At 42.2% G+C, this 270,858-nt stretch overlaps 7 protein-coding genes and 1 long non-coding RNA gene across 25 annotated transcripts; 3 read left to right on the forward strand and 5 right to left on the reverse strand.

The window, feature by feature from the left end:
- Window positions 1–6,121: 6,121 nt before the first annotated feature.
- Window positions 6,122–14,676, reverse strand: IRF1 (interferon regulatory factor 1). Of its 4 annotated transcripts, XM_063612410.1 has the most exons (11): window positions 14,579–14,676; window positions 13,607–13,833; window positions 12,464–12,555; window positions 11,003–11,102; window positions 10,025–10,201; window positions 9,866–9,915; window positions 9,628–9,757; window positions 9,322–9,444; window positions 8,709–8,758; window positions 7,401–7,536; window positions 6,122–7,114 (listed from the first exon to the last, which is right to left on the reverse strand). In XM_063612410.1, exons 3-11 carry the CDS (start codon window positions 12,548–12,550, stop codon window positions 6,990–6,992), a joined length of 978 nt encoding a protein of 325 aa, XP_063468480.1. In that variant the 5' UTR covers window positions 12,551–12,555; window positions 13,607–13,833; window positions 14,579–14,676; the 3' UTR covers window positions 6,122–6,989. The 4 variants fall into 4 exon arrangements, with proteins under 4 accessions (XP_063468480.1, XP_055155426.1, XP_055155427.1 ...); XM_055299451.2 differs by lacking the exon at window positions 14,579–14,676 and having other exon boundaries at window positions 13,607–13,872; XM_055299452.2 differs by lacking the exons at window positions 9,322–9,444; window positions 14,579–14,676 and having other exon boundaries at window positions 13,607–13,875.
- Window positions 14,677–15,791: 1,115 nt separating this feature from the next.
- On the reverse strand, window positions 15,792–44,347 carry LOC134731776 (uncharacterized). The gene is made up of 5 exons (XM_063612594.1): window positions 44,240–44,347; window positions 43,188–43,319; window positions 42,352–42,389; window positions 19,517–20,373; window positions 15,792–19,374 (listed from the first exon to the last, which is right to left on the reverse strand). The coding sequence occupies exons 1-5, from the start codon at window positions 44,345–44,347 to the stop codon at window positions 18,941–18,943; spliced, it is 1,569 nt and encodes a 522-aa protein (XP_063468664.1). The 3' UTR covers window positions 15,792–18,940.
- A 14,991-nt stretch (window positions 44,348–59,338) lies between these two features.
- Window positions 59,339–63,829, reverse strand: IL5 (interleukin 5). Its single transcript, XM_055299458.2, has 4 exons — window positions 60,868–63,829; window positions 60,627–60,659; window positions 59,543–59,671; window positions 59,339–59,437 (listed from the first exon to the last, which is right to left on the reverse strand). The coding sequence occupies exons 1-4, from the start codon at window positions 61,075–61,077 to the stop codon at window positions 59,339–59,341; spliced, it is 471 nt and encodes a 156-aa protein (XP_055155433.2). The 5' UTR covers window positions 61,078–63,829.
- Window positions 63,830–75,309: 11,480 nt separating this feature from the next.
- On the forward strand, window positions 75,310–172,635 carry RAD50 (RAD50 double strand break repair protein). 7 transcript variants are annotated; one of them, XM_063612404.1, is made up of 26 exons: window positions 75,886–76,406; window positions 78,227–78,310; window positions 96,530–96,681; window positions 100,051–100,236; window positions 100,596–100,800; window positions 108,255–108,383; window positions 108,617–108,782; window positions 109,381–109,574; window positions 110,332–110,538; window positions 111,921–112,103; window positions 112,568–112,725; window positions 121,705–121,880; window positions 122,405–122,642; window positions 130,815–131,004; window positions 131,430–131,556; window positions 132,310–132,503; window positions 136,415–136,525; window positions 136,917–137,009; window positions 137,084–137,197; window positions 143,831–143,958; window positions 146,193–146,417; window positions 165,411–165,496; window positions 166,367–166,509; window positions 169,279–169,412; window positions 170,771–170,987; window positions 171,181–172,635. In XM_063612404.1, exons 1-25 carry the CDS (start codon window positions 76,278–76,280, stop codon window positions 170,955–170,957), a joined length of 3,939 nt encoding a protein of 1,312 aa, XP_063468474.1. In that variant the 5' UTR covers window positions 75,886–76,277; the 3' UTR covers window positions 170,958–170,987; window positions 171,181–172,635. The 7 variants fall into 7 exon arrangements, 5 of the variants coding, with proteins under 5 accessions (XP_063468477.1, XP_063468474.1, XP_055155416.1 ...); XM_063612407.1 differs by lacking the exon at window positions 75,886–76,406 and adding an exon at window positions 75,310–75,430 and having other exon boundaries at window positions 170,771–172,482; XR_010114322.1 differs by lacking the exon at window positions 171,181–172,635 and having other exon boundaries at window positions 166,367–166,513; window positions 170,771–170,980.
- On the reverse strand, window positions 166,427–170,412 carry LOC129493359 (uncharacterized). The gene is made up of 3 exons (XR_008661119.2): window positions 170,327–170,412; window positions 168,310–168,461; window positions 166,427–166,551 (listed from the first exon to the last, which is right to left on the reverse strand). It is a non-coding gene; the product is annotated as an uncharacterized lncRNA (long non-coding RNA).
- Window positions 172,636–184,801: 12,166 nt separating the features above from the next.
- On the forward strand, window positions 184,802–189,634 carry IL13 (interleukin 13). 3 transcript variants are annotated; one of them, XM_055299457.2, is made up of 5 exons: window positions 184,802–185,178; window positions 186,824–186,894; window positions 187,950–188,003; window positions 188,252–188,356; window positions 188,710–189,634. In XM_055299457.2, exons 3-5 carry the CDS (start codon window positions 187,971–187,973, stop codon window positions 188,815–188,817), a joined length of 246 nt encoding a protein of 81 aa, XP_055155432.1. In that variant the 5' UTR covers window positions 184,802–185,178; window positions 186,824–186,894; window positions 187,950–187,970; the 3' UTR covers window positions 188,818–189,634. The 3 variants fall into 3 exon arrangements, with proteins under 3 accessions (XP_055155432.1, XP_055155431.1, XP_055155430.1); XM_055299456.2 differs by lacking the exon at window positions 184,802–185,178 and having other exon boundaries at window positions 185,199–186,894; window positions 188,713–189,634; XM_055299455.2 differs by lacking the exon at window positions 184,802–185,178 and having other exon boundaries at window positions 185,580–186,894.
- A 12,916-nt stretch (window positions 189,635–202,550) lies between these two features.
- IL4 (interleukin 4) lies at window positions 202,551–211,085 on the forward strand. Of its 2 annotated transcripts, XM_055299466.1 has the most exons (4): window positions 202,551–202,747; window positions 203,022–203,069; window positions 208,255–208,431; window positions 210,888–211,085. In XM_055299466.1, the coding sequence occupies exons 1-4, from the start codon at window positions 202,613–202,615 to the stop codon at window positions 210,987–210,989; spliced, it is 462 nt and encodes a 153-aa protein (XP_055155441.1). In that variant the 5' UTR covers window positions 202,551–202,612; the 3' UTR covers window positions 210,990–211,085. The 2 variants fall into 2 exon arrangements, with proteins under 2 accessions (XP_055155441.1, XP_055155442.1); XM_055299467.1 differs by lacking the exon at window positions 203,022–203,069.
- A 6,087-nt stretch (window positions 211,086–217,172) lies between these two features.
- Window positions 217,173–266,096, reverse strand: KIF3A (kinesin family member 3A). Of its 6 annotated transcripts, XM_055299459.2 has the most exons (19): window positions 265,901–266,096; window positions 262,704–262,977; window positions 254,688–254,832; window positions 254,462–254,546; window positions 248,962–249,067; window positions 245,171–245,310; window positions 244,570–244,767; window positions 244,079–244,253; window positions 239,310–239,408; window positions 237,256–237,327; window positions 234,786–234,794; window positions 231,813–231,969; window positions 231,231–231,411; window positions 230,904–231,014; window positions 230,444–230,569; window positions 228,966–229,019; window positions 228,538–228,606; window positions 227,492–227,616; window positions 220,937–224,989 (listed from the first exon to the last, which is right to left on the reverse strand). In XM_055299459.2, the coding sequence occupies exons 1-19, from the start codon at window positions 265,904–265,906 to the stop codon at window positions 224,941–224,943; spliced, it is 2,181 nt and encodes a 726-aa protein (XP_055155434.1). In that variant the 5' UTR covers window positions 265,907–266,096; the 3' UTR covers window positions 220,937–224,940. The 6 variants fall into 6 exon arrangements, with proteins under 6 accessions (XP_063468501.1, XP_055155434.1, XP_055155438.1 ...); XM_055299463.2 differs by lacking the exon at window positions 237,256–237,327; XM_055299460.2 differs by lacking the exon at window positions 234,786–234,794 and having other exon boundaries at window positions 220,937–224,289.
- Between the last annotated feature and the right edge of the window lie 4,762 nt (window positions 266,097–270,858).

Genomic DNA, 270,858 nt, shown 5'->3' on the forward strand with positions numbered 1-270,858 from the left:
CTCCACAATCAGGTCATCAGCCCCCGCCCCAGTCCACTGTTGCCCTGGTGTGGCCGACATGACAGGACTTCTTGTAACTCTGGCCTAATGGTTCCCACATCCACAAAAACCAACTCCATGTTCATATGCCTCCCTTGTTACACAAAGTCAGCTTTCTCCGAGAAACCAGAGAAGCACATGATCCCCGCCACACCTCTCCCGGGGCTTCCCTCCTGATCTGAGATCCTGGGTATATCCCATGGCCTCTCTGAGCCAAGGTGTAGCTGAGTTGTGTGGGTTTTGTTTTTTGTTGTTTTTTTTTGTTGTTTTTAACCACTGTGTAAGAACTCACTACTTGGGCCCCAATTCTGGACAAATTCTAGATTGACAGTGTGAGGGAGAGGTGGTAGCAGAACTGGACACCCCTACAACCTTGTTGCTTTGAAGGAAAGAAGGAGGGCAGAAACAGGAGGGGACCCAGCCAATCCAAGGCATTTGGCCCAAAATGGATGCAAAGGCCTCACCCAGGCTGCCCCTCTGGGCTGGTACAGGAGGGCAGGGGAGGGCCTTCCCTAAAGGAAGCCTGCAGGTGAATCCCGGCGCCCGCCTGATGTAGGGCAGCAACTGGCCAGCTGCCAGAGGTGTCAGGTGTTCTCAGGGATCAAGAAACCAGGAATTAGGTCCACCAGAGCCATGGGGTCTGACCTGAGCCTGGTGGCTGGGAATGAGGTTGCATCTGCGCATGGTCCTGAGTCTCACAGTCAGCCACCCAGGGTGCAGATCTCTGAGGAACTCCAGGACCCACAGAGGGTCTGGTTTAAAGCAGAACGGGAGACTAGGTTGTCTTGCTGAGATAGAAACATGGCTAAAAAGTCCTCTTTGATCCTGGGAGCTGAGCTAAGGCCTAGCAGGCCAGAGTCCCCTGTTTGCTCCAAACAGGCCTGGTGTGGCCAAGCTGCCCCCTGCACTGAGGCCAATTTACAAGCCTGTCTGTGTCCCGGCCCCCTGGGGCCCCACCCTTCGAAACTGCAGGTGGCCTCCAGGGCACAGGTGGGGCCAACCCTACCCTGTTGGGGCCCTGGAGCCTGTAGCGGCAGAGCCATGTTGCGAGGGGTGTTGGAAGGTGTGTGTGCTGGGGGAAGGGAGGAGAGCTGAAGGCAGGGCAGCACAGCAGCTGCAGCTTTTGCCACCTTCCCTCAGCATCCACAAGTGCTTGCTTGGCATAAGGCGCTCGGGCCCTGCTCCTTGCTAGCTCTCCCCAGCTTCTTGTGCAGGCCTCCGTGTTCTTCTCTCAGGCAGCCTGATACGGAACCAACCTGGATTCTGGGCACAGATAGATGTGGGTTGGAACCAAGGCTCCATACTGATTAGGTGGTGAGAGTTGGTTTCCTGGTCTGTGAACAAGGGCCATGGTGGGGTGCCAGTGCCGTGGTGCATACATGGTGCTTGGCACAGCACCCAGCACAAAGTGAGCACTCAAGGCCTGTGTTGCCATTATGCAGCCAGACTTTGAGGTCTTTTCCAGTTCTGCTCATTTGTGAGCTTGTGGGATCATCTCCTTGGGTGAGGAATGGTGGGCTGGACGTCTGCCTCCCCTCTTTCATTGAGTCCCCATGTCCTTGCTCCATAGCCTCCAGTATCTCCCCAGCTGAAGTTTCACTCAGCACAGACTCTGCAGGCCTGTGTCTTACCACTGAGCCAGCAGAGGTGGACTTCTGCAACTCCTCACCCTGAGAAAACCAGCATAAATCGGTCTCTTGAGAGCTGCCTTGAGCTAGGAAAACTATGTGGCCAGCCAGCTATACCCTTCTGAGGCCTTAGACTTGGCCCCACAAGGGAGCTCCGGATGATAAAGCCAAGCTCCACCCTGCCAAGTACTTTCACCCCTGGAAAAGGAGGGCACCAGCTTCCCCTTCTCCCACCCCAGGCCTCCTTCCTCTGTGACAGCCAGCAGAACTGGGGAAAGGTTAGTGCTGAGTTCTGATGAATTGGAGGATTAGTTGTGCCCAAGTTAAGGAACAGCATTACATCCGACAGAGACAAAAGCTTTCTATAGGGTCACTGTATTAGCCCTGGGTGCACCAACAGGACTGCCTGGAGGACATCTGTACCCCCTTTCCCCTCCAAGTATAAGGGCAGATTTTTGGATCTGTACACAGTGTGAAAGACCAAGTGGTCCTAGAGAATGATAACCTGGCTGTTTCCCAGCCCCACCAACCAGGAGGCATCAATCCTAGAGAAAAAAACTCCACTTCCCACGGCTACCCCAGGATTTGAGTTTCCACTTTGGCAGGCCCCACTGGAGACTTCCAGAAAAATCAGAGAAAGCTCTTTCCTTTGGAGTTGTAATGGTCACAACACCCTGCACACAGTGCACTGAGAGATGTTGAAAGCTGACACACCAAGAAGGGGTGGTTTGCTTCTAGCTTTCTTCCTATATTAGCTTCTAGCTTTCTTCCTATTGCCAAGTGAGCTGAATGAATAAACCAGCCCAGTGAAATTGACACCTTTGGAGTTAAGGCAAGGAAACCCATGACTAACAACAAATGCCCTCAAATGCCTGTAAACTTGGCCCAGCATGAGAAATCTCGCTGGTGTGGCTGAGCACCACTTTTGTCAGTTTACCCCAGTGGTAAGTGGTCCTTGATGACAATGGTCTCATCACAACCCCAACAAAACAGATCTTTCAACAACCTCCTAGCTCCCTCAACCTAGAACTTCCACCATTAGTGCTTATACTGAAACTCTTGAGAATGACCCACAGACGCACTGTCAGGTCCTTAGAATGATCTAATTATTAAGCACAAAGTTGGTTCAGATCTTACTAGTACTGCTCCGTTTCAGGCATTGTTTGGCTAATGACTCGGTAGTGTCAGCTGCCATCACCTTTAGGTGAGCTGTCAGACCTTAGTTTCTTTTCCTAGGAAAAGGCTGAAGTCTTGGTAGGATGTGATGGGACACCTCTCCATCCTGAAAGGTCTGGCTCTATCCCACACTACTCCAGGCTTGGTCCCTAGGACCCAGCTCCATTGTGATGGGGGCCTGGGGAGAGTTTTGAGGTCCCTCCCTGGAGATTCCAAGCAGTTGCTACCAATCAGGACTCCTAGGATCAGAGGGGATGGGGAAGTTGAGGACTCCATCTTGGTTGTGGAGATTGGAAGCTGATGGACATAATTCCTCTCTCTTTTTGGTAATTTACAAGCAATTAACTTTGCTTTTGGAACTTGAGAGATTTCCACAGCTGCCTAAGACTTCACATACCCACTGCCTACCCTCCATCAGGGATTAGATTGAAGGGCGGGAGAAAGAGAAGTCAGAGGTGCTGCTTGTTCTGGGTGGTGTCACTTTCCTCCCATCAGTCCACTCTACCTTGCTCCGCACCACCTGCCATCACCCACTAGGAGACCCCAGATGGAAGCACAGGTGGCTAGCCACCTCAATCCAAATCTTAAAAAGGGCTGGTCCCTGAAGGAGCTGGAAAATTCCATCCTGTCTATCCCTCTGTTCCCAGGTGAAGCTATTCTTGAGAAATCCAAGTGGAGCTTCCAAGTGGAACTTCTTTTTTTTTGAGTCTCGCCCTGTTGCCCAGGCTACAGTGCGGTGGCATGATCTCAGCTCACTGCAACCTCCACTTCCCGGGTTCAAGTGGTTATCCTGCCTCAGCCTCCCTAGTAGCTAGAATTACAGGCATGCACCACCATGCCTGGTTAGTTGTTTGGTTTTTAGTAGAGATAGGGTTTCACCATGTTGCCCAGCCTGGTTTCAAACTCCTGAACTCAGGCAATCCACCCGCCTCGGCCTCCCAAAGTGCCAAGATTACAAGTGTGAGCCACCGTGCTCGGCCCAAGGGGAGCTTCTGACAAGCAGGGCCTGTCCAGGCATCCACATATAGAATATGTACCCAGCAGGAGTCCACCTGCCACTCACACAGCATCTCCAAGATCAGGGACCAATACTTCCCGAGCTTGACAGAGAATGAAGGTGTTAGACTGACCTCTGCCCATTTTGTAGTTTTCTCATCATTTTCTCACTCAGTCTTCCCTTTTCAAGGGCCCACACTTCCAGAGGGCTGGGCTTAGTGAGCGGTGTCACAGTCCATATGGTTTCTGGGACTGAGAATGTGGAAGATGTGTCCATAGAGCTTTTGATTCCAAAGCAACGTATTACTGCCGTGATTCCATTCCCTAGACGATGCTGGTGATGCAAGCTGGCTTCTCTTGGCCAGCCTACCTACTGCTGGGTAGTGTTTATGCCCCATGGCCAGACACTGAAGAGGGGGATAGGAAAAGCACATATCCAGACCTTCCGCCCTCAGACATTCCTGTAACTTGGGCTTATCTGAAGGGGGCATTGTCATATGTCAGGGGTTCCCAAACTATCGTCTTCAGAAACACTGTTTACCCTCCATAGAGGTTGTGTGCATCAGCCCAGGCAGAATCCTGCTTCATGTAAGGTCAGTTTTCCTAACGCATGTGCGCATGGACCTGTCTCATGCTACACTGCAGGGCTGGTATTCAGCACCAATAGTTATTGTTGGCTGCTAAAATAGCAAACTACTCGAAATGGCGGATAAATAGCTCCAAGCCCCTATCCCCAGTGTCCTCCCGCTACTCAAACCCCTCTCCCTCAGATCTGCCCCCAGTCCAGTATCTACCTGCACTGCTCAATATGGTAACCACTGACCACATGTGACTATTTACATACAGTTTATTAAATGCAATTAAAAGTTCAATTCCTCATTGCACTGGCCACATTTCAAGTGCTTAGTTGGCACATGTGGCTAGTGCCAGTGCCTACTGTATTGAACGGTACAGACAGAGCATTTTATCACTCTAGAAACTGGATGGCAAGTGCTACCTAGCACAGCAGCTGTGAGGACCTTTCTTGAGCTGCTGACTGTTCTGTCTGTGACTGTGTCACATCAACTAACTTTTTGGAGCAGTATCTGCGTGTTAGCAGGACACATCACCTATGGCACATGCCTCAAAACCTAACACTCCTTGGGCCCCAGGAGCCCAGAATCAACTGACAGCCATGGTGATAGTCAAGGACAGGTGACTATGTTTATATGAGCATGTTCCTGTGACAGGAATGTCCCCTCCTTCTGCCATCATCTATGTGAACATAAACAAAAGGATTTTTTTTTTTGAGACAGTCTTGCTCGTCACCCAGGCTGGAGTGCAGTGGCACAGTCTCAGCTCACTGCAACCTCTGTCTCCTGGGTTCAAGTGATTCTTGTGCTTCAGCCTCCAGAGTAGCTGGGATTACAGGTGCCCACTACCAGTCCCGGCTAATTTTTTTTTTTTTTTTTCTGAGACGGAGTCACACTCTTGTTGCCCAGGCTGGAATGCAGTGGCGCAATCTCAGCTCACTGCAAGCTCTGCCTCCCGGGTTCACGCCATTCTCCTGCCTCAGCCTCCCGAGTAGCTGGGACTACAGGTGCCTGCCACTAAGCCTGGCTAATTTTTTGTATTTTTAGTAGAGACAGGGTTTCATCGTGTTAGCCAAGATGGTCTCGATCTCCTGACCTCGTGATCTGCCCGCCTCGGCCTCCCAAAGTGCTGGGGTTACAGGCGTGAGCCACCGTGCCCGGCCTAATTTTTGTATTTTTAGTAGAGACGGGGTTTCACCATGTTGGCCAGGCTGGTCTCAAACTCCTGATCTGCCCACCTCAGCCTCCCAAAGTGCTAGGATTACAGGCATGAGCCACCATGCCTGGCCAAATGAAAGGATTTTTTTTTTTTTTTGGTGCCCGGGCTGGAGTGCAATGGCATGTTCTTGGCTCACTGCAACCTCCCCTCCCAGGTTCAAGCGATTCTCTTGCCTCAGCCTACTGACTAGCTGGGATTACAGGCGCCCGCAACCACGCCCAGCTAATTTTTGCATTTTTGGTAGAAATGGAGTTTCACCAGACTGGTCTCGAACTCCTGACCTCAGGTGATCCACCCATCTCGGCCTCCCACAGTGCTGGGATTACAGGTGTGAGCCACCGCGCCTGGCCGAAAGGATTTTATAATAGATGCATGTCCCTGTTCACCCGAAAGTCAAGTTCAGGCGGGATGCCAATAATGAGTCCATCAGTGTTTCCATAAAAAGTAAAATCATCTACAAGTTAAATTTCTCTCTAAAAAGGCCACACCCCTTATAAACAATTTACTTTTTATAAAAAGACAAATGTACATATTTACACACGTCCTTATGTGTTCACACGTGACTTAATGGTTAGATGACATTTCCAATTTTAAGTCATACCAAGGCGCTCACACTTCCCTCCCTGGGCCTGCTGAGGGCTGCTGGGGCTTGAGGGGGTGGTGGGCGCCGAGCAAGGCACTGTATAAATAAATGCAAAGGCCAAGAGCTCGGGGGAAATGTTAGTGTACACCTCTGATCAGAAATGTGGCAAGATCCACACGAAAAAGTGCCAAGTGTTTTTCCCAAGCCCCTCAGCCAAAGCAGGGAGCAGGGCAGAGCTCCTCTGAGGCTGAGGGAGCATCGCCCCGAAGGACCCCACTTTCCTTCACATTTCACTGGCTTTGGAACAGTCCCCAGGGCTCAGCTAAAAAGGGGGTAGTTCTTTGGGAACGAGATTCATTTAGTGCAATTTTCTCTTAGTGCAGAGCCAGCCCTGGGATTGATGTTATGCTTTTCTGGGGTCACTGGTCTGTTCCCCTAGGGGCCAGCCAGTGACAGCGAGACCCTCTCCAAGCAGCTGGGCTCAGAGGAAAAAGCCAGACACTGACTCCTGTCCAAGTCCCTGACCTGACACACTGGTCTCAGAACCTCATCTTCCCAGGAGGCAGGCCCAGCTTTACCCCACAAGAAAAACCCAGACACTGGCCTGCCAGGCCCTGAGAGGCCAATGACCCAAGGAGGGAGGCCCCAGCCCCACTTGGCAGTGGGGTCACACTTGGCTTTTGAGGGGCCCACAGAAGTCCAGCTTCTCTGCACCATATCCACCATGATGCCAGGTCCTGCTTGCCTAGAGGAGTAAGAGGGGCCCAGGGGCCCTGCTACGGTGCACAGGGAATGGCCTGGATGGAGGGCAACCGGACTGGGGTCAGCAGGCTGTCCAGCCAGGTGGCATCCATGTTCTTCAGATCTGTGAAGACACGCTGTAGACTCAGCCCAATATCCCCTAGAAGATGTGAAGAAGGTTGTATGAGGGTAGGGGACAGTGGCATAAGGTGTGCTTCCCCCTACCCCTGAAGGCCATAGACATGGCCTCTGCTCTTCCCAGCACAGCAGTAAACATCCACTCAGCTTCAGGCAAACCTTAAGCCATGGCAGCAGTAGCTAATTCACAATGTGTCAGAACCCCAGGTGCTTTACCGCCCTGCTCCCTGGCCCTGCCCCCAAGCTTTCTCCATCCCTACGTGGTTCTCCCTCCTCTAAGAAGCCATAAGGATCCAGGGCCTTCTTACCCCCTGGGCTGTCAATTTCTGGCTCCTCCTTACAGCTAAAGTCTCCATAGACAGAGGTGGGCTGGACTCCAGGTTCATTGAGTAGGTAACCCTTCCCATCCACGTTTGTTGGCTGCCACTCCGACTGCTCCAAGAGCTGGGGACAGAAGAGCAAGAGGCTATCAACTCCCTTCCAGTGCAGACTCACCCTGTGGCCCTGCCCTCAATGCACCAGCTCCTCTTAGCCAGGATCACACCCTTGGCCATTTTCACAATCTCAGACAGGATGCAGAAGTGCACTGCAGTGAGGACAAGGGTCCGGGAGGGAGGAGGCAGAAATGCATGTTGGCACTGGTCCTCAATTCATTTTCCCACCCCTCTCACACCCACTCTGGTATAGTATCTCCACGACTTCCCTCTCAACTGTGTAAGGACATAGTAAGAGGGAATGTGGCTTAAAACAAAGGTTAGCATAACAAATCAAGAAAAGATAACTAGAAAAGCTAGAGATAAGGAACTACGTCCATGTCTCAGTTTTTTGGGCTGATGGAACAGCTGAGGTACAACCACTGCAAAAACTTTTTTTTGAAATGGAGTTTTGCTCTTGTTGCCCAGGCTGGAGTGCAATGACACGATCTCGGCTCACTGCAACCTCCACCTCTCAGGTTCAAGCGATTCTCCTGCCTCAGCCTTCAGAGTAGCTGGGATTACAGGCATGCGCCACCAGGCCCAGCTAATTTTTGTATTTTTGGTAGAGATGGGTTTCACCATGTTAGTCAGGCTGGTCTCGAACTCCTGACCTCAGGTGATCCACCCACCTTGGCCTTCCAAAGTGCTGGGATTACAGGCATGAGCCACTGCCCCTGGCTGCAAAAACGTCTTTATATTCACTTTCAAAACTGAAGCAGAAAAAAAAACCTGGAGGGTAATTTGCTAACTTTTTCTATAAAGCCATCATCATATTAACAGATCCTAAAGGCTGATTATTGAAACCTGATGTGCATTTTCCGAACTAGCAGGGCTGGGGCATGTTGGGGCGGAGGATGCAGGCCAGGGACCCATCGCTCATAGTGCCTGACTCACAGAGCTGTCTGATGCCCCAAGGCTTGCTTCAGGATGGCCTGTCGGAGGCCAGGCCTCCCACCTGCCTTCCCTACCCATGGTGGCTTTCCCACCAGTCAAGCCACATGAATGTGGCACTTGTGGGATGATGCAAGCAGCCAGGTGACAACAGCAGCTACCCATCCTCTGATTTTGAAGCTTCACTGGTTCTCTTTCCTCACTGAGAAACGGTCATTTCAAGAGTGCCCAGGTAGGAAGGGGCTTTACCTTCATGATGTCCTCAGGTAATTTCCCTTCCTCATCCTCATCTGTTGTAGCTGCGGATGGGGAAAGCAGAGAGGTTGGCTGGCAGTCAGCCACACTCACCCTGCAGTTCCAGTTCCAGCCCACCAGATCCCCCTGCCCTTTCTCTGTCTCTCTCTCTCTCTCTGACACACACACACACACACACACACACACACACACACACACACAGACACACCCCTCCCGGTGGACCTGTCTGCCGTGGAGATTCCAGAACAGGACACTGGCCTGGTGACTCAGCCTCTCAAACCCTGAAGCCACACCTCTTCCCAACCCCACCCCACTTCCTTCCTCACCCTGATGCTGGGCTGCAGAGGAGGAAGGAGAACCAGTACCCCAAAATACAGCCCCTGGCCCCCCTCCCTCCTCTCACCAGCCCCCACTGTGCTGCAGCCCACTCTGAACTGCCTTCCTAGTGTCCCCATCGCTTGCCTCCCCCTATGGGGGCTAAGACTGGGCAATGCCCAACTCCATCAGCTCAGTGCCAGGTGGAATTCTGAGCATCTTTTCTCTCTCAGGAAGCCCTTCACAGGACCCAGACAGTCAAGCAGGCAGGCCAGGCCCCAGGAGCACCAACCTTCAGAGGTGGAGGGCATGGGTGACACCTGGAAGTTGTACAGATCACTGGTGCTGTCCGGCACAACTTCCACTGGGATGTGCCAGTCGGGGAGAGTGCTGCTGACAGCACACGGCGACAGTGCTGGGGGACAGCAGAAGCCACGGGTCAAGGCTGTGTGCTTTCTTAGTTTGCAAGACATCAAGCGCCCCCCTACCAACCCTGCAGCCTGCACTAATGGGCCACCATGTGCCAGCACCATGCCTCCAAGAGAAAGAGTCATCCCACTGACCTGTAGGGTCCCCTGCCAGACCTGGACCAGCTCACCTGGAGTCAGGGCCCGCTCCACCTCCAAGTCCTGCATGTAGCCTGGAACTGTGTAGCTGCTGTGGTCATCAGGCAGAGTGGAGCTGCTGAGTCCATCAGAGAAGGTATCAGGGCTGGAATCCCCACATGACTGTCGAGGAAGAAAGCAGCTTAGGCCCAGGACCACCTTAGCCCTTCTTCTACTGCTCACCCTGGCCCACAGGTGACCAAAGGGCTGGCAGCTCAGGACCACACTCACCTTCCTCTTGGCCTTGCTCTTAGCATCTCGGCTGGACTTCGACTTTCTTTCTGTGGGGCAGACAGGCTGTCAGCCTTGGTGCAGGCTCTCCAGCCCCAGCTGATCTTCTTCTACCCTCCCTCCCTGAGGGCTTCCCAAGGACCCAGAGTCCTTGGATACCTTTTCTCTGGTTCTTGGTGAGAGGTGGAAGCATCCGGTACACTCGCACAGCTGAGCTGCCCTTGTTCCTGCTCTGGTCCTTCACCTCCTCGATATCTGGCAGGGAGTTCATGGCACAGCGAAAGTTGGCCTTCCACGTCTTGGGATCTGGCTCCTTTTCCCCTGCTTTGTATCGGCCTAGAGGGCAGGAGAAAAAAGAGGATCGTCAGGGCCATGGGTAGGGATCCTCAGCTGCCCCTGGCCTGGAGGAGGAAGGCAAGGGTACCCCTGAACTCTCATGCTACCAGAGAGCCACAGTGGTCAAACCAGCAGGTACTCCCGGTGACACTCTGCAGGTCCTAGGCCCTGGACCTTTTCAAATGCCCAGGCTTGGCTTAAACACATCTAGCGGGCCTCAGTGAAGGGCCCAGCCAGAAGCACTAGAGTCCCCATATCCCCAAAGTGTACTATCTGTGTCCCAGACCATGCCCAGTCTTCCTCCTTGGGCTATCAGCAGCCAGAGGGTAGAGTGGGCACAGACTGGGCAGCAGAGAACAGTTACTGAACGGGTGGGCTGACTGTTCTGAGATGGGCCTAGAGCTCCATCTCTCAAGGATAAAGGAGGCCACCAACCACATGAGCCTTGGACCAAGGGCCTTGGTTAACACAAAGAAAAAGGCAGACCTGGGTCTCTTTCAGTGCCCTGGCTTACAGCTGCTTTTCACAGATGCTTTTGCCAGGGACAACTTTCATCTAGCCACAAACTCCCTGAAGCCACACACTTTCTAAGATCTTGGCTTTATAAATCCCTTTGAGAATTTGCTGAAATGATCAACTCTCTTCTCCAGAAACACGAGTCTGCCACCAGCCCCTCTTCCCAGTAATTCTGCATATTGTCTCGGGGAGCTCAGGGACCCCAGTGAAGAGCCTCTGTGTTAACGTTAGTGCCTCCTCTTGTCTCTACCCTGGGCTTCCTAGGCCTGAGTCCCAGGCACACACCTGTGTGAATGGCCCAGCTCCGGAACAAACAGGCATCCTTGTTGATGTCCCAGCCATGCTTGGCAGCATGCTTCCATGGGATCTGGAAGATCATCTCCTCCTGAACAACACACACATACACATGAGGCTGTGTCAGCTCAGAGACCACAGACTTTGGGGCTGAGTCTGAGACCCAGGCCTGCCCAGACAGGTCTGAAAAAAGGCTGACTTCCCCTTTTCCCCCTGACATCTGGCTTGGACTGACCCATCTTGAGGCTGGCTTAAACAGACCACTCTGGATCTCTCAGGAGGGACACCTAGTTCGGATGAGCTGCAGCATTATTAGCTTACAAAGACCTCCCTCTGCCTGTTACACATGTGCTAGGACCCACACAGGGCACCCTCCCCCGAAGCCCTGGTTTTGAAGCTCTGGGATGTTTCTCTCTGGCTTGTAAGCACCAACATGGAAGTAAGAACTTCTTCCATTAGAAAGGACTCCTCAGGACACCTGGGAGCACGAGCGCTTACACAGGGTGTCCTGGTCATACCACTGAGGGAGCTCTGGGCTAGACTTGGATGGTGAACACTGTGTAACCCTGGCATTGTCACTGTATCTCTTTGCCCCTCAGTTTTCTCTTCTCGGAAATGAGAAAACATATCCAACAAAATTTTGAGGATTAAAAACCAGAGGATGTGTAGGGACACAGTGACAAATATGAAGCCTAAGGTCTTACTGTTATTATATCACTGATGGTTAACAGTAAAGATTTCTGAGTCAGACAGTTCAAGTTCAAATCTTGGCTTCATCACTTTTTGTGTGATCTTATGATCTATCTCTCAGTGCCTCTGTTTACTTATCTGAAAACGATGACATTAATAAGATCGACCCCACAGGACTACTGCGAGGATTAAATGACACAATGTAAATAACATACTTAGCAGGTGCCAGGCACACGGGGAGTGTTCAGTAAACATCAGCAATTATGAATACTATCACTGCTACTAAGTCTATAGGGTCTATGTTGCCCCAAGTGCACCAGCTATAGGCTTCTTGGGCCAGAGTGACTGGTGCAAGGTTAATTCGTTTGTCCTCTGCTAAGCCAGCCACCTTTCTGCCCAGCAGCATCCACTTCTCAGTCTTCTATTTGTTCGATTGGAGCCCTGCAGGGTGCTGTGTATGTTTGTAAGGGTCTCCCTTAGAGGAGACCAGAACTCCAGCTCTGCAGATACTGGGAAAGTCTTGCTGCTAGAAACCGGAAGTGCCTTCAGGTGGGTGCCCTACCTCAAGAAGGGAAGAAGGCAGGAGTCATGCAAGTGAGGCCCAGGGTGGGCCGTGCACCCTCCCTGCATGCAGGACCCACTGGGAGAAACATCTGCCTGTCCCGTTATCACTTCCCTTTTTGAGCTGCATCTGAAGCTTTGGTCCCTCCAGAAGTACATGGGTTAAAACAGTGGCAGGAAAACCCAAAGAGTTACACTCACTTTATTAATCCAGATGAGCCCCGGGATTTGGTTGGAATTAATCTGCATCTCTAGCCAGGGTCTCATGCGCATCCGAGTGATGGGCATGTTGGCTGTAAAGAGAAGACAGAGGCTCCAGTCTGGAATCTGTTGAACAGTACCTGGGCACTGAACTGCCCCACCCGAGGTCACTTAGCCTCCCCTCCCCTCAGCCAGCTACTAGGTACTACACTCGGTGCAGTGGGGAGCTGCGCTGGAATAAAACTGCTCTCCAAATTTTTTCAGCATCTTAGGCAAAAATGCTTTTGCCCCTTCCTTCAGCCCCTCCCAGCCAGTCTCTGGAGGAGACAGGCATGCAAGTGATGGCTTCAGGATTCATGTGCAGGAAAAGAGACAAAATGCACAGATATCCTAATTTCAGAACTTTTCGCTCAAAATTCAAATCCTTTGGGAAGGGAGGGACTTCTTTTGGTTGATCCCAAGAATAAATTCCCTTGACTTTGAGTTGTCACCACTAGTTAGCAAAGGGCTAGCCGTCACCCTGAACAGCCCCCTCCCGCCCCCCTGAATCCATTCTACGCCTTCCTGACAGCCACAGCGCCCACAACGCTAAGACCAGGACGCTAACCCTTCCGGCCCGGTTTCCCCTCCTCTGGAGAAGTGGCCCATGGAACACCTGTGGCGCCTCTTCCCGCAGTCTCCGTAGGTCACGATTCCCTCCAGCCACCTGGGCAGTAAGCCAGCCCTTGCCACCAGCACAGGGAGCCCAAAACCTGGCGCCTGGGCGCGGAGCTGGGACCGCCGAAAGCCGGGAGCACTGGGCGACCACGCGTGGGCTGACACTCGGTCCCCGGCACGGCGTGTGGATGCGCGAGACGAACGTAGCGGGCCACCTACAGGCCCCTGGCGGCTGCGCGCACGCAGATCTGCGAAAGCTGCCGGGCGCCCGCAGCCTCGTCCGGGTGGGCGGTCCACGCCGCGGCCCGCCCTCCCCGCGCCTCGGCTCGCAGCTCCTCCGGCGCCCCCCGGAGTCCGCGCGGAGGCCCGGGCAACGCCGCGCGCCCGCGAGTCTCCAGCCTGGAGCTTTCGACCCCCCACTTCCTGGTGCCCCGCGCGCCTTTTATTCGACGCCGCCGGTCCCCCGCGCCTCAAAGGCGGACTCACCTCTGCTGCAGGAGCGATCCGGTGGCTGCGCGCGAGGGTCCCGGCGACGCAGGGGCTGCCGTGAGGGCGCACGGAGCGCGACTCCGCGTGGAAGAGGGAAGAAGGCAGAGGTTGCCGGGTTCTTGAGGCCGCCGGGCACGGCCGGCGTGTACGGGGCACGGCTCTGGGTGGCCTCGGTTCGGCAGGGCTCGGGCGCACGTCCTGCCTCGACGAAGGAGTGGCGAGCTCTGCCAGGGCAGCGGCGCCACCGAGCAATCCAAACACTTAGCGGGATTCCCCAGCCCTGGCCGGCCCCGCCCCCGGACAGCCGCGCGGGCGCCCATTGGCCGGCTGCGCGCCGTCATTTCGGGGAAATCAGGCTGTTGTAGAGCTAGCGGCGAAGGGGAAGTACAGGGCGGCTGCTCCGCCCCACCCTCTCCGGCCGGGCGCCACCGCCCCGGGGCCACCGCGGGCCCGCCCCGCGCGCTCCCAATCCACCCCTGCTCCGGCTCGCCCGGAGGAGGGCTGCCCGGGACAGCCCAGCGCCCCCGGCTCCAGCCTCTCTTCTCACTCCGCCTTCTCCCCGCCGGCTGGCTCTTGGGGCCATCTTTTCACCCTCCTGGAGGGGCGGGGGCGGGGGCGGGGGTATATCTCCCGAACGCAGGTGAGGGGATCGCCCGGGCACTTGCCGCCCTCTCTAGTGGGAACACCGGGCCGAATCTCCCGACTGGCAGCCTGGCTCCTCAAGCTTGCCAGTCGGCTATCAAGAAGGGAGGGTTTCAGTCCTAGCACTACCCCTGTTTTTAGGGGTGACCCTCTCCCTCCAGGTCACTCAGCTGCCCTGGGGAAGTGAAGGAGGCAGAAAGCCTACCCTGCCCCGTGTGCTGTCTGGGGCTGCTGGACCAGGGGAAATCCCAACTTGGCCGCTGCTGGCACAGCCCCCAAGGGACTCAGGACCTCAGTTTTTCAACCATAAAATAACCGTAGCCCTACCTTGATGGTTTGCTGTGATGGGAAGAGACTGTAAAGCACTGTGCTCCACTCGGGCAACAGACGCTGAGTAGTTTTCAAGGTCGCCGTTGCAGGGTCTAATAGTGACCAGGATGACACCCCACCCCTTTTCGGTCTGCCTCCCTGGGACTCCCCCTGGCTGGCTTTAGGGAACAGAGGAGGAGAAGGGGTTCAGAGAAGCCCAGACGGCTGAGTGAGGGTGGGGGTGGGGTAGCTCTGATCCCTCCTAGCACTCTTGCCTCAGGCCGCCTCCAGAGCCTCTCTGTGGCCCGCGTATGGGAGTTCCTCAATGGAAGCATTGCTGTCATCTCTGAGTCCCCAGGGCTTGGCCCAGAGAGGTTCTGGGCAGCATGGAGGAATTAGCTCAGGGCTGATCAACGCCATGGGCCTAGCCAAATGGTTGGGGAGCCCAGGTCCCATGCTCCTTGGTAAGGGCCCCTACTTAACTCTCCTCACAACTAGTCCCCGCCCCACTTATAGTCCTAGAGACTTGACTGGGTGTTCATTTTCCATCCAAAACTCTGGCCCAGGAGGCTTCTTCCTTCATCTCCCTAAAGCTCCTGACTCAGAAGTAAGTTACTCTCCCAGGGATGTCATTTCCTTCACCCCAGCTCTCCCTCCAGGGCAGCACCCCATTTTGCAGGCTATAAATAGACACAACCATGCAACATTCGACTTGCCAGTCACTCTACTACCTCCCTCCCGTAGAGGAAATGCATGGGTTAATCCCATTCTGGCGCATTGCAAATTGAGTCCTGTGACCAATGCCAAACCTAGTTCCCAGGATACCAGCAGGAATAGGCAAAACTATCTACCAGATAGAGGTGGGTCAGGAGCTAGGAGAGGAAAGGAGGTAGGAGAAACTGAGGAAGGAACCTAACTGAGTGTTAAGCAAAGTGGAGGGCAATGACACTCTGGAATGGAAAGATGGGGTTTGGGGTACTTTAAGTGACAAATGGAAGTAGGGACTTGCTACAGGGACGAAGACCTTCTGAGCAAGAATAAGAGAAAACAAGTGACTCCTGAGTTGTGGGATCCTTTCTTGGTACAGCAAATAGATGCTTGTCCTTCCCCTGAGAACCTGACACACCCACTGGAAAATTCAGGATGAGATTAGGGAAAGGAAGTTTGCATCCTTGTGGTCTGATAAGTTGACCACAGTGACCCTGTGAAGGCAACAGGACACTATAAAAAGTGCTTTAAAACAAAAACTTAATTTTAATTCACGGATACAGGTATAAATATACCTGTATATGCATATGTATATTTAGCCATAATGAGCATCTTTCCATGTCATGAAATGTACTTATGCAATATCATTCGTAATAGGTATATATTATTCTTTCATAAGGATAAATAAAAATTTACCCAATTAATCCCCTATTGTAGGACAGTTAGGTTATTTCCATTTTTTCATAATACAAACAACACTATTAGCTAAATCTTTGTGCACATCAATAATTTTTTGCTTAGGAGAAATTCCCCAGTTAGGATTTACCAATGAAACTGTCATTTACATTTACATCTTTGAGCTTTTTTTTTTTTTAACCTAGGGATTTTTATTTTATTTTGAAGCCAGTAAGAATATGCTTATTATGACTAGGGGTGCTATACTCCGAATCAGTGAAATAAAGCTAAGCCATGTTGAAGTACCCAACATTTTTATTTTAATGGCTTTTGATGAATCACACTCTAAGATGTAGAACATTCTGTGATCCCCAGTAGAACACATAGGCTCCTGTAGGCTCTTAGTAATTCGGAGCCAGCCCTTTTCTTTCCCACCTGGTCTTCTGGGTCTTCCTTCCCTGTATCAGGTTGTGATTTCATAGTCCAGGACCAGACTATTGTTGCCCCAACCTCCTCTTGGGCCTCCCTGCCTATTAGTCCTGCCCAGGTAGATGGGAAAGATGGTTCCTCTACACTGGAATGATCTCACTAACTCGGATGATCTCCCTAACACTCGGGGCAACCCAGGAGCCTTCTGAGCTCCCCTACATTCAGCCCCACATTCAAATGTCTGCTCAGTCTGGTCCTGGGGTCCCATTCCAACCTTCTGTCCCTGACAGCTTCCCTACCCTTGGCAGTAGGGAAGATGAAACTAAAGGGGGATGAAAAGAGAACACAGGATTTGAGTCTGAAAGCCTGGGTTCTTACTGTGCTTTTTCCACTTGCTATGTGATCTTAGCAAGTTACTGTCCCTCTCTGGGGCTCAGTTTTCTCATCTGTAAAATAGAGATAATCTCTCTCCATCTCTTCTAATTGTAAAATTAGACTATCAAAAGTATTTCCAAACTGTAAGACATAAGTCAAATGAAATGTATGAACAGGAACGCATGAACCTTTCACTGTATTTCCATTATCTGAACACGCTGTGTTTGTCCCCTCATCCCTGTCTCCTCAGGATACTTGGCAATACTTGCCCTCTCTCAATCTCTCTCTCCCTTGCCTACCCCACCACTTCAATCTCTGTGTCTTTTTTTAAGGCCCGGAGCATATGCCTGATCTCTTCAAAATGCCCACAAAGCAACCAACCAGAAGTCCTTTCTTTTCCCTCCTTGGACCCTTTGGTCCTTAACTTTCGTGTGTTGCCTTTTCACCACTGGTCATTTTCTACGTGGTGGGAACAAACTCTGGGGAACAAACTCTACGTTTTTTCTGTGAGAAAAAGAACTCTGCATGTTTTCTGTGAGAAATCGAAGCAGGCTACTCATGCCCAGCAGCTGAAGCGAGCTAGGGGTCAGCTGAGGGTAGCCAGCACCCTGCACTGTGCAAGGTCTTCCTTACAGATGCCTCTCATCCATAGCCTCACTCAGTGAGTGTGAATTCATTGTGTGGCCTCTCTGTATTGGGGCCTGGATTTTTCTGTGCTGGCAAGAGGAGGCTAACTGGCTGGCAGGGCCTCCTTTGAAGTGACTTCTGCAATCAGGATGCTGAAGGCAAGATCATCTCACACACACATTCACACACCCTGTGGGAGCCTCTACCCTGACAGACCATTCTTGTCCCCAGTCCCCTCCCTCAGGCTCTCAAAACACTGTTCACCCCCTGAGTGGGCTGCAGTTAGTCCTGAAGCCCAGAAGCATGGCTCCCGACATGTCACCATGCACACACACATCAATGTACAGGGCCACACAGACCACACTAAGGTGATACTGCCATCCTTGCACTCCCCGGAAGAGTGGCTACCATGGTAGGCACTCAGTAAATCCTAGTTAAGTTGATGCATGACCCCTCTTCCTCTGGAGTTTAATGTTCTTTCTATCTCAGATTATGAATTCTGTCAGATACAGACATTTCTTGGCAACCTGTGGTTAAATCCTCTGCTGATAGAGATGAGTGTGTGCTCAGAAATGAGAGTTTGTGAGAGCTGAGGTGCGGGTGCCAGTGAGGTTTAAACTAGGTGTTTTTTTGTTTTGTTTTTTTTGAGACGGAGTCTCACTCTGTTACCCAGGCTGGATGCAGTGATGTGATCTCAGCTCACTGCAACCTCTACCTCGAGGAGTTCAGCAATTCTCCTGCCTCAGCCTCCCAAGTAGCTGGGATTACAGGCACCCGCCGCCAGCCCAGCTAATTTTTGTATTTTTGGTAGAGATGGGGTTTCACCATGTTGGCCAGGTTGTTCTCCAACTCCTGACCTCAGGTGATCCACCGCCTTGGTCTCCCAAAGTGCTGGGATTACAGGCATGAGGCACGGTGCCCGACCTGAACTAGGTTTTTGACTGGGAGACCTGCTACCTGTGGAGCCTGCTACCCAGAGAGGGGGCCACGGTCCCCAAAGCAGATAAACCCCCCAGCATGCCTTCCAGGTTCCAGGTCCAGAAGTAGTAGGGCTCTCTGAAATGCTGAAAGCCTTCATCTCTATTTTCACAGAAACCTGGGAGGCAGGCAGTCCTAAACTGTGAATTGCAGAACACAAGCCAGAAATAAAAGCATCCAAAAGCTTGAAGGCAGAATCCAAGGGTCATCACCCTGCCTGCAAGGAGCCTAATTGGAGAGAAAGAAAGTCCCTTAATTCATTCAACACGTATGAATCGCATGCAGGCCTGCTTTTTGGTCAACCCCAGGTTTGGTCCTGGAGATACACTGGGGCACCAGACCAGCCCCTCCCCTCTCAAAGATTTGGCAAAATATGCTGTATGACACAGCAGAATAAACGTTGCACTGTTATAAAATTCCTAAATGCAGAATGTGGGGCTGAAGCTGGCTGGGAAATCACTAGGGGGTCATGATAGAATACTGAGCCAAGGAATTGCTCCAGTGCTCAAGGCTGTTCCGGAACCCCCTGAGAGCGGGGCGGGGTGACAGTGTGGGCTGCCGCTGATGGCCGCTGCGGAGCTTCATTTCTTATAAACACCGCCGTTGGGAGGAAAGAGAACTCAGCCCCCTGTCAGTCCCATGGGGCCCCGAGGCCGGGGGAGGCTCCCGGGCCAGGCCCAGCGGTCGCGACCTGGAGCGGGGCTTGATGGGATCAGCACTCTCCTCCCCCGCGCCAATGGGTGCTGCAGAACGGCCCACGCCCACTGCCGTTCGCCCGGGGCGCCCCTGGCAGGCTTCTTGGTCTTTGTGGGGGCTGCAGCGCCTCCACTTCACCGTGATGTGGAGTTCTTCGCCCCCAGGTGACCCACGCTCCACAGCCCCCGGCCAGAACTTGGTGGGGGACGCGGGGGGGTGTTTGACGGGGAGGGGGCACAGTCCTTTCGGGCCAACTTCCACATTCCTGCTCCGCCCAGGCGGGGGGTGAGTCGGGGTGAGCAGCCGGCTCCAAGCTGGCCGGCTTCCTGGAAAGGGAGGGCCAGCAGGAGAACAGCAAATCCTCCCAGCCCTGGTGGCTGCCCGCCTCCTCCCCACCTATTCCTCCCCACCCCACTTCCACCCTTACCCCCAGCAAGCTGGCAGCCCCCCCCGCGCCAGGCGGCTCACCTGCCCGCGACCAAGGCACTTCCTCCTCCTTCCCCGCCCAGCCTCTTGCTATAGGCCATGGGTTTGCAGCCGGGTCAGCAGCTACAGGCTGTGTGACCTCAGGCAAGTTGCTAAACTTCTCTGTGCCCATTATCTCCCCCTGCGAGATGGAGCTAGCAACAATCGGGGTGCAGAGCTTTCCACGAACACCTCTGCACTTCCCTCTTCCCTGCTCCCCCCCACCTTCCCCTTCTGCTCGGTTTGGCAGGGACATAGGCGATGCACAGAAAAGGCGCCCGCTTGTAAATTGCCGCAGGGGAAGGCCGCGTTGCGTCCCTTGCCGGGGCACTGCCATCCGTTGCAGTCTGAGACTTGAGTTAGACCTGCGGCCCTCCCATTGGAGGCGCGAGTGGTGCTGAGCGGCTGGACGGATGCTGCCCGCCGGGGGGTCGGCGCGCAGGCACTCAGACGACTCCCACCTCCGCCTGAGCCTTGCAGCTGGCGGTGGGGCGGGGCGCAGGGGCCGGGTATGGGAGGGCTTGGGTCCGGCCATCCAGTAGGGGTCAGCCCCATCGCCGGGTTCCGCGGGGCCGCGCCGGAGGGGCGGAGCCTGGGTTTCGGTTTCTTGCAAACGCGGCGGCAAGAGGGAAATCGAGGAGTTTCCGGGAACCGAACCACACCGGGAGCGCTGAGGTCTGCGCAGCGGCGGGGGCCGGGGGACGGGCGGGCGTCCAGTGTTACCGGCCAGTGGCCAGCTGGAAGTTCCAGCGGGAGCCGGGGAAAACCGGCCCCGGAAAAGCCCCACCTGAATGCACCTGCCCCCAGCCCTCTCCGGATGGTGTTCATGCTGAGGGTGGGGGTGTGAAGGATGGACCTGCCTGCAGGGTGGCCTTTAGGGAATGAGGGAGGAGTTCTACAAGCTGAGGGGTTTGAGGGTGTGCACGCGGGGAAAGAGGGGACTGTGAGCAGGCAGGTGGGATCTGAGGAATTGGGATATCCCCTCAAATGGCTGAGGTCCCCAGCTGTCCCCTCACTGTCACATCCCATCTTATTGTCCTTATATGATGAGGTCTCCTTACTGAGATCACCTCCGTAGTGTCCTCTTTTGCTTATTTGTTGGAGGATTTCCCCGAACGTGACTTGGAGCCCTGGAGAGTGAGCCCTGACTGTCTGGTCTAGTCTCCTGGATGTAGAACCCGCCAGCCTGCCTCCACGGGGGGCTTGTGACTGTTTACTAAGTGAGAAAAGGAGTAGGGTGAGTTCGAGGCATCTCTGGGGTCTTCTGACCTGCCCCCCCACAGGACCCCTAGCCCACTCAGGTCCTGCCATGTCCCCACTTGAAGGAAGCCCCACTCTGCAGGAGAGGCCTTGGCTTTTGTGGGAGGGGCTTCCCTTGTAGTTCCCTGAGAACTGCCTTCCAGCTGGGGTGGCTGGGCAGAAGGCGGACTGTAGTCATCACAGAGGAATGCTGGCCGTGGGGTCAGCCACTTCCTTCCCTCCCCAGGGCTTGGAGCTCAGGCCAGGGATTATGGTGGGTTAGCCCTGGATCTGAGACAAGAAGGCTGGGAGTTTGGGCTGCAGAGGGAGAGTCCAGTACCCTCCCTGATCTCTGCAGCCCACAGCAGTACCTGGGGTCAAGGTGGACAGTGTCACCGGCAAGCCCGTGTTTCCTAAATGCATGCCTTTGAGACCACAAGTCTATGGTAAGGGTCTCTTTCCTTATGGCCCTGAGACCATGGCTCTTGGAAAGACATAAATCAGACTAAGTGGAGCTCCCTCAGCCCAGAAGAGCTGAGGCTGGGGCAGGTAGCAGTGGTGGCTATTCTGGAAGCAGCCAGCTAGCCAGTGGAAGGAGAGGCAGAAAGACCTCCCTAGCATCCCTGTATGGGCCAACATTGACTTTCACCAGCCTAGGCTTAGGATCAGGGTGGCTGGCCTGGGAGAGGGCCAGGGAAAGTCCAAATACTGCAAGAGTGGAGCTTGTGCCATGAGCTCCTGGCAACCCTGGTGACTCAACCTGGGAATCCCAACTCCAGGGGCAGCCCTGGAAATGAGGCTCAGGAGAGTGAAGGAGTGTCATGGAGGGGCCCAGCAATCATGGCAGCTTTTAGTGAGGCCCCAGATCAAATAGGTTGTTGTCCCTTCTTTCTCCTGTGGCCCAGGTTTAGAAACAGTGATGCTGGTCCTCTGCTCAGTCCAAATAGTATTTTTGATCCAGGGAACCCAACTCTAATCCTAGCCCATAAATTTGACCTGGGAGAGGACCTGGTCCTCCGAATGTCTGTGTTGGGCTCCATTTGATGTTACATCTTAGAAACGGTAGATGTAGCTCAAGCTAATAAATACCCACAGGAATGTGTCTTTGTGGTCTGGACTCAGCAAATGCTGAGTTATTGTTATATTTATGGAAGGAAAGCAGGGCAGAGGCAGGAGAACAGGTGTCCCTGCGGGTGCTCGGCCCTGTTCACTGCTGTAGCCTTAGGAGCCAGCCTCAGCTGAGCAGAGAGCAGGTGCCCCATGAACCAGTGTGACATGGTTGGATGGATGGATGGATGGATGGATGGATGGATGGACGAACAGACAGATGGATAGATAGGAATATGGATGGTGGATTCAGATGGCCTCAGCAGCATGCACATTTTCCCCAAGATGGTCTTTGCAATAAGACAATTTCCACAGAAACTGGTGGGTGCCCCAGAAGGAGGGAAGGAAGGATGTGGCTTCTCCAAGCAGCGCTGTGGTTGTTTCTGCCAGGTCCCATCTCTCCAAGGGGACCTCTGCTCCCTTTCCCATAGCCCTCTTCACATGTGTGGCCCCTCAAAGTCCTGCAGAGACTGGGAGCCTAGTGGCAAGGGCCACCCAGACACAGAACAGGGGAAAGGAGCTGTTAACATTAGCTGGCTGTTCCATTCCTCTCCTGGAAAGTAGGTCCACAAAGAAATTTAGATAGGACCTCAGCCAGGTGTGAAAGATTCCAGTTTTTTTCTCTGCATGAGTGAGTTCTTAGGAAAGCATCTATTGACCAACTGACTGATTGACTGGCGAGAGGAGCAAAGGGTCAGCAGAGACCCACCTGCCTGGATGGTGTGGGAGAAAGCATGACTGCCCTCCACCTTGACAGGTGACAAACCACAGTGAATGTGTCATCACATCAGATAGCCAGCATGAATTGCTGCACTGGGAGTGTTTAAAGGTCTGGGTGCATAATTGGGAGCAAAGTGGACAAGGGTATGCTGGGAGCTCTAAGCCAGGAGGCCTCTGGTGACTAGTCACCTCCAGGAAGCAAAAGCCATTATTTCTTCCTTGAGAATCCGCGTGAATATTGGAGAGGGCTTCCCAAAGCCCCATGGGCTGGGGCATGAGTGTATTATGCTTTGCTTTTAGTGGAGGAGGTGACTCCAGAAGGCTAAAGATTTAGGGACAGCTGATGGTCCTGGAATGCTGCTCAGCCTTGGGCCTATGCTGGCCCTGTGACGGGACTTAGAACTAAGCACTATGGTCTCCACTACTAACCTGCATGTGAGCTCTCCAAGGGAAGAGGATGCTCAGAGCCACCCCCACACCCCCACTCTGGCCCCCAGCACATTGCTCTCAGGCAGTAGGCACTTAGTAAGTGTGCTCTGATTGCAGTGCGAGACGTGTGTGAAACCTCGAGTAAGAGGCAAAGAGGCAGAGATGCTGGGAGTAGGGAGACTGAGCAGGCTATCTCAGTCATGTTCACAGATGACTACTCTGAGGAGGGGACAGTTCAGCAAGGCCTCAAAGGATGAGTCAAAGGTTAATAGGCTACTAGTAGGGGAGGGCATTCCAGAATGTGAAAACAGCCCACAGAAAGGCTTGGCAGCCCAGAAGTGCAGAACGGATCTCGCTTTTGGTGTGGCCTGGAGTAGCTGCCCCAGAAGCTGAGGCTGGACCAGCCAGTAGGGGCCACACTCTGAAGAGCCTGGATGCTGTGCTCAAGAGAGGACTCTATCCTGGTAGACAGAGGCTGCTCAGGGCTGGACTGATGTTGCCTCCCTTTCCGGAGCCAAGGCCCAGACGAGGGTCTGTCATCAGATGTCTGTTGAATTAAATGCTAGGGCAGGTCTTGTGAGGGCCACTGGTGGCCTGACCTATGCTTTAGAAAACTCTCTGTGGCTGCTACAGAGGATTACGCCTGTGGCACACCAGGGCAAGACTAGGGTGAGATAGTTTCCTAAGGGCACAACATTTAAGGAGGTCCTCGCTCTCAGGGGCCAACCCTATACTTGTGTGAGTCTGACGACGAGTGTCTCCTTAAAGGTTTCACCCTAAGCACCTGCCCTGCCTGCTTGCTCCACCCTATCTGGTCCCTTCTGCACACTGGAGGCTGGGGGGTAGACTAGAGGCAGCTCAAGTGATCCAGGCATATTAGGGCTGTGGCCATAGGGGATAGAGAGAGATAGGCCTAGTTGAGAGCAGAATCAGATGACAGGATTTGCCAGGACATGAGACTGGCTGGAGCAGGACCCATCCCAGGCCCTCCCTGGGTGCCCCATTCTGGGAGAAGTGTAGGAGATCCCCCATTCTGCCTAGAAGTCTGTATGTCCACAGCCAGGGCCAAAACAAGATCTTAGGCATTGGCTTCTGTCCTAGGTTATGAGTCTAGGGAACCAAGGACACTGAGCTAAAGAGAGTAGGGCAGCAGGTGAAGAAGCCACAGGCTGCCCCAGGAAGGCCCAGGCCACTGGAGACCACAGCTAGAACTCACAATCATGTCCTGAGACTGCTCAGCCTTGCCCTTTGGACACTTGCCCTTTGGATGCCTGGGCACAGCAGGAAGGAGGTGATAAGGGTGTCCCCACTGCTGGACGGGGCATGTCTGTCAGTCCATCATCCCCCTGCTGTCTGCCCAGCAAGACCAGGGGCCACCCGTAGGTGCTCCCCAGGGGATTAGCAGCTTGGTTCCCCAGCCCACACCCCTAGAAGCTCTGACCCTATGGCAACAGCACCCCCTGCTGGCTAATATGGAAAACCAGCCCCTTTCCCTCCTCTAGCAGGTGGAAGTTTAGGGGTCTTGGAGAAAGAGAAGGGTGAAGGCACAATGCTGCGGGAAAGGGTGGGGGCAGGAATTCAGGATGGACTTTGGCTACGGCAGATAAGCAGGTGCCACCTGGTAAACCGAGCACCTATTTCCTGATCAGTAGCCTTTGAACAGATGCCAGAGAGGCCAGGACACAAGCAAAGGCAGAAATGGGGGTTTCTAAGGTAACTGCTGAGGGAGGCTGGCTCTCGTGGGAGTCCCTGCCTTCTCCTACAGCATCATGGCCCAGGAAGGCCTGCATCCTCTGCTGAGCACTGTTCTTCTCAGGTGGGCTCAGGAACTCCATCAGATTCCCCCTGAGCAAGCCCCCTGGCCCCACAGAGGATTTGGCCAAGACTGAGGGCTGAGAGCTAGGCCTGAGACAGGGTAGCGCCCCAGGCACCCTAAAAAGAGGAGTTGTCCCTAAAATTCCTCCCACAACTATCCAAGGCTAGGAATAGAGGCAGCGACACATCCGCAGAACAAAATCTCAGAGCGTCCCTGAGCAGCTGCCTGGCTCTTCAGATGCAAACCCGGTTAGACACACTCTTTTCCTGAGCTCTAGGCCCATGGCTCAGGCACAAGGACCACCTCGGAGTGCTGGATGAGGTGCCCAGTGGACAGAGGAGTGAGAGGACCCAGTGTATGCCACCTTGACCTTTCAGCTGTGAGCCACGAAGTCCAGGCAGACACAGCCACAAGCAGGGCCATGCCCTGGGCAGCCACTTCCCAGAAAAGTTTCTGCCGCAAAACAGAGAGAGTGGCCTTCCCTGCCAAATCCTGCCCTGCATGACCCTGGCACCTGGAGTCCTCACCTCAGATAAGAAGCCAGTGCTTCTAGGAGTTTACTTACATCATGGCTCTTGATTACAGTGAAGACCGGGGCCTTGCCCTACCCCAGGGAAACTTCTTTCCCAGGCCAATGGTGTAGATGGCTGCTGTTCTCCCTATGACTCATGTGGGCCTGGTGCTCATGAGAGCTGCTCCTTCCCATGCCCTGAATGTGAGCTCAGCAGCCATCTTGATTCACCAGGACAATGTGAGCTCCACACGCCACCCTCAGACCCTCACCTACCGGGCTCTCAGGGAGAGATGAGGCCTCCCGGAGAGTCCACAAAGAGAAAAAACCGGTTTGGCTGCCAAAACTGCCCACGCACCCCAGATGCCATGCTCAGCTAGCAGCCCTAGTGCCACACAGCCTGAGAGCAGGTGGGAGCCATAGATGCAACAAGCTGTCATCAGGCATGGGAGGGCTGGGCTGCCATGCTGAGGCTGATGGGGTGGGAAAATCAACTTGCAGCCACCAGGAAGTACAGGAGCAGAGTAAACAACAGTTGAGGTCAAAAGGGTCCAATTTCCTTGGACAAGCAGGCCTCAGGAAGGCCTCTGAGCTGCACTGCCAACTGTATTGTATTCTTGTGTGTGTTCTGTGTGGACCTAACAGCCCCAGCAGCCAAGGGAAGCCTGACCCTCCCTTGGGTGGCAGCCAACACTAGGACCAGAGAAGTGGTAGTTGTGTCATAAAGCTCCCAAGACACTTCTGGAGGAATCGATCTTCTCTTTTAGTCTTCTCTGCTCATTTTTTCTTGTCATTTTCCTGTATGTATATCTTTTTCCTCTCTCTTCTAGCCCAGAAATGCTTATTGACCACTGGTGGCCCATTGGGAGTGGATTACTTGACACATTCACATTTACTCTGTGCCCAGATGCTAGGCACAGAAGTAGGTGCTGTGGGCATAGGCATTCGACAAGAATTTATTGAGCCCATACTATGTGCCAGACATGGCTCTAGACCCTAGAGATACAGAAATGAATAAGGCAACACCCCTGTTCTTATGACACTCATATACTGGTGGAGGCAGACAACACACAAATAAACAAGGAAAGTGTCACATCGTGGTAATTATTCTGAGAAATAAAATAGCATGATATCATACAGAGTACAGAGGTGGTCACATTAGATTGGCACTCTAGGACTGTCTATCTGAGGAGGTGACATTTTAGTTCTCTAAGTGACAGGAGGGGCGAAAATGTGCAGAACAAGGGGAAGCGCATTCCAGGCAGAGGGAATAGCTAGTGCCAAGGCCTTGGGAAAAGAACAAGCTCAGTCTGTTTGCAGGAAAAGATTGGTGTGGCTGCAGCATGGTGGGCAAGGAGGTGAATGATAGAAGATGAATGATAGAACATGCAGCTCATAAGGTAGGAAGGGGTCAGATAAGGTGGGCATTTGGGGCCTCTGGTCAGGGGCTTGGGCCTTATGCACTGGGTGAAATGGGCCAGTGTGCATTTTACTTATTTTTAAACTTTTAAGTTTTCTGTTTTTCATTTTTTTAGTTGGAAAAATGTTGCCTAGGCTGGTCTCGAACTCCTGAGCTCAAGCATTTATCCTGCCTCAGCGTCCTGAGTAGTTCGGATTATAGGTGCTCATCACTGTGCCTGGCTTAGTGTGCATTTTAGAAAGCTCACTGGCTGCTGTTTGCAGACTGGGCTGCAGTGGCACAAGTATGGAAATAAGGAGACCACTGGGGAGACTGGAGTAGCAGGGATGAACTAGAGTGGTGCTGGTGGCAATGATGAGAATGGGGAATGAACCCAGGCAGAGTATGGAGGGGAGGACACACAGAGATGAATAAAACGTGGTGGCTCCGAATAGGAGAAAATATTTGCAAAACATATATCTAGTAAAGGGTATGTATCTAGCATATGTAAAGAATGCTTACAACTCAATGAGGCAACGCAAGTTTTTTTTTGTTTGTTTTTGTTTTTGTTTTTGTTTTTTGAGACAGATACTCACTCTGTAGCCGAAGCTGGAGTGCAGTGGCACGATCTCAGCTCACTGCAACTTTCGCCTCAGGGGCTCAAGCAATTCTCGTGCCTCAGCCTCCTGAGTAGCTGAGACTACAGGCACGTCACCACGCCCAGCTAATTTTTTGGCTTTTAAGCAGAGATGGGTTTTCACCGTGTTGCCCAGGATGGTGGTCTCAAACTCCTGAGCTCAGGTGATCCACCCACCTCAGCCTCCCAAAGTGCTGGGATTACAGGCGTGAGCCACTGCACCCATCTTGACAACCAACTTTTTTAATGGACAGAAAATTTGAATGAATTTTTCGCCAAAAATGATATGTAAATAGTAAATACACACATGTAAAGATACTCAACATCATTTGTCATTAGGGACATGCAAGTTAAAACCACGATGAAATGCTACTACACTTCTACCTGGATGGCTAAAATGAAAAAGACCAACTGTGCCAAGTGTTGGCAATGATGTGGAACGACTGGGATGCTCCTAAGCTGCTGATGGGAATGTAAAATATTTATTTTTTTCTTGACTTTTTAATTCTTTTTTAATAGAGACAAGGTCTCACTATGTTCCCCAGGCTGGTCTTGAACTCCTGAGCTCAAGTAATCCTCCCACTTTGGCCTCCAAAAATGCTGGGATAACAGGCGTGAGCCACCATGCCCAGCTGGGAAGGTAAAATAATACAATTACAATCACGTGCTGCATAATGATTTTTGGTCAAGGACAGACTGCATATATGACAATGATCTCATGAGATTACAATACTATATTTTTACTGTGCCTTTTCTGTGTTTAGATATGCTTAGATACACAAATATTTACCCTTGTGTGGCAGTCGCCTACAGTGCTCAGCAGAGTTACTTGCTGTACAGGCTTCTACCCTAGGAGCAATAGGCTATATGATATAGCCTAGCTGTGTGGTAGGTTATACCATCTAGGTTTGTGCAAGTACACTCAATGATATTCACACAAGGACAAAATTACCTAATGAAGCACTTCTCAGACTGTATCCTTGTTACTAAGCAATACATGATTACGTTGGAAAGCAATTTGGCAGTTTTTTAAATAGCTAAATATATGCCTATCATACAATCTAGCCATTCAGTTCCAAGTATTTATCCACAATAAAGGAAAGTGTGTGCTCACACAAAGATTTGGATATGAATGCTTACAGCAGCTTAATTTATAATAGCCAAAACCTGGAAACAACAAAAATGGCCATCCACAAGACAGTGGATAAATAGCTTATGGTATCTATGCAGTGGATTACCATCAGGTTCCAGGTTTAGGTAAGATAGAGTAAACACACTCCACCCTGTCTCTTCCACTAAGTGAAGCAATAGAACCTGTACAGAATGCATGAAGGACTCTGAAGAGTAAATAGTAGCAGATGAATTAGGAAAGAAAAATCAGAATTTGGAGTACCACAGAATTGGAGGAGTTTCCCATTTTTCCCTCTAGTACTCCCTGGGCTAGAGTCGAAACAGCCTGAAACCTGGAAGTGAGCAGCAGGCACAGACAGTGGGAATCCCAGAGCCCTCTAGTTTTGCTTTGAGGAGTGGGGAGGGAACTCCTAATGCTCAGAAAGAGTGAGAAAATAGCCACCCCCTACACCACCTTTTTTTCTTTTCTCCATTCTCTCATGGCTCAGACCCCTGGCATTCTTGTTGCAATGGCATGAGAGGACTGAAGGCACCTAAAATTCTAAGGGAGAGAAAACTGTCTGTTGGACAAGTCCCAAGAGGGTCTCCCTCCTTCTCCCCTTCTCTCTCTCTCTCTCTCTCTCTCTTAATATCTCTCTCCTTTTGCCAGTTGACCCTAGCTGAGGGCACAGTCACAGGAAGTATAAAGCAGAGCAAGGTAGCTAAAACTCCAGATTTCTGGCCAGAGGACAAAAAGGAGGAGACCTAGGGAATCAGAAAGTACCAGGGAGATCACGGAAAGGGAGGAATGCTGGAAACTGAACCCACAAAGTTGTTTATGAATTCCTGGGCTCAACTCCAAACTGAGCTTGCATGGATCTAGCATACCAAAGACTTGAGAACTTAACCTAAGGATAAACTACCACCCTTTTCTCAAACTGACCACTGGAGGGTGCACATACAGGACAGATCTAAACAGCACTATAAAGGCTTGGAAAATGGAACAAACATTGAAACTACAATCCACAGAAGGCTGGTTGGAACTTGTGGCCCAAACCCAGCTGCATTGATTGCCTGCTAAAATATAAACATCAACAGTCTCCACAATGTTCAAATAATACCCAGAGTCTCATAAAATTTAAAATGTCCAGGATACAAAACCAAAGTATGATCTTCTTGGCCTATGACAGGAAAAATCTCATTCTGCGTGGGAAAAGACAATCAAAAGAGACCAATGATGAGATGTTGGAATTAAGTAACAAAGACTTTAAAGTAGTACTATGAAAATGCTCCAAGTAAACCCTCTTGGAATGAATGGAAGATGGACAGTCTCAGCAAAGAAACAGGAGATATAAAGAATAAGGAAGTAAAAGTTTTGGAACTTAAAAATATAAGGGCCGGGCATAGTAGTTCACGCTATAATCCTAACACTTTGGGAGGCCAAGGCAGGAGGATAACTTGAGCCCAAGAGTGCGAAGCTAGCCTGGGCCACAAAGTGAGACCCCATCTCTAAAAAAAAAAAAAAAAAAAAAAGTTAGGTGTGTTGGCATGAACCTGTGGTCCTAGCTACTTGGGAGGCTGGGATGGGAGAATCGCTCAAACCTGGGAGTTTGAGGCTGCAGTGAGTCGTGATCACACCACTGCACTACAGCCTGAGTGACAAAGCAAGACCCTGTCTCAATAAATAAATAAATAAAATAAAATAAAATATAAGAGCCAAAATTTTAGTGCTCACTAGGTAACTCAAGAGCAGAATATAAATGAGAGGAAAGAGGAAGCCAGTAAGTGGAAGACAGACCAACAGAAATTATCCAACCAGGAAAACAGTGAGAAAAAGATTTTTAAAAAATGAATAGAACCTCAGAGACTAGTGAGACAATACCAAAGATCTAATATTTATGTCATTAGAGTCCCAGAAGGAAAGAAGAAAGAGTGCAGGGAAGACAAAAATGTTTGAAGAAATATTGACTAAAAACATCTTGAATTTGGAAAAGGACATAAAACTGAAGAATATATGTACATATATATATATATATACACACACACACATACATACATATAAGCATACATGTACCATTGCTAGAGAAAAATGACACATCACACATAGGAGAACAATTCAAATGACTTCAGCTTTCTCAATGAGATAAGGAAATCTCATTGTAGAGACCAGCAGGAAGTGGAATCACATCTTTAAAATGAAGAAAAAGAACCATCAACCCACCATTCTCTCCACAATTTCAAGAATACCTAATGAAAATATGCTTCAGGAGTGAGAGTGAAATAAAGACGTTTTCAGATGAAGGAAAACTAAGAGAGTTCTTTGATAACAGACCTGTCATAAAATAATTGCTACAAGAAGTTTTTCAGACAGATAAGAAATGATACCAGAAGTTAACATGGAATATCAGGAATGAAAAAAAGACCAACAGAAATGGTAAAGATCTGAGGTAATGCAACATTCTGTGCTGCTCTTGAGTTTTTTAAAATACGTTTTATGGTTAAGACAACTACAACATAAAGAGGGTAGAATAAAAGAAACTAAAGTTTTACATTACACTTAAAATGGTAAAATATTGATTCTAAGTAGACCATGAAAAGATAAATATGTATATTGAAATCCCTGGAGCAACCACTAAAAACAAAAACAAAAACAAACAGAACTATACAAGCAGCTAAAGTTTAAAACACAATAAATGTCCTTAAAATGGTAGACACAAATCCAACCATATCAGTAATTCCATTAAATGTAAATGATCTAGGAATGGTATCAGCAAAAATGGAATAGAGAACTCCAAAACTCCTTTTTCCATAAAAATAGTGAAAAAAACTGGCAAAATCAACTTTATTAGAACTCTGGAGACTAATAAAAGGTTTAATAAATAAAATAAATTCTTTTTTTTTTTTTTTTTTGAGAGAGAGTCTCATCCTGTTGTCCTGGCTGGAGTGCAGTGGTGTGATCTCGGCTCACGGCAACCTCCACCTCCTGGGTTCAAGCGATTCTCCTGCTCAGCCTCCTGAGTAGCTGGGACTACAGGTGCCCTCCACCATGCCCGGCTAATTTTTGTATTTTCAGTAGAGGCAGGGTTTCACCATGTTGGCCAGGCTGGTCTTGAACCCTTGACTTCAAATGATCCACACACCTCAGCCTCCCAAAGTGTTGGGATTACAGGCATGAGCCACAATGTCCGGTCAATAAATTTTAATCAAGAAGAAAAACGGCTAAATCTCAGTGGGAAAGCACTGTGGTGTTTTAACATACCTGGGCTCCATTCTTCTGTTTCCTGGCTTGGTGGCAGCCTTGGAGACAACAGCCTGCATTCTTGATATAGGTTCTTAGTGTTAGAGGGAGCAGAATGGAACTTACTCTCAAAGGATTGTGGTTGCCTGTTTTGACCTGTCTGTTGGCTCCCTGAAGGATGAGCACTAAAGATTTACTTTAATTTCACCTAACTTAGAACTCTCTCAGGGCTGAAGCAGCTACCTGGGGCATTTGGAAAAACAAACAAACCACATGGACATGCACAGAGTTAAAAACAAATGCATTCACTAATGGTAACAGTTAGGGAAATAATAGACAAACCAAAAGCTTAAGAAAAAAGGCTGGAGAAGGAAACACTTTAAGAAATAAGGGCCTTAAAAAGCTTTCTGGATATCTAAGAAGGTCACACATATTCTTAGAAAATATCCTAGAAGACTCTACACTCTCACCTCTGACTGACCTCCAGACTCTGCAAGCAGAAAAGGAAGGTTAAGGCAGAGTTGTAAACAGCCTGGCTAAGTGTGAAAGCCACACCTCAAAACACATACAGAGCTCATCTGAAGATATTGGGAATTTTTTTTATGTTGTTGTAGGTATAAAGGAAATTTCGGTCATCACTAGCCAACCACTAGTGGAAAAGTTTAATGGAAAAGTCACTTCAGTGGCGATACGTGACAAAGAATACAGACTTTAAAAAATTCAGAAAGGTCACTAAGTAAACAACAACAACAAAAAACAAAAACAACCAGCAAACAATGACAACAAACCTGAAAGGGGAGCAGAATGTGATTTCCAGAGTTGTCACATTATAACAGTAAAAATGTCCAGTTTTCAACAAAAAAAATTACGTGCCATGAAAAGACAGAAAAAAGTATGGTTCATATACAGCAAAAATAATTAATAGAAACTGTCCTTGAGGAAGCCCAGGAATTGAATTTAATAGACTAAGATTTTAAATCAAGTGTTTTTAAATGTACTGAAAGAGCTAAAAGAAACCATATGCAAAGAACTAAAGGAAAGCATGAAAACAGTGTCTCTCCTAATAGCAGATGTCAATAAAAGAATAGAAATTCTAAAAAAGGACTTAGAAATTTTGAGTTAAGAAGTAAAATAAGTGAAATGAACAATTCACTAGAAGGGGTCAACAGCTATGTGAGTAGGCAAAGAATGAATCAGTGAATTTGAAGACAAGGCAATTGAGATTACCCAGTCTTAGGGACAGAAAAAAGAATGAAGAAAAACAAATAGAGCATAAGTGGCCTGTGGAATACCACTGACGGTACCAACATATGCATACCAGGAGACCCAGGGGGAGAGGAAAGAAAGAAAGGGGATGAAAGAATATTTGAAAAAATAATGGCTCAAAACTTCTCAAATTTGGTAAAAGTAAAGGACATGAATTTACACATGCAAGAAGCTCAACAAACCCCAAGTAGGATAAACTCAGATATTCATATTGTGATACATTATAATCAAATGGTCAAGATAAATACAAAGAGAGAATCCTGAAAGCAGTCGGAGAGAAGTGATGAGTCATATACTAGGATACTTAATGTGATTAATGGCTAATTTCCCATCAGAAACCACAGAGGCCAGAAGGCAATATGATGACATATTCAAAGAGCTGAAAGAAAAACTGTCAACCAAGAATTCCATATGTGGCAAAACTATTCTTCAAACATGAAGGAGAAGTTAAGACATTCCCAGATAAACAAAAACTAACAGAGTTCTTTGCTAGTATGCCTGTTATACAAAAGTTGCTAAAGGGAGTCCTTCAGGCTGAAATGAAAGAACATTTGTGATAATTAATTTTATGTGTCAACTTGACTGAGCCACAGGGTGCCTGGATGTTTGGTCAAATGTTATTCTAGATGTTTCTGTGAGGATGTTTACAGGTGAAATTAACATTTAAATTGGAATACTGAGTAAAGGAGATTACCCTCCCTAATATGGGTGGGCCTCATTCAATCAGTTAAAGGCCTGAATAGAACAAAATGACTGACCCTTCCCCAAGTAAAAGAGAGTTTCTCCTGCCTGCCTATCTTTGAACTGGGACATTGGCTTTTTCCTGCCTTCACTCAAACTGAAACATTGGTTCTTTCTTTGCCTGGAGCCTGCTGGCTTTCAGACTAGAACTAAGTCATTAACTGTCCTGGGTCTCCAGCGTGCCAAGTCACCCTGGAGATTTTGGTACTTGTCAGTCTCTGTAATCATGAGAATTAATTCTTTATAATCTCCTCTCTCTCTCTCCACACACATACACATGTGTGTATGTGTATATACATATATAATATATATATATATAGCTTGCTGGTTCTGTTTCTTTGGAGAACCCTGACTAATACAACTAATACAACATTAGGCAGTAACTTAAATCCACATGAAAAATAAAGAACACCAGTTATGATAACTATGTAGGTAAATATAAACATTAGTATTAATGATATATTTTTTGTTTTAAACTCTTTATTTTCTATATGATTTAAAATACATTCATAAAACAATGATCCTAAAACTATGTTGATGGGCATAGGTTGCATAAAGATGGCTTGGTGTTTTTGTTTTTGTTTTTTGTTTCTTGGGTTTTTTTTTTTTTTTTTTTTTTTTTGGAGACAGAGACTCACTCTGTCACCCAGGCTGGAGTGTAGTGGCACGATCTTGGCTCACTGCAACCTCCACCTCCCAGGTTCAAGCAATTCTTGTGCCTCAGCCTCCTGAGTAGCTGGAATTACAGGCGCCTACCACCACACCCAGCTAATTTTTTGTATTTTTAGTAGACATGGGTTTTCATCATGTTGGCCAGGCTGGTCTTGAACTCCTGGCCTTAAGTGATCTGCCTGCCTCAGCCTCCTAAAGTGCTGGGATTAAAGGCATGAGCTACCACCCCGGCCACGTTACATAAAGATGTAATCTGTGACATTAACAACAAAAGTTAGGGATGGAATTATACAGCAGTAAAGTTTTTTGTATATCATTGAAACTAAGTTGTTATTAATTTAAATTAGAGTGTTATAAATTAAGATGTTAGTTGTAATCCCTGGGACAAAAATAATGCTAAGAATATAATATGTAGTAAAATAAATGAGAAAGGAAAAAAGAGTATACTAGAAAAATCTATCTTACACAAAAGAAGACAGTAATGGATGAACTGAGGAACATAAAAGATAAAAGACATAATAGAAGACAAATAGCAAAATGACAGAATTAAGTCCTCTGTTGTCAGTAATTATATTAAATGTAAATGAATTAAGCTCTTCAATGAAAAGGCAGAGATTGGCAGAATGGATTTTAAAAAGAACCATGATCCAACTATATGCTGTCTATAAGAGACTTATTTTAGATTCAAAGACACAAATAAGTTCCAAGTGTAAAGCTGGAAAGCATACCATGCAAACAGTAACCAAAAATGAGCTGAAGTGGCTATGCTAATATCAGACAAAATGGACATTGACACAAAAATGTTACAAAAAACAAAGAAGGACATTCATATGATAAAATGCTCAATGCATTAAGAAGATACTGCAATTATAAACAAATATGCACTTGACAACAGAGACCAAAAACCTATGACAAGAGACTGACAGAATTGAATGAAAAGTTAAAAAATAGTCAGAGGCAAGGTGCAGTGGCTCACGCCTATAATCCCAGCACACTTGGAGGCCAAGGCAGGCAGATCACTTGAAGTCAGGGGTTTGAGACCTGCCTGGCCAAAATGGCAAAACACCATCTCTACTAAAAATACAAAAATTAGCCAGGCATGGTGAAGCACACCTGTAATTCCAGCTACTCAGGAAGCTGAGGCACGAGAATCACTTGAACCCAGGAGGCAGAGGTTGCAGTGAGCCAAGGTCATGTCACTGCACTCCAGCCTACATGATGGAATGAGATTCTATCTCAAAAAAAAAAAAAAAAGGTGGAGACTTAATACTCAAGTTCAATCATGGCTAGAACAACTAGACAAGAGATAAACAAAGAAATAGAAGACTTGAACTACAATAAAAACCACCAAACCTAACAGACATCTACAGAACATTTCACTCAATGACAGCAGAATACATATTCTTCTCTGCACATGGAAATATTCTATAGAAGACACATTGTGTTAGGCCACAAAACAAGTCTCAATAAATTAGACAAGATTGAAACAAACAGGGCCAGGTGTGGTGCCTCACACCTGGAATCCCAGTACTTTGGGAGGCGGAGACAGGCAGATCACCTGAGGTCAGCAGTTTGAGACCAGCCTGACCTACATGGTGAAACCCCATCTCTACTAAAAATACAAAATTAACCAGACGTAGTGGTGCATACCTGTAACCCCAGCTACTCGAGAGGCTGAGGCAGAATTGCTTGAACCCAGGAGGTGGAGGTTGCACTGAGCCGAGATCACGCCATTGCACTCCAGCCTGGGCAACAAGAGCGAAACTCCATCAAAAAAAAAAAAAAAAAAAAAGAAATCAAATAAAATATCTTCTCCTACCAAAAAGGAATGAAATTAGAAAGCAACAACAAAAAGAAATCTGGCAAATACACAAATATGTGGAAATTAAACAATGTACTTTTCAAGAACCCATAGGGCAAAGAAGAAATCAAAAGGGAAATTACAAAATATTTTAAGATGAATGAAAATGAAAATACAATGTACCCAAATTGATAGAATACAGCAAAAGCAGTGTTCAGAGGAAAATTTATACCTTTACAGCTACATTTTAAAAAAAGAAAGATCTCAAATTAATAACCTAACCTTCCATTTTAAGGTGCTAGAAAAAGAAGAGCAAACTAAACCTAAAGCAAGAAGAAGAGAGGAAATAATAAAAATTAGAGCAGAGGTAAACAAAATAGAGAATAGAACAACAATAGAAAAGTTAAAAACTGACAAGCCTATAGTTTGACTGATCAAAAGAGAGAGAGAGAGAAGACTCAAATTACTAAAATAAAGAATGAAAGTGGGGACATTACTACAGGCCTTACCAACAAAAGATTATAAGAGAATACTATGAGCAATGTATGCCAAAAAATTAGATAACTTAGATAACATTGACAAATTCCTAGAAACACGTAAACTACCAAAACTGACTCAAGAGAAAATAGAAAACTACAGACCAATATACTTTATCATCATAGATGAAAAAGTCCTTAATAAAATACTAGCAAACCAAATACAGCAGCATATTAAAAGGATTATATTCCATGACAAAGTGGGATTTCTCCCAGGAGTGTAAGAGTTATTAAACATACAAAAATTAATCTGTGTAATCCACCATGCTAAATGTATGAAGAGGAAAAATCTCTTTACCTTTGACTGATGCAGATATCAATGCAGAAATCCAATTATGGGGTATAATCTTTTTAAATGCTCAATAAACTACACATAGAAGGGAACTCTACAACCTGATCAAATATAAGATTTACACCATTATAAAAGAGCAAGTTTGGGCTCCTTTTGCCTCTTTTCCCTTCCACCTTCTGCGACATGAGGATGTAGCAGGTGCCTTACTGGCACCTTGATCTTGGACTTCCCAGCCTCCAGAAATATGGGAAAATAAATTTCCGTTTACTATAAATTACTCAGTCTCAGGTATGCTGTTATAGCAGCACAAAACAGACTAAGATATATTCCTTATTGAATAGAAATGCAAAATCCTCAATAAGACATTAGTAAATTAAATCCAGGAACATATAAAAAGGAGCATACACCATGACCAAATGGGATTATCCCAGGAATTTAAGGAAATTTAATACCCCACACTAATAGAACAGAATAAAGGACAAAAACCATATGATTGGGCTGGGTGCAATGGTTCAAACTTGTAATCTCAGCACTTTGGGAGGCTGAGGCGGGCGGATCACCCGAGATCAGGAGTTCAAGACCAGCCTGACCAACATGGTGAAACCCCATTTCTACTAAAAATACAAAATTAGCTGGGCATGGTGGCACATGCCTGTAATCCCAGCTACTCAGGAGGCTGAGGGAGGAGAATCTCTTGAAGCCAGGAGGCAGAGGTTGCAGTGAGCCGAGATCACGCCATTGCCCTCCAGCCTAGGCAACAAGAGTGAAACTCTGTCTTAAAAAAAAAAATCATCTTACTAGGTACAGAAAAAGCATCTGACCAAATCTAATACCCATTCATGATTTAGCAAAAACAAAAATGAAACAAAAGAATTCTTTCAACAAGCCAGAAATAGAAGGGAATTTCCTCAACCTGATAAAAGGCATTTATGAAAAGCCTATAGTTAACATCATATTTGCCGGATGTTTCAGAACAATGCAAGGAAGTCATGTCTCACTACTTTTATTCAGCATTGTACAGGGGGTTCTAGCCAGTGCATCAAGACAAGAAAAAGAAATAAAAGCCTCATGGATTGGAAAGGAAGAGGTAAAACTGTTGCAGACAACAGGATCCTGTATATAGAAAATCCTAAGGCATTCACACATGAGAAAAATTTACTACAACCATAAACAAGTTTATCAAGTTTTCACAATAGTGAAATCAATATATAAAATCAGTTATATTTATATATATGCTAGCAAGTCAAAAATGAAAATAAGACAGTGATTCCATTCGTAATAGTATCAAAGAAACTACTTAGGAATAATACAAAAAGATACCAGATTTATACACTCAACTACAAAATGTTGATGAGAGAAATTAAAGAAGACATAAATAAGTGGAGAGACATTTCATGTTTAAAAATTGAAAGTCTCTATATTATTAAGCTGGCAATTCTTCCTAAATTAATCTATATTCAACACAATCCCTGTGAAAATCCCAGTAGGCTTTTTATGGAAGTCGACAAGCTGATCATAAAATTCCTGTAAAAGAGATCCAAAATAGCGAAAACAATATTTAAAAAGAGCAAAGCTGGAGGACTCACACTAACCTATTTAAAAGCCTACTATAAAGCCATAATAATCAAAACAGTGTGGCAGAAACATAAAGATATATTTATATGGAACAGAACTGACAGTACCAAAATAAACCTTCACATTTATAGTCAGTTCATTTTCAATAACGATGCTGAGGCAATTCAATTGTATTTTCAACAAATTGTGCTGGGACAATCGAATATCTACATATGAAAAGAATTTATACACTTACCTCACATCATACACAAAAATTAATTCCAAATAAATAAAAAATGCAAGAGCAAATGCTATAAGATTATAAGATATTTAGAAGAAAACATGGAAGAATATTTTTGTGACCTTGGGTTAAGCACAGATTTTTTAGCTGCAGCACCAAAATCATAATTCATATGTGAACAACTGACAAATTGGATTTCAAGATTTAAAATGTTTTCTTATCAAAACACAACATCAAGAAAATGAGAAGTCAAGCCAGAGATTGGGAGAAAATATTTGCAAATCCTATGATGGATAAAGGACTCATATAAAAAATGCCTTTCTTTCTTTCTTTCTTTCTTTCTTTCTTTCTTTCTTTCTTTCTTTCCTTCCTTCCTTCCTTCCTTCCTTCCTTTCTTTTCCTTCCTTCCTTCCTTCCTTCCTTCCTTCCTTCCTTCCTTCCTTTCTCTCTCTCTCTCTTCCTTCCTTCCTTCCTTCCTTCCTTCCTTCCTTCCTTCCTTTCTCTCTCTCTCTCTTCCTTCCTTCCTTCCTTCCTTCCTTCCTTCCTTCCTTCCTTCCTTCCTTCCTTCCTTCCTTCTTTCCTTCCTTCCTTCCTTCCTTCTTTCCTTCCTTCTTCCTTCCTTCTTTCAGATGGAGTCTGACTCTGTCACCCAGGCTGGAGTGCAGTGACACAATCTTGGCTCACTGCAACCGCCACCTCCTGGATTCAAGTAATTCTCCTGCCTCAGCCTCCGGAGTAGCTGGGATTACAGTCACATGCTATCGCTCCAGGCTAATTTTTGTATTTTTAGTAGAGACGGGGTTTCACCATGTTGGCTAGTCTGGTGTCCAACTCCTGACCTCAGGTGATCTGTGCTCCTCAGCCTCCCAAAGTGCCAGGATTACAGGCATAAGCCACTGCACCCAGCCCACTTACAATTCAATAATAAGAAAAATAAACCCATTTTAAATGGGCAAAATATTTGAATCATCATTTTACCAAAGAAGATATATGAATGACCAATGTTTAAGTAACTCGTGGGAAGGCAGGAAAAAGCAATGAGAAATGAGAAAACAAAAGAAAACAAAAAATAAACTGGCAGACTGAAGCCATAATATATCAACCATTACATTAAATGCAAATGTTTCAACATTATTAGCTGTTAGGCAAATGCAAACTAAAACTATGATGAGATAGCACTACACATCTATTAGAATGGTTAAAATAAAAACTATTGGCAAGGCCAAGGCTATGGAGCAACTGGAGCTCTCATGCGTTACAGATGGAAATGCAAAATGACAGTCACTTTTTTTTTTTTTGAGATAGAGTGTCACTTACCCAGGCTGATCTTGGCTCACTGCAACTGCCACTTCCCAGACTCAAAGGATCCTCCAGGCTTTGTGTCGTGAGTAGCTGGGACCACAGGCATGAACCACCATGCCTGGCTAATTTTTGTATTTTTTTGTAGAGACGGGGTTTTGCCATGTTGCCCAGGCTGATCTCGAACTCTTGAGCTCAAAGTGGTGATCCACCTGCCTCAGCCTCCCAAAATGCTGGGATTACAGGTGTGAGCCACCGCACCACGCTGGCAGTCACGTTAGACAACAATTTGGCAGTTTCTTGTAAACATACACTTACTATGTGATCCAGCAATCCTACTCCAGGTATTTATTTTACAGAAATAAAAATACATGATAACACAAATACCTGTACACGAATGTGTATAGCAGCTCTATTCCTAATTGTCAAATACTGGAAGCAACCCAAACATCATTCAACCAATGGATAAACAAATTGTAATACATCCATGCATTGGAATACTACTTAGCAAAAAAGGAACAAACACACAATTTGGGAGACTTCCGAAGTCATTATGATGAGTAAAAAAGCCAGTCTCATTAATATGATATTCCTGAGAGAACAAAACTATATTCGTGAAAAACAGTTCAGTGGTTGTGGGGGTACTGGGTAGAGGGAACTAGGACTACAAAGGGATAGCATGAGAGAGTTTTTTGGGTTAATGCAACTGCCCTGTATCCCAATTGTGATGGTTACACAAATCTATACACGAGTTAACATTTGTAGAACTGTTCACCAAAGGATGTTATTTTTACTATATGTTAAAAATATAATAAACCAAATAAGGAATAATGTTTTGATTCATGCAACAACATGGATACGTCTTAAAATAATTATTCCAAGTCAATGAAGGCAGACTGGCCAGGCGCGGTGGCTCATGCCTGTAATCCCAGCACTTTGGGAGGCCGAGGCAGGCTAATCACCTGAGGTCAGGGGTTTGAGACCAGCCTAGCCAACATGGCAAAACCCTGTCTCTACGAAAAACACAAAAATTAGCCAGGCATGGTGGCACGCGCCTGTAATCCTAGCTACTCGGGAGGCTGAGGCAGGAGAATTGCTTGAACCCGGGAGGCAGAGGTTGCAGTGAGCCAACATTGTGCCACTGCATACCAGCCTGGGCAATGGAACAAGACTCTTTAAAAAAAAAAAAAAGAAAACAAAAGAAAAGAAAGAAAGAAACCAGACTATGATCCAATTTTTATAAAATTCTAGAAAATGCCAACTAATCTATAGTGACAGAAACCAAGTCAGTGATTGCCTGGGAAGAAGGGATTGCTGGAAGGCATGAGGACATTTTGGAGGTGATTAATGTGTTCGGTATCTTGGTTGTTCTGATAGTTTCACAGGTGAATACATATTCTAAACTTAATGAATTGTACACTTTAACATGCCCGGCTTTTCATATATTAATTATACTTCAGTAAAGCTGAAAGATAATATACAATGGCTGCCCTCAAGGAATGCAGGATCCAGTGACAAGGAAACTAAACCAGAGTTACAGAAACTATGGGGGCCTAAAGCAGAAATCCCTCTCCCCCACTCCTGCCCAACTCAGAAATCCTCCTGTGACTGGTTACAGCTGATGCTTTTTAACTTGCATCCACAGCCTGAGCGACAGAAATCACAAGGTCAGCTCATGATAAAGCCAAGCAATGGAGAAAACTTCACTTTTTTCAGAATGTTCTTCATGCCCTTCATCTTATGTCTTCCTGTGGTACAGCAGCCTACCATTCACAGCATGTGACCTTGGGCAAGTTCCTTGGCCTCTCTAATTCTCACTTTCCTCATATGAAACATGGTGATATGGTTTGGCTCTGGGTCCCCACCCAAATCTCATCTTGAATTGTAATTCCCATAATCCTCACCTGTGGAGGGTGGGACCTGGTGGGAGCTGATTGGATCAGGGGGAGGTTTCCCCCGTGCTGTTCTCGTGATAGTGAGTTCTCACGAGATCTGATAGTTTTATAAGGGGCTGTTCCCGTTTCGCCCATTTGTGCTCTCTCTGGCCTGCTGCCGTGTAAGATGTGCCTTTGCTTCTCTCTTGCCTTCTTCCATGATTGTTTCTTGAGGCCTCCCCAGCCATGTGGAACTGTGAGTCAATTAAGCCTCTTTCCTTTATAAATTGTCCAGTCTTGGGTATGTCTTTATAGCAGTGTGAGAATGAACTAATACACATGGGTAATCCACATACCCAACTGCCAGGGTTGGTGTAAGGAGTGAAGGAATCATCTATAACATAACAACAGATACCCAACTGACAGAGAATACTTCTGGGAGGACTCAGTTTTATACCTTTATGAGTGTGAGTGTGTGTTTAGGATAACAGGCATGTAACACTCCTGATACTGAAAAAGAAAAGAGAGAACTGAAACTCTGGGTCAGGAAACCACAGTCTTAAGTGAGATTCGGCACTTTTCCATCCCACTTACATCCTGAGATCAAGAGAAAACCCCATTCCAGTTTACAGATGGGGCCATGAGACACAAAGGGCTAACTGATGACAAATCTGGTACTCCTGACTCCTAGTCCAGTGCTCTGACAACAAGGGCAGATTTGGGGGACAAAGGCCATGGGGGGAACCAAAAATGGGAGCTAGAAATTGAGTAGAGGAGGTAATTGGGTGAGAAACTCTAAAAAGCCATAGCAAGCCAGGCACAGTGGCTCTCGCCTGTAATCTCAACACTTTGGAAGGACAAGGTGGGAGGATGGCTTGAAGCCAGGAGTTTGAGACCGGCCTGGGTAACAGAGTGAGACCCTTCTACAAAAACTAAAAAATTAGCCGGGTATAGTGGCACACACTTTTGTTCCCAGCTACTTGGGAGGCTGAGGCAGGAGGATCACTTGAGCCTGGAAGGTGGAGGATGCAGTGAGCCATGATCACACTGCTGCACTCCAGCCTGGGAACAGAGCAAGACCTCATCAAAAAAAAAAAAAAAGAAGAAGAAGAAGAAAAGAAAAGCCATAGTATTCTGCCCTCTAGGGGCAGGGTGAGAAGGCAGGTGGCAGTGAAGGAGCAGCATTCATTACATTCATTCCTCCCTCCATCCATTCATTCTGCTGCTGATATGCATGGATGCCTCCATAGGACAGCAGCATGCTGGAATCTGAGGGTTCAGTAAGACAGGCCCCTTTCTCTGCAGAGCTCACGCTGTTGCAGGCCTCAAAGGTGAGGACATAAAAGTGGTGTTTTGACACAATTCCAATTCTATCAGTGAGTTTGGCCCCAGCTTAGCCAGTCACCCTGGCTTGTTCTTGCTGCCCACTGGGCCAAATGCGAGGGTGAGGAGTAAGAAGCTGCAAAGTGTGGAGTGGTCTGGAGAAGGAGTAGAGGTGGAGGATGGGTGCTCTCCATCTCCTATAGGCCTTCTGAGCTCAGAGTGTCTCCCACCTGCCCTATCTCCTTGTTGGGTGAGCTGGGGTCGACTCCCAGAAGTCGAAGGGCTCCTGCACAGAAGGCAGAACTGGAGCAGAGGGCTTGGCTCTTCCCTGTACCCTGTTCACCCAGTGTGGGGGCCTTGGGGGACCCAGATGGGGAAGGCTAGTGCACAGGCACTTCACCTCTGAGGTGGGGACAGAAGGGTTTTGGGATTAACATCTGCCGGCCACCAGAGGCCGGTGTTGGGACATGCAGATGACCCAGAAAACCGCCTCTGCCCGGGGACAGTACACAGAGCGTAGCCTCCCTCAACCCAGGCTTCTGTGTCAGACAGGCTTCCTTTCCTTTTCTGATATGTCAAGCACCTTAACCTCTTAGAACCTTGTGGGCGGGAGCAGCACTGGACAGCCGTGTGGCCAGCCAGGATCCTGCTCTAGGACTTTTTTTTGGAAATACCTGCATCAGCCACTAGAGGGAGGTAGGAAGCTGAGATCTTGGGTCCGTGGGTGAGCAATGAATTGTTACAAAAGGGCTACAGAAATTGCTCTGTGTATTAGAAATAAACTGCAATTGGGTGAAGAGAGAGGGGGAACTGGCAAGATGGCACAAGGCTGCAGACAGAATGGAAAGGGGGTGAAGAAGAGGAAGTTCTACCACTGTAGGGTGACCACAGGACTTCAAGAATAGGAGCACTAGCACTCACTTTGAAGTTGCTTCTGCCACAGGCAGATCCGGGTGAGTGGTCATCTTGGCTGTGTGAATGGGACTCAGTGGAAAGGGCTGCCTTCTGTGGGGTGCAGAACAGGGGCATTACTTGTTGAATGTCCTGATGAGCCACACACAGATCTACCCATGTTGTATCAGGAGAGAGTCAGTGCTAGTCATGCACAGTCATGCACAAGGGAACTTGCAAACACCCTGGCAAAAGCTTTCTGCTTGCACGTGAGCAAATAGGAGCTTGAGCCCGTCGTCCAGGTCTTAGGAGCCCGAGGGAGCCTGACTGATGTCTGTGTCACACGAGAGGGGTCTAGGGCCACGAGGCAGCAAGTTAGGAGGAAGAGGGTGGGAATCCCAGGTCCAGGGAGCCCCCGCCACCTGCAAACAAAAAATGGGGAAGGAAGGCTTTCCCAGCAGAAGGTAGAATTTGGGTCTGGATTCTGAGCAGAGAGAAGCAGCTGCATGGAGGTGGGAGAAGAGAGAGATCAGATGCCCACTACAATGCCTTGCACTGTAGGATTCTGTGTTCTCCTCCAGCCCACCCTGCACCATTCACCCTGTATAACCATGCCACTCACCTTGGAGCAATGGCATCCTAACTTGTTTCCCTGGTCGAACATTACAACCTCATCTGTGCCCACACAAAAGCTAGAGACCTTATAAGAATGTAAGTTGCCGGGTGCAGTGGCACACACCTGTAATCCCAGCACTTTGGGAGGCCAAGATAGGCAGATTGCTTGAGCCCAGAAGTTTGAGACCAGCCTAGGAAACATAGAGAAATCCTATCTCTACAAAAAATACAAAAATTAGCCTGGCATGGTGGCACATGCCTATAGTGCCAGCTACCCAGGAGACTGAGATGGGAGGATCACCTGAGCCCAGGAGGTTGACGCTGCAGTGAGCTGTGATGGTGCCACTGCAGTCCAGCCTGGATGACAGAGTGAGACCCTGTCTCAAAAAAAAAAGTAAGTCATCTGACCCTCCTTTGCTTTAAACTCTCAGGGACTTCCCATTACTAGAATGAAATGCAGAGTCCTTTCTCTGGCCTGCATGCATTTGCATGAGCCCTCTCTTCCCTCCCTAGCCTCATCTCCTACCTCCCTGCTAATGTGCTCCAGCCATCTGTCTTCCTGCTGTTTTTCAACCACACCAACTTCATTCCTGCTACTATACTTTCACACTTGCTGTCCCTCTGTTTAACTATCGCCAGCCCCCAGGCTTTCACATAGTTGGCTCCTTTTCATCATTTAGCTCTCAAATGTCACCTTGTCAGACATATAAAGTGGCCCTCTCTCCCTGGCACTTCCTGAATCTCCCTGGATCACGTTGGTCCCTAGCCTATCACATCCGTCACGGCCTTTGCTTGTCCAGTGACTCTTCCTCCGCTATCATGTATGTTGCTGGAGAGCAGGACCTTGTCTGTCACCTTCAGTATTAATCCTTAGTGCCTGGCATGATGCCTGGCACATAGTGGTGCTCAATAAATATTTTTGGAAAGAATAAATCTTCAATCAATCCTATTCAGTAAGTTTGATGATCACTTCCAATCTATAGAAAGGAAAACTGACTCCTAGAAAGGTTAATTAACTTGCCCAATGGCAGATAGCAGTAGAGGCAGAACTTAAACCCAGGTAGCCCGACTTTAGCATCTTAACACAGGGTTGTTTTGCTTCTACTATTTTCACTGAAAGCACTTACCACAATTTATAGTTTTATTTGTTTGTTGTCTGACCCTCCTAAATGCGTACGATGCTGCTAGAGGAGGGCTATATCCTGCTCCCTGCTGTGTCACCAATACTTAGAACAGTGCCTGGCACATTGCAGCTGTGTGAGTATTTGCTGAGTGAATGAATACACAACCAAATGAACAGAAAAGTGAGGGATGACTGTGGAGGAATAGGGGGTGCCAGTTTCCCAGGCCCCAGCTGGAGCCCAGTGCCCAGTCCACCTTTACCCACGTAAAGGGATCTGCCAAGAGGTGGCCTTTCGCTGTTGCAGAAGGCATCTCTTGGGGCTGATGATGGTGAGTCTCTCACTCTTAACAGCAAGAGTCACCCTGCTCCATGAATCTTCAAATTTGGGGTCATTTCCCACCTAAAGGCAGAGATTTGGCCTATGTTCCCAACCACAGCTGAGAGTCCAACCTGCCCCTTGTGTGACACCCATGGCTCTGGGTGGATCCGTGTATACTGCCTCGATTCTACTCATTACATTATGTCAGCACCTTTTTCAGCTTCTGAGAAACAGGAAGCATCATGATGTGTGGTGGGGGTTGAAGAAGATGATAAGAGACATAATCACATTTCTTTGGTTGGGGCACAGAGGGCTGGGGTTCCTGTTTGCTCTGACTCTAAAGTGTCACCTTTTCCCTTAAGCCAGAATGTTGGAGGATGGGGACTATTTAGACAATATGCTTTCAAGAGGAAAGAAAAAAGCAGGGATAAGAGCCCTTAAAATTATTATTACGAAACATCATACATACAAAAAAATTATAATTTCTATGTATAGTTTAAAAAATAGCAAAAACCCATGTGTCCACCACCCAACTGAAGAGAACATTCCCTCTCCCCATGAAGGCGTCCTTCCCACAGCTTCCATGTCCCTCCCCACCAAAGGGAACCATTATCCTTATTTTTTTGGTCAATGATTTATTTGCTATTCTTGTTTTATTATATATGTAAATATCCTCTAATTATATATGATTTCATTTTTCCTATTTTTGCCCTTTTTATAAATGGAATCATGTTGGATGTATTTATTTAAGATTTGCTTTTACTGCTCAACAAAATGTTTTCAGACTCATCCATGTTGATACATATAACTGTAGTTTATTTATTTACTGTATTTACTTTACTATAATCTTCTAAATGAGCAAGCCATAATTTATTTATCTATTTTATTACTGATGGACATTTTGCAGATTTTTTTTTTTTTTTTTTATGATACGGAGTTTCGTTCTTGTTGCCCAGGCTGGAGTGCAATGGCGCCGTCTCGGCCCACTGCAACCTCTGCTTCCTGTGTTCAAGTGATTCTCCTGCCTCAGCCTCCCGAGTAACTGGGATTACAGGCATGTGCCACCATGCCTGGCTAATTTTTTTTTTATATTTATTTTTAGTAGAGACGGGGTTTCACCATGTTGGCCAGGCTGGTCTCGAACTCCTGACCTCAGGTGATCTGCCCACCTCGGCCTCCCAAAGTTCTGGAATTACAGGCGTGAGCCACTGCTCTTGGCCCATTTTGGGGGTTTTAAAAGTTTTAGTTGTTAAGAACATGCTGCAAAAATTAAGTAAAACTAAAGAAATCTGAATAAGATATGGACTTTAGTTAACAATAATGTATCCATACTGATTCATTAATGTGACACGTATAGCATACTAATTAAGATGTTAAGGGCTGGGCGCTGTGGCTCACCCCTATAATCCCAGAACTTTGGGAGGCCGGGGTGGTGGATCATGAGATCAGGAGTTCGAGACCAGCCTGGCCAAGATGGTGAAACCCCATCTCTACTAAAAAATGAAAATACAAAAATTAGCAGGGCACAGTGGCGGATGCCTGTAATTCCAGCTAGGCTGAGGCAAGAGAATTGCTTGAACCTGGGAGACAGAGGCTGCAGTGAGCTGAGATTGTGCCACTGCACTCTAGCCTGAGTGACAGAGGGAGACTCCGTCTAAAAAAAAAAAAAAAAAAGATGTTAAGAATAGGGAAAATTGGATATGGAATACATGGGAACTTTCTGTACTATCTTCCCCATTTTTCTGTAAACCTAAAAGTTTTCCTAAAGTAAGTTTATTTAAGAAAACAGTCTCCTATGATTGTGGTTGTTTATCTGTCCTGATGTTCATGGGCAAGAATTTCTCTAGAATATGCACTAAGGTGAAATTTGGGGTCATAAGGTACGTGCACGTTCAATTTTTTACTAGGAACTACATTTCAAAAGTACCATTTTACTCTTTTGTGGACAATGTGTAAGAATTCCTTTTACTTTACATCCTGGGCAAGAATTGTAGTATCTGACTTTTTAATTTCTGCCAGTCTGGTGGGTGTGAAATGTTATCTCATTGTGGTTTAATTTTGGATTTTCCTGACTACTAACAAGGTTGAACATCTCTTTATATGTTTATTGGCCATTTGTGTTTCCTGTTCTAAGAAATGCTTATTCATGTCATTTACCTTTTTTTTTCTAGTGGGTTATTTATCTTTTTCTTACTGATTAAGAGGATTTTGTTAGACATTCTTGAAACTAATCTTTAGTCATTTATATGTGAAACAAATATTTGTCCTAGCTTGCGGTTTGTCTTTTCACTCTCCTTATGGTAAATCTGATGAATATTGAATGTATCAATCTTTTCCTCAGTGATCTGCTCTTTGGGGGTTTTATTTATGAAATCCTTCCATTCCGTCTGGAAAGCTCCTATTTGCTTCTCCAGATTTGCTCTCCACCCCCTTTTAGCCTCTGTGTCCTGGGAGGCTGACCAGTATGAACTACATTAATAGCTTATTTGCCGACAGGTTCCCATTGGGTTTGACCATGGGAGCATTGACAGGTGATCAAAAGGTAGGAGGTGAGTGAAGCAAGGTATGTATGCCCTTAGCTCTCTCCTTGCAAGGTTGCTGCAGGCTGGTTGTGTCGCTTAAGGTCCCAGCTCTTGCCAATTGGCTGTCTGCACATAGTGCTCTGTATCTATCTCTGAGTTTCAATAAACAGTCCCTCTCCTGTTGCAGTTCCTGTTACCAGCCGCCAAGGGCTTTGTTTTCCCTACACTCTATTCTCACTTTTATAATGGTCCCTTTGTTAAATAAACTGTCCTTAAGTTACTCAGTATGAGTGTCCCATCTGTTTCCTGCTGGATAAGCCCACTCCCAGGTCATATTTTCTGTTTTTAAATTAGTTTTTCACTGGTCTATCTGTCTACCCCGAGGATTTCTTAACCTTGCCACTACTGACATTTTGGATGGGAGAATTCTGTTGTGGAGGGCTGTTGTGTGTACTGTAGGATGTTTAGCAGCATCCCTGACCTCTACCCAGTAGATGCCAGTAGCGTTCCCTCCTTCCCCTCCAATTCTGACAACTCCAAATTGCCAAATGTTCCCCTGGGGTTGGGGAATCCCCCTCTGTTGAGAACTACTGTTATAACCCCTTGTCAAAACCACACTTAATTATTAAGGCTTGATATCTAGCAAGGTAAGTTCTGCCATTTGGGTTTTGTTTTGTTTTGTTTGTTTGCTTGCTTTTGAGACAGTCTCACTCTATTGCCCAGGCTGGAGTGCAGTGGTGCAACCTCAGCTCACTGCAACCTCTGCCTCCCCAGCTCAAACGATTCTTGTGCCTCAGCCTCCCAAGTAGCTGGGACTAAAGGTGTATGCCACCATGCCCAGCTAATTTTTTGGGATTTTTACTAGAGATGGGGTTTCGCAATGTTGCCCATTGTGGTCTCGAGCTCCTGAGCTCAGACAATCCGCCTGCCTTGGCCTCCCAAAGTGCTAGGATTACAGGTGTGAGCCACCACACCCGGCCAAGTTCTCCCATTTTGAGCTCCTCCTTTAGAATTGTATTGGCTATTCTTGGACTCTCATTTTCCCATGTACATTTTAGAATCAGCATAGTATGATCATGAAAAAAATGGTTGGGATTTTGATAGGAGTCACATTAAATGTATAAATCAGTTTGCAAATTACAGTGTCAAGTCTTGATCCATGGACATAATAGGTCTCTGCATTTGCGGTTATTACTATCTTTCAATAAAGTTTTTAAATGTTTTCCATATTTTGTTAGATTTATTCTTTGGCACTTTACATTGCTTTTTTTTTTTTCTCTTAGAGAGAGAGAGATGGGGTCTTACTCTGTTGCCTAGGCTGGAGTGCAGCCTCAAACTTCTGGCCTCAAATGATCCTCCTGCCTTAGCCTTTCCCAAGTAGTTGAGACTACAAGCACATGCCCCCATACCCTGCTCTTTGGCACTTTATAGTCTTATAAGTATTATAATAATGCTTATACTTACTTGTAATGATGTCTTCTTTAAAATTACATTACCTGTTTTTTGGTAATGTATAACTTGTAATTGATTTTGCATATTTATCCGGAAACTTCCTGAACTCTCTTATTCCTTATAATCATTTGACTGACTCTACGTGTTTTTGAGTTCCATTTTTATCGTAGTGTATCATCTGCAAATATATATATGATTTTTGTTTCTTTACAATCCTCATATTTATTAGTTCTATTAATATGAACAATCTTTTTGCAAAGGCTGGGACCTTTGGTCAGTTTTTAATGGAAACAAAGTTAGTCTCCAGGGACACTACTACATCCTATAAAGCCTCTGTGCAAATTGGAAAAAGATACTTCTATCTGGTATGAAATTGTCATACACATTCAAATATATAATGTCTCTGATGTAAATGCTGCTTCTTGGGATTGTGCAGTGCACACAGAGTGGTCCTGCAAGTATTCTTGCATTATTCTTTTTTTAAAGAAATGATTTGAACATATTACCATTGAGCACAGTATTTTCTGTAAGTTTATCAGGTTAAAAAAGTTCCTTTCTATTTTGACTTTGTTAAAAAGTAATTATAATAAATGAATGTAAAATTTCAGTAATGCTTTTTGTGCATTGATATCATCATGTGTGTGATTCTTTTCTCTCTCTTTTTTTTGTTTTGTTTTTTTGAGACTGAGTTTCGCTCTTGTTACCTAGGCTGGAGTGCAATGGCACCATCTCAACTCACTGCAACCTCCGCCTCCCAAGTTCAAGGGATCCTTCTGCCTCAGTCTCCTGAGTAGCTGGGATTACAGGTGCCCGCCACCATGCCCAGCTAATTATGGAATTTTAGTAGAGACAGGGTTTCACCATGTTGGCCAGGCTGGTCTCAAACTCCTAACCTCAGGTGATCCACCTGCCTCGGCCTCCCAAAGTGCTGGGATTACAGATGTGAGTCACTGTGCCCAGCGTGATTCTTCTCTTTAAAAAATGATTAATGTGGTAAATTACATTAATAGATTTTCTGACATTTAATTTTATATTCCTGAAATAAAGGAACATTTCATATTCCTGACACTTAATTTTATATTCCTGAAAGAAAGACATTACATTAGTTGTTATGTAATGTCTTTTTATACATGCTGGATTTGGATTTATAAAACTTTGATAACAATGTTTATGTCCACGTTCATGAGTGAGTATGGGATCATAATTTTTCTTTCATATATTTTCCTCCTCTGACTTTCGTATGCTATATATTAGCTTCACAAAATTAGCTGGGAAATATCTCATTTTGTTTATTTTCTATAAGAGTTCATATATGTTTGGAATTATATGTGACCTGACAGTTTAGAAGGACTCACCTAGAAAACTATCTGGACTTGGTGTATTCTTTCAAGAAAGATTTTAAATGACTGGTTTAATTTCTTTAGTGGTTCTAGATCTGTTTAGATTTTTCTATGTCTTCTTGCATCAGTTGTGGAAATTTATGTTTGTATTGGATACATATTTGTGTGCCTTCTCAGATTGCCCTCACTGCCTCCTATCTGTCTCTTTGTCAGCACCAACACCAACACCAACACACCACCCTTAACTTCCAGGCATAGAAGGCTGGACCTGACCTCAGGCTCTGCTTTCTGAAGAGACCTGGCTATGACAATTAGTATCAGATGTAGTTTTAGGTAACAAACACTGGGAAATGGAACATTGACATTGGATTATTCACTATTTTAAAATAATATGAACCTATATCTGAAAATAAGTAGGTTGATAATAACTTCTGGCAGGCAGTGGCTTTGCAATATCTTAAGCTTTTAGCTCTGGTTAATTTAGATGAGGGGCAGGTGGACAGCAAGACAATGAAAGATAAAGTGGCAGGGTTATATGAGAACAATGTTAAATATAAAGATTGCAGAGTACAATGACTCTTCTGACAGCACTGAAGACCTTACCAAAAGAAAATGATAGGCTCATGGCAATCTAATTCTAACTTAACATACTCTCGGAATGCTTGACAACTCCCATGGCAACTTTAAAGGAGACTCTTATTTCCAGCAACTGCAGGGCAGACCGATCTGAAAATTAGGCTCAGGATCTGATTATTTGCAGGCCTTAGAAGAGCTTCAAAGGAGAAGAGTGGATTTTGGACATTCTGTGTCAAAGTCAGGGCTCTTATGAGAAAAGAGTGGGACCATGAGACCTGGGATAGAAACATTTGGGTGGACAAACCTAAAACTCATGAACTTCCAAATTCTCTGAGCCCTCCTTAACTGGTAGAAGCAGACCTTTCCCCCTTGCTAGAGTAGACTAACTTCTCCTTGCCTGGAAACAGAATAACTATTTCACTTGAAATATATACTTCACAAGATGACATTTGTTCTGCCCACAACCCTCCCTCAACACCCCTTATTGCCTCAAGACCAATAATTAAAGTCGGATCTAAGAACATCTTGTGTTAACTAGGCACCAACCAGGAGACACAAACTATACCAGTTATTTTAATAAACAGATTAAATATAAAGAACTGTTATCCAGGTACTGGAAAACTAGGCAGGCAAAAAGGGAACAATAAGGTATCAAGGAGGTGGCAATTGTTGGAAGCAGCTAGCACTTCTATGTCTGGGCAGCAAAGGGAACAGGTGAAAATTATTAAAACTTATACATTTGGAGGAGGGTCTTTGTGGACCTGAAACAGACTATCTGTAGAGGGGATGCTGCTCTGCATGCAGTGCAGTTCCTGAGCTCAGAAAAGGGGTCCTATGGGAATGGGATCCAGACCTCTGAGGGGATGCTGGTTGGCTGTTGCTGGGGTCTCAGAGGGAAATGAGGTGTGCTAAGGTTGGTTCTATGAATGGTGGAAAAACTGCAAACTATAATCAAATGTTGCTACTAGAGTCAACTACTGCTGCCAGGGTTAATGTTAGGATTAGGATTAGGAATACAAATTTAAAAGGACAGGAACAGGAAACAAAACCAAAGAATAGGAAGCAACAGGAAGAAACAAGTCCCCTTTTCTGCCTCCAGCCTCCTAGTCTACACCCTCCATTGACAGATCCTAACAGGGTTTCAGCTGGCAAAGGAGAAATTGGTTTGCAGAATCCCAGCTGCAGCAGAGTATAGTATAGTGGGCTTGAAGCTGAGAGACAATAGCTTCACAGCTGACATACAGTCTTGGCAGGGAAGTGTAAGGTGTGCCGGAGTTTACTAATATGTACTGTCAGAATCCAGAATCGAGTGCATCCTGCAGCTGTTTGTCCAGAAGAATATAGAGTTGAGTGGGATTGGATTCTTTGGCATGGGTATACTTATGACTCAGAATTAAGTTTTCGCAAGAACAACTGGAGTTAGTCCTAATAGTTTGCTGGAGTGGCTCCTTGAAGCCTGATCCTGATGATGGTGTATAGAATATGAAGTGGAGATACCTGAACTTCCTCCCATAGTATTGAAGAAAAGAGCAGATAGCTCAGAGAAGCAGGAATACTAAAATGGATTTATTGTATCTGGCGTGAGAACCCACTACCTGAGTATGTTCCTAGAGGACACAGAGTATACTCCTTTTACTAACACAGCAACAGATGCACTAGTGAAGAGAAGTAGGCATCATTGCAAACATTGGTGGTGGACTCCGGGCGCGGTGGCTCACGCTTGTAATCCCAGCACTTTGGGAGGCCGAGGCGGGTGGATCACGAGGTCAGGAGATCGAGACCACAGTGAAACCCCATCTCTACTAAAAATACAAAAAAATTAGCCGGGCGTGGTGGCGGGCGCCTGTAGTCCCAGCTACTCGGAGAGGCTGAGGCAGGAGAATGGCGTGAACCTGGGAGGCGGAACTTGCAGTGAGCCGAGATCGCGCCACTGCACTCCAGCCTGGGTGACAGAGCGAGACTCCGTCTCAAAAAAAAAAAAAAAACAAAAAACAAAAACAAAACATTGGTGGTGGATGTCTCCTGTAAGCTGGGTTGAAGGTGAAAGATGCTGCCAATGACATGGACTCTCTAATATCAATAGGCAACATGAGATCCCTAGAATGGCAGAGCTCAGGTTGGAAGCACTTAAACATTAGAGGCAAAGGGGACATAATTACTACCACAAACAGCAAGGCCATGATGCCAACCAGGGTGCCTTGACTGTTAACCTTCAGGGATCTATTGTGGTGGCTAAGAAATTAATGTGTTCCTAGAGACAAGAAACGTTGATAATCGATTAGCATGTATGTGTAATCAGGTGGTAAAGAGCTGACATCAGCCACCACAGTGGAAAAGCAGGCTCTTCATCCAGTTCCCACATCTAAGGCATTCATAAACCCAGTGTCCATTGATTGAACAGGAGGACTCTATAATCCCACTACATATACATGCAGTAAACTTTCTTTAATCCTTTAGCAAAGAGATCTAGAGCCATTCATCAGGAGAAGTACACACTAGTATAGGAGATACCCAAACTTTTCAAACATTGTTAGATACGAGGTCTGAGCTAATACTGACACCAGGAAAACCTAAATCTGCCATGGTTCTTTGGTTAGAGTGGGACTTCCATTGGACAAGTGATAAATGGAGACTCTTAGGCTTGAGTCTTTTATACTCTGGGACTGTTTTTCTAGTTCTTTATTGTATAAATGGAATAAACATTCTAAGCACCTGGCAGAACCTTCCTGTGGCTTTGAAACTTTTGTAACAGCTCGTTACATTTATAGGCCTGTGCATTTTACTCTCTCTATGTCATGATCCTGATGGTAAATGTATACAATGATGTGAGACCATGAAAGCAGTAAGTCAGCTGGCCATAGGCAGGTACACTGAGATTAAAAAACAACTGCTGGGCATGGTGGCACTTGCCTATAGTTCCAATTACTCAGGAGGCTGAGATGGGAGGATCACTTGAACCCAAGAGTTTGAGTCCAGCCTGGACAACATAGCAAGACTCTATCTCTTAAAAAAATAAAAACAGGCCAGGCATGGTGGCTCATGGCCGTAATCCCAGCACTTTGGGAGGCTGAGATGGGCGAATCATGAGGTCAGGAGATTGAGACCATCCTGGCTAACATGGTGAAACCCCATCTCTACTAAAAATAGAAAAAAATTAGCCAGGTGTGATGGTGGGCGCCTGTAGTCCCAGCTACTAGGGAGGCTGAGGCAGGAGAATGGCATGAACCTGGGAGGTGGAGCTTGCAGTGAGCTGAGACTGTGCCACTACACTCCAGTGTGGGTGACAGAGCAAGACTCTTTCTAAAATAAATAAATAAATAAATAAACAAACAAACAAACAAACAAAAACAGCGGGCATGGTGGCTCACGTCTATAATCCCAGCACTTTGGAAGGCTGAGGCAGGTGGATTGCTTGAGGTGAAGAGTTCAAGACCAGCCTGACCAACGTGGTAAAACACTGTGTCTACTAAAAATATAAAAATTAGCTGGGTGTGGTGGCATGCACCTGTAGTCCCAGTTACTTGGGAGGCTGAGGCAGGAGAATCACTGGAACCCAGGAGGTGGAAGTTACAGTGAGCTGAGATCGTGCCACTGCACTCCAGGCTGGGTGACAAAGTGAGACTCCATCTCGAAAAAAAAATAATAAATGAATAAATAAATAAATAAATAAATAAATAAATATAAAAAGAGGGCAGTGTGGTGGCTCATACTTTTAATCCCAGCACTTTGAGCGGCCAAAGTGAGAGGATCACTTGAGGCCAGAAGTTTAAGACCAACCCAGGTCACATAGTGAAACCCTATCCCTACAAAATAATTTTAAAAGATACTAACAAGGCATGGCAGTAAGTGCCTGTAGTCCCAGCTACTGGGGAGGCTGAAACAAGAGAATCATTTGAGCCCAGGAGTTCAGGGCTGCAGTGAGCAATGATCACGCCACTGCATTCCAGCCTGGATGACAGAGCAAGACCCTGTCTCAAAAAAAAAAAAAAAAAAAAAAAAAAAAAGAAGAAGAAGAAGGATATGGTGAATGAAAACATCTAAAGAGCAATTACAAGTTTGCTGGGTGGGAAAGAACAAAGATACTGAGACAGAGGGTATAGTGTGGACCAAGGCACAGAGGTATGAAAATTCATGGGTATTCTGTGAAGAATAAGAGCTAGCATTCTTTACAGATCATCTCTTTTTTTTTTTTTTTTTAAATGGCCTCACACTGTTGCCTAAAGTGGCATAATCAGGGCTCACTGCAGCCTCACCTCCTGGGCTCAGGTGATCCTCCCACCTCAGCCACCTGAGTAGTTGGAACTACAGATGTGCACCACCACACCTGGCTACTTTTCTTTCTTTTTGTAGAGACATGGGCTTGCTTTGTTGCCCAGGCTAGTCTTGAACTCCTGGACTCAAGTGATCCTCCTGCTTCAGCTTCCCAAGGTGCTGGGATTACAGGCATAAGCCACTATGCCTGGCCTGAACATCTCCACAATTAATGTTTTCCACATAGAGTTCTTCTTCATAGAATGTGTCTCTCAATACAATGATTTCCCACCAATATTTATATTGGAAAAATATTTATGTCCGCTAAACATAAGAAATTCTTTAACCAAGTGATGAGGGGAGTCAATGGACAAAGTCTTTAGGTTTATTCCACATACAATTGGTAGCAAATCAGAGTTCACCGAAGACAATCGGAAAGGCTCTGAATGTTAACTAAGGGGACATGCAGCGTGTTATACAGACAAAGCAACCATTATATTAACTGCTGCGTGATCAGGAAGAACTGTTTTAAATATCTTATATCCTTATTTAAATACAATTAAGTAAATAAATACAAAATATTTTGTTTAAATTTTTACACCCTAACGTGTTTTTTCCTTATATACATGCATTTTACTATGTTTTATGTTTTAAGAAGTTGGTTGAAGATTTTGGGTTGAGACATAATGCATTAAAATTTTTCCCACTTAAAATAATGGGAATGAGGCACCTGGTTAATGTTTTCTTGTCAAAGATGTTACATGGACGATGCCTGTATTTCTGTATGTCAGGTGTCAGAGGGGGCAGAGGTCCACCTCGAATGACTTGTGAAGGAGACTGGACTTCAGATGGTAGTGAGTCAGAGGTTTCTATGCACAGCAGTGACACGTGGACATGTGTGTGTGTTGTCAACAGGCTTCACACGACGAGTTCGAGTCAAGTTTTATTTCAGTTAGTTGCAAACAGCCCTGATTGCTTTTAGCTTCTCTGGGACCTGGCAGATTGGTAAGGGCTCATTATTGGGGATTTAGATGTGATATTCCAGTCTTAAGTCCTTATTAACTATATTGGACCCTGATAAGGAAGCGGGGAAAGGAGCTTTTTTGAGAGAATATAAGTGTACAAGGGAAAGGATTTTGTCTGTTTTATTCACTGTTGAATCCTAGCCCCTAGAATAGTCCTGGAGCATACTGGAACTCAGTATCTGCCTAATTGAATCAAGTTGAGATTCAGTCTTCTTGCAAGTTGAGTTTCCTGTTTCCTGTCTCCTGTCTTTTTCTAGAGCGGTCAGCACCGTGCTGTGCTCCTCCATCTTCCTCCCTCACTAGCTCTGCTCCTGATCCTGGGGCTTGGTGCATGCACAAGTTGGGGACCTGGTCCATGGTCCTGACCACCATGCCTGGGTGTGTGCTGGAAGGAAAACACGTCTTCTTCCTCAGAAGGAGTTCCGTTCTCCTGCCTGGGAATCTGTGTCTGACTGCTCTGTCTCCTCTCCCATGCCCAGAAAGAGCAGGAGCAATTGCTTCACACAGCAGTGGAGCCCAACACTGCAGCAATCCATGCAGATAAAGCCCAGGCTAGGAGTACTGGCCTCTAAGGACCTCCAGCACAGGCTCCCAGCTGCATCCCACACCCAGCAGAGAGCCCAACACTGCAGCAATCCATGCAGATAAAGCCCAGGCTAGGAGTACTGGCCTCTAAGGACCTCCAGCACAGGCTCCCAGCTGCATCCCACACCCAGCAGAGAGCCCATGATCAATACAGATTTGTTGAATGAAAGAAAGAGAGAATGGATGATATAGCTGAATATTGTTACTGGGTCTCTCCTTTGGGTCTATATCAGTTTTAAAATATTTTAAAGAGCATATTTTCTGGATCCTTGAGAAGTTTTCTCAAACAGAAGAATCTCTAGTGATGCTACTGATAGCCGTAAGCAGGCAGATTGGAGTGTTGTGCGGCCTGGTGCTGCCCTGCCCCCGGGAATATGGAACTCAATCTTTCTAATGGGACTGCCCTACCAGTGTCTCTCTGTTCCTTTTGTTATGGTGCAGGATCAGGTGGGGTAAGAAACCCTGCAGGCCTTGGCAGAGACGGTGTCTGGCTTCCTCTCTATACTGGCAATGACGTTGATCTGCCAAATTCTTCTCACAGGCTGGGCGGGAACCTAGTTACAGGTTCCCACACTGCCCTTCTTCCTGGGGAAGCCTTACAACTCATTTTAATTCTACAATCAGTCTTGGAAAGCACATTCATGCATTTATTCCCTACCATTTACCCTGCACCATCCCATGTTCTGGATATACTGTAGAGAGAAAACCAGGTTCACCTCCTGCCTGTGTCCCTGCTCCCCACATCCCCACTAAGTCCTGCTAGGTCACTTCCATCTCTTGTGTGCCTTGCAACCCTGAGATTTCTCCAGGGAAATGGGGATGCTCAGCCACATGTGCTCAGACCCTTCCTCCAAACTGGGCATGTACTCAATGGACTGTGCTAACTTCAATTGCTAAGACAGAGGCCAGCAGCAAATTGAACAGTTGTCTATTTTTGTTTTATTAGAACACAACATACCATGAAATAAATATTAATTTACCAAATTCTTAACCATTTCATAAATATTAATTTACCAAATTCTTAACCATTTCATAAATACTATTAAGTTAACAGACATTTTACAGAATGTTTAAGTTAAATAAGAAAAAAGTATATCAATTTTGCCTGGAGGAAAATACTTCAATGATTCTGATATCTGAAATATATTTTAAGTATTTTATGCTTTCTGGCAAAGTGTCAGTATGCCTGAAATAATTTACTTTCCCTCTAAAGTTAAATTATACTGAAAATTAAGGCCTGACTCTTTCTTGGCCCTCATTCTCATTGCAGTAAAATGTCCTTCTCCTCCAAAATCTTTGGCTACAACAAACCAGGTTAGTCTCAACTTTCTATTATCCACTCGGTGTTCATTACACCAAGAAACTCTTGCAGGTAGTCTAGGAATTGGTTTACTCTCCGTCTTTCTTCTCCACACTTTTTCTGTGAAAAAAGAAAAATGACAATAGGTATTACAGGAAACTGTCAATTCCATAGAAATAGGCACAGCCAGACAAATATAGTTTCCGTTGAATGTGTGTAACTTACTTTTTGGCCGTCAATGTATTTCTTTATTAAAGACAAGTTTTTGAATAGTCTTTCCACAGTACCCCCTTGCACAGTTTGACTCTCCAGTGTGCCTATTCCCTGAAAGATTTCTTCAGTGCACAGTTGGTGCTAAATGAGGAAAATTTTTAAAATGCAAATAATCAAGACAAGGTTTAAAAATTTGGTCCGTTGTCCATTCTGCAATGTATACATACTTCAAAACATCATATTGTACACAATAAATATATATACTTTTTAATTCATCAATTAAAAAATAATTATTAAAACAATTTTGGTCCTCAAAGATAGGCGTTGTTTTGTGGTGTTTACATGAGTTCCCTTCTCCAAAGAGTTTTTTGTTTGTTTTCTAGGCAACAAACCACCACATATTGAGATAAAATTTTCAAAAAGTAGATGAAGCTTATATGATTACTGAGGAGTTTTATAAAGGATATAACTTAATTATGTAACTGGAAAAAAACATTTTGGAAGTGTAATGCATTATACGTTAAACTCACATCAATGTGTTTCTACAGTTCTAGCTGGTAGTTTTATTCTATTTAGACTAATAAAATTATATATTTTAAATTTTAATATGACCAGGACATATTCAAATGCATACAATACCGTCATATAGTCATAATTATTTAAGTATGCAGAAATTATTAATATAGGGCATTTGTTATATATTTTAATGTCTACTGATCATGGTTCTAAAAATATAATTCTGAGTTGCTAATACTTTCAGAAACACATTAGAGTGAGAAAGACCATAGTCAGAACTGCATGGAGACTAGCAGGCACCTCTCACTCAGTGTGGAATCCTTCTGGAAAGAATCCCTGACGTGATGCTCTTTGGGAGGCAAGCTAACAACATCACCAAAGAGCCTAATCCACTTGTTTAAATGATTCTACTTGATAAAAAGTCGTTCCTCATATTCATAAGTACAGACATTCACAAACACCCATATGAAAACAAAGTATAGAAAATTAAATAGTTCCAATGATAACTGATGATTTACAGCTTAAAATAGGAAATTTACTTATTCATGCCATCATTTTACTGAATCATAATTTAACTTACATTTTTATGTACAGGAACAGGAATCCTCAGAGTCTGGAGGGGAAAGGAAATACAATCATTTTTACAGCACACCAGCATTCATAACTTTTAATGGAATGTTTGCTGGTGATGTAGTTACCACCCATGTACTAACATGCTCAGAATCTTATTATTTATAACAGATCTCTACATATAGTAAAGGAACCAACACAAATGATTACCTATGCACTTCACAGACTGTAGAAATCATAAAGAAAATTACCTCATTGGCTATCAGCAGAGTTCGATGAGTAGAAAGCAGTGCCAAAGTCTCTTTCACCAATGCACTTGTGGGAATTTCTGTGGGGATGGCATACACATAGGCAGCTCCAAGAGCTAGCAAACTCAAATGCAGAAGCATCCTCATGGCTCTGAAACGTTCTGCGTTTGCCTTTGGCAAAGAAAGTGCATAGTACAAGACTGCATCCCCCATCAATTTATTCTCTATCTTTGAGGAAATGAATAATTTCTAACAATCAGATAGAGAATGCCTAATAATGGCATATCATGAAACTAAATGTTTCCAATGCCTTATATCTTAAAAAATAAATTTACTTTTATCTTTTAATAATAAAAATCACTATTTCCTCCCTTTAAAAACATTTTCTATTACAAAGAAAATCTTTGGGTTGATACATCATTGCCCCACATTTGCATTTCTTAAAATCAGAAGATTAAGTTCCTCTTAAAAGATGTGTGCAAAAAGGAGTATAAGGTAGACCACTAAACAGAATTTTATGCTAAAATACATAAATATTGGGAATGTTTTTTCAGATCGGCTATGTTCTACCATGACTGTGGCTAGATTAATCTGTCTTAAAAGAAATTGAAAATACTGGTGGGAAGATAGTGATTAAAATGGAAACTGCCAAGCTTTGGCAGGGTCGAGTTCTGTTCACTGGGGTCTTGATTAGGATCCTTTCTGTTGCCAGTGACTAAAAACCTAACCTAAAGTTGTTGAAGATAAAGAGTGAAGGTATTGGCTCATAGAATCAAACAGTCCAGGAATGGAGGCTCTTTTACATTTTGATGGCTTCAGTGACTCTTCCTTGACTCCTTCCTTGGGCAGCTTTCCCACTGAGGTCTCAAAATGATGTCCAGACTCCTGGATCTATATGTATTCTGTTCATGAGCAGTAGGAAAAAGCAAGCTGTGCTTTTCTGATTGTTTAATCAAAAGCTTTCAAATTCAGTCTCTTTCTGACAAGGGTCGCATGTTCATCCTTGAACTGTGACCAGGGTGTGGTATATACTGATTGGCTCTCCCTGGAGCTAGAGGTGACCCTCATCCCACCTCAAGTGCAGAGCTGAGAAATGTGAGGTCCCACTAGTAAGAGGGACACAGATTCTTGGAAGGCAACCAATAAATATCTGTCACAGATACATAATACATGGATGTGTCCTCTCCTTTGTGTCCCATAAGGGTGGAGGTGTCCTTTCACACCTTGGGCAGGCCATGAAATTAGGGGAATCAGCCTTTGCTCCTTAGGCTCAGACCTGTAATCCCAGAAAGGCGCAAATGAGGCCCTCTCCTAGACCATACGCTTCCTTTTTCCCTGGCCTGGGCACATATGATGGAGCTGTATGTGGCCCATTGTTTTTAATAGAGTGCTTCAGTGAGCATCCCAGAGTGACTCTATGTTGGCAGCCTAGAAGCCTGACTTCAGGCCTGTCTTGAGCATCAAGAACAGATGGTACCAAACACAAATTGTTGCCCAGAACACTTTTCCAAAGCTAGGTGCAGTTGTGTATGAGAAGTAGAGGCAGCTGGGAGGTAGACACACCTTTCATACATATGCAATCCCAGCTCTGCACTGGAAAGATAAAGATAGTCTTGGATTTCAGTGGCGGCCTTCTAGTACCACGTTTGGTTTTGTTTGTGCTGAAGTTTTGGATTCTCGGTTATACGTGTCTGATTTGCACACTTGAGAAATGTTTTCCTTGGGAAATGTTTCCTTAAGACTGCAAAAGTTTGGCTCACTTTAGAAAATCTATCAGGAGTGAGGTAGGAATCACAATTGGCTTGGTCAAAGTCCTTTTAAAATGGTGTTCTCAGAAAAGAAGCTGAGTTCTGGCAGGAGCTTTCTCTTCCCAGAGAATATGAGACAGTTCTCTCTGATTCCCCCTGACACCTTTGTGTTACACTGAGGAAGTTAGGGCTTAGGTGAAAGTTTCAGGGGAATTGCCAAATAACTTGTTATTTTAGTACCTTAAATACACAAAGTTCTGAATGCTTAAATTCTATCATAGGAGGCCGGGCAAGGTGGCTCATGCTTGTAATCCCAGCACTTTGGGACGCTGAAGCAGAAGGATTGCTTGAGCCCACGAGTTTGAGAGCAGCCCGGGCAACATAGTGAGACTCCATCACTAGAAAAAATAAAAAATTAGGCTGAGCACAGTGGCTCATGCCTGTAATCCCAGCACTTTGGTAAGCCCAGGCAGTAGATCCCTTGAGCCCAGGAGTTCAAGACCAGTGAGTGAAATGGGCAGGGTGTAACACATCAAAGCTGGTGGGGGTCACGAGAAACTATAGTGCGCATGATCTGTCTAAAGGTGGCAGGTGCTGCTCAGCTCCAGCTGATGGTTGCCAGGTGACACACCTGGGCTCACATTACCAGATCATTCTGTTTTTCAAAGAAGCCTTTACAAAAATTAACCAGGCATGGTGGTGTGTGCCTGTAATCCCAGTTACTTGGGAGGCTGAGGCAGGAGAATTGCTTGAACTCAGGAGGCAGAGGTTGCAGTGAGCTGAGATTGCACCACTGCACTCCAGCCTGTGCAAGAGAGTGAGACTCTGTCTCAAAACAAACAAACAAACAAAAAACCAAAAAAACACAACAACAACAACAACAAAAAGAAGTCTGAAATCCTGCTTATTATATATAATATCTGGATTTTTCAAATGTTGGCAACTGTATAATGTACCATTTTGCAGCCTCTGTTTTACAGCAAAACTGTGGGTTCTTATTGGAAGGCTAGTTATAAAAAATACTTATTCAAAATTGTATTTCTTTTAGAAATGTTTAATTTTGGCAAAATACACATAAAATTTACTATCTTAACCATTTTTTTAAGTGTACAGCTCAGTAGCCTTAAGTACATTCATAATGTTGTGTGACCAATCTCCAGGACTCTTTTCATCTTGCAAAACTGAAACTCTGTACCCATTAAACAACAGCTCCCAACTCCCGCCCCCCTTCTCCCAGCACCTTGCAACCACTCTTTTACTTTCTGTCTATGAATTTGATTACTTTAGGTACCTGATATACAGTACTTGGCTTTTTGTGACTGGCTTATATCATTTAGCATAATGTCTGTTCTCAAGATTCATCTGTGTTGTAGCATGTGTCAATTTCCTTCTTTTTTAAGGCTGAATAATATTTCATTGCATATCTATACCATGTTTTGTTTATCCATGGTCTGTTGATGGACACTAATGTTGCTTCCATCCTTTGGCTATTGTGAATAACACTGCTATGAACATGGGTATACAAAATTAAATTTCTTATGAAGTTTCATGTCATTACCTTTTCCTCTGTGTGATCTCCCCAACCTGATTGTAAACTGTCTCGAAGTTGGAACTGTAAAATAATGTATTTGAAAGAGCTTTACTGGCCGGGCACGGTGGCTCACACCTGTAATCTCAGCACTTTGGGAGGCTGAGGCGGGTGGATCATGAGGTCAGGAGATCGAGACCATCCTGGCTAACACAGTGAAACCCCATCTCCACTAAAAATACAAAAAATTAACTGGGTGTGGTCGTAGGTGCCTGTAGTCCCAGCTACTCGGGAGGCTGAGGCAGGAGAATGGCATGAACCTGGGAGGCGGAGGTTGCAGTGAGCCGAGATCGCGCCACTGCATGCCCACCTGGGTGACAGAGCGAGACTCCATCTCAAAAAAAAAAAAAAAAAAGAGCTTTATTAATGCAAAACTCCAAATAAAAGTTAATGATTTTAATCTCCTGTGCCCAAGAATTCGAAACAATGTATGTAGCTACTCCACCCTCAAGGAGATGGAACATGCCCCCCTTTCCTTAAGAGTGGGATACACGGAGTGACTTTTTAAAAAAGAGAACTGTATGGAAAGGGGAGAATAAGAAGAATAACTTCACAGTGGAGAAACCTGATCAACACTACTTCAGCTAGGCGATCCCAGTCAATGGTGGCAGTGAAACATCATGTTAACAGCATGTACTTTTGATTTGATGTGGTAAGAATGGAATTTTATCTCCGTCATGTTCCTCCCCAAAACCAGTAACCTCTGCCTAACCATGACACAAACACTACACATACCCAAATGGAAAGACAAAATGCCTGACCGGTACTCCTTAAAACTGTTAAGGTCATCAAAAACAAGCACAGTCTGAGAAACTGACACAGCCAGAGAGGCCTCTAAGAGACATGATGACTACATACAATGTGGTATCATGGATGACACTCAGGAACAGAAAAAGGACAATGGGCACAACTAAGGGAATTGGAAAAAGCCTGGAGTTTAGTAATGTACCAATATTAGTTCCTTAGTTGTGACAATTGTACCACAGTAATGTTAACAACAGGGGAAACTGGGTGCGGGGCACACTGGAACTCTCTCTAACAGTCTTGAAACTTCTCTATAAATCTAAAAGTACTTAAAATAAAAAGTGTATTAAAAATAGTACTGTGGCGAGGCATGATGGCTCAGGTCTGTAACCCTAGCACTTTGGGAGGCCGAGGTGGGTGGATTGGTTGAGGTCAGGAGTTCAAGACCAGCCTGGCCAATATGGTGAAACCCTGTTTCTACTAAAATACAAAAATTAGCTGGGCCGGGCATGGTGGCTCACGCTTGTAATCCCAGCACTTTGGGAGACCGAGGCGGGCGGATCATGAGGTCAGGAGATTGAGACCAGGGTGAAACCCCGTCTCTACTAAAAATACAAAAAAAAAAAAAAATTAGCCGGGCATAGTGGTGGGCGCCTGTAGTCCCAGCTACTGAGAGAGGCTGAGGCAGGAGAATGGCGTGAACCAGGGAGGCGGAGCTTGCAGTGAGCCGAGACTGCGCCACTGCACTCCAGCCTGGGTGACAGAGCGAGACTCTGTCTCAAAAAAAAAAAAAAAAAAAAAAAAATTAGCTGGGCTTGGTGGGCACCTGTAATCCCAGCTACTTGGGAGGCTGAGGCAGGAGGATTGCTTGAACCCAGGAGGCAGAGGTTGCCATGAGCCGAGATTGTGCCACTGCACTCTAGCCTAGGTGACAGAGCGAGATTCCATTTCAAAATAAACAAATAAATAAATAAATAAATAAATAATACTGCACTTTGAAAAAGTTAATGATTATTTTTACCATTATTATTTAAAAGGCTTTGCTGAGGAGGCTAAGGCCAGAGGATCAGTCGGATCCAAGAATTTAAGACTAGCCTGGGCAACATAGCGAGACCCTGTCTCAAAAAAAAAAAAAAAAACTTTGAATTCCATGAGTGTAATGCAGTTGGCACCTTTTTATTTCACCAGTAGACTATGACCTCCTTGAGAATAAGGTTTTTATTGAATTGATCTCTTTATCCTTGAGGACTAGCCTATTGTAGACAGTAAAATAAAGATTTGTTGAATAAATAACTGAATGAACAAGCAGGCACTTACAACAACTTTATTTATCTTTTGTTGTACTCGTTGAGTTAATGTGAATACAGCAGGTCCTTGAATAACTTTGCTTAGTTCCACGTTATTTCATTATATCATTGCTAAGAAAAACAATCGCTTCCCAGCCAAAGCCATTGTATATGTGGAGTTTGCACAATCTCTCACATCCCAAAGATGTGCACACAAGGTGAATTGGCATGTCTACACAGTCCCAGTCTGTGAGTGTGTGTGTGTGCGCGTATGGGTGTGTGTCTGTGTGCTCTGCAATGGAATGACGCCCTGTCCAGGATTGGTGCTCACCTTGTACCTTGAGCTACCGGGATAGGCTTTGGCCACCTTCAACCTTCAACTGGAATAGTTGGGTAAATAATTATCTTACTTGTTTTTATGAATCTTTCTTAAATGTATGTATAGCTCATAATTGTTTCAATGTTTAATATACAAGTGTTTGGTCTTTGTTTAGAAGTTTGATGATGTTTTTGTGGCCAGAAATATGCCATAGGAATGTAACCTTTGTTCATATCAATTCACCTACGGTAAAACTGGTTTCGTTATGCATCCTTTCCCTTAAAGTCTATTTCCAAGAACCTATTGATGACATTAAGTGAGGATTACTATACTGTGGAAACTCAAGAAGTCTTTTTTTTTTTTTAGACAGAGCCTTGCTCTGTCACGCAGGCTAGAGGGCAGTGGTGCGATCTCGGCTCACTGCCTCCCAGGTTCAAGCGATTCTCCTGCCTCAGCTTCCTGAGTAGCTGGGATTACAGGCAGCTGCCACCACGCTCGGCTAACTTTTGTATTTTTAGTAGAGACGGGGTTTCACCATCTTGGCGAGGCTGGTCTCAAACTCCTGACCTCGTGATCCGCCTGCCTCGACTTCCCAAGTGCTGGGATTACAGGCATGAGCCACTGTGCCCGGCCTCAAAGAGTCTTTTACCTGCAGCTAGGAGCCTAAAGTAACAAACAACAGGAGTTCTTTAGCAGAACTCCTGGGCAAAAGAGAGCAAAGCTTTAAAGTTCAGCTACAGAGACTGAGGCAATGTGAACTACCATTTAAATTTTTAAAAATCCACATTATTTTAGGGAAATAGAAAGAAATAAGCAATTAGTACTTTGATTTTTAAATAATTACTGGTTGGTAATTTTATAATTTAAAAAAAGGACTTTGAATAATATGGAAAAGTTACGTCGGTGGGTAACATCCATCCTTTTGCCCTTAAACTTTTTTTTTTTTTTTTTTTTTTTTTTTTGAGACGGAGTCTTGCTCTGTCACCCAGGCTGGAGTGCAGTGGCCCCATCTCGGCTCACTGCAAGCTCTGCCTCCCGGGTTCACGCCATTCTCCTGCCTCAGCCTCTCCGAGTAGCTGGGACTACAGGCGCCCGCCACCACGCCCGGCTAATTTTTTTATATTTTTAATAGAGACGGGGTTTCACCGTGGTCTCGATCTCCTGACCTCGTGATCCGCCCGCCTCGGCCTCCCAAAGTGCTGAGATTACAAGCGTGAGCCACCGCGCCCGGCCTAAACTTTTATCTCTATTAGTGGGTAACACATTGGCAACATGTCTTTAAAACTGGTAACTGTGGTTTTTACTGTGTAATCCTTAAGGTCAAATGGCTTTTCCATGAACTGATTCTAATCAATTGGGCATGATGCCCCAAAATTTTCGTGGTGACTAAATGTAAATTGATAACATCTCTTTTTCTTCTTGACTCTATTCGAACTTCTATCCTTTCAATCTCCCTTTAATATGATTTTTTAATTGGATAAATAACATTATAGGAAAATAAACACAGAATTTCTTGGTATAGCAACTATCAGTTTTTTGAAAACATCTTCTAATCCTTACCAACACATAGACAGTTTTACAGAGTTTAATCCGTGAATATATGCAGTTTGTATTTATCTTTTTTATGAGTATTTCTTTTTCACTCATCTATACAGTTGACCTACTTATTATTTTAGTGATCACCTGCTATTAGATGAAACTGATGTACCATAGTTTCCACCATCATTTCCCAACTTTTAGGCACTAGGGTTGTTTCTAGCCTTCCACAATTTTAAACAATGCTACTATAAACACCTGTGTAAAATTTAAAAAATTTTCCTTATGTTAATGAACTTGTATGATCATTTTTATAGCTTTTGTTACATTTTACCAGAACACCCTCTGAAAATATTCAATGCAGAAAAAAGAAAAAAATTTTTTTTTTTTTTTTGAGACAAGAGTCTCGCTCTGTTGCCAGGCTGGAGTGCAATGGCACGATCTCAGCTCACTGCAAGCTCCGCCTCCTGGGTTCAAGCAATTCTCCTGTCTCAGCCTCTCGAGTAGCTGGGACTATAGGCACGTGCCACCACGCCCAGCTAATTTTTGTATTTTCGGTAGAGACGGGAGTTTCACCATGTTGGCCAGGATGGTCTTGATCTGTTGACCTCGTGATCCGCCCGCCTCGGCATCCCAAAGTGTTGGGATTACAGGCGTGAGCCAATGTGCCTGGCCAGAAAAAATAACTCTTATATTTTCACAGGGTTTTACAATTTATAAAGCACTTTCACAAAAATAGCTTTGTTTAATCTTGATATTAGCACTGGGAGATAGATTTCTTTCTCTGAAGGTCCGTTAGCACCAGGCTTTAAAGGTTTTGCTAATGGAGAGCGAATGAATCCAGAAGGAAGAAGTGACGCAGAAGCAGTGGGAATCAAAGAGTTTGATAAATATGCTGGTAAACCTAAATGAATAATGCTGGTTTAAAAATAACTGATTTCACTTATTTTGTTTCTTATTTGAAGATAATGAGGAACAAAAATACTAAACAGTGATAATGTGGAAGGTGGGGGGTGATCTTCTGGCACATTTTACAGTCCTTGTTTTGTTCAGAAGACTCCTAATGATATTAACTCTGGACTTCAAAATAGGAATGTGAAAAATTTAAGAGTGCCCACTAAAAGAATAGAAATAGAATGTGTATCTTCCAAATCAGTAGAGTAGAACAAGGAATAAAGAAAGGTCAGATATTCTACAAAGCAAGAAAGGAGACAAAGAAGTAAAGAAAAAGCACAGGAATAAGACATAAGCCTAAATTTACTAGCAATCACAGTAATTGAAAACAGATGAAAGTCATTTATTAAAAGGCAAATACTATAAAATTGCATTAGGAATCATCTATCAGCTATTTTCAAGAGATACACAATGCAAAATGACATAGGAAGGTGGGATGCAAAGATATATAGCAGGTCCTAGAATAACTTTGTTATAACATTCATGAGAAAACAATAATTAATTCTTGGCCAGGCCACTGTCTGTGTGGAGTTTGCAAATTTCCTAATGTCTGTGTGGGGTTTCTCTGGGTACTCCAGTTTCCTCCCACATCCCAAAGATGTGCACGTGAGGTGAACTGGCATGTCTACATGGTCCCAGTCTGCGTGTGTGTGTGTTCTGTGATGGAATGGCATCCTGTTCAGGGTTGGTGCCCACCTTGCACCCTGAGCTGATGGGATAAGCTCCAGCCACCTGCAAACTTGAACTGGAATAGTTGGGTAAATACTTATTTTACTTGCTTTTATGAATCTTTCTTAAATGTCTCTATTGCTCACATTTGTTTCAATGTTTAATATTGAATAGAAGTGTTTTCATATTTATAAGTTTGATGATGTTTTTACAATCAAAAATATGTCCTACGAACTTGTCTCTTGTTTATATCAACTAGCCTATGATAAAATTGGTTTCACTTCCGTTAAATTGCAATTTCTAAGAACAAATCCATACTAGTCAAAAGAAAGCTCATGTACCAATATTAATATTAGAAAAAAAGGCAGAATTATGTTAGAAAGTATTGTAAGAATAAAGAGGTCCTCAGGCTGGGCGTGATGGCTCAAGCCTGTAATCCCAGCATTTTGTGAGGCCGAGGCAGATGGATCATGAGGTCAAGAGATCGAGACAATCCTGGCCAACATAACGAAACCCCGTCTCTACTAAAAGTACAAAAATTAGCTGGGCGTGGTGGTGCACGCCTGTAGTCCCAGCTACTTAGGAGGCTGAGGCAGGAAAATTGCTTGAACCCGGGAGGCAGAGGTTGCAGTTAGCCAAGACTGCGCCACTGCACTCCAGCCTGGTGACAGAGCGAGACTCTGTCTCAAAAACAAAACAAAACAACAACAACAACAACAAACAAAGAATAAAGAAGTTCTCTATTAGGTATAAAACAGTATCTCACAGTAGTTTTATTTTTCATTTCATTAATTTTAGTACCAGTGAAACTAAATATTTTTTGGAAGTAGTAGTTTACTGAGAAGTGGAGACTTGACAGATTTGCCTTTTTATTTTAGGGATTAATCATTTTGATTACAAATGTTTCCACCCCAATCCTAGAGCTTTTATCTCAGTTTTGTAGTTTCCATTGTTACAAAGTTGAAATTTTTTTGTAATGGAGCCTGGTTACCTTGTCATGTCCATTTTTTTCCTTCAACTCACTATTTTTTTTCTGAAGCATTTTAAATTACAGACAGCATGACACACTATCACTAATACTGCCATATGCATCTCAAAAAAGATCATTTTCTTACATAGCAAAATATTATCACACCAGATACAATAAAATTAACAAGAATTATTATTATTATTTTTGAGATAGAGTCCTGCTCTGTCACCCAGGCTGGAGTGCAGTGGCGTGATCTCAGCTCACTGCAACCTCCACCTCCCGGATTCAAGTGATTTTCCTGCCTCAGCCTCCTGAGTAGCTGGGACTACAGGTGCATGCCACCAGGCCCGGCTAATTTTTTGTATTTTTAATAGAGACAGCGTTTCACCGTCTTAGCCAGGATGGTCTCAATCTCCTGGCCTCATGATCTGCCTGCCTCAGATAATTTTTTTATTATCTAATTTCCAGTCTACATTGAAATTCCCCACATATCTCCCAAATTTCCTTCACACGTCTATGGCAAAACCAGTTTCCAAACTAGGACTATGCATTCCATTGGGGTGGTATGCATCTGAAATCTCTTAATTTGCAACAATATGTTTTTTAATAAGTCTTTTCATGTCCTTTGCCCAGACACTTCTCAAAAGAAGACATTTATGCAGCCAAAAAACACATGAAGAAATGCTCATCATCACTGGCCATCAGAGAAATGCAAATCAAAACCACAGTGAGATACCATCTCACACCAGTTAGAATGGCCATCATTAAAAAATCAGGAAACAACAGGTGCTAGAGAGGATGTGGAGAAATAGGAACACTTTTACACTGTTGGTGGGACTGTAAACTAGTTCAACCATTGTGGAAGTCAGTGTGGCGATTCCTCAGGGATCTAGAACTAGAAATACCATTTGACCCAGCCATCCCATTACTGGGTATATACCCAAAGGACTATAAATCATGCTGCTATAAAGACACATGCACACGTATGTTTATTGCGGCACTATTCACAATAGCAAAGACTTGGAACCAACCCAAATGTCCAACAACGATAGACTGGATTAAGAAAATGTGGCACATATACACCATGGAATACTATGCAGCCATAAAAAGTGATGAGTTCGTGTCCTTTGTAGGGACATGGATGAAACTGGAAAACATCATTCTCAGTAAACTATCGCAAGGACAAAAAACCAAACACTGCATGTTCTCACTCATGGGTGGGAATTGAACAATGAGAACACATGGACACAGGAAGGGGAACATCACACTCCGGGGACTGTTGTGGGGTGGGGGAAGGGGGGAGGGACAGCATTAGGAGATATACCTAATGCTAAATGACGAGTTAATGGGTGCAGGAAATCAACATGGCACATGGATACATATGTAACAAACCTGCACATTGTGCACATGTACCCTAAAACCTAAAGTATAATATAAAAAAAAAAAAAAGTCTTTTAAAATCTACAATAGTCTTTGCTTTAATGATAATGATCTCCTGAGAGCCTGTGCCAGTGTCTTGTAACAGTTTCCAGCTTCTGGATTTGCCTTTTCCAACCCTGTGTTGCTGTTAGCTTAATCCTTGTAATTCCTGTGAACTGAAAGTTACATCTAAAGGTATGATTAGATTCAAGTTCAACTTTTTTCCGTTTTTAAGAAAGAAAAACTACATAAGAGATAATGTTGGGTACTTCACGCTGAGACCAGAGACAAGCAGTATCTTATCTCAGTGATTGCTAATTTCTTATGCTACTTTGGGTCATAAAATTCCCCTTTAAAAGTAGAGGTAATTACATTTCTTGCTTCTTCTTTTATTGCTTCCAGAAATATCTTTCTGAAATTTTATCCACCAGAACTTACAGTGGTAAGAAAAATACAGTGTAGATTTGCTTTTTTCTTCCTACTGATATCCAAGTATCCACATTATTCATTTAAATGGTCTTGGTGGTGGCTGGGCACGGTGGCTGACGCCTGTAATCCCAGCACTTTGGGAGGCAGAGGCAGGCGGATCACAAGGTCAGGAGATCGTGACCATTCTGGCTAACACAGTGAAACCCCGTCTCTACTAAAAATACAAAAATTTGTCGGGCGTGGTGGCGGGCGCCTATAGTCCCAGCTACTCGGGAGGCTGGGGCAGGAGAATGGCGTGAACCCGGGAGGTGGAGCTTGCAGTGAGCCGAGATCGGGCCACTGCACTCCAGCTGGGGCAGCAGAGCGAGACTCTGTCTCAAAAAAAAAAAAAAAGTCTTGGTGGTTTACACAAATGTTTATGTTTGCCAAAACTCATGGAATTGTACCCTGGAAAAGGGTGAATTTTACTGTATGTCAATTATGCTTCAATAAATCTGACTTAAAAAATGGTCTCAGCCGGGTTCAGTGGCTCACACCCGTAATCCCAGCACTCTGGGAGGCCGAGGTGGGTGGATCACAAGGTTAGGAGATCAAGACCAGCTTGACCAACATGGTGAAACCCCATCTCTACTAAAAATACAAAAAACTAGCCAGGTGTGGTGGTGCGTGCCTGTAATCCCAGCTACTCAGGAGGCTGAGGCAGAAGAATTACTTGAACCCGGGAGGTGGAGGTTGCAGTGAGCCAAGATCGCGCCACTGCACTCCAGTCTGGGTGACAGAGGGAGACTCCATCTCAAAAAAAAAAAAAAAAGTCTCCACTTGGATAGTCAATTATTCAAAGAAGATACACAAATGGCCAATAAACACATGAAATGATGCTACTAATTATTATTGAAATGCAAATCAAAACTACAGTGAGGTATCACTTCACACTCATCAGGATGGCTACCATCAAAAAAACATAAAATAACAAGTGTTGGCAAGCATATGTAGAAATTGAAACCCTTATGCACTATCGGTGGGACTGTCAAATGGTACAACCACTGTGGAAAGCAGTATGGCAGTTCCTCAAATAATTAAAAATTGAATTACTGTATGATCTAATAATTCCACTTCTGGGCATATACCCAAAATAATTGAAAGCAGGGTCCAGAAGTGACATTTGTACACCCATATATATAGCCACACTATTCACAATAGCTAAAACGTGAAAGCAACCCAAATGTCCATCAATAGATGGATAAGCAAAATGTGATGTGTATTGTAATGAATTTTATTCAACCTTAAAAACGACCTGAATTCTGATATATGCTACAGTGGTCCCCAACCTTTTTGGCACCAGGGACCAGTTTCATGGAAGACAGTTTTTCCACAGACAGGAGTGGGGTGATGGTTTTGGGATGAAACTGTTCGACCTCACTTCATCAGGCATTAGATTCTCATAAGGAACACGCAACCTAGATCCCTTGCATGGGGCAACCTAGATCCTTCTCATGGGCAGTTCAAAATAGGGTTTGTGCTCCTATGAGAATCTAATGCCCCCACTGATCTGAGGCCCAGCTCGGGTGGTAATGTTCACTCACCTGCTGCTCACCTCCTACTGTGCCACCAGGTTCCTAACAGGCCAGGTATGCATACTGGTCAGCGACCCAGGGGTTGGGGACCTCTGGGCTGCGACATGGATGAACCTCGAGCACATTATAAGTGAAATGAGCAAGTCACAAAAAGATAAATACTGTATGATTCCACTTATATGAGGTACTTAGTAAAAAATTATAGAGACAGTAAGTAGAATGTTGGTTGTCAGGGGTTGGAGGATGTGGGGAGGAAGGGGTTATTGTTTAATGGGTAGTTTGTTTTGCAAAATGAAAAGATTTGTAGAGGTTGAAAGCTGGTGACGGTTGTACGTGAGTATACTTAACACCACTGAAATGTACACTTGGTTAAGATAGTAAGTTTTTTTTTGAGGTGGAGTCTAGCTCTGTTGTCCAGGCTGGAGTGCAGTGGCGCCATCGCGGCTCACTGCAAGCTCCGCTCCCAGGTTCATGCCATTCTCCTGCCTCAGCCTCCCCAGTAGCTGGGACCACAGGCGCCCGCCACCATGCCCGGCTAATGTTTTGTATTTTTGGTAGAGACGGGGTTTCACCATGTTAGCCAGGATGGTCTCAATCTCCTGACCTCGTGATCCACCCGTCTCGGCCTCTCAAAGTGCTGGGATTACAGGCGTGAGCCACTGCGCCCAGCCAAGACAGTAAATTTTATGTGTATTTTACAATTTTTAAAATGAAAAAAAGGTCTTTAGTCTTTTCCCATTGTTTTATTACATTTGCTTTGCCAAGTAAGACATTCTTATATAATTTTAATGTTTTGTTCCATTAGTTATTTTAAGTATGTTGTAATAACTGACACTTTCCGGTTTTTTTAACCTGGTACAGCAAGAGACTATTTCTCACTGGTCTTCCCCACTTGCATCCTTTGGCACATAAATTTATGTATTAGGTTCTGTAAATTATTTGCTTGGGATTGTGTGACTGGAGAAACATTTCCTACATTTTTCCAAGGTAGGCAGAGGCAAATTATACCACTACAGTAATTGCAAATTTTTGTTTCATTTAAATGTCCTCCACTATTGTTTCAGTAATTTTTATGTATGTTCCTCTAGGCCCTTAAATGTGATATCCGTCCATTAAGTTTGTTTCCAAGAAAGCAATACTCTCAGTTACTTCTGAGACAGGTAACTTCTCTTTCCCTTATTTTTAAAGATATCTATTGCTGGGAGCACTGATCGGAATGGATTACCTCTACATTCTTCGTATTTGCAGACTGCTTTCAGTTTTAGTTCCCAGACTTTTGGTCTTAAAGACGCCTTTACACTAAAAAATTACGGGGGACCTCAAAGAGCGTGTACGTGAGTTATAATTACCAACATTCGCTCAATTAGAAATTAAAATTGATATTTCTAAGCGCAAGAATACACATGCGCACATTCCATTAACCACCACTGCAATGGCGTCATCACATGTTATGTGATCAATGGAAATTACTACACGAACATTAGAGAGAGAATGAGAATGAAAAGGAAAATAGTTTTGACATGAACTGACCCCCTTCCTGGGTCTCCAATCTATCCCACCCCTACCCCCCATTCCAGGAGTCCCAGGATCAAGCTTTGGGAAGTGTCATCCGTCACAGGTCTTGGTCTCCCCTTCCAAAATCAGTGCCTCTGCAGGTTGCCCATCCCCAGCAAAGATCCGGAAGTCCGCTGCCCCTAGCAACAGCACCCGGCACCTAGCCCTCTTCTTGGAGGTACCGCACCCGGAAGTCGGAGCTGCGCACGCACCGCGGGCCTCCGATTTCCCGGCGTGCCCCAGGAGAGCGGCGTGGACGCGCTCGGGCCTAGAGGCCCACGTGATCCGCAGGGCGGCCGAGGCAGGAAGCTGTGAGTTAGCGCGGTTGCGGGGTCGTGTTGTGGCTACGGCTTTGCGTCCCTGGCGGGCAGCCCCGGGCTGGTCCCCGCCTCCGCTCTCCCCACCGGCGGGGAAAGCAGCTGGTGTGGGAGGAAAGGCTCCATCCCTCGCCCCCTCTCTCCCGCTGTTGGCCGGCCGGATCTTTTGGCAGTCCTGTGGCCTCGATCCCCGCGCGGATCCTCCTGACCCTGAGATTCGCGAGTCTCACGTCCCGTGCACGCCTTGCTTCGGCCTCAGTTAAGCCTTTGTGGGCTCCAGGTCCGAGATTAGAAACGTTTGCAAACATGTCCCGGATCGAAAAGATGAGCATTCTGGGCGTGCGGAGTTTTGGAATAGAGGACAAAGATAAGCAAATTATCACTTTCTTCAGCCCCCTTACAATTTTGGTTGGACCCAATGGGGCGGGAAAGACGGTAAGTCTTCAGTAGCTGCCTTCAGTTTACAGGTCGCTACATCTTTCGGAGAATAAAATGGGGAGTTCAGAACTCTCCTTAACAAGAGAAGCGTCCCTAGGGCTCCACAGGTGTAGGCCATTAAACCCTGCAGGCTACAGCGACCTTAGGAGTTAGCCTGAAGCAGTCCCAGAAGGATGTCCGGACCTGTCCTGGGGACAAGGTTTACTTAAGAATCCCACGAGACCGGGAGCTGTCGCCGCTCACTCAGAGTTCAGTTCCCACTGGATGACCTTTGGTCTGTATTGGTGTTTTTAACGCTGTCTCCTTGCTTTCAGAGCATAGCACTCACTTCCTAGTAGTTGTCGCATACAAGAATTCCTTTAAAATTTATAAAATGATACATATATGACTAAAGAGTTTCCAGGTATGCCAACTGTCCAAGCATAATACATGGAAAATAAATGACTTAACTTCAAAATGTAACTGATGTAGTGGGGCTTAACTTGGAAAACTTTTGTTCTTAAAACCCAGTCAAAAATTTAAAGTTGGTGCACGACTGACTTATTTTTTTTTTATAGTCCTGGGAATATTTAGACATTTGAATGGAAAGAATAACCAAGAGGCATTCTGGTCGGGAATAGTGGCTTAAGAAAAAGCAAGACAATGTCAGTATAGGAGGGAGAAGAGTCTAAAGGAAGGATTTGTGAAGAGTGTAGAAAGAGAGAAGGTTGACAATTGGATGCCAAACTTGTTTACTTTTGTTTTTGTCAAAATGTTATTTGTTGAATGCTTGTTATGTACTTAGCATTGTACTAAATAGTAGCAGAAGGGAGAGTAGTACTGTATAGTGTTTATGAGGACTGGCTGCCTCAATACAGATTTTTTGCTTCATTTATTAGTTGTCTGACTGTTGGCGAGTGACCTCAGTGCTCTGTGCCTTAGTTTTGTCATTCATAAAATGGAGAGTAAAAATAGTTTCTACAGCCGGGCACGGTGGCTCACGCCTGTAATCCCAGCACTTTGGGAGGCCGGGGCGGGTGGATCACCTGAGAGGTCAGGAGTTGGAGACCAGCCTGGCTAACATGGCGAAACCCCATCTCTAATAAAAATACAAAAATTATCCAGGCGTGGTGGTGCCTGCCTGTAATCCCAGCTACTGGGGAGGCCGAGGCGGGAGAATTGCTTGAACCGGGGCGGCGGAGGTTGCAGTGAGCCGAGATCATGCCATTGCACTACACCAGCCTGGGAGACAGAGCGAGACTCTCTCCCCCTAAAAAAAAAAAAGTTTCTACAGGCTGGGCGCGGTGGCTGACGACTGTAATCCCAGCCCTTTGGGAGGCTGAGGCTGGGGGATTGCTTGAGCCCAGGAGATCGAGAGGTCGAGGCTGCAGTAAGCCATGATCATGCGGCTGCACTGCAGCCTGGGGAGCAGAATGAGACCCTGTCTCTTAAACAAAAAGTTTCTACAGCCTGGAGTTAATGCGAGAATTAAATAAATATATGTAAGAGTGCTTAGTACAATTCAGTACTTAACTGTTAGCCATTCTTATTATTAACTTAAATTAGTTTAAAGGGTTTCAGTTGAAAATAAAGAATTATTTTTCTCCCAAGTAACAATTCTTCATATTAGGATAACTTCTTAGTTATATAGCATTTCTGTGAACTTACAGCAATGATTGTTTAAACACTTAAATCTTTATTACAGGTTTTATAATGTCAGATTTTATCTATCTTTTATAGTTTCCATGATAAATAATATTTTTGTAATGAATTCATATTTTATGATAAACTTCTGTGGCTCTCTTATAACGAAATAATGTAATTTTCTATTTCTTTAGACCATCATTGAATGTCTAAAATATATTTGTACTGGAGATTTCCCTCCTGGAACCAAAGGAAATACATTTGTACATGATCCCAAGGTAATGGTGCTAGTACAATTTTGTATTTTTTACAATTATAAAAATGATAATAGCTTATTATAGAAAACTTGGCATTGGAAAAGTATAAAGAGAAATGAAAGTCAGCCCCACACAGTTTTAGCACCCAATAATAACCATTGTTGACATTTTCATGTATTTTCCTTCTCCTTTAAATACTGTTTTATATAGCTGATGTGATACTCTTAATTTTGTATTCTCGGTTTTTTTTCCCCACTTAACATTATCGTGAAGTCCCATGTCATTAAAAAACTATCATCTGGGTGTTTGGTATGTAAGTGTTTCTTTTAATCTTTATACTGTTTTGTATGTCTGAGATAATTTCTACTTAAAGTGCATGAACACTTTAATAGTTCTGTAATTTTCTTACATTAGATTGCTTTCAGTTTTTCATTAAAATGTACCATGATAAGCCAGGCTTGGGAGTGTGTGGCAGTACTCCCAGATAGCTCTAGAGGCTGAGATGGGAGGATTGCTTCAGCCCAGGAGTTCAAGGCTAGCCTGGACAATATAGTGAGACCCACTGTCTAGAAAAAAAAGTACCATGATAAAAATCTTTGTGTATGAATCATTCTTTCAATTATGGTGTTTATACTATTCGTGTGTGTAAAGGACATAGAATTTGGTCTATAGGTTTGTTTTTGCACATATAGAAATGAAACAACTATATGTGTATAGTTTATTTTGTTTTTAGTGGGGGTGATGTGCCTCTCTCACAGCTCCCCGACCCCAGTTCCCCTATGTTTTTGTTATGTATTCTTCCAAGCTTTTTTCTGCTTAGAAAACCATGCCTATGTGAGCATATAAATGCATTCACACATACATATTTTAGCACATTAATATAATTTTATACTTCTATTTTATTGTTTTTAATTACTAAATTGTATTCTATTGAGTTTATATCCTATAGTTTATTAACTAACCCCCTCTTGATTATTATTTGTTTCCACTTTAGTGTAATTAAAGATAACTGTAATTATGAAAATATTTATGAATTTTCGTCTTATAAATGTAATCGTATTTAGTACCTTTACTGAGTCCTCTCTGTAATGACTATTTCCTACCTTCTCTCTCTTTAAATCTACAATCTACTTTCCTTAATTGATGATCTTGCTTTGTACTTTATTGAGAAATAGGAAGAATCAAATGAGAATTCCCTTATTTTCCAATCATCAAATCTACGAAACTACTGTACATACGTGCCCATACTGTTTTTTCTTGTCTGTTAAGGATAAATTATTTGTTGTTTTATCTAAACATCAACCAGCTCCTTGGAGGCTAGATCTCATTGATCCCCCTTATCCACCCAAGGATTTTGCCCTTCAGTTTTTCCATCTCTCTCCTGGATCAGCAGTTTCTCTTGATGGATCATTCACATCAGCATATAAACATGCTCTGGTATCTCTAGTCTTCAAACAAAAATCTGTCCCTTTACTCCAGTTTACCCTCTAGCCATTACCTTTTCTCTGTTCCAGTATATAGCAAAATTCATAAGATTTGTATGTCCTCATTGTCTTTATTTCATTGACTCCCATTTTTCCCTCAGTCTACTTCATTCAGGTTTTTTTTCCTCCACTAAAAGTGCCTTTGTAAGGTCACCAATAATCTCCGTGTGCCAGATAGAGTGGTCAGTTTCTAATTCTCATTAACATCTCGTCAGATTTGACGCGGTTGGCTATTTCTTTTTTAAAAAATATTTCCTTCTTGGCTTTTGTGACACTATAATCTCATAGTTTGCTTCTTTCTCACTGGCTATACTTTAGTCTTTATTGGGTCTACCTTTGCTTGATTTCTTTTTTTTTTTTTTGAGACAGAGTCTCGCACTGTTGCCCAGGCTGGACTGCAGTGTGGCATGATCTTGCCTTACTGCAACCTCTATCTCTCAGGTTCAAGCTATTCTTGCGCCTTAGCCTCTTGAGTAGCTGGGATTACGGGTGTGCCACCACACCCGGCTAATTTTTGTATTTTTAGCAGAGACGGGGTTTCATCATGTTGGCCAGGCTGGTCTCAACCTCCTCACCTCAGGTGATCCGCCTGCCGAGGTCTCCCAAAGTGCTAGGACTACAGATGTGAGCCACTGTGCCCAACCTGCTTGATTTCTAAAAGCTAGTATGACACAAGAGTTGGCCATCTTTGCATTAACCCTCTTCCCTATCTCTCTTGGATGAGCTTATTCAGTCTAACGGCTTTAAGTACTGGTTATGTGCTGGTAACTACCACATTTATATATTTGACCTGACTTCTTTCCTTAACTCTAGACATATATGTCTAGCTGTTTGTTTGGATATTTATTGGGCATCTCAAATTTAACATGTTCAAAATAAAACTCTTGATTCCTTGTACCCACTTCCTGCCTACATTCTCAGCTCTGTTACTACCTCAGTACCCCACCCCCACCAGTTTTGTAAATGATGTCATCATCCATACATAAGCAGTTCTTACCTACCCTTCTAAAATATGTCAGAATTTGTCTACTTCATTCCATCAGCCACTGTGTTCCTGTTCCAAGCCACCATCATATTCCCTTTCAACTATTAGAATCGTCTCCTAACTTGTTTTCCTGCCCTCATTCTTGAAGCTCTCTCTTTCTCACAGAGTAATCAGAGTTGTTTTTTAAACATTCATTCAAGAGGGAATGAGTTATTCAAAATCTGGGAGGAAGACATTTCATTCAGTCTAGTTGCAGAGTCTCTGAGCGTGGTTGGTGTGTTCAAGGAATGACAAGGAAGAACAAGGGAAAATGGTAGAAAATAAAGTTAGAAAGATAGAAGGGACTAGATCCTGTAGGTCCTTGGATTGTAGTCTTATTTAAATAGGAATCTGTCTATTGGGAGATTTTGAGCAGGGAAAGGCTGTGGTCTGATTTATGTTTTGAAGTGCTCAGTCTGGTTGCTGAGAGAAGACTATCTGTAGGTAGCAAAGATAGGAGGGCAGAGACAAATTAAGAGGATTTTGTGATGATCCAGGTGCGAAATATAGGTGGCTTGATTAAGGTAGTGGTAGAATGGTGAGAAATGTTTGGATTTAGGATGTATTTTGAAGATAGAACCAACAAATTAGCTAATGGTTTGGATAATGGTGTATGGAAGAAGTAAAAGCATCAAGCATAACTCCAAAGTTTTTGGCTTGAACAACTGGATAAAATAGTTTTGTCATTTATTGTAATAGGGGCACTATGGAAAAATAATTTGGGTAGATCTGGTTTAAACATGTAAATTAAGGATATGTGTTAAATATCCAAAGGATATGTCCAGTTGGCAAACAGAAATCTGTTCAGGAAAGAGATTAGGACTGGAGAAAGAAAATTAGGAATCATTAATGTATACAGGTAGTTCTACATAGTTAATTTTTAAAGCCTGATGAGATCAAATAGAGAATGAATATGGAAAAGATATTCAAGACCTTAACCTAGAGCACTACAGCCAACGATGCCTTTAGAAGTTGGGAAGAGGAGGAGAAGCTAGCAAAAGATAGTAAAAGAGCAATTCGTTAAGTAAGGAAAACTGAGAGAGTGGTGTCTTGGAAGACGAGAATAACGTGTTATAAGGAGGAAATCATCAACTGTGTCAAATATGTTGATAGCTCAAGAAAGAAGAGGAGTGTTTGGGTATGTGGAGTCCATTGTTGCTCTTGACAAAACCAGTTCCAGTAATCAGAGAAAAGATAAAGAAGTGAAACAGAATTATTTTATGAATTTTGTTGTAAGTGGACACAGACATGGGACAGTAGCTGAAGAGGATAAAGGAAAGTTTTGTTGTTGTTGTTTTATTGTGTTTTTAAAAGTGAGGTATACTAGAGCATTTGTAGACTGTTGGGAATGACTCTGGACAGAAACATTGATGCAGGAGAGCGGATAATTACAGAGCACAATTCTTGAGTAAGCAAAAAGAGATAAGATCCATTGCCCAGGCTGGGCGCGGTGGCTCTCGCTTGTAATCCCAGCACTTTGGGAGGCCGAGGCAGGCGGATCACAAGGTCAAGAGATCAAGACCACAATGAAACCCCGTCTCTACTAAAAATACAAAAAATTAGCCGGGCGTGGTGGCGGGTGCCTGTAGTCCCAGGTACTCGGAGAGGCTGAGGCAGGAGAATGGCATGAACCCGGGAGGCGGAGCTTGCAGTGAGCCGAGATTGCGCCACAGCACTCCAGCCTGGGCAACAGAGCAAGACTCCGTCTCAAAAAAAAAAAAAAAAAAGATTCATTGCCCAACCAGAGGGGATACCAAGAACATCCACTGTTATCCATTGTAATAGCGATGTTAGGCAGAGTATATGATTGGAAACTTTAGCGGTGAAAGAATGAGTAAGTTCTCTTTTGATTGCTTTTATATTCTCAATGAAAAAAGAAATGAAGTTACTGGTTGAGAGTGGCAGAAGGGGTTGATTGAGCCTAGAAAACATAGAGTAGTTTTTAACCTCAGTAAGTAAATTGATTAAGGGAGGTGTTCTGGGATTACATGACAGTGTCAGGGGTTTTGTGAAAATTTAAAGAGAGACCAGCCATCATGGTTATGTATGTTTTTTCAGTCTTGTTCAGCCCAAGCACTGAATAAATTGGAAAGTTGCATTTATCCACGGTTGGGGATTTGGTAAATACTATGAAGGTAATGAGAAGCAAGGAATTGATTACTGATATGGTTTGAATTTGTGTCTACCCAAATCTCATGTCGAATTGTAACCCCCATTGTTGGAGGAGGGGCCTGGTGGGAGGTGATTGAATCATGGGGGTAGATTTCCCCCTTGCAGTTCTTGTGATAGTGAGTAAGTTCTCATGAGATCTGGTTGTTTAAAAGTGTGTAGCACCTCTTGCTTCACTCTCTTCCTCCTGTTCTGGCCGTGTAAGATGTGCCAGCCTCCTCTTCGCTTTCTGCCATGATTGTAAGTTTTCTGAGGCCTCCGCAGTCATGCTTCCTATACAGCCTGCAGAACCATGAGCCAATTAAACCTCTTGTCTTTATGAATTACCCAGTTTCAGGTATTTCTTTGTAGCAGTGAGAAAACAGACTAATACAGAAAGTTGGTACTGAGAGTAGGCTATTGCTATAAAGAAAGCTGAAAATGTGGAAGTGACTTTGCAACTGGGTAATGGGCAGAGGTTGGAACAGTTTGGAGGGCTCAAAAGAAGACAAGAAGATGAGGAAAAGTTTGGAACTTCCTAGAGACTTGTTAAATTATTTTGACCAAAATGCTGACAGTGATATGAATAATGAAGTCCAGGCTGAGGAGGTCTCAGATGGAGATAAGGAACTTACTGAGAACTGGAGTAAAGGTCACTCTTGCGATGCTTTAACAAAGAGACTGGCGGCACTGTGCCCCTGCTCTAGGAATCTGTGGAACTTTGAACTTGAAAGAGATGATTTAGAGTATTTGGTGGAAGAAATTTCCAGGCAGCAAAACATTCAAGAGATGGCCTGGCTGCTTTTAACAGTTTATGCTCATATGTGTGAGCAAAGAGATCTGAAACTGGAACTTATATTTAAAAGGGAAGCAGAGCATAAAAGTTTGGAAAATTTGCAGCCTGACCGTGTGGTAGAAAAGAAAAACCCATTTTCTGGGGAGGAATTCAAGCCGGCTGCAGAAATTTGCATAAGTAAAGAGGAGCAGAATGTTTAATAGCCAAGACACTGGGGGAAATGGCTAGAAGGCATTTCAGAGATCTTCACAGCAGCCCCTCCCTTTATAGGCCACTAATCCCTGTGTTTCAGCCACTCCAGTTCCAGCCACGGCTGAAAGGGCCCCAGATACATCTCAGGCTGCTGCTCCAGAGGCTGCAAGCTGTAAGCCTTGGTGGCTTCCACATGGTGTTAAGCCTGTGGTTGCACAGAGGACAAGAGTTGAGGCTTGGGAGCCTCCACCTAGATTTCAGGGGATGTATGGAAATGCCTGGATGTCCAGGCAAAAGTCTGCTGCAGGGGCAGAGCCCTCGTGGAGAAGCTCTACTAGGGCAGTACAGAGGGGAAATGTGGCGTTGGATCCCCAACACAGTGTTCCCAATGGGGCACTGCCCAGTGGAGCTGTGAGAAGAGGGCCACTATCCTCCAGACCCCAGAATGGTAGAACCACCAACAACTTGCACTGTGTGCCTGGAAAAGCTGCACACACTCAACACCAGCCATTGAGAGCAGCTATGGGAGCTGAGCCCTGCAGAGCCACAGGGGTGGAGCTGCCCAAGGCCTTGGGATCCCACCTCTTGTGTCACTGTGGCCTGGATGTGAGACATGGAGTCAGAGGATATTATTTTGGAGCTTTAAGATTTCAGATCATGAGGTCAGGAGATTGAGACCATCCTGGCCAGCATGGTGAAACCCCGTCTCTACTAAAATACAAAAAATTAGCTGGGCATGCTAGCACGCGCCTGTAGTCCCAGCTACTCGGGAGGCTGAGACAGGAATCACTTGAACCCAGGAAGTGGAGGTTACAGTGAGCTGAGACTGCACCACTGCACTCCAGCCTGGTGACAGAGCGAGACTTCGTCTCAAAAAAAAAAAAAAAAGATTTGGCTGGGCACAGTGGCTCACACCTCTAATCCCAGCACTTTGGGAGGCTGAGGCGGGCGGATCACGAGGTCAGGAGATCGAGACCATCCTGGCTAACACGGTGAAACCCCGTCTCTACTAAAAATACAAAAAATTAGCTGGGCGTGGTGGCAGATGCCTGTAGTCCCAGCTACTCGGGAGGCTGAGGCAGGAGAATGGCGTGAACCCGGGAGGCAGTGCTTGCAGTGAGCCAAGATCACGCCACTGCACTCCAGCCTGGGCGACAGTGAGACTCTCTCTCAAAAAAAAAAAAAAAATTTAATGATTGTCCAGCTGGGTTTTGGACTTGCGTGGGGCCTGTAGCCCTTTGTTTTGGCTGATTTCTCCCTTTTGGAACATGTGCATTTACCCAATGCCTGTACCCTATTGTATCTTGGATGTAATAGCTTGTTTTGATTTTACAGGTTCAGAGACCAAAGGGACTTGCCCTGTCTCAGATGAGACTTTGGGCTGTGGACCTTTGAGTTAATGCTGAAATGAGTTAAGACTTGGGGGACTGTTGAGAAGGGATGATTGTATTTTGCAGTGTGAGAAGGACATGAGATTTGGGAGGAGCCAGGGTCGGAATGATATGGTTTGGATTTGTGTCCTTTCAAATCTCATGTCAAATTGTAATCCCCAATGTTGCAGGAGGGACCTGGTTGGGGTGATTGTATCATGGGGATAGATTTTCCCCTTGCTGTTCTTGTGATAGTGAGTAAATTCTCATGAGATCTGGTTGTTTAAAAATCTGTCACAATTCCCCCTTTACTCTTTTTCTCCTGCTCCAGCCATGTAAGATGTGCCAGCTGGAGCTGTGATCCCCTTTGCCTTCTGCCATGATTGTAAGTTTCCTGAGGTCTCCCCAGTCTTGCTTCCTGTATAGCATGTGGAACCGTGAGCCAATTAAACCTCCTTTCATTATAAGTTACCCAGTTTCAGGGTTTTTTTTATAGCAGTGCAAGAATGTACTTATACAACTATAATCTTAATATATTGACTTAATGAATCCTCCTGTATGTAATCAATATCTCTTCATTGCATCAGGGCTCTAGCACCCCATATGGGCTGACTCCATCCCTGTATGCCAGTCTTCCTTACCCTGCGTAGGCTCTGACTCTTCATTCTGACTCCCTCACAGGATGCTTTCCCATTCTGTATAGACGTTGACTTCTGGTGCTGGATCATGTCCTCATTCCCCACCCTTCTCTGATACCAGGTGGCCTCTTGCATGGATGCCTACTGTACTCTGTGACCTGAATTTCCCCAGATCTGTGTCACTGAGAGGGTAACTCTTCTCAGTCTGATACTTTATACCAGGCGGCTTCTTGCAAGAATGCTGTCTCTACTCTATGATCTGACTTCCCCCAGCCGACTTATCCCTCAGGTGGGCCCCCTTCTCATCATTATCAGGCTCTGAATCCCCACACTATTCCCTGGCGTGGACACTCTGCTTCTGAGCTGGATCCTCCCTATTCATGGATTCCTCTTTCATCCTGCCGGAACTCTGATACCACTGGACTCTTGAAACTCTGTGCCAAGCTGTTTCCCCATGAGGGTACCCTTCTCAGCCTACTCAAGCTCATTTATTCCACTCTAGGCTGAGTTATAGGTGCCTTAACCTTCAGCTGGCATGAACATGCACCTTCTTCTGCCCCACCTGATGGTTTTATGACTAGATTGTTTGGAGAAAGAAGGGTTTTTCTTATTCTTATTTTATTCTTTTTGATAGAAATTGTTCTAAAGTATAATACACATTTCTTTGTTGTAATAATTCAATCTAAATTACACTTCACTTTTGAAGTGACTCTTCTTCAGTAAGAGTGTCAACAACAATATAGTGATAGAAATGCTACAAGATAGCTCTTGCTTGAATTCTATTTATTAATTTGATGTTCGTCAGGTAGCTAGGTCCTCGAAAGGTGGATGCCATGGAGAATGAATATGTGTATTTGGCTTGCTAGTCAGGAACACTGTAAACAAATTAATTTTTTGCTGCATAAATATATAGCTCCTTAGTTCAATTACTGTGGATTAAACCTTCAGCAGAATGCTCTCCTTATGATGAAATGACAGAGTCAAGTCTGGGCTTTCAAAGCTTTATAATGACCTCTGGCCACCTCCTCATTGAAATGTCTGTATCCTAAGAGGCTGTTTCTGAGTAGCCAGTCCAGCGACTTCTTCCTCTTTACCTCCATCCTCAACCCTTGTCCAGGCTGCCTTCCTGTCTCTCCTCGATTACTCCCTGCTTCATGTCTTGACTCAGTTCATTCTGTTCACCCTAAAGACAAAATAATTCTTCTAAAATGCGTATCTACTTCATGCAATTCTCCTGGTTCAAGCCATTTAGTGCCATCACCTTAAATCGAAAAGCTTTACCATGTTTAGAAGGCTGTTAATTTCTGAAACATTTTAGGATGATACTCTTCTTTTCCCTACTTGCTATGCCAAACATTCTGAAATTTCTGTAGTCACGTAGTGACTCAGATCTTCTCACCTGATTAACTTCTATCCATCTGTCAGGTTTCATTTAAACGTTCACTTCCTTTAGAATACCTTCCCTGAGCTGTCCTAGATAGGTTAGGTGCCCCTGCTTTGTACTCCCAGATTATCTTGTACTTATGGTGGTGTTTAGCACACCTTGTCTACATTTAACCTGTCTTCCATGCTCCAAAGGAAAAAAAGTCTGTAATTTTGAACCAAAACAACACATGAAACCTACAAAGTACCTGTAAATATTTGTTGGATGATTAGTTGAATTAGTATCAAAGTTAAATTCATGCCGAGAAGTCATTAAAAAGTCAACAAAGGATATTTTATGGTTTTTTTTTTTTTTTTAAAGCAGAATCTAGTACTTCTGATTTGGGTTGCAACAAAATAATGAGTATCACACTTATACTCGCAAGATGAATAACTATAACACTGGAAAAGTATGTGAAACAACTATTTTCAGGCATTGGACCACAGATAATGCAGGGCTATATTCTTTGAGAAAGGAGAAACATAAAAGGTGCCTCTGCATTCATTCCAGCTTTCTACCTAGGAACATTTTGTAAACTTTGGCATATGGAATTGGAATCCAGTAGAGAGCTGGGCAGAACTGGGCATCACTAGGCAGATGAAACAAAGATAGGATTTTGGATTTGCTAAAGTGACTGGAAATTGTAGAGCAGAGTACTGAAGTAGGGTTGCTGTGCAGAGATGGTATACCAGAAATCTGCATAAGGATCTTTTGAGTCTTTGGCCAAATACTAAGCTATCCATGTATAGGATGAGATTTAATGAGGGCTAGCAGAGAACAACTACCAAGGTGGCAAGGGGGGCTGTGAGTGGTGTATTCTAAACGTTACACAATGCTGTGAGACATTTGAGTCCTGATATGGAGTGACCTTGTGGAACTCTCCAGTGTTCACTTGAGACCTCAGAAAGGCCCACCTAACAAATACTGAAACCAGGTTTTGATAGAATCAAGCTGAGTTGCCAGTAAATTAACTGGCTGCTAGAACAAAACTCAAGACTTTTTAAAGGAAGTCTACTCAATCCAAGCTCTCAATGTGGTGTCTACAATGTGTAGAATATAATTTTAAAAATTAATGGGAATATGCAAAATGTGGTCTATGCCTGAGAAGGGAAAAGTGAGTAGAAGCAGATCCAGAGATGACAGATTTTGGAATTAGCAGACAAGGATTTTTTTTTTGAGATGGAGTCTTACTCTGTTTCCCAGGCTGGAGTTCAGTGGTACAATCTTGGCTCACTACAACCTCTGCCTCCCAGGTTCAAGCAATTCTCCTGCCTCAGCCTCCCTAGTAGCTGGGACTATAGGTGCCCACCACCATGCCCGGCTAATTTTTTTTTTTTATTATTTTTTTATTTTTAGTAGAGACGGGGTTTCATTGTATTAGCCAGCCTGGTCTTGAACTCCTGACCTTGTGATCCGCCTGCCTCGGCCTCCCAAAGTGCTGGGATTGCAGGCATGAGACTACGCCTGACCGGATTTTTTTAAAGCTATGATAGATAAGCTCAAGGACTTAAAGGAAAAGATGGACATAATGTGTGGGAAGACATCTAAACAGAGTAATAAAAACTATAAAAAAAGACCCAAGAAGCTGAATGCATCACCAGCAGTATAAACATACCTATGTTGTACATTACATTCAAATTGCTCAAAACTAAAGACAAAATCTTAAAAACAAGTGGGGCCGGGCGCGGTAGCTCACGCTTGTAATCCCAGCACTTTGGGAGGCCAAGGCGGGCGGATCACGAGGTCAGGAGATCGAGACCACGGTGAAACCCCGTCTCTACTAAAAATACAAAAAATTAGCCGGGCGCGGTGGCGGGCGCCTGTAGTCCCAGCTACTCGGAGAGGCTGAGGCAGGAGAATGGCGTGAACCCGGGAGGCGGAGCTTGCAGTGAGCCGAGATTGCGCCACTGCACTCTAGCCTGGGCGACAGAGCGAGACTCCGTCTCAAAAAAAAAAAAAAAAAAACAAGTTGGGGAAAAAGTAACACATCATGCAGAGGGAAAGAATAATGAGTATGATTACTTCTTAGGAAAAGCAATCTAAACTTGAAAACAGTGGGACAGCACCTTTAAGGTGTTGGGGAATAAAAGTTAAACTCCTATGCCCAGCAAAAATATTCTTTGAAAATTGGAGGTGAAATGGAGAACATTTTCAGATTTAAAACAAAATGGTAGAGGTAATTTGTTACAGACAGGCTTGCACTATAATAATTGTTAAAGGAAGTTTTTGAGGCTGAAGGAAAATGTCAAAAATGATTCTAAATTAGTCCTAGAGTAAAAGCTGCTCTAGGTCCCCCTTTACAGACCTTAACGACAAAGGTTCAAAAGAATCCAACTGTTTGTTGCTCAAAAAACTTAACTGCATGCCAGAACAAAGTTCAATACTCATTAAAGGAATAAAACAAAATCTTTCACCGAACAATACAAAATTCACAATCAAAAGTTAAAAGGCATCCAAAGAAGCAGGGAAATAGGACCCATAACCAGAGAAAAATCAACCATATGAACAGATCCAAAATGAAAGAAATAATAGAATTAGTAGATAAGAACCCTAAAACCTTATTATAAATCTTATAAGTATGCTCATAGATATAAAGGAAAACATAAGCATAATGAGAAAAATGGAAAATAATTTTAAAAACCCAAATAAATGGAATAACAGTGTTTTTGTATATAATGGTACAAGTAGGTTAAAAGCTAACGGATTGAGAAAATATACTGTGCCAACTAATGAAAAGAAAGCTGAAGTGACCATATTAATACCAGACAGAAGACATCAGAACTAGGGAAAATGAGACAGTTTATGATGATAAGAGGTCAATTTACTGCAAGGACACAAAAATTCTAAATGTAAAACTTCCAAATATATGAGGCAGAAACCTATGGAACAGAATGGAGAAATACACAAATCTGCAAGGTCAGTTGGAGATCTCAATACCCCTCTCAGTAGAGAAACAGAAGAAGCAGATGAAATATCAGTAAGTATATGGAAAATTTTAACAACACTGTTAACCAAATCAACCTGATTGACATTTTTAGGACGTTCCATTGAACGACAGCAGAATACACGTTATTTTCAAGTGCATGTGGAACATTCTCTAAGATAGACTAACATTCTGGACCGTAAAACAAGTGTCAATAAATTTATAAGGAATAAAGTCATAGATAATGTATTCTGCGACTACACCAGAATCAGTAGCAGAAAAATATCCGGAAAATCCCCAAATATTGAAAAATTAAGCAGCACACTTCTAAATATTACATGGATCAAAATAGGAATCACAAAGGAAATTAGAAAAAATACTTTAAATGAATCAAAAATATAGCATGTAAAAATTTGTGGGATGCAGCTAGATAATGCTTAGAGCGATATGGTAGGAAAAAAACCAATCAGTATAATTTGCCACATTAACAGAATAAAAAAGAAATATCATATGAGCACCAATAGATACAGAAAACGCGTTTCAATTTAATACTCGTTCATGGTAAAAACCCTCAGCATAACTAATGGAGGAATATTCCTGAATAATTCAGTCCAAAATCCGTTAGGTGTGGCTGAGTGAGGAAGGCACCCACAAAAACAAGCTGTGACAGCCTGGTGGGGGATTGGAGTCCAAGAAAGGAATCTATGAGTTTATACTGATACAAGAAAATGGGGGGAAAAAATGGAGAAAGAGCAAAGCCCCTTATACTAGAACCTTAACTAATATAAAAGGAATAGTGGAACTAGAAAATTACTATAGGCATACCTTAGATATTGTAGGTTGAGTTCTAATGGATGGCGGTTTTGTCTACATTGAAAATCTGTTGTTTAGTGTAGCTACCTTCATCAATTACCTTAGCTAGATCTTCTGGATAACTTGCTGCAGCTTCTGCATCAGCATGCCGCTTCACCTTGCACTTTTATGTTATGGAGACAGCTTCTGTCCTTAAGCCTCATGAACCAACCATTGCTAGCTTCCAACTTTTCTTTGCAGCTTCTTTACTTCTCTCAGTCTTCATAGAATTGCAGAGAGTTAGGGCCTTGCTCTGGATTAGGCTTTGGCCTGAGGGAATGTTGTGGCTGGTTTAATCTATCCCAACCACTAAAACTTTCTCCATATCAGCAGTAAGGCTGTTTCACTTTCTTATCATTTGTGTGTTCACTAAAGTAGCACTTTTAATTTTATTCAAGAACTTTTCCTTTGCCCTCACAACTCAGCTAACTGATGAAAGAGGCCTAACTTTCAACCTGTTTTGGATTTTGACATACTTTTCTCAACTGAGCTTAATCATTTCTAGCTTTTGATTTAAAACAAGAGACTTTTGACTCTTCTTTCACTTAAACACTTAGGGGCTGTTGTAGGGTTACTAATTAGCCTAATTTCTGTATTATTGTGTCTCAGGCAATCAGGTTCCAAGGAGAGGGAGAGAGACGGGAATGGCAGGTTAGTAAAGCAGTCAGGACACACACATTAATGGATTAAGTTCACCTCTTATATGTGGATGGTTTGTGGCACACTAAAACAATTACAGCAGTAACATCAAAGATCACTGATCACAGATCACTATAACAGATATAATAATAATGAAAAAGTTTGAAATATTGTGAGAATTACCAAAATGTGACACAGAGACACAGAGTGAGCACATGCTGTTGGAAAAATGGCACCAATAGACTTGTTAGAGGCAGGGTTGCCACAAACCTCTGAAGAGCACAATAAGATGGGATATGCCTGTATTTGATAGCTATCATAATAATAATTAATTCAGGTAAGAAACAGTAGATGCTAAAACTAATGGAAGAAAGTTTGATGAAGTATGAGATAGTTGTATGGTCTCTGCATCTCTCCCTCAAATTCTTAATTAATTGTAAAGAAAAATCTTTTGGTGGAGAAACTAGAAGATACACCTTTATCAAGAGATTGAAGTTAGTCTAGGCAACATGGTGAAACCACATCTCTATAAAAACTACAAAAATTGGCGGGATGTGATGGCATGCACCTATAGTCCCAGCTACTTGGGGGGCTGAGGCAGGAGGATTGCTTATGACTCGGAGGTCGTGGATGCAGTGAGCTGTGTTCATGCCACTGCACTCCAGCCTGGGTGACAAAGAGACCCTGTCTCAAAAAAATAAATAAAGGGATTGAAATTAATACCCTCCGTAATGAGATAAATGGAAATGATGTCCTATCTGATGAGATGCAGTAAAAGGAACTCATCATCGTTTGTATTATATTCCTGCCAAAGATACATAACCTGATTCTAGTCGTGAGGAAATATTACTCAAATTTTGGGAGGTATTCTGCAAAATAATGGTTTGTACTTTTCAAAATTATCAGTCATGAAAGTCAAGGAAAATCTGAGCAACTATTTCAGGCTGAAAGAAAGTAAAGAGACATAACCACCAAATACAAAGTGTAATTCTGAACTGGATCCTTTCGTTCTAAAGGACATACTAGGTCAAGTGAATTAGGCTGTAGAAAAAGAAAAAAAAAATCAGTATAATTTGCCACAGTGACAGAATAAAGAAGAAAAATCATATGAGCATCAATAGATACAGAAAAAGCTTTTCAATTTAATACTCATTAATGATAAAAACTCTCAGCATAACTAATGGAGGGATAGTTACTCTTTGCTGATTAATTCAGTCCAAAAGCCATTAGGTAGGACTGAGTGAGGAAGGCATCCACAGAACTACCCTAGGGATGAATAGGTGATAGAATTAGTAGATAACCTTAAAATCTTATTATAAATCTTATAACTATGTTCATAGATATAAATAAAAACATGAGAAAAATGGAGGACAATAACCAAAAAACCCTAAATAAAGTAAAAGGAATAACAATGTTTTTATATATAATAGTACAGATGGGTTAAAAACAAAAGGATGGAAAAAATATACTGTGCCAACTAATGAAAACAATGCTGAAGTGACCATATTAATATAAGAAGACATCAGAAAAAATAGGTGTTTATATGATATTTGAATGTCTGTTCATTGTTGGTCTTTTAGGTCTTATAAGATGATGGTCGTTTTCTACTACTTTAAGAGAGCATATTAAATGTTTTTCAACAGACTTTAAACTTTATTTTGTAGATCAGCTTTGGGTTTATAGCAAAATTGAGCAGAAAGTACAGTTTCCGTGTATTCCCTGCCCGTACACACACAGCCTCCTCTACTATCAGCATCTAACTTTTTGTGGATACTTTGCCTCATTCAAATAATCCAGGGTAATCTTTCTATTTTAAAGTGAAGTGATTGACACCCCAGTTCCATCTTTTATGTTAATTCTCTTTTGCTGTGTAATGTAACATTCACAAATTCAAGGGATTGGAATGTGGACATCTTTGGAGAACCATTATTTTATATGCCACAGCTGAGTTAATGGTAACTTATTACATATTGGAACAACTGGCAAAACTTGAATGGGATTTGTGGACCATGTGGTAGTAATATATCAGTATCAGTTTCCTGATTTTTGTTGTTGAAAATGTCCTTTTTTTGTAGGAAAAACTGGTGTTGGGACGTCAGATCAGCAACTTACTCTCATGTGGTTTCGGGGGGGGGGGGCAGGAAAGCTATGTATACTGTAGTTCTATGTATGACTCCATTTTCACACTGCTGTTAAAGACATACCTGAGACTGGGCAATTTACAAAAGAAAGAGATTTAATGGACTTACAGTTCCATGTCGCTGGGGAGGCCTCACAATCATGGTGGAAGGTGAAAGCCATGTCTCACATGATGGCAAATAAGAGAGCTTGTGCAGGAAAATTCCTCCTTATAATAACCATCAGATCTCATGAGACTTAACTATCAGGAGAACAGCACAGGAAAGACCTGCCCCTGTGATTCAATTATCTCCCACCTGGTTTGTCCCACAACACATGGGAATTCAAGATGAGATTTGGGTGGAGACACAGCCCAACCATATGATTCTACCCCTGGCCCTTTCCAAATCTCATGTCCTCACATTTCAAAACCAATCATGCTTTCCCAACAGTCCCCCAAAGTCTTATTTCAGCATTAATTCAGAAGTCCACAGTCCAGAGTCTTATCCAAGATAAGGCAAGTCCCTTCTGCCTATGTGCCTGTAAACTCAAAAGCAAGTTAGTTACTTCTTAGATACAATGGGGGTACAGGCATTGGGCAAATACAGCCATTCCAAATGGGAGAAATTGGCCAAAACAGAGGGGCAACAGGCCCCATGCAAGTCCGAAATTCAGTGGGGCAGGTGTATCTTAAAGCTCCAGAATGATCTCCTTTGACTCCATGTCTCACATCCAGGTCACTCTGATGCAAGAGGTGGGCTCCCATGGCCTTGGGCAGCTCCACTCCTGGCTTTTTTCACAGGCTGGTGTTGAGTGCCTGCAGCTTTTTCAGATGCACTCCTGGCTGTTTTCACAGGCTGGTGTTGAGTGCCTGCGGCTTTTTCACGTGCACGTGCAAGCTGTCAGTGGATCTATTATTCTGTGGAATCTACCAGTCTGGAGGACAGTGGCTGTCTTCTCATAGCTTCACTAGGCAGTCCCCTCCATAGGAACTCTGTGGGGTTCCAACCCCACATTTCCCTTCCATATTGGCCTAGCAGAGGTTTTCCATGAGGGCCCTGCCCCTGCAGCAAACTTCTGCCTGGGCATCCAGGTGTTTCCATACATCCTCTGAAATCTAGGCAGAGGTTCCCAAACCTCAGTTCTTGACTTCTGTGCACCTGCAGGCTCAACACCACATGGAAGCTGCCAAGGCTTGGGGCTTCCACCCTTTGAAGCAACAGCCCAAGCTGTACCTTGGCTTGTTTTAGTTGCGGCTGGGACACAGGGCACCAAGTCCCTAGACTGCACACAGCAGAGGTACCCTGGGCCTCGCCCACGAAACTATTTTTCTTCCTAAACCTCTGGGCTTGTGATGGGAGGGGCTGTGGCAAAGGTCTCTGACATGCCCCTGGAGACATTTTCCTTATTGTCTTGGTAATTAACATTTGGTTCCTCATTACTTATGCAAATTTGTGCAGCTGTCTTGAATTCTTCCTCAGAAAATGGGATTTTATTTTCTATCACATTGTCAGGCTGCAAATTTTCCAAACTTTGATGCTGTTTCCCTTTTATTACTGAATCCCTTTAACAGCACCCAAGTCACCTCTTGAATGCTTTACTGCTTAGAAATTTCTTTCACCAGATACCCTAAATCATCTCTCTCAAGTTCAAAGGTCCACACATTTCTAGGGCAGGGGCAAAATGCTGCCAGTTTCTTTGCTAAAACATAATAAGAGTCACCTTTGCTCCAGTTCCCAACAAGTTCCTTATCTCCATCTGAGGCCACCTGAACCTGGATTTCATTGTCCATATCCTCATCAGCATTTTGGTCAACACTATTCAACAAATCTCTAGGGAGTTCCAAACTTTCCCACATTTTCCTGTCTTCTGAGCCTTCCAAACTGTTCCATCCTCTGCCTGTTACCCAGTTCCAAAGTCGCTTCCACATTTTCAGATAACTTTTCAGCAGCAATCCACTCCTGGTACCAATTTACTGTGTGAGTCCGTTTTCACTCTGCTAATAAAGATACACCTGAGACTGGACAATTTACAAAAGAAAGAAGTTTAATGGACTTACAGTTCCACGTGGCTTGGGAGGCCTCACAATCATGGTGGAAGGCAAGGAGGCACAAGTCACATCTTACATGGACAGCAGCAGGCAAAGAGAGCTTGTGCAGGGAAACTCCTTCTTATGAAACCATCAGGTCTCATGAGACTTACTGTCAGAAGAACACCATGGGAAAGACCTGTACCCATGCTTCAATTACCTTCATCTGGGTACCTCCTGCAACGTGGAAATTCAAGATGAGATTTGGGTGGAGACAAAGACAAACTGAATCATTCTGCCTTTCTATAAACTTGTGATTTTTAATGATAAAAAACATTTTTGATGCTTACAGAGATAAAATTCATTTATTTGAAAAATCTGCATACCTGATCTAATGATGCTGAATAAAGGAGGTAGATAATATATCATTTTTGTAAATTAAACAGTGTTCTGTATTTTGGGTAGCATGTAAAAATGTCACTCATTTTGGATGTTTTTCTTTTTGTTCCCTCATTTTGGGTAAGAGTGCTTATGCCTTTTCTCTCAGAACCAACACTGGTGCTTATTAAAGTAACATAAGTTTTTTCTCTGTTTTCCTTCAAAGGTTGCTCAAGAAACAGATGTGAGAGCCCAGATTCGTCTGCAATTTCGTGATGTCAATGGAGAACTTATAGCTGTACAAAGATCTATGGTGTGTACTCAGAAAAGCAAAAAGACAGAATTTAAAACTCTGGAAGGAGTCATTACTAGAACAAAGTAGGTGTTTATATGATATTTGAATTTCTGTTCATTTCAGTCTTTTAGGTCTGTAAGTTGATGGTTGTTTTCTACTACTTTAGGGGAGCATATTAAATTTTTTTAATAGACTTTAGACTTTATTTTTTTAGAGCAGTTTTGGGTTTATAGCAAAATTAGGCAGAAAGTACTGAGCTTCCATTTTCTTCCTACCCCCATGCACACACAGCCTCCTCCACTATCAACATTTGATTTTTTGTGGATACTATTTGTCAGCCAAATAGAATGATCCCACTAAAGACTTAGGGTTATGTTCCATTCTCTTGAGTAATTTCTGAACAGTTGCTGAATTGAAAGCACATAATCACTCAAATACAGGTTGAATGAGTAAAAAATTCTAGTGTCATGTTTAAGAATGGGTGAGATGAGAAGCAGACAAGTAGGAAAGAATGATAAATTGTTCCTTTCAGCAATTATCATTCTGTTAGAGGCAGGTATCATTTTCTAATGGATATGGATTTGGGGATTAGACTACCTTAGATTCAAGTCTCTGTCTTTGTTGAGCAAATTACTTGACTGTTCAGCTTCTTCTCCTCCCTTTTATTTAACTAATTAAATAATTCCTTTATTTAACCAATAATGCACATCTTCTATGCGCTAGAGGCACTATACTGGCTTCTCAAGCAGGTTTTCATCATTGCCATTTTAACACACTCAAGTATCTCTCATACCCTGGGATTTCATTCCACTCCAGTTACTACCTGTCTCCTTCTTCTCCTTTATAGCGAGTCTTCTCAAAAGAGTTGTTGATACTGTCTCCATTTCTTCACCTCCTCTTCACTCCAATTGCAGTCCCATTCGTACTTTGAAGCACCTCTGACTGAAGTTACTAATAACTCTGTTTTTAATTAGGGTAATGCTGCTGCTATACAAAGTAGACCTAAGAGTGTGCCTCTGTATATTTCATTTGTAAAATAGGCATTCATTATCACTGTACATATCTTAGATGTTGTCAAGGTTGAGTTAATGCATATAAAATGCTTAATATGTAGTAAAAGTTCATATATTAGTCTTTTATGACTGCTATAACAAACCACAAACTTAGTGACATAAACAATACAAATTTATTATCTTACACTTATGGAGTTTAGAAGTCTGAATTGGGTCTCACTGGGCTAAAATCAAGATGTTAGCAGGGTTACGTTCCTTTGGAGGCTGTCTAAGGGAGAATATATTTCCTTGTTCTTTCTGTCTTTTAGAGGCCACCCATATTTTTTAGATCATGCCCTCTTACTCTGTCTTCAAAGCAAGCAATAGTGGGCAGAGTTCTTCTCATATCAGATCACTGTGACCCCTTCTTCTCTCTTCTTCTGCCTTCCTCTCTCACATTAAAGGACCCATATGATTACATTTGCCCCATCCAAATAATACAGGATAATCTATTTTAAGGTCAAATGATTAACACCCTAATTCCATCTGTAATCTTAATTCTCTTTTGCTGTGCAATGTAACATTCACAAATTCAAGGGATTAAAATGTGGACATCTTAAGAGGACCATTGTTCCATGTACCATAGCTGAGTAAATGCTAGTTTATCACCTCTTTTTTGAAAATTTCTTTTTCTAGACCTCCATGATACAATACTGTTCTGTCTTTCTATCACAGCTACATACTACTTCATTCACCCCATCAATAAATGTTGGAAGTCTCATTAGGCTCAGTCCTGTATCTTCTCCTTTTTTTTGCTCTGTATTTTCTTCCTAGGTAATCACATTCTTAACCATTGCTCAAACTACTCTGTGTTCATAGATGACTCACAGATTTATATCATATCTCCAAACCAGACCTCTGTTTCCAGACCCATTTACCCAGACCTATTTACCCATTTCTGATTTTTTTTTTTTTTTTGAGATGGAGTCTCACTCTGTCTGTCACTCAGGCTGGAGTGCAGTGGTGAAATCTCAGCTCACTGCAACCTCTGCCTCCTGGGTTCAAGTGATTCTCCTGCCTCAGCCTCCCGAGTAGCTGGGACTACAGGTGTGCACCACCATGCCTGGCTAATTTTTGTACTTTTAGTAGAGATGGGGTTTCACCATGTTAGCCAGAATGGTCTTGATCTCTTGACCTTGTCGTCGCCCACCTCAGCCTCCCAAAGTGCTGGGATTACAGGCGTGAGCCACTGCGCCCGGCCCCATCTCTGATTTTTTTCAGTTGTTTCAAAGACAACTTAGATTCAACATTTCCAAAACCAAACTCACAGTCCTTTCTCTTTGACCTCCCCCCTTAAAAAACCTCCAACAACTTGGTCTTATGGTATACCTCACCTTGGTGAATGATACCACTATCCATCCAGTGACAAAAACCAAGAAACTAAGTCTTGATATGTCTTTGCCTTCCATATCCAGTCTGTTACTAAGACCTACGGATTTAATCTAAATGTCTCTTGAATCTGTTCCCATCTCTACAACAACCATTCTAGTCCTAGTCCAAGCTACCATTGTCTTTCCATGACCTCATGTGATAACCTATTGATTTATCTGTGTTTCTTCTAGCCCTCTACAAAGCATTCTTAATATATTCGGTATAATATTTTCTTTCTTTTTTTTTTTTTTTGAGACAGAGTTTCGCTCTTGTTTCCCAGGCTGGAGTGCAATGATGCGATCTCAGCTCACTGTAACCTCCTCCTCGCCGGGTTCAAAGGATTCTCTTGCCTCAGCCTCCCAAGGAGCTGGGATTACAGGTGCCCACCACCACACCTGGCTAATTTTTTTGTATTTTTAATAGAGACAGGGTTTCACCATGTTAGTCTGGCTGGTCTCAAACTCCTGACCTCAGGTGATCTGTTCACCTCAGCCTCCCAAATTGCTGGGATTACAGACATGAGCCACCGTGCCTGGCCCAGTGTAATATTTTCAAAATACAAATTGAAATGTATAAAAAACAGTAAAGACAGATATTGCCTCTGCTCACCGGAGCAGTCTGTTACTGAAGAAAGAACCCCGTTCTAAGATGTTTTTAACTTACCTTTGCCTGTCTGCTATTGATCATCATGTTTTGTTTTATTCTTTGTCTCTTATTTTTAAGACAGTTAATACTCTATATATTATCTCTAAATATTCTAAATTATTATATTTAAAAGTCCAAATATGTAAAAAATAACTTCTGGCTTCCTTTCCTGAAGTACTTTGTTTTACATATCTTTTCATCTGTGAACTGTTAAATAGTTTAAGAGTTACATTTTTTAGCATGATGAAGCCATTTCTAATGGGATAGGTGAAGGGCCTTTTTTTTTCTTTTTTTTTTTAAGAAGTGCAGTATGAATTGATTAAGCAATAGAATAGATACACTGAAGGTTATTTTACATATGTTCTTGATTTTCATTTTCTGTAGGCATGGTGAAAAGGTCAGTCTAAGCTCTAAGTGTGCAGAAATTGACCGAGAAATGATCAGTTCTCTTGGGGTTTCCAAGGCTGTGCTAAATAATGTCATTTTCTGTCATCAAGAAGATTCTAATTGGCCTTTAAGTGAAGGAAAGGCTTTGAAGCAAAAGTTTGATGAGATTTTTTCAGCAACAAGGTTTGTAACCCTTAAATAGACTTTGTAGTCCATTAAGTTATTGAACTGTGTTTGCAATTTGGATGCTTCTTTTTAACAGAAAAAATTTAAAAAGCAGAAAGTTCATCAGTTACTACCTCTCACCTAGCAGCAACCATTGGGCATATTTTCTTTCACTTGTCTTTCTGTGTGTATATTTATTTACCTGATTGACAGCATAAATGTAATTTTTTTCACTTACCATTGTGTCATAGGCATTTTACAATTTATTAAAAACTCATTGTAACTGTAATCTTAGTGACAGCATAATATCCCACTGTATGAATCTATACCATAATTTACTTTGCCAGAAATTTGATTTTTGTTTCATATCTTCAAAGATACATTAAAGCCTTGGAAACACTTCGGCAGGTACGTCAGACACAAGGTCAGAAAGTAAAAGAATATCAAATGGAACTAAAATATCTGAAGCAATATAAGGAAAAAGCTTGTGAGATTCGTGATCAGATTACAAGTAAGGAAGCCCAGTTAACATCTTCAAAGGAGATTGTCAAATCCTATGAGAATGAACTTGATCCATTGAAGGTAACTTGATTTTATTTTTAATTGACAAAAATTATATATCTTTATGGTATACAGCATGATGTTTTGATACAAGTATACATTGTGGAATGGCTAAATCAAGCTATTTAACGTGCATTACTTCAATTTTTTTATGGTGAGAACACTTAAAATCAACTCTCTTAGCAATTATATATTGTTATTAACTAAAGTCACAGTGATGTACAGTAGTTAATTTCTTGTATACTAAAGAGATAGTCCTTTTTTTACTATAGCATTCTCCCCTTATTTGTATATGAAACTGAATGGCTTGTATATTTCTTGAATTATCAGGGAGCTAATGTTTTAGGTCTATATTAGTCTTTAAATTGCTCAAAGAGCTTGGATTTGAAAGAAAACAAATTTGTAACATCACACTAAATTAGTAGTGTCAATCACTAGGTGTTAAATAGCAATATCATTACCCAACCTTACAGTTCTGTATTAAGATTTTTTTAAATTGACAGATCTTTCTAGAGAATTTTTAAAATTTGCAGAATGTTTTTGAAACATTCAAAAATTGCACAGAATTTGGAATTGATCCATAACATGTTGATATATTTGCAAATGAGTATACCTTTCTAAACCCTGTGATTTATAAGAAAGGCCTACAGGAAATTCCATTCATTCATTTAATAAGCATTATTGGGTGTCTTCTTTGTACCAGGGTATACTGTGCTTGAGTACAAAGAGGACTACAACAGCACCCCTGTCCTTAAGGTATTCATAGTCTAAATAAGTAAGAGCATTCTTAAAAATGGCTATTTGCTATGTTTTAGATAGTAGATTTTTTAAAGTCATTTAAAAATTTATTGATTTGGTTTTTAAAAAACTCACCTGTAAATACCAGTATAGATCTTTGAATCGTGAAGTAGAAAATACATATATTTTTAATGATGGCCATGCATAGAAATATATTGCAAGGGCTTCTGGGAGGAGGTAGGGCTGAGGTGGGCCTTGAAGAATGGGAAGAAATCAAGTCAGCAAACTAGAAGACATTTTACATATGTTTGTATTTATTTATTTATTTTTGAGATGGAGTTTTGCTCTTGTTGCCCAGGCTGGCGTGCAGTGGCACGATCTCGGCTCACTGGAACCTCTGCCTCCCAGGTTCAAGCAATTCTCCCGCTTAGCCTCCGGAGTAGCTGGGATTACAGGCATGCGCCACTATGCCCGGCTAATTTTTTGTATTTTAATAGAGACGGGGTTTCTCCATGTTGGTCAGGCTGGTCTTGAACTCCCGACCTCAAGTGATCCGCCTGCCTTGGCCTCCCAAAGTGCTGAGATTACAGGCGTGAGCCACCGCTCCTGGAAATGTTTGTATTTATCTTGACTTTTCTTTTAAAAGTAATATGTGCCCCCAGTGAAAAAGTTATAAAAGGATATTAGGCGAAAAGTAAAACATAGTCTTCCATTTCTCATCTCTGACCTTCCAGAGTATATTTTACCTGCAACTTTTTTTAACTGCATATATACAATATATATGTGTATACAAACGTTCACTTGTATGTATGTGTATATTTACCTTTACAAGCTTAATCAGAACAGGATTGTGAGAGGAAGAGTCTGGGTTAAGAAAATTAATATAAAAGGAGTAAATGGTCAATATGAATTGGGGTCAGATTATACAAAGCTAATGGATTTCAGACTTAGTTCAATAGACAGAAGAGTGGAAGAGTATGTTATATTTTAAGATGAGTTGTCCTGATAACTCTGTGTGGGTCCCGTGGTAATTACCAAGATATCGGAACAGATTTCCTTTTTTTTTCCTTCTTTGCCCCTTTCCCACTCCACATTTTATTTTCTTGAGGAGCGTCTTGGTTGGAGAGATGACAAGCACATGTAATGGTAAGGCAGAAAAAAAACAAGACCTGTAGGAGCTCTGAGGATAAAGAAAGAGAATTTCTATCTGAGGTAGCCAGAGAGGATTTTACAGTACTGAATTTGGCCATGACTTTTTTGATCATAAATGAGTAAGTCATTGGAGACATAGAGACAGTAAAATCCAAGCTGTCTTTGAACACTGTCAAGGAAATCCATATTGTTGAAATGAAGCATTTATATTGGAAATGATGTTAAGTTAGGGCTAAATGATAATACCTAGGATTTAGTGAGTGGTGCCAAGATTCTAACCAAGGCCGTAGCAGAGGTTGAGGTATTTATTTACTTGTTTGTGTTTAATTGTGAGTAATTCTCCTTGAGTTTAATATTCTCGGTATCCTCAGAGCCTGGAGCCTAGTGCCTGGCACATAGCAGGTGGTTCAATAAATGTTTATTAAGTAGATGACTTCCAAAGTCCTTTTTTTAGCTCTGACATGTGAAGATTCTTCCCTTCATAGAACCCAATTAAAGTTTGGATCAAATCACCTTCCCAGAAAAGACTACGTCCTTTCAACCATGCACTAGAATGCATCCTTTCCCATTTTTACTGATTCCCTTTATGTTCAGGACCTCTCGCTCTCTCATAAACTACTTTATTACCATCCCACCATATCCTGTCTTCTTTTTTTGGCCTACTTAGATCTGTTTTCCTTTCTTGCCTTAAATGGGAATTGCTAGAGGAATATGTTTCTAATTTTTTTTTCCTGCACTCACGTTCATGGTCCTTCTATACTTGATAGCCCAGCTGCTCTATTTTTTTATCTCATTCACACTGGCACCTAAGCTTTAAACCCTTGGCTGTTTTTGTTATTGTTGTCTGCCTGCTTGTCCTAGCTCCTTTTACTAGGTGTGTACTCTGGGGATAGAACCTATGTTTTGTGCTCTGAGATTAGAACCAAAACACAGATGTCAAAGAAGGAATTCAGGGGATCTGGTGACTGGCTGGATTTAAGGAATGAAGCAGGTAGAGATGTCATGAAAGATCCAAGCCCAGATGATTATGGTAATGTTTGTGCTACCAAGAGGCAGTGAAAACACTGATGGAAAGAAACTGAGCACTTTGTAGAGTATCATAGTAGAGCTGTTAGTATTTATTGCTCTTAAGTGTCCATCCAGTTATATTTGTTAGACTCTACTCAAAAGGTATTTTCTGAGTACAGAATTTTTTTCACAAGTGGTGCAAATGGTCTCATTAATTGAATGTTTACTGCCTAACACTAATCCAAGTGCTTCAAAATGTATAATGTAAACCCCATAGTAACTCTGTGAGGTTGTATAGGCAAGAAAACTGAGGTACAGGTATTCACAGTGGAAATAAGGGTTAAAGGTAGGATTTGAGTCCTCTGATTCCTGAGTTTATACTTTTTTTCTTTTTAAGTCAAGTTTATGAAGGTATAATATATATATGGTAAAATCTACCCTTTTTAGAGTATAAATTCTATGAGTTAGGACATATGCATACAGTAGCATAACCATCACTACAATGAAGATGTAGAATATTTCAATCACTCCAAAAAGTTCTCTCAAAGTCCTTGCAGTCAGTCCTCTCCCCCTGCTCCCATCCATAGTAACCACTAATTTGTTGTCTGTCATTATAGTTTTGCCTTTTCCAGAGAGTGGCACATACATAGAATCATACAGTATGCAGGCTTTTGTGTCTAGGATTTATCTATATTGCTGCATGTGTGAGTGATTCATTCCTTTTTTTTTCTTTGTTTGAGACGGAGTTTCGCTTTTGTTGCCCAGGCTGGAGTGCAATGGCGTGATCTCGACTCACTGTAACCTCCGTCTCCCAGGTTCAAGCAATTATCCTACCTCAGCCTCCCGAGTAGCTGGGATTACAGGCATGTGCCACCACACCCAGCTAATTTTTTTTGTATTTTTATTAGAGACGGGGTTTCTCCATGTTGGTCAGGCTGGTCTCGAACTCCCAACCTCAGGTGATCTGCCCACCTTGGCCTCCCACAGTGCTGGGATTACAGGCATGAACCACTGTGCCTGGCAATTCATTCCTTTTTATTGTGGAGGAGCATTCCTTCCATTGTATGAATATATTGTAAGTTTTTTCCTCATCCATTCTGTGGCTGATGGACATTAAGTTGTTTTTGGTTGAACTAGTTTACAATCCCACTAACAGTGTAAAAGTGTTCCTATTTCTCCACATCCTCTCCAGCACCTGTTGTTTCCTGACTTTTTAATGATGGCCATTCTAACTGGTGTGAGATTATATCTCATTGTGGTTTTGATTTGCATTTCTCTGATGGCCAGTGATGATGAGCTTTTTTTCACGTGTCTGTTGACTGCATAAATGTCTTCTTTTGAGAAGTGTCTGTTCATATCCTTCGCCCACTTTTTAATGGGGTTGTTTGTTTTTTTCTTGTAAGTTTGTTTGAGTTCTTTGTAGATTCTGGATACTAGCCCTTTGTCGGATGAGTAGATTGCAAAATTTTTCTCCCATTCTGTAGGTTGCCTATTCACTCTGATGGTAGGTTCTTTTGCTGTGCAGAAGCTCTTTAGTTTAATTAGATCCCATTTGTCAGTGTGGTGGTTCCTCAAGGATCTAGAAATAGAAATACCATTTGACCCAGCCATCCCATTACTGGGTATATACCCAAAGGAATATAAATCATGCTGCTATAAAGACACATGCACATGTATGTTTATTGCAGCACTACTAACAATAGCAAAGACTTAGAACCAACCCAGATGTCCAACGATGATAGACTGGATTAAGAAAATGTGGCACATATACACTATGGAATACTATGCAGTCATAAAAAATGAGTTCATGTCCTTTGTAGGGACACGAATGAAGCTGGAAACCATCATTCTCAGCAAACTACCTCAAGAACCAAAAACCAAACACCGCATGTTCTCACTCATAGGTGGGAATTGAACAATGAGAACACTTGGACACGGGAAGGGGAACATCACACACCGGGGCCCGTTGTGGGGTGGGGGGAGGCAGGAGGCATAGCATTAGGAGATACCCCTAATGTAAATGATGAGTTAATGGGTGCAGCACACCAGCATGGCACATGTATACATATGTAACAAACCTGCGTGTTGTGCACATGTACCCTAGAACTTAACGTATAATAAGAAAATATAAAAAAAGTTGTTTTCAGCTTTGTGCTATTACAGATAAAACTGCTATAAACGTTTGTATACAGGTCTTTGGATAACTTTAGGAATGGGGTTGCTAGGTTGTATGGTAAATATATGTTTAACCTTGTACGTTACCAGATGGCTGTACCATCTGGTACCACTTCATAGTCCTACCAACAATTTACCAACAATTTATGGGAATGTAATTGCTCTGCATTCTCATCCCCACTTAGGACTGTCAGTCTTTTTCATTTTAGCCATAATAGTAGGGGTGTGGTAGTATCTCATTGTGAGGTTGTATTTCTTTATATTTTTAATTTGTGTTTTCCTAGTTGATCAGTCAATTGATTATTGATTTTGTGCATCTTTTCATGTATTTATTTGCCACCTGAATATCTTCGTTAGCTTCGTTAGTAAAATGTAAAAATCTTTTGCCTATTTTTCAATATTATTTATTTATTGGTCATTTTATTACTGAGCTGTGAGAGTTCTTTTTTTTTTTTTTTCTTTTTTTTGAGACAGGGTCTCGCTGTCTCACCCAGGCCAGAGTGCAGTGGTGTGATCTTGGCTCACTGCAACCTCTGACTCCCAGGCTCAAGTGATCCTTCCACCTCAGCCTCCCGCGTAGCTGGGACTACAGGCGCACACCACCATACCCGGCTAATGTTTTTTAATTTTTTTGTAAAGGCAAGGTCTCACCAGGTTACCCAGACTGGTCTCAAACTTCTGGGCTCAAGCAGTCAGCCTGCCTCAGTCTCCCAAAGTGCTGGGATTACAGGTGTGAGCTACAGTGCCAGGCAGAGAGTTCTAAATATGTTCTGGATGCAAGCCCTTTATCAGATACTGGTTTTGCAGATATTTCTTAACTGCTTTTCAGAGGACAGGAGTTTTAAATTTTGATCAGGTACAGTTTATCAACTTTTTTCTCTTATGGTTTATGCTTTTTGTTTCATATTTAGGAAGTCTTTGTCTGACCCAGTGTTACAAAAATATTCTTCAATGTTTTCCTCTAAAAGTTTTATAGTTTGAGTTCTTATAATTAAGTATATGCTTCATTTCAGAATCTTAATATGATACGAGGTAAAAGTTGAGGTTTACTTTCTTACATACAAATGTCCACTTCTAGCACCCAGAGCCTAGTCATTATGATACCCTGCCTCCTAATCTTATTGTCATCTTATCTCCCAATCTTAACTATACAGTTTTGTACAAGTCAGTTAAGTCCTTTGAATTTCCTGCTTAGTATATACTTTTGTGAGGATTAGAGAGAATTTATAGCAGCACTTAGTACACTGTCTGGAACATAGCAGACATTCAATCAGTGATACCTGTGACTGTTGTTCTTGGTAAAATTATTTTTTTCAAATCTCTCTTTCATTTAGCTAACATTGAACACCTACTGCATGTTCTGGGAGTACAATAGGGAACAAAGTAAACAAAGTTTCTGTTTTTAGGCTGTTTACGTTCATATACAAATCACAAGCTATACTATTAGTATAATTTTAATAAATTATGTTAAAGTTAAGGATGCATTTTGGTGCAATTATGAAAGTTTGCAATTGCTGTCTAAGCATTCCAGTAACTTAATATGTTAGTTTAAAATTAGGTTCTGCTGGGCATGGTGGTACATACTTATAGTCCCAGCTACTTGGAGGCTGAGGTGGGAGGAACACTTGAGCCCAGGAGTTCAAGTTGTATTGCACTGTTATTGCACCTGTGAATAGCCACTCCAGCCAGGGCGACATAGCAAGACCTTGTCTCTGCATTTGAAATAATAAAAGTAGGTTCTAAAAATGTCTTAGAAGAAGAGTTGGTCAGTTTTGGAATCATAGAGGCAAACACTAGAAGAATATCCCCAGCATCATCCAATAAGAGAATGCCCCAAACCAGATCCCAGTATTCCTAGGAGATGAGGCAACCAGCTGTCTCTGGAAGCGAGCCTCAGAGCAGGCCACTGAGCTCCTTTCTTGTACTTCACTTGCTCAGAGTCCTCTGTGGTTGAGCAAGCTTTGGATTAAAGTATACTCTTCATGTAAATTTGCCTATAGGCTCAGAATGCATTGGTAACTCACCATGAATTTCTAGCCCTCTCAGTAGTGCTGACTTAAAAAAAAATACATTAAATAGTTACCTTTTTAAGGACTAAGTAACTCTAAATGCCCAATGAATGAATAATGACTTTTGTGGCAGGTACTGAGGAGAGGGAATAGTCTTTGGAGTTAGAAGTGGAATTTAATTCCTGCTTCTCTCTACTAGCTGTGAGGACTTGGGCCAAGTTGCTTAATGTCTCTGAACTTCAGTTTCTCTAGGCCCGCTCTACAGTGTTATTGTTAGCCTTAAATGAGATCACTTTTACTAAATGCCTGGACCTGGAGTATCTTACTTGTCTTCATCTATCAGCCGTGTAAGCGATAGTGAGTTTTATTTATGTAATGTTTCTTTATTTTCAGAATCGTCTAAAAGAAATTGAACATAATCTCTCTAAAATAATGAGACTTGACAATGAAATTAAAGCCTTGGATAGCCGAAAGAAGCAAATGGAGAAAGATAATAGTGAACTGGAAGAGAAAATGGAGAAGGTTTGTGGTGGTAGAATTTTGTTCTGCTTCAAAATTTTGGGATTATTGTAATGAACTTTATTTGAATCCATTTTGCCATCCACATTGTAAAAAAACAAATACAGATCTTGTTACTTCTGTGTATATGTTAAAATGAAGGATATTGAATAAGGTTTGGTTTATATTTGTTACCTCAAAGTGATCATATTTTCTTATGTTTGTACGTTAAAGCTTTTTATTTTGGTGTTACACAGGTTTTTCAAGGGACTGATGAGCAACTAAATGACTTATATCATAATCACCAGAGAACAGTAAGGGAGAAAGAAAGGAAATTGGTAGACTGTCATCGTGAACTGGAAAAACTAAATAAAGAATCTAGGCTTCTCAATCAAGAAAAATCAGAACTGCTTGTTGAACAGGGTAGGACAAAATGTTTATTTGGTCGTTGTTCCTACTATGATAGTATACATTTTCTGTATGAATGAAGAATCTCCAAGGACTTATGCTGAGTGAAAAGCCAATCTTAAAAGGCTGTACACAGTATGTTTCCATTTATATAACATTTTTATAATGTCAAAATTTTAGAAGTAGTGGAGAAATTAGTGGTTGCCAGGGATACTGGGTAAGAGAAAGGACAGGAGGGAGCTGGGTATGGTTATGATTGGAACAAAAAGAGAGTTCTTGTAGTGTTGGAACTGTTCAGTATCTTGACTGCCATTGTGGATATCTGAACCTACACAGGTGATAAAATTATATAGAACTTAATACACACACACATGCTCAGGGGTACAAATAACATTGGGGAAATTTGAATAAGATTGACGAATTATATCATTATCAGTATCCTGGTTGTGATACTTTACTGCAGTTTTGCAAAATGTTATCATTGGGGAAAATTGGGCAAAATGTACAGGAGACACACTGCATTATTTTTTATAACTCATGTGAATCTACAGCTATCTCAACTTTTTAAGCACCAGTTGAAAAAAAAGTTATGAGGTTTTTTTTTTTTTTAAAGGTCGTCTACAGCTACAAGCAGATCGCCATCAAGAACATATCCGAACTAGAGATTCATTAATTCAGTCTTTGGCAACACAGCTAGAATTGGATGGCTTTGAGCGTGGACCATTCAGTGAAAGACAGATAAAAAATTTTCACAAACTTGTGAGAGAGAGACAAGAAGGGGAAGCAAAAACTGCCAACCAACTGATGGCAAGTATTTTGAAATACAGTATTTATTATTTTGTTTGCATCATATTCTCTACTCAAATTGTTTTAATTTTTGGTTGGACTCCATTTTGGCATATTTTTCTATTAGTGTTAGGATAAAATCTGCTACAAGGCAGAAAAACCTTTATTGAAGCAAATGTTCTTAAGTGTATAAAGATAAAAATATGAAGAAAATGTAAACCTACATTTTTTATTTGGTTTTAAGTAAAAATTTTTTAAAAATTAATTGCAGAGAAAACATTTGCTCACAGTTAATGATTATCTCTGGGTAATGGTTTTGATTGTTTTTAAAATACAGTCTTGAACCACATGTTTTGGTCAGTGATGGACCATATATTTGACATTGGTACCATAAAATTATTATACTGTGTTTTACTGTATGTTTTCTGTGTTTAGGTATGTTTAGATACATAAATACTTATCATCATATTACAGTTACCAAAGTATTCAGTACAGTAATATGCTATATACGTTTGTAGCCCATAAACAATAGGCTATACCATATAGTCTATGTGTGTAGTAAGCTATACCATGTAGGCTTATGTAAATACATTCTGATGTTCACACAATGATAAAATTGCCTAATGATGCATTTCTCAGAATATATCCCTGCTGAGCAACACATGACTGTACATTTTTGTATTTTCTTCAGTGTACATATATTCCTTTTGCAATTTAAAAACTTTTTCTTAAATTGTTTAGTAAATTATTAATGCTCATTCTTTACATACGCATTTAGAATGACTTTGCAGAAAAAGAGACTCTGAAACAAAAACAGATAGATGAGATAAGAGATAAGAAAACTGGACTGGGAAGAATAATTGAGTTAAAATCAGAAATCCTAAGTAAGAAGCAGAATGAGCTGAAAAACGTGAAGTATGAATTACAGCAGTTGGAAGGATCTTCAGACAGGATTCTTGAACTGGACCAGGAGCTCATAAAAGCTGTAAGATATTGTTTGAATAATCTAATAATTTTAAGATATAAGACTTTTAGAAGTATTTTGTCTATTTTTAATCCTAAGATTATAGCATTTTAATAAAAACATCAACTTTGTCTTATTCTCTTGTAAAATGAATTCATCTGAATATCTTGATCTTCTGACTCTTTGGTTCTACAACCTGATAGACTGAAAATTAGAATCACATAGGGAGCTTTTTAAAGATACTGTACTCAGGCCTTAAAGCTTCAGACCTTCCAAATCAAAATCTCTGAGAATGGGGCATAGAAATGTACGTTCAAAACACAACAAAACTGGGTAATTCTTAGGAGCACCTTGATTAGAACACTTACCAGGCCGGGTGCGGTGTCTCATGCCTGTAATCCCAGCACTTTAGGAGGCCAAGGCAGGCAGATCACCTGAGGTCGGGAGGTCAAGACCTGCCCAGTCAACATGGTGAAACCCCGTCTCTACTAAAAATACAAAAATTAGCCGGGCGTGGTGGCGCGTGCCTGCAGTCCCAGCTACTTGGGAGGCCAGGGCGGGAGAATCGCTTGAATCCGGGAGGCGGAGGTTGCAGTGAGCCAAGATCGCACCACTGCTCTCCAGCCTGGGTGACAGAGTGAGACTCCATCTCAAAAAAAAAAAAAAAAAAAAAAAAAATACTTACGAAGTTTTAAAAAAGCAAGTATTTTTCCTCTAGGTCATTGTAATTCTGGATGATTTTTGCTGTATTATTACTTTTTCTGTGGTAAAAACTTTCTTAGCCAATCTTTTCAGGTATTTCCATATTTTCTTTCTTGCTTCTAGTCCGTCCTCCTTCACATCTCCATTACCAAAGTAAGCATTCTAAAGCATGGCAAACTTCTTAAAGCCCATCTTGATAATTTACATAAACATTTATTTTTGCTCCTTAACTCACCATTGTAGCATACATTTTTGTCAGTTTAGCGTTTCGTCAGTGTTGTCTTGTTGGGGTGGGGAGATACTTGGTCAGGGACCACATCACACTATTTTTATAGTTTCTACATACCAGGCAATATAGTGAATTACATGGGGACTTAATAAATATTTAATTGTTGACTGAGGACTCACTAATCTGTGTACTTAGACACGTCTCCTAATTTTACACTAATTCTCACATTTCTTTCCTGTTTGACCCTTCTAGGTTTATTTACTAATTCTCTACCATTATAACATAGTAAGGTCACTTTAATAAGATATACCTTAGAGCATATATAGTGCCTTATGTTTTTTTCTCTTGTTGGATACAAACAGTAATATTTGGAACATTCTGAGGAGTAGTTAATTTCTAATACACTTTGTCATTATTTTAATTGTTGCACAAAATATATAACATCTTTGCATTTGTATGAATTATTGACTAGGAACGTGAGTTAAGCAAGGCTGAGAAAAATAGCAATGTAGAAACCTTAAAAATGGAAGTAATAAGTCTTCAAAATGAAAAAGCAGACTTAGACAGGACCCTGCGTAAACTTGACCAGGAGATGGAGCAGTTAAACCATCATACAACAACACGTACCCAAATGGAGATGCTGACCAAAGACAAAGTATGATTTTTCTTTTTGCTCTAATTATACTGTCTGGTACTTAAAATAGCCTACCTATTTTAAGTCATAGACTATAAGGTATTAAGTTGGTATTGACTTTATATTTTAGAGGCTAAGTGAGCTTAGTACTCTATATAATAGACTTTCAAGCTTAAAAGTTATTGTTTAATTACAAAAAGTTAATACAGAAATGTATATATATGTATATACACACATGCACATTACCATTTTTTAACATACAGAAGTTTTAAAATTTTATATTGTTCGACTTGGTACTCCACTCTTAAGGCTTAGAAAGACCATCCCCACTTGAAGACTTTAAGAACTTTAAGAAATTTTATATTTTATTTTCATATTTTTATAGTTTTAAGCTTAGAACTTTAGTCAATCTATAATTTATTTTTGTTCTTGATATAATGTGGAGATATAGACTTTATTTTTAAAAGATATTTTTTTACCTATAGGCTGACAAAGATGAACAAATCAGAAAAATAAAATCTAGGCACAGTGATGAATTAACCTCACTGTTGGGATATTTTCCCAACAAAAAACAGCTTGAAGACTGGCTACATAGTAAATCAAAAGAAATTAATCAGACCAGGGACAGACTTGCCAAATTGAAGTAAGTTGCAACATTTGGAGATGTAATAGAAATCTCTTGTTTCATGCTTACCTGTTTAATTGTTTTAAATAATTTATTGTCATGAAATAGTATGTTATATTGATAAACTTTAGTTCTTGCATACAAGGAGACTTCAGAAAGTTCATGGAAAAATGGAATTAAAGATAAAAATTTTAAATAAACTGTATTTCTCAACATAAGCTCCATCAAGTTCAAGACTCTTCTGAGCAATGATACCAGCAATTTAGTTCAGTCCTAAAGAACTGAGGGTCCTGGGAATTTAATCATGTCAGTGTAGTCTTTTTTACATTGTTAGCATAAAAATGGGTGCCCTTTAAAGATTTTTTTAAGATGAAGAAACTAGAAGACAGGAGAAGCCAAATCAGGACTGTATGGTGGATGCCTAATGATTTCCCATCAAAACTCTTGCAAATGGCCCTTGTTTGATGAGGGGAATGAGGAGGAACATTGTGGTGGTGGAAAAGGACTCTCTGGTGAAGCTTTCCTGGGCATTTTTCTGCTAATGCTTTGGCTAGCTTTCTCAGAACACTCTCATAATAAGCAGTTGTTACCATTCTTTGGCCCTCCAGAAAGTCAGCAAGCAAAATGCCTTGAGCATCCCAAACAACTGTTGCCATGTCCTTTGCTCTTATCTGGTCTGCTTTTGCTTTGACTGGACCACTTCCAGCACTTGTTAGCCGTTGCTTTCATTGTGCTTTGTCTTCAGGATTGTACTGGTAAAGCCACATTCCATCACCTCCTGTTAAAATTCTTTGAAGAAATGCTTTAGGAACTTGATCCCACTTATTGAGGAAGTTCTGCTGTTGTCTGCAACTGATCTGGAAGCAGTGATTTTGGGCATCCATCAAGTAGAACGTTTACTCAACATTAATTTTTCAGTCAGAATTGTGTAACCTGAGTCAATTGAGGTGTCTATGGTGTTGGCTTTTGTTTCTGCTATTAATCATTGATCTTCTTCAATTAGGGCATGAAGAAGATGACTTTTTTCCTCACAAATTGATGTGAACAGTCTGTCACTGTGGGCTTCATCTTTAATATCATCTCATCCCTTCTTAAACTGAGTTATCTATTTGTAAAGTGCTGATTTCTTTGGGGCATTGATCTCATAAACTTGTTGTAAAGTATCAGTGATTTCACCATTCTTCCACTCACACTTCACCATAAATTTGATATTTGTTCTTGCTTCAGTTTTAGCTCTAATTGGGGCTCTTTTCAGACTGATGTCTTAACCTTGTTAGTGCCTTAAACTAGATCCTATTCAGACATAACAAGTTAGTATGAGTTTATTTCAGTGCAAAACATTTTGAACTTCACGCATAGTTTTTTTTATAATACACATTTTCCATGAACATTTTGAAGACCCCTCATATTTTACAAATTGAGTAAAATGGTAATGGATAGTAATTTAGGCCTCTTGTCCCTTGAAAATTTGTAGACCTATGAAGATTAAAATTTAGGAATTCTATTTTCATTTCTGTGAGTAATGCATTATAAAAAGTGATCATGTTTCTCAGATGTTACCTTGGATGGTGGTTGGATAAGTGGGTCAAAAATTCCACACAGATTTTTGAGGAAAGTAGAGGACTTGGCTTTGGTGATGTTTAATCTGTGTTTCTTGTGGAAGTATCTGTGAGGGAATACAATATTGGAGTTTGAAATTCAGGAGATTGGAAGTTGTTGCTATGTAAGGGGTACTCAAAGTCATTAGTATGTCACCTTGAGAGAGTTACGCAAAGAGAAGGAGTTACAGTTAGATTCCTGGGAAGCACAAACATTTAAAATGTTAGCAGGCAAAGGAAAAGGAGCAAGTGAAGGAAACTGGGATGTGCCCAGGGAACCAGGGTGAGACCAGATAGCTGTGGTGTCTGGGTGCCTTGGGAAAATAGTCTTCAAGGAGAAGGTCAACAGTGTTTGGTGCTACGTAGAGGTAGAGTAAGATGAAGACTGTACTTGGCACTTAGGTCACTGGTGATCTTGATAAGTGCTCAAGGGAGTCTAGGATAATGAAAATATCATCTATATTAGTTACTTTTTTCCAAATTTTTACTGTGACTCACGATGGGTAGTCATAATGAAGAAGCATGTGTGCAGTCACACACATTTATCTGAAACAAACTGCTCAAAGTAGTACATATACATACAGCCCACTCCAATATGTTACCATCTATTCTGTTTCATTTTTAAAAAAATATGCTGAATACGATACATTAAATTGATTACATGGTAGCTAATGCATCAAAACCTGCAAATTGAAAAACCATGTTATGTGTGAGTATTGAGGTTGGCTAGGATGATTTTTTTTTTTTTTATACTTTAGGGTTTTAGGGTACATGTGCACAACGTGCAGGTTTGTTACATATGTATCCATGTGCCATGTTGATTTCCTGCACCCATTAACTTGTCATTTAGCATTAGGTGTATCTCCTAATGCTGTCCCTCCCCCCTCCCCCCACCCCACAACAGTCCCCGGAGTGTGATGTTCCCCTTCCTGTGTCCATGAGTTCTCATTGTTCAATTCCCACCTATGAGTGAGAACATGCGGTGTTTGGTTTTTTGTCCTTGCGATAGTTTACTGAGAATGATGTTTTCCAGTTTCATCCATGTCCCTACAAAGGACACGAACTCATCATTTTTTATGGCTGCATAGTATTCCATGGTGTATATGTGCCACATTTTCTTAATCCAGTCTATCGTTGTTGGACATTTGGGTTGGTTCCAACTCTTTGCTATTGTGAATAGTGCCACAATAAACATACGTGTGCATGTGTCTTTATAGCAGCATGATTTATAGTCCTTTGGGTATATACCCAGTAATGGGATGGCTGGGTCAAATGGTATTTCTAGTTCGAGATCCCTGAGGAATCGCCACACTGACTTCCACAATGGTTGAACTAGTTTACAGTCCCACCAACAGTGTAAAAGTGTTCCTATTTCTCCACATCCTCTCCAGCACCTGTTGTTTCCTGATTTTTTAATGATGGCCATTCTAACTGGTGTGAGATGGTATCTCACTGTGGTTTTGATTTGCATTTCTCTGATGGCCAGTGATGAGGAGCATTTCTTCATGTGTTTTTTGGCTGCATCAATGTCTTCTTTTGAGAAGTGTCTGTTCATGTCCTCTGCCCACTTTTTGATGGGGTTGTTTGTTTTTTTCTTGTAAATTTGTTTGAGTTCATTGTAGATTCTGGATATTAGCCCTTTGTCAGATGAGTAGGTTGCAAAAATTTTCTCCCATTGTGTAGGTTGCCTGTTCACTCTGATGGTAGTTTCTTTTGCTGTGCAGAAGCTCTTTAGTTTAATGAGATCCCATTTGTCGATTTTGGCTTTTGTTGCCATTGCTTTTGGTGTTTTAGACATGAAGTCCTTGCCCACGCCTATGTCCTGAGTGGTATTGCCTAGGTTTTCTTGTAGGATTTTAATGGTTTTAGGTCTAACATATAAGTCTTTAATCCATCTTGAATTAATTTTTGTATAAGGTGTAAGGAAGGGATCCAGTTGCAGCTTTCTACATATGGCTAGCCAGTTTTCCCAGCACCATTTATTAAATAGGGAATCCTTTCCCCATTTCTTGTTTTTGTCTGGTTTGTCAAAGATCAGATAGTTGTAGCTATGCGGCATCATTTCTGAGGGCTCTGTTCTGTTCCGTTGATCTATGTCTCTGTTGTGGTACCAGTACCATGCTGTTTTGGTTACTGTAGCCTTGTAGTATAGTTTAAACTCAGGTAGCGTGATGCCTCCAGCTTCATTCTTTTGGCTTAGGATTGACTTGGCGATGCGGGCTCTTTTTTGGTTCCATATGAACTTTAAAGTAGTTTTTTCCAATTCTGTGAAGAAAGTCATTGGTAGCTTGATGGGGATGGCATTGAATCTATAAATTACCTTGGGCAGTATGGCCATTTTCACGATATTGATTCTTCCAACCCATGAGCATGGAATGTTCTTCCATTTGTTTGTATCCTCTTTTATTTCATTGAGCAGTGGTTTGTAGTTCTCCTTGAAGAGGTCCTTCACGTCCCTTGTAGGTTGGATTCCTAGGTATTTTATTCTCTTTGAAGCAATTGTGAATGGGAGTTCACTCATGATTTGGCTCTCTGTTTGTCTGTTATTGGTGTACAAGAATGCTTGTGATTTTTGTACATTAATTTTGTATCCTGAGACTTTGCTGAAGTTGCTAATCAGCTTAAGGAGATTTTGGGCTGAGACAATGGGGTTTTCTAGATATACAATCATGTCATCTGCAAACAGGGACAATTTGACTTCCTCTTTTCCTAATTGAATACCCTTTATTTCCTTCTCCTGCCTGATTGCTCTGGCCAGAACTTCCAGCACTATGTTGAATAGGAGCGGTGAGAGAGGGCATCCCTGTCTTGTGCCAGTTTTCAGAGGGAATGCTTCCAGTTTTTGCCCATTCAGTATGATATTGGCTGTGGGTTTGTTGTAGATAGCTCTTATTATTTTGAGATACGTCCCATCAATACCTAATTTATTGAGAGTTTTTAGCATGAAGGGTTGTTGAATTTTGTCAAAGGCCTTTTCTGCATCTATTGAGATAATCATGTGGTTTTTGTCTTTGGTTCTGTTTATATGCTGGATTACATTTATTGATTTGCGTATGTTGAACCAGCCTTGCATCCCAGGGATGAAGCCCACTTGATCATGGTGGATAAGCTTTTTGATGTGCTGCTGGATTCAGTTTGCCAGTATTTTATTGAGGATTTTTGCATCAATGTTCATCAAGGATATTGGTCTGAAATTCTCTTTTTTGGTTATGTCTCTGCCAGGTTTTGGTATCAGGACGATGCTGGCTTCGTAAAATGTGTTAGGGAGGATTCCCTCTTTTTCTATCAATTGGAATAGTTTCAAAAGGAATGGTACCAGTTCCTCCTTGTACCTCTGGTAGAATTCAGCTGTGAATCCATCAGGTCCTGGACTCTTTTTGGTTGGTAAGCTATTGATTATTGCCACAATTTCAGAGCCTGTTATTGGTCTATTCAGAGATTCAACTTCTTCCTGGTTTAGTCTTGGGAGGGTGTATTTGTCGAGGAATTTATCCATTTCTTCTAGATTTTCTAGTTTATTTGCATAGAGGTGTTTGTAGTATTCTCTGATGGTAGATTGTATTTCTGTGGGATCAGTGGTGATATCCCCTTTTTCGTTTTTTATTGCATCTATTTGATTCTTCTCTCTTTTCTTCTTTATTAGTCTTGCTAGCGGTCCATCAATTTTGTTGATCTTTTCAAAAAACCAGCTCCTGGATTCATTAATTTTTTGAAGGGTTTTTTGTGTCTCTATTTCCTTCAGTTCTGCTCTGATTTTAGTTATTTCTAGCCTTCTGCTAGCTTTTGAATGTGTTTGCTCTTGCTTTTCTAGTTCTTTTAATTGTGATGTTAGGGTGTCAATTTTGGATCTTTCCTGCTTTCTCTTGTGGGCATTTAGTGCTATAAATTTCCCTCTACACACTGCTTTGAACGTGTCCCAGAGATTCTGGTATGTTGTGTCTTTGTTCTCGTTGGTTTCAAAGAACATCTTTATTTCTGCCTTCATTTCATTATGTACCCAATAGTCATTCAGGAGCAGGTTGTTCAGTTTCCATGTAGTTGAGCGGTTTTGGCTGAGTTTCTTAATCCTGAGTTCTAGTTTGATTGCACTGTGGTCTGAGAGACAGTTTGTTATAATCTCTGTTCTTTTACATTTGCTGAGAAGAGCTTTACTTCCAACTATGTGGTCAATTTTGGAATAGGTGTGGTGTGGTGCTGAAAAAAATGTATATTCTGTTGATTTGGGGTGGAGAGTTCTGTAGATGTCTATTAGGTCCACTTTATGTAGAGCTGAGTTCAATTCCTGGATATCCTTTTAACTTTCTGTCTCGTTGATCTGTCTAATGCTGACAGTGGGGTGTTAAAATCTCCCATTATTATTGTGTGGGAGTTTAAGTCCCTTTGTAGGTCACTGAGGACTTGCTTTATGAATCTGGGTGCTCCTGTGTTGGGTGCATATATATTTAGGATAGTTAGCTCTTCTTGTTGAATTGATCCCTTTACCATTATGTAATGGCCTTCTTTGTCTCTTTTGATCTTTGTTGGTTTAAAGTCTATTTTATCAGAGACTAGGATTGCAACCCCTGCCTTTTTTTGTTTTCCAGTTGCTTGATAGATCTTCCTCCATCCCTTTATTTTGAGTCTATGTGTGTCTCTGCACGTGAGATGGGTTTCCTGAATACAGCACACTGATGGGTCCTGACTCCTTATCCAGTTTGCCAGTCTGTGTCTTTTGATTGGAGCATTTAGCCCATTTACATTTAATGTGAATATTGTTATGTGTGAATCTGATCCTGTCATTATGATGTTAGTTGGTTATTTTGCTCGTTAGTTGCTATAGTTTCTTCCTAGCCTCGATGGTCTTTACAATTTGGCATGTTTTTGCAGGGGCTGGTACCGGTTGTTCCTTTCCATGTTTAGTGCTTCCTTCAGGAGCTCTTTTAGGGCAGGCCTGGTGGTGACAAAATCACTCAGCGTTTGCTTGTCTGTAAAGTATTTTATTTCTCCTTCACTTATGAAGCTTAGTTTGGCGGGATAGGAAATTCTGGGTTGAAAATTCTTTTCTTTAAGAATGTTGAATATCGGCCCCCACTCTCTTCTGGCTTGTAGAGTTTCTGCTGAGAGATCAGCTGTTAGTCTGATGGGCTTCCCTTTGTGGGTAACCCGACCTTTCTCTCTGGCTGCCCTTAACATTTTTTCCTTCATTTCAACTTTGGTGAATCTGACAATTATGTGTCTTGGAGTTGCCCTTCTCGAGGAGTATCTTTGTGGCGTTCTCTGTATTTCCTGAATCTGAATGCTGGCCTGCCTTGCTAGATTGGGGAAGTTCTCCTGGATAATATCTTGCAGAGTGTTTTCCAACTTGGTTCCATTCTCCCCATCATTTTCAGGTACACCAATCAGACGTAGGTTTGGTCTTTTCACATAGTCCCAAATTTCTTGGAGGCTTTGTTCATTTCTTTTTATTCTTTTTTCTCTAAACTTCCCTTCTCTCTTCATTTCATTCATTTCATCTTCTATCAGCGATACCCTTTCTTCCAGTTGATCGCATCTGCTACTGAGGCTTCTGCATTCTTCGCGTAGTTCTCGAAACTTGGCTTTCAGCTCCATCATCTCCTTTAAGCCCTTCTCTCCATTGGTTATTCTAGTTATCCATTCTTCTAATTTTTTTTCAAAGTTTTTAACTTCTTTGCTATTGTTTTGAATTTCCTCTCGTAGCTCAGAGTAGTTTGATCGTCTGAAGCCTTCTTCTCTCAACTCATCAAAGTCATCCTCCATCCAGCTTTGTTCCGTTGCTGGTGAGGAACTGCGTTCCTTTGGAGGAGGAGAGGTGCTCTGTTTTTTAGAGTTTCCAGTTTTTTTGGTCTGTTTTTTCCCCATCTTTGTGGTTTTGTCTACTTTTTGTCTTCGATGATGGTGATGTACAGATGGGTTTTGGTGTGGATGTCCTTTCTGTTTGTTAATTTTCCTTCTACCAGACAAGACCCTCAGCTGCAGGTCTGTTGGAGTTTACTAGAGGTCCACTCCAGACCCTGTTTGGCTGGGTGTCAGCACCGGTGGCTGCAGAACAGTGGATTTTCGTGAGACCACAAATTCAGCTGTCTGATAGTTCCTCTGAAAGTTTTGTCCGTTTGAATGAGGTGTCAGTCTGTCCCTACTGGGGGGGTGCCTCCCAGTTAGGCTGCTCAGGGGTGAGGGACCCACTTTAGGAGGCAGTCTGTCCGTTCTCAGATCTCCAGCTGCGTGCTGGGAGAACCACTACTCTCTTCAAAGCTGTCAGTCAGACAGGGACATTTAAGGCTGTGGAGGTTCTCGCTGAGTTTTTGGTTGTCTGTGCCCTGCCCCCAGAGGTGGAGCCTACAGAGGCAGGCAGGCCTCCTTGAGCTGTGGTGGGCTCCACCCAGTTCGAGCTTCCTGGCTGCTTTGTTTACCTAAGCAAGCCTGGGCAATGGCGGGCGCCCCTCCCCCAGCCTCGTTGCCGCCTTGCAGCGTGATCTCAGACTGCTGTGCTAGCAATCAGCGAGACTCCGTGGGCATAGGACCCTCCGAGCCAGGTGCGGGACACAATCTCCTAGTGTGCCGTTTTCCAGGCCCGTTGGAAAAGCGCAGTATTAGGACGGGACTGACCCGATATTCCAGGTGCCGTCTGTTTCCCCTTTCTTTGACTAGGAAAGGGAACTCCCTGACCCCTTGCGCTTCCCGAGTGAGGCAATGCCTCGCCCTGCTTCGGCTCGCGCACAGTGCGCTTCACTGACTGTCCTGAACCCACTGTTAGGCACTCCCTAGTGAGATGAAACCGGTACCTCAAGCAGAAATGCAGAAATCACCCGTCTTCTGTGTCGCTGGGGCTGGGAGCTGGAGACCGGAGCTGTTCCTATTCGGCCATCTTGGCTCCACCCCGGATGATGTTTAAGAGTTAAAGTGGAGATAAATTGTACTAGTAAGCAAAATCTTTGATGAATGAGAGGGAATGACTGATCTGGAGGCAAGTGGATGACAGCAACAAGGAGGGGGAGGATACAAAGAAACAGTATTTACAGGAGAGTAAGGAAGTAGTATTTGTGAAAGGACTAAAGGGAATTACGGGAATGTTCTCTTGTCTTCTTTCTGTCCAATAGTCCTGGCAAGCATCTTGCTGAGGCTTAACCTGGGATCAAAGACCCTGAACCCCCAGAAACCAGGCAGAATTATGTGTACATTTTTCTGGGAGCAGGCCCATGAGTAGGACTGGCAGGTGAGTCAGTGTCCTAGGGGGAGAGTTAAGGCAGAAGTGGACTAGTCCCTCAACTTCTGAAAAAAAGTATTTGATCATACCAAACTCTTGTAATGTTGGCAGAATTTGTCTTGTTTTTGCTTACTCAAACTTTCAAACGAATTTCTCCTATTTTAAAATGAAAATCCATATTTGCTCTTATTTTAGCAAGGAACTAGCTTCATCTGAGCAGAATAAAAATCATATAAATAATGAACTAAAAAGAAAGGAAGAGCAGTTGTCCAGTTACGAAGACAAGCTGTTTGATGTTTGTGGTAGCCAGGATTTTGAAAGTGATTTAGACAGGCTTAAAGAGGAAATCGAAAAATCATCAAAACAGCGAGGTAAGTTGCCTACTTTATATTATCAGGATACTTTGACACCTTTGAATTTTCATTCACAGGTAACTGTTAAGGATGGGGAATTTAAAAACCTGGTTATGGAGCCTAATGGCTTGGATTTCAGTCCTGGCTCTACAACTTACTCACTGTGTGACTTTAGGCAAGTTACTGAAACCTTCCTGTGTTTCATTGTCTATAAAATGACACAACTACCACCTGCGGTACTAAGGCGTGAATGAAATTATAGTTGTAAAGCCCTTAGAACAGTGCCTGGCACATAGAAAGCTCTCAGTAGGCATTTTATTATACTTAAAATGTGTTACCAAAAAATATTAATACAAATCTGAATGTATCATGCTCTTTGGAAGAGAATATCGGAATTTTAAATATCAGAATTTTTATTTCTTTTATAATATATTTATGAAGCAAGAATAATCATATATTTATAGAAAAAGATACAACCATATTCACAATACTGTATTTTATGTTTTTTCTCATTGGTGATATAATTTATTTTCTTAAAATAGCCATGCTGGCTGGAGCCACAGCAGTTTACTCCCAGTTCATTACTCAGCTAACAGATGAAAACCAGTCATGTTGCCCCGTTTGTCAGAGAGTTTTTCAGACAGAGGCTGAATTGCAAGAAGTCATCAGTGATTTGCAGTCTAAACTGCGACTTGCTCCAGATAAACTCAAGTCAACAGAGTCAGAGCTAAAAAAAAAGGAAAAGCGGCGTGATGAAATGCTGGGACTTGTGCCCATGAGGTAAGAATGGGATTTACCTTCACTGTACATGTAGCAGCACATTGTAAAAGGTACCCACCTCATGCCTGGGCAGATGGTAGTTACTCAGTAAGGACTCTGAGCTGGTATGCCCTGTCTTATGTCACTTCTATGATAAGAAGATTCAATTATTTTGTTTAAAGGTAAGCTTGTTTCCTGTCTTTTTTTCTTTTTCTTTTTTTTTTCTTCTGAGACAGAGTCTCTCTCTGTCACCTAAGCTGGAGTGCAGTGGCACGATCTTGGCTCCTTGCAACCTCCACCTCCCAGAAGCTATTCCCATGCCTAGTCTCCTCAGTAGCTGGGATTACAGGCATGCACCACCACGCCCAGCTAATTTTTGTAATTTTTAGTAGAGACGGAGTTTCACCATGTTGGCCAGGCTGACCTCGAACTCCTGGCCTCAAGTGATTGGCCCACCTCGGCCTCCCAAAGTGCTGGGATCACAGGTGTGAGCACCGTGCATGGCCAGTAAGCTTATTTCTTAAACTATGAGGTAGACACAGTCTTTACGTTCTTTTGTATGTGTTTAATTCCCAAGACTTAGCCTGTGGGCATAGATTTTCACAGATTTAGGACTGTCTGTTGATATGCCACTTTCTGAACCCAGCAAAAGAATTTAAGTACTGAAAAGTTCTCCCAGAAGACAGATTTTAAACTATGTTTTTAATGTCTTTTCCACTTTCCACTTTCTAAAAGAATGAATCGTAGATGATTTGCAGTTGTTTATATTTTCCCTCACTTGTACAAGAAATTCGTGTTATGTTCTGTTTACAAACAGAAATCAAGTCAGGAAATATGTGATGATTGCCTTAGTGTCTCCCAGGACATAGAGAACAAGGCTAGTCCCAGAGACCTAAGACATGACCCTCCAGGAGCTAATGGTCTGATTAAGAAGACAAGCTCTCAGAATTCAACATTTAGAAAGCTAGGCTTAATAAAGTGCTTAAAAAAATGATTCAAACAGATGTGTTAGGTAAGAAGGGAGGAGTCAATGGATACAGAATGAGAAGAATATTACGAGAATGAGGCAGGAAGAGGAATATAAGGCCTGGAGAAGTTCATTCAGCTCAACTGAGAGGAGACGGAAGTCAGAACACGGTGCAAAGGGAAGAGGAATGTGACCTATGCTGCAGTAGAAATGTTATCTGGAGTTTGGGAATTATTTATAGGGATTGAGTCCTGTACGTTGGGGAGATAGGGCTACATTATATTCAGGCCTAGTTATAACTCTTTCTGTTAGGTGATGAGGAGCCAACCTGAGGGATTTAATGAAAGATATATTTTAGGAAAATTAATCTAATATTAATACAATGACTGAAACAGGCCGAGAAAAGCTCAGGAAGCAGAAAAACCAGGAGAGTGAAAGTGATTGTCCTGGAAAACCAAGGAGGAGTTTCAGGAAAAGGAGAAAGAAAGGTCTAAGAAGATGTGGTTTGTGGCAGCCAACTTCTAAGATGGTCCCTAGTAATCTCAGCCTCTTGGTATTTATACTCTTGTATAGTCCCCTCTCATGCTGTTGCAGGATTGGTCTATATAACTGATAAAACAGGCAGAAGTGATAGCATGGCCTTTCCAACATTAGGTTATTTAAGGTACTATGGCTTCTTCTGTTGTCGCATGTGCTTGTAGCCTCATGTGAACTCGCTCACTCTCCCCCACTCCTCCCCTCTCACCCGCTCTGTCCCCCTCTGTCTCTTGTCTGAGGGAAGCTAGCTGCCATGTTGCAAGCAGCCCTCTGGAGAGGCCCATATGGCAAGGACCTGAGGCCTTTGAGCAAGTGAGTTTGGAAGCAGACTTTGTAGCAGTCAAGCCTTAAGATGACTGCAGTCCTGGCTGACAGCTTGATTGCAACTTCATGCGAGACCCTGAGTCAGAAGCGTATCTCTTGATCCTCATATCTCTGAGAAATAATAAGTGCTGTTATTTTAAGCTGCTAAGTTTTGGGATACTTTGTTATGCAACAATAGATAACCAACACAAGCATCAAGGGTGAAAACCAGATTATTGGGGCCACAGAGATGAGGAGACAGAGGCAGTAGTTTGAGAATAAAAAGGAAGGAGAGGAATATGGTAGTATCTTGAAAAGAAAAAGATCAAATGGATAAAATTTGAAATTGGTAGAAAGTACATGTAGTAGAAATGTGAGTTTAGTTCTGTGTTAGACTGTTATACAATAAATGGCAGAAATTAACATCACATTATATTTTAGGACCCTAGCTGTCATGGCTCCCTTTTTTTTTTTTTTTTCTAATTATAATTTAGGTTTTAGGGTACATGTGCACAATGTGCAGGTTTGTTACATATGTATCCATGTGCCATGTTGACTTCCTGTACCCATTAACTTGTCATTTAGCATTAGGTATATCTCCTAATGCTGTCCCTCCCCCCTCCCCCCACCCCACAACAGTCCCCGGAGTGTGATGTTCCCCTTCCTGTGACCATGAGTTCTCATTGTTCAATTCCCACCTATGAGTGAGAACATGCGGTGTTTGGTTTTTTGTCCTTGTGATAGTTTACTGAGAATGATGTTTTCCAGTTTCATCCATGTCCCTACAAAGGACACGAACTCATCATTTTTTATGGCTGCATAGTATTCCATGGTGTATATGTGCCACATTTTCTTAATCCAGTCTATCGTTGTTGGACATTTGGGTTGGTTCCAAGTCTTTGCTATTGTGAATAGTGCCGCAATAAACATACGTGTGCATGTGTCTTTATAGCAGCATGATTTATAGTCCTTTGGGTATATACCCAGTAATGGGATGGCTGGGTCAAATGGTATTTCTAGTTCTAGATCCCTGAGGAATCGCCACACTGACTTCCACAATGGTTGAACTAGTTTACAGTCCCACTGTCGCCCAGGCTGGAGTACAGTGGCGCAGTCTTGGCTCGCTGCAACCTCCACCTCCCTGGTTCAAGCAATTCCCCTGCCTGAGCCTCCCAAGTAGCTGGGATTACAGGCGCACGTCACCAGGCTCGGCTAATTTTTTTGTATTTTTAGTAGAGAGAGGGTTTCATCATGATGGCCAGACTGGTCTCAAACTCCTCACCTCAGGCAATCGCCTGCCTCAGCCTCCCAAAGTTCTGGGATTACAGGTGTGAGCCACCTTGCTGGGCCACAGTTTCTCCTCTAAGAGTAAGATGCATGTCTTACTCATTGTATCTCCACAGTTCCTTGTATAGTGCAACTTTGATAACTATTTGCTAAATGAATGAGAACTGTAATGTCTGTTCCAATTATTTATTGCTGTGTAACAAACCTCAAATCTGTCTCACAGTAATTAATTTTTTATGATTCTGTGGAATGACTGGGCTCAGCTAGGTGGCTTTCACTTGGGGTCTTACGGTTGCAGTCAGATGTTGGCTGCAGTCATCTCAAAGCGTAACCGAGTTGGATGTTCTCGATGGCTCACATGACTGACAGTGATGCTTGCTGTTGTCTGGGAGCCCAGCTGGGGCTGTCAAAATAGGACATCTTCACATGGCCTCTGCATGTGTCTTAGGCTTTTGGCAGCACAGTGACTGGGTTACTAAACAGTGTCCCAAGAATAAGTATTCCATGAACAGGAAGTAGAAGCTACAAGTCCATTAAGGCCTAGACCAAGAAACTGGCATGGTGACACTTCTTTTTCTATTGGTTAGAGTGGTCACAGAGACTCCCAAGATTCAGTGAGGGAGGATACTGTATGTCTTGATGGGAAGAGTGTCAAAGTACTTGTGGCTGACTTGAATCTGCCTAACCCTATATCTGCAGTAGCATCTGTGTGCCATTCTGGTTACCTAGAGACTAGGCAGCCACACATTTGTATATTCTATATTGTAACTTTGATAACTATTTGCTAAATGAGTGAGAACTGTAGTGTCTATTCCCGTTATTTATTGCTGTGTAACAAACCCCCTCAAATCTGTCTCACAGTGATTAGTTTTTCATGGTTCCATGGGATGACTGGGCTCGGCTAGGTTAGCCAGGTAAATGGCTGGTTACCACACATTTTAAGAGAACCTGAAGCTAGAAAAGGCCTAGAGGAAGCACTAAAAATGCACCAAGATGCTGGCAGGGCTGCTAAGTGAGGACACATGTGTGAGGAAACCATTTTCATAAAGAAACCAAAACTTGAAGACCTGAAGAGCAGGGAAATGATGAACCCCTGTTTGTTTAGCAAGCTCTAACAGAATGTCAGCGGGCCATTCTGGAAAACTGGAGAAGGATGAGTTTGGGACAAATGAGAGAGGAAGTCTTCTTCCCAATAGTAGGAAATAACATTATAAAACACTTTTTTAAGTTTAAATAAATCCACAAATGAAAGGTCAATAATAAATTAAGAGGACTTGATTGATTGATAGATAGGGTCTTGCTCCTGTCACCCAGGCTGGAGTGTAGTGGTGTGATTGATTATAGCTCATTGAAGCCTTGAACTCCTAAGCTCAAGCAATCCTCCTACCTCAGCCTCCCAAAGTGGTAGGATTACAGGCATAAGCCACCATGCCCAACCAAGAGGACTTTTTTTTTTTTTTTTAATATGGGAAAGCAATTGCCTAAGGGTGCAGTCAGGTTGATTTCAAATTCCAACTCTGCTGGGTGACCTTAGGGATGTTACTTAACCCATTTGGGCCTTAGTATCCCCCACGTAAAGTGAGGGGATTGACTTACATGATCATTAAGCTTCCTTCCACCTCTGGTTAGGACACTACTTTCAGATATCCCCTGGTGTCACTTTCAGAGACATTGTGGAGGTCTATTTATGATAGTCACTTAGGTGGAAGGTTATTGGTGAAGAGGGGTAAAGTAACAAGATTAAATTTATCTGTGCGCCATTTGCTTTTTCACCTTTAGAATATGCCCTTGATGCCACCACTATCATGAGAACTGTCTATTCATGCAGCCAATATAGGCAGTCTACTGGAGTGCAGGTAATACAGCAGTAAACAAAATGGACAAAGTCCCTGCCCTCATGAAGTTTATATCCCAGTGGGGAGGAGATGGATGACAAATAAGTAAATATATAATACGCCAGGGGATGATCAGGGGCATCGAGAAAAATACAGCAAGATAAGGGAATGGGGACTAGCTGAAGGGTGGTAGGAGGGGACTTGATGAGGGTGGCAGTGGAGTGGAAACTTGAGAGAAGTGAGGGAGTCAGCCATGCAGTTGTCCGGAAAAAGAATATTCTAGTCAGTACAAAATCTTTGAGACATATTTGACCTGAAGGCCAAAGGGAAAAGTTGTGGAAGATGAGCTCAGAGAGGTAGTAGGGAGCCATATCTTGCTTATCTTCTTTGTGGGAAATATTTTCATTTAAAGCCTCAAATTCGCCAGTACCTAATATAAAACTAACATCATGACTGAGATCTCAGCTGAAAATGTACCTGTTTATCATTTTGTCTAGTACTGACTCAGGTTCATTTATTATAGCACTTCATTTAACTACAAACTCAATTGGTATTTCTCCCACAGGTTTTTTTCAGTACCACATCTGTGTGAGCCTTTTTACACACAATCCCCTTAGAAAAGGAATGCTGTCCAAAAATAGGTGAATTGAGTTTCTGAAAAAACAGAAATCCAAAGAGTAAATTTCAGATGTCTGTCTATAAAAAATGATAGGCAGGCAAGGTAATGGATATATTAAATTACCTTTATTTAATCATTGTACATTGTGTACATATATCAGAACATCACATTGTACCCCATAAATGTTTACAATTATGATTTATCTATTGAAAATGATTTTAAAAAACCTTGTGAATCATGAGAAAAATTAACTCTTGAAAATAAAAAATAAAATGTCATAAATTAAAAAGGAAAACAAACCCAGAGAACCCCTAATAGATCTCACTAGCCCATTCTCTAGGGAAGCTTCTCTGCTTTTTCTTAGAACACTTCTTTTTGAAAGAGACAGAGTTTCACTCTTATTGCCCAGGCTGGAGTGCAGTGGCACAATCTCGGCTCACTGCAACCTCCACCTCCCGGGTTTAAGCAGTTCTCTTGCCTCAGCTTCCCAAGTAGCTGGGATTACAGGTGCCCTTCACCACGCCCGACTAATTTTTTGTATTTTTAGTAGAGATGGGGTTTCACTATGTTGGCCAGGCTGGTCTTGAACTCCTGACCTCAGGTGATTCACCAGCCTCAGCCTCCCAAAGTGCTGATATTACAGGTGTGAGCCGTCACACCCGGCCAGAACACTTCTTTTAACATCTTATGTAATCATCAAAAAAGAAGGCACCAAAATCTGGACCATATTGTTGAAAGATTTTGTGTGTGTGTATGAAAATGTAAAAATAGGGTTAAAATTGTATGTATACCTATAGGTCTTCACAGAGATGTCCCCAGTTTAATAAATGCTTGGCCATCATTATTAGGCTGTCATAGCTGTGTCCCTTTTTAGATATTGGGCACATAATTTAAGGCCAACTACTGATGTGTGACAACAGTGTTCAAGAGGAAACATTGGCGTGGAATTACTCATAATCTGCATACCTTTGTATTTATTATGTGGAATAAGAATATCTCCTATTTCTGTGGTATAAAAAAACTATAGGTCTGACATGCACACTTATATTTATTGTGGCACTGTTCACAATAGCAAAGACTTGGAACCAACCCAAATGCCCATCAGTGATAGACTGGATAAAGAAAATGTGGCACATATACACCATGGAGTAACTATGCAGCCATATAAAAGGATGAGTTCACGTCCCTTGCAGGGACATGGATGAAGCTGGAAACCATCATTCTCAGCAAACTAACACAGGAGCAGAAAACCAAACACTGCATGTTCTCACTCATAAGTGGGAATTGAACAATGAGAGCACATGGACACAGGGAGGGAAACATCACACACACTGGGGCCTGTCGGCTGGTGGGGGGCTAGGGGAGGGATAGCATTAGGAGAAATACCTAATGTAGATGATGGGTTCATGGATGCAGCAAACCACCATGGCATGTGTATACCTATGTAACAAACCCGCACGTTCTGCACATGTATCCCAGAACTTAAAGCGTAAAAATAAATAATAAATTTAAAAAGACTATAGGTCTGTTGCCACAGGTCAGGTTGGCATTTCTTAGTCATAGTTTGCATTTTTAAAAAATCATTAAGCAATAGCCACTTGAGTTTCTGGTTATTCTTTAAGTTTATAATAAGACTCCTATTAGAGACCAGTTTAACTTATTCTACTGCTTTGTCATACTAATATAATTTTAAATAAGAATTTGGAATATTTCTGAAGTAAATTTTTTTTAAAAGATTAAATACATGTTATTGTTTCAGAGGCATCAGCAAAAATAGTTGTCAGTACCTGCCATGGAGGCAGTAATTCATTAGCTACAGTAGTGAGTACCAGTAAAATGGGTTGACATTTTGTACCTTAAACCCATGTAGCATTTCACTTAGTGGCTGGCTTCCTTCCTTTTTTTCCTGTAGTTTAAAAAATTTTTATTTTGAAATGTTAGGATTACAGAAAAATTATAAAAATAATACAAATTATTCACATATATCCCTCATCCATCTCCTCCTGATGTCAACAATTTATGTACTCTGTTATAATACAGTTATGAAAACCAGGATTAACATTGGTATAATGCTACTAAATTACAGACCATATCTAATTTAGCAGTTTTTCCATCAATGTCTTTTCTGTTTCAGGGTTCCGTGCAGGATCCCACATAGCATCTAGTTGTTATTTCTCCTTAGGCTCCTGCAGTCTGTAACAATCTGTCTTTATCTTTCATGACCTTAACACTTTTGGTGAATATGACCAGTTCATTTGTAGAATATTTCTCAGTTTGACAAACACCACAATAATAATTATTGCAAGCAAGATCTGTCAGTGGATACTAAAATCAGTAGGCAGAAAGTTGAGAAGCAAGATATTTACATAGTCTCAACATTTCTCTCCTAAGATACTTATTAATTACAAAGACCAAAACAGTAACTTTACAGTGGAGAAACCTGGCTGACACCACCTAAGCCAAGTGAATAAGGATTAACATCATCAGTAATAGGACATATTGATATCATGATTCCATACCCACTGATATGATATCCTGAAAAGAACATGATGTCACTTCTGTGGTATTCTTCCTAAAAATATATAACCTCAGTCTAACTGTGAGAAACGTCAGATACTTTATTTTTAATTGTGTTTTCTATTCAGGCAAAGCATAATTGATTTGAAGGAGAAGGAAATACCAGAATTAAGAAACAAACTGCAGAATGTCAATAGAGACATACAGCGCCTAAAGAACGACATAGAAGAACAAGAAACACTCTTGGGTACAATAATGCCTGAAGAAGAAAGTGCTAAAGTATGCCTGACAGATGTTACAATTATGGAGAGGTTCCAGGTAAGTTTATTGTAGTTTAAGGCAGAATAAAACTTGTTCCATGGTGGCTTGAATTTGAAGTGTGAGAGTTAAAAATAGTAGCTAGTATTCAGGTACAGGTTGTGTTTAGAATTTCCCATCCTGAATTTCAGATACCCTCAGGGAGCAACTGCTTAGTTTACATCCCTGGGTTTAAACTTTTTAATTCATAAATTTAAAAATTAAGACAGTTCTGTTTTTCATCTTTAGTCAGCTTCCTTTTGTTTACATCATTTGACCTGCTGATAATTAATTTCACTTTTATCCTATTAAACTTTGCTAAAATTGTATCTGGAAATGGTTTATAAGTTTAGACTTAAAAAAAAATGATAAGAGTAATTAATTTTTAAAGATTTTGAATAATGCAGTAAGTTTATTAAAGGAAATAATTTTATTATATTCTTAAGATGGAACTTAAAGATGTTGAAAGAAAAATTGCACAACAAGCAGCTAAGTTACAAGGAATAGACTTAGATCGAACTGTCCAACAAGTCAACCAGGAGAAACAAGAGAAACAGCACAAGTTAGACACAGGTAATACAGTCTGTGTCCTTCTGTACTCAAAGAGACTTCGACATTGCGAGCACATGCCCTTTACAGTCAATTTTATATCTGTTACATGGACAACGAAGTTCCTTCCAGTCCACAGTATATTCGCTTTTTTTTTCTGAAAAGCATCACTTCTCTTTGTTCTCTTTGCACAACAGATTTTGAATAGTAGGAGAGTATCAAATAAGCTGTATTCTTTTTTCTTTTTTTTTTTTAGGATAGAGTTTTACTCTTGTCGCCCAGGCTGGAGTGCAGTGGTGCAATCTCGGCTCACTGCAACCTCCGCCGCCCGGGTTCAAGTGATTCTCCTGCCTCACCCTCCTGAGTAGCTGGGGTTACAGGCACACATCACTACGCCCAGCTAATTTTTGTATTTTTTAATAGAGATGGGGTTTCACTGTGTTTGTCAGGCTGATCTCGAACTCCTGACCTCAGGTGATCCACCTGCCTCAGCCTCCCAAAGTGCTGGGATTACAAGTGTGAGCCAGCGCGCCTGGCCATGAGCTGTATTCTTTCTCATTCATACCTGCCCTGTGAGCTTTCCCTGTGAGTGGCCAGCAGGGGACATCAAGCTGATTTGAGAGCTAGCAGGGTTCTCATTTTATTTTTGTTGCAGTGGGTGGGGCCCACAGAAACAGCATTTGTGGATTCCATAGATGGATAAAAATGGGAAGAATGATACAAATAGTATTTTCTATGCCCTTACATTAATTACTGTGATAATATGTTTTTGTGTAGTTTCTAGTAAGATTGAATTGAATCGTAAGCTTATACAAGACCAGCAGGAACAGATTCAGCATCTAAAAAGTACAACAAATGAGCTAAAATCTGAGAAACTTCAGATATCCACTAATTTGCAACGTCGTCAGCAACTAGAGGAGCAGTCTGTGGAATTATCCACTGAAGTTCAGTCTTTGTACAGAGAGATAAAGGTAAGAATATCCATACATGTTTTTTGTAAAATTATTTTAATTTATTCTTTTTTTATTTTTGTTTTTATTTTTTGAGATAGTCTCACTCTCTCGCCCAGGCTGGAGTGCAGTAGCATGATCTCGGCTCACTGCAACCTCCATCACCTGGGTTCAAGCGATTCTTCTGCCTCAGCCTCCTGAGTAGCTGGGATTACAGGCGTGCACCACCATGCCTGGCTAATTTTTGTACTTTTAGTAGAGATAGGTTTTCGCCATTGGACATGCTGGTCTCAAACTCCTGAACTAAGGTGATCCGCCTACCTTGGCCTCCCAAAGTGCTGGGATTACAGGCGTGAGCCACCATGCCCCGCCCTATTCTTCTTTTTTAGAGACAGAGTCTTCATCAGTCTCCCAAGCTGGAATGCAGTGGTACAGTCACAGCTCACTCACTGCAGCCTCGACCTCCTGAGCTCAAGCAATCCTCCTGCCTCAGCCTTTCAAGTAGTTGGGACTACAGGCACACCTCACCACGCCTGGCTAATTTTTAAAATTTTTGTAGAGACAGGGTCTCACTATGTTGTTCAGGCTGGTCTCAAACTCTTGGCCTCAAGCAATGCAGCCTTGGCCTCCCAAAATTACAGGCATACATCACCTCACCCAGCCTATGTTTCTTTAATATGAAATGCTCTTTATTAGTGTAATGGCCAGAACTTTCAGCACCTAGTCGCACTTATTCTAAAATTGACCACATAATTGGAAGTAAAACACTCTCAGCAAATGCAGAAGAACAGAAATCATAACAAACGGTCTCTCGGACCACAGTGCAATCAAATTAGAACTCAGGATTAAGAAACTCACTCAAAACCGCACAACTACAGGGAAACTGAACAACCTGCTCCCGAATGACTGCTGGTTAAATAACGAAATGAAGGCAGAAATAAAGATGTTCTTTGGGCCGGGCGCGGTGGCTCACGCTTGTAATCCCAGCACTTTGGGAGGCCGAGGTGGGCGGATCACGAGGTCAGAAGATCGAGACCACGGTGAAACCCCGTCTCTACTAAAAATACAAAAAATTAGCCAGGCGTGGTGGCGGGCGCCTGTAGTCCCAGCTACTCGGAGAGGCTGAGGCAGGAGAATGGCATGAACCCAGGAGGCGGAGCTTGCAGTGAGCCGAGATCGCGCCACTGCACTCCAACCTGGGTGACAAGAGCGAGACTCCGTCTCAAAAAAAAAAAAAAAAAAGATGTTCTTTGAAACCAATGAGAACAAAGATACTATGTACCAGAATCTCTGAGACACATTTAAAGCACCGTGTAGAGGGAAATTTATAGCACTAAGTGCCCACAAGAGAAAGCAGGAAAGATCTAAATTTGACACCTTAACATAAAAATTAAAAGAACTAGAGAAGCAAGAGCAAACAAATTCAAAAGCTAGCAGAAGACAAGAAATAACTAAGATTAGAGCAGAACTGAAGGAGATACAGACACGAAAACCTTTCAAAAAAATCAATGAATCCAGGAACTGGTTTTTTAAAAAGATCAATAAAATAGACCGCTAGCAAGACTAATACAGAAGAAAAGAGAGAAGAATCAAATAGACGTAATAAAAAAATGATAAAAGGGATATCACCACCGATCCCACAGAAATACAAACTACCATCAGGGAATACTATAAACATCTCTACGCAAATAAACTAGAAAATCTAGAATAAATGGATAAATTCCCGGATACATACACCCTCCCAAGTCTAATCCAGGAAGAAGTCAGATCTCCAAATGGACCAACAAGTTCTGAAATTGAGGCAGTAATTAATAGCCTGCCAACCAAAAAAAGTCCAGGACCAGACAGATTCACAGCCGAATTCTACCAGAGGTACAAAGAGGAGCTGGTACCATTCCCTCTGAAACTATTCCAAATAATAGAAAAAGAGGGAATCCTCCCTAACTCATTTTATAAGGCCAGCATCATCGTGATACCAAAACCTGGCAGAGACACAACAAAAAAAGAAAATTTCAGGCCAATATCCCTGGTGAACATCGATGCAAAAATCCTCAGTAAAATACTGGCAAACCAAATCCAGCAGCACGTCAAAAAGCTTATCTACCACGATCAAGTCGGCTTTATTCCTGGGATGCAAGGCTGGTTCAACATATGCAAATCAATAAATGTAATCCATCACATGAACAGAACCAAAGACAAAAACCATATGATTATCCCAACAGATGGAGAAAAGGCCTTTGATAAAATTCAACACCGCTTCATGCTAAAAGCTCTCAATAAACTAGATATCAACGGAACGTATTTCAAAATAATAAGAGCTATTTATGACAAACCTACAGCCAATATCATACTAAATGGGCAAAAACTGGAAGCATTCCCTTTGAAAACCAGCTATTATGAGGATCAAATGAAAATGGTATAATAATTCTTTGTGTGGTTCCTAAGTGATAGAGCTCGTACTAATAAGTAAAGATTTCTGGAAGATAAGGAAGAACTGGCTGCCTGGTTAAGTAGTAAATGTTATTGGAGGTGGTCAGGTGATGGTTGGTTAATTCTGTATAAGGATTCCTGCTGGTACAGGAGGTTTGTCTTATCTGCAGATCCTTTATCTATGGCGGACACTCTCAGTCATAGCACTCTTTCCATTTGATTCCAGATGTGGTTTCAGAATCCTTACCAATACAGTGAGCAGGCACTCAGTTGCCACTGGAATGCATTTGACATCCCTTATATAGATTAATCACATCTAAGACTCAACCAGTTAGAAACAATCTTACCTAGGTTTATATAATTATGCATACTCATTCAATAAGCACTAAGTGTATTACTGAATAATTACTATAAATTTTTATTTCTTAAATTTTAGATTACAAAATATCAGAGGTTCAGAATATAATATAAAATAGTACTTACATCTGTATAATTTTTTACTGTTTATAAGGCACTTTGACATTGAACCATTCAGTGCCTCAGCAACCCTATTTAGATAATGAAATCTCTTTATAGAAAAAGAAATTGAGATTTACAAATGTGTCATGAGTGCCTAAGTTTATGCAGCTAATAGGAAGCAGAGTTGATTTTCTGATAGATCTTCTGACACTGAAGGCATTTGACTTCCTAACACACCATACCACTTCCCAGTATGATAAAATAGACCTATATTGAAGTAATTACTAAATAATTTTATCTACCTCTATAGATTGACTCAGTACTTCAGAATCTTAAAGTGCTTGAGGACCATTGTTTTGAACTGTGGTTATCATATAACTATGTTGTAGATTTAGTGTTACAAGGCTAAATAATGGGGACTTCTATTTAGTAAAATAGTTTATTACTTGAAAGCCCGTTCCTTCCAGAATAGATGTGGAGACACCAACATTAGTTTAACATATGCTTTTATTACCATAAAATATCTGCATAGCCTTAGCAGGCTAAGCTTAAGGACAGAAGTGTTTTTACCATCATATTTTCATCTGAAAAAGAAAAGTCAGGACTGAATGAGCTTTCCTATTCTTTGATCATGCAGCAGTGACAGGGGCACCTATAAAATCATAAAGACTCATGCTTGAAGCCACACACTAATATAATTGGGAGCACATGGCCTAGATTAAGAATCAAATTAGTGGTTGATGCAGTATAGCATGCGTAGTGGTTAAGAGTGTGAACTCTGGAGCTGGACTGGGTTAAAATCTTGGCTGCTTCATTTATTGGCTGTTGTGACCCTGGACAAGTCATTCTCTGTGTCTGTTTGCTCATTTGAAATATAGGACTGAAAATGATGGTACTGTCGTCATAGGGTCATTGAAAGGAGCAAATGAGTTGACTTTTAGAGCCTGGCACATAGAAAGTGCTTTTATTAAGACTGTGAAGTCTGACACCTAAAGTAAGATAATGGAATATTATATAATACTTTATCTTTTTTATATTTTTAGGATGCTAAAGAGCAGGTAAGCCCTTTGGAAACAACATTGGAAAAGTTCCAGCAAGAAAAAGAAGAATTAATCAACAAAAAAAATACAAGCAACAAAATAGCACAGGATAAAGTAAGATTTCATTTATGTATTTACTTATCAAATATCTGTATTAAACTTATGTTCATAGCACCATGTTAGACACTTATTTCACATGAAATTAAATAGCATAAGATAAATAGTATTTTCAGATTCATGGTGTAATTTTGACATTAGAAATCCTTGATAGAACAAGGATTCCATGTAAATTATTTTGCTGCTTGATCTAAAATAGAAGTTAAGAATTGAGACTAATTAATCAATTCCTATAGGTGAGAAAGGTACTTGTCTGCGATCATAAAATTCAGTAGTGGTGGAAACTGGAACCCAAGGTTCATAACTTCCCAGCCAGTGTTTTACTGTGCTCTCCTGTTATGTGCCCTTAAATACAACCAGTGTAAATTTAATGAATATTTTTCTACAGCTGAATGATATTAAAGAGAAGGTTAAAAATATTCATGGCTATATGAAAGACATTGAGAATTATATTCAAGATGGGAAAGACGACTATAAGAAGGTAATTTAAAACTTAAAATTATGTATTTGATTGTATTTTTATTTCATGTGCTTAAAGAATTTTCTTTTTTGTAGCAAAAAGAAACTGAACTTAATAAAGTAATAGCTCAACTAAGTGAATGCGAGAAACACAAAGAAAAGATAAATGAAGATAGGAGAATCATGAGACAAGATATTGATACACAGAAGGTAGGTCTGTTTTGCTTATGGTATCACTTACACCTATGACATTCTTTTCTATAGTTTTATTTTCAATAGAAGATCCATTGAATAGAAATGCAAAAAGGAAAGAGGCCAAGCATGGTGGCTCACACCTGTAATCCCTACACTTTGGGAGGCCGAGGCGGGTGGATCACTTGAGGCCAGGAGTTCAAGACCAGCCTGGCCAACACAGTGAAACCCTGTCTGTACTAAAAATACAAAAATTAGCCGGCCGTGGTGGCGCGCACCTGTAGTCCCAGCTACTCGGGAAGCTGAGGCATGAGAATCACCTGAACCTGGGAGGCAGAGGTTGCAGTGAGCTGCGATTGCACCACCGCACTCTAGCCTGGGTGACAGAGCGAGACTCTGTCTCTAAAAAGAAATGCAAAAAGTAAAGAAAAATAATTCCAATAACATTCTTATTTCATTTATTTTTTATTTTTATTTTCAGTAAAAGACTCGTGGTAAAAGTTCGAACATAAAGGCATAAAACTAAAAGTGTTCCTCCCCTTCTCCTAATTCTCAATCTTACTTCTACATGTCATTAACTGTTACACTTATTTGTTCTTAAGTTTTTTATTCATACACCAGCAGATAGATAGGTAAATTTAGGGGTGTGTGTGTGCGTGTGTGTGTGTGTGTGTGTGTGTGTATATATGTATATTTACTTTTATGGATGGGGTCGTATCATATTATTCTGTACTTTTTTTCACTTAACATAATTTGATTTTACATATCAACTCAGATATATCACATTCTTTTTAATTATTATAAAATAGTCCATTTTGTGTATATACCAGCACTTACTCAGACTGATTTCATTTCCTTATCACAAACTGTGTGACAGTGAACATCTTTAACATATGTTTGTATCTTTTCTTATTCTAACATATCCTTATGTAGCATAAATTCACAGAAGACGGATTAAGGTTTAATAATCTTGAAAGTTATCTGTAAGGAAAATATATATTAGGTCATTTTCCAGTTGATTCCTGTATCATTTATTTTCTCTATTAAAGAAATTAATTTCTACAGTACAGTCAAAATCTTATCAAGAAGCCATCATCACATGCTTTATGCAAGCATGGTAGTTAATGCCTTTAAAAACTATACCATTTCTCTGTTCTTACTGTTTTAAACAAAATTTACTATTTGAATTCCTTAACCACTCGGTTATAAGTGGTTGCTAAAAATCATTTGGAAGATTAGTTACATTAGTTTTCTGCTGGGTCTCTTTCTGTAGCACCAAGAATTTCAAATATATGAAGTATCAGTCAAAGGGAGATCAAATCTCTGCCTGGCCTAATACATATTGAATAACTATAAATTTATGATGCATATATAACAAAATAATTGTCACTAGCTTTTATGTAGTTGCCTATATAAAAATCACAATCTGTAAATTTGCAGCAGCTCACTGTATATATATACGAAATTGTTAAGATTAATGGTCTAAGACCCCTTTTAAGTTGATGGTCTAAACTTAGTGGATCTGATGGTATTAGTTTACTTTGTAACCTTCCTTGTTCTATATACAATAGAGCAAAGATAATTGTATTTCAAATTAATGGGAAAACAAGGCAGTGTAGAAATAAGGGCAAGAAAGTAATGAAACCAGGAGAGAAGTGTATAAAAAGTATGCATGAAGTCTGATGTGCTTGCTAAAGATTCTAGTAGTCAAATAAAGAGAGGAGGCCAGGCGCAGTGACTCACGCCTGTAATCCCAGCACTTTGGGAGGCCAAGGCAGACGGATCACCTGAGGTCAGGAGTTCAAGACTAGCCTGGCCAACATGGTAAAACCCCATCTCTACTGAAAATAGAAAAATCAGCCGGGTGTGGTGACACGCGCCTGTAATCCCAGCTGCTCAGGAGGCTGAGGCAGGAGAATCGCTTGAACCTTGGAGGCAGAGATTGCAGTGAGCCGAGATCACGCCATTGCACTTCAGCCTGGGTGACAAGAATGAAACTCAGTCTCAAAAAAAAAAACAAAAAACAAAAACGGCCGGGCGTGGTGGCTTACGCCTGTAATGCCAGCACTTTGGGAGGCCGAGGCGGGCAGATCACGAGGTCAGGAGATCGAGACCATCCTGGCTAACACGCTGAAACCCCATCTCTACTAAAAAATACAAAAAAATTAGCCAGGTGTGGTGGTGGGCGCTTGTAGTCCCAGCTACTCAGGAGGGTGAGGCAGGAGAATGGCTTGAACCTGGGAGGCGGAGCTTGCAGTGAGCCGAGATCGCACCACTGCACTCCAGCCTGGGTGACAGAGCCAGACTCTGTCTTAAAAAAAAAAATAAGAGAGGAAGTCACAATTAGTCAAGATTCACATTGTGTCAATGCTAAAAGAAAACCAGTTTCCTGTACTGACTACAGGAAAATGTCTCTATTCATAGAAAGGAAGACATGTGTAGTCTTCAACAGACTTCACAGGGCTTTAAAAAAAATACAGTGTATCTCAGCATCATTATTCCTTGATATAGCTATGTTCTGTAGAGGGTGGTATGATTGAAGCCTGAAGTAAATGTTAATGTTTAGAAAGCAAAGGTTCTTAGCTAGGGGCACCTGTAAATCATCTGAGTTTTTCCACTTCTAGGTATAGAACTAAGAAAATTGAAAACATATGTTCCCACAACAACTTGTACAAGAATGCTCATAGCAGCATTATTTCTAATAGTCAAAATATGGACACATCCAAATGGCCATCAACTGATGAGCAGATAAACAAAATGTGGTATAGCCATACAATGGAATATTATTCAGCCATAAAAAGGATACATGCTACAACATGAATGAACCCTTGAAACATGCGAAGCAAAAGAAGCCAGTCACAAAAGGTCACGTAATATACGATTCCACTTATAGTAAATGTACAGATTAGGTAAATCCAGTGACAGCAGATTAATGTTTCCAGGGGGCTAGAGGTGAGGAAGGAATAGAGTGACTGCTGTTGAATATGAGATTTCCTTTTGGGATGATCAAATGCTCTGGAATTGGATAGTGGTGATGGCTGTATAACCTTTGTAAATAAACTAAAACTATTAAACTAAAACGTTTAAATAGTGAATTTTGTGGAATATTAATTACATCTCAGTTTTTAAAAAATCACTTAGGTTATTAAAAATACATGTGTTGGCCGGGCACAGTGCTCATGCCTGTAATCCTAGCACTTTGGGAGGCTGAGGCAGGCAGATTGCTTGAGCCTGGGAGTTCCAGACTATCCTGGGCAATATGGCGAAACCCCATCTCTACAAAAAAATTAGCCAGGTGTGATGGTGCACACCTGTAGTCCCAGCTACTCAGGAGGCTGAGGTGGGAGGATTGCTTGAGCTGGGGAGTTCAAGGCTGCAGTGAGCCCTTACTACGCCACTGCACTCCAGCCTGGGCAACAGAGCAAGACCCTGTCTCAAAAAAATATATATATGTCTATGTCTCCAATCCCCACCAGTAAATCAGAATCTTGGGGGTTTGCGCAGAGACGTGTGTTTTGTTGAAATTCCGTAGAGGTTCCAATATATCCCTTTAGCTGTCAATAACTGAGCCAGCACTGGATGGACTGCATAGCTTTCAGGCAGTCTTCTGAAGTGGTGTTATTCCCAGCCAGATTTCTGGTGGGCATTGGACTGTAATCTGTTCAGCATGCCACTCTCTCACAGGTATCTAGAATGCAGCTAATTTTTATGTTTCCATAGGTGACCAGCTGCATGCATTAACTATCATCTGAGTTGAATGATTGGGGTTAATATTTAAGAGCTGAGGAGCCTCACAGTCACTTATTTACATACTGATTTAAGCCCTGCTAAATTTAGTCCACAGAATAAAATAGTTTGGAAACTTAACTGGCTTTCTCAGTTTTCAGATGAAGGAATATGTGAAGAGAACTGTAGGTGACCTGACTTGCCCACGGTCACAAAAAGTAGTAACAGGTAGAACTGGACCCTACACTGTCAAATTTCTAGTAGAATGGAAAAACAGTTGTGGTATACTATAACTGCATCTGATTTTTTTTTCCCTTCCTTTCTCTAATACTTTATATTTTGTAGACTATAATTGGAATTCTCAGTGCTTACAGTACAAAGGACAGATTTGACCCAAAAGGCATTTTATTAGCAATTATTGAGTCAGGCACTATACTGATTATATACACTCATTCCTTTCCTCTTCACAATAATTCTTTTTTTTTTTTTTTTTTTAGTTAGATGGAGTCTGAGATGGAGTCTTGCTCTCTCACCCAGGCTGGGGTGCAGTGGCACAATCTCGGCTCACTGCAACCTTCTCCTCCCGGGTTCAAGTGATTCTCCTGCCTCAACCTGCCGAGTACCTGGGGCTACAGGCGAGCGCCACCAGGCCTGGCTAGTTTTTGTATTTTTAGTAGAGGTGGGGTTTCACTATGTTGGCCAGGATGATCTCGAACTCCTGACCTCAAGTAATCCATCTGCCTTGGCCTCCCAAAGTGCTGGGATTACAGGTATGAGCCACTGCGCCTGGCCACACAATAGTTCTTTATGATAGATAGTATTATTATTGACCATGTTATAAGCAAACTGAGGTTCAGAGAATGTAAACTAATTTGCCCAAAGTTATCCAGTTTAAAAGTAATAACACTGTGATTTGAGCCTAGATATATCTGACTTCAAAGCATTATACTCTTGATGTGGTATATACTGTCTTTCAAAACTAGAAGAATAATGGAAGCTGACCTAAAAGAAAGAAATGCCTAGCTTTCTGGTAACCATGCAGGTAGACAGACCAGCAACAATATTTTGTGCCAAAAATCAATCTCATGTAAAAATGTGATAGCACTTTAAAGAATCCTTTCATGCAATCGTGAAAGCAAATTCAAATGTTCTGGGATATTAGATGAAAGTAAGCAGTAGCACATTCCCTTGTTCCTAATAAGGAATAACAAGCATAGTACCCCATAGTAGAATCTTGGTAAGTCACAGCAGCTACAGTGGTACATTAGATTGCTTTAGCAACAAAGGACATTTATAACCATGTCATTTTAGTCACCTTTAACTGCCTATAATAATGCCTTTAGTAGATATGTATTCAGTTGTCTCAGTATCTCTGGGGAGGAATTGGTTCCAGGACCCCCGATACAACAGATACCGAAATCCAGGATGCTCAAGTCCCTTATATAAAATGGCATATCTAGTGTTGCATATAGCCTATCCATATCCTCTGATATACTTTAATCTCTAGATTGCTTTTGATATTAATATGTAAATGATATGTAGTTTTTATATTGTATTATTTTAAGTTTGTATTTTTTTATTGTACTATTACTTTTTTTTTTCCCCAATATTTTTGATCCATGGTTAGTTGAATCCATAGATGTGGACCCTGTGGATAAATTGTATGTTTATATTATTTCCAGGAAAAATGAAAGTAGCCTTACTTTCTGACTGTTAAAAAAGAAAAAAAAAACTCTAAAAATAGTCACACATAGATGGGCAGGATTGGATATGAACATTAAGCATGTGAGAGAAATCCTTGATTTCCCTCTCTCATCTACCAGTCCCTGGCCTTTACTGTTGGTGCAAGATATTGCCCCAGGTCTGTCCATCTCTCTCACTTCCCATGTCACTGAGTTTAGCTTAGCTGCAAGGGCTATTGCAGGAGGGTCCCAGCTCCCTCTTTGAGAAATCCTTACTCCAAACTCAGGATAAGTTTTCTACACACATGATTTGTGGGCCAAATCACCCTTCTTTCTGCAGGAAATTTTTTTTTTCTAAATTCCAAAGAATCAACTTACAAACTGTTTTCTAATGATTGTCTCTTGACAACATAGTTCATTTTAATCACCAGGAAAACCACTGAAATAATTTTGTTGTTGCTGCTGCTAAGTGTGATTGAGTCTCTTTTGAAGGACAAAATTACTCAACAAGAACAGCCAATTTTTTGAAATTTCATTTCAGTGGCTAAGAAAGTACCAAGTTCATAGATATATGCTACTATTGTGGCACTTCTTACTGCCTTGAGTGATTATTATTTGTCAACCTAAAGGTAGAAGTTGTAGGTAACATATACCTAACAGGTTCTGATGGTCTTGGTACATGTTGGGAGACAGAACTAGGAAGAAAAAGTTGGGGAAGACTTCAGTAGTACTATTGATCTCTTATAATCTTTTAGGTCAGTGGGCTTTATCATGGGGTTCCTATGCAAAATGATCCACTGGGGATGTAGATATTAAAATATCTAGTTATATTTTTAATTTCACCATTTAAAATGTCTGTTTTGTATGTCTTTAAGTGAACAACATTTCATAGCATTTTTACTAAGTATTTTAATACTTTATAAGTAAGTAAGTACACAGATATATGCTCAAATCATTATGAGACTCCCCATCAAACAGTAGACCTGGTTTTTAGATTATGGTTGTGAAAGAACAGTAAAAGCTGCGCTACAGGAGGTATTACACTTGTGACTGTGGATGGGGATGGACCATCCAGATTGCCCCAGACCTGTAGATTCCTTCACACTGGCTTATTCTCCCTCTGTTGAATTTCGTATGATTCTAAGTAAGACAGAAATGGCACTTGCTGTCACCAGTTGCCTGTTATGGATTTCATGTTAGTAACTTGGTTATTTTTGTTAACTAATTTAATGTTTACCTTTAGATACAAGAAAGGTGGCTACAAGATAACCTTACTTTAAGAAAAAGAAATGAGGAACTAAAAGAAGTTGAAGAAGAAAGAAAACAACATTTGAAGGAAATGGGTCAAATGCAGGTTTTGCAAATGAAAAGGTATGCTTTTACAATAATCTTCGATTTAAATAAACATCTTTATTACTGAAATGTGAAGAATATTAAATACCTGTTTTAAAAGAATTTTAGCCTCAGCCTGGTATCCTTTGAGAGTTACTAGAAGGTGAACAGTGTTTTGATACAATTATATTTCATGGCATTAAGAACTTTATTACTGAAGAAGTGATATAGAATTGGTAATCACACTGTAGTGATGGGCCTTAGTTATTCAGTGTTGAACATGCTTAGTCCCCACACATCTGCTAGCCTGCTGCACAGAATAGTGGTACTAAGCATAAAGAATATGGAGCTGTGGACCTTGCCTGGGTCAGAGCTTGTACAGTCTATAATATTGTCAATGGAGTTGTTGCCAGAGTGATTTATCCACAGAGATTCATTCTAGATTTTCTCATTTGTAATTGTGTGTCCACCAGAGCATTTCTTTTGAAAGATGAGCCTCGGGCCGGGCGCGGTGGCTCACGCTTGTAATCGCAGCACTTTGGGAGGCCGAGGCGGGCAGATCACGAGGTCAGGAGATTGAGACCACGGTGAAACCCCGTCTCTCCTAAAAATACAAAAAATTCGCCGGTTGTGGTGGCGGGCGCCTGTAGTCCCAGCTACTCAGAGAGGCTGAGGCAGGAGAATGGCGTGAACCTGGGAGGCGGATCTTGCAGTGAGCCGAGATTGCGCCACTCCACTCCAGCCTGGGCGACAGAGCGAGACTCCGTCTCAAAAAGACAAAAAAGAAAGATGAGCCTCATTCTTCCTTTATCTGGTCTTATTGTTACTTATTGTAGTTGCTACCTTCCTGGTACAGCAGAAAAGATTTTATTCCCTCCTTGACTGCCTTAGAGTTGCCTTAGGAATTCTATAAGAACCTTGTTGATGCGAAGGCACTAGACTGGCATAAAAGGTTGTACTAGGCAAATACTTAGATTGTCAACCACTTCAGCTGGTTAAATCCAGGCCTCTCATTTATTAAACCCTTCCTTGTAGAGTTTTCATGTCTTCTTGAATTTATACAGAAATCTGAATGAAAAAAATGCCCAGGCTTTTCTAAAGGATATAGTAAAGTGAATTTTAACTTAATTTATAAAGCCTAACAAATGGTTAATCCTGTGTTATGGTTCAGTACTCTTAGCTATTTAAAACCTCTTTCCTATATCAGGGAAATCAGATTTTTAACTAGAAGAGCTTATCATCTTCAGAGTCTTCATTTTTTTATGCATTATACACACTTAGACCCAGAAAAATCACAGAGGAAATTATGATGAAAGCCAAGAATGTGACCTTAATATCCTAGTTCCCAAGCCTCAGTTCTTTTACACTATACTCTCCATGGCAAGGTGGAAAAGTAATGCTTCTAGAAGAAATTTTGAAATAAAATCATATATTCTTGTCTACTAAAGACCAAAACCAGATATTTAAAAAATTTCTGTAATTGGTACCTAACAGTACTTTTTACATTCATTCACATTATTAAGTACAACTGTTTTTCAAACCTTTCTTCAACCAGGACATAACAGAAATGCCAACAAGACATGTAATCCAGTCGACTCTGTAAGGATGCCCATAAGCTTGAGAGTAGTGCCTGACACATAAGAGGATGCTTAATAAGTGATAATAAATAAATGAAGATTTTTAAAGCATACGTTGAAATTTGTATAATCTGCCAGATTTTCAGAAAAGTTTGAATATTTTACTTCTTTTGGTCATTATTATGGTTTTTACACTTGTGCAAGAGAAATTTTGTTTTCATGGAGGAATCTAAATTTTTAATAAGTATTACTGCAGAAAATTAATATATGATTTAATTCGTATTGTGCCTTTGACATGAGCAAAATGATGAAGCCTGTTATCCATAACTTCTTAGTGTTGATAATTGTGCATGCTCAGTTCACAATCAGAAGTTTGTGAATTTGTAATATTAATCACCAGAGTGCTTTACTTAGAGTCTAAAGGCCAGGAACTTTATCAGTGATCACATGCTATGAGGGTTCTCTAACACACAAAATTAGCTGTTTAGCAACCTATGTGGGGCAGAGATATGGAAGGAAGAGAGGGGTTTTTTTAGTACCAAAGCCCTAAATAATAAGCAAGGAGAGACTCTGTTACAATATACTGATTGCTAAGGAGAATGATACTTAACCTATGTAAAGAAATCTATGACTTTTCCACTTCAGGTTGTTAAAAGCTAAAAAATGGTCCTCATTTGTCATTTTTCTTTTTTACAGTGAACATCAGAAGTTGGAAGAGAACATAGAAAATATAAAAAGAAATCATAATTTGGCATTAGGGCGACAGAAAGGTTATGAAGAAGAAATTATTCATTTTAAGAAAGAACTTCGAGAACCACAATTTCGGGATGCTGAGGAAAAGTATAGAGAAATGATGATTGTTATGAGGACAACAGAACTTGTGAACAAGGATCTGGATATTTATTATAAGACTCTTGACCAGTAAGTACTAGACTGGGGATTTTCTTATTGCAGTGAATATTAACTAACATATTTTAGTAATCTTTTCTCTCATTTTTTTCTTTTTCTTTTTTTTTTTTTTCGAGACAGAGTTTCACTCTTGTTTCCCAGGCTGGAGTGCAATGGCATGATCTCAGCTCACTGCAACCTCTGCCTCCCGGGTTCAAATGATTCTCCTGCCTCATCCTCCCAAGTAGCTGGGATTACAGGTGGATGCCACCACGCTGGGCTAATCTTGTATTTTTAGTAGAGACGGGGTTTCTCCACGTAGGTCAGGCTGGTCTCGAACTCCTGACCTGAGGTGATCCACCCGCCTTGGCCTCCCAAAGTGCTGAGATTACAGGCATGAGCCACTGCGCCCAGCCCCTCATTTTTTCTTTTTTTTTTTTTTATTATTATTATACTTTAAGTTTTAGGGTACATGTGCCCAAAGTGCAGGTTTGTTACATATGTATCCATGTGCCATGTTGGTGTGCTGCCCCCATTAACTCGTCATTTAGCATTAGGTATATCTCCTAATGCTGTCCCTGCCCCCTCCCCCCACCCCATAACAGTCCCCGGAGTGTGATGTTCCCCTTCCTGTGTCCATGTGTTCTCATTGTTCAATTCCCACCTATGAGTGAGAACATGCGGTGTTTGGTTTTTTGTCCTTGCAATAGTTTACTGAGAATGATGGTTTCCAGTTTCATCCATGTCCCTACAAAGGACATGAACTCATCATTTTTTATGGCTGCATAGTATTCCATGGTGTATATGTGCCACATTTTCTTAATCCAGTCTATCGTTGTTGGACATTTGGGTTGGTTCCAAATCTTTGCTATTGTGAATAGTGCCGCAAGAAAAATACGTGTGCATGTGTCTTTATAGCAGCATGATTTATAGTCCTTTGGGTATATACCCAGTAATGGGATGGCTGGGTCAAATGGTATTTCTAGTTCTAGATCCCTGAGGAATCGCCACACTGACTTCCACAATGGTTTGTATACCATGGGATGGAAAATATATGTATGTACGTATGTAAACACACACTAGCTTAAGTTATGAAGTTAAGATACAAAGCATATTAATATGTAGGAGTATTCATTATACTACCTCCCTCTAACCAATCTACCATTATCACTGATTCGCATCCACTTAGATGTTCCCTTCTTATCTCAACCTTCTGTCATCCCCATTCCCTGTAACTAGTAACGAAGATTTTTACTTTCTCTGCTTTTTAAAAAAAGTTTTATCATATATATGTCATATTTTGAGCTTTTTAAAAATGATACGATATTCTAGGATTTGCTTTTTTATTTGGATTTGCTTTTGTTTATCCATGTTGTTTATGGCCATAGTTGATTCATTTTCACTGATGTACGTAATCTACTATGGGAATAGACCACAATGTATCCGTTCTCCTACAGATGGACATTTGGGGTTTTTTTCCAGGTCTTGTCATGTCTTCTGGAGGAAAGGTATAAGGTTATATTTGTGGGAGTGCATTGCGGAGTATGCTCAATTTTACAAAATAATGTTTTCCAGAAATGACTTTACTGATTTATACCACTAGCTGTATATAAGGGTTTCTTTGATGGATCCTCTGACATTGGTTTTATAAATTTCTTAATGTTTGCCAACCTCATAGGTTTAAAATGATGAATCATTGTTTATACATTATTAGTCTTGTCTTTGTGTGTGTTTTGGGACAGAGTCTCTGGTTTTCACCCAGGCTAGAGTGCAATGGTGCAATCATAGTTCAGTGTAACCTCAAACTCCTGGGCTCAAGCAATCCTCCCACTTCGGCCTCCCAAAGTGCTGGGGTCACAGGTGTGAGGCATTGTTCCTGGCCCTATTGGTCTTTTCTTATTGATTTAAATGTGTTCTTTATCTCTTCTGCATTTCAATTCCTTTTCAGTTATATGTATTACGAATGTCTTTTCAAACATTATGCTTATCTTTTTTACTTAGTATCTTTTGATGACACTGGATTTGATTTTGAGTTAGTTGAATTTAGCAGCCTTTTCTGGTTAGCTCTTTGTGTGTCTTGTTAAGAAATCCTTCTCTACTCCTTTCTCTCTGTCTCTCTCTCTCTCTCTCTCTCTCTCTCTCTCTCTCTATATATATATATATATATATATATATATAAATTTTTTTTTTTTTTTTTTTTTTTTTGAGACGGGGTCTCACTCAGTCACCCAGGCTGGAGTGCAGTGGCGCCATCTCGGCTCACTGCAAGCTCTGCCTCCCAGGTTCACGCCATTCTCCTGTGTCAGCCTCCCGAGTAGCTGGGACTAGAGGCACCCGCCACTATGCCAGGCTAATTTTATTGCATTTTTAGTAGAGATGGGGTTTCACTGTGTTAGCCAGGATGGTCTCGTTCTCCTGACCTCGTGATCCGCCTGTATCGGCCTCCCAAAGTGCTGGGATTACAGGCGTGAGCTACCGCGCCTACTTCTATATTTTTGTCTAAAAGTTTTAAATTTTGCCTTTCACATGTAAGTACATTTAAGTGTTTAAGTTGAATTTTTTCTGTTATGAATAACTGGTTGTCTTGGCTCTATTTATTGATAGACTATCCTTCTTTCAGTGACCTGCAGTGTCATTTCTGTCATATATCAGAATTCCCTATGTGCCTGGGTTGGCCTGGGTTCTCTGTTCTACTTAATTGGTCACTTTGTCTATCTCTGTGCCATTTCTCACACCATCTTAATTACATATAGCAGAATTTTCTTTATCCAGTGTATGTCTGTCTTTTAACCAGTGAATTTAGGCCTTTCATATTCATTGTGATTACTCAATTGAGTTAGATTTATTTCTGCCATCTTTTTTTCCTTTGCTGCCTTTTTGAGATGGATTTATTTTTCTTGACTCCTCCTTTTTCCCTTCTTTGGGTTATCCAGTTGACCACATAACATGGGGATTAGGGACAGTAAGCCCCCACACAGTCAGAAATCCACATGTAACTTTTGATTCCCTCAGAACTTAACTACTAATAGCCTACTGTTGACTGGAAGCCTTTCTGATAACAGAAACAGTTGATTAACATATATTTTGTATGTTATGTGTATTATATGCTGTATTCTTTTACAATAAAGTAAACTGGAGAGAAGAAAAGAAAATTATAAGTGAAAATATATTTTCTGTTAAGTGGAAATGAATCATCATAAAGGTCTTCATCCTTGTCCTCTTCACATTGAAGAGGAGGAAGAAGAGGAGGGGTCAGTCTTGCTGTCTCGGATGGCAGAGGTGGAAGAAAATCTACGTAAACATAGACCCACACAGTTCAAACCTGTGTTCAAGGATTGGTTGTATTCTACTTTAGTTATTTGAGTATTTACTTTTTAATTTTTAACATACTTATTTGACTTAAAATCATATGCATGAGTTCTCAAAGTGGTCCTGGAGCACCATTATCAGTATCACCTTGGAACATGTTAGGAATGCCTCTCAGCCTCTACCCCAGACCTGGATCAAAAATTTGAGAGGTAGGGCCCAGCAGTCTATTTTTGACAAGCATTTTGGGTGATTCTGATGCACATCAAAGTTTAAAAACCATAGCTTTAATGTGAATTGTTTTATCTTCTTCCTGAATACTAATTATCTTCTCTCATCTGCATTATTTCTTTTGTCTAATATTTTAGTTTTACCTTGTTTTTAAATCATCACAAATGAGTAATAATTATTGTGGTGGTTTCATAAGCCCACATGTTTACCAATTTCTTTGTTCATTCTTGCTTTTTAAATCCCACTCCTCCCTTCTTTAGGTTCAGTTTTCTTTTTTTGGAGTATATTCTTCAATAGTTTTTTCAGTGAATGACTGTTAGTGGTAAACTATCAGTCTTTGAGAAGTTTTTCCCCTTAATTTGATAGTTTAGCTGAGCACAGAGTTCTAGATTGACAGTTTGGTTCTCTTGGCACTTTGAAAATATTTCATTTTTTGTTGGCCTCTGTGGTTACAGTTGAGAAATCATTTTAATTATTCCTTTAAAAGTAATCTGCCTTTTTCCCCTGGTTCTCTTAGGATTTTTCCCTTTGTCTTCAGTGTTCTGTATTTTTATAATAGTGTGTCTAGACTCAGCTTTAGTTCTTCTGCTCATAAGTTGTGCTTTTTGATCTGAGGATTGATATCTTCCATCAATTTTGGAGATTTTTCATACATTATCTCTTCAAATATTATTCTTTCTCCACTTCTATTTTCCCCTTCTTCACTTTTTATTAGACATAACCTCCTCTTTCCTCTACATTGCTTAACCTCTCTTGCATATACTGGGCTCTGGGTAAATATCTTGTAGTTCATAAATTATTTAGCTGCTACTTATACTGCCTGTTGAGTTGTCATTGTTTTTTTTTCCCTCCATTTTTTTCTATAAGTTCTATTTTGTTCTTTTTCAGAAACTCACATGGTTTTTTTATAATTTTTTTTTTTTTTTTTTTTAAACAGAGTCTGGCTCTGTCGCCCAGGCTAGAGTACAGTGGCATGATCTCGGCTCACTGCAGCCTCCACCTCCTGAGTTCAAGCAGTTCTCATTCCTCAGCCTCCTGAATAGCTGGAATTACAGATGCATGTCACCACTTGGCTAATTTTCGTATTTTTATTACAGATGGGGTTTCGTCATGTTGCCCCAGCTGGTCTTGAACTTGGTCTTGATCCTCCCGCCTAGGTCTCCCAAGATGCTAGGATTACAGATGCGAGCCACTGCGCCAGGCCTATGATGTATTTTCTTCCTTTGTATTTTGATTCCTTCTTGAATGTGTCTTTACTCATTTTATACAGATTTTATACCTAGGCCTCCCAAAGTGCTAGGATTATAGATGTGAGCCACTGCGCCAGGCTTATGATGTATTTTCTTCCTTAGTATTTTGATTCCTTCTTGAATGTGTCTTTACTCATTTTAACTATACATATTTTATATTCTTTCAGATTATAATTTCTTAATTTCACATTTTGAGGAGTCTGCTTCCGCTGTTTTGTATGTTGATTCTATCCCCTAGTGAAGTTTCTGTGTTTTATTAACATTTAATTGTGTGCTTATCTTTAGTAGTGTTGTTTTTTCTATGAGACTCCCTTGTGACCTTTCCTTGTAGATGTCCATCTACACAGAAATTTTGGTTTTATATTAACTAAGAGCTCCAGAGAAAACATTGGCCTGCATATAGGGTTTTTGTTAATTTCTTAGTTGGTAGGTTCCTAGACTATACTCACTGGTAGCATAACTTTGAACCTCAAAACTATATAAAGCATTTGCCCAAGACTTTGAATTTTCAACTTATAAATTTTCCACTCTTTCATTGAGGATGGATGTTATAGCTCTTGAAGAGTCTCATTTTTTTGTGTTGGGAGTCACTTCCAATCTTCTTCCTTACTTGGGTCCTATCCTTCATCTTCTGTCCTGGATGATAAGAACCAATCCCTAGGTTATAAAAATAATAACCCCAAGTTCGTGGCTGGGCATGGTGGCTCACACCTGTAAGCCCAGCACTTTGGGAGACCGAGGTGGGCAGATCACTTGAGGTGAGGAGTTCAAGACCAGCCTGGCCAACATGGTGAAACCCCGTCTCTACTAAAAAAATACAAAAATTAGCTGGGTGTATTGGTGCACACCTGTAATCCCAGCTACTCAGGAGGCTGAGGCAGGAGAATCGCTTGAACTGGGAAGTAGAGGTTGCAGTGAGCCAAGATTGCACCACTGCACTCCAGCCTGGGCAACAGAACGAGACTCTGTCTCAAAAATAACAATAACAGTAATAATAACCCCAAGTTTAGTTTGTCTCTCAGGTTACATACTGACTGGTCTGGTTTTCACTTCTATCTTCGTTTCTGTTATGTAGGGATTTCCCTTTCTTTCTTGTGAGCTCAACTATGAATTTAAAATAAGTTTTGTTATAAATCTATCTAGCAGTTCTGTTCACTTGTGGCAGGAGAATTATTACTTACCTTAGATTTTGGTGGTGGTTGTTTTTTCCGGAATGGCAAATATCTTCCTTAGCACTAAGAGAGTTACACAGAGAGCTTCTCTTCTCTTATAAGACTTCTGGTCAGATACAGCATAGTCAGCAGACCAACCTGAGCAATGGCATTCAGACCACAGGGCTCAGGAAGACAGCAGAACTCTGGTTTCAGTATGAGGACTTTTTTAGTTAGTGTTGATAACAAAGGTGGTCCCAGAATTCCCTAGGCATATTTTTGGCATATACAAGTTTTAGGAAGTATGTAATCATGTAAGACAAATTAGATCCATTTACTGTGAAATATTGGTGTGAGCCAATTAACGTTATTTTTTAAAAATGAATTATACTAAGATTTTTGTTAGATTAAGTTTAACTTTTAAAACAATTTTTTGAGAGTATTCCATGGATATATCTTTTGTCCCATTTCATTGTGAGTAGGTTAACATTACAATGCTCCCTGGATCCAAAATGGCTCATAGAATTGTATGCCTGCACCAAATGAGAACTTTTGTTTTTTAACCTCTTTGAATGTTGCCGTCTCTCCTAGATATTAGATCCAACAGTTTGAAGTGGTTAGTCTTGGGATTTAAGGTGCTGAAACAAGAACATAAGCAAAACTTAAGGAATTACTGCCCAGTAGACTACACATACATATATTTGTTTTTTGTTTTTTATTTTTCTGCCTTTAATAATTCTTTTTAGTCTTCTCAGCTACCTCATTTATGCCTTTAGGGGACTTTTTAGTTTTTCTTAGTTCTTTAGCAACAGATGCTGTGTATCCAATAGATTTATCAAACATTCATTGAGCATTAAGGTATAGGAGATCCAGTAACTTCTAGCAAGGATATTATAGTTTATTTGAAGAGACACAAGTCAAAACAGATTTTTGTCGGTAAAAACCTATTTTGCCAGGCATAGTGGCTTACGCCTGTAATCCTAGCACTTCGGGAGTCCAAAGCGGGTGGATTGCTTAAGTCCAGGAGTTTGAGACCAACCTGGGCAACATGGCGAAACCCCATCACTACAAAAAAATATAAAAATTATCTGGGCATGGTAGCACACACCTGTAATCCCAGCTACTCAGAAGGCCGTGGTGGGTTGCAGTGAGCCAAGATAGCCAGTGCACTCCAGCCTGGGTGACAGAAAGAAACCCTGTCTCAAAAAAAAAAAAAAAAATTCAAAAAAGAAAAACACCAAAACTTCTGTTTGGAATAAGATAAGTTGGTTGTGATGAAAAAATAAAAATGGGTATTAAAAGCAAGACATTGGACTTTGTATAAAAGTCCAACGTGGTAAGTTTTACCTTTTTTAAAAAGCCTCGGAAGTCCATAATACATGGTTAAAAGTGCTGTCTCTGAACACTACACATGTCCAGATTTTGAATTCTTTTTTTAAAAAAAGTTTTATTCTTATTTTTTATGGCTATATAGCAGGTATATTTATGTGGTACATGAGATATTTTGATGCAGGCATACAATGCATAATAATCACATCAGGGTAAATGAGGTTTCCATCACCTCAAGCATTTATCCTTCCTTTTGTTACAGACATTCCAATTATACTATTTTAGTTATCTTTAAATGTACAATAAATCGCTGACTGTAGTCACTCTGTTGTGCTGTCATATACTAGATCTTATTCTTACTGTATTTTTGTACTCATTAACCATCTCCACTGCCCTTCCTAGTCTCTGGTAACTATCATCTCCACTATCTCCATGAGTTCAATTGTTTTAATTTTTCACTCCCACAAATGAATGAGAACATGCAAAGTTTGTCTTTCTGTGCCTGGCTTATTTCACTTAACATAATGTCCTTCGGTTCCATCCATGTTATTCCAGATGATAGGATCTCATTTTATGTTATGGCTGAATAGCACTCCACTGTGTATATGAACAACTTTTTTTTTTTTTTTTTTTTTTTTGAGACGGAGTCTCTGTCTCCCAGGCTGGAGTGCAGTGGTTTGATTTCAGCTCACTGCAACCTCCTCCTTAGCCTCTGAGTAGCTGGAATTACAGGCTCCTGCCACCACACCTGGCTAATTTTTGTATTTTTAGTAGAAACAGGGTTTTGCCATGTAGGCCATGTTGATCTCGAACTCCTGACCTCAAATGATCCACCCGCCTCAGCTTCCCAAAGTGCTGGGATTAGACGTGAGCCACCGTGCCCGGCAGGAACCACATTTTCTTTATCCATTTATCTGTTGATGGACACTCAGGTTGCTTCCAAATCTTAGGTATTATGAATAGTGCTGCAATAAATATGGGAGTGCAGATATCTCCTCAACCTGATGATTTCTTTTCCTTTGTGTAAATATCCAGTAAGTGGGATTGCAGAATCATATTGTACTTCCGTCTTTAGTTTTTTTAGGAACCTCCATACTATTCTCCATAGTGGTGATTTTGAGTCCTGACTGAAGATATTTAGCAAATTATTTAGACACTCTGAGTTTCCATTTCCTCATCTAAAATATAGAATTTTTAAAAATCTATACTGTTCTTCAGTAGTCAGAAAAGCTCGAGGCGATTTAGTCCAGCTTTCTTTGTCATGTTTCATTCTTTAATGTAAGTTCTTAAATTCTCTATTCTTTTAATAGCACTAAAGAACTAAATTCATTAAGAAAATGTAGGTTTCTGTTCCTATTTAAACATTCTTTGAGGTTGAGGGCTGTGCATAGAAGACAATAGCAATCGAATACTACATGATAGCATAATCAATTTAATTATTGTATCTAACTCTGTTTTAAAGGGCAAGTATTTATCTGAGAGATTAAGCAGCCTACCCAGGATTACCCAGGTAAATGGTAGAGATAAAATTAGATATCAGAACCACTGTGACATGCTGCTACCATAGTGGCCCCCTGCTTTTTTTTTTTTTCTGGAGACGGAGTCTCGCTGGTTCTCTCAGCTCTCTCAGGCTGGAGTGCAGTGGCATGATCTCTGCTCACTGTAACCTCTGCCTCCTGGGTTCAAGCAATTCTCGTGCCTCAGCCTTCTAAGTAGCTGGGATTACAGGCATGTGCTACCACACCAGGCTAATTTTTGTATTTTTAGTAGAGACGAGGTTTCGCCATGATGACCAGGCTGGTTTTGAACTCCTGGCCTCAAGTGATCCACCCTCCTCATCCTCCCAAAGTGCTGGGATTATGGGCATGACCTTTTTTTATAACCGTTAAAAAACTAGTATTTATATAAAAGCATTTTAACTGTTACTTATACTTCCTGGTTTAGAACCATAACTTATTTCTATATATTTTGTAACTCTTCAGTGAGGTGCTTGTGTACATAATACATAGTTGTATATTAGGATTTTGTTCAATAAAAATTTGAGTACATAAATGCTTGATACTGTTCTAGATACTAAGTATATAAGGATGAAGAAACAAAATTAAGAAATAAATTAATAACAAAATGGGTAGTAGTGGTAGGTATTACAGTGAAAATGAACAATGTGAGCATAACAGATGGGCCTTTAAGCTGGGACCTGATTGATGAGAAGGGAGCAAGATATGCAAAAAATGGGGTGCAGGCATTCCAGGTAGAATAGTTAATGCAGCAGCCAAGACCAGTACGAACAGAAAGTGTTCAAGGACCAGGAAGAAGGCAAGCATGGCTGGAATATAGTCAGAGATAGACCATTCCCAGAGTATGTCATGCCTTGTAGCCGTGGTAAACAGTTTTATTTCATTCTAACTGCATTGGGCAGTCACTGGAGGGTTTGAAGCAGGGAAGTAATATAATCTGATTTCTAGTTGGAAGAAATTGCACTGGCTGCTTTGTGTGGAGAATGGATTGTAAAGGGCAAGAGTAAAAGCAAAGAGACTGATGAGGAGACTTGTAGTAACCAAGAGATGGTGGTGGGCTAGATGAGGTGGTAGCAGTGAAAATGGAGAGAAGCGATAGACTTGGGATTTGTTCTGGAGAGAGAATTGACAGGCCTTGCTTCTGAATTGAGTATAAGGGAGGGAAAGTAAAATAACCATGCTCCTACATATTTTTACTTGAACAACAGGATATTGGGGGAACAGGTTGCCATTGCTTAAAATGGGTGGGACTGGGGAGAGAAAATCAGTAGTTCCGTTTTGTACACTTTAAGTTTGAAGTGCCTGTAGATATCTAAGCAGAGCTGTCAAGCAGGCAGTTGGATATATAACCTCCAGCCTAGAGTTCAAGGGAAAGGTGTACACTGAGGAGTCATCAGCATATCCACGGCATTTAACCCATGAGATGAGATCACATGTGGAATGAGCATAGAGGGAGAAGGGAAAAGTCCCACCACTAGTTATGTTTGCAAATCCAGTAAATAAGCAGCTGGCGATGTGGGAAAAGATTTTAAAAGATGTGGTATCTTGAAAACTAAGTGAAGCAAATATATCAAGAACCTAATGCTGTTTGGAGTCAAATTTGACAAAATGGAAGTTGTTAATGACTGAGGAGCAGTCAGTGGCACAGTTGGAACTGAAGCCTGGTCAAGTTGGGTGGGGAGAGAATGGGTAGTAAGGAATGGAGACAGCCGCCAGGCGCAGTGGCTCACACCTGTAATCCCAGCACTTTGGGAGGCCAGGGCGGGTGGATCACCTGAAGTCAGGAGTTTGAGACCAGCCTGACCAACATGGTGAAATCACATCTCTACTAAAAATACAAAAATTAGCTGGGCGTGGTGGTGCCTAGCCTGTAATCCCAGCTATTCAGGAGACTGAGGCAGGAGAATTGCCTGAACCCGGGAGGCGGAGGTTGCAGTGAGCGAAGATCGTGCCATTGTACTCCAGCCTGGGCAACAAGAGCAAAACTCTGTCTCAGAAAAAAAAAAGAAAAAGAAAGGGAGACAGCGAATATAGATAATTCTTATGACAACTTCTCCTGTGATGGGGAGCAAGAAAAATGGGGCAATGGTTAGAGTGGACCAGGGACGAAGTTAAATAGGCAGATTGGTTTTGTTTTCAATTTTAATTGTAAGTATTTTGCTGCAAGGTCAGCTCTTCTCTTACTTACAGCCCACTGACCTGCAGACCTGGGGTTTCATATGTATTCACTGAATAGAAAACCATACGGAGGAGCCCTCCAGCTATCTCTGCATACCCTGAGAACCAGTGACAGCAGGAATAAGAATTCCCTTCACTTCCAAGATTAGGCTATAGGAGAAAAAATTAAAAATTCAACAACCCTTGCTCTGCCACTTTCTTGTCAGGCTCTGGGAAAACAGGATTATCTTTCCCTGTCCCTCCTCGAAACTGCTGACAGTCTGTCTGATGGAGACCTGGGTAGGTGCTCCATAGTCTGTTTTTGCCCTGGGCCTGGGATAAGAAGGAAGGGCTTTTCAGCAGAGAAAAGTGCCTCAGTCACAGAGGCATGCTGAGCAGAGTGAGGACCTATGAGGGAGCTTGGTGGAGCCAGGCGGGGGTGGAGAGGTACAGGAGTGCTTTCTAGCAATTTAGGCTTGTTAAGGAACAAAGCCAGGCTGTTTACTGAGTTCTCTTACCTGGTACTCAGATGGATTCTTCTAAATAAAAAGAAAAGAAGTGATACAAATTTCCCCAAAATTGAGACTTTGTGGGCTTATGCTTGCAAACAGTGGCCTTCTCAAGATTTATACGGTGAGCCCTAAATTTGCCTTCTCACCCAGAAGAAAGTAAGGTACAAAATTTCCGTCATTCTTTCACGTCTTAGAGCATGCAGTCACTGTAATTGTTGCGTTCAGCTGTCTATTTAAGGTAACACAGGAAATCAGCAGTGCATTTTCAAGAAAAGCTGATTACCATCTGTTATTAGTAATCATCTAAAAACATCACTAAGTATAAGCATTGCCAATGGTCAGAGACACATAGATGAAAAGGGGGAAATTATCCATCATTTGGAATGTATTACCCCATACTAATACAATATACCAATTTAAATGATTTTAGAATATATCACTCAAGATATGGTGTTCTACCCCATGCCTAAAATGTTCTACTCTCATTTTTCCCCAGATGTGGAAGGTTGCATATTAGGTCATACTTCTCTTTTTTTTTGAGACAGAGTTTCGCTCTTTTTGCCCAGGCTGGACTCCAATGGCGCGATCTCAGCTCACTGCAATCTCCACCTCCCGGATTCAAGCGATTCTCCTGCCTCGGCCTCCCAAGTAGCTGGGATTACAGGCGCCTGCCATCACACCCGGCTAATTTTTTGTATTTTTAGTAGAGACGGGGTTTCACCATATTGGCCAGGATGGTCTGGATCTCTTGACCTCGTGATCCACCCGCCTCGGCCTCCCAAAAAGTGCTGGGATTACAGGCGTGAGCCATCGCACCTGGCCAGGTCATGCTGCTTTTAAGACTCGTTGTAAACACGTAACCTTTACAGTTTTGCATCCAAGGTAGCCAGCTTTCTGTGAGGCTCTTCAGAGCCTGGGTCCCTGCATTCAAGGGGAGCTTCAGACGAGGGCTTTATTCAGGGCTCACCTTATAGTCACCATCTCCCTCATGACCATGGATGCAGTAAGATTTCACAGTAGCTCCTGCAACCTCAAGAGGGTAGATTACAAAACCCAAAGATAGCCAGTGGTGTTTCACACCTAAACAAATGTTTATCTTGCCATAGTGATTGAACCATAAGCTGAATTGTAAAAGCTGATGTTTGGGAGTCTAGCTAAAGAAAACTAAGTTAATAGGTTTAAAGAAGCAAGAGCTGGAAGCGTCCTCTCCCGGAAGGTGAGATATTGGTCTATGGGGTGTCCAAGGGAGAGAATCCAGTCATGGGTTCTTAGCTTCTGTTTCTGGTTGGGCCAGTAAAGCCTCTTCCTCATCCCTCTTTTCTGCTTATCACTAGAGACAAAACTAAAAACCATGGCTTCAGTCTGCTAAAAGCCTAGAACAAAACAGAACAACAAAATAAGGCAGGCTGGACAAGCTTGTTAAGACTTTCATGGATTACCAGAAATATAAATGCCATTAAAGCCATCATTTTTCCTCATAAAATGCAATCGATTCTTACTGAAATTTTTAATGAAATCTTTCAGACTCTTAATGAGTATTTAAATATCAGATTAAAGTAATTTATAAATCATTATTTTCTGAGCTTTTAGAGAGTCTCTTTTTTTTTTTTTTTTTTTTTTTTTTAGACAGAGTCTGGCTCTGTCACCCAGGTTGGAGTGCAGTCTTGCAAACTCAGCTCACTGTAACCTCCACCTCCCAGGTTCAAGCACTCCTCCTGCCTCAGCCTCCCAAATAGCTGGGATTACAGGTGCCCACCACCACACCGGCTAATTTTTGTATTTTTAGTAGAGATGGAGTTTTACCATGTTGGCCAGGGTGGTCTCTTAACGTCTGACCTCAAGTGATTTACCCACCTTGGCCTCCCAAAGTGCTGGGATTACAGGCGTGATTACCTCACCCGGCCTCTCACTTTAACAACCAGTTTTCACAAAGAAATCATACTACTTCACATGAGTTAGTATATGCATTTAACTGAGAGATGGGCATACACCAGGCAGGTGGTGGAGCTGATACACTAGCCAGATGACTACTTGACCATAACAGTTTGCAGCCCATGAAATTCAAATCTTTGCCTCAGCAGACAGTCATGGACTTTCAGGATCATTCTGTAAGTTATTTGATGTTAAATGCCTGTAAAGTCCAAGTGACAAAAGTGTGTTAAGTTAATTGGGCCACTATATGTCATTCAATATCTCATATAGGGTTCTTGTACAGGATCTCACTCTGTCACCCAGGCTGGAGTGCAATGCTGTGATCACAGCTCACTGCAGCCTCGACTTCCTGGGATCAAGCGATCCTCCCACCTTAGCCTCCCAAAGTGCTGGGATTGCAGGTGTGAGCCACCGCACCCAGCCCAGAGCTGCTTTCTTTCCATGGCTTCAGCCTAAGTAACTCTCATCTATTACTGTGGTAGCTTTCCCACCTCTTATCTCTTACCGTCCTTCCCACCCCCACCTCCACCCATTATACTTCTGCCAGCTTAATTTTCCTAAAGCTGGTGGTCCCTATTCCCTTCTAATTTTAGGAAAGACTTCCATACCTGGGCTTTCCCATTTCAATTCCTACTACCAAGTGTGTTCTAACCAAACAATTTTGTTCCCTTAATATGTCCCATATTTTCCTGTGCTATCTCCCATCCTTGGAATGTTACGTTGATTAAGCCCTTCCCAAACATATGTGATTTTTTTTCCTACCTTTGTACTTAATAATATTTTGTACCACTTATACAACTAAAGCCATTCAGCCTTGTATTACAGATATTTGGGCTTCCCCACACTCCATAACTGCAAACCACAGAACACACTTCAAGGTAGACTTAGGCTCATTTCCATGACAATGTCTAACTTTGATTCGGCCCTTAAGAATTATTACGTAGGTGACATATTTTCATTTCCCTCACAATGGCTTTGCACGTAGTACACCCAAATACATCTTTTTTGTTCTTTGTGAGCATTATCACAAGGTAGATATTTTTCTGAGTTTTTTTTCCATTTAACGTAGTGATAATCTTTTACGTTCATATATTCAAGTACCTTGTATTTTTTAATGGCTGCATATTCTGTAAAATGCATGATATCTACTTTATTTAACCACTATTGAACATATTAGAAAGCTTTCAAATATGTGCTACTACAGATAATGCTGCAGAGTGTGTCTTTGCACACTAGAGCAGATATGTCAAAAAGACAGCTTCCTAGAAATGGAGTTACTGGCTCAGATGTTATGTATATTTTTTAGTTAATGCCAAATTGCCTTCTAAAAACACTTAGAAAATTTCCACCAGTAGTATATGAAAGTGCCCATTTCCATGTCTGGATTTTGTTACTGACATTTTATTGGCTGCACAAAAAAATGCTTGCACTTTAATTTACATTTCCCTCTTCACTAGTGACGTTAAATGTCTTTTCGTATGTTGTCTCTTTGTATTTCTTCTCCAAAAATTACCTATTCATATCTCTTTGCCAGTTTTTCTACTAGGTTGTCTTTTTCTTGATTTGTCACATTTTAATAGATTCTAGATGTTAATTATTTTCACATACATTGCAAGTACCTATTCCCAGTTTATCATTTGTCCATCAACTTTCTTTCGTTTTTTTTTTTTTTTTGAGACAGAGTCTAGCTCTGTCGCCCAGGCTGGAGTGCAGTGGCACAATCTCAGCTTACTTCCTTCCGCCTCCGTCTCCCGGGTTCAAGCGATTCTCCTGCCTCAGCCTCCCGAGTAGCTGGGACTACAGGCATGCACCACCACGCCTGGGTAATTTTTGTATTTTTAGTAGAGACAAGGTTACACCATGTTGATCAGGCTGGTCTCAAACTCCTGACCTTAAGTGATCTGCCTGCCTTGGCCTCCTAAAGTGTTGGGATTACAGGTGTGAGCCACCGCACTCAGCTGCCTCAGCTTTCTTTATGGTATCTTTTGTAACTTTTAATTTTTAGGTAGTCAGATCTTTATTCTTTTGATTTATAGCTTCTCAATTTTGTTCCTCATTTAGAAAGGCTTCCCAATCCTAAAATTATCAAAATGTTTTCTTCTGATTGTTTTACCTTAGCTTTTGTTTTGTTTTGTTTTTTTCAGACAGGGCCTTATTCTGTTACCGAGGCTGGAGTGCAGTGGCATGATCACAGCTTACTGTAGCTTCAACTTCCCTGGCTCAAGTGATCCTCTCACCTCAGCCTCCCAAGTAGCTGGGACTACAGGCACTCACCACCACACCCAGCTAATTTTTAAATTTTTTTGTAGAGATGGGATCTCACTATGTTGCCCAGGCTGGTCTCAAACTCCGGACTCAAGCAATCCTCCCACCTCAGCTGCCCAAATACTTTAGCTTTTAATCCTTTCGTTCATTTGGATTTTATTTTGAGGTTGGATAATGGGTAATTTTTTTTATCCTTTGTAACACTGTTGAAACCTTTCCAGTTGATTTGAACTGTTGCAGTTATAAACTAACGTTCTATATGCATTTGGGTTTGTTTCTGGATTTTCCTTTGTACACCAACTTTTAAAATTTATTTTTTTCTTTTGTATTATCTCTTCTATATGAACTTTAGAGTCAGCTAATGGATTCTGTTAAGCATTTTTTGATTTTATTGGGGTTTCTGTTTGGATTGCATTTAATTTATGGATTATTTGAGGAGAACAGACATCTTTGTAATAGCACATCTATCATTCTGGACTCCTTAGTATGCATCTCCTACTCAATCATTTCCTTTTATCCTATTGTAAAGTTTTACAGCTTTTTCCTCTAGCTCCTATACCCTTTTGTTAGACTTATTCCTAGGCATTTTAGGGTTTTCATCGCCACTGTGAATAGGATCCTTTTTTTTTTCTATTGCCTTTCCTATTGGTGTTTGCCTCTAGATAATAAAACTTCATTTTTATATATTTATCTCTGTCTATCTCATTAGTCTGAATAATTTTTCAGTTGATTTTCTTGGATTTTCTAAGCGTACAATTCTGTCACCTGCAAAAACAATGACAGGCTTTTCTCTCTTTTTTTCATTTCTCATTTCTTTTTAGGTAGGGATTTGAATTGTGAAATCTCTGAATCGTTAGGGATTTCCAGGACCTTATTTTAGAGCAGCCATAATAAGAGGCATCTTTCTCTTCTTCTTAGTTTTAGGAGGAACACTTCTATACATTTTAAATTAAATTTGATGCTTGCTGTGGATATCTGAGGGAGTCATTTTGTCCAGTTAAAAAAAGTTCTTCGATTTTTCACTTATTTTATCAAAATTCAGTGTTATAGTGTATCAAATGTTTTTTTGACATCTATTGAAAAATTATTTTTTTCTTTTTAATCTGTTACTACAATAGTTGAATTATTTTCCCCAATTTTATTGTTTCTTTCTTGTTGTAAACACTACTTGGTCATGATATATTCTTTTTACTACCCTTACTACTAAATTTCATTTTATTTAGAATGTTTATATTCATAAGAAAAATAGCCTTGTACTTTTTTCCCCTTATGTTTCTCCTTGCTGTGTCATACTTTATATACTTGGGAGCTAGGTGTATCTTGAAGATTTGACAACATTCCCTCATAAAACTGAGTCTGGTGGCTTTAAAAGATGGAATTTTGACTGCCTTTTCAATTTTAACTATCATATTTAAGGGCTGTTAATATCCTAGCCACTTTTCTCTGATCTTGAACAAGTCACTGATTTCATTGAATCTTAGTTTTGTTAACGGTAAATGGAGATAACAGTATCTAATTCCCAGTATTGTCGTAAGGATTAAATGAAATTGATTTTTACCATAGTTTTGTCTCACATATGGTAAATGGTCATCAATAATAATCATTATTATCATTATTCCCTTATGTAGATTACTGTAGCGACTTTAGTCATCCCCATATCTTACACAGTACAGCTGTAAATTCCACAGTAGACAGAGAGGATACGAAGATGAGTTAATGGTCCATTCCACAGTGGTAGTCATCAACTCCATCCGACACACTCTTTGGTGGGTCGAGACCTCTCCCTGAACTAGATCTTTTTCCCACAGTGCTGTGTCTCAGCAGACCTGGCCATGGGACAGGATGTTGTATAAGGGAGCCAAGGCAGACTGCACGTGTGCGCCTTGGCCACCCGTGCCTTGTCTGGAGCTTGTTCTCCACATTAGAATGCTTATGTTAGTTTTTGAAGATTCTTAACTTGAATGGAAAGTTCACTTTTTTTTAATGTCATTTGAAAAATCAGGATCATGATATATACGCTATGGAAAGGCAGCCTTTACATGATTGGTCTAACATTCCATCAGTTTTGTTTTGTTTTTAGGAAATACTTAGATGTTTTGTCTCCTTTTGAAAGGAGCATAAAATGTTAGGCTGAGATAAATGTATAAGGTAGAAAATGGAGACTTGTTGCCTTCTCATCAACAAGCAGAATATGGTTTTTTCCAGTCTTCTACTACTTCACAGTCCTTCATCTGATATTTAAAATGTATTTATGTTGAGTCATTTCTTTCTCTCTTGCTGGTGAACCAGAAGATCACGAAATGATTCTACAGAGGCAGTAGCATTACGATCAGTTTCTTTTTTTGTATGCATCAGATAAGAGGCCTGCAAATGGAAGTAAGTCGCCTCACATCCTTTGTATGATGATCGCAGTAATGTTTGCCTTTTTACCACTGGTGCAACATTTATTAGTTCATAAACCCGCTTCCAAAGAACCTAAGGGCTTTTTGATGAAAGGTGACTGTGGTGGGAACAATGTTAGGTTTTGACAGGATGCTTTTGGTTTTACAAACATTTCTCCTCTTTCTTTTTAGTGTTTAGAAACTACTACCTTAAAAGAGAGTTGAGGACAGGGACATGTCTGGACTAAGTGGAATTTAGTGCTTAGAGTTAGGATTTGGAATATAAATATGGGAGTTAATATTTAGAATTAAGATTTCTGAATCTGTGAATAGCAAGGTAAAATAAAATTTTGATGTCAGTTCAGCTTAAGCTTCTAAATCATTCTCGCTGAACCAAAGCTTCCAGTTGGTAAAAATCTAAGATCTGAGGAATAAAAGCAACATAAGAAGCTGACTTTTGGTAAGCCTCAACAGTGATAGAAGAGGGACAAGGTGGCAGTTAGAGTCTCCTATTTTCCCCATATACTGCAGGCCCCTTGGCTAACCATAAACCTTCTCCCCCTTAACTCCCTCTCGTCCATTCAGCAGGCCTTTCTGTGTACCCGTGAGTATCAGTGGAAGCAGTCCCTCCAATAAGTTACCACGGCCTAAAAAAAAAGTCTAAAAAATTATGTTTCCTGAAGTTTTCACAGTATTTAAGTATTTACGTTTTACATAAAGGAGTATTTGTTGTATCCCAGAGAGTGAATATGGAGAAAGGTAACCCTGGAGCACTAGAAATAAGCCTGCCAGTTTTCGGTATTAGCCAAGCAGCAAAGTTTTGCTGCTGTTTATTTTTTCTAGCTCTTATTATATTCTACTTTTACCATTGAAAATATTGAGGAAGTTATTTATATTTCTATTTTATATATATTATATATTTTATGTATTTTAATATTACTATTACACATGATTATCTTATATATATATAAAGTACCAATGACTTCTTTCTCCAGAGCAATAATGAAATTTCACAGTATGAAAATGGAAGAAATCAATAAAATTATACGTGACCTGTGGCGAAGTACCTATCGTGGACAAGGTGAGTACCATGGTGTATCACAAATGCTCTTTCCAAAGCCCTCTCCACAGCTCTTCCTCTTACGACCTCTCATCATGCCAGCATTACCCCCCTGGACCCCTTTCTAAGCACGTCTTTGAGATTTTCTAAGAATTCTTATCTTGGCAACATCTTGTAGCAAGAAAACGTAAAGTTTTCTGTTCCAGAGCCTAACAGGACTTACATATTTGACTGCAGTAGGCATTATATTTAGCTGATGACATAATAGGTTCTGTCATAGTGTAGATAGGGATAAGCCAAAATGCGATAAGAAAAACCATCCAGAGGAAACTCTTTTTTTTTTTTTCCAGATGTAGTCTCGCTCTTCTCTGTCGCCCAGGCTGGAGTGCAGTGGCACGATCTTGGCTCACTGCAACCTCCACCTCCCGGGTTCAGGTGATTCTCCCACCTCAGCCTCCCGAGTAGTAGCTGGAATTACAGGTGCACGCTGCCGCTCCTGGCTAATTTTTTGTATTTTTAGTAGAGACGGGGTTCCACCATGTTGGCCAGGCTGGTCTCAAACTCCTGCCCTCAGGTGATCTGCCCACCTTGGCCTCCCAAAGTGTTGGGTTTACAGGCGTGAGCCATCGCGCCTGGCCTGGAGGAAACTCTTAACACGGAAACTAAGAAAGACAGAGTTGAGGCTGAGGAACTGGGGCATCTGGGTTGCTTCTGGCCAGACCACCAGGCTCCTAAATCCTCCCAGCCAGAGAAAGAGGTTGCACACCAGCCATTGATTTCCCCTGGTAATGTCAGCCTCATCTGTTGTTCCTAGGCTTACTTGATATGTTTGTAAATGACAAAAGGCTACAGAGCATAGGTTCCTCTAAAATATTCTTCTTTTTGTGTCAGATATTGAATACATAGAAATACGGTCTGATGCCGATGAAAATGTATCAGCTTCTGATAAAAGGCGGAATTATAACTACCGAGTGGTGATGCTGAAGGGAGACACAGCCTTGGATATGCGAGGACGATGCAGTGCTGGACAAAAGGCAGGTATTTCAAAAGCTTGGGGAGCCAACTCACCCAAGTAACTGAAAGAGGGAAACAAACATCAGTGCAGTGGAAGCATCCAAGGCTGTACCTGAATGGTGGGAAGCTCTTTGCTGCTGCATAAAATGAATCAGGCTCAGCTACTATTATTACACTCTCCTGAAGCTAACCAACATTTCCTGCAACATTATGTAGACTTTTAAAAGAAGGGCCTGAAGCATTCTCGCAGGATAGGCTAAATGTAGAACAAGAAGCTGAAGACCCGTTAGAGTTTTCATGGCACTCCTTATCAGAATAGTCACTGTCTCATCAGTTATAAGACATACTACTATTTTATGTGCCAGCAGGAATGAAAAAATGCAATTATAACCATAAGATGTTTCAGAATCAATGACATAATAGTATTGCAAACCAGATTCTAACTTAAGCCAGAATGAACATTCCAGTATAGTAAGGAGTCTCGTTAAGAAAGTAGCCCCTCGGCCGGGCGCGGTGGCTCACGCTTGTAATCCCAGCACTTTGGGAGGCCGAGGCGGGCGGATCACGAGGTCAGGAGATCGAGACCACGGTGAAACCCCGTCTCTACTAAAAATACAAAAAAATTAGCCGGGCGTGGTGGCGGGCGCCTGTAGTCCCAGCTACTCGGAGAGGCTGAGGCAGGAGAATGGCGGGAACCCAGGAGGCGGAGCTTGCAGTGAGCCGAGATAGCGCCACTGCACTCCAGCCTGGGCAACAGAGCAAGACTCCGTCTCAAAAAAAAAAAAAAAAAAAAAAAAAAAAAAAAGAAAGTAGCCCCTCATAGAACTAAGTCCCTACCACAACATACACAAACACTTAGCTGCTGGGTCAGGACATCTGGCTTCAGGTAAGGCTCTGTGAGGACAGCCTACATTGGAAATCAGGAAGAGGAATGAAGTTTTAAAGAGTCAGGAATATGGCATCCTTGGGGAACAAGGCTGGGTCCTTCACTATGCACAGGTTTGTAACAGAGATGTCACAGATCCTTGAGCTTTCTGCTTTCAGATCAAGGCAGAAGATTACACTTGATAACACCTCTAGGCCCTTGATTTTTTTCTAATAAAATTCTAAAATCATAGAAATGGATGCTCACATTATCTAACTCATTTTCATAGTTTGCAATTTTTGCTTAAAGAACATGCCATGCAGCTGGGTGTGGTGGCTCACACCTGTAATCGCAGCACTTTGGAAGGCCGAGGCAGGCAGATCACCTGAGGTCAGGAGTTCGAGACCAGCCTAACATGGTGAAACTCCGTCTCTATTAAAAATACAAAAATTAGCTGGGCATGGTAGCATGTGCCTGTAATCCCAGCTACTTGGGAGGCTGAAGCAGGAGAATTGCTTGAACCCGGGAGGCGGAGGTTGCAGTGAGCCGAGATTGTGCCATTGCACTCCAGCCCGGGCAACAAGAGCGAAACTCCGTCTCAAAAAAAAAAAAAAAAAAAAAAAATGCCATGCATATATGTATTATGTTGTTAGCCTAGACAGCTGATACCAATTTAAAGCATCTGCAGATTACTATCTAAATCATAGTCTACAAAAATGACAAACTTGTGATCTGTAATCAGTATCCCTACCTGCTTTGATGATTTTTAGTGGTAATTATAAATGAGAAAATACAGAGTTTGAAACATGGTCTCTTTGAATTAAAAATACTTTCAAAAATATCTTGAGGAAAAAGATTTTTTGTAGCTATTCTGAGTTATGAAAATTAATTAGCAATAATTGTCTCCTTGGTGTGAGGGGAGAGAACAAATAATGGAGGTGGGCCTCCAGCCTACCTTACACTGGCTTTTGCTGAGGCTCTAGCAGCCAGCCAGGGGCTCTGCATGTGAGTGGGTGGTGGTAGAGCTGACAGCAGTTTGGATTCAAAGACAGGAAGGAAATGCCTGTCCCTCACAGGGCCAAGCTGTGGCCCTGTCTTCTGGCTTGCCTAGGCATTAAAGAAAAGACATAAACTATTCTAAAATTACCAACTCACTGATGTGCGTGCACCCACCCACAAACTCAGGGGGAAAGGGGACTTGACTTACAGCTCACACCAGAGTAGTTTATACTTCCCAGAATAGCCCTACTCTTTCAATTCTGTGTGTCTTGTATCCTCAGATGGTTTCAGTTGGGTCTGAGGGTTTTAGTATTAGGTTTCTAGTAACCACGAAAATGCCTAACAGTTCCAGTTACTTGGATTTTCTACAGGTAAGCTTAACTGAAACCACATTTCTATACTCGTGATACTTTGACCTAGGATTTCTTTTTTATTCTCTCAGCCTCAGAATTATACACAAGAATATGGAAATTAAAAAGTAGCTGAGAAAAAGTGAGAGGCTCTAGAAAATGTGTCGAAGTTTTCTAACAGATTCCATTATCAGGAAAATAGCCAGGTCAAGAATTTTTAAGGTTGCTAATCTTACAGGATTATTAAAATTACAGATAAATGGCATTGTCTCTGTTTCTAGCCTTTGGTCTCAAGTTGGTTGTAGCTGATGTAATTTTTTACGTGAGGGCATCAGCATTGTTCTGAGCATTTTGTTTTGTGGTGAATGATGGGCTGAGATCATGCAGGTTCTCCTTCTGGAGGACATAAGAATCTGGTCCCAGTGCTGGGCTCTCCCGGAGGGCAGTGCTTTACGTAACAGTGAACCTGTGACGTTTCCCACTTTTCCCTGCTGAAAAGATCATGTCAGGACTGCTTGCCTGCCATGAGATGAGAAGGTCTGTGCTGGGCTTCTCACATAGGGGCTTTTTTCCAGGTATTAGCCTCACTCATCATTCGCCTGGCCCTGGCTGAAACATTCTGCCTCAACTGTGGCATCATTGCCTTGGATGAGCCAACAACAAATCTTGACCGAGAAAACATTGAATCTCTTGCACATGCTCTGGTTGAGTAAGTATCTCACATTTGGGGACAGGTTGTGATAGTTCTTCAAGATCAAGAGAGTTCTGTGGTGAAAACGTTCTCTAGCTGTGTTCCCCACTTCTTGGGGAAGCCAGTTGGTGGCAGGCCCTGGGCTTTACCTTTTGATAGTAATTTTTTCAGATCCCTCCTAAAGGAACTAGATGGTGAATAGCAGCCCCAGACACATCCTGCAGCTCCCCAAGTGTGTTCACAGGGAGAGAGTCACTGTGAGGGGTTCCTGGCCTGGTTTTCCTGTAAACCTACCAACCAGAGGAACCCACATGTCATGCACAGCAATTAGCATGCCCTGCTAAGACATCTGCAGGTAATGGTAGTGGGTTTAGGACTGTCTCCCCAGCTTTCCACATGTGTCAGACAACTGTAAGGAATGACAGAGCTCTTCCTCAAAAAGCTTATTCGAGATTAGGTAAAATCCAGTGAGGGTAAAATTGCACACCTTTTACCACATTCACCTGGGGTCAGTGTAGACGCCAAGGTTGTCAAGCAGCTCTTGCATAAGGACTATGCTGGCAGAGAAAAAGGCACTTTCCCTGAGGTCAAAGGAGGTGTTTCAGGCACTCCTGGCTCCAGACAGTCCCTTTGTGGCAGAGAGGGCCGGAAGGAGAGCTGAGCAGCGCAGGGCCACCTCTCTGCAGCCATCATCACAAGTAAGGGCGAGTGCTTTTGAAACCTCAGTGCATCCAGCTCCAGGAAGGGGATAAGTGGCTAGCTAAAAGAAAAAGTCTTTCAGGTTTCAGTCACATTGCTGGTTACCTCAGCAAAATGTTCCCAGAACACCCACTCACGTCCCTGTGTGTCATAGCAATGATGCATCTAGTGACTGGTGGTGGCAGAATTCTAAGTAGACCCAGCTCTTAAGAAAGCAGTGTTATTCCCCTTACCTGTAGTTTGTCTTTATCACTTTTAAATTTTTCTTCCAGAGAATAGTAGTAACAGGTCAGGAAAATCCCAGGCGAAGGAGTAAGCCTTCTATAGTTGAACAGTTTGGATATTAAGGAAAACTCAATAAAATATTTATACCTACCTGCGCTTTAGTGAGAACTTCTGATCTGGAAGAAACTAGTTCTTGTATTCCTGTGAGTCCCTAAGCCAGACCTAAGTGAGGAGTCAGGCCATGTGTCCCTACTGTCTGGAGAGGAGAAGAGACTCCTGCCTGGCTGGCCTGAAGGCCTGGGGCCACCCCTCCACTTCCTGCAGGGTAGCTGGGGCCCTGACACAGGACACACAGCACAAGTTCATGTGTCTGACAAGGTTTGCAGTGATTTTTCAAATCAAAGAAGGGGTATGCTCTTTACTAATAATATGTTCTGAATATATTGTTTCAGGATAATAAAAAGTCGCTCACAGCAGCGTAACTTCCAGCTTCTGGTAATCACTCATGATGAAGATTTTGTGGAGCTTTTAGGACGTTCCGAATATGTGGAGAAATTCTACAGGATTAAAAAGAACATCGATCAGTGCTCAGAGATTGTGAAATGCAGTGTTAGTTCCCTGGGATTCAATGTTCATTAAAAATATCCAAGATTTAAATGCCATAGAAATGTAGGTCCTCAGAAAGTGTATAATAAGAAACTTATTTCTGATATCAACTTAGTCAATAAGAAAATATATTCTTTCAAAGGAACATTGTGTCTAGGATTTTGGATATTGAGAGGTTCTAAAATCATGAAACTTGTTTCACTGAAAATTGGACAGATTGCCTGTTTCTGATTCGCTGCTCTTCATCCCATTCCAGGCAGCCTCTGACAAGTCTTCAAGGTTCAGCAGTACAGCCGAGACTCGACCCTGTGCCTCCCTCCCCAGTGCAAATGCATGCTCCTTCTCAAAGCACTGTTGAGAAGGAGATAATTACTGCCTTGAAAATTTATGGTTTTGGTATTTTTTTTTTATCATAGTTAAATGTTACCTCTGAATTTATTTCCTTGCATGTGGTTTGAAAAACTGAGTATTAATATCTGAGGATGACCAGAAATGGTGAGATGTATATTTGGCTCTGCTTTTAACTTTATAAATCCAGTGACCTCTCTCTCTGGGACTTGGTTTCCCCAACTAAAATGTGAAGTAGTTGAATGGGGTCTCAAAGTTTGACAGGAACCTTAAGTAATCATCTAAGTCAGTACCCACCACCTTCTCCTACATATCCCTTCCAGATGGTCATCCAGACTCAGAGCTCTCTCTACAGAGAGGAAATTCTCCACTGTGCACACCCACCTTTGGAAAGCTCTGACCACTTGAGGCCTGATCTGCCCATTGTGAAGAAGCCTGTAACACTCCTCTGCGTCTATCCTGTGTAGCATACTGGCTTCACCATCAATCCTGATTCCTCTCCAAGTGGGCATTGCTGTGTGGAAGGCAAGCCAGGCTCACTCACAAAGTCAAGGCCTGCTCCCTGTAGGGTCCAACCAGACCTGGAAGAGCAGGCCTCTCCATTTGCTCTTCAGATGCCATTTCTAAGAAAAGCCTAATCACACTTTTTCCTGGACTTGCCAGCTGACATCTTGAATCCTTCCATTCCACACAGAATGTAACCAAGTCACACGCTTTTGAATTACACTTTGTAGAGTTTTGTCATTTAGAGTCAGCCAGGACCATACCAGGTCTTGATTCAGTCACGTGGCATGGTTTTGTGCCATCTGTAGCTGTAATGAGCATGTTGCCTAGACGGTTTTTCTCAACTGGGTCCAGAAGAGAATTAAGCCCTAAGGTCCTAAGGCATCTGTGCTAGGTTAAATGGTCGGCCCCCAAAGATAGGTCCTGATTTCTAGAACCCGTGACTGTTACTTTATATGGCAAAGGAAACTTTGCAGATGTGATTAAAGCTAAGGACCTTAAGACAGAGTATCCTTGGGGTGGTGGTGGTGGGGAGGTCCTAAATGTAATCACGAGTAAGATTAAGAACAAATCAATTATAGTCATATGTTAAACATCCACAATAACCAAGATATTTTTATCCCAAGAATGTAAGATTTCAGAAAATGAAAAATCTTTGATAAATCATCACTATAATAAAACCGAAGGGGAAAAAATTCTGAAAAAATTCTAGCAGCTGTATTTTATAAAATTCAACATCTCCTAGCTTTAGCAAACTCATAGTTTTGCAAAGAATATTTTCTTAATGTTATCTGTTGCTAAATCAAGAACAGTCAGTGATCTTAATTGCAAAATAAAACATTTCTCAGTAAATATTAAAGCCAGTTACCTTCTATCAACATGTGAATGAAAGTGCTAGTTGTTGCAGCAAGGACCAACAAAGGCAATACAAGATCAATATAGGCAGTGAAACAAAAGTATCATTTGCAAGTTAAAACAGACTTCCGAGTTTTAAATCTGGTTTCCCCCTGAGTATGTGGCATCCTTGGCAGCACTTCTGAGAGTGGCTGCTTTCGTTCCAAGAAGCCCATGGGTTTGGAGGTGCGATAGGTGCCTTTCTGGCTTCTCATTGCTGCTTCTAGATCATTCTCCAAATATCCCCCTTCCCCATATTGGAATGAATAGCCATCACAGCATGGATGGAGGTTAGAATGAGCCAGACTGCCTGGGCTGAAATCCTAGCACACCACTCACTAGCTGGGGACCTTGAGCAAGTTATTTGTCCTGTTTTGTTTCTGTTTCCTTATATGTAAAAGTGGGTAAAATGGTACATATTTTGTAGGGTTGTTATGAAGATTGAATGACATTATTTACAAACTGCTTAGAACTGCTTGCCACCTACTAAATACTGTGTAAGTGTTCAAGAAAAAGCTGTCTTCATTTCACTCTTGTTGCAGTTATCTTTCATCCCCAGCTTGGTCATTCCCTCTTACTTGTTGAAGAGTTTAGCTCCCAGTTCAGTGTCACCCCATTACTAATAATCATTGCTGATTTCAATATCCAAGTGATGGTCTAATACAACTCCTTGGCCTCTTAGCCTTTTTTATTTTTTGAGGTGGAGTCTTGCTCTGTCACCCAGGCTGGAGTGCAGTGGCACCATCTCAGCTCACTGCAACCTCTGCCTCCCTGATACAAGCAATCCTCCTGCCTCAGCCTCCCGGGTCGCTAGGATTACAGGCATGCACCACCACACCAGGCTAATTTTTGTATTTTTAGTAAAGACGGGGTTTCACCTTGTTGGCCAGGCTGGTCTTGAACTTCTGGCCTCAAGTGATCCGCCTGCCTCGGCCTCCCTCAGCCCCTTTTTCTTTCCTCCAGTGAGAAGATACTCAGTTCTATGGTCTTATTCTAGAGCCCAATCCTTTTAATAACAATAACTGCACCCCTCCAAAATCTCAGTTTTAAGCATCTCACTCTCCAATAACCCCATGGTGTCTACAATTCTCCTGTGGTCCTCAACCCCAGCAATTCTTTGACCCCACTGAGATTTCAATCCATTGATTCTATGGCTTTTTCACAGGTTGTTTCCCTGATGCCTGTACTTCTCTCCTTATTCAACTTGAATTCCGTGGCCCATCATTATGTCATCCTCCATTGCATTGTCCTCAAACTGTCCTGACAATCCCCAGCCCTACTGGAATCCACCTCTGCCTCCTCCCTGCAACCTCCTTGCAACACCTGCACATCCTGTTTCCTTTGCTGTTTCCTCATTTCCCTGGCCCCTCAAATGTCACAGGTTTTAGTACTCACCGAGTCTGCACCTCTTTTCTTCTCGGTGCCCACTTATTTGGTGATCTCATCCAGTCTCATAGCTTTAAATTATCTTAGTTTGGGTTCTCCCAGAAGCAGAACATAAAACAATGCTTCACGTGAAAGTAATCAGTAGGAAATTGGGGAAATTGTGTATGAAAGAGAAAGCAGCCAATGAAAAGTTTACTATTAAGCCAGCTACAGTAGTGGGCAATTAGAGTTTGGTGCCCCAGGGAGACTCTGGGGAGTTTGGCAAAATATATACCTCAGAATTATCCCACCTAAGGGGCAAGAGACCTGGAGTATTTACATAACAACTTGCCAGTGTTACTGAGTGAGGGCTATTCTAGCACATGTTAGTTACTTGCTTGCCATGTGTACTGGCACAGCTGCTTTCCACAGTTTAAAAAGAAAGTCTGAGCAACATAGTGACACCCCATCTTTACATAAAATTTTTTAAAAATTAGCAAGGCATGGTGGTGCACACCTGTAGTCTCAGCTACTCGGCTGAGATAGGAGGATCCCTGGAGTCTGAGGGTTCAAGGCTGCAGTGAGCTGTGATTTGTGCCACTGCACTCCAGCCTGGGTGGCAGAGTGAGACCCTGCCTAAAAAGACAAAAAAAAAAACAAACAGATAGCAGTAGCTGAAAGTTGGCAGGAATATACTGGCAGTTCCTAGGATCATAGGATATAGGCAGGGCACTGACCACTCCTACAACCACCATCTATACACTGATAACTCATAAATACTTGTGTCCAATCCAGATCTCTCCTAAATGCTTGACTGATATATTCAGCTGCCTGTGGATAACTGGGTATCTATCTGCACTTGAATATCTGATAAATGTCTAAAACTTAAAATGACCAAAACCAATCTTTCTCCCAGAACTTGAATCTCTTCCGTATGCTTTCAGTTAATGGCAACTCCATTATTCCAATTGCTCAGTCAAAATTTGGCATTATCCTTGATTCTTTATCTTACATCTTATATCTAATTCATCAGTTTAATACTATGGGTTCAATTTTTAAAACACATCCAGAATCTGACCGTGCCTCACCATTTAAACCAGCAGTCCCCAACCATTTTGGCACCAGGGACCGATTTAGTGGAAGACAATTTTTCCATGGATGGGTGGGGTGAGGAGGATGGTTTCGGGATGAAACTGTTCCATCTCAGATCACCAGGCATTAGTTAGATTCTCATAAGGAGCACGCAACCTAGATCTCTCACATGCAAATTCACAATAGAGTTTGCACTCCCGTGAGAATCTAATGCCACCACCAATCTGATAGGAGGTAGAGCTCAAGCAGTAATGCTCCCTCACCTGTCACTCACCTCCTGCTGTGCGACTCTGTTCCTAACAGGCTGAGGACAGGTAATGGTCTGCAGCCCAGGGGTTGGGGACCCCTGATCTAAACCATCATTGCTCTAGTCCAAGCCACTGCCATCTCTAACCTGAATAATCTGAGTAACCACCTAACTGCTCCCACTGATTTGTGGCCTTCTCCCTGTAGTTCTCAACACAGCAGCCAGTGATCTTTTTAAAAAGTAACTCAAGAAAATGTGTTTCTCACAGGGGTGTGGGTTAGCAATTCTGAAATTTTTATGTATATACTAAAGTCAAACAAATACATACGTGTGTTGCAGACAATACGAATTGAGTTTCTCACTGTTGGAAAAAGGTGTTTGCATATCAGGAAAGGAGGCCACGAAAAGAACCCTGTGGTGTTGATTGAATCCAAAGGATCTGTATAAATTTATAATTTTAATATCTAAAGGATTTCTACTTCCATAAGGGTGGAGTAAAAGCCATCCAAAATCTGCTCCTTCATAAAAGCAACAAGACTGGCAAAAATGTCAAAATCAACTTTTTCAGAACTTTGGAAATTAACTAATGGATAGCGACAAACTGAGGTGTGTTTATTAAAGGAAAACAGCTGAATCTCAGAACAGAAAGTGGCATTTTAAGTTGTCCTAATCCCATGCCCTTCTCCCTTATTCCATGGTAACTTGAAAACCAACAGCCCTCTTAGTATCTGTGAAAATCAGCAACCTAGTAACCACTGGAGGAGACAGAATAGATTTGGAGGTCCCCCAGATGTCCACTACTAGAGAACTGCCTCTATTTGACTTGTCTGGCACCTCACTGAAAAGCTCCATTTTCAGGACCTATCTTTATTTGACTTAACTCAGAGCTCACTCTGAAAACAGCCCTTCCTGCAGAATAATCAGTGGCAACTGATTCACCCTGTGGCTGCCTGAGGCAACGTTATCAGGTGGGGCTAACAAAAGGCTGACCAAGAAACTTAAAAGGAAAAATCTGGGAAGAAGATGTCCACGGGAGCTTTGACAAGCTCAAGCATACTCCTGGGAATCTAGAAGTCCATGTGCATGTGTAGGGATGTATGCATGTCCTGAGAGGGTCCTAAGCTCTCATCTCTGGCTGACCTTGAAACTCAATTCATGCCAGAAATGAAGATAAAGGCAGTTGTAAACTGCCTGCTGACACATCAATGACATGACTCGACAAATACACACACATGCACACACTTGACAAAAGCTAGAAAATGTATTGGTTCAAGGCATTAAAAAGAAGTATCTGTCCAATTATTAGCTTACCCACTAGGCTGAGTAGAGACTTCAGGAACCAAACATGACAAAGAATATAGAATTTACAGAATTAGTCCAGGAAAGACACAGAACCAACCAACAGCAGCAACAATAAGAAATAGTAACAGGTGCAAACCCTGGAGAGGAGGTAATCTGACTTCAATAATTGATACAGTATTTAAAACAAGACACACAAAGAACAGGAACATCTGACCCATGCCATAAACAGCAATTTAAGAAACATTCAATAGAAACAATCTATGAGGAAGCCCAGATGTTAGACTTACTAGGCAAAGATTTTAGGTATCAGCTATTATAAACATGTTCAAGGAACAGAAACAAAGTCTGAAGAATTAAAGGAAATTATGAGAATGATGTTTCACCAAATTATCAGGACTATCAGTAAGGAGACAAACATAAAAAAGAATCAAATAGAAATTCTGGAGTTGAGAAATACAATAATGGAAATAAAAATTCACTAGATGGGGGTCAACAGCAAAATTGAACTGGCAGAAGAAAGAATCAGTGAGTTCAAAGACAGGTCAATTGAGATTATACAGTCTGAGGAATAGAAAGAAAGAAGAATGAAGAAAAATGAAGAGAGCTTCAGAGACCTTTGAGACACTATCAAGTGTACCAAAATACCAAGTATACCAATCATAATGAGAATCTCAGAAGAGAGAGAGAAAGGAGCAGAAAGACTATTTGAAGAAATAGCCCAAAACTTCCCAAATTTTATGAAAACATTAATCTTCGTATCCAAGAAATTGAACAAACTCCAAGTAGGGTAAACTCAAAGGGATTCACAGTTAGATGCATGGTGGTCAAATTGTTGAAAAAGAGATCTCAAGCAAAAGAAAGAAGCAAGTAAAGCTAAGAAGTGACTTCTCATAAGAAACAATGCAGGCCTGAAAGCAGTGAGATGACATATTCAAAGTGCTGAATGAAAAAGACTATCAACCAAGAATTCTTTTTGCAGTGGTGCAATCATAGCTCGCTATAGCTTCGAACTCCTGGGCTCAAGCAATTCTCTTGCCTCAACCTCTCAAATAGGACTACCAGCATGTGCCACCACACTCAAAAAAAAAAATTTTTCCTTAAGAGACAGGGGTTCTTGCTATCTTGCCCAGGCTGGTCTTAAACTCCTAGTCTTAAGCAATCCTCCCACCTTGGCCTCCCAAGGTGCTGGGATTAAGGTGTGGGCTACTGTGCCCAGCCTCAACCAAGAATTCTGTATCCAGAAAAACTGTCCTTCAAAAACAAGAAGACAATCCCAGATAAACATTGTAATAATCTGTCTTCACCAGACTTGCCCTACAAGAAATATAAAAGGAGAATGAATCCTTTTAAAATGAAACTAGACTCAAATGCTCATGAATACTCAAATAGTACTGGTAAAGGTAAATATATAGGTAATATAAAACTATAAATGTATTTTGGGGGCTGGGAGCAGTGGTTCACGCCTATAATCCCAACACTTTGAGAGGCCGAGGTGGGCGGATCACCTGAGGGCAAGAGTTTGAGACCAGCCTGCCCAACATGGTGAAACCCTGTCTCTACTAAAAATACAAAAAATTAGCCAGACGTTGTGGTGGGCGCCTGTAATCCCAGCTACTCAGGAGGCTGAGGCAGGAGAATCTCTTGAACCCGGGAGGCGGAGGTTGCAGTGAGCTGAGATCACACCACTGCACTCCAGCCTTGGTGACAAGAGCAAAACTCCTTCTCAAAAAAAAAAAAAAAAAATATTTTGGGTTGCAACTCTTTTCCTATATGATTGAAAGGGAACTGCATTAAGAATTTTAACACTGTTGATGGGCTTATAATGTATAAAAATATAATTTATATGACAATAATGCTACAAAAGAGAGAGGCAACAGAGCTATATAGGAACTTTTGAAATGGAAATTAAGTTGACATTCATCTAAATTAAGGTGTTCATTTGTAATCCCCAGGGTAACCACTAAGAAAATAACGAAAACTTATAGGGAAAGTAACAAAGTTATTTAAAGAGGGCCCAGTGTGATGATACCCCAGTAATAATGAGGACACCTACTTCCAAGATCTCGATTTTAAAACACGCTCTTCAATAAAAAGAACTCTGGCTCCTTGGTGAAGTGGTTGACTTCAGGGCTGAGGCAAGGAAAATACAAAATGACCCTAGAATTTTTTGTGGTGCCAGAAATTAAGAAAATATTTTTTAAAAAGGTAGAGTTTGTTCAAAGAACACAGAACCCAACCTGAAGCAACTCCCAATGATCAAAGGTAGAACAATTTGAGAAACAATTTAAAGACAGTATTTGATTATAACCCATAGAGTAAAATAAATATTCATGAACTTCTGTGGCTATACACAAGTACTTACTTTTAAAAAAAATGAGGGACAAGGACAGCACTTCTTTATAGTAGAATTATAAGTAATAAATGGAAAGGAAAGGGAAAAAGAAAAATCACTAGGCAAATACCACAATAAAAATCATTTCAGACAAGAGTCACTGATGAAGCTAATATTAGTAGGCACAAATCTAAGAAAAAATTTATATAATCTCAAACTATCTTTCCCAATATATTAACTAAAAAGGGAAAGATAGTAACTTTATCATGGAAGAACCTGACAGAAACCATCTTAACCAAGTGGTCAGGGTCAACACCACCAATAAGAAGGCATGGACCTCATGAACCCTGTGACCTGATGCAGTGAGAAGGCCCCAACTTCATCTCTGTGAAAATGTAGAACCTCAGTGCAATGAGGAGAAAACACCAAGGGGACCAAACTGAGGAACATTTGACAGCATAGCTCATCAGTATTCCTGGAAAATGTAAGGGTTATGAAAGACAAGACTGAGGAACCATTCAGACTGCAGGAGACCAAAGAGAATTAACTCAATGCACTGTGAGATCCTGGGTTGATCTCGAAACTGAAAAAGGATGTGAATGGAAACACTGGTGAGATTAGAATAGGATGCAGTTTACTTAATAAATCCATGCTCATTTTTCTGTTTTTGATCATTGCACTATGATTATGTAATGTGTTACCACTGGGAGAAGCTGGGTAAGGGGAGGGGATATGGAAACTCTCTGTACTATTTTTGTATGTTTTCTGTAAATATAACAATTCAAATGTTTTTTAAAAAAGAAAAAAGGTAAATTGAGTCATGTCACTCCTCTGCTCAAAACCTCCAGTGGCTCCCTATGTCACTCATCATGAAATCCTCAGTCCTCTCAATGGCTTACAAATCTCCATATGCTCTGGACATACTTCTCTGACGGTATCTTCTCCCATGCCTCCCCTCACTCCTGGCTTTCCTTGCTAATTCTCAGCACAGTGGGCATTTTCCTGCTTTGGTGCTACTATGGTTTGAGTGTATGTTTCCCTCCAAAATTCATACATTGGAACTTAACCCCCGAGGTGATGCTATTAAGAAGTGGGGCCCTTAAAAGGTGATTAGGCCATGGAGGAATGGGATTCATGCCCTCATAAAAGGGCTTGAGGGAGAAAGTTCTTCCCTTTGGCTCTTCTACCACATGAGAACACAGCAAGAAGGCACCATCTTGGGAGCAGAGAGCAGCCCTCACCAGACACCAATTCTGCTGGAACCCTGATCTTGGATTTGCCAGCCTCCAGAACTGGGAGCAATAAATTTTTATTATTTATAAATTACTCAGTCTTGGGTATTCTGTTACAACAGCACGAACAAAATAAGAAAAGGGCCTTTGCACTTGCTTGTGCCTTCAGCTTGGAAATTTCTTCCCCCAAATATCTGCATGGCCACTTCCTCTCATCCTTCAGGTCTCTGCTCAAATAACACCTTCTCAGTGATGCCTTACGTCTCCATCCCATATATAATAGTGCACTCACTCATTCTACCTGCCCTCTTTTTTTTCCCTCTCCAGTGTACTTTTCACTGTCTAACATACTATATATCATGTGTTTGTTCATTATCTCTACCCACGAGAATGTATCTCTAAGAGGACAGAGCCTGTGCTATTTTGTTTAGCACCTACATAGTAAGCACTTAATAAACATTTACTTAATGAATGTATGAACTTATCATTTTTATGGGAATTATTTGTAATTATTTGTCTTCCAGGGCTTGGCAAAGAAATGTAATAGATTAAGTAATAGGCCAGGTGCAGTGGCTGATGCCTGTGATTCCAGCACACTGGGAGGCCAAGATAAGAGGATCACTTGAGCACAGGAGTTCAAGACCAACCTGGGCATCAGGATAAGGTTGTTGCTACTATGGTTTGAGTGGTTATAAAGTGGGAGTTTATGTTCATTCCATTGTTTTTACTTGGAATTTATATTTTTAATGTAGAGAATTTATAAAAGAGACAAGCAATAAAAGGCAAACATTTATCTTGCACCTCTTTGACCTGGTATTAGTAAAACCGTGGTATCTAAAGGTTTAACCCTATCTCTACAAAAAAAAATTAAAAATCAGCCAGTGTGTGTGGGCATAATGGTGCCCTGTAGTCCCAGCTACGCAGGAAGCTGAGGTGGGAGGATCACTTGAACCCAGGGGGTTGAGACTGCAGTGAGCCGTGTTTGCACCATTGCTCCTCAGCCTGGGTGTCAGAGTGAGACCCCATCTCAAAAAAAAATACTAATAAATAAATAAAATATGTCAGCCAGGCACAGTGGCTCACACCTGTAATCCTAGCACTTCTGGAGGCCAAGGCAGGCAAATTGCTTGAGCCCAAGAGTTTGAGACCAGACTGGGCAACATGGTGAAACCTGGTCTCTACAAAAAATACAAAAATTAGCCAGGTGTCATGGTTCACCTGTAGTCTCCGCTACTCGGGAGGCTGAGGTGGGAGGATTGCTTGTGCCTGAGAGGCAGAGGTTGCAGTGAGCCAAGATGGTGCCACTGCACTCCAACGCAGGTGACAGAGCAAGGCTCTGTCTCAAAAAAAAAAAAGAAAAAAAGAAGTTATTTCCCTTTTCTTTTAGGAATAAGGTACTTACCCTGTACATATCCACATACTAGCATGACAGATACCAAAATATTACAATGATTATTATCTCTGGATGCTGAGACTATGGGGCTTTTTATTTTTTTGCATATCTGGACTTTACACAATAACATTTTGTGTAATCTTTTTTTAAGTGCAGAATACTGACATTGGAGAATGCTCTTCATATAGTTTAAGTGAAAAAGGAGTAAAAACTATATAATGTATTATCTCATTTTTCTAACAAAATGTAAATGTGCATACCAAAGATACAGAGGTGTTATAGTGCCAGGGAAAAGGGGTGCAAGATTAGTGTTTGCCTTTTATTGCTTGTTTATAAATTCTCTACATTAAAAATATAAATTCCAAGTAAAAACAATGGAATAAACACAAACTCCCACTTTATAACCAACTAAAATGACAGTAACTGAATTTTCTAAAGTTTTAAACCCACCAAAATGGGAGAAATGGATGACAGCACCAGCGTTTGAAAGGTGGAAAGTGGATGGACGGTGGGTAGACTACTTAGCTGACCCAAGAAAACCGAATCCTAGGCCAGCTGAGACCTATGTTGATTTACAGAATCCCAAGAATGCTCAGGAACTGGGAGAAGACCAAGGACATCGGAAGACAAGGGGGTGAAAATAAGGAAAGTTGTTGAAACTCAATTTAAGAAACAGATATCCATTTTTGTTCATCGAAGTTGAGTGACTCTCCTGCAGCAGGGTTTTCTCCGAATAGGATATCTGGACCAAGAAACACTAGACACAGTAGAGGGCGGTCGAAATATGCTGAAGTCAGGAACAGTCAACAGAGGCCGAGGCCCCCACCCCAGCCCTCTCTCCACCCTTGCTGCCGGAATGCTGGAGATAGGAAGAATCTTTTCTGCGCGAGCTGATCTGCCTGCCAAAAAACGACAAAGAAACTGGCACAGGAGGTTCCCCAAGTGAAAACAGTCAGCCACCTGCCCTATAGGAAACAGCCCCCTCCCACACATTTACCCTCAGAGATCCCTGTTTTAACATGTGCAGGCAATCCAGGATCACCTAACGTTCAAGGAAAGCCTGTAAGATGGATAAAAAAATTTTTTTGAGGCAGGGTCTGGCTCTGTCACCCAGGCTGGAGTGAAGTGGTGTGATCACAACTCACTGCAGCTTCGACTCCTGAGCTCAAGTGATGCTCCCGCACAGCCTCCCAAGTAGCTGGGATCACAGGTATGCACGACCATGCCTGGCAAAGTTATTTTTATGTTTTGTAGAAGTGAAGTCTCCCTATGTTGCCCAGGCTGGTGTCAAACTCCTGGGCCCAAGCGATCGGCCCCCCAAAATGCTGGAATTACAGGCGTGAGCCACGGCGCCCAGTTCAAAACAATTTTTTAAAGAAAACTTGGAGAAAATAAAGATTATGTATGAAAAAGGAAACTTAGAAGATATCAATGAAACAAGAACATAGTGCTGTTAGCGGGCATGTGCACATGCGTGCACACAAAGAATCAAATACCCTCAGGAAGAAAGATAAAGCTATGAGAATATCCCAGAGAAGAGAGATTTTTAAAATGGAAAATAGAATAAAAAGAAAATTCAAGGACAAGTCTAAGAGGTATATAGTCAAAAAATGGCAATTCCAATGAGAGAAGAGAACGAAGAAGTCATAAAATGTCCCAATCTAAGTGTGAATACAAAAATATATTATTTTTATAATAAGTGAGAAAAAACAGGGTGCAAAAGGTGTATATGATGCCACTTCACATGTAGGGACAAGGGAAAATAAGACCGTATATTCACAGTTGCTTGTATTTACATAAACTAATAGGATACCAAAAAAAAAAAAAAAAAAACTAAGAAAAATAGTTACTTGTGAGGGAAGGTGGAGATTCCACTGAATTTTTTACATACACAGTTGACCCTTGAACAGCAGGTTCTGAACTGCACAGATCCACTTATCCACAGATTTTCTCCTGCCTCTGCCACCCCTGAGATGACAAGACTGACCCCTCCTTTTCTTCCTCCTCCTCGGCCTGCTCAACATGAAGAGAGTGACGCTGAAGACCTTTGTGATGTTCCACCTCCACTTAATGAATAGGAAATATATTTTTTCCTCCTTCCTTGTGATTTTCTTAACAACCTTTTTTTTCTCTTTTTTTTGAGACGGAGTCTTACACTGTCGCCCAGGCTGGAGTGCAGTGACGCGATTTCGGCTCACTACAAGCTCCGCCTCCCGGGTTCACGCCATTCTCCTGCCTCAGCCTCCTGAGTAGCTGGGACCACAGGCGCCCACCATCCCGCCCGGCTAATTTTTTTCTATTTTTAGTAGAGACGGGGTTTCATCGTGTTAGCCAGGATGGTCTCAATCTTCTGACCTCGTGATCCGCCCATCTCGGCCTCCCAAAGTGCTGGGATTACAGGCGTGAGCCACCGTGCCCGGCCTATAAACAACCTTTAAAAGACAGTAAGGGACATAGCAGGGCAGTAAGTGCCTCACTCACAAGAGGAGCAGCAATGCCAGAGGCCCATAGAGCACGGATTCCCAGCGCTGCCGTTTTACATAATCAACCTTCTTGATTTTTAAAATTATCTGCATTTGTAACTTTCCTAAAAATAAAAATCTAAAAAATTAAATCGTTTCACTTACAAAAACAACTCTCTCAGGCCTCACTCCTCCTGACTGGGCATCATGTCTTTGCCAACGGAGACCCAGAGTCCAGAGAAACCCGAAAAAGCAACCCCAGCTTTCCCAGGATGAGCTGGTCGGGAGGAAGGGCGGTCCCAATCTCAGCGCTTCAGGGCCAGAGCAAAGCGGAGAGGCTCCCCATGGCCATAAGCGGGCTGCCCACGCGGCGCATTGCAGGCAGGTGCGAGCCACATGCGCCAAGTGCCGGGAGCGGCCCTTTGGTAGTTAGTGTTAATTAAAATGACCCGCACGGGAGTGGATCCCCGCTGACAATCTAGAAACAAGCAACAGACCCTCTGATGTAGCCATCTGGGCCGCGCCTCTCCGCACGGCCCAGCACGCCTTGGTCCCCAGAGACCACCGTCGAGGGCAGGGGCTGCAGCTCGACCGGGCCCGGGAGGTCCCTCGGCCTGACATGACCGGTGCTGGAGCGGCACGTGCGCGCCTCGGCCCCTCGGCCGCTCCTGCCCCTCGCCGGTGCGCACGGGCGCTCGGGGCGCCGCGGGCCCGGGTGTCCAGCCGGCCCCTGCCCTGCCTGGCGCTCGGACCGCCACTTCCACCTTTGCCGCCCCCTCGCCAGCCTCCGCAGCTTCCGGACTGGCCGACCTGCACCCCCACCCCTGCCTCCCGGACCGGCCACCGCCGGAGGCCGCGGAAGAGGGCCCGGCCGCGCAGATCCCGCTTATCGGGCCCATCTCCCGTTACATAAGGCCACCCCCCCTATCTCCGCGGGCATCGCCGCCGCAACCGCCGCGCCAGCGCCTTCTCCCACGCGCGGGGGCGCGCCTGCCCACCGCTCCCGGCAGGGCTTTTGGTGGCCATGGGGGATAACGGGCGTTGACTCACCCGGGCGGGGCTCCGAGAGTTGCACAGCCCAAGGTAGTTCCCCGCTCCTTCCCCCATCACGGAGACCCTGTGGGAGATGCCGTGGGCTCTCTACTACAGATTAGGAAACAGGCCCGTAGAGGGGTCACACGGCCAAGTAGCGGCACTCCAGGCAATGGGGTCCCTCAAGGGGAAGGGGCAGACTTCTGGGAGTCAGAGCCAGCAGCTGGGCTGGGAAGCTTCGAGTGTGGACAGAGAGGGTGGGAATGACGTTCCCTGTGGGAAGAGAGGGTGGGCAAGCCTGGGATGCCTCTGAGCGGGAATCCAGCATGCCTTGTGAGAAGGGTCACAAGCACACCCTTGTGAGGAGGTTGAGCCCCATCGAGGACAGGACGGAGGGAGTCTGAGCAGGCAGAGAGGGGGGCTGGGGAGGCGCTGGCTCGGGGAGGAAGTGGGTAAGGGAGAAATCTTGACATCAACACCCAACAGGCAAATGTCATGGCCTGTGCTGTGGGGGTTTCTGGAGGACTTCTAGGAAAATGAGGGAAGAGCAGGAAAAGGCGACATGGCTGCAGGGGCCAGGCCCAGGAGCCTGCCCTCCACAGCACTCATTCTGCAGAAGGGAAACTTGAGGCCCCCAGACGGCAGGGGTTGATCCTGCAGAGACTGGTGAGCAAACGGGATCACCCCAAGCCCCAGTGGCCCTAGGAACACTTACAATCTCTGACCTGGACTAAGGCTGACAGCCTGGCCCAGTTAAGAGTTTCCCAGAAGGATGGCCCATACACTTTAAATTAAAGGGGCCAGACACAGGTGCACACCACTCCCAGCCACTGTGGAAGCTGAGGTGGGGGGATCGCTTGAGTCTGGGAGTTGGAGGCCAGCCTAGGCAGGCAACATAGTGAGACCCCATCTCCAAAAAAAAAAAAAAAACACCAAAAAAGGTCCCAGGAAGACCTCTGAATCTTTCTGGATCTCTCAGTGGAGACCTGGAAATCTGAACTTTGACAATCCCTCCCACAGTGGGGCCAAGGAGGAGTTAGGCAAGCCAAAAGAAGTGAACTTTACTCTTCTATTACCTGTTTGAATTTTGTATCCAAGCAAGTATTACTTAAGTAATTTAAGAGACTGGTTCATCGAAAAAATAAAACTCCCCAAATTCCCATAGCTGGCAGACTGTGGTCACAGCCACAGTGCACTAAGACTATCTGCTCAGCCCTTCCGGTGACCCAAAAGGGTCTGAGAACAGGAGCTCAGAGTTGGGTCAGCTGTCCAGGTACTCAGGGTTGTCACAGGCAAAACTGCTGGAACTCAGGGCAGCATTGCAAATGCCACGTCGCTCTCAGGGCCCCTTGCCTGCCGCTGGAATTAAACCCACCCAGATCTTGGAAACTCTGCCCTGGACCCTTCTCAATAAGTCCATGAGAAATCAAACTCTTTCCTTTATGCGACACTGGATTTTCCACAAAGTAAAATCAAGATGAGTAAAGATGTGGTTTCTAGATAGTGCCTGAAAAAGCAGAGACCATGGTGTCAGGCGTCACCACTTGGGCCTATAAAAGCTGCCACAAGACGCCAAGGCCACAAGCTACCCAGCCTATGCATCCGCTCCTCAATCCTCTGTTGGCACTGGGCCTCATGGCGCTCTTGTTGACCACGGTCATTGCTCTCACTTGCCTCGGTGGCTTTGCCTCCCCAGGCCCTGTGCCTCCCTCTACAGCCCTCAGGGAGCTCATTGAGGAGCTGGTCAACATCACCCAGAACCAGAAGGTGAGTGTCGGCTAGCCAGGGTCCTAGCTATGAGGGCTCCAGGGTGGGCGATTCCCAAGATGAGGTCATAAGCAGGCTGGGCCTAGTCCTAAGATGCCTGTGGGACAGGAAAAATCCCCATGGACAAAGGCCCGCCCAGCCATAAGGGAGATAGGAGCTAGGCTGGGGGGCTCAGCACTGTGGATGGACCTATGAAGGTGTCTGGCAGACTCCCCAGGGACTACCTGCTCTCCTGGCCTGGCTTTGTCTGCCACTGCCAGCTCCTACTCAGCCATTCCTGAACAGAGGACAGCAGAGAAGGGCCAGCACCCTCCCAGAACCATGTGGCATTTGCCAACTGGATTATGACCATAACAATGCAGCCATTCTCCCCAGCACCGTAAAGGCCTGCCCTCACAGGAGGGTTCCTTAGTACAGTCCGCTCCTTGCCCCACTAGTAACAGCTCACATGTCTGAGCACTGCTTACACCAGGCCTGGTGCACATGCTTTATGTGTCATTTCATCACTACCAGCCACCTCAAGAGGCAGGTACGATGAACCCATTCTGCTAAGGTTCAGTGAGGTTAAGTGACAGAGGCTGGATTCAAGCCAGGCCTGGCCAACACCAGAGTGTCCAAGCTCCTAACTGCAGTGTTCCCTCACCATCAGAAGGCAGGGCATTTAATACACCAGATCCCCACCGCCTCCCATCTGATTTGTCTTGGTCCACAGTGGCCCAGGCCACTCCTACTTCACTCGTCCCTGCCCTGGCCCTTCCCACAGGCCTCTGTCCTCCTGCCCTGACTATGTCAAGCCTCGCATGCAGCTTGTCCCTTCCTAGTGGTGTCGATTTTTTTCTCTCAGCTCCAAGACCCTAAACAGTGGGTCCTCATCCCCACGCCCGCTGTTCAAAGCAGAAAACGAAGCTCAGGAATGCTGAGGGGCTGCCAGGCCTGCCTCTGCGCCACACCAGGGATGTGTGTGGGGCCTGTGCTGGGGCAGACCTGGCCTGGGCTGCCAGGGCAGGCCCACAACCCCTGCCAGCACTCTGCTCACTGTCACTTTGCTCCCGCAGACCCCGCTCTGCAATAGCAGCATGGTGTGGAGCATCAACCTGACAGCTGGTGTGGTAAGGACCTTTGGGTGCAGGGAGGATGGGGCAGAGGCTCCAGGCCTTGGGCTTATCTTCTCTGAGCCTCCCTTCCATGGCTGGGGTTCCAAGCAAGCTTCAAGTGCTCTCCTCCCTCCTGTCATAATCTGGGCCCTTCCCACGACCCAGACTCACCTGCACCAGGCATCTCAGCCCCATCTTCCTGCAGACTCACAAAAGACAGCCACCCGAGCAGGGCCTGACCCCTCGGTGTCCCCTCCCCACAGTACTGTGCAGCCCTGGAATCCCTGATCAATGTGTCAGGCTGCAGTGCCATCGAGAAGACCCAGAGGATGCTGAGCGGATTCTGCCCGCACAAGGTCTCAGCTGGGGTAAGGCGTCCCCCAACCTCTCACCCCCACCCTGCACCCCCTCCTGCCAACCCTGGGCTCACTGAAGGGAAGCTGGCTGAATATCCACGGTGTGTGTCCACCCAGGGGTGGGGCCATTGTGGCAGCAGGGATGTGGCCTTTGGGATTTACAGGACCTGAGCTCAAGGGCTCCTAACTCCTACCTGGGCCTCAATTTCCACATCTGTACAGTAGAGGTTAGAGGTACTAACAGTACCCACCTCATGGGGACTTCCGTGAGGACTGAATGAGACAGTCCCTGGAAAGCCCCTGGTTTGTGCGGGTCGCCCCGGCCTCTGGCATCCCACTCATGCGCTGGCTTCTTTGTCCTGCAGCAGTTTTCCAGCTTGCATGTCCGAGACACCAAAATCGAGGTGGCCCAGTTTGTAAAGGACCTGCTCTTACATTTAAAGAAACTTTTTCGCGAGGGACGGTTCAACTGAAACATCGAAAGCATCATTATTTGCAGAGACAGGACCTGACTATTGAAGTTGCAGATTCATTTTTCTTTCTGATGTCAAAAATGTCTTGGGGAGGTGGGAAGGAGGGTTAGGGAGCGGGTAAAATTCCTTAGCTTAGACCTCAGCCTGTGCTGCCTGTCTTCAGCCTAGCCCACCCCAGCCTTCCCCTTGCCCAGGGCTCAGCCTGGTGGGCCTCCTCTGTCCAGGGCCCTGAGCTCAGTGGACCCAGGGATGACATGTCCCTACACCCCTGCCCTGCCCTAGAGCACACTGTAGCATTACAGGGGGTGCCCCCCTTGCCAGACATGTGGTAGGAGAGGGACCCACTTCACACACAGGCAACTGAGGCAGACGGCAGCTCAGGCCCATTTCTTCTTGGCCTTATTTATTATTGTGTTATTTAAATGAGTGTGTTTGTCAGCGTTGGGGATTGGGGAAGACTGTGGCTGCTGGCACTTGGAGCCAAGGGTTCAGAGACTCAGGGCCCCAGCACTAAAGCAGTGGACACCAGGAGTCCCTGGTAATAAGCACCGTGTACAGAATTCTGCTACCTCACTGGGGTCCTGGAGCCTCATCCGAGGCAGGGTCAGGAGAGGGGCAGAACAGCCGCTCCTGTCTGCCAGCCAGCAGCCAGCTCTCAGCCAACGAGTAATTTATTGTTTTTCCTTGTATTTAAATATTAAATATGTTAGCAAAGAGTTAATATATAGAAGGGTACCTTGAACACTGTGGGAGGGGACATTGAACAAGTTGTTTCATTGACTGTCAAACTGAAGCCAGAAATAAAGTTGGTGACAGATAGGCCTGATTGTATTTGTCTTTCATTTTGGCCTTTGGGGACACTGGTCTGTGGTCTGAAGACTCTGAGGAGCTCTTCGGGAGGCTGGTGGGCTGGAGGAGGGGACTGGGATGGATTACAGCAAGGGTGAGGTGCAGTGACCTGGGCTGAAAGCAAGCTAGCTCCCGAGGCTGGGGACATGGCCTGAAGGAAGCCCCACCTTCTGTCTGCTGCACCAGCGAGGACAGAGAGGCTTGGGCCAGACTGTCAGGGTTTAAGGAGGGCATCAGGAGCAGACAGAGACCCAGGAAGTCTCACGATCACATCTCCCGAGGACTGGCCAGCTGTGTCTGGCGCCACCCACACATCCATGTCTCCCTCACAACCCAGGAGGCCAGTGACAACTGTGAGGCTCAGAGAGCGTGGGCAGTCTGCCTAAGGTCACGTAGCTACTTCCTCACCGGGGTCCTGGGGCCTCAGAGCCTCATCTGCGGTAAAGGAGCAAAGCTGGGATTGGGGCCCAAAACTCACTTTAACTCCAAAGCCCACACACTTAACCACCCTGCCTATTTTTGTCCAAATGTCACCTGTCCTGAATGGAGTTTTTCCCCCTGTACGACTGTCATCAGCCTGTTCGGGCCTCTCACTGGCAGGGAGTTCCCTACCTGTATTTGCGGGGCAGCCCATTGCATTTCTGGACAGCTCTCGCCATTAGGGTGCACACACACACCGCTCTGTGAACAGGGCTCTGGCTAGGCCACTCCTCAGCAGCTCTTGTTGCTTCCCCATGGCCCTGGCCAGCAGCTGGAGTGCAGAGACCAGCGGGCCTTACCAAGCCACAGCTCCAGGCCATGCCCGTCGGCAACACTTTTCACTGTGACTCTCCGGGAGATGCCCAGGGCAGAGGGTGACTGCAGGATGGGATGTCTTTGCAGTGGGTGATGGTCATCAAGGACCAGTCTCAAACTTGTAGTGACAGGCAGGCGCCCTCCCTGGGGAGCCCAGAGCCCCATGGGAACACCACAGTGATGCTCAGAAGTCCCTGAAGGCAGCTGCCCTCAACTGTTTACGGCTGTGTCATTCACGCAACAGCAGAGGATGTGGCAGGGAGTTGGCCAGGGGGCTGATGACGGCAGCCAGCTACTCCAGAACCACTCACTTTCCCCAGGGAGAGGCGAGGGAAGAAGGCAAACCTGACAGTGCAGGGGGCAGGGGACACTTGGCCCAGAGGAGAGAAGACCAGGGGGATGAAGAGGGTGGTGGTGCAAGAGCTGGGTCTCCAGCAGGCTGTCCCCGGCAGGAGACAAGACCGGCTCTCTGGTGCCAAGCCCATTAAGTCCTGCCACATTTGCTGAGGAAACACCTGCGGGGGGCCACCCCACAGCAGACACCTGGGCTAGTGACAACCAAGACACCACATGCACTCAAGATTTAGCCCCCGAAAGAACTCTGTAGAAACAACAGAGGGTCAGGTTGGGGGAGTTGTATGTCCTCCCTCGGGAGGGCCTCCCCTCTGGAGGTGAGCAGTGGCTGCTTCCGCAGGGGGCGGGAGAGTCTTGGAAGCCAGGGGAGGTGGGTGGGAGTCAGGGTCTCGGCATTCTTCTCCATCCAGAGCCTAGGGTTTAAGGCTGGAAGGATATTTACGGAGGGTAATGACTTTGTAAACAGGACCTAGCAACCTATCTCCCAATAGCATCATCTTTGACCCATGTCCTCTCTGCCCAGCCAAAGTATTGCCCTGCCTATCCAGAAAGAAGAGGGAAACCCTTCCAGTGAAATTCCACGTGACTCCCTCAAGAACAAAGACTGGAATTGAGGCTGATGTGGGGCAGGGTTCCTCGGGATCCTCCAAGGCCGTGCTCTGAGCCACACATTCAGGACAGCCTACGAGGCAGGTGCACAGTGTGGATGGCCGTCCTGGGCTCCACTAGGGGTCTGCAGCTCGCCACTTCCTCAGCCACCGCCGAGCTCCTGTCCCTCACACCTTCCAGGCTGCTCCCCAGGAAGGGGGACCTGTGGTCACTGGCAGTGTGCCCTGGGCTGGAGAGGGCATGGGGCTCTCCAGGGATGAGTGACGCCTTACCGAGCCACAGAACTGAGCTGCAGCTGGTGGTGACAGGGAGGAGGCCCTGTCAGGAATGAGAAAGGAAGAGAGATCAAGGTAGGTGTCAGCACTGCGACTGTGGCTGGGAACCTGCCTCCCTGGGGACTGACCCCTGGCGGTGTTTGCTGGGAGTTTTCTCTAACCACGTGGCCTAAGTTCTTTCATAAACAAGGCAAGCCCTCAGCAGGACTCAGAGAGAAGGGGGTTGAGAAGGGACAAGAGTGCTTGGTGAGTGGGAGGAAGATGCTGGCCATGGGGCCCAGGGCGGGGAGCCCCTTGGCACCTCGGGAACCCCAGCGCAGGAGGTTTCACTGGAAGAGGGGCTGGGCTTAAGTGAGAAGTGAGACACATGCGAGTTTCCGGTGAACTCGGCACCAAACACCTCAGTTTGCTGCTCAGATGAGGTGTCAGAAAATGCTCCCAGTCACTTGGCAGGCTTCTCCGAGGCTGGCCCCCTGTCCTGAGCAGGACGAGAAGGAGCAGGCCTCAGGAGGACCAGGCCCGCATCTTATTTCCTTGTGACCGAGGCAGCAGCTTGAAGCCTGGCCTTCACCTGGCCTGGTGGCTTATCGCTTTTTCATTATGGTCAAAGAGAAATGTCTTCTGCTTATGACCTTCATCTAGCTGGCCCATTGTAACACACTCCAAACCCGTTTCCCACTTTGCCTGCCTCTCTTCTAAGAAGGCCCGGCTGAGGCCAGGCTATGTTCCAGACAGGACAGCCTGGACAGGGACACGCTGACCAGCTCCTATCTGGCCTTTCTAGGGGTCCAAGCTGGGGTCAGGACTGGTGGCTGTCCTCCCCCACACTCATAAAGCCCCATTATCTTCATTCATTTCTCAGCTCCACCCCAAAGCAAGAGGGCAAGGGTTTGCAACAAACTTTCCCAGATCAACTGATTTCTCGGCAGCAAGGGAGGGCCCCATGACAAAGCCATTTGAAATCCCAGAAGCAATTTTCTACTTACGACCTCACTTTCTGTTGCTGTCTCTCCCTTCCCATCCGCTATACCTTTTCTTGTGTAAAGTGATTCTCTCACAGCGTCGTTCAGAAACACCCCCAGCCATGTGCTGCCTGACGGGGCAGACGCTGCTGTGTGGTCAGAGGTGACACAGGCACCAAAATTAAATATAGCAACTCTCATCAGCTCCGCTCTCTGCATCACTATGGATAAGTGTGCGGGGGCTGGACACCACTTCCCCAAACCCTCAAGGGAGGAAGGCCTGAGCCACCCATGGCATCCCCTGTGGACCCACAGCCTGATGGCCTGTTGGCCACACGGTCCACAAATCCCTGCCCAGCCCAGGGCCCTGTGCCAGAGGAGCTGTGGTGATGCCACATTGGAAAAAGCAATTTTTATTTACTCTTCTTTCTTCTGATCTGTTTCCCACATTTTCTATAATGAGCATGCATTCATTTTCCAATAGGAGACAAGGATAAATTTCATTTTAAAAAAGCGAAAAGAACATGAACGTGATGTCTGCTCCATGGAGGATGTGGACCGAGACAGGCCGGTGAGGAGACCTGGTTGCAGCATCCCCCGGCTGGACAAGCACCAGCACCAGCACCCCTCAGACCAGCCTAAGTCCTCCCTGGGGAACCGGCCCTCTCGGGAGAGGAGGTGGGGGTCTGCAGGGGCCTGCAAGGCAGCCCCTCAGCCAGACAGGACTGGCACCGCTCCTCCCATGGGCTGGGCACTCTTGGACCCATCAGATCCTGCGTTGCCAAAGACAGAGGAAGGAAGGTGCTGCCTTCTTGGGGGTCTTCACCAGGCCCTGGCCTGCCAGGGCACAGGAGCCAGTGGGAGTGGGAAGGGAAAGGGTAGGCCGCCCATCTAGCTCTGAGGCTGAAGTGACATTAACACTATGGGGACAGATGGAGCATTCCTGCAGCCTCCTCAGCAGCTCTGCCTCTCTTGGGAGAAGGACCTTCTACCTGCTTCTGAAAGGCAAGAGAAGCCAGCAGCCTGCAGAGCTACTTCCCCACAGCTCCACAAAGCGGAGTCTACGCCACCGCCTGCCTGCCTCGTTTCTCTCCTCCCCTCGGTCCCTGTGCCCTTGGATGGGGCCCTCCATGCATCTGTGCTCTGGGTCTCATCCCCTCTCCTCTCAGGGACACAGGCAGAACATATAGCTGGGGGCTCAGGGTGAAACTAGCCCTAGCTTCAAGCCCCAGCTGTGTCCCCTGACTTCTAGTGTTGTTACTTCAGCCATGTCTCAGTGGCTCCGCGGAAATGGAGCTCCACTCATTCATTCAACAAGTATGGGGTGAGGCCTTGCCTGGGTGCCAGCCCCTGCTCTAGGTGCTGGGGGTCCACTGAACAAAACAAGGTTGCTTCTAGCAGGGAGACAGAATAAGCCAACAAGAGAACACTCAGTGTGTCGGGCGGTGGCAACTGCTACCGTGGGAAATAGAACAGTCCGGGGCTGCACGACAGGGAGGGCGCTGCGTTAGGCGGGGAGGTTGGAGAAATCCTCCCCGTGAGATAAGATGGGAACACAGATCGGGATGCAACAAGGGGAGGGGACAGCCATGCACAGATGGGGGCAAAGTCATCTAGGGAAAGGGAACTGCAGGTGCTAAGGTCTTGAGCAAGAGCGAACTGGGGATGCCCTTCCCAGCACTCACGGGTGGCCCTCGGGCTGGAGCAGAGGCCACGGCAAGGGCAGCAGGAGCCCAGCAGGGCCTCAGAGGCCAGGACTGGGCTTCACTCTAAGTGGAATGGAGTGATGTGGTCTGACTCATATTTTAACAAAGTCACCGTGGCTGCTGTGTGGAGAACGGAACGTAGGGCGAGGGCGGAGCAGGGAGATGAGCGCCAAGGCTCCTGCAGAGATGCTGGTGGGGAGCGACGGTGCTTGTGGTAGTGGAGGACTGGAGAGGGGCGTGTGTGTAAGATATATGTATACATTATACTGCCATCGTATATATTATTTACTTAAACAGTACATTATATAATCCATAAAGTATATATGTAAATATATAATATATAAATGTGCATATATGTTAATATTTACATTTGCTAGGCAATTACATTTTTAAAATCTTCTATTATAGAAAATTTCAAATATACACAAAAGTCACTCCCAAGCATCCACTGCCCAGCGTCAACAATGAGCAACTCATGGCCAATTTTGTCAATTTTGTTCCATCTCTACCCTCGCCCCTTCCCCACCACCACCAATCCAAGATGTCACATCAGTGAAAGGAGAGGCTTTGGGGTGGCCTGGACGTGAGCATGTGAGGTCTTCCCGTGTTGCTCTGAACAACTGCAAGGACGGAGCTGCCGCTCGCTGAGCTGGGGCAGCCTGTGCTTGACCGCGCCCCATTCAGAACACAGCTGACAACCACCAAAGCAGCCTGCAGCCGAACGCAGCTGCCCTCCCAGATGCCCATACTGAGTTCCACCTCATCTAGCCCCTTCCTATGCCCCCACTGCACTCAGACATCTCATGAGGTCACTGATTATCAACTCCCCTCCATGCAGCAACACATGTCCGCCCTTATCTAGCCTCACCTACGAGGAACATCGCTGCCGCTGGCCACTGCTCCTCCTCTCTGGGCCTCTCTCACGCCTGGACTCTGCACCCTGCCTCACCACCTTCCAGTGTCGCAGGAGTGCCCTCGCTCATTTCTCGTCCCCTGTCTTCTCTCACCCCTTGGCCATATTGTTAGGTCAACAGGAATGGGGGAGAGCCAGGGTGACACCATTTTAAAATCAACTCCATCTTAAAACTAGCTAGGCATATTCCTTGCCAGGCACTACCCATGGTCATGAGATGTTTACGCCAAGGAAGCAGTTTAGTCACGCCCACGAGGACAAACTCCTACAACGGCAGAAAGTCTGGGTGTCCTGATGTCTCGTAACAATATATTATGCTTTCAAGCTAGTTACAGTAACGCTTTGACGTACTTACTCACTAAAAGGCCAAGGATAAAACATTCTTTACATCAACAAAGTACTAAATTTTGTGACACTGTCAGCCCACCCGCACGTAGACATAACGTAGCTTGGCTTTTGTATAGACAAGACCCCTATAGAAGACAAGCTTTAAGCAGACGAGGCATTCCTGCTCGTGCTTTCTGAGGACACCCTACTCTGGGTAGTTTTCTGCATCCTTTCTTTACCGCACTCCACGACTCGCCTTGAATTCCTTCCTGTGCAAGATCCAAGAACTCTCTCTTGGGGTCTGAATCGGGACCCCTTTTTTCAGCAACACTGTGTTCTTCCCTGTGGCTTAGTCATCCTCCATGTCTACTGCCTGAAGGCTGGACCCTCCCCTGTTCTCAGAGCATGGCCCGCAGCAGCCCCTCAGCTGGTGGCTCCCTCCCACCGCCTGCCCTCTCCCCCGCCTCCTCCCCAAGCCAGAGGCCTGGGCCCACCTGAGACTTCCTGCTCTCCCTCACCCCCTCATTCAGTCACTTCCAAGTGCTATTAATGATGATGGTGGTGGTGATGGTGATTGCTGGCATTTTCTGGGGGCTTGCGATATGACAGTCACCACACCAAACACTTCATATTTGTCACCTTCTATAGTATTCCCTCGCCCCTGTAATCAGCCTAGTTTTACAGAGAAGCCTGGACAGGAGAACTTTTCCAAGGTCACCCAGAGCTGGGATTCAGAACCAGCCAGGTCCTGTGGGCACCAGGACACCAGGTCTTAACCTGGACACTGTGCTGGGCCAAATGACTCAAGAGCCCACAGCTCTCCCTGACACCATCCCACCCGATTTGTGCCAGCTGCCTCTGTCACGGGCGCCTGCAATGCTCTGGCTGGGTGCCCTCGGCCCATGCTCCCCTCCTGCGAGCCCTCTCTTCAGTGCTCCCGGGGCCTTCCACCCGCTGTCCCCTGCCCACACTCACCCCACCCTGCAGCCCCTGCTCCTGGCTAAAACCGGCTCATCCCTAACTCTGCTTAAGTGCCCCTCCCTCAGAGAAGTCTCACCTTTTTCCATGACTAAGCCTGTGGGGGTTGGAAAGCACTCTCCTGGGTGCTGGCCTGCAGGGCTGACAGAAGAGGAGGGAGGGGAGATTCACCCGACTCAGGGACCACAGGAATGGCTGGGACAGCAAGCGTCAACGAACGAGGCCCGTGGAGACTGGGCTGCGTTGTACGACGTGTATTCCTTTCTCCTAGTTGAGTGCCACGTTTCTGACTCCTTTAAAGCGAGCACCTGGCTTTTCCAATTAGATGAAGGCTGACAAGCTGTGGAGGGGAGGGCGGCAGATACCATGTACCTGGTCATTCAGACTAGGGGTGTCCTCCAGCAGACTCACGGTGTGGAGGTCAGACTGGGGGTCTCCTGGAGCAGACTCACAGTGTAGGGGGTCAGCAGAGGCAGCAGTTTTGGGATCCCGGCACTGCAGCCTCAGGGGTGGCTCGCTGAGTGGGTCAGGTCTTTAGGGTTCTGGGCCCAGCCTGGAGCCTACCACTCCAGCCCTCCTGACATTCTTATAAGCACCTACTTTCCTGCATGAAATCCTTTCCTGACTAAAGCACCCACAGCTGTGTCTGTTCCCTGTAATGAATCCAGATAGTAAAGTAGGCGGGCTGTAGTGTGGAGACCGTGACCCACCAGAAACAAGGACGGCAACTCAAAGACGGAGGAGGCACATCCAGGAGGAACCTGTGCGGAGGGCCCGTCTGGCCAGATCTCCACTGCCCTGTCCAGACTTGGGCTTGCCTGATAGATGAAGCATCAGTCATTTCAGCAACTCAAGATATAAGTTGTCATCATCATCATCACACTCCCTGTGTGCCAGGCACTATTCTAAATACTTGAAAACTTTAAATGAATTCATTCCTCAGAGCAACTGCATGAGACAGGGACAGCTATGACCCCCATTTCACAGATGAGGCTGAGTAGCGTGCCCAAGGTCACACAGCCAGGAGGCACAGCAGCCAGGCCTGACAGACCACCTGGGCCCAGCGTCCGCTCTTAGCCCCCATGTACTATAGCAGCCTCTGTTAACAGACCCCCTTTCTGGATGACACATGCCAAGTACTTTCCATGGAACCGCTCACTTGCTCCTCACAAGGAAGAGCCACATTATTCCCATTTCACAGGTGAGAAAATCGAGACCCAGAGAGAGTTAATGATCTACCCATGGTCACAGAGTTGACAAGGGCTCGTTTGCTGGACTCCAAACCCACTGCTCATAACTGCTACGTTCCAGGGCCTGAAGGAAAAACTCTGCATCCGTGGAGGGGCCAGCGCTGGTTCTCAGCTCTCACACAGGGAGGCGAAGGGGCCTGTGACCGACACACCCAGAGACAGCACAGTCTTCAACCTCCCTCCTGAACTTCGGTGCCAGTCCCACCACACCCCGCCAAGGCACTGCCCATGGGCCTGCAGGCTCGGAGACTCCGTCGCAGTGGTGGTAGTGGTGATCACTGCCCTCCTCTTTGTCCCTGACAATGCAGGCACCCACCTTTCCCATCTCTACCCACCTGCCACACCCGCAGCTGCCGTGGTGCTGTCCCTGCGGCGAAGATGGCCCATCCCCCCCTTCTGCCCTCTGGGGAGACTCCTGGTCACTCTTGAATGTTCTGCACAGTTTATCCTTTCATCTTTGGCCTCATTTCACCATTGAAACAAACAAAACAAGCTGGATTCTGCTTCTGAGCTAAAGGTGCCCACCTAATATTCCCTTTACACTCACCAGTTCTGCCCTCAGAGCCTCAAGCCCAGGGTCTGCCGTTTAGTGGGTGCTTAGAAAAACACCAGCTGGACACATAAATGGCTGTTCCACTGCCCCCCAGACACCCCAGAACCCCGCCCTCCCCACCAGCGCCCCTTCTGCACCCCCGACTCTCCTCGAGAACCTATTTGGCAGAAGCCCTCCTGCAAGTCCGCAGCTTGATGAGCTCCCGCCTGTATTAACTGGAACCGCTGCTCTACTTCATTCCACCTAATAGTTCATCGGATTCAAAGTCCCCACCTGCCTTGGAAGCAACCTCCTGCTCTTCTCATAACTCTCCTCCACTTTGTGCAGTGAAGAATCAAACTTTATCCAAGAAGTCTGGCCTTTGTCCTGGCTCTTGGGAGGTCCCACCCGCTACAAACCCTTGGAGTAAACAATGTGGCTGGTCCTTGTCACCAGTTCCCAGGAGGTAGCCCCAAATTCCTAGGGATTTCCCAAGTGATAGGAGCATCTTATTATTCATGGTGGCCCCTGAGAGTTTATGCGAGTGAAGTGACTCATGGTGGGCCCTAAGTAGTTTTTGCTGACAATATGACCATGGAGGGGCTGGCCACGCCACTGAGGTTCTGTGATATCAGCCTGGCCTCCCAGAAGGTGACCTGGAAGATGAGTTCAACCCAGTGGCCGATGATTCCATCAACCATACCTATATGATGAGACTCAAATAAAAACTCTGGACCTCAAAACTTAAGTGAGCCTCCCTGCTTGGAAATAGTCAGCATTTTGTCACACGTCAAAGTGCTGAGAAGGTGATGCCTCTGATGCCACAGGGGGAAGACAATCAGAGCTTTGTGTTTGGGCCCCTCCTGCATCTCGCCCCTGTGTCTCCTCTTTTGGCTGGTTCTGATTTGAATGCTTTTGTTATGATAAAACTGTGGCCTTACCTACAGCACTCTCCTGAGTTCTGTCAGTCATCCTAGTGCATTCTGGAACCTGAGGGGTAGTGGAAACTCCCAGATTTGCAGCCAGTCAGCAGTGAGGGTGGGCTGGGGACCCCTGAATGTGCAGCTGGCATCGAAGTGAGGGCAGTGTTGTGGGGAACCATACCCCTCACCTGTGAGGTGTGGCTCATCTCAGGTGGTTTGGCATCTGAAGCCACTGCATTTAGTTTGGTAACCTTGCTGCCCAGTCCCAATGGAAGGATCCTAAATATGGTCTAAGGACCTCCTGATACAATTATCCAGATTCTCTCCTTCATAGAATTTGAGGCACTGCGATAAGATCCAAAACTATATATAAACAGTGGAATACTATACAGCCTTAAAAAAGAAGGAAACCCTGTCATTCACCACAACATGGATGAACCTGGAGGACATTATGCTAAGTGAAAAAAGCCAGGCACAGACAGACAAATACCACATGATCTCACGCATATGTGAAATCTAAAAAAGCCAAACTCAGGGAGGCAGAGAGTAGGATGATGGTCACCACAGGCTGGGAGGGTGGTGATCAGGAAGATGTTGGTCAAAGGATATAAAATTTCAATTGGGAGGATTAAGTTCAAGAGAGCCATTGTATAACATGGTGACAACAGTTGATAACAATGTCTTGTATACTTAAAAATCATGAAGACAGGCCAGGTGCAGTGGCTCACACCTGTAATACCAGCACTTTGCAGGGGCCAAGACAGGTAGATCACCTGAGGTCAGGACTTCGAGACCAGCCTGGCCAACATGGTAAAATCCTGTCTCTATTAAAAATACAAAAATTAGCTAGGCATGGTGGCAGGCACCTGTAATCCCAGCTACTTGGGAGGCTGAGGCAGGAGAATCGCTTGAGCTCAGGAGGCAGAGGTTGCAGTGAGCCGAGACTGTGCCATCGCACTCCAGTCTGGTCAATAGAGCAAGACTCCATCTCAAAATAAATAAGTAAATAAATCATAAAGAGAGTAGATTTTAAATGTTCTTACCAAAAATAAATATGTGAAGTATTGTATAATTAGCTTGATGTAGCAATTCCATAACATATGCACATTTCAAAACATATCATACAGCATAAATATATGCAATATTTATTTGTCAATTTAATAATAATAATAAGGGAAGAAAAGATCCAAAACAGAGGCAAACCTTGGCCGGGCATGGTGGTTCATGCCTATAATCCTAGCACTTTGGGAGGCTGAGGTGCGTGGATCATTTTGAGGCCAGGAGTTTGACACAAGCCTGGCCAACATGGTGAAATCCCATCTCTACTAAAAAAAAAAAAAAAAAAAAAAAAAAAAAAAAAAAAATACAGAAATTAGCCAGGCGTGGTGGCATGTGCCTGTAATCCCAGCTACTCGGGAAGCTGAGGCTGGAGAATGCCTTGAGCCCGGGATTTCAAGGCTGCAGTAAGCTATGATCACCACTGCACTCTAGCCTGGATGACAGAGTGTGGGGGGCGGGGGTGGTGGTGGAGGGGGCGGGGGTGGTGATGGAGGGGGCGGGGAGGTGGAACAGAGGCAAAACCTTAGCAACACACATTTTTAGATGATCTTCACAGAATAAATTCATAGGGAGGTCCAGGCACGGTGGCTCACGCCTGTAATCCCAGCACTTTGGGAGGCCGAGGCAGATGGATCACGAGGTCAGGAGATCGAGACCATCCTGGCTAACACACTGAAACCCCGTCTCTACTAAAAATACAAAAAATTAGCCGGGCGAGGTGGTAGGCGCCTGTAGTCCCAGCTGCTCGGGAGGCTGAGGCAGGAGAATGTCGTGAACCCAGGAGGCAGAGCTTGCAGTGAACTAAGATCGCGCCACTGAACTCCAGCCTGGGTGACAGAGCAAGACTCTGTCTCAAAAAACAAGAAAGAAAAACGAATTTCATAGGGAAAAAAGGTCAGAGACCAAGGGAAGGGAAGGTTCTGGGAGAAAAGCAGGGGGCAGGCAGGGCCCAAGAATCCTGCTGCCCGTGAGCCCTTACTGGGAGGTGGGGTGGGCTGCGCACAGGGCCCAGGCACCTGAGTGAATGGTGGGGTCCTTACGTTCACTGCTGGGGTAAGGCAATGAGCACCTTATTGTGTCCACATGAATTCAATAAAAAACAAGCAGGGCGGGTGGTGGGGCACTGAATAGGACAGCTGATTTGTAAGTTGGTAAGACTGTAGCTCTTTTTCCTAATTAGCTGAGGATGTGTTTACGTTCCATTCAAAAAGTGGGCATTCCTGGCCAGGCATGGTGGCTCACACCTGTAATCTCAGATGGGAGACCGAGGTAGGAGGATCACTTGAGACCAGGAATTTGAGATGAGCCTAGGCAACATAGTGAGACTCTTATCTCTACCAAAAAATAAAAATAAAAATGAGCCAGACATGGTGCGGTGGCACACACCTACTACTCAGGGGGCTGAGGTGGGAGCATCACTTGAGCCTGGGAGGTTGAGGCTGCAGTGATCCCTGATCACAACATTGCATTCCAGCCTGGGTGACAGAGTGAGACCCTGTCTCAGAAAAAAAAAAAAAAAAAAAAAAAAAAGTTATTCCTGAAACCTCAGAATAGACCTACCTTGCCAAGGCTTTCCTTATGGGTAAGGACCTTATGGACCTGCTGGAACCCAAACTAGGCCTCACCTGATATGACCTGTCCTTCTCCAAACACCTAAACTTGGGAGAACATTGTCCCCCAGTGCTGGGGCAGGAGAGTCTGCCTGTTATTCTCCCTCTACGCAGAGAAGGAGCCCCAGATCAGCTTTTCCACGTCAGGACAGTTTCCAAGATGCCACCTGTACTTGGAAGAAGCCAGGTTAAAATACTTTTCAAGTTAAACTTTCTTGATATTACTCTATCTTTCCCCAGGAGGACTGCATTACAACAAATTCGGACACCTGTGGCCTCTCTCTTCTATGCAAAGCAAAAAGCCAGCAGCAGCCCCAAGCTGATAAGATTAATCTAAAGAGCAAATTATGGTGTAATTTCCTATGCTGAAACTTTGTAGTTAATTTTTTAAAAAGGTTTCATTTTCCTATTGGTCTGATTTCACAGGAACATTTTACCTGTTTGTGAGGCATTTTTTCTCCTGGAAGAGAGGTGCTGATTGGCCCCAAGTGACTGACAATCTGGTGTAACGAAAATTTCCAATGTAAACCCATTTTCCCTCGGTTTCAGCAATTTTAAATCTATATATAGAGATATCTTTGTCAGCATTGCATCGTTAGCTTCTCCTGATAAACTAATTGTCTCACATTGTCACTGCAAATCGACACCTATTAATGGGTCTCACCTCCCAGCTGCTTCCCCCTCTGTTCTTCCTGCTAGCATGTGCCGGCAACTTTGTCCACGGATACAACTGCGATATCGCCTTACAGGAGATCATCAAAACTTTGAACAGCCTCACAGAGCAGAAGGTGAGTACCTATCTGGCACCATCTCTCCAGATGTTCTGGTGATGCTGTCAGTATTTCTAGGCCATGAAAATGTTAACAGCTGCTAGAGAAGTTGGAACTGGTGGTTGGTGGCAGCCCAGGGCACACAGCGAGGCTTCTCCCCTGCCCCTCTTTTTTCTGAGGGTTTGTAGGAAGTTTCCTCAGTTGGAGGGAGTGAGAGATGCTCATCAAGGACTTCTCTGTCCAGTTGGAGGTTAACTCTGTCTCTTGCTCTCTCGTTTCTGCCTGGACCAAGACTCTGTGCACCGAGTTGACCGTAACGGACATCTTTGCTGCCTCCAAGGTAAGAAGCCGTCCCACGGTCTATTTTAGCAAATGGGGAGATCCATCCCCAAGTGTCTGAACAAGAAACTTGTCTAATGGAAAACGAGCGGGCCCAAATTAACTTTAAGGTGTTAGATGTTTTCAAAGAACGAGAAGTCTGATCTTTACTCTTAAGCATGTTTTGGTCTTTCTGGTTTCACTTGATTTAGATGATGTGTAATAGAAAGCTTACATGCTGTAGGCTTGACTCAGATCCTGGTCAAAGAAAAGCCCTCTTGGGTTTTACTTAGCGTTGGCATAGTGCCTGGAACGTAGGAGGCACTCAATAAATGCCTGTTGAATGAGAGAATTTTTCTGGCCGATACATTTCTGAAAAACCAAATACTCTCACAGAAACAGATATTGAGATGACAGGTTGAGGGAGCTTTCATTTTGTCTAAGAGACTTCCTATGGCAACAGAAAAGGTATCGCCAGAGCCCCTCCTCTTCCACAGCCTGGCCACCTAACAGCCCTCTGGGTTCCGGGGCTGGCCGTCCAGAGCCCCTCAGCTTGCTCTGGCCTGCCGAACTCCCCTCCAGCTCGGTCTGGAACCATCCTGCTGGGCAGCGTCCAGCACATCCCTGCTTCGGGCTGCCTGGGTACCTCGCCTCTCTGCCTCCTGTGCTGCCTCACCCCCACCCCTCTATCTGTAGTGGGAGGAGATAGATTTGACAGCTGATAGTGCATTTTCTCTGACAAACACATGACTACAGCCGTATCAATAGTTTTGTGCATTTCAGTTCCTGTTTTCATGGAAACACACGGCTGAGAATGAAAGCCCCAAAGCCTCAATTTCACAGTGGTCTCCTAACTACCTGCTTTCCATGTGAACTAGGGAGATGATCTGGCCAGGAGTGAAGCCCTGTGTGTTGGGCAGGGTCACACCCTGGCACCCAGACCATAGAACAGGGCCCATCCTGCTTCATGAGGGAAACTGCTCTTCAGGCCTTTATCTGGACTATCTCATTTCATTAAATGTTATCCCAGGAGTCCGATACAGGATGAGATTCTGAAGGGCAAATATACGCTTTTTTTTTTTTTTTTTTTTTTTTTTTTTTGAGATAGGGTCTTGTTCTGTCACCCAGGCTGGAGTGCAGTGGTGCGATTTCAGCTCACAGCAGCCTCCACCTCCCAGGCTCAAGCTGTCCTCCCACCTCAGGCTCCCAAGTAGCCGGGACGACAGGTGTGCACCACCACGCCTGGCTAATTTTTGTATTTTTTTGTAGAGATGGAGTCTTGCCATTTTGCCCAGGCTTGTCTCAAACTTCTGAGCTCAAGCAATCTGTCCACCTCGGCCTCCCAAAGTGCTGGGATTAGCCACCGCACCTGGGCAATAGTTTATATGTGTGTGTGTACACACATACATATATATACACACACATATATATATACACACACATATATATATAATCTCCAAGTCCTTCCAACAGACGTGGCTCTTACTAGAAGCCAAGAGTCCACCGGGTTGAGCACTGGGTCTCTGGAGGCCTGTGGCACTGCTGAGAAGGCTCTAACAAAGCCAAGGGAAGGGCCACCTCACTAGAAGCCAGGCCTGGAGGAAGGGTGAGGGCTGAAGGCCTGGAGGTAAGACTGCCTGTGGTTTTAGACCCAGCTCTTCCACTGACTAGCTTTGTGGCTGGCCTTCAGCACATCTTCACACCTCTCTGCACCTCAGTTTCCACATGTGAAGATACGAAAGTAATTCTGAAGGTGATTGCAAGGTTGATTGGAATCCAGCTCTTGAGTTAGTGCAAAGTGTTATTGTGAGATGATATAACCCTGATAAAAAGCAAGGACAGGTTGCAGAGAAGTGACGATTCTAAGAAGGAGGGGACCGGGTTGGAGAGGATCAAACCATCCAGGATGCCAAGCCTGGGGCAACCCATCTGGGCTGTTTCTGGAAGACCCCCGGGCGCAGGCCAGGACACTGCTGCCCTCCCGTCCTTAACTCCCCTCTTCACTCATCTCCCTCTCACACACACAGACATCTCCTAGAACAATCCCCACTGCCTGCCTTCACTCTTACCCGTCTCATTCGCCTTCCCCGAACTTCATCCTCCTGGAGTTCACGATCTCACTCTTCCACTCTTTTCTTCCCCTCGAAGATTCAGCACTGCTTACTTACATGTTAAGATATTTCAGAACAGTGAAATGTTGCTATTTTCAAAAACCTACAAAGGTGGTATGCAGAGGAAAAGGTACTTCTTTGTGTTCCCAAAGAAAACATCTTTCCAAAATCCAGCCTATTGATTTTGTTTCTTCAGGGGAACAAGAATTTTAGTATCTCCAAGTTGGGTGGCATTCTACTTTTGGCAGTAGCTGGAAAGAAGGCACTGGTCTAGGTCCTGGGCTTCACAGGTGACACCTGTCGGGGTATCTATGAAGTCAAGGCTGTCTGAGGAACAGCAAAGTGGGAAGAAGCAAGCTGGTTGGCCAATGAAGGGTTTCTTGGGTGGACAAGTAGTTGGAGCTATTTCCTATTTACCAAAGAGAGCTAAAGTTCATAATTCTACAGAGAGTTCCATAATGAACCTCAAATATCTCTGGTTTTTGAAGGAGTTTCTCATATAGAGCACTAGCTGACTACCCTGGGCAGGATGGGAGATAATGAATGCAGTGCCATTCGGGCTGGATTTGTATGGTCCTCAGTGAGGCTGGTCAAGAACCGAGTTAGAACTCTCACAGAGTCACTGCCACAGAAGAAATCTCCCAAGTGGCTGTTTCCTGACATTCCCGGGAGGGATAGACCTCCTTCTGAGTCACTCCCTAAGCAGTTCTGAACTGTGAGGTCAGCCAGGCTGTCAAAGTGCACTCCCTGAGCCACTGGCAGACACACTCAGCAGCCAGAGCTAGACAGGCAGGTGGAAGGAGTCCAGGGCCATGGCAGGGATGGAGTGTTGCCCCCTCGCTGCGGTACCAGAGTAACTAAAATGTTAAGGCCTTGCCCTAAAGCTTCCCTTAGGATGCATTCTTTTAAAGTTTTTCCATTTAATGCACTCTTTTCAATTCTTATTTTATCCTTGTTTCCTTTAGAAAGTCCTTTGAAAAATATCTTTAGAGGGTTTTTTTCCTATACTATGTGGCCATATGCGGGTCAAAATTAAGTTTAATTTCCAGGCTCCAAACCAGCGTTTCAGAAAAATCTCACCAAGGTTTGTGGGAAAAGAAGCAAAGGGCTGACTTTTTGGCCTTCTTGAATCTCACTGTTCTCTCTGCAGCAGCATGTATGTCTGTCCACCTCCAGACACACAGGCACCATCCTGCCGCCCCCCACCAGCCCGTGTCGCTTCCACCTCGACCTGCCCACAAAGCCCAGAGAGGTCTGCTTCTTGGCTCCAAAAGCCCAAAGATACTGACACACTCTTACATTTCCAACTAGAATCAGGAACCAGGAGTGACTCTCAGTCAGTTCATTAAGGAAATGTCTTTCTAACCGCTCTGCCCATGGGACATCACGCCCCACAGGGGAAAGGGGAAGCTTCTACAGCCTGGGATTCTGGTGCCTCAGTCTAGGTGTAGACCTTCCTGAAAAAAACGTTAAAATATGAACTGCATTCCTATAATTTAGCCTACATAAATAAGAGATGAACACAAAGACTTATATAGTTTACTCACTGCCACTTATTTACAGAAGCAAAAAGCTGCCACGATAGGGGCCTGACAAATGACAGTACCACTAAGCAATGCGTTTCTATGCAGCTCTCAATCCCATGTTCTCAAATACCACTGAAGGGCTTAGGAAATGCTTATAGTATATGTAAAGTGTAAAAAAGTTACAAAACAGTATCGACAGTTGATCCCTGTTTTAAAAAGTATTTTTAAAAGTGTGACGATATTTACCAAAATATTAACAGCAGTAGTTACCTCTGGCTGGTGGGATGAGTGAATGTATTTTTGTTGAATATATATTACCTTTATAGTAAATATATGTTACCTTGATCATCAGAAAAAAATAATATGTAACTGTAAGAACTTGAAAGCTGCTTGGATAGTGCTGCTGACAGAAACCCCTGAGGATCTTGTCACTGTTCTTCTGATTCAGAGGGTCTGGGTGGGGCAGGGGTGGTCTGAGATTCTGCATTTCTAAGAAGCTCCCAGTGATGTCCATGCTGCTGGTCCATGGACCATACTTTGAGTAGCAAGGGACCAGAGCATGTCGGGCGAGAGGCTGGGGATAGCTTTCTTTATCTGAACTGGATAAAGGAACTGGGCTTAAGGTAAGAACCCTCTCCAGGTTCTGCATCTTTGTTCTTCAGTGAAAAATGAGAGGACACACCAGGCCAGGTTCAGACTGAGACACAATCCCTCTCCTGGGTTCCCACTGACTTGTCTCTTGTCCATTCCCTTCTCTAAGGCTAAGGGCCCCCAGGAAGAGCCATGTGGCCAGACCCTCACAGTTGGTGGCATTCCAAAGAGATTCTCACTCTGCACCATTTGGGGCCAAAAGACCCCTTACAGAAGCTCTGCCCAAGGCTCAGCTCAATGGCACCTGCTCCCAGGCCTCCTCTGATCTCCCAGGACACCCTTCCCTGATCTGTGCACTTATCTCTTGCTGCCTGGGGAAATGTCTTGGCTCCTCACTTGGACCATGGGCTGCTCTCCTCTCCCCTCCCATGGGGAGGGCCAAACGGAGAGTGCTGCCCAAAGCAGCAGAGTCCAGGCCAAAGGATGTGCACTCATTTATTCAACAGGCATGTAGGATTTCCAGGGAAAGCTGGATTTTAAAACCTCTGGGAACGAGAGCAGAACCTGACTGAGAGCTCATGTGGGCACCTTCCATAGCAGAATAGCTCATGAGGTATAGAGACACAGATGCGGAACGTGGGCTGCAGCGACAGATGGTCCTGCATTCTAGTCCCCACTGTGCCTTCTCCTCGTAGGGTGACTTTATTCAGGTACCCTTTCGGCAAAATCCTCCAAGAGAAAGGAAACTGGGAGGTTCTGGGGAGCAGGCTGCTGCGTTTGCAATTGGGAGAGGTTGCTGACAGAGGTTTGTGTCTGTGGCAAGCAGCCTTCCTTCAGTGGAATACTTGAAGACAGGTCTGTAGTTGAGCAAACTCACCTCCATTTGTCCTCCTGGAAAGAAGAAATCAAGAGGAAAAATCTCTCTCCCATCCTGCAAATGGAGCTGGCACATTGCTATCTGTGGCATTTGTCTTTCCAGAACACAACTGAGAAGGAAACCTTCTGCAGGGCTGCGACTGTGCTCCGGCAGTTCTACAGCCACCATGAGAAGGACACTCGCTGCCTGGGTGCGACTGGACGGCAGTTCCACAGGCACAAACAGCTCATCCGATTCCTGAAACAGCTCGACAGGAACCTCTGGGGCCTGGCAGGCTTGGTAAGCTGCACTGTATTCCTGGCAAGCCGGCCGCATGGCTTCTGGTGGACAGCAGCCTCACTTCTAAACACTCCTCCTTAGGAGCTGCAGCACCCTTGGTCAACCCATTCATTCATTCACTCATTCAATAAGTATTTGCTGAAGTTCCACAAGTGCTGAGTGTGGTTCTAGGTGCTGAGGACATGTCACTAAAGACACGCAGGCCGAGTCCCTGTTCTATGGAATGTTCTAGTGGGAGAGTTAGAAAAACAAACATGTAAAATGATGCCCAGTAGTGATACGTGCTACAAAGAAAAACACAGGAATAAAGAACATAAAAGTCATGGGGGAGGGGGCTGACTTAGGAGCTGGTGACATTATCTGAGCAGATATTTGAATTGAGGGAGCAGGCCACATGACTAACTAGGGAGACCACTCCGGGCAGGAGGAGGAGGTATGCAAAGGCCTTACGATGGAAATGAACTAACTTCCTGTATTTAAAGACCAGTAGGAAGGCCAGTGTGGCTGGATCAGAGTGAGTGAAGGGTAGTTTCCAGGACAGCAGATCACACAAGGCCTTTAGATTCCACCAACGGGTATGGCAGGGAACACCTGCAGAGCTTTGGGCAAGGCAAAGACTGTACGATCTGATTTATGTGATTTAAAAGGGTCAGTCTGGCTACTGTGTGGTAAATAGGCTGAAAGGGGGAATGCATGGAAGCAAGATGGCCTGTCGGGAGGCCACCACAGTAAACCAGGCTAGAGATGACGGTGGCGTGGACAGGATGGGAGCAGTCGAGGTGAATAGATTTGGGATATGACTAAAAATAAAACCAGAAGGATTTGCTGACAGATCAGTTGTAAGGGGTAAGATACAGGGGAGGAAAAGATGACCTCTTCGTTCCTGCCCAAACCCCTCTGGCGATGGTCAGTACTGTTTACAGAGAGATGAAAGACTGGGGGCAAGGCAGGGCTGGAGGCTGAGCAGAAGATCAAGAGTTCAATTTGGTACATCGTACATGTAAGGTGGCTGTTGGATAGCCAAGTGAAGGTGTTGAGAAGATGGTTAGAAAAGTCTGGAACTTAGGGGAGAGGTCAGAACTTGCAATACAAAAAGGAAAGTCCTTAGATAGATACTATTGAAAGTGAATGACAGAAAGGGAGAGATCAAAGGACTGAGCCTGAGATCAACACATGGAGGTCAGGAGAGGAGGATCCAGCCAAGGGGCCCAAGGATTAGTGACCAGTGAGGCAGGAGAACACTGGAGAGTGGGCGGTACCCCAGGAAGCCGGTGAGGACACTCAAGGAGGGAGGGTCGACTGTGTCAAATGTACTGAAAGGCCAGGTCAGGTGAGGACGGAGAAAGGGCCCTGGGTTTGGCTGATGGAGGCCACGGGTGAGGCTGATGTAAATGGAGAGGCAGGAAGGAAAGCCCAGCTGGAGTGGGCTCACCGAGGATAGGGTGGCGAGAGGAGACAAAGAAGGAACAGTGAGGGCAGAACACTCTTTGAAGATGTTTAGCTATAAGGCTGCAGAGAAACTGACCCACAGCTGCAGGGTGGTTATGGAGTGAGGGAAGCTCTTTTGAGGTTGGGGGTATACCCAGCATGTTAATGCACCTGGGGGAATGGTCCGGTGGAGCAGGGAGAACTGAAGAGAGCAGAAAGAGGAAGAATCATTAGGGGGCAGAAGTCCTTGTAGCCCAGAGTGGATGTTATCTAATATCGAGTGGAGGAATTAATTGGCTTTAGAGGAGAACAAGGACATGTATCCCCTCTCTGGGCCTATCACCTTGTAGACAATGGGATAGGTCATGGGATAGGAACTTGGCACAACACATGTTCTCTCTTTTAATTCTCCCCATTATCTTATGAAGCAGGCAAGTAGGCAAACAATTGTCCCAACTTTACAAAAGAAACTGAAGCTTTTATAAATTAAGTAGTACGTCCTAAGCAATACAGTTAATAAATGGTAGAGCTGAGAATCAAACTGAAGCAGTGGCCTGGGGGTAGCATCTGGAATCCTTCCCACCTTTAGGGCTGCTGTGCTGCGGTGCTGCTGTTTAATGGCAGGAGGGCCACATGACTGAATCTCTCTCAGCAGTCCAGGCAGCCATGCAGAAGGTCCAGTAGAGCACCCAGCAGGTCTGCGCCAGCACCTTCAAGTTCCACCCTCTGAGCAAGCACCTAGCTGTGACACACCTCTCCAGAGACTGCACTCCCCCCCCCGCCCCGCCCACCCCGAAAGCAGATAGGTAATGGTATACAGTAACCAGTTTTAGAAGTGTAAGTAGTATGCACCCAAAACAGGCAAAACCTGCTGGCCTAGTGATAGAGACGACTCCCAGTCAGGCTAGACTGGAGGCCTTGGTTTTATAAGTGTTCAGGTGACAAGTGCCAGAGTAGGCTTGATCAAGTAGATGGGCAGGCAAGACAAATGCTTACCAATGCAAGCTAATGAAATGTTTCTTTTGCAGAATTCCTGTCCTGTGAAGGAAGCCAACCAGAGTACATTGGAAGACTTCTTGGAAAGGCTAAAGACGATCATGAGAGAGAAATATTCAAAGTGTTCGAGCTGAATATTTTAATTTATGAGTTTTAATAGTTTTATTTTTTAAATATTTATATATTTATAACTAATCATAAAATAAAGTATATATAGAATCTAACAGCAATGGCATTTAATGTATTGGCTATGTTTACTTGACAAATGAAATTATGGTTTGCAACTTTTAGGGAAATCAATTTAATTTACCAAGAGACTATAAATGCTACGGGAGCAAAACAGGAAAGACCACTTCCCCCTCGAGGGGTTCCCTCTCGAGTTAGGGACATAATGCACAAGATAATTAAAGAATACAAGGCCACACAAGATGTAAATAAGACACCTTGGGTCCATGAGTGTTATGGATTACCATATATTTCTGAACAGAAAAAGTATCAACTGGATGTCTAAAACGTTCTTCCCCCATTGTCACAAGGATTGTTATACTGAGTCCACAGAAAAAAGAAGTCATTCTCAGTACACCACATGGCTCTACAGTGAACGATATTTAAAGTCATAATAATGTAAATTCTCTTGATTCTCAAGTCTTAGAACCAACCAGTAGACAAAGCACAGAAGACTTGATGATGGTTAGAGAACAGACTATAAATTGCTATCCACTGAACAATATAAGAGCGATAGCTGGAAATGGCTGGGAGGTGAAAGCAGAAGAAAAGAAAGAGAGGTGGGCACTGCTATCTCCAGCTTGCAAGGACAAGAGGGCAGTTAAATAACACTGTCCACGGTGGATGGAACAAGAACACAAGGTTTAGGGATTTATCAAAATTACAAAGGTAATAGAAGAACTAAAAATAATTTACTATAAAAATTTGGAAGTGATAGAATAAATTAGGTAAATTCTCTTTCTTCAACAGGGAAATCGATGTATGATATCTAACACTGATAAAGCAAAAAACAGTGGTTAAAAGTGGTCATGGGTTGACAGTTGTTGCAGCTGGGGATGTGTACAGGGGGTTGGTTATACTATTCTGCTTTTATACGTAATTGAAAGTTTTCATAATAAAAAGAGAAGAAAAAACAATAATGAATGAATCAAGAAATCTTCGGAATTATAATGATAGTCACTGGAAAAACTAAAAACAAAAAAGGAAGATGGTTTGCTGGGAATGGGACTTGGACTAAGGAGGGGTGAAACAGGGCTGGAGACTTTTGGCTTTCCATTATAAGTCTGTGTGTGTGTGTGTGTGTGTGTGTGTGTGTGTGTGTGTGTGTGTGTGTGTGATGTGCATAAAAGAAGTTTTTTCATCAAAGAAGAAATAGCATTTAAAAGACAATAACTGTTGGTGAAGATGTAGAAAAACTGGAACCCTCCTACATTGCTGGATTGAAAAATGGTGTAGTCACTTTGGAAAACAATTGGCAGTTTCTCAAAAGGATAAAATAGTTTACAACCCAGCAATTCCAATCCTAGGTATATACCCAAGGGAGCTAGGAACACATGTCCACACAAAAACCTCTACACAAATATTCATAGCAACATTATTCATAATAGCAAAAAAGTAGAAGTGGCTGGGCACAGTGGCTTACGCCTGTAATCCCAGCACTTTGGGAGGCCGAGGCAGGAGGATCACTTGAGGCTAGGAGTTCAAGACCAGCCAGGGCAACATGGCAAAACCCTGTCTCCACAAAAAACTAGCTGAGCATGGTGGCACATGCCTGTAGTCCCAGCTACTGGAGAGGCTGAGGTGGGAGAATGGCTCAAGCCTGGGAGGTTGAGGCTACAATGAGCTATGACTGCACCACTGTACTCCAGCCTGAGTGACAGAACAAGACCCTGTCTCAAAGAAAAAAAAAAAAGTAGAAGCAACCAAAATGTCAATCAACTGATGGATAAACAAAAAGTGGCATATCCATACAATGGAATATTATTTGTTAATAAAAAGAAACGAAGTACTGACACAGGCCACAACCCGGATGAACCTTGGAAACAGTATGTGATGGGAAAGAAGCCAAATGCAGACGACCACATAAATGGTATGATTCTACTGATATGAATTATTCAGAACAGGAGAATCCACGGAGGCAAAAATAGAATATTGATTGCTACAGGCTGTGGGTGGGGGGCGGGTGTGGAGGCATGGGGAGTGACTGATAATGGGGATGGGGTTTCTTTCAGGGGTGATGAAAATGTTCGGATATTAGATAATGGTGATGGTTGCACAATTCTGTGAACACACTAAAAAGCACTGACTTGTACACTTTAAAAGGATAAATTTGGTAGTAGGTGAATTCTATCTCAATAAAGCTGTTACTTAAAAGAAATTAAAAGGGGGAAAAAAACCCAAGTGTCATCAAAACTTGCCTTTTGAAGACTTGTTCTCTGCAAGAATATAGATCTAGTAACAGTGATTGAGCACTCTCTTTTCATCCTCGCTTACAGAGATGTGACAAAATTAATACGAGTACTAAAATTACACCAAAACATGTAACATCTTTTTAACCCTTTCAAAATAAGGGAACAAATCAAAAGCTTCAAGTCTCACCCTGACCACAGCCAGTTTCACCCTGCCCACATAAAATACCAGCATGCCAAGGGCAATAAGTAGCTATGAGAGTCATGGAGGCTTCTCAGGCCAACCGGAGAAGACACATACTGTAAATTTTAATTTCCTTTCTTCTTTGATTGAGGCTCATTTGCATTCAATGGCTAATGTGAGCTGTAGTCTGCCACAGGATATGGGTAGTGGGTTACAGTTTGTATATGAGAACAGGATGGTAAAGGAAAGTAGGAAGATTTAGAGCAGGCCATGGAAAGGACACATGCAGACTCTAAGCAGGTCTGTCGTCACATAAGCTTCATTAGGCAAGATGCAACTCACATTTCCATTTACTCCCAGTCAGGCAGTCCTGGACTCTGGATGCAAACATGCAACAACAACAAGCCTTTGAATTTCCGAAGACAACGAGAACACAAATTGAGGGGGATACTTATAAAAACAGTGGGTGAGGCCGGGTACACTGGCTCACGCCTGTAATTATAGCACTTTGGGAGGCTGAAGCGGGCAGATCACCTTAGGTCAGGAGTTCAAGACCAGCCCGGCCAACATGGCGAAACCCCGTCTCTACTAAAAATACAAAAATTAGCTGGGCATGCTAGTGCACATGTGTAATCCAGCTACTCGGGAGGCTGAGGCAGGAGAATCGCTTGAACCCGGGAGGTGGAGGTTGCAGTGAGCCAAGATCGTGCCATTGCACCGCAGCCCGGGTGGCAGAGCGAGACTGTCTCAAAAACAAACAAACAAACAAACAAAAAAACAGTGGGTGAAAAAACTTCAGGATTAAGTGAAAGTTAAGATGCTTGTCATCTGAGCACATTTATGTAGCACACTCAGCCACAGCCCATGCCTGCTTCATGGGACATGCCTTTTGTCTGCGTGTGGAATATGACATCGACAGTAAGGTTGAACGTTTCCCTCCTGGCTATCATACCTCCACCTTTTGCCAATGAATAAACTATCTGTAACTGGCATCTAGGGGGTAATAATTATTTATTGGATAAATGAATCAAAAAATGATTTGGCTCAAATCTATGGCTGTCTTATGGAAACATTGTTGGGCTACAGTTACAAAGGGTCACCTCTGTTACAAATGCCATGGGGGCTCTGCTTGTTGCTGTCCATGTCATTGACCCTGGTCTTGGTTTTTCTCTGCCCTCCTTCACATAATCTCAGGGTGCCCACATCATCTAAGGATGGGAATCTCAAGGCTAAGTACAACGCAGAGCTTCCTTATGGAGCTAGGCACAACCTGGCCCATGACACACAGGGTTGGCTTCTTAGTTTCTAATAGCTTCCACTAGGAGCAAGGCAGGCACTTTCTCTAGCCTTGGGGCTGATTTCTAGATTCAATTTATTAGCTCAAGTTTGAGTTCCATTCCCAGGTGGAGTACTAAAATCCCCAGTTAGCTGTCACACCTAGTATTTCCTCAACTGGGCTTTTGCCCTAAGTACCCAGACACCCTCTCCTTGGCTCTCTAAAGTGTTTTTTTTTTTTTTTTTTTTAAATGAGACAGAGTCTCGCTCTGTCACCCAGGCTAGAGTACAGTGGTGAGATCTTGGCTCACTGCAACCTCCACCTGCCAGCTTCAAGCAATTCTGCCTCAGCCTCCTGAGTAGCTGGGATTACAGGTGCCTGCCACCACGCCTGGCTCATCTTTTCGTATTATTAGTAGAAATGGGGTTTCACTGTGTTGGCCAGGCTGGTCTTGAACTCCTGACGTCAGGTGATCCACCCACCTCGGCCTCCCAAAGTGCTGGGATTACCGGCACGAGCCACCTCACCCAGCCTAAAGTGGCTATCTTCTAATCCATCATGTCAACTTCTTCCTAGTCCAACTTTAAGTCTCTAAGCTATCTGCTCCTTCTAGTTTCTGATTAGCCAGAGTTCAGCCAAACAAAAATATGTTTTGATGCTTTGTATGCTCACTGCACACCTGGGTACTTACTAGGCAATGTGAATAAGAGGACACACATTTGCTCCCTCAGTTTATACCAATTACGAGTGCAAGCATAGCAGCTGAGAAGAGAGGGCGGTTACTCCTCTGGCTGATGACCCTTTCCGCCTCTGGGACACAGGTGTATATAGCATCTGCTCTCCCAACCACCATCCCTGTCTTGCTCCCTCTAATCCCTCACAATCTCTCCAGCAGTTGTTTCTTTTTGTTTTGTTTTGTTTTGGTTTTCTGAGACAGAATTTCACACTGTCACCAGGCTGGAGTGCAGTGGCACGATCTCGGCTCCCTGCAATCTCTGCCCCCGGGGTTCAAGTGATTCTCCTGCCTCAGCCTCCTGAGTAGCTGGGACTACAGGTGCATGCCCCCACACCCAGCTAAATTTTTTTGTATTTTTAGTAGAGACGGGGTTTCACCATGTTGGCCAGTATGGTCTCGATCTCTTGACCTCGTGATCTGCCGGCCTCGACCTCCCAAAATGCTGGGATTACAGGGGTGAGCCATCACGCCCAGCCCAGCAGTTGTTTTTCTAAAACACAAATAGGCCAGGTGCAGTGGCTCATGCTTGTAATCCCAGCACTTTGGGAGGCTGAGACGGGAGATTTGCTTGAACCCAAAAGTTGGAGACCAGCCTGGCCAACATAGGGATATCCTGTCTCTACAAAAAAAAAATTTTTTTACACAGCTGTGCTCTCAGCTAATCGGGAGGCTGAGGCAGGAGGATTGCTTTAGCCTGGGAGGTTGAGGCTTCAGTAAGCCTTGATCATGCCACTGTACTCCAGCCTGGGTGACTGTGAGATCGTCTCAAAATAAAACACAATGTGAGTGGCCCACTTAAAATCCTTCTGTGGCTTCCCACTGCTTACAGAAAACTCTTCCACAGTAGGATCCTGTCCCATCTCTTTCCTTTTCAGGCTCATTTGCCTCCACCCCGTTTGCTCTACTTCAAGCACACCACCAATGCACATCGCATCCAAACTCACTCGCTCCTGGAATACCTTTCCCCAGCTGTTGAACTGCTTAAGACCTCAAACAGAACTTCCCCTGAGAAGAGTCTTCTGCCCCTTTGGTCAGGCAGACATGTGTCAGGCACCATGTCAGCTGCATAGGAAGGATGCCGTACCTGGCAGCTCACCACTCAGCCTCTTTTACCACAGCCCTCAGCATGCTATGCAGTCATTCTCCATTCATGTGGCAACCTCTCTCTCCTAAGGGAGAGTGTGAGTTTTGAAAAGACATTTTTCTCAGCATACAGCAGGTACACAGTAAATACAGAAGAGATGTGCACATATAACGGACTACAGCAGGAGATACACTTAAAACAGGGCACATGCTGGGCACAGTGGCTCATGCCCGTAACCCCAGCACTTTGGGAGCCCAAGGCGGGAGGACTCCTTGAGCCCAGGAGTTCTAAACCAACTTGGGCAACCTAGCAAGCTCCTATCTCTACAAAAAATAAAAAAATTAGCCAAGTGTAGTGGCAGACACCTGTGGTCCCAGCTACTTGGGAGGCTGAGGTGGATCATTTGAGCCTAACAGTTTGACGTTATAGTAAGCTATGATCGTGACACTGCACTCCAACCTGGGTGACAGTGAGACCCTGGCTCTAAAAATGAAAAACAAACAGGCTACCTGGTGAGTAGCATAACTCATGGTGGGGTAGAAATCAAGACCAAAATAATATTTCTGTAATGACTCTGCTGCTTTTAGGTTGGGTTAGGCAATATCCTCTTGCTAAGATTAGTATCGACTCTGAGAAATACTTTATTCAGTTGTAAAGTCCCAGTTAAATTCCTTTGCACAACTGGAGAAATAAAGCCTTTGATTAAAAACTAAAATTTCCCCAGCCCTCTAAAAAGGGATGGGGGAGGGGAGCAGGTGGAGAGGAATATCTGATCTGTCATATTCTTTAGTCAGAGCCATAAACGTGTTTGGGTAAGACAATCTGATGTTCTGATAACGTTGATAAAAGTCACTTGAAGATTGGGTCACAGGAAGCCCAAGATAAATGCTGAGAGGAAACAGGTTCTTTTTGAAGTAGCCTCTTCGTAATCACTTTCCCACACATTTGTTCAACTTCCGAAAAAGGACTGAATACCTGATTTGCTTTGCAAATGAAATAGCTTAAGAAAGAGAAATTGAGATAATAATTAATAAATGTGTTTGGAAGGCTCCTCCAGCTCACTTTAAGCTCAGGCTGTGGCTTCAGAACTGTGTTAACTCCTTCTGTAAAGGCACAGGCTAACGGTGGTCTTCAGTGACTTTTACCCTACTTTGTTCTAAAAATGGATTCAAAGTGATTTATTGGAAAAGATTAAGACAGAAAATAACATTATTAGGACCAAAGAAGAAAGGGAGTAAGAGGAAATGAAGATCCAGAGAAAAATAAGACTATAGCAGGTCATCAGATATTATAGTCCTATCAGTGAAAGCAAAGTGCAAAATGCATTATTTTACCTCACTCTTTTTATACATGCAGGGAGAAAATAGTCTGATATAATAATCTGGTACTTAGCTTTAAAAGAAATTTCTCTTGAGAGTCTTCACAAGATGATAGGATGGACAATGTCTTCAGCAGCATCCCGACAACACAGGCAATAACAAGTTTTGTAACGGAGTGGCTCAGTGGTATCACTTGATGAAACTGGATACTGTAGCTCCAGAACTCAATTGGAGAAGAAGGGCAAAGGGGGCAAAGGGAGCACGATTTATTATCTTGTACATGCCAGGGCAGGCCTTTAATTTTGTCTTCATGTTCTAAACACAGGTAAGATTTTTACATAAGCTGGAAGTTGGGGAGAGAAAGACCCCTGGAATGGCCAGAGGAGTTTCCGCCCCTACAAAAAACACATTTTTAAAAAGCCACTTGACACCAGCTGCAGTGGCTCAAGCCTGTAATCCCAGCGCTTTGGGAAGCTGAGGCAGGCAGATCACGAGGTCAGAAGTTTGAAACCAGCCTGGCCAATATGGTGAAACCCCATCTCTACTAAAAATACAAAAATTAGCCAAGCGTGGTGGTGTGTCTGTAGTACCAGCTACTTGGCAGGCTGAGGCAGGAGAATCGCTTGAACTCGGGAGGTGGAGGTTGCAGTGAGCTGAGATTGCGCCACTGCACTCCAGCCTGGGCAACAGAGTGAGACTCTGTCTCAAAAAATAAAAGGTAAAAATAAAAAATTATCCAGGTGTGGGGGCATGCACCTGTAGTCCTAGTTACTCAGGAGGCTGAGGCAGAAGGATTGCTTGAGCCCAGGAGTTCAAGGGGGCAGTGACCTATGAACGCACCACTGCACTCAAGCCTGGGCAATAGAGCAAAACCCTGTCTTTAAAAACAAAGTCATTTGAGACAAAAAATTACAGCTAGATAGAAGGTCTAGTGTTTTTATAGCACTGTAGAATGACTAAACAATAATAGCTATTTTCAAATAGCTAGAAAAGAAAATATTGAGCATTCACAAAGAAATGTCTGAGAAGATGTATATGCTAATTACCCTGATCTGATCATCATATATTGTATCAAAACATCACGATATATCTCATAATTATGTGTCAATTAAAAAATAAAAATTTTAGGCTGGGAACGGTGGCTCATGCCAGTAATCCTAGCACTTTGGGAGGCCGAGGAGGGTGGATCACGAGGTCAGGAGATCAAGGCCATCTTGGCTAACATGGTGAAACACCGTCTCTACTAAAAATACAAAAAATTAGCCAGGCGTGGCGGCACGTGCCTATAGTCCCAGCTACTCGGGAGGCTGAGGCAGGAGAATGGCATGAATCTGGGAGGCGGAGCTTGCAGTGAGCCAAAATCGTGCCACTGCACTTCGGCCTGGGCAACAGAGCAAGACTCTAACTAAAAAAAAAAAAAAAAAAAAAAAAAATTTAAAGTCCTTTGAAACTTGTTGACAAATCAAAATTTCTCATTTTCTACTTTGAAGTTCTTACGCCTGCCAATCACAGTGCCTCAGTGCCTGGTAATCAATGTTTGTCAAAAGAACATGATTAACAATAACCCAAGTAATGTTATTGTCTTGGAGATACTTTAAGCTTCTGAATGAGATCATGGCACTGTTACCACTAAGTAATGGTACCTTTCATAGAATACATTCTACATACACACTTTCTTAAGTTATGACCTGAGAATTGGTTTCTGTTCTCAAACACCTAATGAAAAGGATAACAAAACTCAGATAGAAGTATTTCTGGGGCCAGGCACAGCGGCTCACGCCTGTAATTCCAGCACTTTGGGAGGCCGAGGTGGATCACCTGAGGTTGCAAGTTCGAGACCAGCCTGACCAACGTGGAGAAACACCGTCTCTACTAAAAATACAAAGTTAGCCAAGCATGATGGTGCATGCCTGTAATCCCAGCTACTCTGAAGACTGAGGCAGAAGAATCACTTGAACCTGGGGGGCAGAGGTTGCAGTGAGCTGAGATCGTGCCATTGCACTCCATCCTGGCCAACAAGAGCGAAACTCCATCTCAAAAAAAAAAAGTATTTTTGGTGAAAAATACAGTTTATCAATGAGAAGAGGCACATTTAAAAACGTTTCTCCAGCTGGGCACAACAGTTCAAAGTGTAATCCCAGCACTTTGGGAGGCTGAGGCGGGTGGATCACCTGAACTCAGGAGTTCGAGGTCAGCCTGAACAACATGGTGAAATCCTGTCTCTACTAAAAATACAAAATTAGTCGGGCGTGGTGGTGCATGCCTGTAATCCCAGCTACTCAGGAGGCTGAGGCAGGAGAATTGCTTGAATCCAGGAGGTGGAGGTAGAAGTGAGCTAAGACTGTGCCATTGCACCCCAGCCTGGGCAACAAGAGCAAAAATCTGTCTCAAAAACTAAACTAAACTAAACTAAAATAAAATAAAATTTAAAAAAAAGTTACTCCAAAGAATCAAACTAAATGTCCATCAATGACAGATTGGATGAAGAAAATGTGATACATACACACCATGGAATATTATGCAGCCACAAAAAAGAATGAGATCATGTCTTTTGTGGGAACCTGGATAGAGCTAGAGGCTATTATCCTTAGCAAACTAACACAGGAACAGAAAACCAAATACCGCATGTTGTCACTTTTAAGTGGGAGCTAAATGATAAGATCTTATGAACATGAAGAAGGAAACAACAGACACTGGGGTCTACTTGAGGGGAGAGGATGAGAGGAGGGAGAAGCACAGAAAAGATAACTATTGGGTATTGGGCTTAACACCTGGGTGACGAAATAATCTGTACAACAAAACCCCATGACATGTGTTTACCTATGTAACAAGCCTTCACATGTACCACCAAACCTAAAAGTTTAAAGAACTAAATAACATCTCTCCCAGATTTGCTTCATGATTTCTGCTTAAAAGACCCACCACATTAAGTGTTTCTGGGTGTGAAACTACACAGGCCTCTCTTAACCACAAATTGAGATGCCAAGCACAAAGAACCTGCTCATTAATATCAGGGTGGAGTAAGCACAAAGATAGTTGAGAAAAGCGGCAGACCACTACTACAGACATTAGGCAAAAGATTTTTATTCTTATTTAACCATGCTGCATGTATACATACAATATCAATATATACAACTTGAACAAATACAATTTATACATAAAATACAATGAAAGCATGGCTTTTGACACTGATGCAACAAACTGTACAATTTGTAATTTTGGCCAGCATACAGTATTATAGTAATGCTACTGAAGTTATTCATTAAATTAGTCAGACTACAGTATAAGTTCAAAGGCACTAGAAACATCTATGTTTTCTTCTAGTATTTTTAAGAACAAAAAATAATTAAAAACAAAACAAATGTATACATTAGGAAATTGGGCAGACATTGGTGTACTTAAACATAAACGCTACCCATTCCTTAATTCACAGCCCTGTAGGAAAGAAGACTTTCCTTAAGAGTTAAGGGGAAGGATATTAAAAACAGACTAAAAGGAAACAAACAAAACAAAAAACAACCAAAAACCATAGTCATAGTTTTAAAAGCATGTTACAGAGGAAGTAGCACCACCCCCTCCCCCAATACAACCTTACATTTTTGCTGCAAAAAGAAAAAAAAAACAACTCCCTTTCTCCAGAAAGGAAATGAAATGGCTTGTCAAATGGATTCTATTCATAGGGCAAACATGGAGATGTGACCCTCCCCTTGATTACTCATCTCATGCTTTGTAAGAATCTAAACACAAATAGGAAACACTATGATAATTTTAACATCCTATTAGTATATGTAATTGTAAGGATTATTAAAGAAGATACTATAAACCAATAATTCTACCAATGCTCCTTTTAATAAATAAATATCACGTTTTAAATTAAAGGGAAAAGAGAAAACCCATTCAATAACCTATTTATATATATGTGCCACTCATTTTAAATCTGCATATTTATTTAAAAAAATGAGCAAGTGTGTTCATCTATATCGTCTCACGAAATTAACACTGACCTTACAACATACTTCATTTGTGGACAAAGACACAGTAAATGTGAGGAAACTACAGAATTGCTATGACTGGAGCTAAATGAATAGCTCTGAAGTCAGTGTCCCATATTTGCATATAGATATTCAGACCAGGCTTGAGGCCAGGCGTGGTGGCTCACACCTGTAATCCCAGCACTTTGGGAGGCTGAGGCGGGGGGATCACAAAGTCAGGTGAGACCAGCCTGGCCAGCATGGTGAAACCCGGTCTCTACTAAAAAAAATACAAAAATTAGCTGGGTGTGGTGGTACACACCTGTAATCCCAGCTACTCAAGAGTCTGAGGCAGGAAAATCCCCTGAACCCAGGAGGCAGAGGTTGCAGTGAGCCGAGATTGCGCCACTGCACTCTAGCCTGGGCGACAGAGTGAGACTCCGTCTCAAAAAAAAAAAAAAGATATTCAGGCCAGGCTTAAATATCAAATTTTCTTATTTCTGAGATGGATATTTAACGTCCATCTGGTATAATCAGTTTTAACATAATGCTTTTTTTAAAAAACTGCTATAGTAGGCAGGGTGTGGTGGCTCAGGCCTATAATCATGCCTGTAATCCCAGCACTTCGGGAGCCTGAGGCGGGTGGATCACTTAAGCTCTAGGAGTTCGAGACCGGCCCGGAAAACATGGCAAAACCCCCCCATCTCTACAAAAAAATACAAAAATTAGCCGAGCATGATGGCATACAGCTGTAGTTCCAGCAACTCAGGAGGCTGAAGAGACAGAGGTTGCAGTGAGCCGAGATCGTCCCACTGCACTCCAGCCTAGGTAAAAGAGCCAGACTCTGTCTCCAAACAAAAAACAAACACCCCTGCTGTAGTAGCCTGCTTTTAGAACTTCTCAATTGACTTTTTATAGATCGGCTTTTTATTTTGACTTTTTATAGATTTATTTTTATTATCATGGTAGGGTGGGATAGAAAAAATATCTAATATACTGGCTTAAATTTCCATGTTTTAAAGCTTGATTTAAAAGTTACTCCTTTCCTATTAACTGAATTGTTAAAGGTTAGAAACATGAACTTTTAAAAAGAAGCATTTTTTTTCAACTGGTAAAATTAAGATTTCTTTAGAGTAATTACTAACAGAGTTAAATGTGTATCATCAAAAACATTTTATAATTACCAAAATATTCTGATCACACAAAGCTTTTACAAGACACCTATTTACCTCAACTCTTCACAGTATCTAAACAATGCCCCACAGAGTTAAGTAATAAATTTCTAGCTATCTTACATACCACAAATAAATGCAGCCAGTGAAACGCAATTCTAATCACCTAGAAAATGTTCACCACACACAGGACATTCAGTATTCCAATTACAGAATGGACTTTACATTTATGGATACGTTTTGATCGCCACCTCACCAGTATTCCACCTTCACTCACCCCTACTCTATACACAGCTTTGTCATTTAAACTAGGATTTAACAAAACTTATTAAAATAATATTAATTTAATAAATACTAACTTATAAAGTCTCAAAATATTTTCAACCAATGTGTTTCAGGGCCGATTACTTAATTTTGAAAACCGCAAAACACATATTAAGTGGTTTAGCGGTAGCATAACTTTATTTTTATTTTGTTTTTATTTTTTGAGGTGGAGTCTCACCCTGTCACCCAGGCTGGAGTGCAGTGATGCCATCTCGGCTCACTGCAACGTCCGCCTCCCAGGTTCAAGCGATTCTCCTTCCTCAGCCTCCCAAGTAGCTGGGATTACAGGCATGCGCCACCACACCCAGCTAATTATTGTATTTGTACTAGAGACAGGATTTCACCATGTTAGCCAGGCTGGTCTCCAACTCCTGACCTCAAGTGATCCACCTGTCTTGGCCTCCCAAACTGCTGGGATTACAGGCGTGAGCCACCATGCCCAGCTGGGAGTAGCATAACTTTAAAAAAAAAATAATAAAAATTTAATAAGCAGCTAACAACAGAAAAAAATAATTATCTCTATTACAACTTACTTTACTATGAAATCAACATAGTTTTTATTTGTAGAAGAATATGGTCTAACTGGATTACTCAATAGAAGAAATTCAGAAAATAATATTTTATTTTTAAAATAGAAAAACAAAATAAAAAGTGTTTTAAAGGCAAAGTATTTAAAAGATATTTTTCTTGCTTAGCTGTATTTTCTGGAAAATGGAGACCCTTCTTAACTGGGAGACATAAAGTAATTCCCACCAAAATTTAGAACTCAAAGAAAAGCATCCATAAGTTACACTTCAGAGTGAATTTTTAAAAATACACATGCAGGCAAAGATAACTGAGCAGTATTTAGCTTCTTAATTTTCCGCAACAGTAGATCCTTTATATTTACGTACAATTCAATGTTTCAAGAGAACATGAAACCAGAACTTAAGGTGTATTTGATTTGAACTCAAACTGGCAAAAAAAAAGTTAGGAAAGGTTCAGATGAAACATTTTCAACTTGTTAAAAAACATGTATACTCGCAAAGATTGTTAAATTATAAAATTTTCTACAGAACATTCATAAGATCAGTCATCTCATACTTAAAATGCAACAAATGTTAGACAATTAGAATGTGTTTAAACAGGCTGGGTGGGTGTTAAGACGGAATCATTCCTCAGATGTACAGTCCAAACATTCATATATAACAGCACAACATCGGACAATCTGATCTGCTTCCTTCTATGTGCAAAACAGGACACAGTTTTTTTTTCTAATTTGAAATTCTAGTTACCTAAATATACAGTAGTTGGATAAATAGCTAATCGATTTACACATACATCTAAACTATAACTCTCTATAGTATGAACTGCTCCCCCAACTTCCCTGAACAGTACAAGAGTAGTAGTACAACAATTTGAACAATCACCAGTTGTACAATTTTAATGTTATATTAATATATGTAGACTAAAAGTTCTGAAGCAAATTATTATTTCCAGTCTTATTCATTGATCTACAGCTTCCATTAATTGAAATTATAGAGAAGTCTTCACTGTTTTAATTAAAGATTTTGTCCAGGCATGCGAATATCACTAATTTTTATTGTGACTTTAAGTCTGTAACATTTACTGCAGTAAAGAGTCAATTACAGTTTCAGGCTTTGCAGAACGCTTTCTGTTTGGAGAAGAAAAAAAGCAAGCATGAATGCTTTCCTAAAAGACTGAAATGCAAACATTTAACATTATATAGAAACTATGCGGTGGCCTGTATAGTCTGGAAACAAGCCAAAATTTGACACGTTTGACCATGGTAAGTGTTCAATTAATGTTTGCCTTTTCAGGCTACAGGAAGCTGACTTAGAGTAAATGCAAGAGGATGGCAGCCCACCCCATTATGCCAGATAGTGAGGGACAGGACAGGGATAACTTCCAAGACTGGACTAGGTCACGTGGCCAGGCCAAGTGAGCTGCATGCTTGCCAGATTTGAACTCCCTGATTATCTCTTCTGAGGTACTCGAAAGGTGCAAGTGGATTCAGAGGAAATCAGAAACAAATCATCTCAGGCAACACCTCACAGATGCATATGTAGGGACTTACGGAAATGCTACATTAATGTATTATATTTATTGCAATTTTGCCTAGCCCATCTAACTATGTGTTTCTAACGAAGAACATCACATTGAACATATCATACAATGTAATATAACATCAATAAACCATTTAATGCATGCATTTGTCCATGTTTATGGCTATCATTTTCTTAGGGTTTCCATAACCATGGAATTGTATTCAGCTGGTTATAGCAGGCCAATTCCAGTATACAGAGATGGTGAGTTTGGCTCATATAATGTTGGGCCACATGATTTTTTTAATGTTAAACTAAAAAAATGACGTATCTTAAAATGGATGCTCTGGGAAATGTATTCAAATATCTTATCATATTATTTATTCATTTGCTTTAGGGTCCATATAGTTTAAAAAAAAAAAAAGTAACTAAAATTGAGAGATCTCAAGTAAATAATGCGAATTTCTGGCTTTTCCTTAGAAAAGAGAAGATCCAGGCCAGGCACGGTGGCTCACGCCTGTAACGTTAACACTCTGGGAGGCTGAGGTGGGCAGATCACCTGAAGTCAGGGGTTTGAGACCAGCCTGGCCAACATGGCAAAACCCCATCTCTAGTAAAAATACTAAAATTAACTGGGCTTGGTGGCAGGTGCCAGTAATCCCAGCTACTTGGGGCACTCCAGCCTGGGCAACAGAGTGAGACTCCATCTCAAAAAAAAGAAAAGAAAAGAGAAGATCCAGAAACAATGAGCCCTCTATTTCCATAGATAACTAGGAAGAGAACAGCAGCCACTCACTTTAGACAGGACTGCTCACCACTGCCAATTTTTCTCCTACGCTGGGGACAAATGTCTTACCATGTGTCATCACACTTGCATTGTCATTTTACTAAAAATGGAAAAAAAGATACATCTAAAGGGACTCGTGTTTCTTAGAACTGATTTCCTTCACTATAATATGCTTGGCATGTGTTGGTATAGGAAAGTTTTTAACCCCTCACCTAAATGCTAAAGAATGTAAAAATTTGTACATTTTTAATATTCAACTGTTTGCCCAACCCTGAGTTCAACCATCCCAAATTTATAAGTGTTAAGTCATGTCTATGAGATGATGTAACACAAAAATATCAAAACCATACAACTTCATCCCACATGTAACTTGAAAGTCCATGCACTCAAAGTAGGGAAAAAAGCAGCTTATTATTTTCTACATTTCAGGAGCCCCAGAGTCTTAAAATCAGCTTAAATAAACTGAACAGTCCTTGATGTAGGAAAGGGAAAGGAAAAAAAATAAGCTCCAGCCCAGGACTCCCATATCCCGATTTCCCTGAGCTTATGTGATGACACATGCAGACTACCCAAAAGTCAAAACCAGTGCCCAAAGGAGAGGGGGAAATGTCCAAGGAAGTTCTCCTTAGCTGGTGACTGAGGAAATCAAGGTTCTTGGGGCACCTGACAGAAAAACTAACCAGCTGAATACAATACCTTGGGAGACCAAACAGGCAAATTAATTCGCATTTCATAAGAAGAATTAGTCTAAGAATTAAGGAATTAAACCCATTATACATTTGGAAATAACAGAGTGAATTAAAAACAAATTCTATTACTCAGGAGCCTAAGAAGTTGGAAGACCTTAATTCTTCAGCCAGATTTTATTTACTCAAATTCTAATACACAAGGAATTTGATTTTTTTTTTTGAGACCAAGTCTTGCTCTGTCACCCAGGCTGAAGTTCAGTGGCATGATCTCAGCTAACTGCAACCTCCGGCTCCTAGGTTCAAGCGATTCTCATGCCTCAGCCTCCCCAGTAGCTGGGATTACAGGCATGCGCCACCATGCCTGGCTACTTTTTGTATTTTTAGTAGAGACAGCATTTCACCATGTTAGCCAGGCTGGTCTCAAACTCCTGACCTCAAATGATCCACCTGCCTCGGCCTCTCAAAATACTGGGATTACAGGCGTGAGCCACTGTGCCCGGCCAGGAATTTGATTTTTAATAAATCAGCCAAAATATGTATCATGTTTTAACTAAATAAATTTTAACTTCCTATACATGTATCTAATTAGAATACCTCAATGCCTTCATTTTATCAGATTCAAGGACAGTCCTTACCTTCTCCCTGTCTTTGGCCTTGCTTTCCCCTTTGAAGTTCGTGGTCTTTCTAGTTTCATCAAAGACTGACGCAGACTCTCCTCAGTATAGGCAAGATACACATGAGAAAGGTCCACCTCAAAGGGCTAAGTAAAAGAAACAAACACAAAGCACTCTTAAGGAAAAGAGTTAAGCCAGATTTGGGGGAAGATTTAAAATACTGAATAAACTCCTCGATCAAACCCGCAGAAGCTAAAACCAAAGAAATGTCTACTGACATTATCTTCTAATCCCAGTATCTAAAATGTACTCACCAAAGGTTGGTGAGTAAGAAGCCCTGACACACTATAAATTTCCTTGGACATAAAGAAAAACTGTTGCTGTTTTTCTTAAAGCTGCCCCCTCTTCTTCTTCTTTTTTTTTTTTTTTTTGAGATGGAGTCTCCCTCTGTCGCCCAGGCTGGAGTGCACTGGCGCGATCTTGGCTCATTGCAAGCTCTGCCTCCCAGGTTCATGCCATTCTCCTGCCTCAGCCTCCCGAGTAGCTGGGACTACAGGTGCCCGCCACCACGCCTGGCTAATTTTTTTTGTATTTTTTTTAGTAGAGACGGGGTTTCAGCGTGTTAGCCAGGATGGTCTCGATTTCCTGACCTCGTGATCCACCCACCTCGGCCTCCCAAAGTGCTGGGATTACAGGTGTGAGCCACCACGCCCGGCCTGCTCCCTCTTCTTCTTGACCTAGGACTAGAATTAGCTTTGAAGAGAAAGAAAGACACATTCTAGTCTCTACCCATAATCCTACGACCCAGAGTGGCAGTGAAAAGAAGACTCCAAAGAGTGACTCCATGCCCCTCCTGCAGTGGGAATAAGCCTGACATCAAGACTGATGGTAAGCAGAACTGTCCTCATCACCCCATCCTAGAGCCTTTATTCCCAAAAGATCAGCCCATTTTTCAGGAGAGCTGATTAACAGATATCAGGTTGATAATACAATTTAATGACTCATATTCCTATAAAGAAACAACTGTAGTTTTGTGTTTTGTTTTGTTTTTTTTAAAGTACTCTTACATCTTTCTCCTTTTTATCAGGTACTGGGGTTTGCTTCCTCATGTTATTTCCTGTATAGGCAACACATTTCTCAAAAAGAGAAAAGGGAGAGAGAGAGAAATGTCTTAATTAGTCATCAATACTGTGAGTTAGGCAAATAACTGAGAAATCCTAATATCACACTAGTAAAACATGATTTGAATGCTAGAGCAGAAAGGGCCCCAGAGGTCACTTAGTCCCACCTAGCCCCTAACTCTGACCATTTCCACCCAGACCATGATCTGTATGTTACAATTAATTACATGGAATTAGAAAAATATTTTATCTGCCCTACTGGACTCTCATCTGATTCATCTACTGGACCACGTTCCCCATTGTAGCCAACACAATTTCTAGACCATAGGAAGTACTCTTTAAGTATTACATGAAAGAATGAAGGTAATACTCACTAGCTGCCATTCTCCTATGTCTTCATTCCAATGGACATAGTTTTCAATCATTTCCTTTTAAAAAGGTGAAAGATAGCCTATTTTTAATATTTAATAACATCTAAAATATTGAAGTCATAAAACTAAAATCTTAATAACATTGAGTAATAAAAGTCTCAAAACATTATATACTGATATAACCTTTTCATAAATTCTAAAATATATATTTCCTAGGAATGCATGTAGATGCAATAAAACTAAATGAAAATGAAAAAACAACAGAATGAGAAACTCGGGAATCAAGATAATGATTACCTTGGGTTGGAAGAGGCAAAGGAATGAAATAAGGGAAGGGGAAACTGGTTAGAAGAAGTTATTATCAGGGTCCTAGATATCGTTTTGGGTGATGAGTTCATTACAAAATAACTAAATAAAAGCAGGCCATCCAAGGACCAATAAGGAGAATGTACCATGAACCCAGGATTAATTCCATGTACCTGAGATCAAAAAAAAAAAGACTAAGACTTATTTTCAGACAAATTTCTTAAAACTGTATTGAGAATCAACACAGATTTTTAAAAAATTGGCCAGGCATGGTGGTTCATGCCTGTAATCCCAGCATTTTGGGAGGCCAAAACGGGCAGATCAACCTGAGCTCAGGAATTCAAGACCAGCCTGGCCAACATGGCTAAACTCCATCTCTACTAAATATACAAAAATTAGCTGGGTGTGGTGGTGCACGCCTGTAATCCCAGCTACTCGGGAGGCGGAGGCATGAGAATCACTTGAACCCGGGAGATGAAGGTTGCAGGGAGCCGAGATTGCACCACTGCACTCCAGCCTGGGCAACAGAGTGACTCTGTCTCCCTGACAAAAAAAAAAAAAAAAAAAAAATCATAACATTAAAGTTTACCAAAATGCACTGGAAAGACAAATTTTGGATTAAAAAAAATAGAGGCCGAGATTTTAAAATTATACTAGTACTAAGAATTAGCATCCATCTGGAGATGAATGATGGTACAGGTTGCACAACAACGTGAATATCCTAAACGCCACTGAACTGCACACTTAAAATAGCTAAGATGGTAAATTTCATGTTTTCTATATTTTACCATATACACACACACACACACACACACACACAAAGAATCAGCACCCACAGCAGGAAGAAAAAGGCAGCACAGGGGTTCCATTTATTCTACTTGTACAATAATGGGCGCTGAATGAAGGAATGGGATCCACACCTTGATTCTGATCGCATATACATGAATCTGAGTTCGTCTAAAAGGCTAAAAAATTCTCATTGAGATCCTCAGATACTCAAACAGAGATTATGTATTAAGAAAAGTTAACAACTAAAGTGAAATGTGATGGCATTTGTTCAAAAAATTGTACATTCAATAACTGAAGTATTAAGTATTTACCATCAGTTAAATTAGAAATCTTTGTTCCTTAATCCCAGTCAAGTGACTATCTCGGTCAGAGAACTTCCTTTTTACCTGATAATCCCGAGGTATAAAGTTATCAATAATAAGCATCTGAAGTCGAAGCTCCCGGCTAAGTTGCCGAATGTTCTCCAGTAGGCCTTCAATTTCCCTCTGATGTTCTTGTTGGAGATCAGCCATCTACCAGAAAATCCATAAAAATATTATGAACAAACAAGACTTTAACTACAAAACAGCCCCATCTTACATAGGATGCTTGTCTAAGAGTACTTGTGAGAGCTTACCTAGTTCTTTTATAAAAATGATAAACAGCGTGACACTATCAGCATCTATTCTACACTATTTGTTAAGGTTGAAAAGAAACAATTTAGCCTAATAGATAAAATTAAAAATTGCACATATTTTCTTTTAAATTATGAGCTCACATTATGATTATTTATAAATTCTTAATCAAAGAACTCCTTTTTAAAAAATCCAGAACTGCATTAAGTAGGTAATTTCTAAGAGAACCAACCTCTGACTTTGCAGCCATCAGCATAGTCCAAACTTTCTTTAACTTCTTGGTCTTTCCCTGTGCTTCCTCTTGCAAACTGGTATATTTTTCTTCAATATCCAAGCGTTCTTGCTATGACAAAAATTAGTAAACTTCAGAATAATTTTCTTTGTAAAATTAAATATCTAACTCTTTAACAAATTACATAAATGTTTAGCAACTCTGATCTTCAAAGCAATCCATAAATATGCTTTAAAATTTCAATACGATTATAGATATTTAGCTTTCCACTAGAAAAGTTAAATGTCTCTGGCAAAATACCAAACTAAAAACAGAAAGTCACATTACCTCTTTTTCCTCAAGTTCTCTGCGAAGTTGCTCTGCTCTTTTCCTCCTTTCTTCCAGTTCCATGTTAGATTCTTCAAGAAGTTTCTCTTGTTCCTCAGCTTTGGCCAACAAATCAACCCCACCAACAATTACCTTCTTTTCCAGGGCAGATAATTTTTCCAGCAAAGACTGATGCTCTTGTCTGTTGATTAGAATGAGGATACTCTATATTCACTGATGATCTATTATTCTACTAATATCATTTCCCAAAATTTAACAAAAATTTGGATATACAATTTCAAAATAGAAATATAATTAAGTAACATCTCTAGCAAATTATACCACTGTGTAGTATCTATTTCTAATTTAATTTATAACTCATTCTAATTCATTGATGTGTTTTCCTATCACACGGAAATAAAATAATCAAAACAGATCTAGTTTTTAGAAATACATTATATATAATGGACCCTTCTATCCAAAAATAGCTACACTGGAGACAAAAATCAAGCTTTTAATTACTATTCAATTTTCCTATTTTATATATCCTATGAAAAAACACAAATTTAAATCATGAATTCATCTCAATTCAATAATACTCACTGGGCTTTAAGAAGATCTTTTTCCCGTTTCTCTAATTCAGCTCTAGCTTTGTTTCTTTCTTCTTCTTCCATGTCGAGCTTTGTTTCAAGTGCTTTTCTCTCCTCATCAATTTTTGCTTGCATTTCAATCATCTTGTCTGGGGAGACTTTCTTTTTTCCTATTTGAATCATTTAATTGCAACAATCACTAAAATGAGTCAATGTTCAGACTTATATAAATTACCTCCTTCAATATAGAAATGCCTACACTCCTCAATAATACAAAACCAATTATCAATATTTTAAGGAAATCAAACCAATAATATCATGCATTTCCATTTATTATGCTCCTAGAACTTTATAACTCATTGCTAAATTCAAACTGTTGTCCAATTGTACAATGATAACTAAGAACAAAAGTGAAAGAGAAGCAAAATAGATGAGCTAAATAATAGGAAAAGAAAGACTAACAGGAAAGCCAAATTAAAAAAAAATATGTCCCCAGATAACAAATATAGGTTAAAAAAAAAGCAACATGATTCTTCAGTTACTTTTTCCTGATAACCAAGTATAAAATCAAGCGACTCCTTAAAATGTTTTCCCCAAGTTCACATAAAACAAATAAAAGTCATATATAGGTATAAAATGCACAGATAAAAATATCAGGCAGAATTTACATCAAGTAGTTTTAATATATTTTTCAGAGTTTTTCTAAAATTTTTGTTTAATAATATTAAAGAATTTTATTTCACAGCATACTTTTAAAGGAACAAATTCTATACTACGTAATTATGTAACAGTTACATACACAGTAATTAACCAAGCATTTCACAGTGGCTGAGCTGTCAAGATATATCATCGTACACTAAAGGAACAACTAAAATAGCTTGTTATTATGTCAAACTCAGGACCCGAAGGCTCCCTAAGTCAGAGTAAACATGTCAAGTGTCAAATATAAGTAGAAATACTACCAAATAATAAAGCTGGAATATGGCTTCCAATTGATTATTTTTGCTAATAATGTCTAATAAAGTATTTTACATACATGTAATAGGTGCTCAAAGAAAGTTTATTAATGAATTTCAAAATCACAAAATCCAAATGAAAAACAGAGAAAATAAAACTAGCTTATTAAACTGGTGATGAAACTGAATCAAAGACAATTCATTTCTGGTCATAGTTTCTTAGAAACATACATTCCTTCAGAAAACCAATTAACACTTTTCATAGAATTGGTCTGAGGCTCCCCTAGAACCTTTCTGTCATTCTTAACTTCCTTCCCAAAGAACTACAGAAGAAGAGTGTAAATCATAAGAGTTTATAAATCGTTAATGTCTCCACCCAAAAGCTAACCCCCCACCACCTAACAAGGAAAAAAGAACTGAAAAATAATTATGATGGAGATATATAACTGAGTATATTTTTTCAGGAACTATGAAATGCAGAATCATTAATAGGCTTTAACTCTTTATGACAGAATTATGTAAAAAAAAACTCTAGGGTTTAAAATACATTATTTGTATAGAACTGTAAGTCCAAAGCAAACCTAAGGCACGAGACAAATGAAATAAAAGAGTAAATAAAAGCACTGATCCAAATTCATGCTTTGGTGTGGTGTGATTCATTGCATTCCAAAAGTCAGGATGTAGATTGATTCTATTTACTGGCTTGTTTGGCACAGTCATCTGTATTGAATCTTTTGAATTAGCTGTTAAAAAATAACTTTAAAATAATTTAACTACTATTCCCAAACTACTTCCCATCAGTTATACTATGTCTTAGAAATTTGAAGGAGAAAAGTATCAGTTCAGGTATATAGTAAGTATATACATTTAAAAAAGTGTAACTTCCTTTCCACCTCAGAATTATAAATATTTAAAGACAAAATGGGACATATGTTAAGACAAAAATAATAAATGCATGAAGACACTGATGCTAACGGTATAGAGGAAATGATCTAATCAACATATGAACAGTAGTATGTACAGGCTTCAAGGGTTCTAATTGTTTTAATAGTTAAAAACAGTTTCAAAACCCATTAAGAAGCAGTAAAATAAAAAGATTTTACATGTAGAAATACAAAGACACATAACTGTTCATGAATTAATGCATTACATTAGTAATTTAAAACCATTCAGGTATGTTTCCAAACTGATACTTTAGCAGCAAAAATCTTATTGTGGTCTTGTAACACTTTCATGAAGACAATCAAAGATATATACCAGGGTTAGTTTCAAAAGCCTAATATTTAAGTAACATATTACTTTAGCCAGAATCACTCTGATAAATCATTATATTTCTCCACAAATAATATTTTAAGCTAAATGTGAACATGTGCTAACTCTCCTAACCAGGTATTTAAAAATGTGACATCAGTAAAACTCACTTTTATATGTATTTTTTAAAGGACTTTTTTTTAAAAAAACCTTCTTAAACAAACCAATCAAACAAAAAAGAAATCTATTTCTAACAATACATGATAAAATTCAGCACAAAATTTCAGGCAAATAAATATTTTTAAAAGTTAATGCCATAAACAGTACTTAATTAAACCAGACATAAGTAGCAACATTTTTTTATTGCCCTTTGCCATGTGCTGTAACCAATATTGTGAAGGTGAACTGGCCAGGGTAAGTTAAAGGGGAAGAACTTCAGGGCAGTCCTAATTGAATTAATTTCATTTTTATTACATAAGCAACCACGGCATAGCCAGGCATTTGATTCTTGGCTTTAAGAAAAACGGAGAAAAATGTTTGAACGTGAAATAATTTACACTTGTATTTCCAAACTTTGGCTTAATGAGTCTTTAAGAATTTAGGGAAAAAAAATGAAGTTCTTTTTAAAAGCTAAAGTTGAAAGATTGTTAAAAATACAAAAGATAGATACTTACCTGGTAAAAAACTACTAAATTTTAAAAATTTAATGTATTTAAATAACATAGTTCTTTATAGGATAAATAATTGTACCATGTGGAGTGCAAATCAATCACACCAACCTGCTTGATCTTGCAATAAGAAGTAGTAAGCAAATCGCAGACAGGAAGCAATATGCACAGAGATGAGGAGGAAAAAAAGGAAAACATTATTTCTCTTGTGAAACAAAGAAAAATATATAATAGCATTCATTTAAGTGTAGAAGTAAAAATCAAACCGTTATCAAAACTGAAATAGAGCCCATGTAAAAAGAAAGCATATTCAACACAATGAGAGATGACATTTAAGCAAGAATATTAAAGTTAACTTAGTCTTAGATTATAACTCAAGTCAATCTCAAGATCTCACACTGATTGCCCAAGTCCTGCAAAGGTCACAGTTCAACACCATGTGGTTATGCTAACAGAAGACATGGAAATAGGAACCTGCTAAGATCTGGGAAGCTATCTAAAAGGGCAAAACAGAAAATTAAGGCAATTTTAACAACTAGTACGTTTAAAGTGACAAAATTCACAGTGTCCATATCAAAAATGTCCCAATTCAATATTTCTTTTAGTATATGGATCTATTATAGGCATGCTTCACTTTAAGAAAATCTAACACAAAAACCTGAACCAACCAAACAGATAAATTAGATTACAGTAATTTCCACTGACTATTTGATTAACAGAAAGGTCTAATGAAGAATTTTTAAAGACGCAAGTCCTCCCAATACATTCGATTTCCCAACCGGATTAAGGACTTTTTTTTTTTTTCTTTTTTTCAGAAAATAAAATTATTACATAAAATGAAGTATACCTGTACAGTAACAAACTTACATTCCCTCTATTAGTAGATTTTTAAGGGTAATTATAAACAATGATTCTATAGGAGTCACTGCCAATTAATGACTCAAGCAAGAAACACCTTTTAAAAAGGTCATTCAGATATTTGAAAGGGAGGGTACACACAAGTTACACACAGCAACCACATGCTAGGACAACCATCTCTCCACTTCACCGACACGCCCACATTACAACAAAAAAATTATGTGCTAGGTATGCAAATAGGAATTAAAACTTCTTGAATTGAACAAAGTACAACTCATTTCATAACATACTTCCATATAACTACTCTTTAAGAATTAAGTTTTAAAACAGAAAACTAAATTGCAATGCCTCCCATTCAAATATTTTCTCATATTTCACAGTTTATTATACAAAGTAATACCTCTATGTGGTTTCTAATGCAATTCCAAGTATTTTACAAATTATCCTTTGAAATGAATTGTTTTTGTAACTTGCCTACAAATTGTCAATAGAGAGATTTCTAATATTCTTGGAATTCTTCTTTTAGAAAGCTAAAAGCACAACAACAATAAGCAATTATTTTTGTCATTAGTTTAGAAAGGGTAAGTATACAGATAATGCTTTAAAAGACAGTAAGCTGCAGGCTGGTACAAGAAAGCAACACTACTCCCCTTTCTTCTGAAAATAAAATATAAATAAATTAAATTAAGTAACACTTTTCAACTTAATTAAATTAGGTTTTAACAAAAGCCTTTAAGTTTGAAATAAGTCTAGATGGATCCTGCATAAAATTCTCGTGATTCTGCATTCTCTAATCACACCTTAGAAAATTTCTTAAAATCTGCCGGGCACAGTGGCTCACACCTACAATCCCAGCACTTTGGGAGGCCGAGGCGGGCGGATCATAAGGTCAGGAGATCGAGACCATCCTGGCTAACACGGTGAAACCCTGTCTCTACTAAAAATACAAAAATTAGCCAGTTGTGGTGGCAGGCACCCGTAGTCCTAGCTACTCAGGAGGCTGAGGCAGGAGAATGGCGTGAACCCAGGAGGCAGTGCTTGCAGTGAGCCAAGACTGCGCCACTGCACTCCAGCCTAGGTGACAGAGCAAGACTCCGTCTCAAAAAAAATAAATAAATAAATAAATTTTCTTAAAATCTATCAGGTAATTTAGAAATATGGGTAAATGCCCATTTGAAATAAAACACTGTTCAATTCATCTTTACTTGCTTCAAGCTTTATGTTTTTCTTTATTTGGGAGCCTTTAATCTTAAACCACCACTAAGAATAGGACACCAAAGTGTAAAAACTTTGTAATTGTACAACATGTTATAATGGGCACTGGTGTACTTCAAGTATAATTTGTACTTTTAGAAATACAAGATTTGGTGTTACGTGTCCCTTATTCTGAGCAGGATTAGAAATGTGTCATGAAACCTAAAAAATAAGCATGAGAATTATTCTTTCATACAGCTTACTAGCTCTCTTTACATTATCTCAATTGCAAAAGCATGAATCTCTCTTCCATTGTCTCAAACATAAGCTAAAGCCTATGTTTTAACAATTATGATTAACTGGAAGCAATGAAAGGGGGTGGAGGAATCATCACATGCTTTGTTCTCCTGAGGAATCCAACATGTATTCTTTAGGTAATGACAGGGAGTGGTGCAGCATTGCTCAAATGAAGCCCATGGGTTATGGAAAAGCCAAAGCTCTGTAAGAGAATGTAAGAGCTACCACTCACTAGGCAAGAACTTATCCAGAGGTTTCTCTATGACAGAACATGTGGAGTCTGAACTACTGCTGCTGCTACTGCCTGGAAAACAAAGAAATGAACCCAACGGGAACCAAAGAAAGAGGAAACAAGAAAATGAACACACACACACAGAAAAATTCAGTTTTCAGAGAAAAAAATTTTGAAGGACAATCAAGCTTTGTATTAAAGAACGAAAATTTACTTTCCTAAAAACCAGTCCTGGTAGTTTATCCAATATTCTCTACTTTACAAAGCCATACAGAGGAATTAGAAAGTGTAATGCTTTAAGCAACTACTGTGGGCAGATCCTACTGGTCACCTAAAGCCTAATCATTCAAAGGGTTGAAATGACAAGAATAAAAAATAAAGAAGTCATTTGGCGAGATTTTAGTCTACTGAAACTATTTAGGTTGATAAGTTAAAGGAATGAAGTTTTAAAACTCAAAGTCATACACAATAAATATTATAGAAGTGATAAATTACCCTTCATAATAGGTTAGTCTGTCTCCACTTTCAGTCTCTATCCCTCCAAAATATCAAACTATCAAATATGTTTTAGGTTTGATAGCAAAACTTTCAAAAGGCTCACTGAAAATTTTTAAATTTCTAAGCCTGGAAGGAAGATATATTATTGTTAAATATTTGAACATATTAAACACTGGCATTATTCTATTTAAAATTTTATTTTTAACAAATCCGTTATCAGCTTTAGCTTTGAAAATAATAATCTACTCTGTGAAAAACTAGGTGTGATAAAAAAAAATTTCTCTAAATCAGGTGAACATTTTCTGTAAAAGGACAGATAATTGTTTGAGACTTTGCAGGCCATACGGCTTCATGTGAAAGCAGCCACAGAGCATATGTAAATAAATGAGCATGGCTGTTTTAATAAAATTTTATTTACAAAAACAGGTGGTGAGCTGGATTTAGCCAGCAGACATTTTGCCAATTTTTGCTATAAATCATTATTTTTCTGTCTTTTGAAGTTACAAAATCTTTATAGTTTTTAAATTTGGGACTCCTAATCAAGCAGTGATGGGTTTATTTTCAGTACAATCATTTTAATAAGACAAACAAAATATGCACCAGCTTGAAAACAATGACGACATTAATGGAAGAGAGTTCTGAAATAAATATTTATGGTAAAAAGGTTTGAAATGTAGGCCATTATAATATGTCCATTTCATTTGCATATTATCTATATTCTTATCATAATAAACAGTCTTAATTCACACGTGGCAACAAATCCCCCACAACAGGGTGAGAATGAGAATACATTTTACAAAGAAAAAGAACTAAATTTAAAAATGGAATTCCCCTTACAAATTTACTATTTAAAAATTCAATGACTTTTAAAGACTAATCTTGTTTGTGGAAAAACTCCACATTATCCTAATTTCCTTAAAATACTTAGGCTCCAGCCAGGCATGGTGACTCACGCCTGTAGTCCCAGCACTTTGGGAGGCTGAGGCAGATGGATCATGAGGTCAGGAGATCAAGACCAGCCTGGCTAAAACGGTGAAACCCCATCCCCACTAAGAATACAAAAAATTGGCTGGGCGAGGTGGCATTCACCTATAGTCCCAGCTACTCGGGAGGCTGAGGCAGGAGAATCACTTTAACCCGGGAGGTGGAGGTTGCAGTGAGCCGAGATCGCACCACTGCACTCCAGCCTGGGCGACAGAATGAGACTCCGTCTCAAAACAAACAAACAAACAAACAAACAAAAAAACTTAGGTTCCTAACACAGATGTAAGTCCCTGCATAAAATTAAAACCCACAGGAAATTTTAAAATGGCATACCCACTATTATAGTCTTACAATTCTAAATTCTAAAAAAACAGAACATATATTCAAAGTCAGCTATAAACGGATCAATACAGGAGAAAAAAATGCAAAGTTAACCAGGTAAATGGCATACATCTTCTGTTCTAATTGTTACCTAATATATTAAACAGATAACGGCAAAATAAAACTCATGCACTCTACCACCTTGTGAAACCACCTAATTTGTACAAATCAGATTACTAAACAGAACTTACCCCTTCTTTTTTTCCTTTTCTCTCCATCTTCTCCAACCTCACCCTCTTCATCATCATCTTCCTCTGACCCACTGATATCAGAGCCTGATATTTCTTCTCCTTGGACAGAAATTTAATACAATGTTTTTTATCCTGTACCAAGTCATTAGCTATTTAGGAAACACGTATATCAACTTTCTTCCTCAGGTTTTTGTTACTGCAAACAACGAATTTAAATACTATTTAAATGCTCCTAGAGAGTATAACGGATATGCCAATCTCAGAAACAGGTAAGATGTCCAAAAAGACTTTAAAGTCTCTAAAGAGAAGTTAAATTCTGACCCACTTAAAATTTCAAAACATTCTGGCTAGGCAAGGTGGCGCACGCCTGTAATCCCAGCACTTTAAGAGGCTGAGGCAGGCAGATCACTTGAGGCCAAGAGTTGGAGACCAGCCTGGCCAACATGGCAAAACCCCATCCCTACTAAAAACACAAAAATTAGCTGGGCTTGGTGGCATGCACCTGTAATCCCAGCTACTTGGGAGGCTGAGGCAGGAGAATCACTTGAACCCGGGAGGCAGAGGCTGCAGTGAGCCGAGATGGCACCAATGCACTCCAGCCTCAACAAGAGAGTGCCTCTGTCTCAAAAAAAAATAAAAATATTCAAATCATTTCTTTATGTATAATTTTAAATATATATATAAATTATGTGGTAGAGTTACTAATTCAGTCTTTTAAAAATGTGATCACTTTTGAGGAACAATTTCTTCTAAAACAGCTTCCTGTTTAAGATTTCAAATAATTCACTGAATCTGTATTTTTAAGAGACACAGAACTGTCATGTAAGAGTGATCCCACTTTTAGGACTGTATCACAAGATATTTTCAAAAAAAGAAGTGCTTATTTACACAAAGATAGTGTTAACTACACATTAACTTAAAGATAAAAAAAAATAAAAAAGGACGGATGAAGCCAATAAAACAGATCAGCACTATATCATCTTCAAATTAGCTATTTTTAAATGCCACTGTTTACATATGAAATGTCTAACAAAATAAAATACAGGAGAAAAAAGTAAAATATACTCTAATCACAACCAGGTAACAATTGTACCTGTAAGTACAAGATGGAAAGGAACACAGAGTCTTGGGAGAAGAAATTTCTGAAAAATATTTTGTTCTTTGGGCTTAGAAACAATGACATCTTGGTAGTAATGAGCATAGCTAGTGCCCAAAACTGGGTTTCTAAATACCATTCTTCTACAAAAGGGACTAGAGAGAAGTGAATGATTCTAAGGTTGGGCAAGGAAGACACAAGATAAACCTAAAACCTTTTGTAGTGACAAAAAGCAATCAAATGCTCAAAAAAACTGATGAGCACATGCTGAAAGAATACAGAAACTACTCTGAAGGATCTCATAATAGCCAAAGCTGGGCCAATTCAACGAACAAAATAAATAATGATAATACTGGATTATAATCCATGATCTAAATACGATAAATACTTGAATAAATAAACAAATGGGAATGAAGGGGCTGTTCTTCCTTACAATAGAATCCTAAACACTAAACAAAGAAGCAATGATGAGAATAGAAAATAACATGGAGCAAATGCCACAGGATTACTGTTGCAGGCAAGAACTATTGATGCATACTAAAAATAGTAGGAGAAAGTATGACGAGAAACAGGACCTTCGCAGTCTCAAAGTATCCCCCACAACATACATGTTAATTACAAATGGAAAAATAAAACAATAGATTTGCAGTGGAGAAACTTTGCAGGGTCATTATAAAAGTAGACAAACCCAAATTAATGAACATTCAAAAAATATATGACCAGTACTCTTCAAAAATGTCAACATCAAGAAAGACTGGGGAATTAGACTGAAGAATAAGTGTGCTAGACATCGTCATTAAGAAGGCATGACATGGCTGGGCGTGGTGGCTCACGCCTGTAGTCCCAGCACTCTGAGATGCCAAGGCGGGCAGATCATGAGGTCAGAAGATAAAGACCATCCTGGCAAACATGGTGAAACCCTGTCTCTACTAAAAATACGAAAATTAGCTGGGCGTGGTGGCACGTGCCTGCAGTCCCAGCTACTCAGGAGGTTGAGGCAGGAGAATCGCTTGAACAGGGAGGCAGAGGTTGCAGTGAGCTGAGATTGTGCCACTGCATTCCAGCCTGGCAACAGAGCGAGACTACGTCTCAAAACAAAAAACAAAAAACAACAACAACAAAAAAAACAAAGAAAGCATGACAAATAAATGCAATGTGCGATCCTGGATTGTATCCTGGACCAGGAAAAAAAAGGCACTGGAAGGAAAACTGGCCAAATTTGAATGAAGTCCACAGATTAGTTAATAAGACTATATCAAAGTAAATTTCCTGGTTTCAATAACTGTTGTATGCTTATAAAAGATGTTAACACGAAGTAAAGCTGGGTGAAGGGTAGATAGGAACTCTCCATATCATGTTTGCCAGTTGCATATAGCCTACAATAATTTTTAAGTTTAAAAATTATTATTTTAATGCTATTGCCTACTTTTTTATTGTTGATATGATCAACTCCATTAACTAGATTATAAAAAGAAATGTCATAAGAGCAAAAATAAACTGAAACGTATTAAAAACAGTATTATCATAGAATCCAGCAATTCCATTGCTGGGTACACACCCAAAAAATGGTAAAACAAGAATTCAAAGAGGTATTTGTATAACCACGTTCATAGCGGCATTATTCACAACAGCCAAAAGGTGGAAGGAACCAACTGTCCATTGGTGGATGAACGGATAACAAAATGTAGTATATACACAATGGAATGTTATTCAGAATTAAAAAGAAGTCCTGATACATTCTACAACATGGATGACCCTTGAAGGCATTATACTAAATGAAATAAGCCAGTCACAAAAAGACAAATGCTGCATTTCACTTTTTTTTTTTTTTTTGAGATGGGAGTCTCACTCTACCACCCAGGCTGGAGTGCAGTGGCATAATCTCGGCTCATTGCCACCTCCACCTTCCGGGTTCAAGTGATCCTCCTGCCTCAGCCTCCCAAGTAGCTGGGATTACAGGCGAGAGCCACCATGCCCAGCTAATTTTTGTATTTTCAATAAAGATGGGGTTTCAACATGTTGGCCAGGCTGGTCTCGAACTCCTGACCTCAACTGATCCACCCGCCTCGGCCTCACAAAGTGCTGGGATTACAGGCGTGAGCCACTGCGCCCCACCAATACCACTTTCGTAAGATACCCAGAGCAGTCAAATTCATAGACAAGGCAGAATAGTTGTTGGCCGGAACTACGGGAAGGGAGGAATGGGTATATACTGTTTAATGAGTACAAAGTTTCAATTTTGCAAGAAGAAAACTGGAGATGGGTAACTGAAGAACAATGTGAATGTACTGCCACAGAAATGCAGACTTCAATGTGGTTAAGATGGTAAACTTTATGTTATGCAAGCTTAACCACAATTTTTTAAAAAGGAATAAAATTCAGGCACTTGCTACAATATGGATGAAACTTCAACGTTCTGTTAAGTGAAATAAGCCAGTCACAAGTAGATACTCTATGATTTTACTTATATGAGGTACCTAGGATAGTCAGATTCATAGAGACAGAAAGTAGAATAGTGGTTACCAGAGACGAGGGGGAGAAGAGAATAGGAAGTTACTACTTCATGGGCACAGCGTTTCTGTTTGGGATGATGAAAAAGTTCTAGAAATGAATAGTGGTGACAGTTGCACAACCATGTGAATATACTTGATGCCACTAACTGTACACTTAACTAACAATGGTTACAATGATAAATTTTATGTTATGTATATTTTACCACAACAAAAAAATGTAAAACATAAAGTCAGCAAAATAAAAGTATGCACTCACCATTAACATCGCTAAGAAATTAAAAATCTTTAAAACATACTGGCTATAAATACCACCTAGTGGTCACATTTAAAACACCAAATTTCATTATCTAACAGTTCTCTTACTGCTTTTCCTCAATAACTACTTGTTTACTAAATAAGTACCTTCTCTAAACATTTGTGATGCTGGCGTCTCTGAATTTCACCTCTGATCTAGTCAGTCTCCTCACAGACTACAAAGGTGCTTTGAAACCAAAGCCCTGTTTATGTGGTTCGCAAAGGAGCTCTGTACCAATCAGAAAGGATCTGTTTCTTGCATTAAGGTGCAAGGAATCACTGAGCACTTAATGACTGGGAACCGTCTCACTCTCATAAATAAGATCTTCAAATTTTCCAAATTTCTAGCATGATATTGTTGGAAAAGAATTTCCAAAATACAATCTCATGTTCAAATTTAGGTATGAAAGGATATTTTAAAGGTCATGCAATGGATTTTTCCTTATAGCAAACTTGGTTTACTCATGACTGTCTAATATGTTTCTTTACTTCAAACAATAGTGAGCTGATATTGATTGCAATGCCAGAATTCTGGTCATTTTCACCTAAATACCTACATTGTAGAATTTGCTCTTATACAAAGACAAATAAACACTCATTCTTTAACACATGGTCATATGAAATCTACAAAACATCATGGGAATGCTTTTAAAAAACCACATACACAAATATTATGTAATTTTACTTAAGCTTAATATGAAAATGGGAAAGTATGTAAGTACCAAGTCACTTTCTAGAAATATTCATTTAACTACCAATGTTAGAGGCTCAAAAAAGGTTTAACAGAGGGCTTTTGTTAGAACACTTAGTGGTTCAACAATGTATTTTTAGCCAACATAAAGATTAATATTTTCAGGAAAAGCTACCTTCTTCAAGCTTCTTTTTCAGTTCTTCTATTTCTTTCTGGAACTGACGCAGCAAAGCATCCTTTGGATCTTCATTAATTCTAGCTTTATTTTTAATATTCTTAGCACGATTGGCATACCGTAATGTACTGATAGTTTCATCATAATTGTAATCTGCTGGCCCAATATTTGCACACTATTGAATTAGAAATATGAAACAAATCATTTTACACTCGACAGAGTTAAAATTAATACTACCATTACAAATACATCAAAAACTATTTAAAGCACATATGCACCCTTGGCCTTCTTGAAAATGAGAGTGTCAACCACATGAGCTTCCAAAGGACACTATTATGGGCTAATACACATGAGTGTACCACAGAAAGGACAACCACAAGTCAAAAAAAGTAAAATAATCAAGTTTAAAAAATGTGATACATATCAATTATTGGCATAAATTAGAATCTTAAATTTGCCTGATGTTAACTATATCACCAATTAAGTCTTACCATCATGGTTTTTGAATTTCCTCCTAAGGAATCCTGAAGAAGACGAGTCAATTTAGAGTTACGATAAGGCACATGAGTGCTTTTTCCATCAACCAAGGCAGAAATTACATTACCAAGGGTGGAAAGTGAAAGATTGATTTTTGTAGCTTCCTTTAGGCGCTGTCCAGTAGCTCCAGTTTTTGCCTGTCTTTCTGAACCCTAGCAATAAACAGAGATGAAAGTAAAGCTAAAATTTTTCTAAAAACAGAATATTCTTCCCAAGGTTTTATTAAAAAGTAATGTAACAGTAAAAAAACCTGATATGATGCCTAAATTCACTTCAAAATAATATAGGAAGGGAAGAAGTGGGTGAGAGTACATGAAACAAGATTAGCCATGAGCTGATTGTTGGGAGCTGGGTGATCAGTCTATGGGGGATCACTATACTATTCTATATACTTTCATATACATTTGAAATGTTCCATAATAAATAATAAACTTACACAAGTAACACCTTAAAAATCATGTGTAAATCATACCTTTTCACTTTAATTTTCATTCATTTATAAAATAAATGGATCACAAGAAAGAGTTATTCCTTAAGCAGTGTCCTGTTACTTACAGCAAGATCTACAAGATGGAGCTTCCCCATCCTGACATGCATGTTACCATCAATGCCTTTTTCACTGCATTCTATAGTAATTGTAAAGATGGCATGGGAACGGGAACTATGTTCGTTCATATTAGTTGCACCAACAGAACCTTTAATAAATAAAAGAAATCCTTTAAAAGTGCAGCAGAGAGTGCCTTTAAAAATAAACATCCTGAGCAGTTTAAAATACTTAATTTTTATCAGAATCAAAAGCCAGAGAGCATGGCTAAACCATAAAGGCACGGGTGTGTACTTAGCCACTACCCACAGCCTTAGCCACTACCCTTAGCCACTGAAATTTCTCTTATACTTTGTTGATAACAAACAAATTTGTAAGGTTTCTCATATTAAAGACATAACTTTAGCAAAAAATAATTTCAATCCCAAGTAATACTGCCTAAAAAATGATTAATTTACACCCAAAAAACCACATTAAGTAATTGGAAAAATTATTGCTGATTTAGCTGTCTAAGGAGAATTATGCAGGCTGGTGTACTGTAGGAAGTAAAAAATAATAATAATAAAGAGAATTTTAGCTACTTGGGAGGCTGAGGCACAAGAATCGCTTGAATCCGAGAGGTGGAGGTTGCAGTGAGCTGAGATTGCGCCACTGCACTCCAGCTTGAACATATAAACCACAGGAATACTTGCACACATATGTCAGACAATACAACAATATTCAGTGCAGCATTACAAAAAATAAGGTAGATCTAAAGACATGGAAAAACGCCCATAACATATAAATTAAAAATAAAAGCAAGTTAGAAAGAAACACATAACATAATCCTACTTCTGTAAAAAAAAAAAAAATCCATTCAAAATATGCAAAGTATTTGCATGTGTAAATATATGAATGTATTGTGTAAATAAAAAACATTTTTTACAATAGACCTGTATTAGTTTTTTTCTTAAATTCCAAAGTATTTTAAAATTGTCAATTTTACTCAATGCCAAAATTATCTTCCTACTACACACTGATGCAGAACTTTTCTGTGCAAGCTTTGATTTTAGAATTTAAACATTAAAAGGGTAGTCTTTAATGAAGTGACCAAAAGCTCCAATTAACTACCTGAGAATTAAATTAATTTCATTCTATGAATGAAATCTTGTGTTAAAATTTTTAATAACCAATAATTAACATATTTCTGTTATTTAAATTTTTTTAATAAAAGCATATAGAAAGCATAAAGTGAAAGCTCCTGACATTCCTTCTCCCCAATTTTATTTCTCCTTCTCTAAAGGTAACCACTACAATCTGTCCTTTCATTTTGTATTTTATATACACACATGTAGACACAAACACACCCACACTGCCCAAATAAATATATAGCTTAACAATTTTTCACATATAAATAAATAGGGTAAGGCAGTACATACATACTGTTCTACAATTTGCTTTTTTCCCCCCACTGACAAACATACTTTGAAAATCTTCCTGGTCTGTGTAGGCACATTTACCTGACTGGGCTTTTTTGTTGTTTTGTTTGAGACGGTCTCCCTCTGTCACCCAGGCTGGAGTGCAGTGGCGCAATCTCGGCCCACTGCAACCTCCACCTCCCAGGTTCAAGTGATCCTCCGGCCTCAACCTCCTGAGTAGCTAAGATTACAGGTGCGCACCACCACGCCCAGCTAATTTTTGTATTTTTAGTAGAGACGGGGTTTCACCAGGTTGGCCAGGCTGGTCTCAAACTCCTGGCTTCAAGTGATCCATCCGCCTCAGCCACCCAGATTGCTAGGATTATAGGCATGAGCCACCGCGCTCAGCTTGCTTTTTTGGTTTTGTTTTGTTTTGTTTTTGAGACAGAGTCTTCCTCTGTTGCCCAGGCTGGAGTTCAGTGGTGCTATCTTGGCTCACTGCAACCTCTGCCTCCCAGGTTCAAGCAATTCTGCTGCCTCAGCATCCCAAGTAGCTGGGATTATAGGCATAAGCCACCACGTCTGGCTAATTTTTTTGTATTTTTAGTTGAGATGGGGTTTCGCCATGTTGCACAGGCTGGTCTCAAACTCCTGAGGTCAGGAAATCTGCCCACCTTGGCCTTCCACAATGTTGGGATTACAGGCATGAGCCACCACATCCAGCCTAACTCATTGTTTTTAACAGCTTTATTACAGTCTATGGTATTTTTGTGCCATCATTTACATAATCAGTGTTTTACTGAAGGTTATTTAGATTGCTACATCTAAAAATATTTTCCACAATGTCTAAAATTAGAAACACAGAGTCAAAAGGAATGTATTTTAAAATGTCAACAGATACTGTTAACATTGCCCTTCAAATAGGCTGCACCAATTTATATTCCATCCTCAGTGCCCATTTCTTCAAAGTCTCACCAACCTACATATCCTTCATCTAATCTGACGAGTGCAACATCTCTCTCTATCTTGCTTCAGCATTTTCCTGATTAGTTGTGAAGTTATATAGCCTTTCACATACTTATTGCTGGGCTTAGTTCTTCTACGAATAACATACGTATTTTTTGCTAATTTTTCTATTAAGATTTGGTCTTTTTCTATTAATTGGTTCATAAGAATGTAAATGATTTTTTGAAGTTTTGTTGTTTGACTTCCTTGGGTTTGACAGATCTATCGTCAAGTCATAGAAACTTATAAAAAATTTTTCATTTCCTATTTCTCATCTTTTACCTCTAATCCCTGTTTTTTTTTTTTTCGGTTGCTGTGTTGCCCAAGTTTGAGCGCAGTGGCGCAATCTCGGTCCACTGCAACTTCTGTCTTCCTGGTTAAAACGATTCTCCTGCCACAGCCTCCCGAGTAACTGGGATTACAGGCACCCACCACCACTCCTAGCTAATTTTTGTATTTTTAGTAGAGACGGGGTTTCACCATGTTGGCCAGGCTGGTCTTAAACAAGTGATCCACCCACCTCAGCCTCCCAAAGTGCTGGGATTACAGGAGTGAGCCACCGCGACCAGCCTTTTCACCTCTAATTTCTAATTGCTATTAGCGGCATCACCAGTACTAGGTTTGAGGCATCTGTATAATACCGCTGAAGCTTCTTACTCTTTAGACTAAAAACATGACACAATTACTAAAAAGAATGCAATTTTTTAATTTAAATTTTGTTTTGCTTTTCTTGTCAACAAAAGGGAAGCATTACAGTGCCTAGTTAATGCAGACTACTGGCCTAGGTTTTTTGGGTTTCTTCCGGGTGGGTTTCTTTAGGACAGGGGCTCCCTATTGTCCAGGCTGGTCTCAAGCTCCTGGCCTCAAATGATCCTCCCAGTTCAGCCTCCCGAGTTGCTGGGATTACAGGCATGAGCCACCGTGTGTGGCTATGGCTTAGGTGTGATCACTCACTCTACCACTTAGTAGTTATAGTACTTAGACAAGTTACTTAAACTAAGTCTCACTTTCTTCATTCATAAAGTAAGAATTTAATGTCTTCATAGTCTCCCGTGAGGACTAAGAGAGCATCCTTATGAAGCACTTAGCACAAGCACTCTCCACTAAGAGCTCAATAAACATTACCAATTTTACTATTACAGCTACCAAGAGACAGCTGTATGAGAGTTGCATAGATTTGCACTACTAAAAAGAAACAAAACTTTGCTCGGCATGGAAAATGATTTGTGATACCTTTCATTCATATATGCTCTCTACATGGTAAATAATCAAAGTGGAATGGTTTTCAAGAAACCTAAAAAATCCAGTCTCTACAGGGTAAACTGCCATATACCAAATTTGCTTCTAAACCAGCCTACTCGACACACAGATGCTTAATCACAATTACACACTATACTTACGATTTTTGTGGCCTAGCGTCATAATTCTATCCATATCATCAGCATTATTTACCACATAAGCTGATAAATCTTTGATATAAACTCCCACATCAGGTCTTTCTTTAACCTAAAAAAAAATTAAGACTTTATAATATATCAATAACTCTTCCACAATTATTTATTATCTCCTATGTGTTGGACACTCTACTAGACAGAGGGAATATAGTGATAAGATAGACACTGTTCCTACACACATGGAGATGTCTATAGGAAGAACACACAAATGAAGAATTATACACAAAAATTATTTAATTTCAATTGTGATGACACGAAGAAAAATATAGAAAAAGTACAGAACACTAAGCTAGTGAAGGAGATAGGATAAAATTCCCCAAGATGATGTTTAAGCTAAAATTTCTTTAAATAAAAAAGAGGCAGTTAGGTAGGAGAAGAGAACGTGCAAGAATCCTGAAATAAGAAAAAACTAGGCACTTACAAAAAAATAACAAACAAACTGAAAAAGACAATGTGGCTGGAGAGAGCAGGAAACAGGGAAAAATAGGTGAGACATCTGGTTACATAGGAAGAGAGAGACAAGTTTAGAATAGTTTTTGGTCTTTATGGTAAGAATAATTTGGAGAATTTCAAGCAACTGAGGCAAATAATCAGATCTACAGTATCAATGTTAAAATACGATCTTTCTGTGAATTACCTTATGAGCATTTTTAACCAAATTTGAAAAATGTATTTAGGATGGATTTACCTAAAATATAAGTGGTGTTGTATAAACAAAATTCACTTTGGAAGGCTCAGAGTCACCTCTACAAAACAACAGAATAAAAAGCGAAACTGAGGCAGAGGCCTGTGGCTGCCAGTGGGAAAAGCCATTCCACAGTAGGAAGGCCTCATAGACATCGAAGACAAATGAAAATTTGATAAACAATTCCAGGGGAAAACGTTATAAAGGTAGACACTCAACATTCCAGTCATTGATTTTCAATGTTGTGTGTGTGTGCATGCGCCTTTTATAACAATTGATAAGATAAATTTACAAATTAGGAAAAATCCTTTATCTGTCATGGGATATAAATTAAGCCCTAATCTATTAGTAGTAAAAAAAAAAAAAAAAAAAAAAAAAAAAAAGTGTGATGATCTCTATAAGCCAGTGGATTTCAGACCTTGCTCTGAAAAGCCCTAGAGGGTCCATGGTGGCACTGAGGGGGCCACTGTAGGAGTTTAGGGGTCTTCAGGTCCAGAGAAGTTCTAAAGAGAAGGGCGCTTTCATGAATTTTACACATTGAGCTTCCACATAAGGTTTGGTTTGATAAAAGTGTTGAAATGCTTTATACCTTTTAAAAGGTTTGAAAATTACTGGTCTATATCAATGCTTCTCAAAAAATCTCTGATAAAGGATGTATATATTTGTAATATGATAATTTTGTAAAATACAAAAATCATGCACTTAGATGCCTTGGCAATGTCAAACTGCTATGGAAGTTTTTAAGCACCTACTCTCAGTTTTTGTGTTCATTCTCACCGCAGACTGAAAATGGACATTCTTCAAACTGATATCTGTCTGCAAACTAGTGGTCTTCCAATCACAATATGCTATTAATTCAAAATTCGATTAATAAGTGTATTCAACTAATAACTGACTAGATATGAAAGATGAAGAAAGAAAATATAATTCCAAATGTGTGAAAGTTAAAAAACTGGATGGAAATGCTACCAAAGAATTTTTATCATAAAAAACACAGGAATTCAATATCTATGACAAACACAGTTTGTAACAACGGATCTCAATGGAAGCAGTTGCCCTCTTGTCCTAGAATGTTTTAGAAATTTGCGAAAGAGTTTCTGGTTCACTTGAGGACACTGTAGTATTGATAGGCAGGGACCAGGAATACTAAACATCCTGAAATAAGTGGGACAGTCTCACCCAATGAAGAACTGTCCCACACAATTTTGAATGTCCTACCAGATATTCACATGGTAAAAAAACTACTTATAATTATTTGAGTCTAGACCCAGATAATTATATCTGAGTCTGTCATATGTAACTTTATTTCACATATAAACACAAAATGCTTTTCCATATAGCAATAATATGAGAACACAGAAAAACTGAAGGAAGAATTGTACTTTATTTTGCTCCAAACTCTACCAAGAGCTAGTCACTATTGTAAAAGACCATGTCATTGGCAATAACACCAATCAAGGGGTTTAGATAAACAATACAACATACCTGTTGACACTGCATTTGTAGCTGTTACAATTTTGATGATTCTATATGCCTCTGACTATTTTATTATGTCATCAAGTGTGGTCACATCTAAGTGTTTACATACCTAAATAGTAGCATTTATATTTAATTACTTGTATTCTCCTTTATATTACAGTAGTATACGAATTTTTTTAAAAGTATGTGTATAGGTAGATTTTATTAATGTCACATATGAATTTTATTTCAGGACAGTCAAAAGAGCATTACAAAACGTACGTTATTTAGAAAGCAATTGGGATGCAAAGGATCTCTTCAAGGAGAACTACAAACCACTGCTCAATGAAATAAAAGAGGATACAAACAAATGGAAGAACATTCCATGCTCATGGGTAGGAAGAATCAACATCGTGAAAATGGCCATATTGCCCAAGGTAATTTATAGATTCAATGCCATCCCCATCAAGCTACCAATGACTTTCTTCACAGAATTGGAAAAAAACTACTTTAAAGTTCATATGGAACCAAAAAAGAGCCCACATCGCCAAGTAAATCCTAAGCCAAAAGAACAAAGCTGAAGGCATCATGCTACCTGACTTCAAACTATACTACAAGGCTATAGTAACCAAAACAGCATGGTACTGGTACCAAAACAGAGATATAGACCAATGGAACAGACCAGAGCCCTCAGAAATAACACCACACATTTACAACAATCTGATCTTTGACAAACCTGACAAAAACAAGCAATGGGGAAAGGATTCCCTATTTAACAAATGGTGCTGGGAAAACTGGCTAGCCATATGTAGAAAGCTGAAACTGGATCCCATCCTTATACCTTACACAAAAATTAATTCAAGATGGATTAAAGACTTACATGTTAGACGTAAAACCATAAAAACCCTAGAAGAAAACCTAGGCAATACCATTCAGGACATAGGCATGGGCAAGGACTTCATGTCTAAAACACCAAAAGCAATGGCAACAAAAGCCAAAATTGACAAATGGGATCTAATTAAACTAAAGAGCTTCTGCACAGCAAAAGAAACTACCATCAGAGTGAACAGGCAACATACAGAATGGGAGAACATTTTTGCAATCTACTCATCTGACAAAGGGCTAATATCCAGACTCTACAAAGAACTCAAACAAATTTACAAGAAAAAAACAAACAACCCCATCAAAAAGTGGGCGAAGGATATGAACAGACACTTCTCAAGAAGACATTTATGCAGCCAACAGACACATGAAAAAATGCTCATCATCACTGGTCATCAGAGAAATGCAAATCAAAACCACAATGAGATATCATCTCACACCAGTTAGAATGGCGATCATTAAAAAGTCAGGAAACAACAGGTGTTGGAGAGGATGTGGAGAAATAGGAACACTTTTACACTGTTGGTGGGACTGTAAACTAGTTCAACCATTGTGGAAGTCAGTGTGGCGATTCCTCAGGGATCTCGAACTAGAAATACCATTTGACCCAGCCATCCCATTACTGGGTATATACCCAAAGGAATATAAATCATGCTGCTATAAAGACACATGCACACGTATGTTTACTGCAGCACTATTCACAATAGCAAAGACTTGGAACCAACTCAAATGTCCAATAATGATAGACTGGATTAAGAAAATGTGGCACATATACACCATGGAATACTATGCAGCCATAAAAAATGATGAGTTCATGTCCTTTATAAGGACATGGATGAAGCTGGAAACCATCATTCTCAGCAAACTATCACAAGGACAAAAAACCAAACACTGCATGTTCTCACTTATAGGTGAGAATTGAACAATGAGAAAACTTGGACACAGGAAGGGGAACATCACACACCGGGGCCTGTTGTGGGGTCGGGGGAGTGGGGAGGGATAGCATTATGAGATATACCTAATGTAAATGACGAGTTAATGGGTGCAGCACACCAACATGGTACATGTATACATATGTAACAAACCTGCACGTTGTGTACATGTACCCTAGAACCTAAAGTATAATAAAAACATATATATATATATATAATCATTCTAAGAAAGGGGTTACAATCTTCAATGGAGGTTCAAAACTCCCTGGCATAACAGGAATCCCCCAGATTAAAATTAAAGCAATGGAACATAAGAAATCCTAAAAACTGTAACAACAGTAAAAAAAAACCTTCCTAAAATAAAAAAAGAAAAAGAGCACTGGGTCTAACAGAGTTGAGAACCATTGACAAGAATGTTCCTGAGAATAAATCTGATCTATAATTACTGGTACAAAAATGGAAATATTCTTTCCAAATGATTTTTTCCTAGAATTTGCATAACACAACAAATTTTTTAGGACATGAAAGCACAGAATTAATCAGAACTAAAGTTGAAAACTAGCAACAAAGAAACTTGTTTCTATATTTGCTATATAAATGGTATCAGAGAATAAGGCTTCATGAAGGTCCAACAAGCACAAACAATCCTTAACAATGTAATACACTGCTCCAAAAACTCAGTTTATGCAGTAAACTTAAAAAGAAAAAAAAAGCTAATATTTATTGTTTTATGTCAGGCATTGATTTAAACACTTTGATCTGTTAGTGTTGGTAATAATCCTACAGAGTGGATACCATTATTATTTTCATTTTTATGACCAAATCAAGACTCACAGAGATTAAGTAACTTGCTCAAGATCAGAGCCAGAATTCAAGCTAAGATGGTAGACTGCTAGAACCACCTTCTTAATCCTAGATGATACTGCCATTCACTTGCTATGTGACCTTGAGCAAGTCAAGAAACCCCTCTAAATTTCAGTTCCCACATCAGTAAAATCGAACTGCTGGGAAGAGTAAATGAAATAAATTATTTACTACTACCAACAACCATCAATTACTGCACTGAATGCCTATATCACACTGCAAGAGCTCAGTAATGCTGGCTGCTGTTCTACAAATGCTCTGTATTATTCTACAACGGCAGCTACTGCTGTTCTACATGTTACTCTACATACGTTATTCTCCTCTATTTTACTGGTGATGCAATCCAACTAAAATTCCAGTATTCTTTTTCTTGCTGTATGTCTCACATCTTAAAATATTAAAATACACAGCAATATCAAATTTACCAATCATTTACTACCTGACTCAGCAATCCTGCTTCAGTAATTTATCCCCAGATATGTCTGCAGATGTATGACATTATATATGTATGAGGTTATTTAAAATATAAAAAGCAACTGTTGTTTAAAAAAAGAAGGGGGACCTTAATTTAGTAAATATTCTATTGCTTTGGAAAAAGTACTCCACCAATTTCAATTATCCTTACCTCTAACCTTTGTGTCTGATCCTTGCCCAAAAGGTCACGAACTTCTTCATTATATATTTCCAAATAAGACACTCGAACCAAAAATCTATAAAACATCATTTTTAAAAAGTCAAAGAGTGAAATATTTAGAAGAACGGTTTTAAAACATGTTTATAAAATTTATACCTATGTGCCTTTCCTGTGTTTGTACTTCTCAATATCAGAAAATAAAAGAATTCCCTTTTACCTTGTATCACCCTCTGCTTTTGCAATATGACCAAATATGTGAGCAAATGAATTGGGAATTATTCCTCTAAGTTCAGGAACAGCTCGAACACCTTCCATGGTAAAAGTTTTGCCTGTTCCAGTTTGTCCATATGCAAAAATAGTCCCTGAAAATGATGAAGAGAATCAGTTACTTCTTAAAGTCTAATGCTACAGAACAATAGCTCTTAAAATTAACTCCTTTGACATTGTGATATAATTTCTCCCCTGGATTCAAAATTTATTCTAGCACAAGTTTCACCTTTATTATCAACAATTACAATGTGTACTCTGTACCACATGCACAAAGCACTGTTACAGAAGTCAATGAGAGATATCCCTAATAATTAATAAAAAGCATCCCAAGCCCTAAATGCAAAAATCTTCCAATATATCTAATTATGAGACATTTCTTGTCATGTGTATATAAAGTACTCACTGTGGACATTAAACTGGAGAAGGTAGTAGAAGCAGAGCAAAAGAATACAGGCTCTAGAGCAGGAAGACCTGTCTCAAACCACATCTGCCACTTTTTAGCCACTGACCTTGGACAAGTTACCTACCCAGAGACTGTCTCCTCAAGGGTAAAATGGGGATAAGAAAACTCACCATTGATAGCAAGAACCAAATGAGACAATTTCCTTCAAGTGACCAACACAATATCTCATAGACAGTATCAGTAAAATGATAGCTTTTTTCTTAATCCTAAAATAAGTGTGTTTTTAAACAATTGTTTTAAAGTAACAGCTGTAAGAAACAGAGTTAACAAAAAGACGACAATACAATTATTACAGGTAATTACAGATAAAATCTCAACTTTCTAAATACCTAAATTTATTCATTCAACAAATATTTACCACACACCTGAGTTTGGCATTGTGCTAGGCACTAGAGACAGAGTGACAAGACAAACACAATCCTCAATCTTATGATGTGTATAATCTTGGGTTTATCATGATGATGAGTATTCAGAATGAGAAACACGGAGTTCTAGATGGGACTCAGGGATATCAACTAGGCAGAGGAATTGTAATGGGAAAAAGGAGAGGGGGTCATGGAGGACTTTCCAGAAGAGGTAAGGTTTAGATCTGAAATACAGGTAAGAATCAGATAGGAACAGTGTGGACAGCAAGAGGCAAGAAGAAGAATGGAAATTTTGAGGACTGAAATGAGACCAGAATGGAAGAAACAGAGAAGGAAAGGGAAGATGGATGCAGGCAGAGCTAGAGAAACTGACAATGCCATAATCACACAGTATAATAAGGACGGTATTAAACTTTTTAGATCTTATCCTAAAAGCAACATGAAGCCATAGAATGATTTTTCAATCAGAGGAGTGACATCACGATCACTATGGCTATACTGTGGATGAAGAATTAAAGAAAACCAAGGGTAGATGTGGGGAAACAGAGGGCTGGAGTAGTTGGTCAGGACACAATGTAGTAAGTAAGAGAAGATAGCCTTGGATGTGATGGCATATACGAAAACGGTTCCTCAACTATTACTACTCTATTCAGTTAACCTCAACTTTTCTCAGACTTTTTTTTTGTGAAAATAATCATAACACACTTTTCAGACTTTTCCGTGAAAATAAATGAATCATACCAGAAGCCATTTTTTACACATGGGAATAAAAAAGTCTTAATTTTTTCAAACTAAGTATTTCAAACTCTGCTATGAGGAATATAACACTGCACTCAAACGGAAAATATCATGAGCTCACAGGCTGCATTTCAGAATAGACACATTAAGTTATTAAATAAAAAATAAGCTTTATAAGGACAACAGCTGTCACTTACTGATCATTTTCTATGTACTAGGCCATGTACTTTACATGCTTTTTTTTTTTTAAGAGATGAGGTCTTGCCCTGTCACTCAGACTAGAGTGCAGTGGCATGATCATAGCTCACTGCAGCCTCAAACTCCTGAGCTCAAGAGAATCCTCCTGCCTCAGCCTCCTATGTAGCTGGGAATACAGGTGCACCTCCCAGCTATGTTTGCATTCTTATTTAACTTTCACCCCAATCCTAAAAGATAGGCACTATTTATTATTATTACTATTATTTAAAGATAATAAACTACGGCCAGGCGGGGTGGCTCATGCCTATAATCCCAGAACTTTGGGAGGCCAAGGAGGGCAGATCACTTGAGGTCAGGAGTTTGAGATCAGCCTGGCCAACATGGTGAATCTCCACCTCTACTAAAAATACAAAAATTAGCTGGGTGTGGTGGTGCACGCCTGTAGTCCTAGCTACTCGGGAAGGTGAAGCACAAGAATTGCTTGAACCTGGGAGGCAAAGGCTGCAGTGAGCCAAGATCGCACCATTGCACTCCAGCCAGGGTGACAGAGTGAGACTCTGTCTCAAAAAATACAATAAATAAATAAATAAAAATAATAAACTATATTCTGGGCTGGGTGCCGTGGCTCCTGCTACAGTCCCAGCACTTTGAGACGCTGAGGTGGGAGAATCACCTGAGCCCAGGAGTTCAAGACCAGCCTAGGCAACACCTAGGCAACACAGTGAGACCCCATCTCTACAAAAAATTTTAAAAATTAGCCAGGCATGCATAAAAAGGAACGAAATAATGGCACTGGCAGCAACCTGGATGGAACTAGAGACTATTATTCTAAGTGAAGTAACTCAGGAATAGAAAATCAAACATCGTATGTTCTCATAAGTGGGAGCTAAGCTAGGAGGGTGCAAAGGGGTAAGAACAACACAGCAAACTTTGGGAACTCAGGGGAAAGAGTGGGAGGGGGGTGAGAGATAAAAGACTACACATTGGGTACAGTGTACACTGCTTGGGTAACGGGTGCACCAAAATCTCAGAAATCACCACTGAAGAACTTATTTAGGTAACTAAACGCCACCTGTTCCCCAAAAACTTATTGAAATTAAAACTAAATTTTTAAAAAAATTAGCCAGACATGGTGGGATGCGCCTGTAGTCTCAGCTACTGGGAAAGCTGAAGCCAGAGAATCACTTGAGCCCAGGAGGTTGAGGCTGCAATCAGTCATTATAGTGCCACTGAACCCCAGCCCGGGTGACAGGGTGAGACCTTGTCTTGAAAAAAACAAAAACAAACAAAAAACACAACAAAAAGAAAAACTATATTCTGGGTCACAAAACAAATCTTAATAAATTTAAAAACATTCACGGCATACAAAATATGTTCTCTAAATTGAGATTAAGTTAGAAATCAATAACTGAAAATCTCTAGAGAATCTAAAAATATTTGGAAACTAAATAACACATTTCTAAATAACCCAGGATCAAAGAATAAACCAGGAGGTAAAATAGTATTTTGAACTACATGAAAATGAAAACACAGTATGTCAAAATCTGTGGGATGACACTAAAACAGTACTCAGTGGCAATTTATAGCATTAAACTCCCATATTAGAAAGGAAAAAAGGTCTCAAAACAACGGCCTCAGCTTCCACTTTAAGTAGAAAGAAAAGAGGAAATTAAGCCCAAAGTAAATAAAAGAAAAAAAAAGATCAGAGCAGAAATAGATGAAATAGGAAACATAAAAACAGAAAGAAAAATTAATAAAACCAAAACCTGGTTCTCTGAGAAGATCGAAAAGATAAACCTCTAGTCAGACTGATCAGGAAAAAAAGAAGACGTAAGTTACCAATATCAAGAATGAGAAAAGTTATACCACTACATTCAACTTACTAAAAGAATAATAAGGGAACAGTATAAACAACTTTTTGCCAATGAATTTGACAACTTAGATGAAACGGACTAATTCCGTGAAAGACAAGCTACCAAACCTCACTTAAGAAAAAACTGGCCGGGCATGGTGGCTCACGCCTGTAATCCCAGCACTCTGGGAGGCCAAGGCAGGCGGATTACCTGAGGTCAGTAGTTTGAGACCAGCCTGGCCAACATGGTGAAACCTGTCCCTCCTAAAAATACAAAAATGAGCCAGGCATGGTGGCGTGTGCCTGTAATCCCAGCTACCCAGGTGGCTGAAGCGGGAGAATCACTGGAACCCGGGGAAGCGGAGGAGGCAGTGAGCCGAGATCACGCCACTGCACTCCAGCCTGGGCAACAGAGCAAGACTCTGTCTCAAAAAAAAAAAAAAAAAAAAGAAAAAGAAAAAATAGATAACCTGGCCGGGCACGGTAGCTCATGCCTGTAATCCCAGTACTTTGCAAGGCTGAGGTGGGAGGACTGGTTGAGTCCAGGAATTCAAGACCAGCTTAGGAAACATAGTGAGACCCTTATCTCTACCAAAAAAAAAAAAAAAAAATTAAAATTAGCTGGGCATGGTGTGGTGGTACACACATATAGTCCCACCTATTCAGGGGGCTGAAGTGGGAGGATCGCTTGAGCCCGGGAGGTAGAGGCTACAGTGAGCCATGATCACACCACTGCACTCCAGCGTGGTCGACAGAGTGAGACCCTGTTTCAAGAAAAAAAATAATAATAATAGAAAAACTTAGCCAGGCGTGGTAGCACACACCTGTAGTCTCAGCTACTGGAGAGGCTGAGGTGGGAGGACTGCTTAAGCCCAGGAAGTCGAGGTTGCAGTGAGCTGTGATTGTGTCACTGTACTCCAGCCTGGGTAACAGAGTGAGACCCTGATTGAAAGAGAAAAAGAAAAAATACATAATCTGAATAGTCTTATGTCTATTAAAGAAATTGAATCAATAGTTGAAAACCTTCCCATAAAGAAAACTTCAAGCCCAGATGGCTTCACTGATGATTCTACCAAACATTTAAGAAATAACGCCAATTCTAGATAAATTCTTCTAGAAAATTGAAAAGAAGGGGATACTTTCTAACTCATTCTATGAAACTAGCATTATCACAATATCCAAACCAGAAAAAGGCATTGGAAGAAAACAATATACTTACATCCCTCATAAACATGGATGCCAAAATTTTTTTAATTTAGCAAATAAATTTAACAATATATGAACAGAATAATGCATCATGACCAAGTGGCAAAGCTAGTTTCACATTCAAAAATCAATCAATGTAATTGCCATATTAACAAACCTTAAAAAAATTATTTCAATAGGTGCAGAAAAAAATTATATTTGACAAAATCCAACATACAATCCAAAAACTCTCAGCAAACTAAGAACAGAAGGGAACTTCCTCAAACTTACAAAGGCTATCTGTTAAAATTTACAGACATCATCATACTGGTGAAAGATTGAATGCATTTTCCCTAAGATCAGGAACAAGACCAAAATGTCCACTCTCACCACTTCTAATTTACTGGAGGTTCTAGCCTCCAGGTGCTATCAGGTAACAAAAATAAATTAAAGGAGATTGTAAAGGACAAAGTAAAAACTGTCTTTACTTGCAAACAACATTTTTTTTTTCTTTTGAGGCAGTGTCTCACCCTGTCACCCAGGCTGGAGTGCAATGGCAAGATCTTGGTTCACTGCAACCTCTGCCTCCAGGGTTCAGGTGATTCTCCTGCCCCAGCCTCCCGGGTAGCTGGGATTAAAGGCACGTGCCACCATGCCTAGCTAATTTTTTTATTTTTAGTAGAGACAGGGTTTCACCATGTTGGTCGGGCTAGTCTCGAACTCCTGACCTTGTGATCTGCCCGCCTCAGCCTCCAATGTGCTGGGATTACAGGCGTGAGTCACTGTGCCTGGCCAACATATTCTTATAAGTAGAAAATCCCACAAAATTTACAAAAAACCCAAAGCATAAAAAAACTACTAGAATTAATAAGCAAGTTCAGCAAAGTTTCAGGATACAAGGTCAATATACAAAAATCAACTGTGGGTACCAAGAGGGCAGTCATCAAAAAGACAATAACAAGTGCTGGCAAAGATGTGAAGAAATCAGAAACCTCACACATTGCTGATGGGAATATAAAATGGTGTAGCTACTGTAGAAAAGTTTGGCAGCTCCTCAAAACATTAAACAAAGTTACCATGTGACCCAGTCATTCCACTCTTAGGTATATACCCAAGAGAAACTAAACGTATGTTCACACAAAAATCTGTAAAAGAATGTTCAAAGTAACATTATCTGTAATAGCTAAAAAGTAGAAACAACAAATGTTCACCAACTAATAAATGGATAAACAAAATATGATCTATCTATACAATATTATTCAGACATAAAAAATAATGAATTGCTGGCCTGGCGCAGTGGCTCATGTCTGTAATCTCAGCACTTTGGGTGGCCGAGGCAGGTGGATCACAAGATCAGGAGTTCGAAACCAGCCTGGTCAATATGGTGAAACCCCAACTCTACTAAAAATACAAAAATTAGCCAGGTGCAGTGGCTCACGCCTGTAATCCCAGCACTTTCAGAGACCGAGGCAGGCGGATCACAAGGTCAGGAGATCGAGACCATCCTGGCTAACACGGTGAAATCCCGTCTCTACTAAAAACACAAAAAATTAGCTGGGCGTGTTGACGGGCGCCTGTAGTCCCAGCTACTCAGGAGGCTGAGGCAGGAGAATGGCGTGAACCCAGGAGGCAGAGCTTGCAGTGAGCCAAGATCGCGCCACTGCACTCCAGCCTGGGCAACAGAACAAAACTCCGTCTCAAAAAAAAAAAAAAAAAAAAAATTAGCTGGGCATGGTGGTGGGCACCTGTAGTCCCAGCTACTCAGGAGGCTGAGGCAGGAGAATCGCTTGAACCCAGGAGGCAGAGGTTGCAGTGAGCCGAGATCACGCCACTGCAATCCAGCCTGGGCGACAGAGCGAGACTCCGTCTCCAAAAAAAAAGTAATGAATTGCTGATATATGTTTATATGTTACAATAGGGATGAAGCTTGAAAACACTGTAAGTGAAAGAAGTTATTCACAAAAGGCCACATACCATATAATTCCACGTATAGAAAATGTCCAGAATAGGCAAACTCATAGAATAGATATAGACAGTAAATTAGTAGTTGCTGGGTTGGGGGAAGGGAGGTGGTAATGGATTGGGAGTCACTGACTGCTAATGGATACAGGGTTTCTTTTTGGAGTGATAGAAATGTTCTGGAAACAGACAGTGGTGACAGCTGTACAACATTGTAAATGCACCTATGAACTTTGAAGTGTAAAATGGTTAAAATCATAAATTTGATATTTGAATTTTATCACAAAAGCTACCTAAAGAAATCAATTTCATCTCTATATATTAGTAACATACAATCCAAAATTGAAATTATGAAAGCAATCCTATTCACAATAGCATCAAAAAAATACTTAGGAATAAATTAATCAAAACAAGTGCAACACTTGTACACTGAAAGCTACAAAATACAGACGAGAGAAATTAAGATATAAATAAATGGAGAGAAGCTGGACATGGCAGCTGACGTGGGAAATCCCAGGGCTTTGAAAGGCCTCAGCAGGAGATTGCTTGAGCCTAGGAGTTAGAGACCTGACTGAGCAACACAGCAAGACCCAGTCTTTACAAAAACAAAAAAAATTAGCCAGGTGTGGTGGTGCACAGCTGTAGTTCTCATTACTCAGGAGGCAGAAGTGAGAGGATAGCTTCAGCCCAGGTTCAGGGCTGCAGTAAGCTATGACCGCACAACTGCACTCCAGCCTGGGCAACACAGCAAGACCCTGTCCATAATTAATTAATGTTTCAACGTTTTAAACTGAGAGAAGTATCATGTTCATGGACTGCGAGACTCAATATTGTCAGAATGACAATTCAACACAATCCCTTTGAAAATCCTAGCAGGGTAAACTTCAAAAACATCATTTGATGTGAAAGAAAACAGATAAAAAAGGTGACATATCATATGACATGATTTATATGACATTTCAAGAAAAGGCAAAATTATAGTGACAGAAAGCAGATCAATGGTTGTTTGGGTGTGGGTCTGCAAATGGGCATAAAGGAAATTTTGGGGATGACAAGGGTGTTCTAAAGCTGGGTTGTGATGATGGTTTCACAACTGTATATATTTACTACACTCATCAAACTGCACAGCTGCAATATGTGAATTTATGGCACATTAATTATGTCTCAATAACGGTGTTTTTTAAAAAGTAAAGATTCACTTACCATTGTAGCCTTCAAGTACAGAATCAATAATAGGTCTTGCAGTTAAGTTATAAACATCAAGTTGTTTACTCTCTGGTCCAAAAACAGTATCAAAAGTAAATGTCTTTGGAGGTTCATTGGAAGAATCAGTCTTATGTACAGTGATAGTTCCCCTCATCTCATCCACACTGACAGCCTGTTTGTAGCACATTGATTTCTCTCTCTCATTGAGGGGCCGGCACCTAACAACAACCTTCACATTATCGCAGCTTTCTGGCTTCTCTGATTTATTGATCTGTTGGAGATAATATTTACAAATAATGAAAAGAACATTAATTTTTACCCTCAACAGATTGATTACATTTATAAATTTTAAAAGGCTACTTTTCCACCTCAGGGCCTTGCACACATTAAACACTTCATAGGTATTTGTTAAATGCAATGAAAGATCTTACATATAGGTGAAAAGTTTATTAAAAGATACAAAAAGGAAAATAGTTTCTTTTAAAATGTAAAAGGGAGAGAAAATCTAGTTCACATTTGTGGCAAAGGCTGTACAAGCAGAAACTGAACCAGTATATTACAGATTGTCTTTTTGCACAAAAGTCTCTGACCCAGTGTTTCCTGCCTGTAGGAAAACACATGTGAATATGGTTAACAATTTTAACTCAAGAAAATAGTAGGTCCTTTGTTTCCCCTGAGACTTTAGTTTTATTTCCTATCACGCATCTGTAACATGGTTTTTATCATGTAATATATCCATATACGGCTTATCTTCTCTACAGAAGACAACAATAAGATAAAGACAGAAATGAAAGTCTAATGGCAAAGAAAAATGCCTTAGTATTACCTAACCTTATGAGCATTTGTATACGTAAAGTTTCCATTTCTGAATTTTTTTTTATTTTTGAGACAGTCTCACTCTGTCACCCAGGCTGGAGTGCAGTGGCGTGATCTCGGCCCACTGCAACCTCTGCCTCCCAGGCTCAAGCGATTCTGCTGCCTCAGCCTTCCCAGCAGCTGGGATTACAGGCGTCCATCACCATGCCCAGCTAATTTTTGTATTTTCAGTAGAGACACGGTTTCATCATGTTGGCCAGGCTGGTCTCGAACTCCTGACCACAAGTGATCCACCCACCTCGGACTCCCAAAGTGCTGAGATTACACGTGTGTGCCACCGCACCCAGTCACTTCTGAAATTTTATGATCAAGAAAATATAATGAAACACAATCCTATTATTGAAGTGAAAAGTTTAGTTGAACAGATACTTGTTAAATTCCTACTGTTTCAGATTCTCTTCTAAGCATTAAAGAGAAACAAATATAAGTCATTGTCATTGACTTTGACATTGTCACTGACAAGTAACAGATTATATCAGTACGATACACTTCTATCTATCTCTCATCCTATTCATCTCATCTATTCATCACCCTAGTCTAAATCACCATCATCTTGACCCTGGATTACTGCCTCCTAACTATACTCCTGAATCTAATTAGATTGCCCTACTGCCTATTCTCCAAATAGCAGTCAGTGTCAACACAAATCTAATCATGTCACTCTCCTACTTAAAAATTCTTCAGTGGTTTCTCATAGATCTCAGAACAAAAACCAGAATCCTTAAGGTGGTCTGTAAGGTCTGGCTTCCACCCATGTCTGCTTCTCTGGGCTTATTTCACAAGATATTCTGCCTGGCTCATCCATGCCACAGCCACACTGAGCTTCTTGGCCTTTTCTTGTCACCATGCTCCTCACCAGTGGCCCTTCCATGTGCTATTCCTTCTACCTAGAACCATCTTCAATTCTCTCTTCACTTAGTTAACATCTACTTATCCTTCAGAACTCAACAGTCACTTCACCTGGGAAGACTTCCTGACTAGGTCAAATACTCTTATCGGCTCAGAGATCACCCTGCTCTCCCCTTCCTGGACACAAATTTTACTTTTGCTTGTTCCTTATTTGATTAATGTCCTTCTGTCTATATCAGAGGTTGCAAACAGGTAGTCAAGAGGCTGAATTCAGCCCACAAATTTCTTTTGTTTGGTTCATAGTATTTAAAGAGCTTTTGAATTGGTTGCTAAAATTGAGAAATTTCACAAAAATAATTTCTAAAATCTCTTCTTGGGAGGAAAAAAAATGACCTGTTATCATCTGCAGACCATCATTCTTACATGGCAGTACTTTCCAATTCACCAGAATCTACTTCTCTCTATTGTAGGATACCCACCCATTTCATTATTAAGGTTTTGTGTCTTACGTCTGTAAATATGTATGATTTTCACCTCTGCCCAAGAAGGCAAGCCTCTCTTTCCAAGTTCAAGAACCTGACTGGTTTTGCTCAATGTTGTATCTTCAGGGCCTAGCATGTGGTTGGTGCCCAATATTTATTGAATTAAAAACTTGAAAGCAGTGAACAGAATATAGAGCATTTAATCTTAAATGTCAAGCACTGTCCTTCTAGTTTCCTGTGCATTATTTCACGCGGATAACAACCCCATGAGGTAAAGTTTACGTGGGAACTAAGGACCCAGACAGATTAAATAATTATCCGAGGCCTCACAACCACTACATAAGCGGCCATGGCTCAATTTTCCTCCATGACCCCTAATAAGGGGTCTTAGAAGGCCCCATTATTAAGTTCACGGTAACAATCTGTGAAATCCTGGAAGATAAACATAACACCGCCACACACACAAAGACACCTACGGGTTTCATTCTGCATCATAAGCTAAAGCGCCACAAGAGCAATGACAGCTCGAGGCTAGGAGACTCGGAGTATGGGGCCTGGAATAGGGGCAGGCAGCCTTCGCTCCGCTGCCCTCCCCGCACTTGCTCCGAGGCGCAAAGGCCTCGCCAGGTGTGCAGCATCCGAAGAGCCCCTCCGTGGCCACCCCCAGACGCCCCGCTCAGCAGGCAGGGCTGCGAGCCAGAGCGCATCCTCCAGCACAGCGCCTTTTTGATAAGCGGCGCAGGCCCCACGGGATGCAGCAGCGACGAGGGCGGCAGGGCCTGCCCCCAGGTCCCTCTCGAGGCCGACCGGACCCCCGCGGCCCCGGGGCTGACCAGCCAGGCTCTCCAACTACCTCCACCGCACGACCGAGCCTGCCCCGCCCCACCCAGGCCGCCAGCCTGCTCCGCGCCTCCATGGCAACGGCCGCGCCCCCGGCCAGGCCGCTAGGATGAGAAGAAACCCCAGAAGCGAAGCGACTCTCCTCACCGGCATCTTGGCCCCCTCCCGTGCCCGGCGGACGTCCCCGCCCGGGGTGCAGCCCAACGACACCGGGTGCGCAGAAAGGCTGGCCAGAGACTACCGAAACACCTCGTTGGCGCTCTCGAGACTGCGGCTTCTCGGGCGAGAGCGCCCAGTGCGCAGCCGCATTCTGAGCTCGCCCCGCCCCAAGCCCGGTCTCAGGCTCTCCCGGCCCTTGAATTACGCCTGCGCGGAGGCTTTCCGAGTCCATCTCCTAGGACGCCTGACTGAGGCCGCGCGTGCGCAATGCTGCCATTCTGCTGCGCTAGAAATGTGGCCCGCACTGAGGCGGAGATAACCTGGCAGCCCCGGGTTGGGAGGAGGAGCAGCCCTTAGGCCCGTCTTCTGGCCCTTGCAATACCCGGAATATTAAAATCAATACAGCAATTGTACACTTTGTCTCATCCGAAATATTAAAGACCTTACCTACCTGACCTCGCTTGATTGCTAACTTCCTCATGACCTGTCTTACCATTAGAAAGTGAGCTCTTAAGGAGATTATTAGTATTCTCACATGTATCTCCAGAGCCTACACAGAGCCTGGCACAGAGTGGGATTTTTATACGTGTTGGTCAAAGAACCAGTGATCCATCCATCCTCTTTCCAGTCCACTTGAATGTGTAATGGGCATTTCAAGTTAATCATGTCCAGAATTGAAATCTTGATCCCCCATCAATGGCCCCACTACCCCACTCCACCCCCATCAAAAAATTTAAAAGGGCTCTCTCTCATCCCTCTCAGACTTCCTTCATCTCAATATGTGGGAGCTTAATTCCGACAACTGCTCAGGTCAAAATTGCAGTCTCTTTCATACACAATATTCTATCTTTAAATACAGCCTGTTGTATCTATCTTCGTAGTGGAACTAGAGTTTGGCCACTTCTACCACCACCATCGTCTCTCACGTGCATTACTACAATCGCTCAGAACTGGTTTCCTTGATTGTGTCCTTGTCCCTTTTCAGTGTGCTGGACAGGAGCCAGAGTGCTGCTGCTAAAACATGAATCAGATCTTCTCTTTTCTCTGCTCAAAACCCTCCATTGATTTCCCATCTTACAAAGCTAAAGCCACAAGCCCTACAATCCTCCCTCTTGCTTCTTCTGCACCAGCCCCACCTGGCCTCCTTGCTTCATCCAACATTCCCGTCGTGCTTCCATCTTAGCACGCAAGGGCTGTAAGCTTGCAGTAGGAATTGATAGAAATAACGATAAAGCATTTTACATAGTGCCAGCATACTGTTCTACATGCTTTCGTTTTTTAATTCATTTAATCCACACAATAACCTTTTGAAATAGATACTATTTATTATTATTTTACAGATAAAGTAATTGAGGCACAGGACCATTAAATAACTTTTCCAAGGTCATACATATAAACAGTGACAGAGCCCAGGTCCAAACCCAGGCAGCCTGGAAAGCTCTTTCCCTAAAACACCACCTGACCCACTCACCTCCTCCAGAAAGTCTTTGTTCACATAACCCCAGTGAACCCTAACATGATTGCCTTATTTAAAATTTCAACCTTCAGCCCAAACTCTTCTTTTTTCCCTCCCTACTTTATATTTCTCCATAGTACCTATCACCATTCAATATTTTATATATACACACATACAAGCTTTACTGAGATATAATTTACACACCATACCATACAATCGCCGATTTAAATTGTACAAATCAGTAGTTCTTACTATATATGGAGTTGTGCAACCATAACCTAGAACATTTTTATCATTCCAAAAAGACACTCTATACTCATAAGCCACTCCCCCTTGCTCTCTGCAACCCTCCTCCCACCCCACTCCCAACATCTCAGACCTAGGCAACCCACCAATCTACTTTCTATCTCTATGGATTTGCCTATTCTGGACATTTCATAAAATGAAATTACACAATATGCAGCCTTTTGTGAGCAACTTCTTTCACTTACAATGTTTTAAAGCTGTATCCCTATTATAGCATAGATCAGCAATTTGTTACTTTTATGGCTGAATAATATTCCATTGCATGGCTATAACATGTTTTTTACCTATTTGTCATTGATGGATATTTGGGTTGTTTCTACTTTTTGCCTATCGTGAATAATGCTGCTACAAGTTTTTGTATGAGCCTATGTTTTCATTCCTCTTGGTTACATATGTAGAAGTAGAATTGCTGGATCATTTGGTAATGCTAATGTTTAACATTTTGAGGAACTGCCAAGTTGTTTTCCACAGTAGTGCACCATTTTAAATTCCCACCAGTAACATGTAAGGTTTACAATGTCTCCACATCCTTGCCAACACTCACTTTTGTGTAAAGTACTATCTTGCTGGAGTATTTATTTATTTTCATTTCCCTGATCATAATGACGCTGAGCATTTTTTTTCCATGTGCTGTTGCAATTTGTATAACTTCTTTGAAGAAATGTCCATTCAAACCCTTTACCCATTTTATTTGTCTTTTCATTATTAAGTTGTAAGAGTTCTCTATATATTCTGAATGCAAAGCCCTTTTCAAGTATATGACATGCAAATATTTTCGCGCATTCTGTGAGTTTTCTTTTTACTTTATTGCTACCGTCCTTTGAAGCACAAAAGTTTTAAATTTTGATCAAGTCCAATTTACATATTTTTTCTTTTATCACTATGTTTTTGATAAGTAAGAAACCATTTCCTAACCCAAGATTATGAAGATTTACCTAGAGTTTTATGGTTTTAGCTGTCACATTCAGGTCTATAACCTATTTTTCAGGGTTTTTTGTTTTTGTTTTTGAGATGGAGTCTCGCTCTGTCGCCCAGGCTGGAGTGCAGTGGCGCCACTTCGGCTCACTGCAAGCTCTGCCTCTCAGGTTCACCCATTCTCCTGCCTCAGCCCCCCGAGTAGCTGGGACTACAGGAGCCCACCACCACGCCCGGCTAATTTTTTTTTTTTTTTTTTTTTGTATTTTTAGTAGAGACGGGGTTTCACTGTGTTAGCCAGGATGGTCTCCATCTCCTGACCTCGTGATCTGCCCGCCTCCGCCTCCCAAAGTGCTGAGATTACAGGTGTGAGCCACCGCGCCCGGCCCAGGGTTTGTTTTTTTGTTTGTTTTGTTTTGTTTTGCTTTTTGTTTTTTGTTTATGAGACAGAGTCTCGTTCTGCCGCCCAAGCTGCAGTGCAGTGGCACGATCTCGGCTCACCGCAACCTCTGCCTCCCGGGTTTAAGCGATTCTCCTGCCTCAGCCTCCCAACTAGCTGGGATTACAGGCATGCGCCACCACGCCTGGCTAATTTTGTATTTTTAGTAGAGACAGGGTTTCTCCACGTTGGATAGGCTGGTCTCAAACTCCCGACCTCAGGTGATCCACCCACCTCAGCCTCCCAAAGTGCTGAGATTACAGGTGTGAGCCACCGTGCCCGGTCCTATTTTATTTTTGTATAGAGTGTGATGGAGGGATTCAAATTCATTCTTCTGCATGTGAATATCCAGCTGTCCCAGAACCATTTGCTGAAAAGACTATTCTTGTCTATAGCCATACCACCCTCAATGAGCCTGATCTTGTCTGAAAAACCTATTCTTTACCCCATTGAACTGGCACCTCTGTTAAACTGATCGTAAATGTGAGCATTGATTTCTAGACTCTCGATTCTAGTCCACTGATGTATAGTCCATCCTAATACCAATACCACACTGTCCTGACTACTATATGTTTGTAGTAAGTTTTGAAATTATATAGTGTGGGGCCTCCAACTTTCTTCTTTTTCAAGATTGTTTTGGCCATTTTGAATCCCTTGAATTGCTATAAGAATTTCAAGAACACTTTGTCAATATCTGCAGAAAGACAGCTGAAAGTTTAACAGGCATTATGCAAAATATGTAGATTAATTTGGAGAGTATTGCCATTTTAACAATTTAAGTCTTCCTACCCGTGAACACAGAATGTCTTTCCATTTATTTAGGTTTTCTTTAATTTCTTTTAGTGATGTAGTTTTCAGTGTGTAAGTTTTACATTTTTTGATTATATTAATATTTTTCTCAAATACTTTATTTTTTGTTTGTTTGTTTGTTTTTTGACATGGACTCTCAATCTGTGGCCCAGGCTGGAGTGCAATGGCATAATCTCGGCTTACTGCAACCTCCATCTCCCTCCCGAGTTCAAGCGATTCTCCTGCCTCGTCCTCCCGATTAGCTGGGATTACAGGCACGTGCCACCACACCCGGCTAATTTTTGTAACAAATATTTTATTCTTTTTATGCTGTTGCAAATGAAACTGTTTTTTAAAATTCATTTTCAGATTATTCATTAAAGTGTATAGAAATAAAGTTGAATTTTATAATACATTGATCTTGTACTCTGCAACTTTCCTAAACTTTCTTTTTAGTGGATTCCTTAAGATTTTCTATATACAAAGTCACATCATCTGCAAATAAAGACGATATGATTTCTTTCCAACCCAGATGCTTTTTCTTTTTCTTACCTAATTGCCCTAGCTGGACTCTCCTGTACATTGTTGAACAGAAGCGGTGAACACAGACATTCTTGTCTTATTGATGATTTCAGGTGGAAAGCATTTGGTCATTTACCATTAAGTCTGATGTTATCTGCAGGTTTTTCATAAATGCCCTTTACCCTGGAACATTTTCTAGTTTGTGGAGTGTTTTTTACTATGAAAAAGTGTCAGATTTTGTCAGATGCTTTTTCTGATATAATGTGTTTATGTCCTTTATCAGATACATATTGATTTTTAGATGTTAAAACCAACATTATTTTCTTTTCTGGCTCTCTCTGTGTCTCTCTGTCTCTCTGTCTCTCTCTCTCTCTCTCTCTCGGTTAGATCATCAGGGTGATACTTGCCTCACAGAATAAGCTGAGGATAGGGAGCAAGTTCTTCTTAGAAGGGCACTAATTCCATCCCAAGGGTCCCCACCCTCATGACGTCTGAGAGCCCTAATTTCCTCCCAAAGGC

This window comes from Symphalangus syndactylus, chromosome 11 (genome assembly GCF_028878055.3).
Source record: "Symphalangus syndactylus isolate Jambi chromosome 11, NHGRI_mSymSyn1-v2.1_pri, whole genome shotgun sequence".
Taxonomy (NCBI): domain Eukaryota; kingdom Metazoa; phylum Chordata; class Mammalia; order Primates; family Hylobatidae; genus Symphalangus; species Symphalangus syndactylus.

Bases quoted from the DNA above. Each gene is read 5' to 3' on its own strand.
- IL4 (XM_055299466.1), top strand. From the start codon at position 202,613: ATGGGTCTCACCTCCCAGCTGCTTCCCCCTCTGTTCTTCCTGCTAGCA. The intron at 202,748-203,021 runs GTGAGTACCTAT...GCCTGGACCAAG, and splicing joins ACAGCCTCACAGAGCAGAAG to ACTCTGTGCACCGAGTTGAC. The intron at 208,432-210,887 runs GTAAGCTGCACT...TTTCTTTTGCAG, and splicing joins TCTGGGGCCTGGCAGGCTTG to AATTCCTGTCCTGTGAAGGA.
- IL5 (XM_055299458.2), bottom strand. From the start codon at position 61,077: ATGGGGGATGCAGTCTTGTACTATGCACTTTCTTTGCCAAAGGCAAAC. The intron at 60,660-60,867 runs GTAATTTTCTTT...TTTCCCCTCCAG, and splicing joins CTCTGCTGATAGCCAATGAG to ACTCTGAGGATTCCTGTTCC. The intron at 59,438-59,542 runs GTAAGTTACACA...CTTTTTTCACAG, and splicing joins AATACATTGACGGCCAAAAA to AAAAAGTGTGGAGAAGAAAG.
- IRF1 (XM_063612410.1), bottom strand. From the start codon at position 12,550: ATGCCCATCACTCGGATGCGCATGAGACCCTGGCTAGAGATGCAGATT. The intron at 9,758-9,865 runs GTGAGTGTGGTC...CTTCCTCGACAG, and splicing joins AGAGCAAGGCCAAGAGGAAG to TCATGTGGGGATTCCAGCCC. The intron at 9,445-9,627 runs GTGAGCTGGTCC...GCTGTCCCCCAG, and splicing joins GGAGCGGGCCCTGACTCCAG to CACTGTCGCCGTGTGCTGTC.
- RAD50 (XM_063612404.1), top strand. From the start codon at position 76,278: ATGTCCCGGATCGAAAAGATGAGCATTCTGGGCGTGCGGAGTTTTGGA. The intron at 100,237-100,595 runs GTTTGTAACCCT...ATATCTTCAAAG, and splicing joins GAGATTTTTTCAGCAACAAG to ATACATTAAAGCCTTGGAAA. The intron at 146,418-165,410 runs GTAAGTACTAGA...TTCTTTCTCCAG, and splicing joins TATTATAAGACTCTTGACCA to AGCAATAATGAAATTTCACA.
- LOC134731776 (XM_063612594.1), bottom strand. From the start codon at position 44,347: ATGCCCCTGTTCTGCACCCCACAGAAGGCAGCCCTTTCCACTGAGTCC. The intron at 43,320-44,239 runs GTGAGTGCTAGT...CTCACCTTTGAG, and splicing joins GTGGCAGAAGCAACTTCAAA to GCCTGCAACAGCGTGAGCTC. The intron at 20,374-42,351 runs GTATGTGGATTA...GCCACCCTGCAG, and splicing joins ACACCAACCCTGGCAGTTGG to GCAGGTCCATCCTTCACACC.
- IL13 (XM_055299455.2), top strand. From the start codon at position 186,652: ATGGTGTCAGGCGTCACCACTTGGGCCTATAAAAGCTGCCACAAGACG. The intron at 188,004-188,251 runs GTAAGGACCTTT...CCCTCCCCACAG, and splicing joins TCAACCTGACAGCTGGTGTG to TACTGTGCAGCCCTGGAATC. The intron at 188,357-188,709 runs GTAAGGCGTCCC...TTTGTCCTGCAG, and splicing joins CGCACAAGGTCTCAGCTGGG to CAGTTTTCCAGCTTGCATGT.
- KIF3A (XM_055299460.2), bottom strand. The intron at 231,970-237,255 runs GTGAGTGGTAGC...TGATTCAAATAG, and splicing joins TCTGGATAAGTTCTTGCCTA to GAAAAAAGAAAGTCTCCCCA. The intron at 227,617-228,537 runs GTAAGAGTACTT...TCTTTTACTTAG, and splicing joins CTGATAAAAAGGAGAAAGAT to CCCTTTGAGGTGGACCTTTC.